Source organism: Manis javanica, chromosome 6, assembly GCF_040802235.1.
Source record: "Manis javanica isolate MJ-LG chromosome 6, MJ_LKY, whole genome shotgun sequence".
In the NCBI taxonomy this organism is placed as follows: domain Eukaryota; kingdom Metazoa; phylum Chordata; class Mammalia; order Pholidota; family Manidae; genus Manis; species Manis javanica.
The window spans coordinates 135285999-135504532 of NC_133161.1; the positions used below are offsets into that span (position 1 = coordinate 135285999).

Below are 218534 nucleotides of genomic sequence, written 5' to 3' on the forward strand. Positions count from 1 at the left end.
CGTTTGGGTTAGGAGTTGGGAAGGAAAACCCACCACTAACACCTCTCTCCCAGGCCGGTGTCATCCCCCCCGCCCCTACATCCCTGATGTTTCTTCATCACTGTGTCTCCTAAAAGACACTGCATCAAAATTTGCCCCTGTAAACGCCCTATTGCCAGAAGAGCACATTCTTAGGAACATGGAGAACCCTTCTGGGACCCACTGACCCATCCTGGCCCATAGTCTCCCCTGGGGCAGTGGTGTGCTGGATGATCTGGTGTAAGTTGTTACATTTCAGGAACTTTGCCAGAAGCTGTTAAACACAGCCATTACTAAAAATGAAATTGTCTTAATGTATAAGTTATGTTTAGTAAGAAAACCCACCACTTCCTAATTTTTTCACTCTTATCTTTGCTATTGAGCCTCTGGAACAGAACCATTAATGCTCTAGGACAGCCCACAGCTCCCAGAGAAGAGAGCAGAGAGATGGAGGGATGACAGACATACTAAATGACATGCTACCCTGCCTCTCCCCATTCAGGGACATCACAGTAGGAGCTTGAAACAGGTCCTGGTGGCAATATTTGCACCACCCCAATAGGGAAATGCTACTGTTGCTGGGCTGCAGCATCCTGGGAGGTCTCTCCCTGCCCACTAGGTGAAACCTCAGCCTGGAAGAGAGAACATTCTTGACTCTGACTGAGAAAAAATTCATGAACAGGTCCCAGGAGTATAGGTAAGGAAGGAATTAATTAAAGCCAGAGTGGTACCAAACGACAGCAGCCATGCAGGCAGCAGAGAACACAGAAGAACAGAGGGAGAAAAGGAAAGTTCATTGAACTCCTCCTCAGCATAGGGCAGATCCCTTGCCAACTCCTGAAGCCAGGACCACCTGGCATCCAATGTCCACTTGAATCTGCACCACGTGGGAACTAAGCTCCTACCACCCCAAGATTTGGAGGAAATTGCTGAGCACTGTATGCAGTGATATGTTCTGAGAACTTCCCAAAGGCAAAGAAGGGAGATTTGGGTGCAGGCTACTAAGGAGCATCATCGTACAGCTACAGTCCCTTCTGGGCCACCCAGGCAATGGGAAATTGCAAGCCCAAATCAGAGATCTCAGTAGCCCTTCCCTACTGGTTTGAAGTAGTACAGAGAGTGAAAACTTGTGCTTAGGTCTAGAAAATTCAATAAAATAGCAAAATAACAAAGACCCTTACCACTGGGAAAAGGGGTCTCTTATTTGCCAAGAGGTTTGGAAGACCACAGAGACAAAACACAGTAAGTTGAGCAGTGAGAAGGCTTTATTTAAGGCAAAGTACACACTCAAAGAAAGGGGAGTGTGGGCAGCCTCCGAGAGGAGGCAAGTTCAAAGGCTTAGGAATTGTGTCTTTTAAGGATTTCAAGAATTCAGTAAAAGACCAGGGGAACATAGGCTTAGCATGTGGTCTCATGATGTCTGTCTCCTGTGAGAGACATTACTCATCACCTATAGTCAGTCCCCTAGATATCCTGTAAGATAAACTTAACACAAGGAACTTATTGATTCTGTTCTTCTCCAAAAGAGTGGTTACCCTCAAACAGTGGAAACATATCATTTAGGACCGCTTGCCCTGCCTAAGATAGGAAAAGTTTCATGCTAATTGCCATAAAATATGTTAAGAATCTTACCTCCTAACTCCCTGGTTTTTAAAATGGAATATTAGCCTTAAGATGGAGTCCCTCCTGTTCTTACTATACTATTTACATCTTGGCTTTTTTTTAATCATAGGCAGGAAAAATTAATCATCATACTTGTTTCACGTCCCTGCTCTCCCTCACTACCACTCAGAGCTTGGGAAAAGGAGGGAAACCCTTGTTAAACATTGAACTGTACACCAATGCCTGGAGGGGTAATGGAGAAAGAGGTTGTCTTCCTGCCAGGTGGGGGCTGAGGGCCTGGTGGACGGTAGGAAAATTAGGTGGTACTTCCTCCATGAATTCTCTCATTTGATCTTTGACCAAGTATCTGCAGGGCACTGGAGTGGGATATTGAAAGTGCATCAGGGATGACACCATCAAGCCATGAGCACCCAACCAGTTTGGAGGGGAGTCTGAGGAGCTGGGTGTCAGGCACTGGTCCTCAAATGTTCCTTATCTCCTTAAAATCCACTTCTTTTTTTCTGGCAAGGAAGAAAGGCATGTGGAGGAAGGAAGGCTTTCCTAGTCCTTCCTGGTATCTAGAAAACCTTTCCAGAACCAAACAGCTCTGAGTGGAGTTTGCAAAAGGAGGGAACAGGAGAGAGAAATATGCAATGATCTGCAGCATGAAGATGGGCTGGTGTGGCATTTTCTTAGGGAAGTGGCTGCTCAAATAAACCAATCTATTGTTGAAGGAAAGAGAAGACCAGGACCAGTTCATCTGTGTAGAGCACTTTTTTCCCATTATCTCCCCGTCATAAAGAAGCCACTCTTCCAAGTGTCCCCCTGGGGCCTTGGAACAGGAAGGCTGCTCAGATGCCCACAGTTCTCCTGGGGCCCCCTTCACCTGAGATGCACAGGGCTGAGATTCATTATGTGAATGAGTATGAGGAGGGTGTTTATGCTCTGTAAGTGAAAGAGAGAGTGTGTACATGGGAGGATCGTGTGTAAGAGAGGACATTCAAGCTTACAAAGGCCTTGTGTGTTTGAGTGTTTAAAGAGGGCCTATGATCAAAGGGAAACCCAGACAACCAAGGGCCATCCTAAGTCATTTATTTAGGGCAAGCAATTGTCTTCCTACCCCCAACAGTTAAAAGGTTTCTAAAGACATTTTGCTTTCACTGTTACCAGTGGAGTTTGCTAAGGGCTGGGGCCTGTCAGTCAAGACAGCAGCTGGGGGAGAGGATGCCTGTCCCCAATCCCAGGCCAACTGTTCTCACCCCTGAGCACAGAAGCTGGCCCTGTGGACTTTCACAAAGGCACCAGTGTGCATTGAGCACTTACTCTGTGCTGAGCACTGCACCAAGACTTTAATGTGCGTTATCTTTTTTAATGCTTTTTTAATTCCCTCTTGGGAAGCTGCAGTTCTGGCAGATCACTTTTGTCTGTGCTTCCTACCCAGGAATCAAGGGCCTAGGAATATGCTGAAGTGGAATGCAAGAGCACTTGAGTGGAAACTAGGAGAACTCAGCATTAACACGCCATTCTATCACTGATCTAATTCTCTGACTCTTAATTTTCTAATCCATCAAAAAAAGAGGCATTATTCTAAAGCAGAGGTCTTTGCTTAAAGGACTGCATCAGAAATCTCTGGTCCAGAGCGTATCTAAGATCACTTCCACACCAAACATTACATGAGTGTTTGAAGTCTATGAAAGGCACATAGCATGATAATGAAGATATGAGGCTTGACTATGGAAAACAGAATAACGGTTTCTCAAAAACCTAAAAATAGAAATACTAATGGCCCACTAATCCCACTCTAGGAATTTACCCAAAGAAAACAAAATCACTAATTTAAAAAGATATTGTACCCCTACAGTTTATTGAAGCAATATTTACAATAGCCAAGATATGGAAGCAACCTATATCCATCAACAGATGAATGGATAAAGAAGATGTAGTACATACACATGATGGAATATTATTTAGCCATAAAAAAGAAATGTTGGCATTTGCAATAACATGGGTGGACCTAAAGAGTACTATGCTAAGTGAAATAAGTCAGACACAGACAAATACCACATGATTTCACTTATATGTGGAATCTAAAATACAAAACAAACAAAGCATAAATAGACTCATACACCCAGAAAAAAAGATTGGTGGTTGCCATAGGATAGAGGAGTGGGGAGATGTGTGAAATAGGTCAAGGGGATAAGGTGATACAAGTTTTTATTTTAAACTAGTCACAGGGAATATAGTCAACAATATTGTAACATCTTTGTATGTTGACAGATGGTAACTACATTTACTATGGTGAACATTTTGTAATGTGCATAATTGTGAAATCACTATACTGTACACCTGAAACCAATATAATACTGTATTTAAAAAATTTAAAAAGATCCTGGACCTGGAAGACCCAGATGTGCATCCTTACTCCACCCAATCTTAGTTGTGCAATCATGGCTAAGTTACCATACCTCCTTAAGCCTCAGTGTCTTCATTATTAAAGTTAGGATAATAAAACTACCTATCTCCTATAGTTCCTATGGAAATTCAACAAATTAATGCTTAAAAAAGTGCTCAGAAGTCCTTGCTACATAAAAAATGTTTCTCAAATGTTATCTAATAGTATTATTAATATTCTTATTAGCTATCATTATTATTATTATTATTATTATTATTATTGCTACCAAGCCTTACTTGGCCTTCCAAATGACCGCCATCATCACCTTCTGAAGGTTTCTGGTATTCCTAACAGAAGAAAGGAATTAGGAAGAAAAGAGGGTGGAAGAAGAAATAACAAATAAACTCTATGGCCCAGGAAAGACTTTAATGGGGAAGTAAGAGACTGAGAGAAGTCTCCCTAGTTCTCAGATTAGATATTATTAAATCATTCATTTACCATGTTAGGGTTTACATTAGGTTTCCCCAGAAAGTAGATTTTTAAGAGCTTACCAATTTTTTGTGCATTACGTCTCTAGCATTCTTTGTCAAAGTTCCCTAAAATTCTCAGATGTGTTTAATCTGCTCTTCATGGAAATTGTACCATGGAGATGGGCAAAGCAGACATCTAGAAAGGGATGGGCTTTGAGAAGCTTTTTGTGAAGGCTCAGGGAGTGTTAAACTACTGAGCTTTGGCTTCCCCAAATGCTGGAGCCCTTGGCCAATCTTCTCCCAGATGTGGAGACAGCTGAAGCAGCTGGAGATTCATCTAAGGCCCCATGAATTATAGCTCTGGGCCTGGGTCCATTCTTCTTTGCTCAGAGGAACTATTTAACTCTACTTTTTCCCTCTCAGCCACCCACTCTGTTTTTTTCTCTGGGGCTAAGTATTTAATAGAAGTGTCTCTTGTAGTTAAGCCCTGTATTGTTCTCTTGGACACTAAGAGTTTGGAACAAAGGGTTTTGACTTGCCTAGGGGCAACTCTCCAAATAATATTTCCAGGCTGCCTCCTGGTACCCCAAAACCCCCCATACAGTCTTAAATAACAGCCACCACCCTTGTATCTCAGGCTCCCAATCTAGTAATGTATTTTATAGATTCACACACACAGCAATGTAAATTACTTTGGAGCTCCTGTTTTCAGGACATAGCTGGGCTTCAGTCTCGGGGAGGAGGAATGTCTACAATGGAAATGAAATGAATACCAAATCTTTGACTCCTGTTTGGGGATTTAGAAAGCAGTTGGTTTGTTCTGGCATGCAAATATCTATCCCCTCTGCTCCTCCCAAGATACCCTTTCCCCCTCCCCACCAGCATTCAGAATAGTAGTTTCCTAGATGGAGCTTGACCTTGAGCCTCAGGCCCTCCACCACTCAGTAGAGCACTACCTCTAGACTTCAGAATGCTATGTGAGCCTCCAAAATAATCTCATCGTTCCTCCCAAGCTCCATGTTTTTCTCCATCAGCCCATTCCCCTTCAGGAAAATACCTGACATATACAAAATAGCCTATGATTTGTCAATGAGTTCATGTATATTATGGCTTTATCCTCACCAAATCCCTCGGGGAAGGGACATGATGGGACAGGAATTATTACCGTCTCCACCATGGGTAAGCAAAACTAAGACTTCATGGGTAAATGACTTGACAAAGATCATCTGGTGAGTGAATAGCAAAAGGAAGACTGGAACGCCCCTCTGGTGTTACACCCCAGCCTCAGCTGTGTCCCCTGTTCCTCACTCAGCTGCCTTTTCGGCAGGACCACGCCATTTCCATGAGTGCACACGGTCCTCACACTGTGGAACACCCTCTTCCCATATTATCATATACACCCACCCACCATGGTTCTTTCCACACACCCCTCTTGCTCCTTGAACTCACACTCACAGGAGCTGGTTTAAGTAGAATTTAAATGAATACAATGAGTTGCTGGTAAGCTGAGCCTATACTGTGTCAACAATTAACTTGGCCATCAAGTGACAAATCTACTATCTTTGGAGATTTTACAAGAAGTCAACAGAGAACACCCATCACAGAGTATTATTTAATTTGTATTAAAAGAGCATTTTTTCCTACTGCATTTGTTTTCACTTCCTTCCCTCCACACTATGGCACTAAGGGGGCTCTACTCAGTGGAACTCTGCACAAATCACAGTTGGCTCCAATGTACTGATTCTTCACCAGTTGGGGGCCTAGGAGAATGTCATAAACACTCTGAAACCTCATCCCTGAAAAACATCAGGAAACTTGGGGAGAAGTGTATACTCTCAGAAGCTCTAGAGGTTCAGCAAGTCCTGCTCACCTAAATGGGGACATCTCCATTCATGCAGGTTGTGAAAATGCTTGAAAATCAGGTAGGGCTGCACCAGGACCTGAGTCTAAAACACCAGCCCTTGTGTGACTGAGCCATCGGGAGCAGGGACCAGTCTAGCTGATGGCCCCAGTTGCAGCTCTTCAAACCAGGGCCCAAACCCAGCTCTGCTTGATGTGGGGTTATTCAGGGATGCTAGTAAAATGACCCAGTCTCCTGGAGCTTTGAATTCCTTATTTGTGAAAGACGAAGGATATTTCTATGGTCATTAACAAGGAACACACTGAGCCCACAGAGAGAATAGCATTATTAGGGACTGTCACAATTAAAAAGTATGATAGCATTCTCTCACTTTGGGGTTTCCAATTTATTTGTTTCCTTCTGCCAAGAAAAACTGATGTGAGCTGCAGGCTCTTGCTCTTTCTATGTAGGTAAAATTAGAGGGTAGGCTTGCAGCCTGTGAGAACCCAGGGTAGCCCACCCCTCCTGTCTGCCCCCTGTCCACCATTCTTGTCTCCTCCCACCCTGTCAGTCACACCTTCCCCTGCCATATTCCCTATCTTGCCCCTGCACCACCATGCTTTCTGCAGCTCTCCCTAATTGTCCTCATGCATCTCCACTCTCCTTCCCCAAAAGCTGCCACTGCCAGCATCTTCATTTACTAAGGTGAAAATAACTGATAATAGCTTTAAAATAGTTCCCATTGATGCATATTTATGCTTTAAAAGGATCAGAGCCTTTTCCAAAACAAACTTTGAGGAGCAGAGAGAGAAAGGAGGCACCCAAAGCCCCTCCACGCAGGGTCCGCATTAGGGCTGTGCAGTCTGTGCAGGCTTCAGCACAAGGGGGCATGGTTCTCATACACAAGACACAAGTCACCTGTGCTGCAAAGGATTCTAAATACCCACCCGCTCTCGTCCATCTCGCTTCTCACTGACCCTTCTGGGATGGGAGGGTCACCATTTAGTAGGCTACTCTCCCCAATTTTTTCTCTGGCTTCTCACTGAGAAATGCCTACCTTAGCTGTCCCTATCTCTTAGTAACCTTGTCAGCATGCACTGCCTCACTCCAGCCTTCATGCTTTTTCACAGAGGTGCAGCGGTGAGTGAGCGATGGGACTGAGCATTGGAGATAGCCGCAGGGGACACAGTGAGCTCAGAGGGGTCAAGAAAACTTCCAGCGGAGCACCCACAGGCCCAATGTGTATGAAGCTATAAGCATGAGTTTTCTCTGATCCTCAAGAACATCAGAAATAAGAGGGCAGGAAACTCTGGTATTCAATTAGAGAAGAGCATAAAACTAGCCCTTGACCCAGGCCAGTGGTAGAAGAAAGCTGCCTCCGGCTCTCCCGACACAGGCCCACCTCCCACCTGAATGGGGGTCCCAGAGCAGAGCCAAGGCACCAGTAGACCGCCTCTTCTCCCACTGTGGGTCCCGAAGCTCTGCTGAGAAGCCAGGTGCCGTCTCCTCCATGACAGCTTCCCATCCGTGCCTGCCCTTGCTTCCTGCCCCTGCACCTCTGTGCAGTCTCCCTTGTCACCACTGAGAGCCAAGAGGTGATGGGATCCAGTAACGTCACCTCTTAGTCAGCCTGGCAGGAGCAGCCCAACCACCTGTCCAGTCTGTTCAAGCTGTGGCTGGTGAGACTCCAAGTCACGCCAAGCACAGAGTTCTCCCTTCCTCCATTATCTCCCAGGCTAGCCAGGAATATCCTCCTTCACATCTGTATCCCACCCTGATGCTTTGCATCAGCTAACAGACCAACTGGAAGACACCTGTAGACCACAGAGCCAGTGGGTGAAAATTGGGATGGGTGAAAAGTCCCTGCATCTCTTAGAGGAAAACCAAGGCTGTGTACTACTTCTGGGAAGGGCCCGCATGTGGAGGAGAGGAGACAGCCAGAGTGGAGATTTCACCAGTGCTCATGAAAACCTGAAGAGAGAAAAGTGGAGGAATCAGGAGAGCTGAAAAGATGAGTGAATTTAGAAGGAAACAAAGGGAATCCCTATTTCATATATATTCATAGAGCAGAACAATTCAAAACTTTGCCCGTCCCCTATCAGCATTTGACTCCCAAATCCACATTCCAAGCCCCACCACTGTCTGAGATTCTTTAACAGGTATCTGTCTCAAGTATACCTGCTTCCTCCCATCTTCCTCTACTAGGCCAATGGCATCTCTGCTGACCTCATCCCTCAGCTAGTCAGCCTCATCTCTCCCTGCCCGGAGGCCCCAACACCCACCACCAGGTCCCCAAGCTCACTCACATGCTCCTGTGTATTCTTCTCCATCACCACTGCCACTTGGTCAGACCCGCACCATCCCTTGAAGCTGTCCAAGCAGGTCTCCATTGCTCCAGTCTCCCAGGGGGATGCAATCTTTATTCTACATAATTGCTCAAGGACAAGACTTCGTTTATCTCTCTACAGGACAAATGGGGTCATGTCACTTCCTCGCTGAACAGTCTTTAATGAGTCTCCATTCCCCTCTGGAGGAAAGCTCCCAGGACCCAGGGTCACAGGACCCCGTCACCCCGCTGTCTGTGCTGGCCTCATTGCCTGCCACTCCGTGGATGTACCTCACACTGCAGGAGTGCAAGGCTCACTAACTCCCTTCCCCAACTGCAAAGATCTGAGTGGAGAGGAGCCTGCTTCTGAAATGGTGTTTCCCCCTCCAGTGTCTGGTGAACTTTCTATTCATTCATTAAAGTCCAATAAAAGTGTCACTCAAATGGAATCTTTCCCATCCTGATCTTTGCCCATCTAAACACAACTCTCGCCACCTCCTCTGAGTGCTCCTAATTTATTCATTAATGCACTCAACAGACGTTACCTGAACTCCTACTCTGAGTGCCAGGCTTTGCAGTATAGCTTTATTATCCTCCTCAGCAACATTATATTATAATTATTTGCCTATTCAACTTTCTTTCACCAGACTAGGAACTGTCTTGATGAAGCTGATGATCAGAACACAGAAACTTTTCTTTGCCTGTGTTGCCAAGACCTCATCTGACACATCGTAGGTTCATGGAACTACTTACTCAAAGTGAAAAGAGGGTAAGAAGAAAATTCAGAAAGAGTAAAAAACTGAGTAAAAGCCAAGGAGAAGAGAGAAGACTGGGTCAGAAGGTGCAGAGATGGGAGCATGAGAAAAGTAAGAAAGAGGAGAAATAGAGATGTGTACCACCTCCCCCCTCACCAGCGCCTATATACTTATGTGTGCGAGCATGTGAGAGATTACGGGTGTGAGTGGGTGTGTGCACTCATGCATGCCCCCCCACACACACACACAGAGCAAAATATGAAAAAAGCCTGCAACATTCAAGCTCAGTATTAATTTAAATGTTTCTCCATGCAAATGCACAAGGCCACCTCCATCTCTGTCCCCTTTGCCTTCTCCCCTGCCCCTTGGCTGCTCTAAATCCACTCTCTTCCTAAGTCCTCAGGCTGTCCTGTTTCTCTATCTTCCTTGCAGGCATTTGGATGATATCTCCACATTCTTAGATAGTTTCACTTGAGGTGAAACAGTGCTCTGTAAGCCACTAAATGTGGCTAAATTCTAAATACTTTGAATTCCTCCATAATGGGAGGTTCTTTTACTGCAGAAAAAGCATACACACAAAAGAAAGGGTTCTGAATGAAGATAACATGGTCAGCTGGGTTACAGAGGATGCAGAAATATAATAGCACGTCTCACTCTGTGGACACAGATTCTACTGCCAGCCCCACCTCCAGGCAGCTCCGTGACTTGGGTCATGTCACACAAGCCCTGTGCACTCAGCTTCTGCTCTGCAGGAGACAGGAATCAGATGCTACATCGGAGGCTGCGCTGAAAACCCACGTTCCAGCCCTGAATCTCCTGTCAACCAGCTGTGAGACTCTGGGAGAGTGACATCCTTGTAGGTCTCTGTTTCCCCATCTGTAAAGTGAAAAGCTAGAGAAAGGATTCCCCACCCTCTGCCTCTAATGTCCATGTCCCTCTTTCAAATTCTCTGATGCCAACAGGCTTGTTGAGACCCCAGACAGAGCAGACTGCAAGGAAGAATGAGAGAGAGAGAAAGAAAGGGGGAAGGGGAAGAAAGAAAGAAAAGAAAGGGAAGGAAGGAAGAGAGAAAGGAAGGAAGGAGGGAAGGAAGGGGAAGGGAAGGGAAGGGAAGAAGAGAGTGAAAGAACTCCTGTAGTCTCAGAAAGTGAAATCAGTGGACAGCTGCACAATTTTCACCGAGCCTCTATATCTAAAAGAAAAAAAACTGGATTTTTTATCCAAATCAAAATAATATTCATTTCCTCCACTACTCAAGAACCCTTGGAAAATAGAAAGGATGGGGTCCTAAAGGTCTCAGACTATCATCTCCCACCCAACTCAAGATTTCTTTCTTACCACCCCTGCAGGTGCCCCCCTGTTGTTGCTTGAACACCTCCAGTGATGGGAAAGCTCTACTTCTGCAAAGTCCTGCAGAGATGGGAGCAGAAGAGGTAACCCATGCTTAGGAGTCTTGGCATGCATCCCTAAACCCCAGGATTTCTCCTCATGCCAGAACCACAGTGTCTGAAATTCTACCGTTAGTTGTTTATTTCTTTTGGCTGCCCTTCATCAGGTCTCTTACAATTAAAATGCTCCTGGTAGTACTTGCTATCAAAACCAAAGTATTCATGACTTAAGAGATGCCCTTGCATCCATGAGAGCAGAGGGTCAGGTGAGCACCCTGGGCAACTCTAAAGGGAGACCCTGAGGACAAGATGAACTCTGGATACTTTACAGCTATTCTGCCAGGTCAGGTGGGAGCGCACCACGGTGATGACAGGGACAGTGATGACAGAAAACAATGAACGTTTCCAGTGCTTCTTCATGCCACTCCTCAGCACTTCACGTTCTAACTCACTGTGAACACATTCATCAAAAGTGGATAGTTTTATATCAAGTCCTTTGATGACCTTGAATAAGCACCTCTTCTGCTCTAAGAAGCTACCCTCCATCCTCAAGAGCCTGGCTCCTTTCCTTAATCCCTCAAAAACAGGGAGAAATGGATGCAGCATTGCAAGTTAATACAATAAATGTGTGTGTGTGTGTGTGTGTGTGTGTGTGTGTGTGTGTGTGATCAGAAGTGATTAATTAGACCCATTGTTTACAGAGATTTCAGACCTCTTGGATCAGCCAGAAAAGGTAAATGTGACGAGACTCCCATCTGGTGGTTAGAATATAACAAAGACTGGGAGAAATGTATTGCTTGCCCTAATCATTAATTTGGTGTACAGAAACCATCTTCACCATGAAAGTGGTCACAGGCCTGAAGACATCTCAACTTGCCCAGCTCTCCAAGTCTGCCTGGTCATTTGAGTTCCGAGACACTGGTCTGATGAAGACCAGAAATCAAGGTGACGAAAGGATGGTCGAAGAGAGTAGTACAAGTCAGGTTAAACCACCCAACACCTTCACCTGACTGGTTATAAGAAATACAATGAACCATTTTTTTAATTGTACAATTTTGTACAAATTTTGTGCAATTTTGAAGGACTGCTACTTCAGATTTGCATGACATGACAGAGATTCCTAGCTTTTGAAAAAGTTGCCCTGGTGATTGGAAAAGAGGAAAAATAACAAGTTCCAATATTGCCACCTTCTGGCCATACTGTGGTAACGCAATCATGACCTAAGCCTCTGTTAGCGTCATTCCCGCCATTGTTATTAATTGCATGTAAGACTTAAAATGTGCAAGTAACCCTTACCCCCAGTTACGTAATCACAGATTACATTCACAGATGCATTTCACATGGGATCTTGGGCAACCTTATGTTTTGGGTGCCCAACACTGAGCCTAATACTTGGCACTTAGCACTAAAAATACAAATGGCGGGAATAAAAAGGTTTATTTGTTTGCTTCTCAAGTGTATTCACATCAACTAAAATCTGGTCAATGTCAATATTGTCCTAAAGTTCATGCTAGATCTGGTTCTCAATGATCGCGGTAACAGGATTTGAAGCATGTCTGTTGGGACGATTTGTAAACACCAGAAAGGCCAGATGAAAATGGAAAAAAACATCAGAGTAGCTGGCACTTTACAGGAGTTGGGACATTTGACTTAAGTGGCCTCAGGAATATATAATTAATGGTTTTCCAAATACCGGGTGAAATTCCAAATTTTCCTAAAGAATACTTAGAACTGAGAAAAAATTAGAAAAAATACGTAAGAATGTTTGCATACATACAGGTGACACAAAAACTTTGATACGAAAGGGAATACAAGGTGAATGTCAGCACAACAGTGATGTCAAAGATCAAATGTAGTCTGCCTGACATATGTGTTCAAGTGTGATAGGTAAGAACCAAGAACTTCTCTCTGTTATAGGCAATGCCAGGCCATGGAAACTACACAACAGCCAAGTTATAGAAAATGAACATGAATTGTGGCAAAAAGGGCATTATCTTGTCTAGGAAGAAAGAACTCTGTTTATATTTAAGGGCTGTAATAGGCTTTTGAGAAAGCTCTTTATTCCCTTCTTTGACATCTTTAAAGCTGAATACCAGAATCAGTTCCAGCTCTATAATACCATGATTTAATCCTTGGTTCTAAACAAAGGAACATTATTTGAGTGTAGGAAATTATCACCAGAAAAGTATTATGTTTGTGAACACAATCTTGGTTAAGAGCATCGTTACCAGCCCTTATTAACTGAATGACCCCGCGCAAGTCACCTCACTTCTCTAAACCTACTTCTTTATCTGTAGGGTGTCTTTTCCAGAAAGCTATCATGGTGACAAAGCAGAATAATGTTTGGGAGCTGTTCAGCACAGTGCCTGGCCCACAGCAAAAGATGGAAGCTATTATTACTGAGGATTAAATGAAAATGAAAATTAAATCAAATTAAAGCAAGTCTTTAGAACAATGCCTGGCCCAAAGTAAGCTCTTCATTTTAATGAAAAGATTATGAATTGCAAATAAAATTTTAAAGCAGTGAAGTTTTTTTTTAACTTCATGCAGGGAATACTACACAGTATTTTAGGGGAAATGTCACCACTCATATGGGTTTTGGGGCACATCACTAAAACCTCTGCATTTCAATTTCTTCTCTGCAAAATGGGCGTGGACGTGAATAAGAGGACCACTAGCATGTCTGCCAATCTGAAGGAGATTCTAAAGAATGTCAGAGCTCTGCAGACACTATAACTTGCTAATATACATTCTGTAAGACTCTAGTTATGAACTAAGAAATAAGCAGTTACTAATAGTATAAGTTAATTAAAAACTTACAGTCCTTCAATTATTTAAGGACTAATTCAATAATAAATAATTAAAGACAAGCATAGATATTTAGGTTTTAATTTATATATAATTCCCTCCTCATAGCCAGAATAAGAAATTATTTTGAGCTTCTTATTCCATAAAAATCACATATACTGAATCTAAATAATCCAATATTCCAAAATTGAGGAGTCCTAATTAATATTGCTTTACTGTAATTCAGGAGTCAGCTAATGCTTTCTGCAAAGGACCAGATAAATTATATATTAAGTTCACTCAACCCTGCCCCAATAAAGCCCCAAAACAGCCAACATATAAATGAATAGCTCTGGCTACATTTCAATAAAGCAGGATTTATGGACACTGAAATTTGAACTTCATACTGTTTTCAAGCATCGTGAAACTTTATTATTCTCTTTCATTTATTTCAACTATTCAGAAAATATAAAAACCGTGCTGAGCTTTTGGACCATACAAAAACAGGCAGTGTGCAGGATTTAGCCAGCAGGCCATAGTTTGCCATCCCCTGCTGTAATAACATGCATGGGGAAAGAACATGGTGATACAGGCAATCCAGGATTGGCAGAACACCCCTCTGGGATTTTCATTGGTTGGTTGGTGTTCATTTTGGGGGGTTGTTTTCATCTGCCATTCTCCTAAGGGCTTTCACTGCAAACCAGGGATCTTGTCTCCATCCCAGGCATCGGGCCACTAGGTTTAAGCATAGCTAAGGCAAGCCTGACACCTTGAGGTCGTGCTGCAAGTGGCAGGTTGCCACCCTGGAAGTACTGGCAAGCCCATCTCCTGGGAAGAACGAATCCAGGAGGGGGCAGCCATGCAGGCTGCACCCCACAGCGAGCCAGTCCACAGTTGTTTATTCTTGTTTTCAGAATGGGGCAGGATGAAGTCCAGAGACCACTAACCTGACTTTGCTCTTAAAAGGAACTTCCAAAGGGCTGTCTTTGGGGGCATTTCATCCTATTTAAAAAAAACAAGCAACAAACAAAACACAACTTCCAGAGCTTTCCCAGCTGAATCCAGAGGGCTCCAAAGACATTCAAGACTTCCCTGGTCGGGTTAAGTCTGCCACTTGCAGCCATTAATACACATCTAAGAGGAGAGGTGGGGGACCTGGACACAATCTCTCCACCCACTCCTCTCAGATGCTTATGAGAAAGGAAAGAAAACCTACAAGATCCAACTGCAACTCACAATCAGATGTTCTACTCTGGGTGCCTAAATAGTGCCTAAAGAGCTAAAGAAGTGAAAACCAATAATCAAAATGTTACAACAGTCCTGAAGCAAAAGAGGATTACTCACTGCCTGCCCAGGTCAGACGCTCCCGGGGCTATTACACGGCTGTGCTGGGATGCAATGTTTTGTTCATTTTGGGAAAAGGATTACAGGGGCCATTCTTTCCATTTCCGTGCCTCAGAAGTGTTTTCCTGAAACACCTGAGACTCAAGTTATTCCTATTTTGTAACTTATCCACGGAAGATGATCGCAGCATGCTGGGTTGAGAAGTTCATCCTCTCCCTGGTCCGATTCAAAGCCATCCTTTCGTGTTTCTGAGAAAGCAGACAGATAGATGGGACACTGACTGGGAGGGAATTTGGCAGGGCTTCCCCCAGGTTCTGTGGTCACAAAAGGACTTTTGTGCCTGTGAGAGCCTCCTGTTTGGGGGTAACACACCCTGAAAGACTTGAGCGCATGCTGAACCTCCGCTGGTGAAAGGCTTTCCATGGGCTCAGAAGAAGCAGGGATGACCTTAAGGGTCAGTACCCCCAACGCAGGCAGAGAGCTGGGTGGCTGCAAGTAAGCCAGCCAGTCAAAGACTTAAAGATCCTGATTGCAGTGAATCTCCCACACTGACAACTCAGAGTACTGGCAGAGAGGGGGGCAATGCTAGAACCTGTTCTTACACTACAGGGCCCTGAATGTAGTCCAGACCTGCTCGGCTGAGACCAGGGTGCCATTAAGTGTTGCATTTTGTGGTCTTGAGAGAGCACTGTAGACTGAGCCATTCCTCTCTCTTTTGGTTCAGTTCCCTCTCATCCCAACGGATGTGGCAGTGTGGGACGTCCAGTCTGGTATAGGCAGTGGGCCTTGCAGTGAAGGGGGCTTGCCACCTATCATGAAGTCCCTTAGGCAGCTGAGCAGTACTCAGGTGGTTTTCAAGGCCAAACATGCAGTTCCTAGAGATCTGCTGCCCTCCCAGGGAGGCGCTTAACTCTCAGCTGGGGGGATTCCACTTTGCTGCCAACCTCCCCTCCACAATTTACCACTGTGCTGGGCTCTGTCCCCAAGTCTCTGGACCAGGCAGGTTGAGTCCTGGTCCGGAGAGTACTTAGTTGAATGAACCAGGTAGTATTTTTTCCCCCATCCCTAGGGTGGGATGAAACTGTGGCTTTTAATAGAGAGCACGATTTTAGTAGGACCTTTCCCACCCATTTCCTTTGCGTTGCAAAGAAAAGCTCCGGAACCTTCTCCAAGGACCTCTATTCTACACAGAAGTATCCCCGAGTGACTCTGCAGGGATCCGAACACTGTCGCTGGGCCAGTGCAGGAGCCTCTTCGGAGGATGTGCCCTGGGACTTGAACTGAGAGGTGAGCGAGACCCGGGAGTCCTGAGGACTCCCCCCCAAGGGCCCGCCCGGCATTGCAGGAGTTAATGCGGGACAGCGCGGAAAGGGAAGGGGAAAGAAGTCGGAGTTGACACTTAAGGGGGGGCCGGGGGGGGGCGAGTCTCACTGACTCCTGATTGGTTTTACATTTCATCCAAAAAATTTTTTTCTCTCCTCTCCTGCTCCCTCTTTGCAGTTTCTGCCTCTGATCCCAGGGGAGGGGAAACGGGAATAGTGAGAGATCAAAAATAAACCTCTTATGTCAAAGCCGGGAAGGAAGTATAAATACGGAGGGCCCGGCAGCCCACTCGCTGCTTCCCGGGCTGGGGAGGAGGCTGCAGGCGGCTGCGCGGGGCCGGCGCGCGGGGCAGGGGCACCAGCTGCTCGCGCTCGGCCAGCCGCCCGGCGACCTCGCGGACGTCCCCTCCCGCGGAGAGAGCGGCCGGCCGCGCGCGCCGCCAGCACCTGCCCCGGGCCCCTCGCCGCCGCCGGAGCCCCCATGCCCCGCGCCGCCCCCCGGTGGCCGCCGCTGCTGTTCCTGCTCCTGCTGCGGCCGCTCGCGCTCGGCGCCCCGGCCGCGCCCGGCGCCCGGCGGCGGGCCTCGGAGCCGGTGGGGGGACCCACGCGGTTGCCGGGCAGCGCGGGCGAGCTCGCGCTCCACCTGTCCGCCTTCGGCCGGGGCTTCGTGCTGCGCCTGGCGCCCGACGCCAGCTTCCTGGCGCCCGAGTTCAAGATCGAGCGCCTCGGGGGCTCGGGCCGAGCGGCCGGGGGCGAGCGGGCGCTGCGCGACTGCTTCTTCTCGGGCACGGTGAATGGGGAGCCCGAGTCGCTGGCGGCCGTCAGCCTGTGCCGCGGGCTGAGCGGCTCCTTCCTGCTGGACGGCGAGGGCTTCACCATCCGGCCGCAGGGCGCGGGGCGCTCCCTGCGCCAGCCGCACCGCCTGCAGCGCTGGGGGCCCGGGGCCCGCCGCGGGACCCCTGGGCTCGCCGCCGCCTCCGAGGCCCGCCCCCTACCTCGAGGACCCGAGTGGGAGGTGGAGATGGGAGCGGGTCCGAGGCAGGAGAGAGGAGACGAGGGGCAGGAGGAGGAGGAGGAGGAGGAGGCGGGCAAGAAAGAGGAGGCAGAAAGCGCCAGCGAGCTGCCCCCGCCCTTGGGGGCCACGAGTAGGACCAAGCGGTTTGTGTCTGAGGCTCGCTTCGTGGAAACGCTGCTGGTGGCCGATGCGTCGATGGCTGCCTTCTATGGAGACGACCTGCAGGTAGGACTTTTTGCCTGGAGGCCCCCCGTCACCTCCCAGGGTGTCCACTCCCTCTGAGAAAACCCTTCACGCTCTTCATCCTGCCAAGACCCGTCCCAAACGAGGTCCGTTCCTTCCTTCCTGAGAAAGCTCAGTGATTCTTCTTAACCTCAGATGCCCGGGCTGCCTATGGCCCCTCCCTCACGCCCCTTTCAGTCTAGGTTGGGGATCCTGGCCTTCCTCCTCCCTGCTGCTTGCCCCCATCCCTGCATCCTGAATCTCCTGCAGCACTTGGCAAACTGAACTGACAGTGGGTTTTAAAGGCCCCCTCCCGCCCCCAAGCACCTGCCTCACCCAGTAGAGATCAAAATTGGACATGTTGGAAGAGCATCCACCCCAGCCCCCATTTCTCAGTCCCCTGCTGTTACCAGACGTGAGAGGCTCTCAAGGAAAGGCAGCTGGAATTGAAAGACGTGGCCATCTCATTCCCTTTGGGTACTGAACTGAGGTTGCCATAAGTGAAAGACATTGCTTGGAGGGAGTTGAACCTAGAAAGGGGCTGCCCAACTTCTGTGTGCCCAGCTGGTTCTGATCATGGGCTACCTTGCCAACCTGGCACTGTGCCCTGGTGGAACTTGGCAGTGCCAGCATCAGCACAAGAAGGGAGGGGAACAGAATTTCTGCCTAGGGGCTCAGTCAGGGAAACTGGAGCTTCAGTGGAAAAGGGAGGGGAAATGGGAGTGAAGATGTGAGCCTTCAGCTAATGTTCCTGGTGGGGCCAGAACCCTACTTGGTCCAGCCCAGCTGCCCTCAGCCCAGACAGCGATCTGGTGAGCTGGGACAGGAAAATTGAGTCCCGGGGACAGCTCCTATCTCCAGACTATTTCTAACTAGATTCAAAGATGGTGCAGGCTCAGGAGGAATATCTCCTGTCACCTGATGCCCCAACACCTCCTGCAAAGACCAGGTGACATGTAAGGGTTCCGGCAGCAGACTGCATCTTCTCTTCCCCTGGACAGACAGCCCAGACCAGAGATGGGCCAGGTAGAGAACAGACCTGCCCAGAGGTCACAGTGCCCTGAAAAAGGGATCTTGGCCACTGCGTCAACTCAGTTAACACTTTTATTTTTGTGAGGACAATCTTGGCCAGGGATCCTATTCTAGGTTCAGCCTGTGCCCCACTGTTTGGGTCACCCAATGCTTCCACATCACCTGTGCAGAATAGTCTAGATGAGGCACAGTCAGCCCTTTTGTTTCTCACCCCATCATTCTCATGCTACAATCACTGGGAAATGCATTCTAGATGGGGTGAGGGGTCCGTGTGACTGCTCCTCGGGCTACTGCAGGGCCCCTGCACAGTGTTGGAGATGTGCTTCTCCCACAGCATAGGAAGGCAGCTTTGAGCCATCAGTGCAGTCTTCCCAACAGCTTTAGGTCTCTGCTGATTTAATAACTGTTTTCCTGCTTCCCTAAGAGCAAGGGGAGTCACCAGCTGCCTTCTCTGACTCCGTTCCCCAAGCAAGTCCTCAAAAGGGTGGCAGGTAGAGCTTCTCCCATCTCAGGTTAAGACCATCACACTTGGCTACTAGGGGGCTCCACCAGAAAGAGAATGGAATACATTCATTGCAAACCCAGAGCTGAGATGCTGAGCCCCTCCCCATGGATGGACCAGTTTCCAACATCTGCCTGAGAACCAAAAGATAGGAAAGCCAACAAGAACATGGAGCAGAAACAGTAATTGCTTTTCAGTCTTCAGAACCATAATGTCCCCCTAATGCCTTCCTACCATCTCACTCTCTCAGCTCATCACCTAGACACTTAAGATACCGAGTATTGCCTCAAGGACACATGTGGCATCTCCAGACATCAGAGCTATCTAGAGCAACATGCTTTGGTTCTAGACTCGAGGATTCCCAGGCTGATAAAGCAGGAGGCCAGGCTGGGTTTTGCCCCAGGTTTGCAGCACCAGACAAGTTGGCTTTTCTTCACAGAAGCCACTCAGAAGCATTTCTAGTCTTGCGTGACTCCTGGCTGATGACCTAGTGCATGCTAGTCCCATTCCCTCCTGCTGCACGTGCACAGGTTTCTGAACCTTTCATAGACACACACCTCCACACCCAGCTAGCCCACATGGTTCCAGAGCACACATCAGACTAGGCATTAGGGACCTGCAAAGGCTGAGTTTCTCTCCCTGCTTTAGGTCTTACACCTGAAACAAAAGTCCTCTCTCGGCTGGACCAACCCTGTTACCTCTCCCTTGGTCTCATTATGGCACAGCCCACCTGTACTCCTGCTGTCACTATGCAGGAATGGAGTGGGGGCTGAGGCACAGCTGTTTCTATGACAACCCACCAGCCCCTCTTCCCTGGATGTTCCCCAGCTGTGGAGATGCCACAGGATAGACTTGACCTTCTCAGTTCAGTCCCCTGGGCTTCCTAAACAGTCTGGGAGCTCAGCCAAAACAAGAGTGAATATCAAGTTCTGGTTCCCCAAGACTTTGCCTGCCCAGACCCATCTCCCCAAAATAGAATCCAATTCCTTATAACTAACTCCCCAAGGAGTCTTGTGCAGACTGCATTCACACAGACAGAAGGCACTTTGGGGTGTCCTAGCAACCTGGGGTGTGATGAGGAAGAAGAGACTTTACCCCCTCAAGGGCTTGAATTTCCTCATCTGTGAAGTGAGACACCTGGACTAGTCTAAGCATCGTGAGGCTGCTTCATGATGAGTCTTCTGGAAAATTCAGCACTATGTGGGGAAGCCACTCCCTGAGTGCATTTGATTTGGAAGCGGTTTACACCCATCACCTCAGTGGAAATACCTGTGAGGGAGGCAGAGGAGGAAGGTGCGGCTCACAGAGGAAATATGACTTTCTCAAGGTCACACAGCTAGTAAGCCAGCAGGGCTGGGTCTGCAACCCACGTCCCCTGAACCTGAGTCAGTGATCTTTTTTACTGTGCCGTGCTGCTGCTGTAGCATGAGGAGGGTCTGTGACTGGCTCCGCCTACACCTCGACACCAGTCTATGTTGTGAGAATGGGTCATTAAATACAGCAGTCCAAAGATGCCCAGCCAAAGCGGGAGGCCTGAGAAGAAACCACCTTCAAGGCCAAGAGATTTATCCATGCCTGAGGCTGGTCTCACTGCTAAGTGACAATGAAGTTTTCCAGAACTCTGTGCACTTGGGTTCACTTAATCCTGTGACAGAAGGGGCCTCTGCCTGCCACCTTCTTATCTGGTTTCAGAGTTAAGGAGCACGGACAAAGGGGGTTTTCTGAAAGGAGGGACCACCTCAGAAGAGACCATTAACTCTGTCTGTCTCTGGCCACTGGTGATTGTGCCCTGGATGAAACTGGAACAGGAAGGCAGTGAGCAGCAGCTGAGCATTGCCCCACTCTCCATCAAGGAAATCTATCTTGCTGGTGCATCAGTTGCGGGTGAGCTTCTGATTCTCTGCTTAGCAGAGACAGCCCTAGGAATGGCACCCATCTTCTGCACAGAAGACCAGAAGATACCCAAGATGTCAGGCTGCTAGCAAGTGATTTCAAGGAAGAGTTAAGCCACAGCCAGTTCATCTCACCCTGACAGTTCATCTCTGGGAAAGATGCTTTCCACAAGCCCTAATACGCAAGTGACTGTATTTCCCAGTTTGCCCGGCACAGTCCTGGTTTAGGCCTATTCTGGCATAATTAATAATAGCATCACTTTTCACTCTCAAAAGCATCCTGGTTTGGATAACAACAGACACAGATCTGTGCCCCACTCGCTCTGGAGCTACCCAAGTCTTCATGTGAATCATATGTACTCTCTGTCAAAAGAATGAGTCTTTTCCATCTCTTTGGTCTGCTGCACTCAGAATGATCAACAACATGAAGTATTTCTCAAAGAAAATGTCTTAATATTCAAAATCTTTGCTTCACCACCTCTGCCTCCCATGGTGGGAGGGAGGGGAACATAGACAAGGTCAGGGGCAAGCTTTCTTGCATGCTTTGGGTCTGGTTAGGGTATGCTGTAGTTCTCCTTGCAGCAGCAAAGATGGGGGCAGTCAGTGCAATGATTTGGAGCACAGAGTTTGATGAGTAACAGAAATAATGGAATAACAGAAATAATAATGGAGTCTTGGGGAGCAAGTTACCAATTTATCTGCACACCAATTTCTTAGGCAAAACAGAAACAGTTATGCCAATGCCTTACCATTGTCTTGAAGATACAATAAAATATGGAAAGCAACTGACCTGGTGCCTGACACCTAGTAGGTGCCCCACAAAGGGTAGCTAATACTACAGCTGCCTTCGGAAATGGCTTCTGTCAGAATAGGAGGGCATTGTGGTGACACGCCATCACAGCCAGCCACGGCTTCAGCTCTGTTGTCTCACATGGCTGAGAAGCCTTCGTTTTCAGCTTGCTTGGCTCAGTGTATTCAAGCTCAACTCCTTGTGGCTCCAGCAAGTGTGTGCTTTGGAGAGACGGCATCACTCTGTACTGTTTTGTGAATGGGGCAAGATGAAAGACATCCGTACAGGCCCCTGCCTTTTCTCCTGTAACTTCTTCCTTCCTCCTTTGTTTCTCCCCTCCTCCTCAGCACGCAGCCCCAGAGGGATGCCCAGGAGGAAAAGGAACAGCATGGGTTGCTGAGGCAGAGGGTTTCCATGTTACCACTCTCCGTCTTGCCTCTCCCAGGTGCTCTGCAAGAAGTGGTAGGACCACAGCATGAAGAGCCAATGAGCAGAGTGTAATGATGATGTTCTGAGCAGACAAAGCTGCTGGAAGTGTATCTGGCCCAGACCCAGCTTTTCCCTAGCCTCCCACCATAGTTGACCTTGGCTGACACAGGAGCTCTGTGGGAGGAATCTCCTTGTTTGTATCTCAAAGAATCAAAGAAGGCTCTGTCCCAGCCCAGCTGGCTGGGGTGTTGTTCTCTTTTCCAGGTCCTGGGGGCAGCAGTGGAGAAGGAGGCTCCCTGAGAAATGTCCCACCTCTTCCTAATGAGAATTAAGGGTAGAAGACCCACACACACAAAGTCATTGATTCAAGATCAGGGTTGTTTGCCCACCCCTGGGGACCAGTCCTGGGCTCCCACCTACCTGTTGTGGGTGTCAAAAGTTGTCTGCTGCGCTGGGGCCCCCACTCCACCAGGCACGGTCTTATTCACATTCTTCAGAAAGCAGCCTGCACTTGTATGGTGCAGGGAGGTATAAATAGACACCAGGTGGTGGAGCAAGTTATCTGACCTTCTCTTCGACTGGCCCCCGAGCCCGCTGTCTGTGGGGCTGTAAGTCAGACCTGTCCCTTTGGCCAAGAATCAGAAGCTCACAGACTCATGGCCACCCGACTCCCAGATCCAGTGGTCTGTCCCCCTAGGGCACTATAGGGTGCACTACAAATGTCAGGCCCTACTGCCACCATTTCTCAGGGGAGCTCACAGTGGGGATGGCAGCCCTTCCATCTACAAAAGCTCAATGAGATAAGAGATAGGGAGGTAAGTGGGACCAGGACTTAAAATTTTAACAGAAGCCCTGGCCCACATAGTCCTTGCAGCCCTTTTGCAATGGCAACTATCCTCTGAGACGGCAGCTGGATGGATATCAAATACCCTCAAATCTAACCCACCACCTTGAAGGAAAGTAGTTTGATCCAACTCAGCCTGACAGTTACTTGGTGTCTGTAGAAGATGCTTTGCACACCCTGAACTGCAAAGGAGACTCCCAGAAAACCTCAGTGCTGGGAAGTCCCCCATGCCTCACTTCATCCTTTGTGCAGCAGCTGATATCCATGTGTCTCTGGTTTCCCCTGGGAATGTGGCCATTGCATGGTCTCTGCTCAGCTGTGTTGCCTGAGAGCCTAGTCTGATTGGTCAGCCTGGGAACAGAGGCCCTACCTAAACCTCCAATCTTCTGTTCCTCATGACCGGCCTTCTGAGACCATGCTGAGCAGTGGGCATTTCTTATCTTGACACCTTCTTTGTAAGATGTCATCACCCTGATTTTGTGGTTATGAAGCTGGGGCTTGAAAGGAAGAAATCTTGTGAGAGGAGCTGCAGATAGCCTCAGAAGAAATTCCAGGAATTGGTCCCTGGCCCATTGATCTCTGGCCCTTCCTGGGGCAAGAGAGCAGGACACTATGCCCCTGGCAGCAGAGGGGACCTGGCAGGAAGTAGCCTCTGCAAGCTACCATTCCTCAGCCCTCACCCCCCATTGCATAATGATATGATTGCTTTTTTCCCTTAGGAATCCAAGTCCAGGAGCAAGTGCCAAGTTTCAGCTTTGCTGATAAGATGTTTACATCAGCCTAAGCATAGCTGGAGTGCTTGACACACTAAGTAACCTACGAGCCCGTTTGTAGGGCTTACAAATACCTGGCTTACTGCCAGAGAGGTGAACAGACAGATCCCATTCACAAATAATGGGATACGTCTGCAACTCCCACACATGGCCTCCACCGATGGAATGTTCCTTTCTGGCCTTTCACCCTCCTTTCCCCCACTTCTCCTCCCACCTTCCAGAGCACAGGAAAGGAGGAAGAGGGGTTCATGGGTGATGGCATCCCAGGGAACAGGTAGTAGGGCAGGTGAGTGGCAGTTCAGCCAGTCACACTCTTGACCCTTTTGTCTCTTCTGCAAAATAGTCCAAGAGGACTGGGCTTCTGGAGGTCTCTGAGGCTGGAGAGTAAACCCCAATCTGGCCTCCTCCACAGTTAAACAAGCAGTTAGCAGCCCAGGGATAGGACAGAGGCCAACCTTCAGCTGGGCTGGGTGAAACTGAAAGCAGGTGTGCTCCTAAATGTCCGGGTCTCACTGGACTCACTGGGTTCTCTCAGGTCCCAGGCAAAAGGGAATATACCCTTCAGGGCTGTCCAGGCAGGAATCAGGAGGCTATTCACTGGGAAACTTAATGAGAAAACTGTAGGCTTCAGAGAGACATGCCTGGGCTGGCATCCTGGCTTTAAGAGCTGTGTGGCCTTAGACAATTATTTGACTTATGTGAACCTCCACTTCCTCATTCATAAGACGGGGTTACAATACCTACTTCACAGTTGTTGTGAGCAGTTAATGCAGTGATGTACATAGTGTGGGCCCTGTGACCGCTGCAGAGAAGCTATTGTTAGAAGTGATTATTAGAGCAGTTTTCAGGGTGTACAGTTCCCACCCTGAAGAGGAGAGGTTACCCCAACAGACATCAGGAAAATGCCCCCCAGGATGCCAAGAAGGAAATTCCACCAAACTTGAGTACTCAGGTAATCGCTCTGGGCTGAAAACCAAGAGGAGATGCAGGTGGCTGACAGGGAGATGGTTGGTGTCTTCGTTAATGCAGAATAACCAGCACAGTCCTGTAGAACTTTCTGTGACCATGGAAATGTTCTGTCTGCTCCATCCAGTCCTGTCACCCACTTGAAATGTGGCCAGCATGACAGAGGAACTTTGTTTTTAATTTCTTGAATTTTAACTAATTTACATTTACATAGCCACATGTGGTAGGCCAAGATGTTAAATGCACGTGGTTTAGAGCCAGGCCATCCAGGTTCAAATGCTGCCTCTGTATTCATTATCTCCGTGCTCCTGGGCCAGTTTCTGAGCCTCAATTTTCTCATATGTAAAATGAAGCAAAATAATGCCAGAGCCTCTGGGGTTTTGTGAGCCTCCAGCAGGCTGCTGTCTATCAAATGCTCGGCACGGAGCCTGGCATGTGGGGCATAACAAGGGCAGGTGGCAGCAGCTGGCAGCGGCCTGGGGGCTTTACTCTTCACTCTTCTCTGCAGAACCACATCCTGACGCTGATGTCCGTGGCAGCCAGCATCTACAAACATCCCAGCATTGGCAACGCCATCAACCTGATGGTGGTCAAAGTGCTGATAGTGGAGGATGAGAAACAGGGCCCGGAAGTGTCCGACAATGGCGGGCTCACGCTTCGCAACTTCTGCAGCTGGCAACGGCATTTCAACCAGCCCAGTGACCGGCATCCTGAGCACTTCGACACTGCCATTCTGCTCACCAGACAGGTCTGTGGGCCAGCTCCCAAAGCCGGGGAGGCAGGGAGGCGGGCTGGCAGATCAGAGGGCCATGAAGCTTGCCAAACTTGGGAGACATCTCCCTGCTGGCCCCAGTGAGACACCATGGAGCCGCGTGTGTGCAGTGAGGAGGAGGAGGTCAGGAGCCCAAGTGTGAGGCGTTTACAAGGGAAGGAGAAGAATCTCATGAGGGCTCTTGTCCAACCGTTTGTGACCAGCTGTTTGTTGAGGTCATAACAAGAGGAAACAGGCTCAGACTGCCTGGTGAGAGGTCTGGAGTTGGACTGAGAGGCAATCCAGCTGCAGTTGTTAAACATAGGGGCAGGTAGCCAGGGGGTTATACTCAAGATCACCCCCAAATAAGAAGGCCTGTCCACCTGTCTGGTGCAATTTAAGCACATATCTTCCTGTGGACTGGGCAGGGTAATAGCATGTGCCAGGCCCTTGTCACTTTGTCAGACCTACCACACCCCCAGGGGGCAGGGACTGTTCTTAGGCCCATTTTACAGCTGAGGAAACTGAAGCGCAGAGCAGCCACACAGCAGGGTCAGCAGTCCTAACCGCGATGCCCTCCTGCCTCCCAGAACAGGCTTTCGAAGGCCCAGCACACCCTGGGGCATGCCAGCACAGGAAAGAAATGCGCTTCCTCACTCAAGTGGCCTTTGTGAGGAAGTGGGGCTTTGGGCTTAAAGTCTCTCCTTCAACTCAGGAAGAGCGGGGACAGGAAGATCTCCTGTCCCAGGCCCTCACACTTTGCTCTCTCCACCAAGCAGAACTTCTGTGGGAAGGAAGGGCTCTGTGACACCCTGGGTGTGGCGGACATTGGCACCATCTGCGACCCCAACAAGAGCTGCTCCGTGATCGAGGATGAGGGGCTCCAGGCAGCCTACACTCTGGCCCACGAGCTGGGTAAGACACGCCACACCAAGGCCTGCTTTACTATGCCAGAGGGAACTGCCTCTCCCAAGTCAAGGCTGGCCCACGTTCTGAGGAATATGACCAGTTTCCCCTCACAATTCAGACAGCATGCTGATACACAGTTAGATACTGTGCTTACTCCATTCCCACCCTGAGAGTCAGGCCAAAATATTAAAATAACATCCCAAACCATCATCAGAGGTTGCCGGCAAGATGCCAAAACATGCAACAAATGCTCGGGGAAGGTTGTGATGCTGTGTCCGAGCTGAGCTGTAGGAATTCTAGGAAGATGGGTTGTAAGTGAGCAAATAATGGAGGTGCATATGAATTTAGGACAGGCTGAGGCAGAATGTGAGGAGCACCACTGCTCCTTAGTCCTCTGAGAAAGTTTCTGGGAAGAGAAAAGCCCAGAGTGAAGCCTGAACCAGAAATCTTTAGGGAATAAGGGATGGCAGATCCCATGAGAAGCTGGTGACTGGTCAGCCCTTCAGCCCCTTCTCCTGCCAGTGGAGGGGGATGGGGTGCTGGGCCCTGTGGGAGCCCTCGGGGCAGGGCGGGTGCCGGAGAGCAGGGAGGCCCTATAGGGTGAACTGAAGTCTCTGTCCCTCTCCAGGGCACGTGCTCAGCATGCCCCATGATGACTCCAAGCCCTGTACCAGGCTCTTCGGGCCCATGGGCAAGCACCACATGATGGCGCCCCTCTTCGTCCACCTAAACAAGACGCTGCCCTGGTCTCCCTGCAGTGCCATGTACCTCACGGAGCTCCTGGACGGTGGGCACGGTAGGCGTCCCTCAGGCTGAGCTCTGCCAGGCCGGCCCGCTTGCACTGCTGTTGGCACCTGCACTGTTTCAGCTGAGCTCCATCGCAAAGCGCTGGGGACATTTTGGGTCAGAAGAGCCTTCTTCGGCGATGTGTCCCTCCCCCAAGCCCCGTGCTGTGGTGGGCTAACCAGCCCCAAATCTTGCTCTCCTTGCCTCCTCTTCCCGCAGCCAGAGTTCTGGGCTAATTTAGATGATTAGTCACCAAGTGAGTAGAATGGGACCTAGAAGATTTTCTGGACGAGGTGGGTTTAAACAGAGCTTGAAGGAATGACGGAGGAATGTTTGTAATACAGCAGAGAGAAGAGAGCATTCCAGGCTGGAGGGACAGATCATAGTGTAGCCTAGGGAGAGCAAGGAGGCGGGGAATAAGTCACGTGAGAGTGACGAGTAAGGGTGAGGCGGGTGGGGGTGGGGCGCCAGGTTATAGGAGTTTGACTTGTGTAAAGCAGTGAAAACAGTTTATTCTTAATTTTTCTCATTAAAAGGCAGGGGCACATATGAAATAAAAAATAACAGATTATCCAAAACGTCAGTCCTTTGGCTGTATTTTGTATGCCATGGCCTTTGCGAGCCCATTTCTATCCCGTTAATAGTGACAGGGATTAGTATTACAATTAAGTGGTATTCCCTAGGTAAAACCTGAATGCGTATAAGGTGTTCTAAGGAAATTCAGTCCTAAAAAAATTTTGCTGCTGATAGTGAAAAACTGGACCAGCTCCATATAGATGACTGTTGAGAGTTTTTATTTATTTTTTTATTATGGTACCTTAATTGATATACAATCTTATGAAGGTTTCACATGAACAACATTGTGGTTACTATATTCACCCATATTATCAAGTCCCCCCACACACCCCTTTGCAGTCACTGTCCATCACTATAGTAGTAAGATGCTATATAGAGTCACCACTTGTCTTCTCTGGGCTTTTCTGCCTTCCCTGTGAAGATTGAGGTCAAGGAAACCGTGATGTCTAGCCCTTAAGTCCATCGGTAGGAATGGAACTGTAGCGTGGGTGGATGTGGAGAGCTGAGAGATGGAAACGCCTGTCCTTATTCTTGTTCCTCTGCTTTCTCCAACTCTCAGGAGACTGTCTCCTAGATGCCCCCACCTCGGCCCTGCCCCTCCCGACAGACCTCCCAGGCCGTAGGGCCCTCTACGAGCTGGACCGACAGTGCAAGCAGATCTTTGGGCTGGGTTTCCGCCACTGCCCCAACACTTCTGTGCAGGACATCTGTGCCCAACTCTGGTGCCACATGGATGGCGCCGAGCCCCTTTGCCACACAAAGAATGGCAGCCTGCCCTGGGCTGATGGGACGCCCTGTGGGCCTGGGCACCTCTGCTGGGAAGGCAGCTGTCTGCCTGAGGAGGACGTGGAGAGACCAAAGGTGAGGGTCGGCCACGTGGGGCTGGGGAGAGGGCTGGGGGAGGGCTGTTTTCAAGGAGGAACCCCACTTGAGGGACATGAAGAGACTCTGGGCCAGGCTGCAACTATGACTTCCCATCTTTTAACAAACAAAGCAAAGCATATTTATCCACATGCGGGAGGAGCCCTCGGAGGCTGTCCTCATAGCGGACAGATGACGCTACCAGTGTTCCGGGCACCTTGGGAACGCCCCCTTTGGACGTGCTTTGGAGCTGACTTGAAGGCTTGTGAGGCTTTGCGAGAGGTGTGAGACACTCCAGCACAAAGACAGAAGGCGGCCACCCAACAAACGGAAGTCGTTATGAATTCTACTGTAAACACATGGAGTGGCAGCAGAGGGGGAACATTCCGTCAAGAACCGGGGGCAGAGCACTCAGGTCCTACCGGTGTCTGAGCTGAGCTCCCACTGAGAGGTCCAGAGAATGAGGGTAGTTGGGGAATTCCACACTTAAAGGGGAGGAGGGGGGAAAATCAAAACTGCCTCCAACCAGGCAGAGAGAACTTGGCCCAGGATGGAGTAAACGTACAAGAAAAACCGAAGCAATGCCAGTGAGCGTTTTTAAACAATTTGCTTCTTTGCCCTGCCCTTAATGCTTCCAAACCAAGAGGCCGATCACGTTTCTTTTCCTGCAAGTCACTGAGCCTTCTTTATGAAACAGCGGCCGCCGAGTTTTGCAGCCTGGTCAGGGCCTAGCACTGAACCACCGGGGTGGCCTGAGCACCCGTTCTCCAGAGGGCTGTCCTCACAGGCATGTCCTTTGCCCTGAGCCTCAGGCGCCAGCTTGGCCAGGCAAGCCACACTCTCTTTCCAAGCCTGAGCTGGAGCAGGTTTCACAGATTCCTCCTTAGCCACCCCCACCCTCCCTATTCAGACATGAGCTTCTCTTCTAGAAAACCACCCTCGCCTATACTGATTGCTTCACAGAGTACTGGGGGCAGGGGACTGTCCAGTGTCCCCCAGCACCAGGGCCAAACTCAAGGCAGGGAGGGTTAACATGGAATGATCATGGAATGATGTTCATCATCTATTTTTAAGGGGAAAAGACAGATTACAAAATACTATGTATATATATATGACAGAATCATATCTGTGTCAAATAAAAACATATTTATGATCATATAGTCAGAGGAAAAGAAAGGATATTGATGAAAACCACATCAATGGTTTTACCTGGGTAGTTGGCATGTTTTTTAAGGTGTTACTTTCTATTTTACACTTGTCTATATTTTTCATTTTTTGTGTAAGCATGTATTTTGTAATTATTCAAAAATTATTTCCACTTTGAAAACTCTGAATCCATCAAGGACAAAGCTTTGTTCTCACAGGCCTATTGTAAAGTTGGAAGCAATTCTTGGCTTCCCAGGCATTCTCTTGCCACCCTGGAACTGGTAACTGGCAGACCAGTGACAACACCTCCCAGCGATTGTTCCTTTAGACCAGACTTCCCAACCTCAGCACCAGTGCCACGCGGGCTGCGTAAGTCTTGGCTGTGGGACTGTTTAGCAGCACCTCTGTTCTAGAGGCCAGAACAGAACATATGCCCTCCCCTGTTGTGACAACCAGGATGTCTCCAAACATTGCCAGATGTCCCCAGAGGATGAGATTGGCCCCAGTGGAAAACCACAGCATTAGATCCAACCTTATTCCCATCAAAGAGTTTCATTCAACAACAAATATTGAACACCTTACTAAGGCTGGGCCCTGTTTAGACACTGCAGAGTCAGCTGTGAGCATGCCCAGCACAGTCATTATACAAATAAAAAGGGCGATTTGCCAAACTCCATGCACCAGGCTGAGCATAAAGAGAGGAGTCAGGGCCGGGATGCCCTGCCCTACCCAGGGCCCCTGGCATACCAGGAACTGAGACCTCCCCATCTATGCTCCTGACTTGTGTGTTTCAGGCTATGGTGGATGGAGGCTGGGCCCCATGGGGACCCTGGGGAGAATGTTCTCGGACCTGCGGAGGAGGAGTGCAGTTTTCACACCGAGAGTGCAAGGATCCTGAGCCTCAGAATGGAGGAAGGTACTGCCTGGGTCGGAGAGCAAAGTACCAGTCGTGCCACACGGAGGAATGTCCCCCCGACGGTGAGTGCCACTTAAGGCCCTGCCTGCAAGAGCAGCTGATCCCCAGGGGTGGGGGGGCAGGGGGAGGTCTCCCATAATGCCGAGCTTTCCTGTGACCCAGACAAAAATGGGCTCTGCAAGGCACCAAGTTTCAGAGCAGCCCTTGGCAACCCAGGACAGCTCTTGTTGTGCTGGGAGAGGGTCCTGAAGTCAGAGACAGAAAATGCTCGGGTCTTCCAAGCTACAGAGATAGAGGACGTCACTCCCAACCACACTTAGGGTACACAGGGGGCCTCTGCAGGGGGCTAGTGTCTAGGATTATAATCCTCCTGGATGCATCTGAACCCTCGTCTGTGTGCAGAATAGAAGTGTTTTCCAAAGCAAGTGTCAGAGCCAAACCTCCAATGTCTTTCCAGCCAACATTCAGCCCAGGGCAGGGGGGGATTTCTGAATGTGATTCTGGTGCACATTCCTCTGGAGAAGAGTTGTCCGTTTTCCCTTGGGGCTGTGGCAACTGCCTGATGGAACCGTCCCAGGAAGCAACACCACCTCTACCTCCCCTGACACATTCCTACTCCAGTATGGGCTAGAAAGCACACGCATTAACTCAGAGGCACTTGGGGGCATCTCACAACTAGTGAAGGGGGAGTTTTTTCCCACCATTCCATGCAACTCCCTTTAGTGCCTCCCCTTTGTGCAGCTCTAGGAAGTACTGGCAGACAGCAGAGTTTAAGAGAGATTCACCCAAGTGCAAAGATGCACTAGCACTGGGGTAGTGGCTAATGGGGGAAACTGTAGGCTTTGCAGTTTTGCAAGACAGGAAGGATCCACAATGGTGTGGGGCTCTAGAGACTTTGCCCTGGAATTGTGAGAGTTTGCCTAGCATACAGGGTGAAGGGTTCCTGAGGGAGCAAAAGGTGACAGGGATGAATAAAAGGTACAAGGTAGGCATGGACAATAGGTGATGTCATGATCTCAGATGCACCAGGATCAGCCCTCTTAATCAACAAGTGTTTTTTAGTGCCTCTATGTGGCTAAAACTGTGATGGATGTTATAAATGACGTAAAAGATGCACAAAGCATGGTCTCCATCCTCAAGGAACTTGAAGTCTAGTTAGAGATCCAACTAAACCTTTTACAACTAAAATTTAATTTATGAGGCCTGGGCCCCAGACTTATGAGAAATTCAGACCAGGGAAAAGCCTGGGCTAGTCAGCAGCTTCATGGGAGTTAGGCTGAGCGGGGCCTGGAGGACTGAGATGGTAAGGAGGTGTGGGGGGATGCCCAGGAAAAGGGCTCTGAGAGGGGCTGGGATTCACTCGGGCGGAGTCAAGGAACTAGCGTTTTAAGGCCAGACTACAAAGGTCCATGGGAGCTAAAACGGCACCTGGAGGTCATCTGTGTCAGCTGGCCTGTCAGGTCACCTGGAAAGCTTTGTCAAGCACAGAGACCCAGACCCCCCAGATGTTCTGAATCAGAATCTCAGGAGTAGGGCCTGACCATCTGTTTTGAAAAGTCTCCAAAGGCCATGCAGATGTACAGCTAGGGTGGAGAGTCTCAGTGGGAAGAGCAGGTTTAATTTCAGGATCGTGATGGGGGGAAACCCTATGTCTTACTTCAGATGGATTGTTCTAGAAGCAGCATGCAGCAGGAGGAGAGGGGAGGCAGACTGTGTGTAGGAGGCTGGGCAGCAGGTCTCCCATGAAACCACAAGCCGGGCTTGTGGGAGGATGACGGAGACTGTGGGTGTGTAATGAAGACATTTGGAGTCACAGATTGTCCTGAGAAGAGGGTAGGACGAATAACAGATTAGAAATAGTGGATACAGATGCTCAGATGCTCAGAAGATAGCAGATTCCACTCTCAGGCTGGAATATGACGGTGTCACCAAATGAAAATCAAACCAGCTCATGGAGGAACCACATGGAACTGGGCCTTGCAGAGCTGGAGTGCTGGAGGTCACTGCAGTACCACAGATGGAGTCCCCCACCCACCAGACACCTAGAATTACAGCAAGTTGGAGGCACAGGCAAGCTCAGAAGTAGAGATGTAGCCCTGGGAGTCTTTGGCCACGCGTTCAGCATCACCATGGAAGTGAAGATAGAGCACAATTAGCAGAGGCCCAAAAATATAACTCCATGTGTGATCCTATGCCCTCCAAGCTTACCGAAGTGTCCTGTGTTCCTAAGTTTATTCATCTTTAAAAGAGAAGCAATAGGGGAAAGATATTTAACCCAGGAAGCCCAGCTGAGGCTGGATGTTCCTTTCCTTGCTGCTATGAGCAAGGGTCATGCGTGAATCTCTGTTGGACGTGGCTAGGAGCATTGGGCTCAGATGGCACTGAATCTGTGTTCTGAGGTTGGGTCAGAACCAGGAGGAAGAAAGGTGCCCTGAGTCAAGCATTTCTCCAGCTGAGTCCTCCCCGCTTTAGCCCAGCATGTTAGCTCCATGCTGTTTCTTCCTCTTTTCAGGGAAGAGCTTCAGGGAGCAGCAGTGTGAGAAATATAATGCCTACAATTACACTGACATGGATGGGAACCTCCTGCAGTGGGTCCCCAAGTACACGGGAGTGTCCCCCCGGGACCGCTGCAAGTTGTTCTGCCGAGCCCGGGGGAGGAGTGAGTTCAAAGTGTTCGAGGCCAAGGTGAGAATCCTTCTGCAGCTCAGATCCACAGATGGGGAGGAAGGCCACCTGCCCCCCCACCGCCTGCGAGCTGCCTCTCTGACCTCTCCTTTACCTGCTGCAGGTGATCGATGGCACCCTGTGTGGGCCGGAGACTCTGGCCATCTGTGTCCGAGGCCAGTGTGTCAAGGCTGGCTGTGACCACGTGGTGGACTCGCCTAGGAGGCTAGACAAATGTGGGGTGTGTGGGGGCAAAGGCAACTCATGCAGGAAGGTGTCCGGTTCTCTCAGCCCCTCCAGGTGAGCTTTCCCGGTAGTTCTGTACCAGGTAAAAGAGCAGAACAGGCTTTGGAATCACATCTGCCTATGTTTAATTGTGGCTGCTACTTAATACCCACGAAGTACTGAGCTTCCATTCCTTTACAAAATATCTGCCCTCTCCATCTCAGAGTCATCGTAAGGAGTGCTGAGGTGGGCAGAGCACTGGACACAGGGTCTGGCCCATAAAAAGGGCAGTAGAGGCCACATGGACAGGGATGTGTCATCTCTGATTCAGCAGAGCTGCACTGAGTAACCAGGACCTTTGCCAGAAAGCAGTCCTTCCAGGCCTGTTTTGGGAAAGACATCTCCCCTGACACCTGGCAAGTGCCATCCTTTCTGCAGGTGGCTTTTCACAGAGGGGGACCTTGGCAGCCTCAGTGCTTTCATGAATGTAAGAATTCCAGATGCTTTTTCTCATCATAAAGCCACACATTCATAAAGCTCCTAGTGTTTGTCTAAGTGCTTTCACTTCTGTGGCCTCATCTGATTCCTAAAATAAGTCTATCACATAGGCAAGGCCACTGCAATTACAGATGAAGAAATTAAGGCACAGAAAGATTACCTGACTCTTCTATGGTCACCTTGGTAGCTAATGACAGCCAGGAAGAGAGCCCAGGTTTCTTCATTCCTGGGCTGTCATTCTCCCGCCATCACATGCATTGCTAGAGAGGAGGGGAAGCATATATGCTGTATGGCCACACTGTGCCCCGCTCTGTCTCTCTGTCTCTCTGTCTCTCTGTCTCTCTGTCTCTCTGTCTCTCTCTCTCTCTCTCTCTCTCTCTCTCTCTCTCTCTCTCATCTCATCAGGCTCAGAGAAAAGAATCAGTCCACCACAGATAACTTGGGAGCCTTTTCAAACTTTAAGAATATAGAAACAAGAAGCGCTGGACGTGGGATATTCAGATACAGGGTCCCTCAGCCAGCTTCCTCCTAGGCATTGGGCATATGGGCCTGCAGACACTGTGACAGCTGCCTTACACTAGGCAGCCAGCCTCCCCTGGGTGTAAGGCAAGAATGGCAAAAAACCCACTGACTGTCCTCAATCCTCCTCACCTTCCTCCTGGCCTAGCTAACCCGAACATTAATCCCCGAAGAGAAGAATAAGAACTAAAGTTTCTCCATCTCACATAAAGCCCGGATCTACAGTAGAGTTGGGACATTTTCCCCAACAGCATGCTGTGCCCCGAACAGCACACAGCCCATGGTGCCTGGGCATGCCCAGAAGAGGGCTCCTCAGAGCCCTCAGAAGCAGCTTTACCACCCTGCTTCCTGCCCAAGAGCCATAGCAACCAAATACGGGGACCTGATTGACTTTAAGAGGGGGAGTGAGATGTCTGTCCTGGTCGGGGGCCGCAATAAGTGTGTGGAATAGATTTTTCCACGTGGGTTTGAGCTCTGTGTGTGAAAGTGGCCAAGTGGAGTTTCATGCCAGGGCAAGGCGCTAAATGTGTTTGGGATCTTGCTGGAGCCACACGCCGCCAGCTTTGGCAGCACCAGTGTGGTTCTTCAGACCCCTCTGGGCTGCCTTCCTCTCTGTGCTATTGTCAAGACCCACAAGTCTAAACTCCAAACATTTAAAATAGAGTTGCCAGGCAGAGCAAAAACCCTTGACAATCCCAATGTACGAAGCATTCCTGTTGGCCTCGGCAGCTAATTTATTTGGAACTTCAGGGCGACTAGTTTATTACTTGCTGGTGGTTTTGTCTGCCCACCACAGTCCAGCACGCTAACCTCCTGAGGCACCAGTCTGGGTAGCCACTGGTCCTAAGGGTGTTTTTCTGTTCCTATCATAGTTATGGCTACAACGACATCGTCACCATCCCAGCTGGCGCCACTAACATTGATGTGAAACAACGGAGCCACCCAGGGGTCCAGAATGATGGCAACTACCTGGCATTGAAGACGGCTGATGGGCAGTACCTGCTCAATGGCAACCTCGCCATTTCTGCCATAGAACAGGACATCTTGGTGAAGGGGACCATCCTTAAGTACAGTGGTTCCATTGCCACCCTGGAGCGGCTACAGAGCTTCCGGCCTCTGCCCGAGCCTCTGACTGTGCAGCTCCTGACAGTCCCTGGTGAAGTCTTTCCCCCCAAAGTCAAATATACCTTCTTTGTTCCAAACGACATGAACTTCAGCATACAGAACAGCAAAGAGAGAGCAACCACCAATGTCATCCAGCCCCTGCTCAATGCGCAGTGGGTCCTGGGAGACTGGTCTGAGTGCTCGAGCAGCTGCGGAGCCGGCTGGCAGCGGCGGACTGTGGAGTGCCGGGATGCCAGCAGCCAGGCCTCTGCTGCCTGCAGCAAAGCTTTGAAACCTGAGGATGCCAAGCCCTGCGGAAGCCAGCCATGCTCCCCATGATCCTGTCCTGTGCTCATAGACTCGGGGTGCTGGGGTGAAGACTAGGGTCCCCATAGTGGGACCTAGGGAGATGGTATGGCCTACCCAGGCCTCCCATTGCCACAGCCCCTCCAATTTGGCATGCACTCATAGCAGGGAGGAAAAGAGAGGATACGGATGACAGATCCCAAAGTCAACTACCTAGTGGACTGGACCTTGCTTGAGTTAAAGGGTAGAAACTGCACTTATTGACCCAAACAGGAGACTCAGTCAGCCCATCTGCAAAAAGGACTGGCAGTATTAAATGAAAAATAATTTTCTATTTGGTTTCTACCTCAAAGGGGACAAAATTAGGAAAAGAGTAGCATGGTGTGGGGGGTGGATGATGAAAGTCAAAGCAAGATCCATAACTGCATCCCAAGCTCTCTTGAGAATGGATTGTGCCTGTCATCAGTATCCAAGTCCATCGCCCAAGGGGCTGTGGAGCTCCAGGATCACGGAAAGCCACGTGCCCTCGTGCTTCCACCAGCAAGGTGGATCCATTTCAAGTATTTATGCAAATGTGTCTCTGAACTAAAGTGTGATCTTGTGCCAATGCAGTGGTCTGATCTAGTTCAGTATTTCTTTGGAAAGGGCAGTGGACCGAGGGCCCCAGAACAGCGGCTAACACTAGGTCACCTTACCTCAGGGTAATACACATGGGGAAGCTGGCACCTTGCCTGAAGCTTCCGTGGGCCTGCTGACTGCAGCTTATTCAGGCAACTCTGCATTTGCATAATCTAGACCAGTGGTTCTCAAGCTATCGTGGGCATCATGATCATCTAGAGGCCTTCTTACAAGTTCCCAGGTGATGTGAAGGCTGTTGGTTTGGGAGCCACACTTTGAGAACCACTGCTCTGGTGGAAACTTCCAGCTTGGAGGTTACAGTGGTTGTGTGATGCCTCTGAACTTGTTATTCCTGAGAAAGACTATTCCATTACACTCCACATACCTCCCCACCCTCACTTTTACATACTGACCAGCTGGAGATCCAAGGCTCCCTGAGGTCCCAAGGCATGCTGAACCCATATCTAAGCAATGCCATCCCAGTGACCTCAGATCCTCTCTCCACACCAAACTTCATCCCCCAGTTGTCGCCATCAGCCCCATACCCAGAATGGCATTCCGCTCAGCCACCTGCAACCCACCTGAGAGCCCCCAAGATCCCCTTCTGCTCCATGACTCCCTACCCCTTCCTGGCCCAGAGGAAGTCTCTGGCTCAGTCTTACATGTGGCCTGGTGTAGAGGGACCTTAGTCCTTGGTCATAAGTGGATGAGATGAAACAAGTGACATCAGGAAATGACATTCCAGTGAAAAGAAGGAATATATCTCAATTTGCATCTTCTCTTTTTTCATCACCTTTGAACCCTTTGTTCTTCCCTTTCTCTTTCCTCTCAAGACCCCTTCAAATAAATGCTGACAAGGGCAGAGAGGATGCTCTCTGGAACCCTTGTATGAATGAGGTACAGATGCCCTCTGGAATGACTCAGGCCCTTGGGGCACCAGTCAAGGCAAATGTGGTTTCAGCCCCTGCCCTGTCCTCAGCCTGTCACCTGTGTGTGCTGCACAGCTCTGCATGGTGGCCATCGACAGAGTTGACAACTCTTTCCTGTCTGCTGGCACTTCAGCAAGTGGGAGGTCAGGCTTACCTAAACCTAAACAGGACACACAAAGGCATGTTGATGACGACAAGTAAAACCAGACTTTTCTTGCTGCGCACCAGTTTTGTTGAGGCTGATGTATGTTTCTACAACTCTTCATCTCTTTCCCCTTCTCACTCTCCCCAGAATAATCAAGGCCAAGTGTGTGCCCCATTAACTGTCCATGCCAGTCCAGCTGTCTCATGCCTGCTGCCTGCATTGTTAGCAGGCACAGTGTTCGCCCTGGAGTTCAGCTGGCAGCTGAGCTGCTGATGCACAAAGCAGAATGGAATCCAGCTTGGCTCAACCTTGCTGTGTGGGCTCAGCGAGGCTCACAGAATACATACTTGTTTGTGTCTGGAAATTCAGCAGCTGCAGCTCAGGGACTCAGAAAACAGATCTGCAGAGATAGACCACATCATTATTTCCCCCAGCCAACCACGACCACCCGTTTAGCCCAAGGAAGGGAAGACTGCATTTCCTCTGTCAAGACTTTGCATTTTCTAGCTCATGTTAATGGAAACTGGCCCTGGTACCTCCATGGAATCCCCTAAGGCCCTGACTCAGCAGGTGACTTGGTCATTCACTTGGATCCTCCAAGCATCTGCCAGAACAATTTCAAAGGGGGCACTTTAGCATCAGAGTTCATTTCCAACTTTTCATTCTTAAGATAAGTGAGTCCTTGTCTGGAGTTTATTCTTTGCCCTTTATTCCCTTATAGCTGACCAGAGGGTTTTATGAATTCATTTAAAAAAAATGCAACATCACTGTTCCCTGACCCACATTAGCAAACCACCCTTTCTCCCAGGAATATTTTCCAGGAGTGATGAGACCGTCTTCACACTAGTTCCACATCTTGCTCTCTGGTGATGTCCACTGGGTTCTGAGTCCGTTGTGTTTTGGCTTTTTAACCATATGGTCTGTCTTCATGAGGATTATTCCTCCTTCCAGGCCTCCAAACATGTAGTTCTTCTTGCTTTCCCCTGGAGCCTTCTTCATTTTTTCCATGCCTCCCCCCACAATCAAAATAAATGACAAGAACAATAGGAAAGTTATTACGAGTATGCTGGCTTTTGCTTTGTCTTGATATTTTCTACTTGTGGTCCAGGGCAAGTAAAGAGAATGGCTTTGCCACCACTGCATTCTTGAAAAGCGGTGAGGCAGCACTGCCACATGCCAGCCTTCCACATAAGCCCAGACCCAGGGCCTGACCACGCCTGATCGTTGGAAGGGCAGCATGTGAGCCCACAGCGATCTCTGCCCCAATGCTCCGCCCCAGATCACCGAGCTTCCCGGGAGCAACACCAGCCCCTCTGCTGTTTGGAAATTAGGAGTGGTTGGTCTATAAGAGTAAACAGAAATGTTCAATTTACCAAAGAGAATCGGAGGTAATATTAGCCATGGATTTCCAGCTCTCGGCTGCCACAGCCTTATCACTTCCATTCGCCTCTATGGTGAGTTGAGGTGTGATTACTGAATATGTAGCCAAAAACAAAAACACAAACAAAACCATGAGGCGCAGTAAACACGAGGAAGACAGAGAAGGTAGAACTGCAGGTACGGTTAAGTTCCTGGGCCTGACCCCTGACCTCCTTCACCCCAGCTCTGCTCTTCAGAGAGTGAGAGGGGATTCCCTGAGTGGAGGGAAGATCATCCCTGCAGCATTCCCCACCCCTAATCCCACCGCCCGCGAGACAGTCAGCCACCCCGCCCCCAGCCAGCACTGCCATGAGTGATGGGAGGCCGAGAAAGAAAGCTGCACATTGGCACCCCTGCGCTTGAGAGACATAAACAGGAGTGTGCTGGTGTCCCCTGGCTGAAGCTCAGTGTGTCTGGATGAGCAAGTGGCCTTGGCTGAAGGACAGCGTCTGGCCCTGCATGCTTCCCTGGGCTGCTCTGCCTGAGCTTGCGGCTTCAAGAAAGCTGCAGGCGGAATGGGAGAGAGAAGTCTGCCATGTAAGCAAACCGTTTTTGCTGGTTCAGTCTAGATAATCACTCAAGTGACATATTGTGGTCATATCAAGCTTACGTGTGAACAAATTCTAAACAATACAAAATAACACACTACAGGGGAACTGAAAGTTGGGGCACTGATGGAGCAAGCAGAGAGGCCGGCTGTGACCCCCGTGCTCTCCCTGCCTTGCCAGCACCATGTCAGCCCCTCCCAGGCACCTGTCTGCTTTCCCAGTTAACACTTCCCAGCAACTGGGCCAGCCTTATCAGAATGGTGTTCACTTGGTTCATTCTTCTGCAGGTGGAGGGTTTCTCTGATATTCCACTTAATAGGTTGTGGGCCTTCCTTGCTTCAAACGGGTGCCAGCTAGCCCACACCTCCCAAGAACTGACAAAGGGGTTCCTCACAGACATGGCTCAAGAGCTTGGAAGAGAAAGATGAGACCCAGCATCCAAGAATACTCTGAACTGTGGCGCTAGTGCAGGGAGAGAGAGAGGAGCCTTCAGGCCACCTGGCTCTTCTAGGACATGCTTTCCCTCAGGCCCTGGGCTCAGCAGTGAGAGACAGGAAAGTTCTGGCTAGTCTTCCACGCCATGGGCTGCCCAGCCAGTCCCTGGCAGATGTGCATCCACCCCAGGGAAGGAGAGAGTAAAGAAGCCGTCCCCAGTCCTCACTGCTCCTCATTCCTAACATCTTGTAAGCCCCAGGGGCACTGGAAGAGTCTGTCCTCAGCCAAAGACAACTTCCTGTTTCTAAGAAAGGGAAGAAGAAAAATTGTTGAAAGGGTTTCTGGACACTGGAGATTTTGAGTTTCTGTAAATGCAAATGAATCAGACACATGTGGAATAAGTTTTTCCGGAAGTAAGAAAAGATGCTGTGCATTCCTCTTGCTGGACCAGAAAGTGGGAAAAGGGTAGCTGAGATGGGAAGTCCATTAGACACTGAAAGGAGAGAGAAAGCCAGTGAACATTGGATCAAAGAGAAGGTCCTGGTGACAAGGGTTATTCTGACTCTCCCAAGGCCACATCCTGAACTTGGTTATCACTCAGAAGTTCACCTCTGAAGTCATATATTTAAATACTCTACTCCAGCCACACCTTCTCAACCTTCCTGATCTCTTGCTAGCTCCCACTAAAGGTATTCTAGGGATCCCCAGATCCTTGATCACCCACTATAAAAACATTCCTCTGTCTTCATTCTCCCATCACACTTCATCTTTGTGCTGCTTAGATTCCATGTTCCACCTCACCTTCCTTGTCAACATCCCCAATTCTCCTACCCATTGATTCACCTTCTATGGTCTCAATAAGCAGAGCCCACTCCAGATCCACTCAACTCTCTGCCTCATGCTTGTTACCATTATGCTGACACCAGGCTCCTCACCACTGAGGGCAGTCATGCCACTGAGCATATGGGTGCCACTGTAAAGCATGGCCTTCAGTGGAAACTCTGACCAGCAGCCCAAGCAGGCTTCCCAGTCAGCTCTGCTGCTACTTCTCTCTAAATTACGCTATACTTTCTCCAGTGTCAAGCTGATGAGCCTGCCACATTTCCCCTTACCATGAGTAGATGGCCATACCTCCTACTACTAAGTCATACCCAGCCCTGCATCTCCCAGAATAGGAGGGAGAGAGAGGACAGTCTCCCTGCTTAACAGGTCAAGGTACCAACATGAATGTAGAGGAACATTATGATTCTACCTTATTGTGGATTCAGAGATATATCCCACTTTCTAACAAGTCTATAGGAGGGTAAAGATACAGGAGATAATTTCTCTGCCTTCTTAAATAAATCTCTCAGCTCCTCTGTAGGGCACATTGCATCTAGACATCCAGGACTCACGTGGCTCAGCTTCCCCACCCACCATCCTTATTGACCCCTCTGTCCTCTAACCACCTCACCAGGGTAATGCCCTTCCTTGAGCTTGGCCCCTGCTAGGATTTGTCAGTCATTCAGTTCTGTCTGTTTCATTGCTAGACAGAGCCAGGTCTTTGGATCTCAAGGGTGGAAGAAGGGAAGAGGATAAAACCCTGACTTCACAGGGACAAGACGAGGAACAACATATCTTAAGACAATAGATTTTCCACTATGCTAACTGGCTAGCTGCTGCCCTATCCCTGGTGTTTTGTGATGCTAAAACAATGTCCCTCCCTTCTCCATTTTGGCTTGTATTACCAAAGACCCCACCTGTTTCCCTAGCCTCCAAATGAGCTCCATCTCAGAAAGTGAGATAGGGTGAAAAAAAAACACCTGCCCTATAAGAAAATAAAAGTCATCCTACAAGAATGCTCAATTTCTCACCACCAGTCCTAAGGTCTTATGTGTAGCTACATCTATCCTTTTAATATCAGTCTCCTTTCCCTGTTTCTGTTACATGATACGTATTTTCCTGCCATTAGAACTAATCCCTTCTAGATACCACAGCCTTCCACCTCTCAAGCCCATGGACAAGCCCTTCCAGTCCTGCACATTTAGCTTCTCCTTCCCTGCCGGCTCCTTCCCATCAGCATCTAAAGCATCAGCTGCATTATCTTGCTGCTGCCATTTTGCAGCTAAATCTCACTTCCCTCACTTGCTCACTTAGCTTCTGCTGCTTCTCCAAAATATGCACCCTTTTCCCCTCCAGACAGCCAGGTATTTTCTCCCCTCTTTCTAAAATGTCCTTTTCCCCTTTCCTTCTCCCAGTGAAGTTCTCCCATTTCAACAAGCTCCTACTTAACCGTCAAGTCCTAGATTCAAGGTCATGTCCTCAAACAAGCCCTTGGGTTAGGTTAAACACCCCCTGGTGCTGTGCACATCACTTTAGAAACGGCAGCACACTGCTAGTCCTTCCTGTCCTCACGGTGGACCACGCACTCCATGAGACCTGAATCACATCCTACGCCTCTTGAATCATTCATGTCTAGGCTAGAGTCTGTCATACAGCAGGCACTTCATAAATGAGAAAACAAATGATCAAGTGTTTTTCCACCTTAAAAATAATATGTTCCCATTTCCCCACGTTGCTCTCTGCTCCTTCCACAGTCACACTTGAGAGAATTGCTCCCTCCTTGCCCCCTAACAGGCCAGCTCTCTCCACATCACCCACAGGGATGGTCTTGCAAGGTCATCAGTGACCTTATGCTAAATCAGGCAGACATTCTTCTCTCCTACTGCCTGAGTTCTGGCTCTCCTTTGCAGTTTCTGCCCTCCCTATCACCCCTAAGTCACTCCCAAATGCTGAGGCTATGTCAGGGGTCCCCAAGACCACCCCATCATTCAGATTCACTAGAAGAACTCACAGGACTGGACTCAGCATGTAGCTGTACTCACAGCAGATATCTATCACAGACATTTAGTAAGGATACACAGCCAAAGACGCAGGTGGAGTCGGGAGGAACCCACAGGAGGCTCCCTGGTGCTCTCCCTCCCATGAGGGGCCACATAGAGATCACTCTATCCTCAGGGACATGTGTGTGATGGTTCTGCCCAGGGAAGCACATTTGAGACTCAGTGCTCACGGTTTTAACTGGAGGCTGATCATGGAAGCAACCTCTGCCTAGCACGTAACAAAATTCCAGGCTCCCAGAAGGAAAGTAGGTGTTCAGCATAAATCATATTGTCTGCACAAACAGTCTAGCCACAGGGAAATAGCCTTGTCAGTTAACTGTTGACTGAGATCACTCTGAGAGCCAAGTTCCCAGACAACAGCCAAGGGCCAGCTGTGCAGTCAGGTCCTAAGGACAGCAGTGGCTGGCCTGCTGTGTGCACTCCTTTCTGCACAGGCTGCATCTGTCTGCCTGAACCACAGGCCCCTATGTCCCCAACCTTCCCCTAGACTCAGTGTCCTCAAGTCACCCTCTTCTTCCCACTGTGTGCCTATGCCCTACCTTCCGTGGCCCCTTCACCCCAACCATCCTACCTACTGGCCCTCAAAGGCAACCTCTTCTCTCTTTCCCCCACTCCTCAGAGTCGCCTCACCCCATAGTGACTACACAGCCCTCAGAACAGCCACCCCGTTCTGCTGACATCCCTCCAATCCGTCCTCCCGTTACTCAGAGGTATCTTTAACATGAAAATCAGATCATTTCACTTCTCCACTTAAATCTTTCAGTGGCTCCCCAGTACACTAAGAATATAAATGAATTAAACCTCTTAACAAAACCTACAAGTTCCTAAGTGAACGGTCCCCTGACACCTCCCATTCTTATTTTTTTGCCATTCTCCCCCTCTGGGGACATTTGGGTCACTTCCTCACCAAGCCCCTATGAGAAAGGGTTTCCCACGTGCCCTCCCCAAGCCCAGGGCTCTCTCTGCCTTGCCCACCTGGCTCCCCTCCACTCATCTTTGAGGTCCCAGGATGAAGCTCCTGCCCTCAGGAGGCCTCCCCTGCCCCGTCTTCCCCAGTCTAGAGGAAGCCCTGTTACTCTCTTTCACATTGGTAACAATATATCTCCTGGGTGGACAGCGCGTTTCACCCCCCCCCCTCCACCCCACTGGACTGCAGCCTCCACAAGGGCAAGGACTCTGCTCACTGCTAGTGCCGGCCACAGGGCTGTGATTCCTCTGGTGGCTCCAGTGCCACAACAAAGCACCATGGACTGGATGGTCTAGACAACCGAAATTCGTCTCTCACAGCTCTGGAGATGAGAAGTCTGAGACCAGGGTGCCAGCATGGTCGATTCCGAGTGAGAACCCACTTCTTGGCTTGCCGATGGCCGCCTTTCTTTGACACATGCTCGTGGGGGCAGGGGGGTAGGTGGGAAAGCACAGGCCCTCTGGAGTCCCTTCTTACATGGATACCAATCTCATCTTGAGGGCCCCACCCTCATGATGTCAGCTAAACCTGCTTCCTCCTAAAGGCCCCTCCCCAAATACCATCACGCTACAGGGTAGGGCTTCAACATTAGGACTTGGCAGGGGTGGGGAGCGGGAGTGGGGCACAAACATTCGATCCATGCATATGCTCTCAGTGCTCAGGAACAAAGTAGTGAACTTGTCACAGGGTAGCATTTCCCAAATGCATATCTAAACTTGTGACTCCTTTCTGCCAAGTCTGTCCATAACCCCCCTGCCTGTTAGGTAACTCCTGAGATCCTCAGCACAGCATCTGAGCCCATGGGAACCCTGCCCCACCTCCCTGTCCAGTGTCTCTCCGCAGTGTCCCCTGGAGAGCTTCCCTTTGTCCTCCCAGACTACATTCAGGTCTCCTGGCTCCTTTGGTATCCTGGCCCCCTAGGGTTGCTCTCCTCTCTGGGGTGACCTCCAACCTTGCTCACAGATCCCTGATGGCACAGATGGTGGCAGCGGAGCCGTACATCTGAGGTTGCCTAGTGAACAGATGCAGTAAGACTGCCAGTAACCCGTGCTCCTAGCAGTGAGGAGCTGCCCGGGAGAAAACACCTCTGAGGGAAAAACAAGCCGCGCACACGAGCTTGACCCGAGTCCCTCCTTCCTGGAGGGAAAAGGGTGAGACAAGCACTGTGTCTGTCACCAGTTACACAGCCCCTTCCCCCCTGGGAACTCCCTATACCTGCTGGGCAGAGCCGACGTAGTCCCACCATGCACACCAGCACCCCCACCAGCATCACATCCTGACTAACACCAAGCACAGCCTGCCATATCCACACATACTGTCCCCCTGCGTTCTGTGAGTGACTGATGGGTGAGCACACCACCCAGAGGTCTCTCCCTATGTGTGCGTTCTTTTCCTCTCTTCCTAGTCCCCACATTGCAAGCCTGTCCCCTGACTTCCACATTAGACATGTGCTTCGAGGTCAAAGCCTTCCAGCCCTAGCACATCTCGCGCCTACTTTCTTCTGCCCCCTGGACAACTGGCATTGCTTCATCATGTTATGAACGATACCAGTAGATCATGTGGATAAATTGGTTCATAATCCCTTTTTTATGAATACCCTCAATCTATTGATGGAAATGAGGTTTGGGGAAGAATTTGCTAGAACTTCGGCCTCCCACCATATTCCAAACTAAAATATGACTCTAACACATAAATGGCAGAAGGGTTAGCATGTATTTTAGAGAAACAGGGGACTGATTGATAGTCAGATGATCAGGCTTCAAGTTTTGTCTTTATCATTTATCAATCAGGTGACCTTAAAGCAAGAACACATAGTCCCTCTGCGCCTCAGTTTCTTCATGTAGAAAAATATCCTGCCAACCACAGAAACTTTGTGTAAGAAGCAAATGAAAGAATGTTCTGGGAAGGTGCTTTGCCAATTGTAACATGCTACAGATATGCAGGGAATCCAGCACTGTGAGTCTTAGGGGACTGGAGGCATCACTTGTTAGAAAAGTATTTTGGTTACAACCACATCCCTGGGTTTGAGGAGGATGTTGGCAGAAGAGGAGAAATAAAAGGTAATTTTGTATTACCTATTTTAGTAAACACTGGAATTCATAGCATAAATTCTTTGCATGATGGCAAGTTAAGGAGAATTAGTGGGAACAAAAGAGCCAACCTGGATGTGGTTGACTCAGTGGGCTGCGACTTAACATCTAGTGCTGGGCTGGGCAGATACATGGAGTGTGGCCCACACTCCTCGCCTCTCTGAGTTCCGAGCCCTTGGGAAATAAACACAGGATTTGAGGACCAAAATAACAACCTGGTTTTTTTTATAGGAGCAAAAGGTTGGAAACTACCAAATGCCCATCCACATGGAACTAAATTCAATTAATTAAGGAAATTCATTCGAAGAAATACTACACAGCCATTTTAAAAAGTGAAAAAAACAAGGTATTGAACAAAATCTATAGTATGCTACCAATTGTGGGAAAATGTATGTGCATATGTGTTCATTTATTTGCTAATGTATGTATAGGACACATGCAGAGGGATATGTGAGACACTGTAAACTCTGCAAGGGGGGGCTAAGAAGATGGGGGACAGGAATGTGGGAAGACTTTCTCTATATGCCCCTTTGTGACTTCACAATTTGGAACTGTGTGGCCATGAAACCACAATGTGTGCACACATGTATGTATGAGTCTGTGTGTGTGTGTGTATGTGTGTGCATGCACATGCATGTGTGTACATCAGCTCTAGTGGAACAGATAAATGTCTTGGATCAGAAGTCAGTGAGCTCTCCACTCCCTAACATTTAGGTCTCCACCCTAAGTTCAGACTCCATGACCCACACATGAGGAAATCAATTCCAGACAGCAACGTGAGGGACAAGAGCGCCAGAACACAGGCCATCAGTCCCCGGGAAAGGCAGCCAAGGACTGTGGACAGCAGCAGGAAGACAGGGCTTCAAAACTCCTCTGACTGGATGTCCCCTCCCTGAGGTGGCAAATAAGGGAGGAAGGAGAAGCATTCTCCCTGCCGGGACAAGGAAAGCCAGCATCAAGCAGAGGAGTAAAAGACGGGTCCCATGTGCGAGACGGTGGGGCCGGGAGGTGACTGCCAAGAAGAAGCTGATAAGAGGCTGTGAGGCTCAGCTGAAGGATTATGAGAAAAAACAAGCAGTGTCGGGGCGTCATGGGTCACAGACTTTCACGAGAGCCAGAAAATGAGAGGATGGTCCCAGGCGGAGCCCAAACATTTCATGTTGCACCCATTAGGGACTGAAGAGAGAAGGGGATGCAACCTTTGATCTGGGAAGATGGGACAATGACAAACACTTACCAGAGCATGACTCAATCTGAGTTTGAGGAGCCCCCACCCCGGCTTTCCTGATACCTCACTGTTCTCCACTGCATTCCCGCCCCCCACACTCAGAAACATCTCTTCGTTCTGTGTTCCAATGATCTGTTTTACATTTGGTTTTGCTCAGCAGCAGCGTCTGCTTAGCCAATTTCTGCTTAGGGGCCCACGTGCCAAGAAACTACACAAGAGCAGGGCCTGGGCAGGATCAGAAAATGCCAGAGATTTTGCCACCAAGCCTCATCCACCAAGACTGCCAGAAGAGCTTTGCAAATGGAATCAATCTGAATGTGGTTGATGAGAAACATCTGAATGAAAGAAGCCAGTACAAACAGAAACCGTTGAGCTTCCCACCGCAGTAGCCTGGCTTCCCCAAAGTTTCTTCTCATATACATTAGCTTTTCTATCACAAAGAAGACACATGCTTCTTTTTAGAAGCTTCTCCAGAGCATGCTGGTTAACTCTGAACTCACAAACCCCAGTCCACTCCACACCCCGTGCTATAATTTGCCCAGTGGCTATTTGTTCTTGTCGCTATGTTTGATACGTTTTTATAGGAGACAGGTGGAAGGTTGATTTTCTTCATAATATGGTGCAATCTCTTCCCTGGAATTTAAGGTCGGAAAACCTCACACACTAACCAGGTATGTCCCCATCACCCCCAAATAAAAGGACCAAGACACCTGTAGTTTCCTCAGAGAAACATACCTGATGTCAGACAAGCAGTGGCATCATTCACTGTAACTCATCTCAGACAAGGTTAAGATAAAGGAACATGATTATTTCCTAGAGCTGAGGAAAAAGAGTTAGTAAAACCTGGACAGAGGTTGTCAGGCAAACTCCATGAAAGACAGCACCCCGATTCTCTTACTCCTGTTGGATCCTAGACTGCTGTGTCTTTACAGTGGGAAAGCAGAACACTCCCGAGACAGTAACTTCAGATAGATGTTGTTCTGGCAGTGTGCACACTCCTTTTCTTGGATATATTTTCACCATGCAGTCGTCTCAATTTTCAGGGAGAGCAGTTGGCCAGTCCCAACCACCCTGCCAAATAGCGGCCATTAGGTACCTTGACATTGTGCTTTATCAGTCCAGCACTCTGTTTAGCTGGCATGAACTGGGCAAATGCCACATAGGGACTTGGCATCTTCACAGCTCTGTTCCAGCCCTGGGACCAATGGTGAGGATGGTGCTGTGATGCAATATTTAAGAACCTTAGAGCCACTATTTCAGAAACAATTAAACCATTGGTCAGGGAGTTGGTCTGCTTCTTAGGTTCTCTGAAGGATAAGTTAGCTATGTGTTACTCTGGGCATAAACATTATGCTGACCTTGATCCAGGAATTTAAACAGTGTCTTTTAATGTAAACGCTAGCAAATACCTTCTTGCTGAAGTGGTCTATTTTCAGGATTGTCAGGGTTCCTTCTCTTCATGAGCACATTGGGGCACTGGATTTTTAACTCGGTCACATCTTCATTTCTTCTCTCATTTACCTTGCTTGGCCTTACGAGCATCACCACCAGCTTCTAAGGCTGAGAGAGCCCTCTGCTGATGGCTTGGGTGTAATTCCACAGCAAGGAGCAAGGAACCCTGCGCAAAGTCGGAACAGCTCCCAGGTCTGAGACCCCTAACCTGCCCTAGAGCCGGAGCAGACTTGCTGTAAAGAGCCAAGATTTAAAGGAGTCCTTAATTTCCTCAAACTATCCACATTGTTTCAGGTGTTATTGTTTCAGGAAATTGAAGAAAAAAGGTCTGGAAGGGGGTTCTCACCCTTTGCATTGAGTATTTACACACACACACACACACACACACACACTGTCTGCAGTGTGGTGCCATGATCCACTACTGGAAGGTTCTGCTGTGTGTGTGTGTGCCTGGAGTGAAAGGAGAGCAAGGTGCCCAAGTATATATAGAATCCCAGCATCATGGGCCTGGATTTAGGAACATTTACCCTTTGTGGCATGTCCAGATGAAGAACTCTGATGAGGCCACAGCTTGAACAAGGAATTCTTCCCAGCAGCTGTGGCCTTGATGCTAGAGGTTAACAGCTTAACACCAGGGTGTGGTGCCCAATTCCAAACTCTGACAATTAATGGTGATAAGGGTGGGCTGCCTGCCAAAGCCTGCGGTATGAATCCCAAGAGAAGCACTTTCTATTTTCAGACCTCTCTCAATCCATGATGTGCTGTCCTGTGCTTTGAAGCAGGACCTACTTCTTTGTCAGTCTATATACTGCATTCTTCAACTGTTTAATTGTAAATTTCTTGAGCTTTCAACCCATGGATAGTGATGACAAGTTACTCCCTGTACCCATCTAATTCACCAAAAAGAATAGTCATGAATCAAATGCCTGATCCAGGTGTCAACAGGAAGAACCAATGGTCTAACTCTTCCCTTGCTAAAAACATCAAAGGAAAGAGTAGGGAAATGACAAATAGAAACTCAAACTAAACCTGGACAGTGGCACAAAACCACAGTAAGGTCCTTTTCCTTGAGAGGGCTCTTCTGAAAAAGGAAAATAAAAGTACAATTTCATGCCACATAATATGCCCGATAACTGTACATGCAAAAGGAAAATCAAAAGCTCAAAGGATGCTACTCCCCTGCTCAAAGATCTTCAGTGACTACCCATTGCCCATATAAAGTCTTAACTCTTTAAAAGGATATTCAAGTCTCTTTACCTCTCCTGCCCCAATCCTTACCTCCACTCCTTCCTACCCTAGCACATGTACAAATGCCCCACTCTCACCTTAGCTGTTAAACCACCTTCATCTCCTGTATTTCCTGCTATTGTTCCTTCCTTCTCCATTTGTCATGGGCCTGCTCATCCTTCAAGAGTGAGCTCAAATATGATGTCCTCCATGAAGGGGTCTCCAGCTTTCCCAAGCAGAATAAACATCCCCACCCCTATGGTCCCAAAGCACTGGAAAATTGGGAACCTTCACCATCATCATACTTGTGCCTAGACCTCGTAGCTCAGTCTTCTTATAGTTTATAAATTGAGATCAAGGCCACATACTCATTTTTGCATCCTCCCTCAAATCCCCCCTCCACCATGGCACTCCATACCTGCCCCATTCCCAATCCTCATCCCTTCCACCAAAGGCATATCATAACACCTTCCACCTGAGACATTCTCAATATATTGTCTGTCCCATTAAATTAAATTAATAACTAAGAAATTAAAACAGAATACAGTTCACTCCAAAGACAGAAGAAAGGCAATACCGTGATAACAGGCAAGTGAGATATCACTTTGGATCCTAACTAATAAGAACTCTCATTTGGGCCATCTTCTAGAAACTTGTCATAAAAACTGTCCAAATATGCTGAGACCAGGGAGTGAGTACCATTCCCTGGAGCTATGCAGTGAACAGTGCATAAAGTGGCCTAAACCATACCAAGCTGAACAATTCCATTCAGCTTTTGTCCTTCAATGTACTGCCGTTGGGGTGCATGCACTGTGGCGTCTGACAAATCTGAGTTCAAACCTGGGTTAACTATGCTAACCTTTAGTCTCCATACCTCCAAAATGGAACTATAATAAAATCCTTCTTCACTAGGTTGCTTTTAGGATTAAATGAGATTTTGAATATCAAGTACTTAATGACTCAGAACAAATGCTCAGTAAGTAGAAGTTATTGTTATAACAGTAATGCTACAATTTAATACATTTCTGAAAGTTCTCTTTTGGAATTGCCTTCATAGCTCTTTTATAAGCCACATGCAAAAATCATGGAGTTTTATTTACATCCCTTATTTTGTGTTAACATATTACCCTATTTGAGTCTATGTTTTATTAACCAAAAGTCAAATCCACTTTTCAAAGTAGTTTTGCAACCACTGACTATATGTTTCAGGTACTTATGGAATTCCAAAGGCATCTTTCAAAACCTAAATTTGTTATAAAAAGCATTTACATGATACAAACATCTCAGACATTCTCCATAAAATCTAGTAACTGTTCCTTGCTTAATTCAAATTATCAAGTACTTATTGAATATGAATATGCAGACAGTTGTAAAAATCAGGTCTTCTGAGTTCATAGCACAGAATCCCAAGAAACCTAAAACTCCAACCTAGACTCTGAGTCAAGCTGACATCCTACGTGGCTGCAGGGAACTTCAGTGGAGTGATCTTCTCTGAGCTTCCTTCTGAACCCGAGAATAATTTTAATTATTACCTCATATTCCAATTTTCTACTGCTTAGCCAGAGAATGTCCTTGAAAGGTCACTGGATTCAGTAATAAATACTGCCAAAGCCCTGTTTTCTGAGAGTGGGGTTATTATTCATTGGCTCAGTAAGCACTTCCTGGCTCCTCTTATGAAGAGAACATAATATTTAACACTATAGGAGACACAAAGAAAATTGGGCATGACCCCTGACCTCGTGGGGTTTCTGTTCTAGGGGAGACTAGAATTTCAATCTAAAACCTGTCAATTCTAATCAGTATATAAGATTATAAAGAATATATCATAAGTAATACTCATCAAGCAAATAGTAGAAACAATGCATGCTATGGACAGAAAGCTACCTGAAGATAGTAGTGGTCGTGGAGGTCCTGGAATTAAATACAACGTTAATGGATAGGAAGGCTTTCAACTGTCAGAGAGAAAGGGAAATACATCAGGGAAGGAAACCACTACAATAATAGCATGGTGGTGTAAGTGGCCTCAGAAAACAGAAAGCAGACCAATCCTCTCAAATAGAAGCTAAAGTAAGGATGCAGTGGTTATAATATGGGAAAGGTAATTTGGGGCCGCAGTAAAGCAGCTGACTGGCAGGAATTCATACCTCATCCTATACAGATTAGGAAATGATGCTCTCCTGTGGCACGTAGGATGTTCGGCAGGAGATATAGAAACGGTGGAACTTGCAATGGGCCTTTCTCACATTAGCTCTATAGTCAAAGGGATTCACACGCAAGTGAGTCTAAATCTTCTGCCTCACAAAAATAAAAGAGAGAGATTTGGGGATTAGCTGTACATTTCACGATCCTGTGTTTACCCTGGATTCTCTGACCAAGGATCATTAGCAGTGGGCAGCTGAAGCAGGAAAAGCTGAAGAAACTCAAAGCTGCTGGTTCCTGGCAGTGAAAGCTGCCCCACCTATGCCTGGGAGAAAGCAGTGGGATTGGGTGCTTTGCTGGGCCCCATGGCATGGTCTGTGGTGCTGTCAGCAGCCTTCCATCAAAACAGGATGGTGTAACACACAGCAGTGGCTGGTTTATGTTCTGGATATTAAATGCAGGTTTGCGTGTCCCTCTATTTATACATGCACCCGGGCCTGCTGGATGACTGCCATTCCATTCAAGTGAGATAAAATAAGACCCTCCCATGTAGCACAGTGAGACACATACCACACATTCCTGGAAGCAGCAGGCAAGACAGGGTTTGACCTCCAACCACAAAACGGAATCCAGTAGGAGAAACCACACAGTGGCCTAACAGACCACAAAGAGAAATCCATCCTTGGAGTGTGAAAAGCTGGTCTGGGGATTTTGAATAAACCACACCAATGCTGAAAGATGGGAAGGCAAGATGAAGGGCACTGCCCGCTCCACCAGGTCACATCTGCTTCCTTGTCAGACTCCAGTCTTGTTAAAATCCTGCCCTGGGAGACCACATAGAGTCCACTACCTTCACTACCCAGTTCAGCAGGCACATCGCACAGCAGCCCTTCCCCAGACACTAAGGCAGTTTCAACCCCAAGGAAAACAGACTGCAGAAGCCGGGTGGTTGGTTGTATGGGAACCAGCTAAATGGAGTTTGAAGACCACTAGAGATATAACTGGTAAGCGGCTTACCGAGTTCACTGCCCCGGTCAGTTCCCAAGCATCAGCCTCTCATTCCTCCCTGACTCCCCATCCTTGACAATCTATAACAAGACTCATATTTTACTTTACTGGCCACCTCCTTCCTAATGCTTTCCCAGATAACTGGACCTGAATGCTTCCTCAACTGAATGCGTTCTAATCTCACTTTTCACATACCTCATTTTATATAATTATTTACATACACAGCTTTCCACCCCTACCACTGGTTTATAAACTCCTGTGGGCAAAATATAATTTCCTTACTCCACCCCTCCACATTACCTTAAACATCAGAGATATTCAATAAACTCTTACTGGAAATGTATACAAATTGTAAAACCTCAGTGGGTTTTGAATAAATAGCGCTGACTTGTTTTTTGACTGTTAGAGCAAAATGACATAGTTAAGACCAACACAAATATTGCCCCAAATGAAGGTATCACAGGGAAAATAGTATGGCTGTTTGGCCAGACTGACTCTCTCTGAACAGAAGATTGGGAGCTGTTCAAATGAAGAAGTGGAGGGGCAGTCAGGCTTTGGGCACGTGACCACCAACCCCAAGGAAAAGTAGCAAATGTGAGGGTGCTGACCGCTGGCTTCCCTCAGAGATCCCTTCCTCTCTGTTGCAGCAGCCACATGGATGGCCAGTCCTCACCTCTCCTCTCCCCCACCCCATTCTCACTAATGGTCCTTTGAACTGTGGCAATAGTCTCCTAATGGGTCTTGCACTCAAGTAGTTCCAACAGTTTCCAATTGTTTTGTATATGATTTATGGTTTCCCCTAATTCCCACCCCCAGGTCTCTTCATTGTGCCTACAAAATATTTTCCCCCACATCTACCTGTCCACATTTTATTTCCTCTCCAAAACTACTTCCCTCATTGAAGCTTTGCCTGAAATTCCCTCCTGGAAGCAATTTCTCTTTTTCTGAGCTCTTATAGCACTGAACACCTCCCCTGCAGTATTTAGCACATTCTATATAACAGCTTTGCATACATATCTTCCCTCTCCAATTAAAATGGGAAGTCCTGGAGGCAGAAACTTTTATCTTGTCTCCCACAGTATCACACATTATTAATTTCAGGTACTATGTCCTCAATGAATATTTGTTGAGCGAAGGGAAGTATGAGTGAATGAGGACAGAAAACAGTACTAAATAATAGAACGGCTGGGATGGGTTGTCAGTATTTCCCACATATAAGGAAAAGTAAAGTCGCACCATGTATTCATCAGGTTGAATCACTTGCATTTACTTAGGTTGGTTATTATCAGCCTCATGTTGCAGACGAGGAGACTGAGGCCAACATAGACAGAGTGCCTTGTAAAGGTCACATTGCTCAGTGTAGAGCTCTTAATACCATGTTCTGTTGGTTCAATACCTGGCACATATTATCACGGGATTATCTTCATGGAGACCAGAGAAGATGCCCCGTTCTTTCCAATGCTCTTCCCATTGACCCCTGAGTCCCATGCCTTCACAGGGTGTACAGACCAACACTTACTTATCATAGGATGATGTCCGACTCACTATAAACAAGTCACACCAGGTCTAAATAAGTTCAAAAGGCAAAAGTCTTTCAAGATCAAAAGTAATTTTCAGATTAGAATCTACAGACACAGCAAGGAAGGAACTGTTATCAAAACAAACAGTGTTATCAAAACAAATATGAGAAATCAGTCAATCACAGGTACCTCCTCCTGCCAGCAGGCAGGGTCAGGAAAGTGACCATCTACAAGGGTTCCTCTCTCCCCGTGCCATACCACCACCAGGACCTCCTTGGTGGACGGCTCCCCGGACTGGTTCAGAGCCTACAAATGGAGCTTCTCAGGGCAAACTTAGTCTTCTTGCTGCTGGCAAACTGCCACAGAAACATTCCAGACCCCTAGCTCCACTGGAGAAGCAGGCATCAAATCAAAAGAGTAGAGAATCAGCTTTTAGGGATAGAATGGACCCAGCTTGGTAATGGCTCCAAACACCAAGTGTGAAAACCACTGGAAAGGCTAATTCTGATAGAGTGGAAAGAGTTAAGCCTGCTCCTAGGAAATCTCTGGCAAATGTTCTCACAGTTTGATTTGTGAGAACAGCTGTTCCTGATAAAAGCTCCAGAGAAGATAGTTGCTATTAACACCCTTGGGCTGAGGCCTGCACCTCTTTTGTCAGCCTTTCTGCACGGTAGACAAAGGTGCACAGATTTACAGGCAGGTGGTGGATTCCAGACGCAGCCTGGATTCAAGAGGTGGATTCTTGCCCAGCCTTTTTAAGAGACACAGAGCTAAATGGCTTTGCCCCTCTATTTCCCTCAGTGTAAAATGGGTTTGCTCCTGGGTTAGGACAGCTATGCTGGTGTGTAAAATACCGAATTTGTGCTCTATGTGTGTGGGCCTCATGTCCTCCAGCCACCTCCGCCTGGGTGGGGCTCTGCCCGGTCACTCAAGGAGGCTGAGTCCTCCCACCCCACATTTAATCTGGGAGCCGCTGGATGGCCAAGGAGGGCTCTAGAAGCTTTGCTCCCTCCTGGCAGCCCCTAGGTCTTACCCAATGCCAAGAAAGAATGAAATTAAAACAAAAGAAGCAAAATCCACTATACACAAAATTAGTCAAGGGATACACCAAAAGTGCAGATTATGACATCTAATAGGAAAAATGTGGAGGAAGGGGGGGAAAAAGTCCCTTTAGATTGTGTTTGAAATAGAATAATGAGCAATTTAAGATAGACTATTATATAGTAAAGAAGCTATCCTTGAACCTTCAGCAATGACAAAACTAAAGCCTACAATAAATACACACAAAAATAAATAAATAAATTTTTAAAAGAGAGAGAAATCCAATTACAACACTAAGGAAAACTATCAATAACAAGAGAAGAATATAAGAGAGAAAGAAAGGAACAGAGAGGAGATATTTTTAAAAAGCCAAAAACAATTAATAAAATGGCAGTAAATACTTATCTATCAATAATTACTTTAAATGTAAATGGGCTGAATGCACCAATCAAAAGACATAGAGTGGCAAAATGGATAAGGAAACAAGACCCATCTATATATTGCCTACAAGAGACTCATTTCAGACTCAAAGACATACACAGACTAAAACTGAAGGGATGGAAAAAGATTACATGCAAATAAAAGGGAGAAAATGGAATCTGGGTTCTTGACCACTTGCTATTCCATAGAATCTCTAGAGCTTGAAGAACAGTATCTAACATCTAAGAAATCTAAAAGATGAAAGACTGGCTTCTGCTCTTATAGCAAAGGGAAGTATTAGGGAAAACCCACATTTCCAGAATTTATCCATATAAAATGTGGAGATATTTCCCATGGGCCAATTGTGGGCCATAAGAGAGTATTTGCCTTTATGAGATCATCTTAGATCCATTTAAGAGGGCCAGCTTCTATAAAAACTCAGTTGCTGTGGGAGAAAGCTAAATAACCAGGTAGAAAAGATACATTCTTCTACTTGAATGAAATTGCAGGTAACAGATTCCCAGAATAGGAAGTCTCAAAAAAAAAAAGCCTACCAAACTCGATGATAGGAAAATTCAACCTAAAATTTGCACCCAGTCCAGGGTGTTCTGATACCAACTAATAGCAATGCTGACAAGCTGGACCTTCTTGCCCCTCTCCCATGCCCTGCTTTAACCCCAGAGGAGTCAGAGACCACCCAATGATTCAATGGGAGGAGGAAAATATCTAGGGAAATAGATGAGACACATACCAGGCTGTCTATTCCCCTTGCAAGCTTTCTACCTGCTGCAGGCTCAGACTGGAATGAGATAAGCTTTAAGTTAATGATATTGGAAGTGTTGATTATTACCTGAAACTATACATCTTAATTCATAAGCTGAGACATTTTTTCATGATCAAGACTTTTTACTTGAAGTGGCCAGAAAAGTCAATGACTTTTCATTTATTCAGAGCAAGAAAGAACTAGACCCCCAGCTCAGTTTAGAAGGACAATAGCAGAAGGAAAATAATAACACTATCTGACTGTGGCCCATGGAACCTATTTATTTGAAATATCAGACACCTATTATAACACAGCTCATTTAAATCTGCTAATATTACAGTTAGAAATCTTACATCTACATTCTTAAGTGTGAATAATAGGTAATTTCCTTTTCTTGCCCTTATCAGCTTTGGTATCAAAGTTATACTAACTTCATAAAAAGATATGGATAGATTTTCCCCCTTTTCTATCATCTGAAATAGGTATAATGTGATATATTGTATGCTGATGATTTTGTAAAGCTTATCTCTAAAAACATGTGAGCCTGGCAACTATGGAGGATAGGAGACTAATAATATAATATGTAATTCCACTTTAATACAGATAAGGTCGCAATTGCCTGGAAGCTAGCAAAAGATGATGGTGCCATTATTCCTCTGCACTGTGGGACACTCACTGTCCTCTCAAGTACCACCAATGACCCAGAGTTCGTAGCTGAGAGTCAATTTGGATGCCAGTGTCAATTTGGATATCAACTTTTAGTAAAGCTGAATTTCTTTTTTTTTTCATTTTTAGATAAAAATTCAAGAAAACTGGAAGAGAAAGGAAAAAGCCCATACACCAGTGGAACTTCTTGTGCACCAATCTTTGGAGACCTTTGCACCAGAGAGTGGACTGAGCCTAATAGCTAAAGAAATTCCCTCAGATGCTCTATGGGGTATGGAGAGGACAGGAAGAGGAACTAGTATTGGACAGTGATGATTGGCAGGTTTTTTTAACCTGTGGAAGGCAGCATGATATTGTGCATTTTCAAACTAGTTTGGTCATAATAATCACTGAGCACACTTGTTTACAAAAGAGATTCCCAGACTTTAACCCAGACTTATTGAATCAGAATCTCTAGGGGACTAGGGGAAGTGTACCTGAGAACCTGTATTTTTAATAAACACTCCAGGAAGTCTTATAAATGTGCAAGATTAGGAAACACACAAAAGGAGAATAAGCATGGGCTTTGGACTTAGGCCAAGGTTGAATAATGACTCACTCTTTAATAGCTGTGGGGCTTAGAGCATGTCATTTAATCTCCTACGACTCCTTCCCTTATTTAGAAAAGGGACTTAATCACACCTCCCTGGTAGGGTAGTCAGTAAATATTAAATGAAAAGATATATGCAAAATATTCCACACACTGTCCAGCACTTGGTTAAGTGGTCATCTTCATTATAGACAGGATTCTGGGAGAAGACATGAGGCTTAAATTACCAACCTACAAAGACATTCATTCCTGAATGTCTGAACAAAATGTGGAGATACTTTGCTCCTGAAGTTGAAATGAAGTTCTTCTTTGCTCAGCATCCAGTTCCATTTTCCTGGTAACAGTGCCCGTTTTTTCTTGGAGAATCATCACCACCTTCTGTTACTGTTTCAGGTGGTTCAGGTTGATGGATTTGACCCCTGCCTTTCACCTCCAGGGGTGGGCGCGATAAAGGCCTGGCCAATCAGCATACTCCATTACCCCTGGCCATCACGATTGGCTCAGAATAGAGCTGTGAACCTGGAGCTGGGCCACCATCTTGCTGGGGAAGGGTATGGCCACCAGAGAACAGAGGAATAGAGAAAGAAGAGCTTAGATATGGAGAGCATGGGACCAAATCTTGAAGATAATTTGAGCCCTGGAATCTAGACATGCTAAAGCAGTTCCATCCCGGGACTTTTCAGTTATGTGAGCCAATAAAAATTTTTACTTAAGACAATTTTAGATTTTCTGTTACTAGCATTCAAAGGGTCCTGACAATGATTTTTAGGGCATTTCTTCTGTTTTAGTTTCCAGATTACTGTGTAATCATGCAACCCCTTTTCTTGTCTGGTACATTTCCTAACTTTATTAGTAAGAAGCAAGTCCATGGCCTTAGCATTTAGACTTGATGGATAATGGAAATTGCTAAAGCATGATCACTCTCTGGGGATTAGAAAACTCAAATCTTTCCATCTAAATGGATTCTTTTCTCTCAGGGTGAGAAGGAGTTGATATTTAGGTAGGTCTCTATTTTTGTTCTCCAAACTCTGAGAAAGGTTGCCATTAAAGGGCAACACAACAATTAAAAGCTGTTGGATATGAGAATGACAAGCTTGGCTGGTATGCAATACTGTGCAGCTGAGATGATTATTCTCAATAATGAGGAAACATTACACAATTGTCTCTTTCAAGTCCAGAGTGCTAATATATAATACACAATCAGAGGGCATTGTACATTGGAATATAACTCCTTAGCCAGTGCCAATTATTTACCCCCTAGAAATAAAATAGTCCGTTGTCTATGAAAGTTACAATTTTGAGTCTTTTAAATTTGCAGCCAAAGACCAGGTGAGGGATTTCCATTTCAGAAGAATTGTGAATAGAAATTCCAATTGTAATTCATTATTAAGGCAAAACCAGTGGCCAGTAGAATGGTTTGGAGGAGACAGTGGAAGTGGACTTTCACCTCCCACAGCTCCCACCAGAAACTCAATTCAAAGACCTTTAGCAAATCTGGCTGAAGCAGCATCTGCCCTGCTAAGGAACATCCCATAATGGACATGTCCCTGTGTGACTGCCCAGTGAATACCAAATAGATTGGGTCATTTTATTCAAACCTGGAGGACTTGGCTGCCTGGGCACATGCTCTGTGGATGAACTCACTTTTGCTTTAGTCCCATCAGGCTGATGAGGTCTGAACAGCTCAGACAGCAAGGGAGAGAGGTGAGGAAATCACAGGGCAGGCGATCAGAGAAACCTAAGAAAGGGGATTGGATTACTGTCAGATCTCAGGGTGTGGGAAACTCTGGGACAGATTGATGAGAGAGCCTAACTGGCTGTCTGGGAGCTGACAATTGTCACAGTCGGTGTACAGAGTCGGTTGCCGTGCATGTGCATGCAGCGCGCAGGATAGCTGGGAGGAGGAAATCTTAGCAGTTACCAAAAACACTGGGCAGTCCATTGGCCCACCCAACTGGAAAACAAAGCATTCCTTTCAGATTCCAAATCCCCCAAACCAAAGAGGTATCTACAGTGTTATCCAGTTTCTTGCTTCATAGGGCATGTCTCTACCAGTCTTTCAACAAACACTTATTAAGAGACCTCTAAATGTCACGGCTGTGCTAGGTGGTGGGGATATGCAGAAAATACATACAGTACTTCCCTCTACAGAGTTCACCATCTAGTAAACAATGACAAACCAGGAAAAAATGCAGTAGGAGCTGGGCCAAAAGAGAACAGGTACTGCAGAAGCCCAGGAATCAGGCACCATGCAAGTTAAGATCTAAAGCTAAAGAATTTGTGAATATCTTCAAATGCACATAAACTACTCTTCAAATGCCAGTCAACATTATGCCCACCAATGGTTTTCTCTTATCCAATCCAGTCTCATATCCATGACTTCAACATGGTAAAAATACTCTCCGTGGCCATTAGGTCTAGTAATAATGGTTTGTTCTTCTCTGTGTATATTCTCTGTATGTTTTCACATCTTGGTCATCTTTATTTTTGAGTGTGTTGTTTACTCTGGTTGACAGAATATTATATTAAAAGATCAGGGCTTTAGTTTTGTGAACCATTTAGCTTCATGTGGAATGAGAATAAAGCTCCCATGGACAGAGGTTTACCCATGAATCTGAGCCAGAGGTCTAGCAAATGTCTATCGTGTCCTTGGTTACTGAGCGCCAGAGCAAGAGACCATAGATAGCTTGGTCCATTCTTATCATTATCAGATATTCGGTCAGGAGGGCACAGCCTCTGGCAGGAGTGTTATATTCACAAATCAGGGTAAATATAGGGGAGGGAGGCACATGTGTAGTATTTTGCAATCTTGAGGGCAGCGTAAATAATCGTTACTACCAATCTGTGAGCATAATCCCAGTTACTGACGAGGCACACTCCCTCACATCATTTCATATCTCTGCTCAGTATCACCTCCTTGGAGAGCCTTTTCCTGACCACTACTGGGTCTTTTGTCATTCTGCTCAACATTCACAAAAGTAAAGCCTTGAACTTTTTAAAGATCACATTCTACAACTGTATTAAGCAACACCCTCAGAAAGAAAGATGAAAAAGATATGAAAACATTTACAGGGAACATACACAGATAGGAAAAACAAAAAAATGAAACTGTTACTAGACTTGAATGGCCTGGTTAACCATGTAGAGATCATAAATATGAGACCAGATGGAACAAGAGAAATTGCTGGATGGTCCTAATGGAAGATGTGGCATGTGAAGACATCACAGGCACCTTAACTTTAGATCACAGCTTACATGCTCTGGTGTTATTTTCTGGGTAGAATTCCTAGAACAGTGCCTGCCACATGGAAATGCTCAATAACTATTTATTGAATATCTAGGGAATTAAAGTTTCCAGTGATCTTTAATGAAGCTTTTGTTTATTTCTTCTCATTTAATTTCATAAAAAGGTAGTATGTTGACATAGTTCAATATTTTAGTGTAAAAAGATGATGCAAAGTCTTATTCTCACTCCATTCCCTACCTATCCAGTTCCCACATCCTGCATAGCAACCTCCCCACATTACCATTTTTATTCACTTATTTATCCTTTCAGACTTTGTTTATACAAATCAAATGCAACTATATTTTTATTTTGTCATGCAAAATATAATATATAATATACACTCTGATATTAACCTTTTTTCACAAAAGCAACTTGGATAAAGAAAATGTGATGCACGCACACACACACACACACAGAATGGAATATTATTCAGCCATGAAAATGAGGAAATCCTACCACTTGCAACAATTTGAATGGACCTTGAAGCATTACATTAAGTGAAATAAGTCGGAGAAAGACAGACACTGCATGATCTCACTTATACGAGGAATCTAAAAAAAAACAAAATCATAGAAGGATAGAACAGATTGATGTTTGTCAGAGGCTGGGGGTGATAGAAGTGGAATAAATGGATAAGGTGGTCAAAAGGTACAAACTTCTAGTTACAAGATAAATTCTGGAGATACAGTGCACAGCATGGTGACTATAGTTAACAACACTGTATTGCACATTTCAAAGTTGCTGAAAGTAAATCTTAAAAGTTCCCATCTCAAGAAAAAAACTATATGAGGTGATAAATACTAAATAAACCTATTATGGTGACCATTTTGTAATATATACATTTTTCAAGTCATTATGTTGTACATCTTAATACAATATTACATGTTAATTGTATCTCAGTAAAAATGAGGGGGAAATATACCTTGCAGATTCTTTCATATTCAACTTGGAGAGTGTCCTCATTGTTTTTATAATTCTAGCCAATTCTATTGTATGAATATTCCATCATTTATTAAACTACCCATGTGGTTAGACATTTGTGTTTCTAATCATTTGCCATTAAAAAACAGAATCACTCTATACTATATAAGATAAATTCCCTGAGGCAGGATTGCTAGGTCAATGTATTACTGGTAATTTTATATATATTGCCAAATTGCCTTCCAAAGGAATTCTACAAATTTATATCCTCACCATTAATATAAAAGAATGTCTCTTTCCTCACAGCCTTCCCCACTGAGTTTTATCAAACTTGGATTTAATAGGTTAGGAACAACTGTTTTGATTTGCATTTCTCTTGCTGTGACACAGAGCACCTCTTTATTTCTATGAATGAACACTTCAAAGTTACATTTCTTATGTTTCCATTACTTGGCTGATAGGATATTTGCACATTTTATATAAGGAGATTAGCCCTTTCTCTGCAACGTGAGTTGCAAAAACTTTTTTCCAGTAGTATGTTGGTTAACAACGGTTTCTGGAGGAAAAAAAAAAACCCTGGTTTGTATCATTTGCCAATTTCTGTGATGTAAAAAATGTCCCCACCACAGTCAATTTCAAGTTACCACCATGACATCTCTAAGTGTGGATCTGGGAAGAAATGTACAGCACCAGACCATTTTACATTATCTCCATGACATACAGAAAGACATGTAAATTATCTCAAGAGTATAGATGATAGTAAAATGTAGTTAAACAATTAGAAAGTGATGAATTTGCAGTATGTATTACCTTTGTAACATTATTTATTTAATTATAAATGCATATGACTTAATTTTAATAATGGCTATGTTTGACAACCAGTTTTCAAAATCCTGAAATTTTAATAATCAACTCCTGTGAGTCAGTGCAGCCCATCTCAACACATCACTGCCTTTCATTATATTAGTTCTTTGCCTTTTAACGTTTTTCATATGACATTTTTCATCATACAAATGTTTGATTTTGATGTCATTTTATTAGTCATACTCTTAGGAGTTAAGAATTTTGAATCATGATTAGGAAGACCTTCCCCATTCCAAGTTTATAAAATAGTTTTCCTATGTTTCCTTCTAATATTATCAGGATTTATGTTTTACATTTAAACCTTTAATCCATTTGGAGTATCCTAGTGTATGGTGAGAGGCAGGGTTCCTACTTTTCTTTAAATTTTAGTTGATATACAACCTTATATTGGTTTCAAGTATAAAACACAGTGGCTCAACAGTTACCCATATTATTAAATCCTCACCCCAACTAGTGCAGTTACTATCAGTCAACACAGGAAGATGTTACAGAATCATTGGCTATATTCTCCATGCTGTACTGCCATCCCCACGACCAATTTATATTATGATTGAGAATTTTTCTGCCCCTTTATCCCCCTCAACCTCCCTACTCACCCACCCAACCCCTCCGCCATGGTAACTACCAGTCACATCATTTTTTTTTCCATGTGAAAATTTTTTTTTGTATCATTAATCTACAATTACATGAAGAACATTATGATGACTAGGCTCCCCACTTCACCAAGTCCCCCCTACATACCCTTTCACAGTCACTGTCCATCAGCGTAGTAAGATGCTGTAAAATCACTACTTGTCTTCTCTGTGTTGCACAGCCCTCCCCATGCCCCCTGAACACTATACATGCTAATCGTAATGCCCCCTTTCTTTTTCCCCACCCTTGTCCCTCCCTTCCCACCCATCCTCCCCAGTCCCTTTCACTTTGGTACCTATTAGTCCATTCTTGGGTTCTGTGATTCTGTTGCTGTTTTGTTCCTAAGTTTTCCTTTGTTCTTTTACTCCACATATGAGTGAAATCATTTGGTACTTGTCTTTCTCCGCCTGGCTTATTTCACTGAGCATAATACCCTCTAGCTCCATCCATGTTGTTGCAAATGGTAGGATCTGTTATTTTCTTATGGCTGAGTAATATTCCATTGTGTATATGTACCACATCTTCTTTATCCATTCATCTACTGATGGACATTTAGGTTGCTTCCATATCTTGGCTATTGTAAATAGTGCAGCGATAAACATAGGGGTGCATCTGTCTTTTTCAAACTGGAGTGCTGCATTCTTAGGGTAAATTCCTAGAAGTGGAATTCCTGGGTCAAATGGTATTTCGATTTTGAGCATTTTGAGGAACCTCCATACTGCTTTCCACAATGGTTGAACTAATTTACATTCCCACCAGCAGTGTAGGAGGGTTCCCCTTTCTCCACAACCTAGCCAACATTTGTTGTTCTTTGTCTTTTCGATGATGGCGATCCTTACTGGTGTGAGGTGATATCTCATTGTGGTTTTAATTTACATTTCTCTGATGACAAGCAATGTGGAGCATCTCTTCATGTGTCTGTTGGCCGTCTGAATTTCTTCTTTGGAGAACTGTCTGTTCAGCTCCTCTACCCATTTTTTAATTGGATTATTTGCTTTTTGTTTGTTGAGGTGTATGAGCTCTTTATATATTTTGGATGTCAACCCTTTATCGGATCTGTCATTTATGAATATATTCTCCATTACTGTAGGATACCTTTTTGTTCTATTGATGGTGTCCTTTGCTGTACAGAAGCTTTTCAGCTTGATATAGTCCCACTTGTTCATTTTTGCTTTTGTTTCCCTTGCCTGGGGAGATACGTTCAGGAAGAAGTCACTCATGTTTATGTCTATGAGATTTTGGCCTATGATTTTTTCTAAGAGTTTTATGGTTTCATGACTTACATTCAGGTCTTTGATCCATTTCAAATTTACTTTTGTGTATGGGGTAAGACAGTGATCCAGTTTCATTCTCTTACATGTAGCTGTCCAGTTTTGCCAGCACCATCTGTTGAAGAGACTGTCATTTCCCCATTGTATGTCCATGGCTCCTTTATCATATATTAATTGGCCATATATGTTTGGGTTAATGTTTGGAGTCTCTATTCTGTCCCACTGGTCTGTGGCTCTGTTCTTGTGCCAGTACCAAATTGTCTTGATTACTGTGGCTTTGTAGTAGAGCTTGAAGTTGGGGAACAAGATCCCCCCAACTTTATTCTTCCTTCTCAGGATTGCTTTGGCTATTTGGGTTCTTTGGTGTTTCCATATGAATTTTTGAACTATTTGTTCCAGTTCATTGAAGAATGCTGTTGGTAATTTGATAGGGATTGCATCGAATCTGTATATTGCTTTGGGCAGGATGGCCATTTTGACGATATTAATTCTTCCTAGCCAGGAGCATGGGATGAGTTTTCATTTGTTAGTGTCCTCTTTATTTCTCTTAAGAGTGTCTTGTAGTTTTCAGGGTATAGGTCTTTCACTTCCTTGGTTAGGTTTATTCCTAGGTATTTTATTCATTTTGATGCTATTGTGAATGGAATGGTTTTCCTGATTTCTCTTTCTATTAGTTCATTGTTAGTGTATAGGAAAGCCACAGATTTCTGTGTGTTAATTTTGTATCCTGCAACTTTGCTGAATTCCGATATTAGTTCTAGTAGTTTCGGAGTGGAGTCTTTAGGGTTTTTTTATGTACAATATCATGTCATCCACAAATAGTGACAGTTTGACTTCTTCTTTACCAATCTGAATTCCTTGTATTTCTTTGTTTTGTCTAATTGCTGTGGCTAGGATCTCCAGTACTATGTTGAATAACAGTGGGGAGAGTGGGCATTCCTGTCTTGTTCCTGATCTCAGAGGAAAAGCTTTCAGCCTCTCGCTGTTCAGTATGATGTTAGCTGTGGGTTTATCATATATGGCCTTTATTATGTTGAGGTACTTGCCCTCTATGCCCATTTTGTTGAGAGTTTTTATCATGAATGGATGTTGAATTTTGTCGAATGCTTTTTCAGCATCTATGGAGATGATCATGTGGTTTTTGTCCATCTTTTTGTTGATGTGGTGGATGATGTTGATGGATTTTTTAATGTTGTACCATCCTTGCATCCCTGGGATGAATCCCACTTGGTCTTGGTGTATGATCCTTTTGATGTATTTTTGAATTCGGTTTGCTAATATTTTGTTGAGTATTTTTGCATCTATGTTCATCAGGGATATTGGTCTGTAGTTTTCTTTTTTGGTGGGGTCTTTGCTTGGTTTTGGCATTGGGGTGATGTTGGCTTCGTAGAATGAGTGGGAGTATTCCCTCCTCTTCTACTTTTGGGGAAAGTTTAAGGAGAATGGGTATTATGTCTTCTCTGTCTTATAAAATTGAGTGGTAAATCCATCTGGACCGGGGGTTTTGTTCTTGGGTAGTTTTTTTATTACCGCTTCAATTTCGTTGCTGGTAATTGGCCTGTTTAGATTTTCTGTTTCTTTCTGGGTCAGTCTTGGAAGGTTGTATTTTTCTAGGAAGTTGTCCATTTCTCCTAGGTTTTCCAGCTTGTTAGCATATAGGTTTTCAAAGTATTCTCTAATAATTCTTTGTATTTCTATGGGGTCCATTGTGATTTTTCTGTCCTCATTTCTGATTCTGTTAATGTGTGTTGACTCTCTTTTTCTCATAATAAGTCTGGCTAGAGGCTTATCTATTTTGTTTATTTTCTTGAAGAACCAGCTCTTGGGTACATTGATTTTTTTCTATTGTTTTATTCTTCTCAATTTTATTTATTTCTTCTCTGATCTTTATTATGTCCCTCCATCTGCTGACCTTAGGCCTCATTTGTTCTTCTTTTTCCAATTTCAATAATTGTGACATTAGACTATTCATTTGGGATTGTTTTTCCTTCTTTAAATATGCTTGGATTGCTATATACTTTCCTCTTAAGACTGCTTTTGCTGCGTCCCACAGAAGTTGGGACTTTGTGTTGTTGTTGTCATTTGTTTCCATATATTGCTTGATCTCCATTTTAATTTGGTCATCGATCCACTGATTATTTAGGAGCATGTTGTTAAGCCTCCATGTATTTATGAGCCTTTTTGATTTCTTTGTACAATTTATTTCTAGTTTTATACCTTTGTGGTCTGAAAAGTTGGTTGGTAGGATTTCAATCTTTTGGAATTTACTGAGGCTCTTTTTGTGGCCTAGTATGTGGTCTATTCTGGAGAATCTTCCATGTGGACTTGAGAAGAATGTGTATCTTGTTGCTTTTGGATGTAGAGTTCTACAGATGTCTATTAGGTCCATCTTTTCTAGTGTGTTGTTCAGTGCCTCTGTGTCCTTACTTATTTTCGGTCTGGTGGATCTGTCCTTTGGAGTGAGTGTTGTGTTAAAGTCTCCCATAATGAATGCATTGCATTCTATTTCCTCCTTTAATTCTGTTAGTATTTCTTTCACATATATTGGTGCTCCTGTATGGGTGCATATACGTTTTTAATGGTTATATCCTCTTGTTGGACTGAGCCCTTTATCATTATGTAATGTCCTTCTTTATCTCTTGTTACTTTCTTTGTTTTGAAGTCTATTTTGTCTGATACTAGTATTGCAACACCTGCTTTTTTCTCCCTGTTGTTTGCATGAAATATCTTTTTCCATCCCTTGACTTTTAACCTTTGCATGTCTTTGGGTTTGAGGTGAATCTCTTGTAAGCAGCATATAGATGGGTCTTGCTTTTTTATCCATTCTATTAATCTGTGTCTTTTGATTGGTGCATTCAGTCCATTTACATTTAGGGTGATTATTGAAAGATATGTACTTATTGCCATTGCAGGCTTTAGATTTGTGGTCACCAAAGGTTCAAGGTTAGCTTGTTTACTACCTTACTGTCTAACTTAACTCGCTTATTGAGCTATTATAAACACAGTCTGATGATTGTTTCTCTCCCTTCTTATTCCTCCTCCTCCATTCTTCATATGTTGGGCATTTCATTCTGTGCTCTTTTTAGGAGTGCTCCCATCTAGAACAGTCCCTCCAAAATACCCTGTAGAGGTGGTTTGTGGGAGGCAAATTCCCTCAACTTTTGCTTTTCTGGGAATTGTTTAATCCCTCCTTCATATTTAAATGATAATTGTGCAGGATACAGTATCCTTGGTTCAAGGCCCTTCTGTTTCATTGCATTAAATATATCATGCCATTCTCTTCTGGCCTGTAAGGTTTCTGTTGAGAAGTCTGATGATAGCCTGATGGGTTTTCCTTTGTAAGTGATCTTTTTTCTCTCTCTCGCTGCCTTTAATACTCTGTCTTGTCCTTGTTCTTTGCCATCTTAATTATTATATGTCTTGGTGTTGTCCTCTTTGGGTCCCTTCTGTTGGGATTTCTGTGTACTTCCGTAGTCTGAGCAATTATTTCCTCCCCTAATTTGGGAAAATTCTCAGCAATTATTTCTTCAAAGACACTTTGTATCCCTTTTTCCTCTCTGTTCTTCTTCTGGTACCCCTATAATGTGGATATTATTCCTTTTGGATTGGTCACACAGTTCTCTTAATATTGTTTCATTCCTGAAGATCCTTTTATCTCTCTCTGCGTCAGCTTCTATGTGTTCCTATTCTCTGGTTTCTATTCCATCTATGGCCTCTTGCATCTTATCCATTCTGCTTATAAATTCTTCCAGAGATTGTTTCACTTCTGTAATCTCCCTCCAGACGTCATCCCTTAGCTCTTGTATATTTCTCTGCAGCTCCATCAGCATGTTTATGATTTTTATTTTGAATTCTTTTTCAGGAAGACTGGTTAGGTCTATCTCCTTCTCAGGGGTTGTGATTTTGCTCTGTATCAAATTTTTCTGCCTTTTTATGGTGATAGAGATAGTTTGCAGAGCTGGCATAAGTGATGGCTGGGAGAACATCCCTTCTTGTTGGTTTGTGGCCTTCCTCTCCTTGGAAAACAGCGACCTCTAACAGCTTGTGCTGGGCAGCTGCGCGCAGATGGGGCTTCTGATTCTTGTCCAGTTGCTATGGAATTTAGCTCCATGTTTGCTGTGGGCGTGGCCTGCCTCTGGCTGCTGCTCCGATATGGCAGAGCTGCATTGGAGGGGCAATGGCCGGGAGGCTGTTTATCTCTGTGAGGGGCCTCCAAGCTGCCCTACTGCCCAGGGGGTTAGAGTGCCCAGAGTTCCCCGGGATTCCCAGCTGCTGGGCTAAATGTCCTGGCACGCTTCCATCCAGCTGTGGGGTCCCTGTCCCTTTAAGACTTTCAAAAAGCACTCACTTTTCTTTGTCCTGGGGGCACCAGCTTCGGGGACTCGCTCACAGGTCTTACTGTCCTGTTACTCTAGTTTCCAGCACCCCACACATGCCCTGTGTCTGCGCTCTGGTGCAGATGGCTAGAGCTGGGTGTTCAGCAGTCCTGGGCTCCCTCTCCCTCCCCACTCTGACTCCTCTCCTCCCACCAGGAGCTGGGGTGAGGGGCACTCGGGTCCCGCTGTGTTGTGGCTTGTATCTTACCCCCTTCGTGAGGTGCTGGGTTCTTGCAGGTGTGGATGTAGTCTGGCTGTTGTCCTGTGTCTTCTGGTCTCTCTTTTAGGAAGAGTTGTATTTGTTGTATTTTCAAAAATATATGTGGTTTTGGGAGGAGATTTCCACTGCTCTACTCACGCCGCCATCTTGGCTCCTCCTCCCCAAGTCACTTCTTAGCTCCTATGAGTCTACTGCTATTTTGTTCACTTTGTTTTGTTTTGTTTTGTTTTGTTTTTAGATTCCACATATAAGTGAAATCATATGGTATTTATCTTTTTCCACCTGGCTTATCTCATTAGCATAATAAGCTCTAGGTCCATCCATGTTGTCACAAATGGCAGGCTTTCTTTCTTTCTTAAGGCTGAATAATATTCCATTGTGTATATATACCACCTCTTCTTTATCCATTCACCTATTGATGGACATTGATTGTTTCCACATCTTGGCTATTGTAAATAATGTGACAATAAACATAGGGGTGCATATATCTTTACAAGAATCAGAAATTTTGTTTTCTTCAGGTAAATTCCTAGAAATGAAATTACTGAGTCTAATGGTATTCCTATTTTTAGCTTTTTGAGGAACCTCCATACTGCTTTCCACAATGGCTATACCAAGTTATATCCCCACCAGCAGTGAAGGAGGATTCTCCACATCTTTTCTCCACATCATCACCACATTTGTTTCTTGTCTTTTGGATAGTAGCCTTTGTAACTGGTGTGTGGTGGTAGCTCACTGAGGTTTTGATTTGCATTTCTCTGATGATTAGCGATGTGGAGCATCATTTCATGTGCTAGTTGGCTAATCTGTATTTCTTCTTTGGAAAAATGTCTGTTCAGGTCCTCAGACCATTTTTTAATCAGGTCATTTGGTTTTTGTTTTGTTTTTGTTGTTGAGGCATATGAGTTCTTTATGTATTTTGGATGTTAACTCTTTATGGTTTCCTTTGCTGTATAGAAGCTTTTTATTTTGATGTAGTCATTTTTTATTTTGTTTCCCTTTCCCAAGGAGATGTGTCCCCCCAGGAAAAAATTGTTCATGCTTACCTTCAAGATATTTTTGCCTATGCTTTCTTAGAAGAGTTTTATGGTTTCATGTCTTACATTTAGGTCTTTAATCCATTTCAAGTTTACTTTTGTGTATGGAATTAGATAGTAATCTGATTTCATTCTCTTGCATGCAGCTATCCAGGTTTTCCAACACAGGTATTGAAGAGGCTGTCTTTTCCACATTATATATTTATGGCTCCTTTTGTCTTTATTAATTGACCATATATGCATGGGTTTATATCTGGGCTCTCTATTCTGTTTCATTGATCTATGGATCTGTTCTTTTGCTAGTACCATACTGTTTTGATTATTGTGGCTTTGTAGTATAGCTTAACATTGGGGAGCATAATACCCCCAGCTTTATTCTTCTTTTCTCAGGATTGCTTTGGCTATTCATGGTCTTTTGTGATTTCCATATGAATTTTAGGATTATTTGCTCTAGAAAAATGGCAGGGCTCCTACTTTCATTTTTTTTCTAGAGGCCTATCCAGTTATCCCAGACCAATTGCCGAATAGCCCATCATTTCCTACTGATTTTTAAAGCTGTCTTTATATAATGCAACTTTACTGATTTTAACAATCATGGTACTATCATTTTTGAATGATGTTTTAATTATGATTGTAGTTTCTAAACAACTTCCACATGACTGTTCATTTGATTCTTTAGCCTGTAGAGGTAGGTTTATTAGATGATAATAACTATAATATTTTCCTGCCCAACATACTTTCCCATTCTCCCTCTATGCAATGTGATCCTAGACAGGTAGTCAATTATGGTAAACTAATCAAATCACTGGGTTATACCTATGACCTAGGCAGGCCAATCAAGAAAAAAAGACCCACCATAAAATGTTGGCTTGGGTCTGACATTTGACCTGAGCAAGGCAGTATAATCTTCCCTGGGAGTGATATTTGAATGAGATTTTCTTTTGGAATTGTTAGATTTGGAGGTAAGTGTTACAGATATTCCTAATTGACACATAAATTAAAATTGTCTCAGGATGATGCCAAATAAAAACAAGCAGAGCTAAGAAATGGAGAGCCAGAAAGTTCTGAAGGCATCCTTTGGGTCTCTGGATCCAGCTTTAGCCAAAAACCAATGCCCCTTGGACATCAGGAATGAGAGTCTATAAATTCTTTTTTTTTTCACTTAACTTATTTCAATATGGCTTCCTATAATTTGCAATCAAAGGTGCTCTCACTCTCTTCAGTAGATATTATTATTCCCACATTACTGAAGTAGAAACAAATACTAGAAGAGGTTAAATTCAGTCACAGTGGTAATATGCTTCCCACTTTTTTGCTCTTGCTTCCTAATACCCACCCTTCTAGCACTGGCACCTCCCCACTTTGTGTACTGTATCCCACAGAAGATTCTCTAATGATGACTAGGAAGTAAGGCCATATAAAGGTATGGAGGCTGCTCTAAAATTGTCAAGATCTAAAATTAGATCTGTTCTATTCCTGCTCATCAGCCTTTCTTTTCCTGTAGCAAGGTGAAAATCTCCCTGACCTGACTTCTCAATACAATCAAGGTGGTCTTGGCTTTATCCCTGGTGTCTCTGGCTATAAAGGTGTAAAAGTTATTTATCCAATGATGTCACACTCAAATTGGCCCCAGAGGCTCTCTTCATATTGGGAGGAGAAATTTGGTTTTCTAAAGCCCTCTGTAGTTTGAAATTTCTTCATGCTATATGGAGTAGAGTGTACTTGAAAAAGAAAAACATTCTGTGTTGGAAACATATCCTCTAAAAATTCTCTTTTCAATAGAATAGCTAATACTTAGAGCTTCACAATTAGAAGTTTTTTCTTTGAGCTTGAAATATAGACTCCTGTGAAAGTGCAAATAGTCCCCAGGAGGGTCTACACTCAAGTCTTACTGGCCATATGCACCTTTATGTGAATACACTTACCAGATTATTTTTTCTTGGAGCTTATTGCCACTGAGGGAGTAGGAGGAAAGGCAGATAAGCAGTCAGAGAAGAAAACTGATAGGAGAGGAAGGGGGTACTACTGATGTTGGAAAGAGTACAGAAATGGACAAAAGAAGATAGTCACTAAAGGTTTACCTCCCCAGGTCATTTCTGAAACACAGCTGTGAACCATTGTTAGGGTTGGGACAAGCTGATATGACAGCTACTATTAGGAATGAAATGAATTAGACAGATCTTCTAAGCCCTGAGCGAAACTGTAATTTAGCACCAGAAACAGCCATTGCATTATTTTCACATATTCTTCTACTTGGTCATTTTGGCATTGCTCAGGATTTTTCACGAGCTGGCATTGATTTGCATCCAGAAACAGATACAACCATTTGTAGCATGTAACTGCAGCTGTCCCCTACTGTCAGCAAGCACAAGCTCCCTGGGCAATTTATTACCTGGATAGAAGACTTCATAAGCTTATCTGTTCTCAACTGTCATCCAATATCCTAGTGGATTCCTCATCTATAAAATTTTAACTTCCCAAAAAAGCTCCTATTCCTAGCTTCTTTACAGTGGCTAAGGGTGTCTGCCCACACTCTTAAATGACTAGACACACCTTCATTTAAGTTATATGCCAAGTCTTCAGATGCCATTTGGGGAAAGTCCAAGTGAAGGCAAAACTATGTTATAAAAGAAGATATCAGCAAAATGGCAGACTAGAGGGCTTTAAGCTTTCATTCATCCACAGAAACACTTTTTTAAAAGCAGAAACTGTATGAGCCAAACTTACTGGAGCTCTGGAAACACTCAAATGTCTATAGCCACCTAGTGAACATTCAATCAAGAAAAAGCCACCTTCAAGTGTAGGAAAGTTCTGTGGCATTTTATTCATTCTTACTTTAGACCCCTCCCTAGCATGGCAGTGATGGCAGCCTGGTTCCCAGTATCATTTCTCAAAGTAGAAGTAGCAGAGAAGACCTTACTTGCTAATTATTGTGTATATCTATTCTAAACTCTCTGGTGGATACCTGAAGGACTGATGCAAGAAGCTTCTCTCTGTTATGTCTAACTTATAAATCAGGTCGGAAAAGTGGTGGACACTACTCATAAAACTTGCAAAATGACTACAAACCCACAAATTCTTGTGGGGGGTAAGAAATTACAGGTGGAAACATACAATAATCCTGCTAAAAAAGGCCCAGAGGAAAATCTAGGGTGTGACTTGAAAACTGGAACATGCTGTAGAAGTCAAATATATGAGGAACTTAGGAATCCACATGCACACCCAGGCAAGATGCATGCTCAGTAAAGATCTAAGATCTTAAGCTTTTACCTTGGACTGGTTGTTAGCCTCAGAACAAGCCTAGCTAAGTGTAGAAGGAATACCACAGCAAAGAGCCAGTCAACAAACACTAGAAGAGTTCCTGACACTCAAAAAAAAAATCTCTTATCAAAACATCAGCTGACATAAAATAAACAAACAGCAGTGATCACACATAACAAGGAATAACCTCTGCAAAAATAGGAAAAAACCTCAAAAAAAAGGCTTCTATAGCTTTCAATAACAACAACAAAAAAAACCCAGCAAATTCTGGAAGAGGGGGAGAATGTGATTTCCAGAGTTACCTTATTATAATAATTAAATGTCCAATTTGTATCAAAAAGAAATTCACAAGGCATAGATAACAAAAAAACCATGGCTTATTCAAAGGAACAAAATAAATTCACAGAAACCATTCCTGAGACCTAGACATCAGACTTATTAGACAAAACTTAAATATGCTCAAAGACCTAAAGGAAAACATGGATAAAGAATTAAAGGAAACCAAGAAATAATACATGAACAAAATGAGAATATCAGCAGAGACAAAAATTATGAAAAATAGCCAGACAGAAATAATGGAGCTGAAAACTACAATTGAAATGAAAAATTCACTAGAGAGACCCAACAGCAGATGTGAGCAAACAGAAGGAGGAATCAGAAAACTTGACAATAAAACAATTGAAATTATGGAATCTGAGGAGCAGAAACAAAAACAATGAAGAAAAGTGAACAGAGCCTAAGGACTCTGGCACTCAAAAAAAAATCTCTTATCAAACATCAGCTGACATAAACTAAAGGAACAGAGACTTCAGTGATCACACATAACAAAGAATAACCTCTGCGAAAATAGGAAAAAACCTCAAAAAAAAGGCTTCTATAGCTTTCAATAACAACAACAAAAAATAGAATATCTCATGAGAAATCAACTTCTCACAAGAAACTTTGGAGGCCAGAAGGACATGGGATGAAATAATTCAAGTGCTGAAGATAAAAACTGTCAACCAAAAATTCTATATCCAACAAAATGGTCCTTCAAAAATGAAGCAGAAAGTAAGGCACGATGAAAAATGCCAACATATACATTATGGGGGCCCCAGAAGAGGAGATAGAAAGAGTGGGTGGGGAGAAGATTATTGAAAGAAACAATGGCAAAACATCCCAAATTTGATGAAATACTTAAAACTACAATTCTAAGAAATATATTACTATAACTCCAAGAAGCCAAATGGACTAGGATAAACTCAAAAAGACGCATCCAAGACACATAAGCAAGCTGTCCAAAGAAAAAAAGAACCTTGAAAGCAACAAGAAAAAAGTGAATCATCATCAGGTAGCCTCAATTGGAATATCTCATGAGAAATCAACTTCTCACAAGAGACTTTGGAGGCCAGAAGGACATGAGATGAAATAATTAAAGTGCTGAAGATAAAAACTGTCAACCAAAAATTCTATATCCAACAAAATGGTCCTTCAAAAATGAAGCAGAAAGTAAGACATTCCCAGGAAAACAAAAGCTGAGGGAATTCTTTACCACTAGAATTACCCTACAGGAAATACTAAAGGGAGTATTTCACGTTACAATTCTAGACAGTAACTTGAAGCTGTATGAAGAAATATAAAAATCTCTGATAAAGAATTTAAGAGAAAAATGCATAAGCATTAGTTATAAAGCTATGATATAGGGTACTATTTTAGGTTAAGTTATTCTCTCCCATTAATATGCTGAAATCCCAAACCTCAGCAACTCAAAATATAACCTTGCTTTGATATATGTCATTGCAGATATAATTAGTTAAGTTACAATGAGGTCACATTTGAGTAGAGTAGGCCCCTAATCTAATGTGGCTGCTGTCTTTATAAAAAGAGGAAATTTGGAGACAAGTAGTGATTCTATAGTATCTTACTATGCTGATGGACAGTGACTGTAATGGGGTACATGGTGGGGACTTGATAATGGGGGGGAATCTAGTAACCACAATGTTGCTCATGTAATTGTATATTTATGACAGAAAAAAACCCAAGAGTATAAGGGATGAAGGTGAAGATATTGAAAGGGCCCAGATTGTGTAGTGCACTGAAAGCCATACTAAAGATTTGGGACTTTAACCTAAGAACAATAGGAAGCCACTGGTAGGTGATGTGATTGCTATGCATTATAACTCTGGCTACCATGCAGAAAATGAAGAGAAGGGAGAGTGTATTTGGGAAACCAAATAAGTGATATTATAATTCTCCAGGTGCAAGCTACTGATGTCTTACATTAGGATGGTGGCAATAGGAATGCACAGATTCAGCAGGATTTGTTGATGGATTGGAATTGAGATGCAGTAGAGTCAAGTAGTGAAGCTGACTTGTTCAAATGAGTGAAACAGGAATACTAGAAGAAGTAGAAGTTCAGGGTGAGGGAGAAAGATTAACTTTTTTAATATAGTTGGGATGATCAAATGAGGGAGCCAAGATGATTTGTGCAGTAATGAGCTCTCCTGCACTGGAATTATTCAAGTCAGACTAGAGAGCTTTTGAATAGAAAACATTCATGCCTTAATATAAATTGTGGACAAAATAAGCTCCCATTCAGCTTTAATGGTCTATTAACAGAAAATACTATTTTTGCCAGAATTTAGCCCCCCAAGAAACTCATGGCTGAAATAAAACCCTGTTTCCCTGAAATTTGAATGCCTCAGAGTCATCTACATGGGGTTATTAATTCAAGGTTCTTCACACTGCCTACATTGGTTGTTCCACCTGCGTGCAAGATACTGGTTTCACAGCATCCTGCCAGCAGTATTATTTAACCTGGTGTCAAAGAAAGGGTTGTGTATTCCACCAACCCAAAGGTGAGACTCTCCAGGCTCAGGAAGAAAAAGGTGGGAGGCTGCAGTAAACACAGAAACTGACCCTGCCCAAAGCCAAAACACAAAAGAAGACTCTGCTACAGAGTTCCTCTTTGTGCTTTTTTCTCACACCCTTTCCAAGTACCTAGCACTGTGCCTTTAGGGCCCAGGAGTCATTGAGTGGTTAATTAATACTCCAGACCTGCCATAGGAGTGGGGTAAGAAGATAACAATTTTTTAATGAAAAATAGAAAAGTTCAAAAGACAAGAGAATAATCCAAGGAAAGCTTTTTTGTTTTTTGGTCAGGGCTGCTAATTTTGCCTTGAAAGGAGCTGCCTGCCACCTCAGTCCCTTGAGAAACAGTAAAGACTTGTCTAATGGCCTTTCATGAGTAGGGCTGTCCCGTTACGTGCCCTAGGACTGGTAGGTGGGATTTGGTTGGCTAGTTTATTCCCACCCTGATTCTTCTACAGTTTTCACCTTGTGAAACTCCCCCCACACCCCACCAGGTCTTTGAGCTCCTGAGCCTTGTTCTGACCTGCCATTTCTCTCCTAGGGTAAACATTCTGCCTTGTTTTCCTTCCCTTTCTTCAAATCTCAGCACAAAACTTTCTGGGCCTTATTTACCTCTTTCTGATCATCCTCATCTCTGACATGGGAATAGTAAAAATGATGGTGGGAATAATACAATAGTAAGTAAAATAGTAAATGATCATGGGAACTATATAAAATAGTAAAACTATGTATTACAGTTGCTGTGAGGATTAACATGAAACATGAAAATTTGTTGGTAAGTACAAAGGACTATAAAACTAGACGCTGCTTTCATTGCCTTTATTTCTAAAGTAGATTTGACTTGTTAGAATTAGGGTCCGTGGCTGTTTGTGTCTTAGGGAGAGCATTAAATATAAGATGTTCCCCAGTGTTCCAAAAGAAAAATGTGCTGTACTTTAAGCGGGACGTCAACTCACCTGGCACAGGGCCTTTTGGAGACAGATTTCGGCTTAAAACCAGGAAGCCTGGGAAAACAAAGTATGCAAGTGCAGAGGGCCCAAGGCGCTCTGATCGTGCAGGCCCGCATCCACTCCACCTGCTCATAATGGGCTGCGGGCTTCTCCTGGGGCGGCCTCCACCTGCCTGCCGAGAGGGCCCCTTCTAACCGCCCTCAGGGCCATGCGCAGGCCCGCCAGGCCTGAGTAAGTGAGACGGGTCCAAGGAGTGAAAACTTTACACGATTCTGCCGTTGACCGAAAACTCTATAAACCACGGGTCAGTACCGGTCACTTCGGGGCGCCGCGCACACTCCCTCCGCGGGATGGCCCAGGGACGTGATAGTGTAGTAAAATGACGTTCAAGGTTGTGGAAGGAATGGGTGTATTTTGAGGGGTAGCTCTAGGTTCCCCCGTGTTGGGGGAACGAGCCGTATTAGGATGTCCATTTCTCCAGTCATTTCAGAACCTCACACTCCGCCCGGTCGCCCAAGGAAATGCCGGTCGACCTTAGTACGCAGGGAGGGTTCCCTGCTCGCGGGTGCAAGGCGGCACAGAATCCGGATGCTCAGGCAGAGTCAGCTGTATACACTGCACAGGACGCGGTCGCGGGGCTCGCCTGTCCCTCCCGCCCTCCACCTGTCAGGCGCCACTCTTCGCCGGCCTCAGTTACCCAGTGTAAAAAATGGGCGGACTACCGGCTAACCTCCCTCACCTAAAGGAGCTAGCTTGTTCCGGTATCAGCCCGGCTACAGAAACCACTCGAGAAAACAGGACTTTCGTTTTTAGTTCAAAGGAGGGAAAAAAAGGGTGAACCATGCCCAGAAATGCTTGTCACCCGCGTGTAAGCGGGAGGACGGCTCGCGGAAGGACAAACTGGGCAGTACTTGTGCCGCCTAAGAATGTAAACTGCACGTGTGCACATACGCAAAGATGCACAGACGGTGTGCAAAGGCACCTGCGTGCTAGGAGACTGGGTCCCACCGCTCCAGCCCAGGCGACCGGTAGCGGTCTCTTCTACGCTTGCGCAATAACCGCGCCCCGCCCCACTCTCGCGTCCTGCCCCCGAGCCCGCTCCGCTCCGCCCACTTCCCTCCCCTTCCCCAGCCCGGCCGCCCGCGCAGAGCATTGTGGGACACAAACAAAGTGCCCCCAAACAGGCTGGAGTGAGTCGAGCGGCAACGGCCGCGGCGCCGGCCCGCACGCGCGCGGCGGCGGCTCCCTCCCAACCTCCCCTCCCCTCCCCTCACTCCCCTTCCCCTTCCCCACCCCGCCCCGCGGAGAAAACGCGAGCCGTCGCCGCGCTCCCCAAACCGCCGCCTGCCCTCGGCCAACCGCCCCCAACGGCCGCCCGCGCGCGGCTCCCCGGGCCCCCTCGCTCCTCCCCTCAGGCCCCCGCGAGCGCCGCGGGTGCTCCCCTCCCGCCGCTTCGCTCGCTCCCCTCGCAGGCAAGCTGCTGGCTGTTCCGCCATGCCCCAGCCACAGGCTGTCCACGGGCCTAGGCGCGGCGGCCCGAGATAGGGTCCCGTCGGCCTCCCGGGGGAGGAGAGAGGCAGCGAGCCGCGCGCTCCGCCCCCTCCCCCCGGGCTGTCGCCGCCGCCGCCGCCGCCGCCGCCGCCACCTCGCCGCCTCAGCCCGGCGGGGGGAGGAGGAGGAGCACCAGGACTCCGGGCCCCGGCACCGCCGCCCGCAGGTAATGGGGAGGGAGGGCGAGCCGGCCGCCCGGCCTGAGCGGGGGCTTGGCCAGCCGCTCCTCGCCGCCCGCGACGGGCTGCGCCCGCGGAGGGGCTGACACCACGCGTCCCCCATCTGGGCGCTGGACGGAAAGGAAAGCCAGGTCTTGTCACCCCCATCCGCTCCTGGGGACACTCCAGAGTGTCCCCTCAATGGCATTTAATCTTCCAGGGAGGAGATTGGTCTTGGGCCCTGCGGTTCTGGAGAAATTACCTCTGTCTTACAGGGTGCACCCCGTCTTTTGCACGCCCATTTGCCCAGCACCCTAACCCAGAGAAGGAAGGCAGAGGTGTTACCTCCCCTCACCTGGCTGAGCCTCGGAGCCTGAGACCTGACTCTTCCCCCTCCTCTACCTTGCTGCTGTTTTCTTTGGTACTGGAAAGAGAAGGATGGTACTTATTTTTAAAAAAACAAGAAACACAAACACCTCTTTTTCTTTGCTACCTGATGATCACTGTATATAGTCATTTTCTGATGGCCTAACTAGAAAAAGGGGTTGTGAGTGAAAAAGGACAAGTACGTTGTAACTGAGGAAAGCAAATTGCATCCTTTCGAGTTCTATGAATCTTAACCAGTATTTAGAATAAAGCCCAATAATTGTGTATTTTATTGGACTTACCTATAGAAATGAAGATAAACCTTAAATTTTTTTAAACGTAAAGCAGATTATCTGTTGAGAAGAAAAAAACATCTAACTTCCACTGTTCTTACTGTTTTATTCAGGTATAGACTAAAACCAAAAACAAAGTAAACAGTTTGATAGATGGCAAATCGTTTGCATAGGTAAGGATTTTTGTGATTTCCTTTTGCCTCGGGTTTCAGTTGGAATTTGGATTTTAAAAATATTATATAAATCCTCATTTCCCTCATTACTTCACGTTGACTTCCGATGGATTAGTAATATTTAATTTAACCTAATGTAGTTTCCTTATCCTGGAATGTGAAAATAATGAAAGGAATGTTTTTTCCTACAGTGTTGTATTTAAGGGTAATATTTAATTATAAAGACCAAATTTACTTATTTTGTGCAACACTGCTAGGAATTTTACATATGTGATCTTAACTCAGAACACCTAATGACTAAATATTATTACTTGAATTTTATAGATGAAACAGAAACTCAGTAATACTAAGTAACTTGCCTTAAGCCACACCACTTGCAATAGAGGTGAGATTTGTACCCAGGAGTATCAAGTTCAGCCTAGGTGTATTTTCTGTTGTACCTCTGAGTACGGGTGCACTTTTTTAAAAACTTTATTCTGAATTTTTCACTCTTAATGTAAGTTGAGAAAAAAACCAATTTAAATAATACTCAGCCACCCCAATTCAGTGCAGCATTTATTGTTACCCCCCACTCTTCTCCCTGTCTGTATAACCAACCACTTGAAACTAAGTTGCAAATACGGTGACACTTAAATGTTTCAGAGTGCATTTCCTTAAAAAAAAAAAAAATTTCTCCAGCTCACCCCAGTACCAACGCCCAAGTTAAGGATTAATATGCAAATTTGCTTCCTATTCCAAAGTGGGAAATTCCCACCCTTCCCCAGCTGTATTCTACCAGGATTCATGTACTGCATTTGGTGATTATAGCTTAGTCCCTTTTAAAAGAAGAATAAGACCCATCTCTTTTTCTGACACCTAACTGTCCAAACCAGTGGTCTTATAAAATGCTTCCACATTTTGGACTTGTCTGTTTTCTCGTAGTGTCATCTGAATTTCCTGTTAGTAGAAGTTAGGTCTAAAGAAAAGTTTGATTAGCTTACAGTAAAACTTTCTTAGGTAAGACTATTTAAGAGTTGATGCTCTGTACTTCATATTGCATCCTATAGAAGATACATAATGTCAGATTGTCACACTATTAACGATGCTAAATGTGACTGCTTGAAGTGGTGCCTATCAAATTTATTATAAAGGTGTGGTTTGCCTCTTTATGATACGTATGTAATCTTGGGGTAATACTTTGACACCAAGCAATATCCCGTTTTTGACTACCTTAACTGATTTTAGGACCCATTGATAATTCTTGCTGAAAGCAGTTATTTTATTGGAGATTTTCTGTGAGGAAGACTCTTAACTAGGGATGAGCTAAAAGTTCCTCAGAGTAATGTATGAGTAAATGCATAATTTCTTCCCTTTATCAATATCCAGAGTAAAGAGCTGGGGAAATAGTCACCCAATAGTGGCAAATGAGATATTTTCTGTGGGGAAGCTACTATGGGCTTATGGGTCTTAATTTATTCACTTTTTTAATAACCATTACAGTTTTTATTTTTGATTGTCAAAGTGTCCCAAATTTAGACAGTAGGAACCCTTTTGAGCTGGCTCCTGTATCTTTTTTAACATTTCTGCTCACCATTAGACTTGGAGGGCTTTCTGGCACTGGGTAGTCCTGGCTTGCCTTCTTAACTTTCTTTGCTCCACATGTTGAATGGTCTATTTATCTAAGGAATCTTGTTTCTTTTTGGTGAGAAATGGTAATATAGAAACCAAGATCAGGATGTCTAACATATTCATTGCTGCTGGAGTGTCGTTGCTTCTAGGCCCTTTCAGAGGAGAAAGCTAAAAAAATGTGTTCTAGCTTATTTGTTTAATCATAAGTCAGAGTGATATATCCAATGCAAATTTAACATCAAAGGCTTTTCCTTAACTTCATTGATAATGTATTTGACTGTTTTGTCTTAAATGAAAATCTTGGTGCCTTATAACATACGTGCTTTATCCTACTATGTACAGAGAAAATGCCTTCAACATAACCAAACCAGTATTATTACTATTGTCAGTAAGCTTCTGAGTAAAGTTTGAGATTTCTCTGCATGTATTTTTGTCCTTAGAGTATATTATGTGAAGGATATATACTGTGTTCAGAAGTCACTGGAAATACTTCTTTCTGTTGAGTTATACTACCAAGTTGTATGATTCATTGGTTTCATTTTTTATTTTAGGGTTTTTAAATTTTTATTTTTGAATATGCAAAACATATACATGGTACAAAAGTCAATAATATTTTGAAAGTATGCTTAAAAAAGCTTCACCCAGATTAGTTTTTAAGATGAGATATTATTAACTTTTGCCATACCTTTTAATATCTAATATATTCTCATATATCCTAACTGCAGAAATATAAGCAGTGGACAAAGTATGTTATTTGAAGTGATGTAGGAGTAATTTTAATTTTTGCAATTAGATTCTGATTCCTCTGGCAAAAAGAAGATGCTAAAACTAATCTTGAAAGGTAAGCAAAGAAGTACTGTTGATCCTTGAACAACACAGATTTGAACTGTGCACATCCACTTATACATGGGTTTTTTCTTTCAAAGAAAATTCTCTGGAGATTTGTAAAAATTTGTAAATAAAATTTGTAAAAACCTTTTCTATTTTCTTTATTGTAAGAATATAGTATATAATATATAGAACATGCAAAATATATGTTCATTTACTGTTTTTGTTATTGGCCAGGCTTCCAGTCAACATTATACTATCAGTAGTTAAGCTTTTGGGGAGTCAAAAGTTATATGTAGATTTTTGACTTGGGGGGAGTTGGCATCCCTAAACTCTGCATTCAGGTGTCAACTGTGGATGTCAAGCTTGCTTTTGCAAGCTTTACTTGCAAATCATGTCTTTAAAGAGGCATGTGACTGGTAGAGGATTTAGGAATCCATCTATTTTTGTGCCATATAACAAAACTGACATATATGCTATCTACAGATATAAAGGCATTGGGACATGTCGGTGAAGACAGCACATTCTGTTTGGACTGAACAAAATTTAATAGAATTATGAGTTCATATGAGGGTTGAAAGGGAGCAATGACTGTACAAAGTAGGAAGAGCACAATTAGACAGCCTTTCAACTGCCTGTCACTCAGGTGCTGAAAAGCAAAATATGTGTCAAGAGTGTTTTCCTCTGTGTGCACCACCACTGCTTTTTGTAACAGCAAGTATCTATTTCCACTGGAGAATGGACTGGGAAAATGGAGGATGCATGTGCTTTGGCCCTCAGTCTGTGTTTAGTCTTAGTAAAATAGACATCCTAAGATTATAGAAGATGTAAAGTGATGAAAAATGCCACAAACAGTAACGTAGGTATGTATAAGGACATAGTGGCCAAAGCCTATTGTGGTAGACTGGACTAATACGATAATGATGATGATGAAATTGCTAATATTTGTTGAGCCCTATAAAGAAGCCAGCACTGTGCTGAACAGTTTACACATCATCTCTTTAAAATTTTACATTAACACTTTGATATTGCTACTAGTATCTTATTTTGCAAGTAAGGAAGCTAGTATCCAGGCTTCAAACTTCAGTCTGTCTTCAGGGTTAGCACTTAACTACTTTGTTACACCTCACAACTAAATATGAAACGTACTTTCACTCACCATGAATTAAAGAAATTACATGAATGATATTTATCCTATAGCAACACTGAAGATTGTATGCCAAGAGCTCCATGTGCTTATCATGTCTGTTACATACATCCTTAGTATACCAAACCTTGCTTCAGAAACTACGTTTAGATACCATTTTAATAGGCTTGTAAATAGTAGAGCAACACAAATGAAGATGGATTGATGGATAGATAAATGATAAAACAAGTGTCGTAGAATATTAATGGTAGAATCTAGGTATGGCTGTTCAGGCATGTACCTGTAATAATTCTTTAAATTTTGATGTATCTGAAAATTTTCAAATAGAATGTTGGAGGGAGTGATAAAAAGTGTGTTTTTATTATAAACATAATTGACTATAAAAACCAATAACATGCTATATTCTCTGTGTCTACAGTGGTCTTCTTAAACTTGTAGTAAGTCTTCCTAGCCTTGTAAAAGATAAAACACGCTTGTCACTTATTAATGGTTAAGCATCAAAGACTTGTAAAGGGGTTCTTCATTAGGGGGCTCCTCATTTATTAGGCTCCTTCCAACTATACTTTTTTAATATCTTTATAAATATTACATATGTCATATGTACATAAATATTTTCCCCCCTGTGGTTTCTTGATATTTGTAGACTACTGTTTCATTCACAACTGAAACAGTTCTCCACATACTTCAGAATGATAGCTTGAAATTCATTTTCTTTTAGCTAAAAGCCACATTAGTTTTCTTTGTTCTTTAAATTAGAAATTCTTCACCCCATTTTAGGCAATGAGCTGGGAAAAGATATATTGGATTTATATGACACTCTTCCTGGAGGGCACACTGAGTATTACATTAATTTCTTCACCAACATTATTATTATTGCCAAAGATGACCTTACCCCGTACTTTTTTTACATAACTGATCCTGGAGCAAATCACTGATTTGTATCATCATTGATAGATAACTCTCTTTTAAGAGTGAAAATTGGTGATGAGCTGTCTTCTTGGTAAGCAACATCTTCCTTGTTTCCACATTGAATGTTCTGTTTTTCTAATTTTCTTGTATAGCTTTAAAAAAGTTTAAAAGTAACGAATGCTTGATACTCAATCAATTTTCAGTTTTAGTATTCTATATTGCTATTCTTCTAAGGTATTAAGTGGTACATAATTCTTTATGTTGATGTAATTTGATACTCATTTGGTTTAGATAGTTTTTGATGCATATCAGCATAACAACAAACATCTTGGGGTAGCATATAACCAAGACTGCATCGCTGTACAGAATCAAGCTTTGTGGAAATTAACTACCCTCTGGCTTCTGAAACAACTTCAAATACCCTCTTAATTCAGATCTTACCTGCTATGTATATGATCCTTGCCACTATTATTAAGCAAGCATATTCAGTATTACCCTCTATAACTTTATTTGTGCTCTTTAATAAAATTGCAAAATCATTTTATCCAAAGAAGGAAAATAAGAGTTTTCAGGGATTCAGATATAGTTGCTTTGTTTCCATTTCACTTACTTCTTTTACTGGGGTGGGGGGGGGGGGGCGGGTGTTCGTTCCACTTTCACTTTTTACATTTTTGACTACCTGGGTTTTACTCTTCTTCCTTTCTGCTTTGGATCTTCCACACTGCTCATTTAGATTTGATGGCTTTCCATTCCTGTATGAACACAATTTCTTTTATCTTTGCTGACTTTTACCACATAAACCATATAAACTGTACAGATCATACTTCTATGAGAATTATTTGTATTTACAGAAATCACTGCTTTTCTGTGTTTTTTGGCCCTTCCGGTATTGTTTCTTCCTCATTTCTACTTCCTTCAACTAGGTTTACTTAGCTTTACTTTGAGAGGCAGTACGCTAAAGTGTTGAGAGCACAAACTGAGCATATCACCTTTGTTCAAACCTTAACTAATGCTTACTAGTGCTGTAGCCTTGGGCTAGTTCCTTAACTTCTCTAGTTCTTTACTTACTGGTAAAATGAAAATACCAAGGAATTCCTCTCTCAAAAGGTTATATGAAAATTAAAGTGTTTAATATGTAAAAAATACTTAAAGCAATGCCTTGCATATATTAAGTACTATTAACTAGTGATTATTGTTATTTTTTTTTTTTTTTTTTTTTTTTTTGAGAGGGCATCTCTCATATTTATTGATCAAATGGTTGTTAACAACAATAAAATTCAGTATAGGGGGGTCAATGCTCAATGTACAATCATTAATCCATCTCAAGCCTAATTCTCGTCAGTCTCCAATCTTCTGAAGCATAACGAACAAGTTCTTACATGGTGAACGAATTCTTACAGAGTGAATAAATTCTTACATGGTGAACAGTACAAGGGCAGTCATCACAGAAACTTTCGGTTTTGATCATGCAATATGACCTATAAACCATCAGGTCAAATATGAATATTCATTTGATTTTTGTACTTGATTTATATGTTGATCCCACATTTCTCCTATTATTATTATTATTTTTATTTTTAATAAAATGCTGAAGTGGTAGGTAGATGCAAGATAAAGGTAGAAAACATAGTTTAGTGCTGTAAGAAGGCAAATGTAGATGATCAGATGATCAGGTGTGTGCCTATGGACTAAGTATTAATCCAGGCTAGACAAGGGCAGCAAGACATCCACGGATGCAGAAGATTTCTCTCAAAGCAGGGGGGGTGAGGTTCTGAGCCTCACCTCTGTTGATCCCCAAATTCTCACCTGATGGCCCCCCTGCGACTGTGCCTGTCTTAGGTTGTTCCTCCCTTGAGGAATCTTACCCGTCTCTGGCTAACCAGTCATCTTCCGGGGCCATACAGGGAAATGTAAAGTTGGTAAGTGAGAGAGAAGCCATATTGTTTGCAAAGGTTAGCTTTTTACTTCTTTGCAGATTTATGCCCTGTGGCTTCTATGCCCAGCACTTGTCTCGAGGTATCTTTACCACCTGGAGGAATTATGATACTCGGTAAATTCGATATGAGGCACGAATTCTATTTAAAGTTTGTAATTAGGAAGGAAGAAGAAAAGCTATAGATGTAGCATATGAAGGAAACTTGGGAGGATTGATTATTTCTTTGACATATCTTCTTGTATAGTACCTTAAGTATGTATAGGTTTTAAACTACTAACTAATTTGCACACACATATTGACATAATAGGAATACGGTGACATAAACAAAGCAAATCTATAATTACCAGCCATCTCCAGTGAAGCCAAGAAAACCATTTAGGCACCCTAGGCATTTGTGAAAATTTATCTATGATATGATGGATATTTTCCAACTGTACTTGAACCATCAGACAAATTAAAGCAGCCCATTTCTGGGATCTGTTCACATCCCATATGTTCTTTTAACCATAGATAGTCTATAGTCATGAGATTTTGGGGTGCTACAACTTGCACCCCTCCCAACTCCTGGTTGAGTTCCAACAGTACAGATACAGTCAAATTCGTTGTCTCACTGTATGCACATGCCAGCCTAGACATCTCCCTCCTCCTTCTTATGGCAAGTCCAGGAGATGGTGGGCTGGATGCAGCCACAACCGCAGCATCGTCCGGATCCCTGTGGAGGCTTTTTGATGATCATCCCCCGGCACGAGTCCTCCAGAGAGTGCTGATGCCGGAAGCTCCTCCTCATATCGTATCTTAGTTCATTTTCTGGGTATCCAAGCTAGGCCTTGATCTTCTGCGTAGAAACAAACAGACCCTTTGCCCACACTTTGACATGCCCTCTATACCACTGTGCAGAACTCATTGGAGGTCAGCACACAGTAACTGCTTTTTTTTTTTTTTTTTAATTAAGAGAAAGGAATATTATCAGAAAAGAGTACCTCCATAGCTGATCATCTGACACCCTTTAAGTGATCAACATTAAGGATATTTAAAGCATGCGTTGATCTTTGATTTACCAATAGTTTTATCCTGTTAAGGAGTAATCCCCCTTTTCTTTCTTTCTTTCTTTTTTTTTTTTTTAATTTTTAATCTACACTTACCTGAAGAATACTATGTTTACTATGCTCTCCCCTATATCAGGTCCCCCCTAACAACCACATTACGGTTACTGTCCATCAGCTTAGCAAAATGTTGTAGAGTCACTACTTGTCCTCTCTGTGTTGTGCAGCCCACCCTCCCCTTTCTCCCTCCCCCCCATGCATGCTAATCTTAATACCCCCCTTCTTCTTCCCCCCCCTTATCCCTCCCTGCCCACCCATCCTCCCCAGTTCCTTTCCCTTCGGTACCTGTTAGTCCATTTTTGGGTTCTGTAATTCTGCTGCTGTTTTGTTCCTTCAGTTTTTCCTTTGTTCCTATACTCCTCAGATGAGTGAAATCATTTGGTATTTCTCTTTCTCCGCTTGGCTTATTTCACTGAGCATAATACTCTCCAGCTCCATCCATGTTGCTGCAAATGGTTGGATTTTTCCACTTCTTATGGCTGAGTAGTATTCCATTGTGTATATGTACCACATCTTCTTTATCCATTCATCTACAGATGGACATTTAGGTTGCTTCCAATTCTTGGCTATTGTAAATAGTGCTGCGATAAACATAGGAGTGCATCTGTCTTTCTCAAACTTGATTGCTGCGTTCTTAGGGTAAATTCCTAGGAGTGGAATTCCTGGGTCAAATGGTAGGTCTGTTTTGAGCATTTTGATGCACCTCCATACTGCTTTCCACAATGGTTGAACTAATTTACATTCCCACCAGCAGTGTAGGAGGGTTCCCCTTTCTCCACAGCCTCGCCAACATTTGTTGTTGTTTGTCTTTTGGATGGCAGCTATCCTTACTGGTGTGAGGTGATACCTCATTGTAGTTTTAATTTGCATTTCTCTGATAATTAGCGATGTGGAGCATCTTTTCATGTGTCTCTTGGCCATCTGTATTTCTTTTTTGGAGAACTGTCTGTTCAGTTCCTCTGCCCATTTTTTAATTGGGTTATTTGTTTTTTGTTTGTTGAGGCGTGTGAGCTCTTTATATATTCTGGACATCAAGCCTTTATCAGATCTGTCATTTTCAAATATATTCTCCCATACTGTAGGGTTCCTTTTTGTTCTATTGATGGTGTCTTTCGCTGTACAGAAGCTTTTCAGCTTAATGTAGTCCCACTTGCTCATTTTTGCTGTTGTTTTCCTTGCCCGGGGAGATATGTTCAAGAAGAGATCACTCATGTTTATGTCTAAGAGGTTTTTGCCTATGTTTTTTTCCAAGAGTTTAATGGTTTCGTGACTTACATTCAGGTCTTTGATCCATTTTGAGTTTACCTTTGTATATGGGGTTAGACAATGGTCCAGTTTCATTCTCCTACATGTAGCTGTCCAGTTTTGCCAGCACCATCTGTTGAAGAGACTGTCATTTTGCCATTGTATGTCCACGGCTCCTTTATCAAATATTAATTGACCATATATGTTTGGGTTAATTTCTGGGGTCTCTAATCTGTTCCACTGGTCTGTGGCTCTGTTCTTGTGCCAGTACCAAATTGTCTTGATTACTATGGCTTTGTAGTAGAGCTTGAAGTTGGGGAGTGAGATCCCCCCTACTTTATTCTTCTTTTTCAGGATTGCTTTGGCTATTCGGGGTCTTTGGTGTTTCCATATGAATTTTTGAATTATTTGTTCCAATTCATTGAAGAATGTTGCTGGTAATTTGAGAGGGATTGCATCAAATTTGTATATTGCTTTCGGCAGGATGGCCATTTTGACGATATTAATTCTTCCTAGCCATGAGCATGGGATGAGTTTCCATTTATTAGTGTCCCCTTTAATTTCTCTTAAGAGTGACTTGTAGTTTTCAGAGTATAAGTCTTTCACTTCCTTGGTTAGGTTTATTCCTAGGTATTTTATTCTTTTTGATGCAATGGTGAATGGAATTGTTTTCCTGATTTCTCTTTCTATTGATTCGTTGTTAGTGTATAGGAAAGCTACAGATTTCTGTGTGTTGATTTTGTATCCTGCAACTTTGCTGTATTCCGATATCAGTTCTAGTAGTTTTGGAGTGGAGTCTTTAGGGTTTTTTATGTACAGTATCATATCATCTGCAAATAGTGACAGTTTAACTTCTTCTTTACCAATCTGGATTCCTTGTATTTCTTTGTTTTGTCTGATTGCCGTGGCTAGGACCTCCAGTACTATGTTAAATAACAGTGGGGAGAGTGGGCATCCCTGTCTGGTTCCCGATCTCAGTGGAAATGCTTTCAGCTTCTCGCTGTTCAGTATAATGCTGGCTGTGGGTTTATCATATATGGCCTTTATTATGTTGAGGTACTTGCCCTCTATTCCCATTTTGCTGAGAGTTTTTATCATGAATGGATGTTGAATTTTGTCAAATGCTTTTTCAGCATCTATGGAGATGATCATGTGGTTTTTGTCTTTCTTTTTGTTGATGTGGTGGATGATGTTGATGGATTTTCGAATGTTGTACCATCCTTGCATCCCTGGGATGAACCCCACTTGGTCATGGTGTATGATCCTTTTGATATACTGTTGAATTCTGTTTGCTAATATTTTATTGAGTATTTTTGCATCTACGTTCATCAGGGATATTGGTCTGTAATTTTCTTTTTTGGTGGGGTCTTTGCCTGGTTTTGGTATTAGGGTGATGTTGGCTTCATAGAATGAGTTTGGGAGTATTCCCTCTTCTTCTATTTTGTGGAACACTTTAAGGAGAATGGGTATTATGTCTTCTCTGTGTGTCTGATAAAATTCCGAGGTAAATCCGTCCGGCCCCGGGGTTTTGTTCTTGGGTAGTTTTTTGATTACTGTTTCAATTTCTTTGCTTGTAATTGGTTTGTTTAACTTTTGTGTTTCTTCCTTGGTCAGTCTTGGGAGGTTGTATTTTTCTAGGAAGTTGTCCATTTCTTCTAGGTTTTCCAGCTTGTTGGCATATAGGTTTTCATAGTAGTCTTTAATAATTCTTTGTATTTCTGTGGAGTCTGTCGTGATTTTTCCATTCTCATTTCTGATTATGTTGATTTGTGTTGACTCTCTTTTTCTCTTAATAAGTTGAACTAGAGGCTTATCTATTTTGTTTATTTTCTCAAAGAACCAGCTCTTGGTTTCGTTGATTTTTGCTATTGTTTTATTCTTCTCAATTTTGTTTATTTCTTCTCTGATCTTTATTATGTCCCTCCTTCTGCTGACTTTAGGCCTCATTTGTTCTTCTTTTTCCAGTTTTAATAATTGTGATGTTAGACTATTCATTTGGGATTGTTCTTCCTTCTTCAAGTGTGCCTGGATTGCTATATACTTTCCTCTTAAGACTGCTTTCGCTGCATCCCACAGAAGTTGGGGCTTAGTGTTGTTGTTGTCATTTGTTTCTATATATTCCTTGATCTCTATTTTGATTTGTTCATTGATCCATTGATTATTTAGTAGCATGTTGTTAAGCCTCCATGTGTTTGTGAGCCTTTTTGTTTTCTTTGTAGAATTTATTTCTACTTTCATACCTTTGTGGTCTGAAAAATTGGTTGGTAGAATTTCAATATTGTGGAATTTACTGAGGCTCTTTTTGTGAGCTAGTATGTGGTCTATTCTGGAGAATGTTCCATGTGCACTTGAGAAGAATGTATATCCTGTTGCTTTTGGATGTAAAGTTCTATAGATGTCTATTAGGTCCATCTGTTCTAGTGTGTTGTTCAGTGCCTGTGTGTCTTTACTTATTTTCTGCCCGGTGGATCTATCCTTTGGGGTGAGTGGTGTGTTGAAGTCTCCTACAATGAATGCATTGCAGTCTATTTCCCTCTTTAGTTCTGTTAGTATTTGCTTCACATATGCTGGTGCTCCTGTATTGGGTGCATATATATTTAGAATGGTTATATCCTCTTGTTGGACTAAGCCCTTTATCATTATGTAGTGGCCTTCTTTATCTCTTGTTACTTTCTTTGTTTTGAAGTCTATTTTGTCTGATATTAGTACTGCAACCCCTGCTTTCTTCTCACTGTTGTTTGCCTGAAATATGTTTTTCCATCCCTTGACTTTTAGTCTATGCTTATCTTTGGGTTTAAGGTGAGTTTCTTGTAAGCAGCATATAGATGGGTCTTGCTTTTTTATCCATTCTATTACTCTATGTCTTTTGATTGGTGCATTAAGTCCATTTACATTTAGGGTGACTATTGAAAGATATGTACTTATTGCCATTGCAGGCTTTAGATTCGTGGTTACCAAAGGTTCAAGGTTAGCTTCTTTAGTATCTTACTGCCTAACTTAGCTCGCTTATTGAGCTGTTATATACACTGTCTGGAGAGTCTTTTCTTCTCTCCCTTCTTATTCCTCCTCCTCCCTTCTTCATATGTTGTGTGTTTTGTTCTGTGCTCTTTTTAGGGGTGCTCCCATCTAGAGCAGTCCCTGTAGGATGCCCTGTAGAGGTGGTTTGTGGGAAGCAAATTCCCTCAGCTTTTGCTTGTCTGGGAATTGTTTGATCCCACCATCATATTTAAATGATAGTCGTGCTGGATACAGTATCCTTGGTTCAAGGCCCTTCTGTTTCATTGCATTAAGTATATCATGCCATTCTCTTCTGGCCTGTAGGGTTTCTGTTGAGAAGTCTGATGTTAGCCTGATTGGTTTTCCTTTATAGGTGACCTTTTTCTCTCTAGCTGCCTTTAAAACTCTTTCCTTGTCCTTGATCCTTGCCATTTTAATTATTATGTGTCTTGGTGTTGTCCTCCTTGGATCCTTTCTGTTGGGGGTTCTGTATAATTCCATGGTCTGTTCGATTATTTCCTCCCCCAGTTTGGGGAAGTTTTCAGCAATTATTTCTTCAAAGACACTTTCTATCCCTTTTCCTCTTTCTTCCTCTTCTGGTATCCCTATAATACGAATGTTTTTCCTTTTGTATTGGTCACATATTTCTCTTAGTGTTGTTTCATTCCTGGAGATCCTTTTATCTCTCTCTATGTCAGCTTCTATACGTTCCTGTTCTCTGGCTTCTATTCCTTCAATGGCCTCTTGCATCTTATCCATTCTGCTTATAAATCCTTCCAGGGATTGTTTCACTTCTGTGATCTCTTTCCTGACATCTGTGATCTCCTTCCGGACTTCATCCCACTGCTCTTGCATTTTTCTCTGCATCTCATCCCACTGCTCTTGCATTTTTCTCTGCATCTCATCCCATTGCTCTTGCATTTTTTTCTGCATCTCTGTCAGCATGTTCATGATTTTTATTTTGAATTCTTTTTCAGGAGGACTAGTTAGGTCTGTCTCCTTCTCAGGTGTTGTCTCTGTGATCTTTGTCTGCCTGTAGTTTTGCCTTTTCATGGTGATAGAGATAGTCTGCAGAGCTGGTACAAGTGACCGCTGGAAGAGCTTCCCTTCTTGTTGGTTTGTAGCCTTTTCCTGGGAGAATAGCGACCTCTAGTGGCTTGTGCTGGGCAGCTGTGCGCAGACAGGGCTTCTGCTTCCTGCCCAGTTGCTTTGGGGTTTATCTCCACTGTTGCTGTGGGCTTGGCCTGGCTGGGGCTGTTCCTCCAAAATGGTGGAGCCCCGTTAGAGGGGGAGCAGCCAGGAGACTATTTATCTCCGTAAGGGGCCTCTGTGCTCCCTGCTGCCCAGGGGGTTAGAGTGCCCAGAGATCCCCAGATTCCCTGCTTCTGGTCTAAGTGACCTGTCCTGCCCCTTTAAGATTTCCAAAAAGCACTCTCCAAACCAAAACAACAACAGCAACAATGAGAGAGGGAACAGAAAGGAAAAAGAAAAGAAAAAACACACGATTTTTTTTTTTTTCCTCAGGTGCCGGTCCCAGGCACCCGCGCACTGGTCCTGCTGCCCTGTCTCCCTAGCACCAGGGTCCCTGTCCTTTCAAGGCTTCCAAAAAGCACCCACCCACCGGTCCCGCAGGGAAGGAACGCTCAATATTCTTGGTCCTCAGGCACTGGTCCCACGCACCCGCTCACCAGTCCCGCCGCCCTGCCTCCCTAGCACCGGGGTCCCTGTCCCTTCAAGGCTTCCAAAAAGCACTTGGCAAAAAGAGAGAAAAAAAAGGGGAAAAACGTGCGATTTCTTCTGTCCTCAGGTGCTGGTCTCAGGCACCCACCCACCGGTCCCACAGGGAAAAATGCGGGATATTCTTTGTCCTCAGGTGCCGGTCCCAGGCACCCGCTCACCAGTCCCGCCGCCCTGCCTCCCTAGCACCGGGGTCCCTGTCCCTTTTAGGCTTCCAAAAAGCACTCGCAGAAAAGAGAAAAAAAAAAGGGGAAAAACGCGCGATTTCCTCTGTCCTCAAGTGCCGGTCTCAGGCACCCGCCCACCGGTCCCGCAGGGAAAAACGGGGGATATTCTTTGTCCTCAGGCGCCGGTCCCAGCCACCCGCTCACCAGTCCCGCCACCGTGCCTCCCTAGCACTGGGGTCCCCGTCCCTTCAAGGCTTCCAAAAAGCGCTTGCCAAAAAGAGAAAAAAAAAAAAGGGGGAAAAACGCGCGACCTCCTCCGTCCTCAGGCACTGGTCTCAGGCACCCGCCCCCAGGTCTCGCAGGGAGAAACGCGGGATATTCTTTGTCCTCCGGCGCCGTTCCCAGGCACCTCCTCACCGGTCCCGCCACCCTGCCTCCCCAGCAACGGGGGCCCGTCCCTCTAAGGCTTCCAAAAAGCGCTCGCCAAAAAAAAAAACTGCTCCGGTTTCTCTCCACCCGCCGGGAGCCGGGGGGAGGGGCGCTCGGGTCCCGCCGGGCTGGGGCTTGTATCTTACCCCCTTCACAAGGCGCTGGGTTCTTGCAGGTGTGGATGTGGTCTGGATGTTGTCCTGTGTCCTGTGGTCTCTATTTTAGGAAGATTTTTCTTTGTTATATTTTCATAGCTCTATGTGTTTTTGGGAGGAGATTTCCACTGCTCTACTCACGCCGCCATCTTGGCTCCCCCCTCCTGATTATTGTTATTTTTTAAAGAACTGATTCAAAGCCATTGATTTTTTTTTTGCATTTATTGAGATCTACTTCAGAAGCCATAGATTATTTTTTGCGTTTATTGAGGTATACTTCAAAAGCCATAGATGATTGACACTACAAATTTGTGGTCTCCAATTTCAATTGGGTCTTCAGTGCCTTATAGGTATCCTTCTGTTTTTTTCCTCCACACACATTTCTCATTTTCCTCAAATTTTAGGTTTGTTTTTTCTTTATCTCCTCTATTCAGTCTACCTCTACCTATAACTTCAGAGAAATAAAAGCCTAAACTATCAGGCAAGAACTCCCACTACCTCTCAGTACCCACCTACATACTTAACTGTAACCGTACCCTTCTTTTCCTCTTTTTCCTAGCACTGGGTCTCCTGTTTAAGGCTAATTCTTTTACTCATCCACTGACTCCACTTTCTTCTACCTGTCCAGGGACCTTATGCTACCTGTTATCACTGTTCCCTGTATCTTTAACATTTTTTCTTCTCTGAGTCTTTTCCAACAATCAAAACATTCTCTGGGTATTTTACCAAAATAAAAACAATTTATCTAGGAGTAAAACACATTCTCTAGTTTCTTCCATTCTATAAAAGTATCCTCCCTTGAGCCCTTATTACCCTTTGGCTAACCCCACTGCTCTATCTTTAGAACCAAACTTCTTCACATTGGACTGTCTATACTCAAAGTTTTTACTTCCTCATTTCTATATATTCTTTATCTTTGCCAATTGCAGTCTAGCATCTGACTCTACTACCTCTCTCCCTTAGGTGCTTTTCTAAAGTCATCAGTGACTCCTTGTGACTAAATTAAATGGACTTTGGTCTGTGTCTTATTTGACCTAACAGCAGCATTTGACACTGTCAACCACTCCTTACAACACTCTACACACTGAGCTTCTGGATCTTTCTACCATCTTCATCATTCTGTATATATCCTTCCCAGGTTTTCTTTCTGCTGCCCACTGCCCCCTGCCTTGCTTTCCATCCTGCTTTTTACTGGATCACTGTAGCCAAAGGTTTATCAATTTTACACATCTCTTCAGAGAACCAGGTTTTGGCTTAAATTTTTTTCTGTAGTTTGTCTGGTTCCTATTTCATTTATGTCTGGACTTTATTTCCTTCTATTTCTTTTGGGTTTGTCTTGCTGTCTTTCTACCTTCTTAAGCTACAAGCCTTAGGCCATTGATTTTTGTTTTCATTGTAGTAAAATACACATAAAAAATTTACTACCCTAACCATTCTTTTTTTTTATATTGTTCCTGTGCTTTATTTTTTATTTTTTTGGTCATCATTAATCTACAATTATATGAAGAACATTATGTTTACTAGGGCCTAACCATTTTTAAGTGTATAGTTCAGTGGCATGAAGTGGTTCACGTTTTTATGCAACTATCCATCTCCAGAATTTTCTATTTTGCAAACTGCAACTCTGTATCCTTTAAACAATAACTTCCTATTTCTCATGTGCAGGCACACACACACACACACACAGACGCACGCATACACACAGCCATTGGCAACCACCCTTCTACTTTCTGTTTCTATGAATTTGACCATTCTAGGGACTTCATATAATTGGAATCAGACAATGGCTTATTTCATGTAAGATAATGTCCTCAAGATTCATCCATATTGTATCATGTGTCAGAATTTCCTTCCTTTTTAAGGCTAAATAATATCCTTGTATGTATACACCACATTTTGTTTATCCATTTATCTGTCAGTGGACATTTGGCTATTATGAATGATGTTCCTATGAACATTTATATACAAATACATGTTCATGTACCTGATTTCACTTCTTTTTGGGTATATATTTGAATTGTTGGATCATATGGTAATTCTATGAAGTTTTTTAGGAACCCACATACTGTAGTCCACAATGGCTACACTTATATTCCCACCAACAGTGTGCAAGGGTTCCATTTCTCCACATCTTTACTAACACTTGTCTGTCTTCAGGGTTTTGGGGGGTTCTGTTTTTTGTGTTTATAGTATCCTTTGCAAAAGGTGTGAGATGATAGGATGTGTGGTGATAAATCACTGATATTTTGGCTTTTGTTTGTAACATATATATATAGCTATAAATTTTACTGTAAGCATTGCTTTAGCTACATCCCTCAAATGTTAATGTTTTTTCAGTATTAGTTAAAAATATTTTTCGACTTCCCTTGTTGATTCCTTTGTCAACCTATGGAATAAAAAGTGTTTTTACTTCCAAATATCTGGGTTTTTCTTGATAACTCATTGACTTGTAATTTTTTTTTAGTTGTGGTAAGAGAACAAACATACTCTGTGTATATTCATTCCTTTAAAATTTATTAAGATTTGTATTATGGCCCAGCTTATGGTCTAACTTGGTGAACATACTATCTTGCACTGGGGAAAGAGTGTATATTCTGCACTAAAAATATCAATTAGGTCAAGATGGTTGGTGGTATTGTTAAGATTTTTTATGTCTTCATTGAGTTTTTTTGTTGTTTTGGTCCAGTCTGTGAACTGAGAGGAATATTAAAATTTCCAAATATTACTGTCATTATCTTTCTCCTTAATTCTGTCAATGATTGCTTCATGTATTTTGAAACATCGTTACTAGGTACCTACACACTTTGTTGTTAATACACCTCTGTATCTCTGGTAATATTTTTTGTCTTGATGCCTACTCTACTTACTGTTCTTGTGGAATATCTTCTAACATATCTGTTTGTGTCTTTATTTGAAGTATGTTTCTTATAAAGAGCATATAGTTGGGCTTTTTAATCACAACCTCTGCCTTTTAGTTGAAACGTCAGTCCATTAAAATTTAATGTAGTTAAATTTTAGATTATTTTGAAAGGCAAACATGTATTAGTTTGCTAGGGCTGCTGTAACAAAGTACTACAAACTGATGACTTAAAGAGAAGCATTTTGTCTCAGTTCTGGAGGTCAGGTTGGTGGCAGGGTTGGTTCCTTCTGAGGGAAGAAACCTGTGAGAAAAGGATCTATTCTGGGCCTCTGCTTCGGGTAGCACCTTGGCGTATGGCAGCAGAGCTCCAGTCTTCACATGGAGTTCTCCCTGTGAACATGTCTGTTTAGATTTCCGCTTTATGTAAGGACATTCTAATCACTTCATTTTAACTTGATTAAAGAGCCTCTTTACAAATAAGGTAGCATTCTCAGGTACTGGAAGTTAGGACCTCAACATATTTTTGGTGGGGGGTACAGTTCAATCCATAAAAAGACATTTAAAGTTGGCAACAGTGCAAAGGCATGTTGGGTAAAGCCACCGTATTTGTCTACGTATTTTAAAACATGGAGTGAAACTCCTGAGTACTTGGTGTGAATAATTAAAAACTCTTTAGGGTAAAAAAAAAAAGCTCTAAATGCTAATTGACTAATACTGATTCGAATTAGACTTGCTCATGTGAGGATCCAAAAGAGTGAAAAGGATATGCCCTTTTCTCAAGCTTTTTTTACAGTAATAACTATTAGATGTTAATAGCTGGAACCTTTTGAGTGTTGTGACTAACTTCTTGTAAATGGCAGCAACGATAGGGTAGGGAGAAGGAACTGGAAGTTTGAATTTTTGAGGCAGACAGACCTCTGTCAGATACTGGTTTTATTATTTATAGGACTGTGGGCAAGTTAATTTTACCTGCCTTTTCCTCATTTTTAACTGGATTTTAAAAATCTTTTTCCCAGAGTAAGATAAAGACACTTGGTAAGTTACTCAGTATATTTTAAGTTGTCTTTCCCTGATATAGAAATTAGGAATCTGCATGGCTACCAGTAATGAGAGGAAATTCTAATAGTTTAATGTTACTGGTTTAATTAATTTATTGTTTAAATCCAGGTAAATCTCAGCCTCTTGTCTCAAAGCTCTAACTAGAAAGGACTTATTATACAGTGAGATTATTGAAATCTTTATTTGATTAAAAAATGGTCAGTTATAAAATTTAAGTGATTTTTAAAAATAACTCAGATAAGCAGTTTATTTGTAATTCTTCCTGAAAACTTAACAGTTAAAGAAGACCCTTGGGAAATAAACCATTGTCAAAAAAGATCACATACACTCTTACTAGTGTTCAGAGAAAGTAAAATCATGTTCTCAAATATGAGTACTTATGTGAATCTGTTTTTAAAAGTATGGTTCCTCTTATGGAAAATTATAGATATTTGTTTTTGCTTAGATTGATAACATAATGATGTTTTCTTAAAATTTAAAGTATGAGGTACTATAATATTGGGAAAGAAAAAAATTTGATTCTAAAAAAAGTAGTGAAAAACATTTTAACTTTCTGGAGAAGAAACTAATTGACTTGTAATTTTTACTAGTTTCAGGCATAAATTTTAGCATTAATTATTTTAGTATAAATTCAGGCATAATTTTAGCATGAAATTTTTGAGTTATGGGTCTTGCATTGCTAAATTAGCTGTATTATTAGGTTACAGGTTTTCTGTAAAATGTTTGCATGTTGTATATGTTAAACTTTAAAATATTTTGTATATTGTTCATCATTTGCAATTGTACTTTTATTAATAAGGCGATTCAACATAAAAAAACATGCTCATTTCAAATGTAAACACCATAAACCACAAACATTTATTCATCATTTTTTAAATGCACTTTCTGTGTTTCATGGTTATAGAATACACACAGACTTAACCTCTTCCCTCAACTAGCATGTGTATCTATAGGAGAGCAAGAGGTGTAAACAGCTAATTGATCACATACTGTACATAAACGACTCTACTGAGTAATGGAGCAGTGATCCTTTTGTGGCCATAAAGGGATACTCAGCTGAGAATCACTCTACTGTAATAAGCAATGTTATTGATAAGAAAGTATAACTCATGTAAATGGTATAGAAATAGAAATGATTAAGAACCTCTGCTGATGTATCCACATGAAGACTTGTACACAAATTTTCATAGCAGCTTTATTTATAATAGCTGCCAATTGGAAACAACTCAGACATTCCAGCAATTAAATGATAAACTGATTCTGGTATATCCATACAATGCAAAAGTACTCAGCAACAATAAGGAACAAAAAAAGTCTTGAGTGCAGCAATAGTATGGATGGAATCTCACTTATATCCAGTGAGAGAAGCCAGATAGGTAAGAAAGTATATACTGTATACCACTTAACAAAATTCTAGAAAATATAGCTAATCTGAAATCAAATCAGTGGTTCCTGGAGAGAGTTAGGAGGGGGAGATTATGAAGAGACAAAGAAACTTAATAGGGGACATGGAAATGCTATGGTGATGATACGTATGTCAAAACATAAAGTTGTACACTTTACCTATGTGTGGCTTATTGTACATCAACTATATTCTCAAGCACTTACAAAATTATTTTTAAAGAACACAGATACAGTTGAGTCCATAGGTATATTGGAATTATCCCTGAAGAGACAGGACATACACCTTGGTAAACTGAAATTGTTTTCATAACAAATGCCAGATCAATGGTCCAGACATGTATGTCTTGTATGACAGTCCCTCAGAGCTGAGGGCAGTATTTTGTTAGAATTAGAGTTCCTAAGTTTGAGCCTGTTGGGCCACTTTTTTATATGATCTTTATTTTCCTTGACCTTTAAAGAATTTTCTTATCTACTTCATAAGGTTTTTAAGATCCAAAGAAAATATATTTGAAAACACATTGTAATCTGAAACATGACATACAAGTGGAAGGTATTGCTGACATCTAGGGTGGAAGAAAGAACAAAATCAGTAGTATTTGACCTGCTGAGAGCAACGAGGGAATGCCAAAGTGGGACCAGAGGTAGGAAAGTATGTTCAGAGAATATAAAAATCAGTTTGGAGCAAAAAGTTCACATCAGAGATTGGAGAAGGAAAGACAGCAGCCTAAGCATCTGAAAACATACAGCGGAGAGAACGTGAGATACATAATGATAATAAAGCTTAGCATCAGGATATAAATTGCTGTTTATTAGTCCTATGACTTTGGGTAAGTCATTCTCTTAGCTTCAGTTTCCTCATCAATATAATGGGAGGATAATAGTCTGCCTTATCTCAGTAATTTTTATATATTGAAATCAGTCAATATCAAATGTATATAACATGCTGAAAATAAAAAGTACTGTTAAAGAGTTGTTCATTGTGATAACTAAGGCATGAGGTAGTAAGTTCTGAACTCAGATTGTCTTTTAGAGAAAATTTGAATAATGGTGGAGGATTAATTCAAGGTTGGTGAGACTAAAGGCAAGGAAACCAGTCAGGATGCTGTTTAAATAGTCCACTGTGGTAGCTAATGAAAAAAGGAAAGGGTGGATTTGAAATATATCTTAGTGATCATGTCTGTTTTGGGAGGAAAAGAGAAAGACAGAAGTTGTATTAGTTTCCTGTGGTGGCTGTAATAAAATATCACAAACTGGATGGCTTAGACAACAAATCTATTCACTCACAGTTCTGAAGGCCAAGTCGGCCTCATTGGGTTGAAAGGTGTGTTGACAGGCACCCACTCCTTCCAAAAGACTCTAGAAAAGAATCCATTCTTGTCTCTTCCAGCATCTGGTGGCTCCAATTTCTGCCCTTGTCTTCACATCACCTTCTCTGATAACATGGGTCAAATCTCCTTATACCTCTCTTTTATAAGAATACTAATAATTGTATTTAGGGCTCACCTCTATAATCCAGAGTAATCTCCCTATCTCAGGATACTTAATCACACCTGCAAAGTCTTTGCCATAAAAGTATCATTGGCAAATTCCAAGGATTATTTAGCCGACCATAGAAGTCAAAGATGACTCCCTGGTTTCTGCTTTTGGGATTGGTGGTATTATGGGCTGGAGAATTTCAAGAGGAAGAGTACGTTTGTGAGAAGTGATGAATTTGGTTGGACCTGTTGAAGTACCTATGGGACATCTGGATGTGGATACTCATTTTTTGTACCTTGAGTCAAGTGGGTTAAGTAAACACTGAGAATATTTATTATTTCAAACAAAAATAAAACAAGAAATCCTTAAGTGAGCCAGCTTCAGAGTTGGATATTCAGCAAGTCAAAGACATCATCAAGGACTTAACTTTGCAAATTTTTTGTTTGCTTTCCTTAGGCTGTCTCTCCTTATGGTTCCAAGATGACCTCCACAATTCTAAGGCCTTAAATCCAGGGATGAAAACACTAACCTGGGTTGTTTTGTGTGCCTTTTTTTAATCAGCAAGGAGACCTAACCCTAACCTCAAGCTTCTTAGCATGCTCCATTTCTCTTGGCCAGATAAACATTTTTCTTGACTATCTTCTACCTAAATAGACCTATTATATCCATGTTGCAAATTTCTTGAAGGTGCTTCCTTAACTCACTCCCAACACACAGGGCACATGACATTCCTTAATGATAATCTTAAATGACAGGCAGACTTTACTACTCTTTAAGATGGAATTGTGTAGCACTCTTAACTGGTCCTAAGAGGCCCAGAATTGAAGTTCAGGAAGGATGATAGGGTTAGAGATTTGAGATTAATTCAGCCAGAAGTGCATCAGAGATCTATCAATAAGAATAGTTCATCTGTTAGTGCTGTACCATATTCTTGTATATATACTATGAAAAAGCTATAGTTCTTTTAATTCAGAGTGCCTTTAGCAGCTCTCTTGCTGTTAAGAAGTCTCTCAGACTGCCCGCCTTTTTTTTGTCCCAGAGCATCCGGATATGGATCCCTGTTTTCTACAAACAGCTGTAATCTCAGTCTCCAAGTATTTTGCCTGTTTTAGCTTTCCAACCCCATAATCTCCAGAGTACCAGGTAGTGTAGGTTCATGCTCCCAGAGCGAATCTCCAGGGCTGGGATTAATGAATCACTAAAGTCAACTAGAGGGTCTAGGGACTTTCACCGAAAAGGACAGGTAGACAAAATCGTCCAGGCAAACTCTTCTCGGTTCAGCAGTCCTAGGTCTCCACCCCTCCCCAGTCCATTTCTCTTCCTCCCGTTAGTGAGCTGGGGGTGGGGGAAGGGCTTGGGTCTTGCTAAATCACAGCTTTGGTACATTACCCTGGTCTGTGAGGTCTGTTCTTTTCTGCTGGTGTGTGCAGTCTGGCCCAGCCTTCTTTCTGGTTACTCTTTTAGGATTAGTTGTATTAACTATATTTTCATACTATATGTGGTTTTGGGAGGAGGTTTCAGTCTTACCTCTCACACCGCCCTCTTTAATGGCTTTGGAGCCAGGCTAGGTAACTTGTAGACAAGCACTGATAGGTTGACCCAGGCCTTTTTTTCTGGGAAGTCAAGCATAGAAATAGTTAATTTTTGGTTTGTTGGCATAGGGTTTAGCATAAGCAACTCCATCTTGCGACTAGTCTGTTACAATTGGTAATCCCTTTATTCCTGACATGGGTCGCTTGTTTTTCTTCAATTTCTCTTTGCCAGTCTTACTGAAGGTCTATCAATTTTATTGATTTTTTTAAAATAAGCATTTGGTTTTATTGATTTTCTAAAAATTATTTTCAATATTAATGATTTCTACTCTTTGTTAATTCCTTCTACTTTAGTTTTATTTAGCTTGTAGGATAGAAGCTCCAGATTACTGATTTGAGATCTTACTCCTTTTCTGATATTACAAGCTTCGAATGGTATAAATTTCTCTCTAAGGTTCTGCACCCATTTCTGTGGTGGTGGGGTCAGGGAGGGAAGATGTTCTTGACACCAACAAGTAATTCTGTCACAACAGCTGGGTGCCCTCCAATTTAACTCAATCCTGGCAGTATCCACCCAGAGATAGTATCAGATATCACTGGTGAAGGAGTCAGTCCTATAAGACTGTTGCCCACCCCTACCCCAACATTTGTGCTTCTGGCCAACTGGCTGTAGTTTGAAGGTTCGAACAGCTGCCTCCTTTGGCTTGATTAATTTGCTAGAGCAGCTCATAGAACATGGACCAATTTTTTATAAGATATAACTCGGACAGCCAGATGGAAGAGGTGAATAGGCAAGATATGGGGAAAGGACATGGAACTTCCATGCCCTCTCTGAGCTCACCAGTCTCCCTAAATCTCCACGTGTTCAACAACCCATGAGCCCCCAAACCCCATACTTTTGGGTTTTATGGAGGCTTGATTACATAGGCATGATTGATTCAACCTCCATCCCCTCTCCCCTCCCGAGAGGTTAAGGAGGTGGAACTGAATGTTCCAGCCCTCTAAGCACATGGTTGGTTCTCCTAACAACCAGTCCCATCCTTAGGTGTATTCTAAAAGTCAGCTCTTTAGCATAATAAGCAACACCTCTGTCACTCATCACTTTTAGAAATTCCAAGGGTTTTAGGAGCTCTGCCAGAAATAGGGATGAAAACCAAAGCTAAATATATATTTCTTATCATAAATCATAGTGCCACATCCTCTAAACACTATTTTAACTACGTACCATAAGTTTAGATATGTTCAGTTTTTGTTCAGTTCAGCATATCATCTAACTTCTCTTGAGTCTTGCTCTTTGATCCATGGATTATTTAGAAGTTAAATGTTTGGGTATCTTTTTTTGTTCTTTTTGTTATTGATTCTTTTTGTTGCTGCTGATAGTGGTGGTGGTTAATTCCATTAGGATCAGAGAAGATACTTTAGAAATAATGTATACTCTGTTGTAATTGAGTAGATTGTTCAATAACTGTAATTTTATCTAGTTTTTTTATATTGTTCAATTCCACATCTTTGCTAATTGTATACTAGTCTCATTAATGGAGGGACAAGAATATTGAAGTCTCCAAATAAAACTGAGGACTTGTCTGTTTCTCCTTTCATTTCTGTCAGTTTTTGCTTTGTGTATTTTGAAGCTCTTTTTTAAAGGATATGCACATTTAGAATTGTTTTACTAATGAATAAGTTGCCAGACTCTAGCTTTCTTCTATTTAGTATATGTTTGATTGGTGTGTGTTTTTTCCAGCCTATTCCTTTTAACCCATTAAAAAATATTTGAAAGGAGTTTCTTGTAGACATAATATATTTGGATCATGGAGTTTTTTCTTCTTATTTACTCTGACAGTTCCTGTCCTTTAATTGGTGTGTTTAGGCCATTTACATGTGTAACTCCAGGGAGAGGAAATCCCAGGGTAAAATACCTCTAAGAGCCTAAATCAGTCAAAGGGAGAAATAAAGTTTTAAACCTGTTGATTGCTTACAAACTGCGTTCTAGTGCTGTCTCTCTTTCCTGCTCTGGCAGAAATAAACCAATACTCTCCCTCACCTCTCAGGTTCCGAAAAGCCCTCAGTTGCCCAGGTGATTATTCATTGATATGGAGATGAACCTTTCTCCACCCCTAAGGAATACCTATCAATATGCAGATGCACTAAAGCCATAATTCTCTCCACCCCTGAAGATGCAGATGCACTAAGGCCAGGCGAGATATTCTGAAAATATTACAATTTTACCCACAACATGGAATGTAACAGTGAGTGTGGTTGAGAGGTTGGACCTCTCTTCTTTTATCCATCTCCCACTTAAGGAACCTTGAGTACAACATACTAAGAATACTGGCACCTCAATCATCATTGCCTGGCTTATGAAGTGGTGGTTCCATGACAGCTGAGTCAAGCCTAGAGGACCTCTGGCTTCTGTTCCCTCCCCAAAGCACTCAACTCCTAGAGCAGGGATGTCACTGAGAGAGAAGCCTGCCATTATGTATAACCCCACTCCCCAACTCTGTCTCTGAGATTTTGCCTACAAGGAGAAGTAGACCGTAAAACAAGATAGGTCCTAATCTCTTCCCAAAACAACTGACTTTGTTTGCATATAGTGTATAGAATTGTCTGTTGCTTTCAGGAACAGTGGTAATTGTGTTGAAAGGCAACTGGGAGAAGATTGTCAGTTTAATGAATATACAGCCTAGGCTACAGGAGAAAAGCAGAGAAACAAGCTAGTCTGCAGGAGAGAACCAAAGAATAACTCAGCTGGGAAGAGACCTCCTGTGGTCAGAACAAATATCAGGCAGCTATCTCAGAAACTTCCTTCAGAGGAGCCACAAATTGATTGGATTAATTTGTTGAGCAATTCATGCCCTGGGACACTGTTGAAAAACATTAGAGCAATTAGTGGAATTTAGTATCTGGATGTGGTAAGAGAAAGAACCTTACTGATATCACTGGAAATCCAGGGAAACTATGGACATACCCAAAAGTACACCTCCCTGAGGAGTTACATGAGAGGCTTAACATTGTGGGGATTGAAGTTGCAGAATAGAGTTCACTTAAAACAGTCCAGCTAGTTGCTGAAAAATAAATAAGCAAATGTCAATAACAAATACTGGGATTAAGCCAAATAACAGAAAAACGGATAAAGAAAAATGAAGAGTCCCAGAAAAGTAGAACACCATCCAGCATACCAACATATGTGTAGTAGCAGAGAGGAGATAAGAGATAGGAGTAGAAAAAATATTCTAAAAAATAATGGCAGAAAACTTCCCAAATTTTTAAGGAACAATAAGCTTAAATAGGTGCTCTATAAATTCTCAATAAAGAAAAATGCAGCGATCTACAGGCACAGCATAGTAAAGATGCTGGATGTCAAAGACAAGGAGAAATCTTGAAAGCAAGAGAAAAGCGACTTGTCACAGTGGGAAACCCCCTCCTCCCAATAATATTAACACCTGACTTCCTTCCAGAAACAGTGAAGACCAGGAAGCAGTGGTATAATATTTTCAAAATGCTCAAAAAAACTGTCACCAAGAGTCCTACACACTCTTTCTAAAAGAAAATAAAAGCAAAATACTTTCCCAGATAAACAAAAACTGAATTTCTTGCTGGCAGGCCAACCTTACAGGAAATACTAAATGAAGTTATTAAGACTGAAAGCAAATGACCCCAGATGGTAACTCAAATGAACACAGAAAAAATAAAGAGCACTGATACAAATACGTAATTACAAAAAAAAAAAAAAGTAGTAGAAATGAATATTTTTTTCTTATTACTGATTTTTTTAAAGCAAGTTATAAAATATTCGTATAATGTTGGGTCTGTAATTCATTAAATGTAGTAATGAATATGTAAAATACTTGCCAATAACAGAACAGAAACACTAGGTGGAAGTAAAGCTATAGTGGGATACACAAATCACTACAGATGGTTAAGTAATTAAAGCAATTTCCATAGATACTATATGAGAATAATATTATAAAGTGGAGGAAGAGCTAGAGCTATTAGAAATGTTTTTTATATCAGTAGTAATAACCTGGTAAAAATGTGATACTGGTAAGATTTATATGGCATAAACCAGGCAACCACTGAAAATATAACAAAAGACAGTGGAAAAGTCATTAATTTAAAATGTGTTAAGAAAATATTCACTTATTGCAGAGGAAGGCACTGTAGGAATAATAAAGGAACAAAAAAGAAACAAAGTAGAATGACATGCATAAATTCAACTATATCAGTAGTAACATTAAATGTGAATGAATTAAAAGGCAGGGATTGTCAGGCTGAGCTAAAAAACAAAAACATGATCTAGCTGTGTGCTGTCCACAAGAGAGACACTTCAGATTCAAAGATAGGTGTAGATTGAATGTAAAAGGATAGAGAAAATAAATCATGCAAACAGCAACTACAAGAAAACTGGAATGGTTGTACCAGTAGCAGACAAAATAGACTTTAGTAAAAACTGTTACTAGAGATATTTTATAATGATGATAGGACCATTTCTTCCAGAAAGTATAACAATGATAAACATTTATGCACTTAATTATAGTACCGAAATACATAAAAATATAAATGTACAGAAATGAAAAAACAAACAATTCAGCCTTGATAGTTGGAGACTTCAATATATCACTTTTAGTAATGCATAGAATCGTCAGGAGATCAACAGGAAATAGATACTATAAACCAACTAGATAATAGCAGACATCTATAAAACACTATAGAACAGCTTTAGGAGACCCCACTCAACAAGAGAATATACATTTTCAAGTGCACATGAAACATTCTCCAGTGTAGGCCATATGCTAGGTCATAAACCTGAGTAAACTTTAAAAGGTTTAAATAATGAAAAGTATGTTTTGAGACCACAATGGAATGAAATTAGGAATCAGTAATTTTAGGACACAGTTTGGAAAACTCACAGATAATGTGAAAATAAAACAACACACTCCTAAATAACCAATGGGTCAAAGAAGAAATCAAACAAGAAATCAGAAAACATTCCGAGGTGAACATAAATGAATATATAACAACAAAACTTAGGCATCTACAGCAGTGCTTAGATGGAAATTTATAGGTATAAATACTTATATTAAGAAAAAAAGAGCTCTAGTTAGTAACTACCTTCTACCTGAACACTGGAAAAAGAAGAGCAAACAAATGTAAAGCAAGCAAAAGAAGGAAATAATGAAGATTATGTAAAGGAATGCTATGTACATAGAAAAGGTCCACCAAAAATGAAAGTAAGAATACAGTTTCTTTCACAGTAGCATTAAAAAGAATAAATACTTAGGAATAAATTTAACAAAGTAAGTGCAGAACTAACACTCAGCACTATCAAACATTTTTGAAAGACTTTAAAGATTCTCTAAATAAATGTATAAACACCCAATGTTCATGGATTGTAAGACCCAATGTTGTAAAGATAGGAGTACTTGCCAAACTAATCTACAGCTTGAGCACATTTGCTATCAAAATCCCTGCTGATGTTCTGTAAAGATTACCAACCTGGTTTTAAAATTCATGTATTAGAGTTGCACAAACGTAGAGTAAGGTGAAACAATACTGGAAAAGGTCAAATTTGAGACTTAGACACTGAGAAGTGACTGGTGGTGGTTACCATAGGAGAGGGGTTGGGGTGGGTGGGGTGAGGAGGGTGAAGAGGATGTAGGGGCAGAAAATTTCTCAATCATAATATAAGTTAGTCACAGGTGTAGTAGTACAGCCTGGAGAATATTGTCAGTGATTCTCTAACATCTTCCTATGTTGACAGATAGTAACTGCACTAGTGGGGGTGTGGATTTTAATATTAATACAGGTAGCTGAACCACTATATTGTATACTTGTGTTGTAGTCTACTATATTGAACCACTGATAGAAGATTGTGTATTAATGATACTACAATGAAAAAAAGGACAAATTCAAAGGACTCACACTTCTGATTTCAAACTTAATACAAAGCAGCAGTAATCAGGGCATTGCTAGTACTGGCATATGGACAGATATATAGAACAATGGAATAGAATTGAGAGTCTAGATATAAACCTGTACCCCTGTACCCCTGTCCTTAACTAATTTTCAACAAGGGTGCCAGAACTATTCAATGGGGAAGAATAGTCTTTTTAACAAACAGTATTGGAACAACTGGATAGCCACAAGCAAAAGAATGAGGTTGGGCCTTTACCTCACACCACATATGAAAAATAACTCAAAATTAACTAAAGATATGGATGTAAGAGCTAAACCTCTAAAACCCCTAAAGAAAACATAGGAGTAAAAGCTTATGACATAGAAGGTGACAAAGGATTGTTAGATATGGAACCAAAAATACACAAACAAAAGAAAAATTAGTGAAGTTTGACTCCACTATAATGAAAAACTTGTTCCTCAAAGGACACCATCAAGGAAGTGAAATAACAGTCCACAGAATGAGGGAAAATGTAAACCATATAAGCAACTTGTATCTAGAATATATAAAGAGTTTTATAATTCAATAATAAAAAATTGGCTAATCTGCTTTAAAAATGGCCAAAGTTTCTAAATAGATATTTCTATTCAAGGATGATATACACATAATCAATAAGCACATGACAATATGCCCAACACTATTATCAGGGAAATGCAAATCAAAACCGCATTGAGATACCACTTCACATCCACTAGGACAGCTAGAATGAAAAAATCAGATTAGAAGTGTTGGTTAGGATGTGGAGAATCAGACCCTCATATACTGTTGTAGGGAATGTAAATGTGTGGCCACTTTGGAAAACAGTCTGGTAGTTTCTCATACAATTTTTAAAGAGTTACCATAGGATTCAGTTCCATTTCTAGATATACTTAAGAAAACTGAAAACATATGTCCACACAAAAACGTGCATATCAATGCTTTTAGCAGCATTATTTGTCATAGCCAAAATGTGGAAACAACCCAAATGTCCAGCAACTGATGAATGGATAAACAAAATGTCCTATATCATACAATGAAATATTATTTAGTCATAAATATCGGTGAAGCACTGCTACATGCTACAACTTGGATGAACCTTGAAAACATTATGCTAAGTAAATGAAGCCAACCACAGAAGATCATAGAGACAAAGTAGATTAGTGGTTGGTTAGGGCTGGCAGAGGGGGTGGGGAGGTGCTAGCTAACCCACACAGGGTTTTTTTTGACATGATGAAATGTCCTACAATTGACTAGTGATTGTTAAACATGTCTGTAAGTATACAGTAAAAGCTTTGAACACTTCTAAGTGGTGAGTTATATCTAAGTGGTGAATGAGATGTGAATTATATCTCAAAGCTGCTTTATAAAATAGTCATCACATTAAAATTACTAGTTTCTTGATATGAAATGGCCAATAGAAACAAATTTCCAATTATCTCATCGTTTTTATATGTTAATTTGTTTCAAATAAGATACGCCTCTGCATGGTATGATTGATTCATAAAATCTTTTAAGTCTCTATAAATTCCCCATTTTAGTTCCCCCTTTATCTCTTTTTTTTCCCCTTTTTGTTTTAAAGTCTTTTGTCCAATAGTTTCTTGCAGCTTAGATTTTGCTATTTGCATTGCAGTGGTATAGCTTAACATATTCCTGTCACCTTTGTATTTCCTGTGAATTGGTGGTTGAATCTAGAAATCTGATCAGATTTGGTTCAGCCTTTTTTGCAGTGTCTTATTGCTCTTCTTTTGTCAAGTTACAAAGCATTGATAATCAGTGCCTCTTCATGGTTGTGGGCTGCGGGTTGGCAGAGATGCAAAATGGTAATCTTCTAATTCCAATATTTTTTATTATTTTTATTAGATGGAATCGTTCTATAAAGAGACCACCTTTGTATTCTATTTGATTACCCAAAAATACTATTTGTATTGGAAAGCCAGGATAAATTATGTATAATTATAAATATATATATATTATATTTAATACATATAATTATATATTATAATCACATTATATATTATATATTATTATATATTATATATTATATTATAAATATATATCATTATAAATATATATGTATAATAATCATACATGTATGATGTTTTCACATAATGCATTCTCATCCTGTGTTTCACCACAATATATGATATTACAGTATCTCCTAAAATATATTTGACCATATAAATTTTCTATTATAGAGCATATCACGAGGCTATTAAATTTTAAAACCTTTTTAAAACCAGTTTTGAAAATAATAATTTGGTTCAATGGCATCTTAAAGGTGACAAATCAGCTTTGGTTTTGTTTCTAGTATCATAAGAACTCATGAATTCATACATTTTATTCCATTTTTTAAATTTATTCCATTTTTGGTCATTAGGAACCTCCTCAAATTGATCTGAGTTTTGACACACCCCTAATAATATTGGATAGCTTCCTTGCTATCTGATGAGGTGTTCCAGATGAACATTTACGACTCCCTAAGCGCAGTCAGCCATTTCTCTTAAGGAGCCATGATTTCTTTTAGTGAGAAATGTGATTTGGAAGCCAGTCTTGGTGCTAGGGATATTCAGTGCTGAAGATTAACTACATTGAGTTCATGCTGAGTTTTAATTCAAATTCAAATTGCAACATTTTCTTCACCTTTTAACCACTAATAATGAATCAATATTAGCACTTTATAATAGCTAAAGCAGATAAAAATTGCTGACATAGATTTATCCATTTACATATTTCACTGTCTTTTTTTTTGCATGTATTATGCTAAATACTGGACAAGATCAAAAGATAAATTAGACACCACAAAATATTTTCACTGAGTCCTGCTCTACCTGCTCCGAGCTTCTCGCAACTTTCTGCACGTTCTTTAGATGTCTTCAGCTCTGACAAATTCAGTAGAATGAAATTTATCAGTGGCTTACATAAAATCCAGTTCAGGTCCATCTCTAACCTCTTCCCTGAACTCCAGACTAGAATAGGCAACTTTTTATGTGAATATACACTCAAATATTCCTCTCATATTTCAAATTTAGTATGCATAAAACTAAGATATTTTCTTTCTGTTCATCATTAACCCCCTACCGAAACCATTTTTCCTCTTTCATTCTCTACTTTGGTGGTTTGTTGAAAACACCATCCACTCAGTCATCCAAGTCAGAGATCTGGGGACAGATTCGTCTCTCCTGGGTATTCCCCACACTATCCTCATTACAAAATCATGACCAGGTGGTTTGTACCTCTGAAATATGTCTCAGGTGTATTTTCTCTGTCTACTTAATTCAGTTTGATTTTATCATATCATTTTATCATATGCTTGTTGTAATAGCCACCCTCAAATCTACCCTCTATATTGCCACCAGGATAATGTTTTTAAAATGTAGATTTGACTGCTAGTCCCCAAAGGCTACCCACACCTATTAAATAATATCCTAGGTCTTTAGCATGGCAAAAACATAAGTGAACTCAAACAAAGCAATATTCTGAATCTCAATTTCCTCTGTAAAATCAGGATATTTTCATCTTAACCTCATGTGAAATAACAGATAGAAAGCAGCTCCTAGTGTTACTTCTGTGCTACATAGTAGTCAACTAGTACAGACAACTACATATATTAATTACTACCTGAATAGTCCCAGTCCCCTTAGAGGCATCTTAAATTAAGCATGTCCCTCTTAACATTTTTTCTGTCCTTGATTGGTTTTAGTTAGAATATAGGGAATGAAATTATTTCAGTTCAGTTTTAGCATAATTAAAACCTTGTAAATATCATTTGGACAGTTAGTATCCAATTTTCAGATGTGGCTAGGTATTTAAACATACAGAGTCTTAATAAACACCAAGTTTTCCCATCCTCCCAAATTACTTTCAAGATTAGCGGTCTCTCCTTATTTTCTTTTTAGTCATTTTAGGCAGCCACCTCACTTTATATGCTGAGTGACTCTATTTTAATCTCTAATCCTATGGTGATTATCTGCTAATCTTTATATGAAAATAAACATTTTCAAGATACGCTGTGTGTCAGAAAAACACAGTAGACATTTTGAAAATGGATCTTCATTTCATTATTATTCATACTTTTTCTAGGGTAGTAATAGTAGCTAACAATTATTGAATGCTTAATTTATGCCTGGAATTGTTCTGACTTAATCCTCTTGACTATCTTGGAAGTGTAATCTCCATTATTCCTGTTTTACCTGAAGCATAGAAAGGTAAGGAACCTGACTTAAGATTTGTCTAATTTAAACTATTCTATTTTAACAACTATGCTATAGACCTTTGGCTAAAATTTTTCAACCTGCCTGTAAAACAAAATCATAGGATTTTTTTTTCCTTAAAGTATATATTGTTTAGCAACTACTGCTTTTGATAAGCATGTATACTATTTCATCAATAATTTGGAATAAAAGGGGTGGAAAGGAAATTTTCTGAATTACTGCCTTAAATTACAAACTATTACACAAATACATTTTTATTACTTTCGAATGCTGCATAAATTTTACATCAGTAATTGGAATTAAGTAATATTTATCTTTACTCAAGATTTTTAAATGAGCTCTAAATTAAATATATAACTACCCATGTGCATATTCATCCACACATATGTGGAGATAAATGAGATGTTCCTTTCACAGAATTACCAAATTTATAAAAATTTCAGATTATACTTCCTGGTTCTGAACTGTCCATATTAGGTATGATGTTTTCAAATAATGCATTCTCATCCTGTGTTTCACCACAATATATTATATTGCAGTATCTCCTAAAATATATTTGTCCATATAAATCTTCTGTTATAGAGCATATCATGAGACATGTGTTGGGAAGTGCATACAATAAATCCATGGCATCCAAGACATTCCCCAGTCTGATCTTCATCTTCCTGTCATCCCATAACCTCCAGCTATATCAGACTTTGTACCATGTATGTGTAACCATTACATTGAACAAGCATGGCTTGTGGAATATAACTCAAAATTCATTTTATTTTTGTCTTCCACGATCCATTTAAATTTATTCTGCTGGGTTAGTTCTCCCTCCAGCTCCTTGTAGGGCAAGTCTTAATAACTTTCCTGGTCACTTTCAGGTAAGAAAAACATTATTTTCAAGAATTGATAAACTTAACTCAGAGTTAAAGTTTTCTTCCTTTGCCACGTCAGGCCTGCTATAGGCCCACAGCTTTGGCTTCCTTTTCTTTCTGTTTTTCCCTGCTTGTCTTTTTTACTCCTCTTCATTTGCTATGGTTTCTGGCCCCTCCAGTATTGGGAAAGGCAAGGATTGAAGTAGAAAAAAAGGTCTTTACTAGTAGTGTATGTAACATTTATTTGGTACTAGGTACTGTTTTAAGCACTTCATAGGTATTAGGCCAGTTAATCCTCAAAGCTCTCTGATAGAGGATCCATTATCCCAATTAATACTGCTGAAAAATTTAAGGTACAGTTTAGGACATGCGCAAGGTTACGCAGCTATGAATGGCAGACCAGGATGCAGACCCAGCAGTGTGGCTCCAGGGCTCCCTCTCAATCTTACCACTATATTGCCTTTGATTGTACTATTGGGAGATGGTAAGCATACTTACTAGTCTTGGCCAAAGGTTAAGTCAGACTCATACCCTTTATATTTTTTCAGGTGTGACACACATTTTCTGTAGGCCTGAGACAAATGACAAACATGTCTCAACCCCTTTCCCTTGCACAGGAATAGGAGAGAGTGGGGTAGGGTTTGGAGCTGAAAACACACTGATCTCTGTCCATAAAAATTCTTTTGTAATGTTTAACTCTTTGAATGTGGATGTGACTCAAGGTTGAAAATAGTTTCCACTACCTCCTTGCATAGCTGGCCTTGCACTTCATTTTGGAATGTAGTGTCTGTTTTTGGAGGGCTGGGGGAGGGGGTGTCTACATCTGACCAAGATAGAAGTGACTTCATTTTAACACCCTGTTGCACTTGTTCTCCAAATATGCTATTTAATTTCTTGCCTTCACACCTTTGTTCATGCATATGGTCCCTGGATTAAGACTGTCACTTGCTCTGAAGGCTTGTTTTCCTCCCTGAACCATATGATGCCCATCAAACTAATCAATCTTGATGGCCAGGCTTTTAAAGACTTAGCCAGGTTACTGGGGTACAGCAAATGGACAAAAAACTTTAATACACCCTCCCATTTTCTTCCTCTTCATCTCATTCCTCTGACAGTTATCAGCAAATATGTTAAATGGTAGTTTTCTTAGACCAGTCCTAGCTGCCTAGTATCTCATGATTACTTGTCCTTGGAAAGAGTACAAGGAGTGGGTTTATATTTGAACTGTTATCTCTGATGATGATCAAGAAAATTATCTCAGGGGCTTTACCTAGCTGTCTTGGCACAGAGCTTTATGCCTTTTATCCTATCTATTGTGTTTATCAGGAAAGAGTCCAGATAGATCATTTTGTCTTCACATATTAGAATATTAAGTGATTTTTTTATATTTATTCAGCTACAGATCCTTAGGTTTTCTTCCTTTTTTTTTTTACCCCTTCACATATGCATGTTCCTGCATAGAACATTCAGAGGGATGTTTACGTAATGGATTGTTTAATGTTTGAACTGGCCTTGTCCTCATGCTCACATTTAGAATTTCTTACACTGCCCAGTAACAAGAACTTGCCAGTACAGGACACACATTGTACAGGGAGGCACGTCAGAATGGTGGTACTCCCTGAGATTGTGTATAATCCCATGATAGCCCAGAACTCCCTTCTGCTTTATCACCTGGCAAAATTCTACTTCTATTAGACCTATCCTCTGGATGCCTCTTCCACCCTGCACATTAAGAAACAAGTATTCCATCCTTTGCTCTCAAATAGCACTGCGGCACACCTCTTGTCATTTAGGCACATAATGTCTTTATAAGGACTCTAAGCTTATTGGGGTCAAGGATAATGTTTTATTTGTAATTGTGTTCCTCCCTTCACACTAAAGTACCTCACATCTAGTAAGTCAGTTATTGAATTGTTTTCAATAACATAAAATCAGTCAGTGGTCTAATTTGACTCAGAATACCTGATTCAGTCCTACTAATATTTGTGCCCAGAACAAGGGAAATAAATGTAGCTATGCTCAGTTATAATCCTGCCATCCTATCATATTGTGTGCAATTCTGGGAACCAATCTTAAAGGAACATTGAGAAGTGGAGATTGTTCAGAATAGAACAGTCTGAATAACAAGGATGTTAATCAGATTTTAAGGAGCCTTTAAAGGGATTAGGGATGTTTAAAGAAGAAAAACCTTGGGAAAGGATGGAATGTGATGACCGTCTTCAGTTTTTGAAAGCTTTTTCAAGGGGGAAGAAAAAATAGGCCTACTCTTTTTGACCTCAGAGTTCTGAAATCCCAGGGGTTCGTAGTGGTATGCTGGGGTATATTTTTTTTAAAGAAAAAAAAATGTTTAATGTACAAAAGGAAGAGAATAAACACCCATACTCCTAACCAGCAGTTCCCTTGAATATGATGAAAGCTATTAAATATACATGCAGTCATTATTCTGTGTACAGTTTCAAAAGGATCATGGCTCCCTTAGGAATCTATGAATCTCTGGTTAAGACCTCTGGGTTCTGTTGCTTTGTGATAAATAAGTATTTCACAAAGATGGGATCATAGTCTCTGTACTATTTTATCATATTGTTCACTAAATACATAGTAATGTAGTAACTACCACTATTGAGTGTTCACCACATGTCAGTAATTGTGCATTCATTTAACACTCAGAACCAAACATTTTTCCAGGTCCATTAAATCACTCATCTTTAACATCACTGTAAATCAATGGCACATTTTTGAAGGTTTTGAAATCTTATTATCTAGAGCTAATTTATAAAAGTATCTCCCCAGATTTGCTTTGTTTTGCATTTATTTCACTACTATTTAAAGAAAGTTATTTACCTTAGATGAAATAATTGATGCACATAGTTGTATTTTTTGCATTGGAAAAGTACTGTGATCTAAGAGTCAGAAGACCCAGATCCTAGATTTGGTTGTCATTTATTAATTTATTTCTCTGAGCATTAGTTTTACCTTTATCAAGGGGCTAGCATAAGCATCCCTGACTTCATATAGAGGGTGTAAAAAGAGGTTGGGAAGAAAGTACTGTAAAAACTGAAGTACTTTTAGGTTTGCTAAATTAAAAGTATAGAGAGTGTAGATTTTTTTTATATTTCAGTAAATGTGAAATCTGTTAAAGGCAAAACAACTTTTTTTTTTCTTTTTTTGAGAGGACATCTCTCATATTTATTGATCAAATGGTTGTTAACAGTTAACAACAATAAAATTCTGTACAGGGGACTCAATGCACAATCATTAATCCACCACAAGCCTAATTCTCAACAGTCTCCAATCTTCTGAAACACAACGAACGAGTTTTTACATGGTGAACAAGTTCTTACATAGTGAATAAGTTCTTACATGGTGAACAGTACAAGGGGCAGTCATCACAGAAACTTTCGGTTTTGATCACGCATTATGAACTATAAACAATCAGGTCAAATATGAATATTCGTTTGATTTTTATACTTGATTTATATGTGAATCCCACATTTCTCCCTTATTATTATTATTATTTTTTTAATGCTGAAGTGGTAGGTAGATGCAAAATAAAGGTAGAAAACATAGTTTAGTGCTGTAAGAAAGCAAATGTAGATGATCAGGTGTGTGCCTGTATACTAAGTATTAATCCAAGCTAGACAAGGGCAACAAAACATCCACGGATGCAGAAGATTTCTCTCAAAACAGGGGGGGTGAGGTTCTAAGCCTCACCTCTGTTGATCCCCAATTTCTCACCTGATGGCCCCCCTGTGGCTGTGCCTGTCTTAGGTTGTTCCTCCCTTGAGAAATCTTACCCGTCTTTGGCTAACCAGTCATCTTCCAGGGCCATACAGGGAAATGTAAAGTTGGTAAGTGAGAGAGAAGCAATATTGTTTGAAAAGATTAGCTTTTTACTTCTTTGCAGATTTATGCTCTGTGGGCAAAACAACTTTTTTTAAGGGAAAATCCAAATGATTGATTACTGAACATTTTTAAAATAAATTTACTTCCAGAAAGGTTGTTTTATTGCAGAAGTAATATGAACAATAGTAATACCTGCTTTCATTTGTTGAGCACTACAAAGTGTCAGGTGCTGTTCTAAGCATTTACTGCATGTGTTGTTTCACATAGTCCTCATAACAACCCTGGAGGAATTGTTGAGTAAAGAATCCAGGCCTATCACATTTCAAAACTTGGACTCTGAACCATCTATATTTACTCACTTTATATACTAAAAGAGGCAGAATATGGCATTTGAGGTTAAGAGTACCAGCTCTGGAATCAGTCTGCTTGAATTTGAATCCTTAGTCTGCTACTTAATAACTTTTTGACTTTAGCAAGGTAGTTGACCCTTTTCTGTTAAATGGGAGAAATAATGTGCCAGTTGACATGACACACATGACAATAACATGAATTATCAAATGTGAAGCACTTAGAACAGTGGCATATAGAAAGCAGCCTGTAATTGTCTTATTTACAAACTTATTTAAAACTGTGCAGCTCCTTAAAACATTAGCTCTAGCTCACAGAGTCCACTGATTGGACAGTTTGGGGAGCAGGTAGGGGGAATAATGTATTTTAATATATTCCCTACCTTGAACTTTCTCACTCTGCCATCTTTCAGCTTTTTTACTAGCACAGTGGCCACATGAAAATAATCTAAATTACCTTCTATTTCAGCTACTGAATCATCAATTAATGCTTATTTTATGTATTTTTTAGGACATTTCTGATTCATTTGCATCCTTGAAGAGCATCTGTAGAAGAGGAAAGAAAAGATGGGTGTGAAAACATTTACTCATAGCTCCTCTTCCCACAGCCAGGAAATGCTTGGAAAGCTAAATATGCTGCGAAATGATGGACATTTTTGTGATATCACTATTCGTGTTCAGGACAAAATCTTCCGGGCACATAAAGTGGTACTAGCAGCTTGCAGTGATTTCTTTCGCACCAAACTTGTAGGCCGAGCAGAGGATGAGAACAAGAATGTGTTGGATTTACATCATGTTACAGTGACTGGCTTTATACCCCTTTTAGAATATGCTTACACAGCCACTCTGTCAATTAACACAGAAAATATCATTGATGTTCTAGCTGCAGCCAGCTATATGCAAATGTTTAGTGTTGCTAGCACCTGCTCAGAGTTCATGAAATCAAGCATTTTATGGAATACACCCAACAGCCAACCAGAAAAGGGTCTAGATGCTGGACAAGAAAATAACTCTAACTGCAACTTTACTTCTCGAGATGGAAGCATTTCTCCAGTGTCTTCAGAGTGCAGTGTGGTAGAAAGAACCATTCCTGTCTGCCGAGAATCCAGGAGGAAGCGCAAAAGCTACATTGTTATGTCTCCTGAAAGTCCTGTGAAGAGTAGCACACAAACAAGTTCTCCCCAGGTATTGAATTCTTCAGCTTCCTACACAGAAAATAGAAGTCAACCAGTTGACTCTTCTTTAGCTTTTCCCTGGACTTTTCCTTTTGGGATAGATCGACGAATACAGCCTGATAAAGTAAAGCAGGCAGAAAATACTAGGACTTTGGAATTACCTGGTCCATCTGAGACAGGTAGAAGAATGGCTGATTATGTGACTTGTGAGAGCACAAAAACTGCTTTGCCTCTGGGTACCGAAGAAGATGTCCGAGTCAAAGTAGAAAGGTTAAGTGATGAGGAGGTCCACGAGGAAGTGTCCCAGCCTGTCAGTGCATCTCAGAGTTCACTGAGTGATCAGCAGACAGTGCCAGGAAGTGAGCAAGTCCAAGAGGACCTTCTGATTAGTCCACAGTCTTCCTCTATAGGTATAAGGTCTTTTGTGTTTTTCATGATGCTGTAAAGTTAATTCAAGCATTTTAAGTGCCTATTAGGTAGGGATTATTTAGAAGAATAAAACATGATAACTGGATTTTTTTTAGATGTTATTGGTTTTCCAATTTTTTTTGCAAGTTATAAATTGGGGAAGAAAAGTTTAGTTGCATGATTTCTGATGGGACAAAGGCAGGTTATATTATATACAAATAGTGTATTACTTTCAATGCAAAAATAATGCCAGTTTCAAAAAATCCAGTTACTCTTTTATTCATTAAAATATTTATTGAAAACTTACCATGTGCCAAACACAGGGTATATGATGGAAAAGATATAGTCTGTGCATCTGAGGAATTAATAGTCTAATTGAGGAAGCAGATGTATAAATCAGGCTAGGGATGATCAAAGTGTTATCAGTTCACAGAGGAAAGAGAAAGTTAACACTTTCTTGTATATTTGAACTGGATTTTACTTAGGAGTTTGCCCAGGAAGGAAATGACATTTCTTTGAAAACCTATAAAATCACAGGGGTATGGAGCAGCATTACATGTTTAGTGACACGTGGATTCAATGCAAAATGATGTTAAAGCATGGATAACTGCAAGTATGGGAAATAATAGGAAGTGAGAAAAAAAATGAGCAGTTGAGAGTGTGTTGTAAAGAGCCTTGAATACTAGTTCAATTAGGATTGCTTTCAACTCCATATAACAGATTCTCTTCCAAATGACTTAGGCCAGGATTTTATTTTATTGCATAAAATGTTCAAATATAGGAAGTCCAGAATTGCCTCTACAGTATAACCAGTGGCCTAAGCTTCTTGTATATTGATGATCCACCATCCTTAGTATGTCAGTTTCATCCTTGTGCTTATTGCTTCATGGTTACAAGATGCTTCATCATTAGCCTCATATATTGTAAGGGACAGCAGTATAGCAAGAAAGCACAAATGTTCCCAGAAACCCCTAAAAACCTTCTGCCAGATTGTCATTTGGCCTTTCCTAGCTGCAAGGGAATATGGGAAGGCGTCTATATTAGTTGGGTATATAACTGCCTCAAACAAAACTGGAGAATGGAAATTATATGCCACAGTGCCTGCAACAGCTAGGCCATGTAAGCTCAGGTTTTATCCTAGTAGTAATAAAGAGTCTACCTTAAAGGGAACAAAAAAAACATTACAGATATTTTAGGAAAGTTAATTTGGTATTGGTGTGCAGAGGGTTTGACTACACAGAGACAGCCTCAGAAACCAGTTATAGTGTGATTTTCTTTGTATGAATGATGATGCTTAGAGTAAAACTATAAAGAAAATGGCTATTAAGAGACTTGTTAAGGAAGAATCATTACTATCTGATGATGTTGAATATATAGAATGAGGAAATCAGAGGAGTTAGAGAATTCTGAATGACTAGAAAAATAGAACATTTTATTATATTCATTGATTCTAAGTCACAGTTTTTCACTTTATTGTTTCTATATCCAGATATCTCTTACAATTAATAATCTTGTACAGTTACTGTTTCTTAATCATACAGAAACTAATGGTAATCATATAATGGCTAGGAGTCTATTAAATGCAGTAACTATAATATAAAAATCAGTGAAGAAGGTAGGAACCCAGTTTTAAGAGTAAGTCAACAAGGTCATTTCTCTGTGAATTATGCTTGGGTGATGACCAAGAAATATAATGCTACAAAGCAGTTGAAATGATAGGATTGGTGAAGCCAAGACTGAAGGTTACCAGTTTGGGGCTTTTCTTTCAGCAGTGACAGATAGAATCTCAACAGGAAAACATACACATAAGAGCCAAACCATAGGACCGATCCTTGAGGAATATCTGTATTCAGTGAGGGGAAAAAAGCCAACAAAGAATAATAAATAAAAAAGGATATCTCCAAAAGATCAGAGAACCAGGAAAGATATATTAACTTTATTAATTCTTGAATTTTGACATACTATATGTGTTTTCCAGTGCTGCCACACCAAAGTACCACCACTAGGCGATTTAAAGCAACAGAAATTTATTCTTCCGCAGTTCAAAAGATCAAAGTCTGAAATCAAGGGATGTCACAGCAAGGCTGTGATCCCATGGAATGCTGTAGGGAAGGATTCTCCCTTGCCTCTTCTAGCATCTGGTAGTTCCTAGTACCTCTTGATGTTCCTTAAGTTTTAGCCACATCCCTCCAATTTCTACCTCCTTCTTTGTGTGGCCTTCCCTGGGTCTCTGACTTCAAATCTCCCTCTCCTTATAAGGACACTAGTCATTGGATTATGGCCCACCCTACTCCAGTATGACCTCATCTAACTTGATTATATCTGCAAAAACCCTGTTTCCAAATGAGGTCACATTCATAGGTTTGGGGTAGGGGATTAATTTGTCATTTGGGGGACACAGTTCTACCTACAACACCTCAATCTGGGTCAAGATACTTTTGAATTCAAGTGACCCCCAAATTCAGTAAGGTATTTGATGGCAGGCAAGCATAACTATTTGTTGATATGACCAAGTTTATGTTAAATTATTTAGAGTGTTTAATCTGAAAATATCTTGGTACCTCCCAAATAATGAACTGTTTAAAAATAATTACTATTTTAATCATTTATCTGAGAACTTAGAAACTGAATATTAATCTGAATATCTTGTTAACAAGACATGTCAGTCTTATTTTAGCATTCTCAAGTATATCTAATCAGTACAGATTTTGCCTTTACTATATTACTAACATGACTAAATTCTAGAGAAGTTAGGAACATTAGAATAAACTTTTCAATTATGTAACCTATTTACAATATATGCTATCATAAATGTGAATGCTATTATAAAATAGACTTGTTAATAACTCTAATCAGAATATCATGTAATCAAATAATCCAAATGAGTTTTTTCTTGCCTTCATAACAGTTGTACTTAATCACTCTGAGTTAACTACAAATCTATATACTAAAACAAAGCCTCACAGGAAGAAAAAAGTTTAATTTGTAGTAGACTTGTTAATAACTCTAATCAGAATATCATGTAATCAAATAATCCAAATGAGTTTTTTTTCTTGCCTTCCTAACAGTTGTACTTAATCACTCTCAGTTAACTACAAATGTATACACTAAAACAAAGCCTTACAGGAAGAAAAAAGTTTAATTCCTTGAACATTATAAGGCAGTTAAAAAAGGTAGAAGGGAAGATGTGTACAGTGCTTTTTTTCCATGTTCCATAAGAATACTTAATTTTACTTAACTAATTTATTAAGGAAGATATCTATGAGGTAGTTTGTCATTTTAGGGACAGAGAATAAAACATTTAATACACTCATTATTATGAAATTCCAAAATAATAATTTGATTATCCATGAAATTAATTCAAATAGGATTTTACCTGTTTTGTAAGTTCCCTTTATTGCTAGTTGCCTAGCAAAAGGTTGTAAAATCTGCCATCCCAATTTAGGGCAAATAGAAGTAATAAATACAGGAAATTTAAAACAGAAAAAAACCCTGCTACATTTAGGTTGGGTCATGTTACTCAAAAAGATGACCATCAGTATTTTAAACAAAAATTTTATAAATGAGAAGGACTTCGTGATATGGCTTCATTATTTATCTTGAAGTATTTAATTATATATATGCCCCAAAGGCAAATATAAGTAATTCTAGATTATCCACAGTTTACTAGGTTAACAAAGGAATTCAGTTTTTTTCTAGGCACTAAAATATGCCTCTACAAAGTGATTGTTATGGGGATAAGTTAAACTATTAAGAAATAATTTGACAGTTTTCTCAGAAGCAGTAAATGAATAAATAAACCTATTGAGGTGGGCAGCTAGAATAATAGTGGAATTGCAATATTGATTATTTAGAAAAGCAATATAGCATAATAAAAGTTCAGGATTTGGTGAAAGATCTAGATTCTGCTGCTGATTTCTGCAATTGAATAGATGTGGACATCCTATTTTCTAGTCATACGCCTGAGTGACTATAAGTTTCCATAACCATAAAGTAAGGATAGTAAAGTAAGTATGTCAGTGTCCTCCAGCCAAAGACTGGAGGTCTTTGTGTCATTGACCACCAGCAGCACACCTGTAGTTGAACAATTTGAGGTGGTAGTTTTAATATCTGAAAATCCCTAATTACCCCAAATATATGGTATAAGTTATTATGCAGCAGGCAAGCATAAACTGTATGTCCACATAAGAAATAGTATCCTAGTAGTGGGAGTATAGGGAATATAAGTATCACTCATTATAATAGGAGTAAGTCAGTTTTGGGTCCCATAAAATAGATTTCTTGAGGAGGGTTAAACAGTTCCTACAAACCATGCTGAAGTGTCTGAGAAAAAAGAAACAATCATAATCAGGATAGCCCCAGTATTAGTGTCTTTCTGATTGAATGGGCCTTGATAGGATCATAATAACTACCAGAAGCATTTTGATGATGTGAGGTCAAGGTCCATTTTTCACAAGACTGAAAGCTGTAATATGATTATGAGAGGACTATAAACTGGAATCTACTTTCTGAAGTGTTTAAAGGAACAGTATTTAAATTTTTATCAGCCAAGTTGGGTAGAAGACAATAGATTCAGCACTCTGAGAATAGTGCCTGTGGTCTAGAAAAAACATACAAGAGTTTCATTTTTCCTTAAGTGGCAGAAGGAGATTTTAGGGGGTCAAAGCAGTAAGATGAAGATAAGAGATCATATTAGATATAACAGTCAAAATTAGTAGCGATTTGTAAAGGGATAGAAAAGACTACTAAAGAATCAGAAAATTGATATAGTCATCTTGGATAGTAATGTCCACTTCTGAAGTCAGTATCTTCTGGAGAATCCATGAGAAGGAATGTATATACAGTAGTGAACGATGTAACGTATGTCTTTTAAGTTGGAAAATGTGAATCCAGTGAACACCCCTTAGGTTTTACTGCTGAGTCAGTTGTTAACAATATCTAATTCATTCCTTCCATTGATGTTCAATGGCAAGTTTTCTCTGGTGACATCTTTTACAGAAGACCAAAACTCCAGATTTTAAATTGTTCAGAAGCTTCAGTGAATGTTTTGAAAGTGCAGCTCATACTTTGTGATAAAGCTAGAGGAATTATTCAAATCTCTTGTAGTATTCAATCATGTCAGCTGGTAATAGGGTAAAATCGGAGATTTAAACTAAAATTCTCTTGTAAAAGGACCTATTATTATATAACTCATAAGGAGTAACTTGTAGGTCCTAGAGAGAATTTATCTTACTGCCATCAAGGCTCTTGAGACTGTGGAAATTTGAGGGTTTTTAAGTGCTTTGATGATTATAGTTTTAGAATTTTATTTGTTTTTTTTAATACAAGAAAATCATAGTAAATGTATTTTTTTTAACATTCCTTTTTTTTTCTTTTTTGTCTCAACATTTCTTTTAGTAAAGACAAGAGGTGTTTTATTATTTTTTTTAATTCCAATATAATCAATATTCACCATTATATTAGTTTCAGGTGTACAACATTATTCAATACTTGTATATTGTGAAATGAATGCCATAACAAGTCTAGTTAACATCTGTCACCACACATAATTATTTTTTTTCTTGTGATGAGAACTTTTAAGATCTCTTAGCAACTTTCAAATATGCAGTACAGTATTATTGTCTATACTTGTCATGCTGTATATTACACCCCATGACTTACTTTTAACTGGAAGTTTGTGTCTTTTGACTCCTTCACCCATTTCGCCACTGGCAACCACCAGTCTGTTCTTTTGTTCTCTGTATCTGTGAGCATGTTTTTTTTAGATTACATATGTGAATGAGATCATATGGTATTTGTCTTTCTCTTTTGAACTTAATTTCACCTAGCATGAGACCCTCCAGGTATATCTTTGGTGTCACAAATGGCAAGATTTCATTCTTTTTATGGCTGCATGAAGTCATTCTCTTTATTTTTCTTGAAGTTTGTGGATGATAAGGACAGCGTAGAGTCTGAATAAAAGATAAAGCTTATGGAGTTCTTTAATAACAATATCAACCTAGTGTGTGTGGTCCCGTTAGTGGAAAAATAAGTTGGAAATATCCTAATCAGGAATACAAAATCTCATAATTTTTTTTTCTATCATTACAGCATAGCTCTTTAACATGAGAAAGCCTCAATCCAACCTAAAAGTAAACAATAACTAGAACAAACTCATAGCTCATTTGAAGGTGTTTAAAGGATATATTTCAGTGGAAACGTCCACAGCAGTACCTCTTAAAACCCCCAATCCAGTGTTGGTACAATGGTGATGCGTCTCAGATGAACAATCTTGTTCATGTCAGAAGCTCTCCCCAAAATGACCACTTGCAGTTCCAAATTGTCATTGATAAAATTGAGTCAGTTGAGAGATAAGCGTATAAGTTAACATTACAATGAAAAAACATGACAGAAACAGATGTTTGACCTGGAAAATCTACAGTTTTAGATTGAGACAAACCATAAGTACTCCAACAGTCCATAAGAATAATGCTTGTATCACTTTTTATTTATAGGGGTTGGCTGAAGGACAGTTGACATTGAATAGGGACCAAATTAAACCTGCTTCTGGGCATACAAAACTAAGCAAAGCAATTCTCAAGGACACAGAAAATTAAATCCTTATAAGGTTTTCTTTTTTTAATATCTTCATTGAAATACAACTTACATGTCATAAAATTTACCCATTTAAATTACATACTTCAGTGGTTTTTAGTATATTCAGAGAGTTGTGCAACCATCCTACAAACTATATAATGTTTTCATTACCCCAAAAAGAAACGCTGTACCCATTAGGAATGACTCCCTCCTAGACCCACCCCCAGCCTTAGGTAACCACTAACACTCTATATATTTGCTTACTCTGGGTATTTCATACAAATGGGACCATGCAATCTGTGGTCTTTTCTGGCTGGCTTCTGTCACTTTCCATATTTTCAAGAATTGCCTGTGTCATACCTGGTGAAATTTTGAAATGTTTTTGCCAGTCAGAGATTTGAACCCAACCTCCAGGGCCAGTTCAGATGGACTAATTGAGTCCATCCTCTCATAGTCCATTTCTCTTGGAGACTAGAGTCAACACACTAGATAGATCATAGAAGCAGGTGCAAACTAAAGTGAACCTAAGGCAGGAATGACTTATATTAGCTACAGAGGGGATGTTTGGTTTTTGTAAGTGTACAGTGACCTTGTTTTTGTCTGTGCTTAAACAGAATTACATGTTTTCTCTCAGATCACTGTGACTTGGTCTGATGTTGGTGTCCAGTGAGATTGTTTGCCTACCGTGAAAACACCAGGGCTTAACTATGAATACCAGGCCCACTCCTAAGTGTCAGTGTCAGGCCAGTTCCTGAATATTAAGGGCAACTTGTCTCTTTCTCAAATATTAAATGAGATACCATATTTAAAATACTTAGAACAGTGATTGGCACGTGGTAAATGCTCAGTGTGGATAGCCACTGTAATTATTTTCCACCACTAGAAGGATTTTTATTAAGTGTCTTGGGTACTTAAATAAAGGTTAACAGCAGAAAAGAGGAGTCAGTTTCATGCAACAGAAGCTATCATGCATTTAGCCATGAGCAAAAGATGCCCACTATCCATCAAATTAGTGATCTGGAGGCTGAGGATTAGATGATACTTTAGAATGTGAAAGTGGATTTGTTTTAAGAGGGACTATCTGCTAGATGTATCTTGTACTCCATTTTAGTTCATTTTGACCAGCTTTTTAAGCAAACTCTTGACAGTACTAGAATCAACCCAAATTACCTCACCAAGTTTCCACCCCCTTCATAGAATTAGTATTGCCTGATGATATGGTGAGGAGCAAATGTCATTTAGATCAGTCTTGCTTGCCTGCTTATAATCACACCTCCAGGCCTTTTTTGCAAGTATTTGCCTATAAGTTTTAATACCGCCTACATTCTGAGTTAACTGCAGAATATTTCTATAAAGGAGATTTTTTGTGTGTCTGTGGTAACCAAGTCCAAATACTGGGATTTTCCATTTCTGCTCCAGGACAGATTGAAATGTTAGTATCTAGTTCCCTTTTCTTTAAGGAAAAAAGTAAGAATGGGAAGATATTGGCAAGTGAAAAATTCTTTCTTAAACAAAATTCAGCATTATCTGGTCCCCCAGCCCACAAATCAGAAGGATCAGGAATTAAGCTGAATAACTAGGCATAGGGGAAAAGCATAAATATGTCTTTTGATAGTAAGGAAAAGAGAAAAAGAAAAGAAGTACATGGAAATGCCACACACCAGTGAAGGTAATGTGGGGGAAGGAAGAATGGGAGTGCAGTTGGGGAATGCATGTAAATGCACATAGTCCTGTCTTTCAACACTCTGTATTTGTGTATTAGCACATAGTATAGTAGTTGGAGTTCTTGATGATTTCTGTGAGTCATCAAAAACAAAAAAATTTATGTTTAGTGTTTGTTTAAGAGGTGAAGGAAGATGTAACTCTGCCTTAAAAGAGATTAGGATAGTTTTTTGGAAAATTTCACTTATGTGGAAAGTATGGCCATTTCCTAATAATATAAGCTAATTCAAACATTCCAGAGGAGAAAACTGAAGTATTGGATTCTAAATTTCATCAGAGGAAATTTCATAGTATGTATCTATTAACAGATATTTATTAAATTCTCATACATATAATTGTACAAACTGTTAATTCATTTTAGCTCTCATTAAAATGCTGCCACCAAAAGCTTTCTTGTTAATGGACTACACACAACTTCAGCAATTCACATTTGTTCATTTGGTGCAGGACAGCTTATTTTGCATAGGGTAAAGACATCAGTCAACTTCAGTACCTGTTGAGGACAGGCTACATTGCTTATATCTACCTCTCACTAAAAACAGCAATACGATTTTTTTTTTCAAGTCACCTTTAAAGTATTTGAAGAGATGAACAGGGAACTGCCAGGTTAAACTTAGGAGGAAAGCCTAACACAGAGAGGTAAATAGTAGAGCACTAAAACAAGTTTTTCCCTTGCCAAAACACAAATGGGCTTTGGTTTATCAACTTAGAGTGAGGCAAACAGAAGTCAAGGCCCAGAGCATGTGAAAGTTGTGAAGTTTTAAAGAAGTTGCTCCACACATTAAGTATAACCAAGCCTGCTCCCCTTCCTCCAGACTCCAGTGGGACTATAGAAACAGCTGCCTTAGCAGTGGGCAGGCTAGAAGATCGAAAATAAAGGGAAAAAACACATCCCTAAGAAGTTGTGGCCATCAACCAGTCCTGTGTAGATAGGCCAAGGAATCCCCCAACAGTGAATCTGGTTTAGGTAGTGCCCTCCAGAAAACTAACAGAGGCAAACATAGAGCTTCTCTGGAAGACAGCATATTCATCCTAACCTGAGCAGATCCCCTACAAACAATTTTGAAGGGCAGTAACCACGGTCAAAAACAATCAGGGCACACAGAGAAACAGGACAGGCAGCACCAACAGGAAAACAAAACAGGCCACAGAAATAAATGGTCATAGCCAGTTAGCATAGTTCTCATACACAAATATAAAAACAAATTTGCTTACTCTGTTTAATGAAACAAATATTGAATAATTGCAGAGAAGAGTGAACTGTAAAAGTGATGTAGCAGATTTGAGAAAAAAACAAATAGGACCTATAGAAAAGAAAAAAACAACCAAAATAAAACTCAGTCAACATTTTGACAGCAGATTGGATTTCATAGAAGAGAGAATTGGTGAATCAGAAAATAAAAGGAAATCATCTAAGTGCTGCACAGAGAAAGACTGTTTTAGGCCCACAGAAACAATCAAAAAAATATACATACATACATAGAACAAGATTTTTTAGGAAGGATTCACTCATGATTATAAGGATGAGAAGTCCCACAGTCTACCATCTACCAGCTGGAGGAGGCCCAGGAAAGCCAGTGGTGTCATTCCAGTCCAAGTCTAAAGGCCTGAGAACTAGGGAGCTGATGGGATAAGTACCAGTCCAAGTCCAAAGGCCCGAGAACCAGAAGCACTGAGTCCAAGAGCAGAAGATGGATATTCTAGCTCAAGCAGAGAAAGCCGGTTTGCTCTTACACCTTTTTGTTCTATTCAGGCCCTCAACAGATTGGATGATACCCACCTGCATTGGTGAAGATAATCTTCTTTTCTCAGTCTGCCAATGCAAATGCTAACCTCTCCTGGAAACACCCTTGCAGACATGCCAACAAATAATATTTTACCAGGTACCCAGGCATACCCTAGCCCAGTCAAGTTGACACATAAAATTAACAACAGAGCCAATGGTAGAAACAGTGGAAAAGAGAATAAGGATTATGGACAATTTAAGTGTAGGTTTGATGACAGTCCTAAAAGGAGAGAATAGTTCCAGAATTGATGAAGACACCAGTCCATAAATTAGAGGCTAGCAAATCCCAAATAAGAATAACAAAGAAACACAAACCTAGACACACTGTAGACAAAATTCGTAAAATAAAAACAGTACATAACTTGGAAGATGACTTTTTAATATCAGAAACCAGCGGAGTGGTATCCTCAGTGTGTTGAGAGAAAATAGCTGCTGATCTACTGGTATTTTAAGAATGATGATAAAATAGACATTTTCAAAGAAAACATGTTAACAAATCACTAAAAATTCTTAAGGATGGACTGCAAGCAGAGAAAGTAAGCAAAGATGGAAGGTCTGATGCACAAGAAGGAATGGAAAGCAAGGGAAGGTGTAAATATGTGAACGAACATAAACATTGCATAGAATTATGTGGCACTTCATCAAAACAGACATAAAATTACCAGATAATTTGTAAGCTGCAGAATGGGAGAGTGTGGGAAGTGTTGGAATGGAGTTAAGGTGCTCTAAGATACTTATATTATCCAGGAGGAAGTAACAGTTTTAACTTTAGACCTTGCTAAGTATGTCTAATTTCTTAAAAATAATAGGAAAAGATTGTATAAGAAAGAGGGTAAGTGGACTGACTATATCACAACAAGCTGATTCTAAATGTATTAAGAAATGCATGGTGCCAAGAATAGCTAAGATGTTCAGGAAGCAAAAGAACAAGGTAAGAGGACTTTGTTCTACCTGTTATCAAGACTTACTATAAAGATGTGGTAACTAAAGATTGGCATTCATGCAAGTATATGGACAAGCAGATGGAACGAGTAGAGAACCTGGAAACTGACCCACATATTTAGTGCACTGCAGAGAAGAGATGAAAAGACAGCCTTCAATAAATGTGTTCAGTCACAAAATAAATTCTTAAGTGGATTGAAGAGAAGAACTAAAAGTCAAAGGCAAAACATAAATCTTCCATAAAATAATTTGAGATAGGGAAGGATTTTTTTAAACAGCCAAAAAGCTGCAATCATGCAGAAATTAATAAAGTCAACTAAATTAAAATTTAAAACTTTGGGTTGCCAAAAGAAATCATAAAGAGTAAAAAGACAAGCCATGGAAGAGAGAAAAATATTTGTAACATGTATCACTGACAGAGGGCTTGTGTCCAAAATATAAAAATAAAAAGAAGCAGACAATAACAGGACTTGAACAGGCATTTCACAAAAGGGGGTTTCAATAAATATATGAAAAGGTGTTCAACTTCATTAGTAATTAGGGAAATAAAACAAACCACAGTGGAATATTGCTATACATCCACTAAATTGGCAAAATTTTTTTATCTAACAATACCAAGTGTTGGTGAGGATGTGGAGCAACATAACTCTCATACACTGTGGATAGTAAGGATAGTAATGTAAATGTAGTACCATCACTTCGGAAAAGGGTTTAGCATTCTCTAAAAGTCAACAATAAACATCTTATGAGCTAGTGATTCCGTTCCTCAGTATAGATACCATTTAAAGCATACATATATGTATTGAGTTAACTTGTGTAAGAATAGTCACAGCAGCACTGTTCATAATTTGAAACTGTCCATCGAGTGAAATGGATAGATTATGAATATTATACAACAATGTTTAAACTTAGGTGTAACAACATGGATGAGTCCATAATATTGAAGGAAAGAAGACAAAAGAACACTACCAGACAACATTAACCTGTACTGTTTATGGTGAGGAGAGCCTACTTTCACTTAAAGGGCACAAGTAAATATTTTTGTTGCCTCCTGTTCTCCATCACAACCATGCTACTATGCTCTGCCACAGTAGTGTGAAAGCAGCCCTAAGTGGTCCATGTGGTGGTTGTCTTCTAGCCAAGACCTAACCCTTAGTGTACGGGTGCATGTATTTGAGGTAAAATCAGTTTTTTAAAAGGAAGGGAACAACAGCAAAAAAATCATTACCATAAAAGATTGGATAATGATTACTTCTCGGAAGGAGGGGTTTGTGATCAGGGAAGGGTAACTTGGAACTTTAGTATGCTGGCAACGTTTTAGTGGGTCTTGTATGGAGGTTGCACTAATGTTTATAGTTTATAACTTTCTACATAAAAGTTTTCTGTACAGTAAATAAGACATGTCACAGTAAAATTAGTTTCAAAACATAAAAATGGTCAGTGCTTCCATAATTGGTTGCTTTAAAAATATCATGTGAATGTTTGTTTACATTTGAATTGCCTTGCTTATTTCTGAAATCTATATAAAAGAAATACTCTGATAAAAGCAAAGTAAAACAGAAGGAATAAAAAAAGCAGTAGATTGATAGCCACTGAGAAGGGATTGGTGGTTACCAAAGGGGGAGGGTTTGGGGAATGTCAGTGGGGAGAGAGAAGGGAGTTAAGGGGCACTGTAATTCGCATTCACAACATAGCTAGGTCACTGTCATGGCAGTACAGCACGGGGAATACAGTTAATGACTCTATAGCATCTTACTGTGTTGATAATGACTAGTGGAGGGGGTGATGTCTTGATAATATAAGTGTAAAATAGAACACAACTACTTTGAATTAATAACTCCAGATATATGCATTAGATAATCTGTGTTTAGGGGCTTGGAAATGCAGCTTGCAATTAAAATCGTGGCTTATTTACACCAAAGTACTGACAGCTGTCCTCAACTTTTATTCACAGGTTCAGTAGATGAAGGCGTCACTGAAGGGTTACCTACACTTCAGAGCACTTCTAGCACTAATGCTCATGCAGATGATGACGATCGGTTAGTACTAACATACTATGAACTTTTTTTGTAAGCATTGTACTTAAACTGTAAATTGAAGCATTTTAGCTGGGAATTGTGTAAAGAAGTTTATTGGAGCCTCACTTTAGCATATTTTTCAGAGTAATGAGGTTACATCACACCATAAATTAGATCACCTATATGAAGTATTTTATTTGGCATTTTCAAAATTGCCCAGCCCCATCACTTTAAATAGTATCTGTGTCAGGGGCTGGGGAACTGTGAACCACAGGCCACTTCTAATCCACCACCTTTATTTGTAAATCACATGTTACCAGAACAAAGCCACCCTCGTGTTTACATGCTGTCCATAGATGGCAGAGTTGAGTGGTTAGAACAGGGGTCATGTGTGCAAAGCCAAAAATATTTACTGTCTAGACCTTCATTTCACTGTCTTTCTCACGGAAGCTTTTCCTGACCACCAGTCTAAAATAAAACACCAATTGGATCACCTTATTTTTAATTCTCTGTCCTGATCGTTTTCTCAAATACTTGACCTCTGACCGCTGATTACAGACTCCACTGAATGAACTCCTCCTCAGACAGAGGCTAAAATGGGCTGATAAACTGTATTTGTTGAAAACATGAAGGACTCAAAGAACTCAAATAAGGTTTATTGTTCTTTAGTAGCTAAGCCTGGTAGAGCAGGTTATGAACCAGTTATTTGACTAAATTAATGAAGGCATAAACAGACAAATGTGCCTAGATTTCTTAACTTCAAACCTTAATGAGGTTGTCTGGTCTATACTAGATAATGTGCTAAGTTATGGGGATATAGTGATGTGTAGCCTTTGCCTTTAAAGGGATGAAACTGATTTGGGGGAGAGGGAGGAGGTTAAGGATAGACAAGTAAACAGATAACCTATAGTGATCTGCAGAGGCTTCTATTGTTCTGCATAGGAGTATGCCTACCTAAGTCACTGGTAAATCAAAGTAGGTTTCTAGGAGGAAGAGGTGACTTCTTAGCTACATTTTATAAAATGAGTAGGCATTACATAGGTAAAGAAGGTAGGCAAGTAGGAGAAGTTAAATGTACAGGAGCACAGAACTAAGGGTAGAAGAACTGCTTGGTGTAGGGTATGTTAGGGGAGTTTGACAAAAAATGAGACTAGAAAAGTACACATAACCCAGGTTACTAGGAATCTTATATGCCTTGCCAAGGGGTTTAGACTTTATTCTGAATATAACAGTGAATCATTGCAGGGTTTTAAACGGGACTGATTTAATCAGAAAGATCACTGTGAAAATGAGAAGGATAGGTTGGAGGGAGTTATTAGTTCAGGCTTGTATTGAAGAGGGCCCAAATTAAAAGCAGTAATAGGAAGGAAAGAATTAGAGATATTAAGGATTTTATAAGGTAAATATAATATTAATCTATATGTTCTGTGGTCATACATCCTTGTTTAACTTAAGATGGGGGACATTCTTGACAATAACTTTATTTTTCATATTGCTATAAGTGAAACAATCTTTCTACTGATTCAGAAAGTCTTTAAGTGTTTTTTTCTTTCATTGATTTAAAGATGTACAGAAATATTTATTCAGCTTAAAAATCAGAACCTGGTTGCCTTCTTTGGTCTGTTTTTTAGATTGGAAAATGTTCAGTATCCCTACCAACTCTACATTGCTCCTTCTACCAGCAGTACAGAGCGACCAAGTCCAAATGGTCCAGACAGACCTTTTCAGTGTCCAACTTGTGGGGTACGATTCACCCGTATTCAGAACCTAAAACAGCACATGCTCATCCACTCAGGTACTGGCATCTCCCCTATTGTTGTATTAAAGGAGTGTTCAGAAACATTTTATTTTGGAACCTCAGTTAAAAATAGAAAACAGGTGTTTTTGAGTTAAAAAAATGTATCTCTGGAAAATTAATGAGAACAGAATCTCATTGCTGAAGTCTATTGCTGAAATGGTACAGTGACAAAGCTGTTTGCTTATTAATAGACTTGCTAAAGGCATAAGTATTCTGATGAAAACCTAGAGGGATTTGTGTATATAAAATGTAAATTAAAAAGGTATTCAATGTGTATAGTGTGCACATATGCATTAGGTAGAAAAACATGAATATAGATAGTAAGGTAAATGAAGTTAAAAAGGTACATATATATATTGTAACTTCTCTGTTAAGTTTGAAATTATTTCCAAATAAGAAGTGTTTTTAAAAATAATAATTTGGAGGAGCCAAGATGGCAGCATGAGTAGGGCAGCAGAAATCTCCTCCCAAAACCATATATATTTTTTAAAATACAACAAATACAACTACGCCTAACACAGAGAGACCAGAAGATATAGCACAACAGCCAGGCTACATCTACATCTGCAAGAACTCAGCATCTCATGAAGGGGGTAAGATACAAAGCCATGACCCGGTGGGACGCGAGCACTCCCCCCACCCCAGCTCACTGGCAGGAAGAAAGGAGTCAGCATGGGGAGGGAGTGGAAGCACAGGACTGCTAAGTAACCAGCCCTAGTAATCTGCACCAGGAGCACAGAAACACACGCATTGCATGGTGTACTGGATATTAGAAAAACAGAAAAGTAAAATCTGAAAGTGGGTCCCCACAGCCAGCTCCCCTGGGGCAAAATAAAAGCAAGTGCTTTTTGGAAGTCTTAAAGGGACAGGGGCTTAACAGCTGGATGGAATCATCCCGGCACACTCAGCCCAGCAGGCTGGGAATCCTGAGGAACTTCAGGTGCCCTAACCCCCTGGTGGCAACGCAGCTTTGAAGCCCCTCAGGGCAATAAGCAGCCTGCCGTTCGTTCCCCCTGGCTGGCATTGTCCCCGCATCAACAGCAGAGCAGCCAGAGAGCAGCCGCACTCACAGCAACCGCCCAGAGGCTGCTGCCAGCGCACAGCCTCCCAGCGCAGAGGAAGCTGGGGTAAGGCACAATGGGGTGCTATTCTCACAGGAGAGCACACTCGGTGCACCTGCCACTCCCCACAGGGCTCTGGGCTACCCCGAGGGCTGCCCCGCCAACTGCAGCTCAGGAGATTAACCTGGAGGCTGCTCCCGGTGTGCAAGTAACTGACACAGGCAGCAGAGAAGGGCAAGGTGACCAGCAAGCAGGAAAGGACTTTGTTCTCCCAGCTGACACATGTGCCACCTGCCTACGACTACCTCTATCACCATGAAAAGGCAGAAGAATTTGGTCCAGTCAAGAATCACCCAGACAACCCCTGAGAGAGGGCTTGGGGAGATAGATATAACCAATCTTCCTGAAAAATAATTCAAAAGAAAAGTCATAACCATGCTGATGGACCGGCAGAGAAATATGCAAGAGCTAAGGGAAGAAGTCAAGAGGGAGATTACAGAACTGAGACAATTTCTGGAAGGACTTAAGAGCAGACTGGATGAGGTGCAAGAGACTATTAATGGAATCAAAATCAGAGAGCAGGAATACAGAGAAGCTGAGGCAGAGAGAAATAAAAGGATCTCCAGGAATGAAAGAATATTAAGAGAACTGTGTGACCAATCCAAATGGAACAATATTTGCATTATAGGTACCAGATGAAGAAGAGAGAGAAAAAGGGATAGAAAGTGTCTTTGAAGAAATAATTGCTGAAAACTTCCCCAAACTGGGGGAAGAAATAGTCTCTCAGACCATGGAAACCCACAGATCTCCCAACACAAAGAACCCAAGGAAGACAACACCAAGACATATAATAATTAAAATGGCAAAGATCAAAGACAAGGACAGAGTATTAAAGGCAGCCAGAGGGAGAAAGAAGATCACCTACAAAGGAAAACCCATCAGCCTATCATCAGACTTCTCAACAGAAACCTGACAGGCCAGAAGAGAATGGCATGATATATTTAATGCAATGAAACAGAAGGGCCTTGAACCAAGAATACTGTATCCAACACGATTATCATTTAAATTTGAAGGAGGGATTAAACAATTCCCAGACAAGCAAAAGTTGAGGGAATTTGCCTCCCACAAACCACCTCTACAGGGTATTTTAAAGGGACTGCTCTAGATGGAAGCACTCCTAAGGCTAAATAGATGTCACCAGAGAAAATAAAATCACACCAAAGAAAGCAGACCAACCAAATACTAACTAAAGGCAAAAAATAAAACCAACTATTCACCAAAGCAGTCAAATGAAACACAAAACAGTACAGAATAAAACACCTAACATATAAAGAATGGAGGAGGAGGAATAAGAAGGGAGAGAAATAAAGAATCATCACACTGTGTTTATAATAGCTTAATAAGCGAGTTAAGTTAGATGGTTAGACAGTAAAGAAGCTACCCTTGAACCTTTGGTAACCACAAATCTAAAGCCTGCAATGGCAATAAGTACATATCTTTCAATAATCACCCTAAATGTAAATGGACTGAATGCACCAATCAAGAGACACAGAGTAATAGAATGGATAAAAAAGCAAGACCCATCTATATGCTGCTTACAAGAGACTCACCTCAAACCCAAAGACATACAGAGACTGAAAGTCAAGGGATGGAAAAAGATATTTCATGCAAACAATAGGGAGAAAAAAGCAGGTGTTGCAGTACTTGTATCAGACAAAATAGACTTCAAAACAAAGAAAGTAACAAGAGGTAAAGAAGGACATTACATAATGATAAAGGGGTCAGTCCAACAAGTGGATAAAACTGTTATAAATATATATGCACCCAATACAGGAACACCGACCATATGTGAAACAAATACTAACAGAATTAAAGGAGGAGATAGAATGCAATGCATTCGTTCTAGGAGACTTCAACACACCACTCACTCCAAAGGACAGATCCACCAAATAGAAAATAATTAAGGTCACAGAGGCACTAAACAGCACACTAGAACAGATGGACCTAAGAGACATCTACAGAACTGTACACCCAAAAGCAGCAGGATACACATTCCTCTCAAGTGCACATGGAACATTTTCCAGAATAGACCACATACTAGGCCACAGAAATAGCCTCAGTAAATTCAAAAAGATTGAAATTCTACCAACAAACTTCTCAGACCACAAAGGTATAAAACTTGAAATAAATTGTACCAAGAAAACAAAAAGGCTCACAAACACATGGAGGCTTAACAACATGCTCCTAAATAATCAGTGAATCAATGACCAAATTAAAATAGAGATCAAGCAATACATGAAGACAAATGACAACAACAGCACAAAGTCCCAACTTCTGTGGGATGCAGCAAAGGCAGTTCTAAGAGGAAAGTATATAGCAATCCAGGCCTATTGAAAGAAGGAAGAACAATCCCAAATGAATAGTCTAATGTCACAATTATCAAAATTGGAAAAAGAAGAACAAATGAGGCCTGAGGTCAGCTGACGGAAGGACATAATAAAGATCAGAGAAGAAATAAATAAAATTGAGAAGAATAAAACAATAGAAAAAAATCAGTGAAACCAAGAGCTGGTTCTGTGAGAAAATAAACAAAATAGATAGACCCCTAGCTAGACTTATTAGAAGATCAACAGAATCAGAAATGAGAAAGGAAAAATCATGATGGACCCCACAGAAATACAAAGAATTATTAGAGAATACTATGAAAATCTATATGCTAAGAAGCTGGATAGAAGAAATGGACGACTTCCTATAAAAATACAACCTTTCAAGACTGACCAAGGAAGGAACAGAAAATCTAAACAGACCAATTACCAGCAACGAAATTGAATTGGTAATCAAAAACTACCCAAGAACAAAACCCCCAGGCCAGATGGAGTCACTGCTGAATTTTATCCGACATATAGAGAAGACATAATACCCATTCTCCTTAAAGTTTTCCAAAAAATAGAAGAGGAGAGAATACCTCCAAACTCATTCTATGAAGCCAGCATTACTCTTAATACCAAAAACAGGCAAAGACCCCACCAAAAAAGAAAATTACATACCAATATCCCTAATAAACATAGATGCAAAAATACTCAACAAAATATTGGCAGACCAAATTCAAAAATACATCAAGAGGATCATACACCATGATCAAGTGGGATTCATCTCAGGGACGCAAGGATGGTACAACATTCAAAAATCCATCAACATCATCCACCACATCAACGAAAAGGACAAAAACCACATAATCATCTCCATAGACGCCAAAAAAGCATTCAACAAAATTCAACATCCATACATGATAAAAACTCTAAACAAAATGGGTATAGAGGGCAAGTACCTCAGCATAATAAAGGCCATATATAACAAACCTACAGCCAACATCATACTTAACAGCAAGAAGTAAAAGCTTTTACTCTAAGATCGGGAACAAGACAGGGATGCCCACTCTCCCCACTGTTATTCAACATAGTACTGAAGGTCCTAGCCACAGCAATCAGACAAAACAAAGAAATACAAGGCATCCAGATTGGTAAAGAAGTCAAACTGTCACTATTTGCAGATGACATGATATTATACATAAAAAACCCTCAAGACTCCACTCCAAAAGTACTAGAACTAATATCTGAATTCCACAAAGTTGCAGGATATAGAATTAATACACAGAATTCTGTTGCTTTCCTATACACTAACAATGAACTAGCAGAAAGAAATCAGGAAAACAGTTCCATTCACAACTGCATCAAAAAGAATAAAATACCTAGGAATAAACCTAACCAAGGAAGTGAAAGACCTATGCTCTGAAAACAAGAAGACGCTCATGAGAGAAATTAAAGAAGATATCAATAAATGGAAACACATCCCATGCTCACAGATAGGAAGAATTAATATTGTCAAAATGGCCATCCTGCCTAAAGCAATCTACAGATTCAATGCACTCCCTGTCAAAATACCAACGGCATTCTTCAATGAACTGAAGTTCTAAATTCGTATGGAACAAAAGACCCCAAATAGCCAAAGGAATCCTGAGAAGGAAGAATAAAGCTGGGGGAATTATCCTCCCCGATTTCAAGCTCTACTACAAAGCCACAGTAATCAAGACAATTTGGTACTGGCACAGGAACAGATCCACAGATCAGTGAAACAGAATAGAGAGCCCAGATATAAACCCAAGCACATATGGTCAGTTAATATGTGATAAAGGAGCCATGGATATACAATGGGGAAATGACAGCCTCTTCAACAGCTGGTGTTGGCAAAACTGGACAGCTACATGTAAGAGAATGAAACTGGATTATTGTCTAACCCCATACACAAAAGTGAACTTGAAAAGGATCAAAGACCTGAATGTAAGGCATGAAACCATAAAACCCTTAGAAAAAACAGAGGCAAAAATCTCTTGGACATAAACATGAGCAACTTCTTCATGAACATATCTCCCTGGGCAAGGGAAACAAAAGCAAAAATGAACAAGTGGGACTATATCAAGCTGAAAACTTTCTGTACAGCAAAGGACACCACCAATAGAACAAAAAGGCATCCTACAGTATGGGAGAATATATTCATAAATGACAGATCTGATGAAGAGTTGACATCCAAAATATATAAAGAGCTCCCCCACCTCAACAACAAAAAACAAATAATCCAGTTAAGAAATGGGCACAGGATCTGAACAGTTTTCCAAAGAAGAAATTCAGATGGCCAACAGACACATGAAAAGATGCTCCACATCGCTAATCATCAGAAAAATGCAAATTAAAACCACAATGAGATATCACCTCACACCAGTAAGGATTGCCATTATCCAAAAGACAAACAACAACAAATGTTGGTGAGGTTGTGGACAAAGGGGATCCCTCCTACACTGCTGGTGGGAATGTGAATTAGTTCAACCAATGTGAAAAGCAGTATGGAGGTTCCTCAAAAAACTCAAAATAGAGATACCATTTGACCTAGGAATTCCACTCCTAGGAATTTACCCTAAGAATGCAGCAGCCCAGTTTGAAAAAGACAGATGCACCCCTATGTTTATGGCAGCACTGTTTACAATAGCCAAGAAATGGAGCAACCTAAGTATCCATCAGAAGATGAATGGATAAAGAAGATGTGGTACATATACACAATGGAATATTATTCAGCCATAAGAAGAAAACAAATCCTACCATTTGCAACAACATGGATGGAGCTAGAGGGTATTATGCTCAGTGAAATAAGCCAAGCGGAGAAAGACAAGTACCAAATGATTTCACTCATGTGGAGTATAAGAACAAAGAAAAAACTGAAGGAACAAAACAACAGCAGAATCACAGAACCCAAGAATGGACTAACAGTTACCAAAGGGAAAGGGACTGGGGAGGATCAGTGGGAAGGGAGGGATAAGGGGGATGGGGAGAAAGGGGACATTATGATTAGCATGTATAATATGGTGGGGGGGGCCAGGGACGGCTATACAACACAGAGAAGACAAGTAGTGATTCTATAGCATCTTACTACGCCGATGGACAGTGACAGTAATGGGGTATGTGGGGGGGACTTGGTGATGGGGGGAGTCTAGTAACCATAATGTTCCTCGTGTAATTGTAGGTTAATGATACCAAAAATAAAGAAAAAGAAGAATTTAATTCTGCAATCCTAAATTTCTCTGTGCCCTGATTAGTCAGCTTTATAATATTATTTTTAGTGTAAAAGATTTTGGATAAGTCATGTGTGAAACAGATTTGAAACTTAAATTCAGTGATCACATAAAGGCAACAAAATTCTTGTGGTTAAAACTAACCTCTGATGAGTAAGTAATCTCCGCTGCTGTTTTCAACTGTGTGTTTATCTCACTTTTCCTATTCTGTGGATAGATCTAATAGTCCCTGTGCTAAAACCAATTCCCTAAGATTTTGTTAAATCAACAGATTGTGTGTGAAGGTTTTTATTCATTTTTTGCCAACTGTGATAATGAATTGAAGGAGACCATTAGTATACTTTATAGTTCACATTTTAATTTCTACATATCTTTCTATCACTATTATATTAGCTACCCAAAAATACAATTCATCAAATGGTAGTTCTATCATGATCATAAATTTTGTTCAGAGATAGTAGAATTTTCCTTTTTTCTTCACATTTCTGAAATAGGGAATAAAGAATAGGTACATTTTCACATCTTTTCAATATAAGCCTTACTACCTTAATGAAATGAAATAATAAACTATCTGGAGATTTGAGTTCTGCCTAAATAAATACGGTGGTTAAAGTATGTTTTAAAGTCTGTAAGGTAGATGATCTAGAAGAATATTCAGAATCAACTTGAGTATATATTACTTAGTTTATCTCTTCCCCTTGTACCCTTGTGTGTGTATTCTTTTAGACACTAGAGACTTTTCAAATGTTCTGTACATTTTCTGAGCTATGTTCTATTAGAAATCATTTTTGCTGGGGATTTTTGCCTTTTTTAAAACTATCTATTGCAGAATTATAATTCAGAAATTTGTGAGGTTTAGTGACGTTTCAGTTTATTGTTTTTAGATAATACTTTGATTTGCTTTATTTTTATAGGAATTAAACCATTTCAGTGTGACCGCTGTGGGAAAAAGTTCACCAGGGCTTACTCGCTAAAGATGCATCGCCTAAAGCATGAAGGTAAACGCTGTTTCCGGTGCCAGATTTGTAGTGCCACTTTCACTTCCTTCGGGGAATATAAACACCACATGAGGGTTTCCCGGCACATTATCCGCAAGCCTCGGATTTACGAGTGCAAAACATGTGGCGCCATGTTCACCAACTCTGGAAATTTAATCGTGCACCTGAGGAGTCTGAACCATGAAGCGTCAGAGCTAGCAAACTACTTCCAGAGCAGGTGAGGCGCACAACGAGAACTGGACCAGGAAAACTGCTTTCTAAATAAACTCTTTTCCTGCTTTTAGGGCAGCCTGCTGTGTTTTTTATCAGGTTGCCAGCTAATCAGTCACACTCCTTTTAAATTCCCACTATCCATATTCTGACCTCCTGATCTATTTTGCTTAATGTGATATAAGTACATACAATCATAAATATTTTTATAGTTGGTACTAGAAATCTTTTCTACAGAAGTAGACTACTTATCCTTTTGTTTGGGTTTTCACTAATATGAGTTAAAGTAACTTAAACAGACATTACTGAAAACTTTACCATGTCAGTGAAATATAGTTATATTGAATCACTGAAGTCAGACTCTCTGCATATTAATAAAATTCTTGACTACTACTCTTTTTATTTTATTTCTATATAAAGGAATATACATTTATTTACCAGTAAGAGAAATCAACAGCAACTATAATGGATATGATTATTTAGATCAAATGGAGTTTTCCTTTTTTCTTTCAGTTTAGAGCTCCATACTTTAATATTAATAATTTATATTGAATTACCTTTCTGATTGAAAGGGTATCCAAGGAAATCAGTTCTAATTCATAACACTAACTGCTGTTATGACCAAACATGTCACTTTACACATGAAGCTTAAAACTTAAGAGAAAAATAAAATGTAACCTTTAAAGATGATTTCTCAGGTCTCCAGGTCTCCTCTAGATATAAAATTCTGTTGTCTTTTGAAAATACTTTATCAGACTTGTATATCTGTAGGCATCCTTAGTTTCTTATAAAATGAAATATCTCTGAACTTTTAAATTTTAAACCACCTTTATTTTTAAAATATTGTTTGTCAGTAAATTCCAAATTACTCCTGCATAGATTTTTTCCTTTTGACCCAGTCATTCATTTTGTTTAATCTAATTAATCATTTCTAACTCTGAGCATCTCAGTATCCTATCACTAAGCCTACATTATACATATCAAACATTGTTTGCTCAGGACTCAAATAGTGTCTCAGTTAACCACTCCTGCTGTCTGTATCTTCCCTGTACGGAGCCCTCTGTCCTCCACTCCTCTTGTCTAACAAGTGAAAACTTTTAACATAGGACATTTTAAATTGCTTTGAAGATGATCAGATTTTAATTTTTTTATTAATAATGGACAAATTATTAAATAGCCCTTTTAAGTGTATTAGTTATTGGCATTCCTAGTATAATTAACTTTTTAAAGCTCATCAGTAAAGATTTAAAGCATCTAAGAGTTATTTCATAATGTTTATTGTTTTAACTATAAAGAATGCCTACAGTAGATAATTTAATAAATACAGAAAAGTATAAAATATAATAAAATTAAAAATCTTTTCTGATCCCATCACTCAGGGATGCTACCCACTGCAGTTAAAATTTTGTTATATTTTATTGTCCACATTCAGTAATTAAATACTTATTTAATTACTATATCAATAGAAATAGTATTTTCAATATCAATAAATTACTTTCTGAGGACTAACATGTAGCTAATCTCATGGCATTCATTTCCAAATCCCAATTCAAAGATAATTTATTACTGTTTTCATATACCAAATCTCATAGTGGAATACACATAAATTTGTTTCTTTTTACATTTCTCTGTATAGTAGATTACATATAAGGTCATTTATGAATAAGGATTAATTTCCTAACTAACATAACCAGGAAATAGTAGTAAAAGCTAGGTTTATACATATCTTAATTCATGTATAATCCAAGAAAGGTTAAATATAAATTATCCAAATAATCTTTGCCTAAGTGAGTTTGCTAATTGCATTTGTTCTGTATACAGAAACTCTTCTACATAGAACAAGAAGGGCTGCTTAGGTATCCAGAGTAATACTGAAGGAGATAATCTTATCTACTGGTGATATGGAAAGTTGATATACTTTGGTTCTTATGGATGGCTTTGGTTCATGTTTAGGAAAGTTTAGAAGTTGAAAATCCTGAGTTACAATCTTCATTCAAGAACTAGAGAAATGAAAAATCCCAATCTTGTTTTACAAGTCAGATCTTTTTATTGTGTCTTATTTATTACTGGTTTGAAAATTAACTCCCTATTTCATTATTTGCCTCTTATCTAGTGATTTCCTAGTACCGGACTACTTAAACCAGGAGCAAGAAGAGACCCTTGTTCAGTATGATCTTGGAGAACACAGTTTTGAAAGCAACTCCTCTGTTCAAATGCCTGTAATTTCACAGGTCTCCTCGACCCAGAATTGTGAAAGCACTTTTCCCTTGGGGTCTCTTGGTGGGCTGGCAGAAAAAGAGGAAGAAGTGCCAGAGCAGCCAAAGACCAGTGCTTGTTCTGAGGCAACCAGGGATGACCCCCCAAAGCCAGAGTTGTCTTCTATAACCATTGAGTGATTTCATTGTTTGGCTTCATTTTTGGTTTTTGGAAAGTGCCTGTGCTTGGTCTTGTACATTTAAATTTAATTTAATTTTTTAAAGAAAAAGGGTTTGGGAGAGAATTTCTCTTTTTACTTTGTAAGCTCTGCAACTGATGATTTATTTTTCGTGACTGAGAGATTGCATTTGTAAGTGCATAGTAACATGATTTTAAAACATAATAGGAACTGTGAGACTCAAAGAGAACCATTTGACTTAAAACATGTATCAGTTTATTCCTCCATTGTTAGAAGTAGGCTAACAACAGATCATTAGGTAAAGAAGAATTCATATGATTATTAAAAAAGGTACACCAGAAACAAGTCACTAAACAGAATTTGACAGATGGCCTGAGTGGATGTTTACTCCTATACACAGGACATTATACAGTATTTTGTATAAAGCCTGTTGTTTTTGGAAGTATTTATGGTAAGCTTTCTTAAAAACTATTAGGGTAAATACTTCTGAAATCCAACATGCTTTTTTTTAAGCTTTGTCACTTCTGTTACGATTTTTCATGGTGAAAATTTGGAATTGTGGTAGGCATTCCCAATACCTTTGTAGTATCACTCCTCCAAATAAACTTTCTCTATTCTGTGAAAGAAGGCAAAGACCCAGATTGAGAATAGTCAAGCTGTGCATGAAATGACAGGAATGAAGAATGAAATATGTAAATCCCTGCTTCCTGGGAACTTCTAATTCTGGTTTTCTCACTAAAATTGTTGTTTACCTAGTCTTTGAAAATTAATTCCAAGTTAATTAGGTCATTGCCTAAATCAGTTTTCCTCTTGCTCCATCAACAGTACTTTCCCTTGCACATATTGGCATGATACCATATAAAGGAAAAATATTGGAATATTCTATGTTTTATATATAGGTTTATGTATTGTTGAGGATGTTTTTTATTGTGCTGTTTTGGACAAAGTAAATTATCTGGTAAGGCTACATTCTTAACTAAGGTTGTTTACAAAATCTCATATGAGAGTGATACACTGTTTTTGTTCCAAAATGTTTTTAGATATTGGTAAGTTTATTAAAAGCAGTTAGTACAGTTTTTACACAATGTAAAAGATAAGGAAAGGCTATAAAATGATCTATGTGATCTATGTTTCATAAATGGGAAAAAAAGAATTGTCAAGACTAAAGAAAAACTAAAAACTTTAATATCACCTCTTTTGCTGCTAAAAAAGAAGAAAACTTCCTGGTTTATAGTAAAAATTTATGTAATCCTCTACACATTAGTGTAATTTTCATTTAGTGCCATTAATGCATCACTGATGATCCTAAATATTCATGAGTCCATAACAGTGAACTTTTGAGTAACTTTATATATACATGTATATATACACAAACATACTCAAAAAGTCTTAAAAAATTATGAAATCACCTGATTAGATTAGAAAAAATAAATGAAATTTAATTTCTAATTCAAAACATATGAATTTGGGGTGCTAGGTCTTAATAATAAAATATATTTTTAAGTTATGTGATTTGTTTCTTTTTTTTTTTTAAGTGGGCTAATTTAGTAATTGATTCCCTCTCACCTCCCCACCCAAACATAAAAGAAGAGAAAGTAATCTCACTGAAGATTTTTTTAAGCTAAGGTTCTTTCTCTTCCCAAATTCTGCTGTCTTTGTTTCCAGCTCCTTATCTCACTCCAGAACTTGCTTTTCCTCACTGCTCCCAAACATAGGTGTGTTACATTCAGGAAAGTCAGCATATACAGGCTGTATGATGGGTTTCCACCATTTATACTTCTTTATTAACAGGGTTGAGTTACTTTCTGCAACAGACTGTAATGCTGATTAGTAACAGTATGAGTGTCCACCTGGAAAGGTCAGGAATTTTTACTTTTAATGTTGTAGATATATTCTCTGAAAACTATTATGCCTACTAATAGATAAATCTCAAAGTTAATTTAAAATTTTATATGGGCAACACAAAGAATTTGCAAAATTATGATTATGATCAGGAATCATTGTTGCCCTCAGTTTTAAGAGTTGCATTTTTTTAAGTAAATAAGGGGGGAGGGGAGGAAGAAAAGAAGAAATATGGTTAAAGAAGTGTAAAAGAATTGTTTGGGATTTTATTGGTTGAAAGTGTTTTAACACATCCCCTTTCCTGAGAACTCTACATTAAGGGAGCCCTACACAGTGTTGGCAGCTCCAAGGTATTCTGTGTACTCAGAAGGTAGGATTACTACCACTGGCTACTCTTTTCCAAGTGGAAACTTTATTTTCATTTGTTATTACAAAGTGCATAGATTTGCAAGTTTTATGAAAAATTTGAATGTACTGTGAAAATGCATTCTTGGTTGTTAGTTGTCTCTATTCCCCAAGTCTTACTAGTACAGACAACTAGTATATGACATAAACGCTGCCTTTTTTCTCTTCCATTGAGGCTCTTGATGCACAATTTAAAGATATTTAGTATATGGATCTGTTTTAGGAAACTAAGCTGCAAGGGATAATTATATGTAGTGTTATTAGGTTTATCAAAAATTTACTTGAGAGGGATGCCTGAATGTGTAATTTTCATCAGAATATATGGAAAACACTGCAAAGAAATAAAAGCCAGTTACATTATCCCATCCATTAGAAATTACCAATATAACTAAATATAAAAAAGTTCCCATTTAAAATAATTAAGCATAGCTGTCTTTCTTAATACCCAAGAAGGTAACTTTGTGATATTTAAAGGGCTTAAATTTTAGGATGCAGCATAAATCGAGTGTTTTATATAATAAAGTATTTATTTTCAGTTGTCTAGCTACCAAATGGGTGTGATGTAGTTTGGAAATGAGCAGAGATGTTCTCCTGAAACTGGGGTCACAGCTCCTGCAGTCATGCCTTCTGCTCTAAGGCTGTGAGAGCATTGAGTGTGTCCACGGCTGTTCTAATTCAACAGCAAAGGGATACGGTTGGGTTTTACTTTTTTTACCTTTAAGTTTTCTGTAAACAGATGCATGTGGAGGTTATCACCTACAAATATATTTAAATAGATTTTTCTTAATTTGAATTTCAAGTAATCTAAATTTTTATTTCACTTTGTTAAACGGGTTTACAGTGCCAGTTTTTAAAGTTTCAATTTCATTAAGGTAAAGTATATTAAAATGTGAGCAACTTCATCAGTATTACATTTTAACATTTCAGTAACCATTCTGGCTTACAGTAATTTGCTTTCATGTTACAACACATGCCCTTAAGTTTTAAAGAACAAATTAAAAACTTCCATTTTGTTAAAATATTTTACCAAATTATAAGGGACTAGTCAGCACATCTAATTAATGTACTTCCTTCTGGTAACTCTGTTACCGTCTAACTACTGAACCAGATTCTCCCAGTGTATAAATGGTACCCTGGGAGACTTTGGAAGCTGTGTTGAACTGTTTCAGTCATTTATCTCATTATTTTATTCTCTTGCCTTAATCAAAAGTAGAGAGATTATCTAGGTTAGTAGCTTTTTATTTTGAAGAGTCACAGATCATGTTTTAGTCTCCGTTAGCTTTGTAGTCCCTGAAAAATGCATTATTGTATAATGTAATGACAGTTATGTATGAGTATACCACTTAGAATTCTTATTGCTCGATGAATAACAGTCCTAAAATTGTGATATTTTAACTGAGAGAAGTTTGAGATTTGAGGAATTGGCAATGAAGAGAATTAAAAACTTTAATGTGGCACTTGCCCTGTTTTCACTCATTTACGAATTGTGAAATTGTAAGTCTAAAGTGTATATCCAAGTGAGGGAAAATAGTTTTCTAGATACTAATATTAATTGAGGGGGAAAAAACTAGTAAAATCTGCATTTAGAAGTTGCTCAAAAGTAATGTGGTTTTCACCATAAGTTATTGACGTAAGATGCTTTATTTATAATATATTTAGATTTTTAAAGTAACTGAGAGAAGAATGTATAGAAACTAGATTTTCTTTTCTGAAATTAACAAAATTGCAGGGGAGGCTATAATGGTAAACATGTCTATGAGGAATAGTTGTAGCTAAGCATACTTCTACAGGCTTTTAGCTAAAATGTTCAAAATTTAAATTTATTCCTTATTTTGTTTATCCCTATTTTTATCTTTGTTTCATTTTTTTCTTGATAGAATATGGTGACATAGGGTATTATTTTTATTTGGGAAGTCCTCAGCAAGACAACTAAGGAACAGACACTCTGTGGATATACCATTTTTAGATTATGAATATGTTGAGATTTATTAATGGGGAGTTCAGCCAATGTCAAATTATAGGATGAAGATTCTTAGTGTGACATCATAATTATACATTTTTTCCCATAATACTAAACTAATACAGTTAGATATTTCCACTACATTGTAGTGATTATATTTTTATGATAGAAGAAAATAGTTGCTTGTCTTTACAAGTAGTCTCTGTAGAGACGTCAGGTGATGCTATTGGAATCTCAGTTGTGCAGTGTCTGAACAGTGAGACTGCCTTAAAGCGTGTGTTAAGTGAGCTCCCTCTGTATCAGACCCAGGCCAGTTCCAACTGATACCAAGGTTCTTGTGTACATAATAGTTCACAAAGATTTTAAGAATTCAGACCATTGATCGAAAAAAACTTTTTTTTTTACAATTTTTTATTAAGGTATTATTATACGCTCTTACGAAGGTTTCACATGAAAAACAATGTGGCCACCACATTCACCCATATTATCAAGCCCTCCGCATACCCCGTTGCAGTCACATCAGTGTAGTTAAGATGGCACAGAGACACTTCTTGTCTTCTTTGTGCTACATTTTGCCTTCCCCGTGATCCCCCACACCATGTGTACATTATAATAATAATACCCCTCAATCCCCTTCTCCCTCCCTCCCCACCTGCCCTCCCACACCCCTCCACTTTGGTAACTGCTAGTCCCTCTTGGAATCTGTGAGTCTGCTGCTGTTTTGTTCCTTGAGTTTTACTTCCTTGTTATACTCCACAAATGAGGAAAATCATTTGATACTTGTCTTTCTTTGCCTGGTGTATGAAAAAACCTTAGGTTTTTATAAACACTTAAAAATTTTTCAGTTTGAATGCCTGGTTTATAAAAATTATTACCTTTCTCTTTCAAATTAACTAATTTTGCAGATTAAACTTAAAGCCCTGGGCTAAATTGTGATAATTTATTGTTAAAATTGCTACTTGATGGTTTGAGGGGCTAGTGTCATGATTTTTATTAAACTGCCCTTGATTTCCTAAATGCTAGTCTAATCACATACAGATTTCACTATTCAATTAACCAAGTTAAAAAATCATCCTGTAAATGAAATCTTCCCTGCATTAAAAGTAGCCAGTCACCTCTTCCTAACACACATTGTTTTCCTTGGTGTCAGTGGGAGCTGCGTTCATCTAAAGATGGGAAGCCTTTCGAGCAGTTCCCAGAAACACCTGTTTTCTAAAGAGAACCTTTTCTGTGATTAGGTTATTAAGTGTGTTTTCTCTAAGAGCTTTCTTTTATTTCAGTTTTCTATTTAATTTTAAGTTGACAGATGCTATGTAAGTCTCTCATACTGAGAGTAGTCCATTAAATTATTGGAAGTTGCACTGCTTTTTATGCTTCAGGTGCCTGAAATGAATGCTGTCAGGTATTTGGAAGGAGTAAGATCATAGGCTTTGTACATTTTCTTCCTTATACAAAGTGATGGCTTCTAATGCTTTTATTTTCAAGGTGTTTTTGAAGAAAGAACAGTCCACAGCAGAGTAAAATTTGGTATTGATCCAAGACCCAGTAATATATTTGATTTTTCTGTTGTTACTGGTGCCTCCAGTTGCATCAGATAAATTGCCTGCCTCTTTGTAGGGCACCCTTGTGGCACCTTATGTCCAACTGGAAGATAGTACATGGCTTCTTTGTGCCACTACTATCTTTTCAAAAGCCATTTTATAAAAATCGTAGGTAGCCTATTTTCATATTTAGATATATATATGTATTTGTGAAATACTTTTAGAACAGACTTTTTTTTTTTACTTTAGAATTCCTGTATTCCCATTTATAAAAGTAAATTTAAATTTTCCAGGATTAGGACTTGATTTTTCCACAGCAGCATAATGAGAAAGTCAGATTGAGATAATAGACTGTACTTCAGTGATAGAAAATTGATGTCTGGTTAAAGGAGACAGATGTGAAGGGAAAAAAATGTTTTGATGTAACAAATGCATTTTTAAATGAAATTGTTTATGTTTGTGTAATTTCATATTTGCTGCTATAGTAGCTCAGTCTTTTCCAGAGCTAACATATAAATTTGGCTCCATTTAAAAACTGGAGTACTTTTTAGCACAACCAGCCTAGGAGGAAACTGTACCACAGTCTTCCGGATGGGTGACTGTTTTGTTTGGCTGACGCATGCTTTAATACTTGCCTATAATCCAGCATCAAGGAAGTTTGGGGGGAACTTTTTTACCTTGCTAGTTACAGCATTATGATTCTTTTGGGCTCTGGTATTTTGTGAAACTCTTGGAGGAGGGTAGTGCTGGGGAAGAAATGTGAATTAAATTATGTAGGTGGGTGTTTTTATATCTTTTCCCCTCTCCTAGAACCAGTACAACTCTCTGAACTGTGCCAGTCCCCAGTTCACCAGCTTTGTATCCAGTTGTCATCTCATTCGAGTAAGGCTTTACTTGGTGACAGTGGCCATAGCTAAGTTACTTGGCATGTTTGACTTTCAACAATAACAAAAATGGTTTTGGATTTTATTTTATTTCCTAAAAATGTATATGTCAGAACTTCACATTTTATATACTAGTATCTGGCTATTAGTATTTTACAGGAACCATAGTTCTTGGTGAATACATATATGTGTATATATATATATTTTTGTGACTTTTTTGTAAACTAAGTGCCGTTTCGATGTTACAATCATTTTTAGAGTTACTGTAATCAATGTGAATATAATGTTTTTCAGATCTGTTCTGAGCCTATAGTATTTGCTTTGTGAACATATGTGCATTGTATATATTCTGTATAGTTATATTGTACTGAAATATTAGCTTGTTTGATATAAGGAAAGTATGTATTGAGTACCTTTTTGCTAGCCTGGTTGTTTTAATCTTTTTAAAAAAGATTTAAACTTAAAAATATATATATTTAAACTGGCCTTTATTACAGGGGTCACAAAGTTTCAGTTAGAAGGGCTGGGCAGGGAAAAAAACTAGTTTTGAGTGTCTTTGAATAGAAACATAAGACTGAGGTTTGCTTTTCTTCATTAAAATATCTTATTAATGCTTTAAGGAGTAAAACTTCCTGCTGTTTTTTATTTTTGGCTGGAAGGAAGAATTGGTGGTGTGGGCCGAAGACAGGTGGATAAGAAAAGTCATCAGAATAATGCACTACCTTAGTAAACATACGCTGAGTGTGTACAGACTGGAATGTTACTTCAGACAGCACACGTCAGCTTCCTGGGGAAGTGAGAAAAGAGCTGAAGTCCTGAGTCTCCACAAACACCATCCCTGCGGTGGGCAGGGACGCAAAGGAGGCTAGTTAAAGTCATCAAACCCTAGAGCTGTGGAGCCAGGTGTGGAATCATGTGCGAAGCCATGTCCTGAGTGGTGGGTCACATCTTTACAAGTTGCTCTGAATCTTTCTGAAGTTATATTTTACTGATTAGAGACCTGTTGGTGACATTTCCATAATATCTTAAAACCAGAGAGTAGAAACCAGTGAAACACAGCACATTGGGCAGGTAATGAGCCTAGCAGAGCTTAAAGGAAGGAAGGGCTTCTTAATTTTAGCTTCATCTTGATTTGGATTTTAATAATAACTGTTCTACAAAATAAGAGTAACAGGCAAACATAATTATTTCATTGACCCAAAGCTACCAAGATCACTTTAGAACTAAGTTCAGAGAGGAAGAAGGGTAAATTTTAAGAAGCATTCTCTTTCTTTCAGTGATTTTTAACAGTGGCTCACCAAACCACTCAAGGTCAGCAATCTCTGTTGGGTCCTTGGTAGCCTCAGCCACAGATGATATATATAACTGCAGAATGTAAAATTTAAAATAATTATGTCCTACAGTTTTATTTACATGGGAGTTACATACCAGGAAAAAGTTAATTCTTCCAGGATGATACTAAAGGTAATAAAGATGTGTATGTCCTCAACTCATAGAGTTGAAATCAGTAGTTTGGGCATTCTCTTTCGACAGGAATGTTTGTTCCAAGTGCTGAAGTGAGGAAGTTGACAAAAATCTAGAAACATGTCAAGCATTTTAAGTGGGGGAACCTTGCTCATAAACATCAAGTCCCAAATTTTAATTCATATTTATATGAGTGAACTATTATACAGATGGATAAACTAAGATAGAGCATATTCAGTCCAAAAGAAATTACTCATCAACCGGCTGGCTTAGAGCTAGGGTTTGAATAGCCTCTAGGACAAAGGGAAAGCTGTTCTGTTGTTATTTTCTTGAACTCTGATTGGTTTACTTGACTTTTCCTACCAAAAAATATTTGAAATTTCTGTACCTATCCATTTCATAGATAAGCAAACAAGGCATTGCAGAGGCTATGGACTGAGTTGGTGTTAGAACCAGAACTGTTGTGTATTTTCATTCTGTCACTAATGATTTGGCTCAAATCTCACTAGTAAATCCACACCCTTCATTCTATCCCTGCCTAATTTTTCCACAGCTAATATTTCTGCTGCCTTTGGCTGGAGGTCATTTAGGGAATGAGTGAGTCTCATTGACCAGGGATCCTGAAGAGTTGGGCTTAACACACACAGACCCAAACACAGAGTAAAGGCCAGCCTCAAATGAGTTACTTCTGATGATTCTTGCCAGAAACCGTCTGTTGGGAAGGTTGCTTTAGAACATGAGAAAAGATCACAACCAAGTAAAATTACCACAGTCCATTTTAAATTAGGGGCTGCGCAGATTTGCCCTCTTTGGCAGTCCAGTCACCAACAAGACGTGGTGGGACCTGTGGACCAGAATTCTTGAGTGGATGCAAATGAGTCCACCTACGAAATTAGTAAAACTTCCTTTTCAGTATGTTCTACAGTTCACAAAATGCTAGCACTTTTAGTGATTTGGTCTTCAAAAACCCAGTGAAATAAGCAGAGAAAATAATAACCAATCTGTTTTCCACATAGTTAGTGCCCTTCCTGCACATCACAGAATGGCTTCCGAAATGAGGCCACCAACAGGGCTGGGACCTGAGTGGCCTTGAGCTGCTAGAGACTGTCAGGGTTGTGCCTCCTCTCCCAGACGCAGTGATTGGAAGATAAGCCAGGAGCTTTTGTCCTGCCAGTACTAGCATTATGGTTCTTTCTGGGTACTAGCATTTTGGGAGACCCTTTAAGGAGGATAATGCTGATGGGAAATGTGAATTAAGTTATGCAGGTGGGCATATTTTATGCCAGGACCTAGTTCTTTCAAAGAAAGCCAGAGGTAAACCTTTTCTTACAGTGTGAAAAGAATTGCATATGACCTTGTTCTAAAGGTGTGCACTTGATGTGCTCTTACCTAGTTGATACTAGTTACTTTTCCCATCTCTGTTGATAACATTTTCTGTCATTTTCTCCATCCCTCCTGCTCTTTGGTTAATTCAGGCCTTTGTTGTTTCTAGCCTATAACATAAACGGGCTCCTGACTGCCCTTTGCTCTCTCAGTGGGGCCCCTGCAATCCCTCCCTCATGTTGCTGTTAGAGTCAGCTTTCTAAATCAGGCCACTGCCCTATATAAAATCCACCTCCCTCTCAGATTAGCTCTTTCTGGCTGATTACTGGTGGACTTCCCAGACAGAGCAAGCGCCACCTGCCCTCAGACCCCAGCCCCCACTTCCACCTCCAGCAGCTCCAGCTGGGTTAAGGGTCCCTCCTGTTCCCACAGCAGATTTTGTTTAGCTCCACCGAACTACTACTGAATCACACTGTTCTGTAAATCTACCTATAGCTTACTTGTGAGAAATGAGTTATATGGTAAGTGCTTGGAACCATGCCTAGAGTATAGTAACAACTTTAAAAGTCTCGTTTGTCATTACTGGCGTGTGTCCCCTATAGTACCTGACAGCATAGTACAGAACAACAGAAGTCTCACCCTTAGGTAGTTAATGCTGTCTGCGGGAACAGTTGGGGAAGTGGGTATGACCAACAATAATATGAATAAATGGTCATAAACCCAATTTATCAGACTGCTCAATAAACTGGAGAGTCTCTAACCTTAGGAGCCTATAATTTCTGAAGTAAAGGAGAATTACAGAAATAAAACTAATACAGAAGTAACTGTTTGCCATCATAGAAACGCCCAAAGTGTGCTTTGGAAATTTGAAGGTGGAAGAGACCTGGCTGGAGGGATCCGGGAAGACAATGTGGAGAACACATTTGAGCTGGAAGTTCCTTGAGAAGTACAGGATTTGTACTGGCCGGAATGAGAGAGGGAAGCCGCTCCAGGATACGGCATTGAGCCTAAGAGGTAGGGTGCCCTGGGAATGAGAGCATTTTAGTTTGCAGAGCACTACAGGATCATTGAAAGGGGAGAGTGGAAGAAAATGTTATAAAATAGAATGGAACCAGATCAGCGAACGCTTTAAGAAGATAAACTGAATTTGGTAGGAAATCAAGAACCATTGCATGTTTTCAGGTGGAAGAACAACTCTAGGAAGATTTACTGCAAGCATAAAGCAGATTAGAGAAAAAGAATACAGACTCAACTTTGAGATTGCTTAGAAATTAGTAGTTCATGCAAGAGCCCAGAAGGTGGTAACAGAGTGGGGCTGGTAGAAGAGGATGTGTGGAGATGGGCGCAGGGTTTGATTAGAGGTGGACCTGTGAGCTTAAGGCTCAGTCTCATCTCTGAACAGTGGACAATGTCTGCTCTATTCCAAGGCCTGTCACTTCTACTTATTTGACCTCATGAAATTCTTAGGCAACCTCCCTTAGTTTTTGAGGGGAACTCTGTGTCCTAAAAGAAATAGAGTAAAAATTAGGCAAAGTTCTGAGCCAGGTTCCAGAGGGGAGCACAGATTTAGATTGGGGAGGCTGTTTTCTCTAGGAATAGTCATGCAGTTATTTAGCTGGGCAGACCTTTCTGGCAGAACTCAGCTCCCACTAAAGCAGGTTGGTGGGGTTGAAAAGATCCAAAGACATTTCTTAATGCTTATGTCACTGCTTCTCACAATTCGCCCTCCCCCATGCTTCAGTAAACACTGAGTGTCTGCTACACCAGACACTGTCCTTGGCACTGCAAACACAGCATCGGACAGAACAACAGAAGTCGCACCCTCGTGGAGTTGATGCCCTCGGCGGTACAGTTCAGGAAAGGGGTGTGACCAACAGTAAACCCAATAAATACAGTGTGTTAGTGGGCAGGTGAGCGACTGCAGGATGGGGAGAGAGAGAACGACATAAGTAAAGGCCCCAGGGAGGTAAGGCAAGAATGCTGCAGGCAGGCTCTGCAAGGACAGGATCTTGGCTTGTTCAGCCAGGGAGATTAAAAAGTGAACCAGATAGCATGAAGGAGGTTTGTTTCCAGGCATAATATATGTCTTTTCCTGCCCAAACAGAGGAAGCCTATTTCCCCCAACATAAGCCCAGGAGCAGGTTGCTCTGAGTTAGAAGCTGAGCTTAAAGGCCAGGCACTGGCAGTAGTTGAATGTCTTCATTATTTTGTGTAGCTGAGTTCATCCAAATCTTTGGCTTCTATATGAACCTGAGATGCCATTTAAAAGACCTCTGCTAGTGTCAAATATCTGGACACATCCTGTCTTGCAGGGGACTGACTAGAGGTGTACTGCATATGCAGGACACTCCATCGCAGGTGAGCTACATCCATCCAGTAAGTAAACATGGAGTGGCTTTGGTAGGACAGTTTCTCTTCCCCGAGAACCTCCTGACCAGGGAGGAGATAGGCATAACTGCCCTGGAACATGTTATTAAATGGCTTTTCAATAGATGCAGCAAGGAAGTCTATGAAAAGGATAGATTTTAACAGGGAAACATGCATATGTATGAAACTGCACTGATTCATCCAGTGTCCCCCTTATGTGTGGGTACACTTGTGGAGTTCCTATCCAGAACTGGGGTTCCACAGCATCCCAGGCCCCCCACATGCAAATGTGTGACAGCTATGAGAATTCAAGTCTGCCATCAGACATGGCAGGTGGTTCCATGTGGTCCCAGATGTGCGTGTGTGTGTATATAACTTCTCTCCATAAAAACTGGAGAAAGCAGGTCTTCTATTTCAGTTGGAGGGTACACCTGTAGCTTCAATCCTCCCCATGCATTGGAGTGCCGCCCTAGCACCCATTCCCTGGACTGCTACTAGACCACCTTGTGAGGCTGAGGCCCTGAGCCTCCAACCCTGAAGCTCATGGGCCCAAAAGGCCTTTCATGGTCAGTGAAAATGAGTGTGCTGTCAGCGACCACCACCACTCCAGAGCCAAACAAACCCTGTCCCTCAATTGCCTCTGTGTTTATACACACCAGGTGCAGGAGGATTTCCACAGTTTGCTGATTACCTTCCCACTGCACCTTCCCTCCCCAGCCTTGGTCTACCCCAGCATCTGCACTTGTCAGTGGGTTTTCCAGCTCTGCCACCATAAAGGACAGGCTGGGAGTAGGGTGGAGGGGATGGGCAGAGCCCAGAACAAAGGAAAACTGGAGTATCAGCTTTGCCCAGCAACTCCCAATTTCCAGTGGGGACCAGATGCCTCATCCAGGCCCAGACAGCCAACTCTGCACCTGGTCCCAAACTTTGGAGTGGGGCCTCCCCATAGTTCTCCCCATGTGTCACTCCAAGAGGCCACCTTTTTTTTTTTTTGAAAGGGCATCTCTCATATTTATTGATCAAATTGTTGTTAACAACAATAAAATTCTGTATAGGGGACTCAATGCACAATCATTAATCCACCCCAAGCCTAATTCTCATCAGTCTCCAATCTTCTGAAGCATAACGAACAAGTTCTTACATGGTGAACAAATTCTTACATAGTGAATAAGTTCTTACATGGTGAACAGTACAAGGGCAGTCATCACAGAAACTTTCAGTTTTGATCACGCATTATGAACTATAAACAATTAGGTCAAATATGAATATTCGTTTGATTTTTATACTTGATTTATATGTGAATCCCACATTTCTCCCTTATTATTATTATTATTTTTTTTAAATAAAATGCTGAAGTGATAGGTAGATGCAAGATAAAGGTAGAAAACATAGTTTAGTGCTATAAGAAAGCAAATGCAGATGATCAGGTGTGTGCCTGTAGACTAAGTATTAATCCAAGCTAGACAAGGGCAACAAAACATCCACGGATGCAGAAGATTTCTCTCAAAACGGGGGGTGAGGTTCTAAGCCTCACCTCTGTTGATCCCGTTTCTCACCTGATGGCCCCCCTGCGACTGTGCCTGTCTTAGATTGTTCCTCCCTTGAGGAATCTTACCCGTCTGGCTAACCAGTCATCTTCTGGCGCCATACAGGGAAATGTAAAGTTGGTAAGTGAGAGAGAGGCAATATTATTTGAAAAGGTTAGCTTTTTACTTCTTTGCAGATTTATGCCCTGTGGCTTCTATGCCCAGCATTTGTCTTGAGGCAAGAGGCCACCTTTAAGAATGTTAAATGAATTGTTTTTATTGTAGATTTGACAGTTTGGTCCTTGCTTTCCAAAAATTATCTACAATGCGGTCTCATGAATAGTCTTTAAAAAAATAGAAGAGGATCACTAATCCCAGAGAGAATAAACAGTATCTAGGGGGTCAGGCTGCATATAACACCCACCATGCCACATCCGCCCTAATCCAGGGTGGCAGAACCACGCGATAACAAACGTGCTTGCCTTTCCAGAGCCAAGAGCTGGCCTGGCAGTGGTTGGGCATTGATGCATGTTTATGAAGCAGCTCTGCTCCTGCCTCATTAAGGTCTTTCCTTCCCTCCGGTGACAGACGGCGCCATCTCAGAGCGCACTGTGCACAGTCAGGAACACTCAGTCTGGAGGGATGAGTCCTTTAATGCCCCTAAGCTTCACTCTCCTGAGTTATCTTGGGATCAACGCTGTACCCCAGGGCCTAGGGTAGGCCCGGCACACAGTAAGGACTCAGTGTATCCTTTGAATGAGTAACTGAGGAAGAATACTGGAAATGGGCCCCTAACAGTGGCAGTGTCAGGCTACAGAGAATTTGTTCCTTAAAAGTATAATATGAGCCTCAACATACTTCCTTAACCCTGTCATTTTCACTATCAATGGAGAAACAGCTAATTATCAGCTGTTCATGGCAAAACCAAGCTCATCAGCTTCCCTATTACTTGACGTGAACATGACCTAAAAGCAAGACAGTGACACCAGGGAAGAAAGCTTAAAGGGTATGATTTGACCTTGGAGAGGAACAGCTTCACACATGTGAGGTGTTTCCATTACATTAAATGGGAGGAAATCCAAACTGCAAAAGGCGACTGAGGAGCTTCTCCGGGCACCAAGGAGAACAGAGCACGCTGGGCACCCCCATAGCAGGGACCAGGACCCCAAAGTCCCCGGCCTCCCGCCCCTGCTCCAGCCTGGGACTCCGCCAAGGACTCCGGCGTGACTCCCCATCCCTGAGCACGCTCCGAAGTCACAAAATGCGGCCTGCTCCACGTACAGGGATGGGCCACCCGGTTCAGGAAATACTGGTGGGGCTTCCGGGGGCGCTCCCCCGGCAGTGCGGGGTCGGAAAGAGGACAGGGTGTCCAACCTGGTGTTTGACAAGTGGGAACCAGGGATGCGCTTGTGCTTCGCCCAGACTGGATGGGGGAGGGGTTGGGGAGCTGCCCCAAACGTGCTGCCGGCCCGCGGCTGCTTCCGCGACTGGTCCTACGAAATGTGGCGCGTGGTTGCCCCCTACTGCTCCGGCCGAGAAAGCCCCCAGCAAGGGACTCTTGTCTCTGCCCTTAACCCAAAACTTAAAAAAAAATTTTTTTTAACCAAATTAAAAAGTGTTGGTTTAAAATAAATACCCGGTGAAACAGTTCAAACTGTTACTCATTTATTTTTCAAAAACCTTTTGCTAGAACAAAATTGTATTTTCAGCTCTGGTTGCTACATTTCCCTTGGTCCTAGTGAAATCCTTGTCATTGGTGATCCAGAAACTTTTCTGTCCCCATTACACACACGCACACACACAAAGGCTCAATTTGTGGGTGTTCTTGGAGACTGGAAAAAAATATGCGCAAAGGGGATTTCCCGGGGCTTGGCAGAGCCAGGACACGCGCCATAGTGTCAGCAGAATTTCTGTCATTCTCTTTTCCGCTCACGACTCCAAGCCAAGGTACCCCCATCATTTTGGCTTCTGTTCCTTTTGCTTAAGCTTCTCCCAAGGCAAAGCCACATTTGGCAAAAATGAATGGTTCCAGGGAGGAAGATGAGGGATGTTTCTGAACCTCAGGGCAGAACATGTTGTTCTGTTGCCAATGGCCAAGACCTCAAGGAAACATTTTCTCCCTCCAGTCCACACTGGCCCCAGGCAGAGGAATAAGAGAAAGCAGATGGTTTGGCCTCTAAGAAAGGGAAATGCCCGGGAACTGCTGGGGATAGCCAAGAAAATGGGAATGGGAAAGATTTTGAAATGCTAAAGGATCCATTTCAGAGTCCAGCTCGTCAAAAGTTCACTCTGGCCTCTTCCGTATGTGCTAAGCCAGTGAGCTTATTACCTGTCAAGAGAGGTCCTGGATGCACCCTGTCAAGCTTCAGGTGGAGGGTGCTTGGTTTCAGAAGGCAGTGCAGATTTAACCGCACAGGCTCAGGGGTCAGCAACTGGGTTTGCTTCCTTCGTCTTCCCTTACTGAGAAAGCTTGAGCAGACAGTGCCCCCTCGGGGCCTCCGTCTCCTCTGGTGTAACCAGGAATGATAAATCTACCCCGTGGCCTGTGCTGAGGACGCAGGGGGCTGATGTACAGAAGGCCCTCGGTCCATGCTGCTGGCCAGGACCCACACTTCTACATTACTGGAGCAGATGACCTCGCAGATCCTGTGGGGAGAGACGGCCATCACAACTCCCAGACTACCTGCAGGGCAGGGGTATAGAGAGGGCTGGGGGGCCGTGAGCTCCCAGTCACCATGAGCCTGGTCTCACAACAAGCAGGAGGGGACCGAGATTCCTCGGCTGCAAGTTGGCCTATGCGACCTTTGAAGTTCTTCCCAACAGTGAGGGTGAGTAGTGGTCTTCTTCCAGTTCTGAAGGGTGCCCCTCAGGCAGCTGTTACCCCAGGACATGATTCTCAGTGAGCAACTGGAGCCTGGCGGAACAGCCGTGGCGGAGGCCCGTTCCCCTGTACCCGGCCTGGGCGGTGCTTGGACCACACATCCACCGGACGTGAACTCCTAGGCCCTCTCTGGGCCCTCAGGCCTTCGGAGCATGGAGCAGCCCCACGTCCCACATCAGCTGCCCTCCCCAGGCACGAAGGGCACAGGGCGGCCCTCGGCAGAAGCTTGTTGAATTACTGAATGCCGTCTTTCCTCATCTTCTCCTCTGGCCCATATAAAGAAGCTTGTTACCTTTTTTGCCACAGTCGCATGTCTCAAACATAGATTTCAATTTTTTTCTAAACTATTTCTACAAATTTTTCCTGTCCTATTTGATACTTCCCAGCACTTAGACTGAAATTCAAAGACATATCCGATGCCTTGTTTTGGGGAACTGTTCTCTGAACACTTCTGGGTGGAGAGCGGGAGAGGGAGAGGGAATGAGTTTCTTGGTCGTTCCTGCCGGACCTGGACTTACCACCACACACACGCCAGTGTCCTTGTAGCTCTTTGGAAAAAGAGCACAGGCTAAGGATGGTCAAATTTCCTTCCTGAGTTAAACAAATCCACATGAAGTTCCAGCAGAGGGGCCTGGCATTGAGACTGAGTTATTCTTGATCACAGGGGTGTGGGCAGGGAAAATAATGATAACTAACTCCAAGGTGAAGTGGGCGTGTGGTGGAGAGAAATCACGGAAAGCCAAGGGGAAGGGAAAGTCAGGCTGACATCCCAGGAAAATACACATCCGTCCCACTGGAAGATCTGGAGACAATGGAACAGAATTCATTCCACCTGAGCCTGCAAACAACTCTAAACAGTGGCCTTTTAGGAAACGATTGGAGGTGAGGGGAAAGGATAGAGTAAATGTCCAGTCCCCACGCTGCAGACACAGGAAGACAGAGCTTGGGAGGATACACCCTTGTTGAGAAGAAACAGGAAACGAAGAATGAAAGATTTGTTCATCCAAGTGCGGTGCCGTTACTGCCGGCACAGACCATCCAGCAGTTCGCGCGCACAAGCGCCAATCTGCCACTCAAAGCCACGCGCCCTCAGCGATGCTGGACGGAGGCAGGAAAAGCCTGTGTGTTCAGCCGGCGCCTGCTGCTCCTGCCCTTCCCTGCAAGTAGGCACAGCAGCTCCCTCTTCTCTCCTGTCTCTGCGTGCACTCAGGAGGGCCCATCCCAGAGGAGGGCTGGGCCAGGTGCACAGGAATGGCCACTTGCTCAAACTCTGACATCTTTCCTCCCTGTTGCCAGCGCCAGTGTTTGCCATCTCGGGGAAGAACAGTTTGAACCATTTTCTAGGTAATCCCAAGATGTGAAGCAGGTGGGAAATATTCAAATGCCTGCTCTGGGGTTTGGTCTCATCATCCTCAGTGGAGTTGGGTGGATTTCCAAGCTCTCTGACTGTCACCCTGCCAGCCCAGTGACCAGGGACCTGGAATAACAGTTATCTCCCCACCTTCTTCCAAAAAACACTCCTCCCTTCCTGGTCTCATCCAACTGCCCTTACTGGCCAAATGGAGCTGGTATGATGGCAAACGGAAGTCACCCGCCTGCAAGGTGGACCCCAGGGACCCGGGAAGCAGCGGCACTCCACCCAGGCTGGCAGAGTGCGTCGGAATGGAAGACAAGGTCATTACCAGCCTCGCGCAAACCCCAGCCTAAAAACAGGCCTTATGGCAGGAAGGTCACGAGACTAGGTTTGTCAGGATTCCCTAAATAAATGGGGAAGCATGTTTAGAGGAGTGGCTCCCAAATGCCGGTCCACCAGATTCCTGAGAGTGCAGTCTATCTTCATTCAATGTGTGAAAATCACCTTTCTTTATGAAATGATGGTGTAGGAATAAAAATAGATTACGGTGGCATAGTACCTAAGAGTACTGGCTCCAGAACCAGATTACGAGCCCTCAACCCTACGTCTAGTCTTTCCTGAACGTGGGGCCTTAGGCAGCTATTTAAATTTCTGATTCCTCAATTTTCTGTCTGTAAAATGGGAATGGCCACAGGGCTGTTGTGAGGCTCAAATTAAATACGACAAGTGAAGCATGCAGAATTCTTAGAGGCGTTCTTCCGTCAATGCGTATGTTGGATCTGCATCCTCTTGCGATTTAATGGAGCCGAGAAACTCAAACATCTGAGGACCACTGGCTTAAAGATCCAATTTCCCTTACATGTGGTAGCAAGCATGCAACACGCACACACACACATACACACACCCATGATTCCATGCCTGGGAAAGTGACAAGCATCATTTCATCACATCCAACAAGAAGTGGTAAGGCCCCCTGAATTAGTCTGTAGGCAGCTGGGGTCTCCTGGGGAGGGAGAGGGAGTCCTGGTGTGACAGCAGGGTCACATACCTGTGGCACATTCTAATCAGTTTATCCCCAGGACCAGGAGCCTAATCCCTAAAACATGCACCCGGCTCTTCCCTGGAAATGCCTGTATGTGGCAGCTGTCTGCTAAATGCAAGTGTTCAGTGGGGCAACACTCTGAGATGTCACCCCCGTCCTGGCCACAGGTCACCTCTGTTCTCAACTTCAAAAGCTGTCTCTGACTCTGCCCAGGGGACATATGTCCTCCAGTCCCTGTGAGGGCCAGCAGGTCCTGACTGCACTGGGGCAGGGGACTACGGGGGAAAAGGACTGAACAGGAAAGGCTTCGCGCTGGGGCCTCTTACATTTCCACCCCGAGATGGGCACCGCTCTACTGCATGCAGCTCAAGATGGCCCCAAGAACGGTTGGACCTGGGGTCTGCCCCCACACCACCTCACCATCCTCCCACAGCCCCTGAGGCAGTGAGCAGTGCCCCCGCCCCACCCCCCACCGTGAGTGCGAGCTCATGCCCACGCCCCACCCGCCCGGAGCGAGGTCCTGTAATGCCCCCTGGAGGCAGGACAGCGTCCACCCAGCCTCCCCATTCTGGGGCTTGTGGGTCTCTGGAGTCGAAACCAGACCTTTACCTTATTTACAAAGCCTGTCCTGACTAATCCAAATCTCACTGTTCCTGCAGAATCTAGGTCTGGGTCAGACTTCCTATCCATGCAATGGGATTAAACATTCACTAAAGTAATTTAAATGTTTTTGATTGGTGGCTAAGGCAACTGAGATACAAGGTAGTTTGAAGGGACCAGAAATGGATCGTTTCGAGATCCTAGCAACTGAGAAGGGCTAGTCAGTCAGGAAAAGCCCCTGCAGTGGTTCCCTGAGCTTGCGGGGGACCCAGCCCACAGCACTGGGCCCTTGCGCTGGGAAGCCTGGGTTTCTGCCAGGGAATTCAGCTCCTGGGACTGGGAATCCCACGGAGCCCTCACACTGGCCCCGCCCCCTCCTCCTCCCACTTTGCAGCCCTCAGCTACACCGGAGTCTGTGGGTGCCACACGCACAGAAGCTGCCAGGGTCCCCTTCACCGGCTTTGCTAAAGGGGCCTGAGTTCCCCCTGGAGCCCACACAGCAGGGCAGCAGCTAGGGGGCTGGGAGGAGTCCCGTGCAGCTGGGATTTCCAGCCTTGCTCCACCCACCTCGGGCCTGCTCTGACCTGCTCTCACCCAGTTCACACCTGTAAACCTTAGGATGCCAGAGAATGGCCCTGAGCATAAGGCTACAGGACCAGCTACCTGATTTGTGGGGCCCAGTACAAAACAGAATGTGGGGTCCCTTGTTCAAAAATTACAAATTTAAAAAAGGTAACAGAGCATTAAACACGTGCCGGGCCCTTCAGGGCAGAGGTCTCGTGACTGCCCAGGTGACAGCCTTGCTGAGGGTGCGACGAGGTCCACCATGCTGTCCCCACCTCCTTTACTCCAGGGTGTGACTGCAGGAGTACGCCCCGGGGTGCACGTTCATCCTGTGCTGTGGACCTGGCTTCAACCACAGCAGACTGCATTAAGTTCAATTTCCCATCATACACTTGGACAGGTTGTAGAGTTCTTGGGCAGAAAACGCAAATGTGTGCCAAACAGTTTTGGTCATTGGTTTCTCCACAGTCCTTCCCTGGAGTGAAGGAAAGGTCGGCCAGCAGTTGCCCCACACAGGCCTCTCGCCCCACTGCATGCATCCCAGTCGATGCAGGGGCCCCCGCTATATGTCCTCAGCAGGGAGGGATGAACGCGGCCGGTTGTCACTCCCTTTGTCAGCTCAGCAGCATCTGAGTACCAGTGACTGCTCTTCATTGGAGACATCAGTGACGAGCCTCAGAGAGAAGAGTTTGATTTCCAGCTAGTTAAGGACTCAGACCATTCTTCTTCCCTCCCAGCAGAAGTAACACTGGACTTAGCTCCAGTCTTTTGAAAGGCATTGAAACTTTGTTGAGTTTCCAGGCACCAAGTCTGAGGCTTGCAGGACATGCCTGCAGACCGGAGCCCTGGGTGTGTGGCCTGGGCCCTGCCGGCAAGGCTGGTGCTGTCAGCCTGCAGAGACACTGCTGAACCTGAGTCTCTCAGAGTTTAGGTGCAGCAGAAGCCCCTGGAAGACTGGTGAAAGCAGAGTGCTGGGCCCCGCCGGAGCTCTGATGCAGGACGTCTGGGCGGAGCACGAGGATCTGTGCCGGGGACTTCCCAGGGGTGCCAATGCTCCGGACCCAGGCACCATGCTGCAGGAACATGCGTGGATGATATGCCTGCCTTGTCCCCCGACAGACATGCCACTGACACTCCTGGAGAGGGAGGGGCGACCCTGAAGGGCGACCCACCGCCTCTTCATCCCGCTCCCCAGGTGGAAGACAGGGAGCCTGAGAAACCACAGTAAACTGGAACAGGGGGTCACAGAGAGACCCTGGGCCATGTGGAGACAAAGGCGTTTGACAGTGAAGTCTTCTGATGACCTGCCTGTGTTTCTGACCCGGGAAGGGCATTTTCAACACAATGTCAGACCCTGGTGGGAGAATGAGGGTTCTGGGGCGGGCACAGGCCAGGCAGGCCTCCCCGAACCACACCGTGTGGGCAACCAGTCCCACACCTGGGCCAGGGCCCAGCTGCCTGAGGGGCACGAGTACTGAGGAAGCAGACAACAGGTAAAGCCTCTTTCTACACATCAGCTCCTCACAGCATGGCGCCATCTGAACAGGGGTCTTCCTGTAGCATTTTCATTCCTATACTTTACACACCTTGGTGAGAATAGATGCACTTTCCCTTCCCTGGAAGGAAAACCCAACATGGATGCTTGCACAGGTGTCAAAACTTCTTCCCTCCAGCAGGGAAAAGACTCAGGCTAAAATGAAAGCAGCAGCTCACCTCCTCCAAGAAGTCTGTCCAGATTGCTCTAATCAGACTGCATCTTTCCTCCCTTTGGTTTCCAAAATTCCCGAAAGGTAAAGACCATTCATTCAATAAATGATGTATTAGCATCTTCTAGAAACCAGGCCTGAGCTTCCCTCATGACACTGGCCACTGAATTTCTCTTCCTAGGTCTGCTCCTCACCCCTTGTCCCAGCTCATATAGTGCCTTGGCATATATACAATATATAGTGCCCTCAAACGTCCCCCCGAGAACTCCCTAAGCCCTCCCCAGATCCCTGACACTGTCCCTCTGGGTCACTCCCAGCAAGGGGACTGAGAATATTCTTAATTAGTAAATAAAAACCAAAGGAGGATGGCTCTAGAGATATGGGAACCCTTATGCAAGGCAGCATCAGTCCTGCAAGGCCCCAGACACACCCACTGAGCCCACACTGGACAGCCAGGAGTTCACACACACCCTCACGTCTGTGTGTGCTAGCACACACACACACACACAGCGCTCACAGGACCTCCTCCCACCTAGCGGAATGGCCCACTTCCTCCTTTCTTCCTGGGACAAAGCTCCACCCACTTGGGTGCATGGGCTGAACAGCCACCACCCACCCTCCCCACCCATGCCTTTATCCCAGACCCCTGTCTCCCCTCTGCACCCTCCTATAGGGGTACCAGCAGAACCAGCCCCCTGCTGGCCTGGAGAAGGTCCCAGGGCACTTCATCTAACACCACAGTCTGTGCTGAGGGAAGTTTAAACCAATTCTTGCAACTGGGGTTAGGAAGAAGGAGGGAAGCCCACTGACTCAAGAATAAACATTTACCTAAAAAGAAATAAAATGTTTTACTCACACACACAAATGCACACATTGAACCCATTCCGCAACTGGTAAAGCAATTCAAATCTTAGACCTGACTGTCTTCCTGGGTGCTCCGGCCTGGGCTTCCTGCAGAGTGGGACCTGGGGCCCCTGGGCCCTGACTAGCCCCACCCCAGGGGGCCCAGAGACAACGTGAGGGCTGCTCCCGTGTGGGAGGGGCAGAGGAAGTCCAACTTCAGGAAAGGGCCTCGGCCCAGCTGGGGCTAGGAGGAGAGGCTGTATCCTCAAACACCGCCCCCGTCAGCGTCCTTGCTCCGCACCCCCTGACCCACTGTGGGGGCTACGGGGGCCCATCTGCCGTCTCCAGAGTCCTGGGGATTCAGGTCACAGTCTGGGGGCTGGGGGGCCCCAAGGCAGGGTGTGGTTAGTGATCCTGCCCTCAGCCTGCAGGTGTGCACGCTGAGGCGGCCGGTGACAGCCCCACATCTACACGCCAGTCTGCTCCTTTATCCAGTCCCGAAATACAGGGAGCCTCGTGTACACGCCAGGCTTGTTCCTCTGAGCGCAGCCGTCACCCCAGCTCACCACACCAGCCTGGAAGATGCGCCCATCGGCCTCCACACTGGACAGGGGTCCCCCGGAATCACCCTGAGGGAGACAGGCCCTTCTGCGTGAGTGCCTCTGCCTGCCCCCAGCGCCCCGCCGCCCTGCCGCGCCGGCCCACCTGGCAGGCGTCCACGCCGCCGCTGAGGTAGCCCACGCACATCATGTTCTCGGTGACCTGCTGCGGCAGCAGGCTCTCGCAGGTGGTCTGGTTGATGATGCGGATCTCTCCCTTCTGCAGGATCAGCGCTCCTGAGCCTGGGGACGAGGCGGGGCAGGCTGAGCCGGCGGCCGCGCTCCAACAGCAGCGATGCCACGTGGGGAGGCACCATCCCGGTGTCCCCAGGGAGTAGCCTCACAGCAAAACCCAAACGCCTGACAGACGGCTAAAAAGCTCACGACACACTAGCAGGATGGGATATTGTGCAGCCATATGAGTAATCAGGCGGCATGCTGAAAACCCACCAGGTGGTAGAAGATGGGGTAGGAGATGGAATGGAGACCACGGGAGGGCCGTATAAGAACAGGACCAGGAGATGGGAAGAAAGCACCGCATGCCCACAGCGGTCGGTAAGGCAGCGGGACCCTAAGTCAGGTTTGCTTTCTCCCCTCTATATTCTATAGGTTGTCAGCAGCGTATTTGTATTATAACTGGTTTTTTCAATATAACATTAACAGCTAACGGCCTTCAGATGAAGGCAGGACAGAGGCCAGTCCCTGAAGGATCCTGACACAGGCCTCTCTAAATCACAGTGTTTCCACAAGTGTTTCTGCATTCACCAGGCACCATTTGGGAAGGTACTTTTATCTTCATTTCAGAGGAAAATGAAGAAGCTGGCTCAGAGAAGAGACAACTCACGCAGATCCCCCACACACTGAGGGCCACAGCCGGGCCCACCCGGCCCAGCCTGCCCTCCTGCTATCCCGCTGGGCAGCCCATCCTCCCTCCCAGCCAGGCCCCAGCTCACCTCCCTCCTGGGTGTGGCCCCAGCCTGTGACCCAGATGGCCTTGCCGGCCGGGAAGACATACAAAGCATCAGGCAGGCAGATGGGCCGCACGGTGCTGCTGTACGCGGCCGGCTGCTGCAGCTCCAGCAGAGCGATGTCATAATCGAAGGTGAAGTCATTGAAGGACGGGTGGACGATGATGCGCTTGAGCTGGTGCTCCTGCACCCCACGGGCGCTGCGCTTGCTCTGGTCGTGCAGGCCCAGGAAGGCGGTCCACACGGCGGGGTCCGAGTACCTGGGCAAGGAGGCGCGGGGGCCGCCTGGATGAGCGCCCACCCCCAGGAGCCATGGGACGCCCGCCCAATACCACTCAGCCCCCTTTACCTCTTGGTTTTCCTCTTTCAGCATATTTTAATCTGATTACCAAAAAATACATATCCTATTAATCTGGCCTTTCACAGAAGGAATAACACAGAACTCGGTCCACTTTTTTCACACAGTGGTGTGTATTCTAAGAACAAAATGAACTGAAAAGTAGTTCATCTCCTGGAATTGTGGTTGGTGACAGGGTAAATGTAGCAGCTCTGGAAGTGTCATGTCTACAGGAGGACTGAGCAAACGAGGACGAGACACTGATGCTGCCAGCAGCCGGTGCTGGTGCTCGGAGTAGGAGAGAGAGATACAGACGAGGGGAGGGAGAAGCGGAGGGGGCCGGGGGCTGGAGCAATCAGAGGCGGCACGGGAAGCTCAAGGCTTTTCAGAGAAAAAGCCCCAAAGCAAGGACAGGCCCCAGAGCACCCAGAACTCAGTTCGTAAATACCCTTCTCCATAAAAGGAACCCAGGCTCCTTGGAGAAAGGTTGATTCCGGGTCTGCGACAAGTAATGCATAAAGCAAACCTGGAATATTTCATTTCAAACCAGAGGTAAGCAAGTACTCCATCCATGCTGGAGCCAATATGATACGGCGTTTTTACCGGCCAAGAGCAAGACCATGCAAACATTAAAATAAACAGGATTAAATTACTATATGAGCTGAAAAAGGGAGAGAGAAACCCATGAGCCCTCTCTGAACCTAAAAAATAATTCAAAACAATGTAGAAAGAGAGAAGGAAAACGATCCCCTACAGAGAAACACCAGCTAATAAATACAGAGGAAACAATACCTTATCGTACCAAGCTGGGCACCTACCACAGCAATAACCAGCACACACAAGCAGCACCGACACGGGCTAAAACCGCTGGGAGGAAGGTCGCTGGGAACGTATTCACACTGATTCAAAGCATCGCCCAAGGTTACTAACTCACAACCAAGGGGGGAAAGTGCCTTTATCATACAGAAACCCGTGGATGCCCCTTATTCAAGCAGCCAGGTCTCGCATTCATCCCCACAAATGGGATATCATGCGCTTCCTGAGGACACAACACCCGTGCAGTGTTTCCTAACAAAAAAAATGTGCAACTTAACTCTAATCATGAAAAAACAATCAAAACACACACACTGGGAGATGTTCTACAAAGTACGTGGCCCAGACTTTTCAGAAATGGAATGCCACACAAGAACAAAATTAAGAGGCTGCAGAAACTGTTTGAGTTTTATGAGACCAGAGAGAACTAATGCCTAATACAAGCTGACCCCTGGCTGGATCCTAGACTGAAAAAAAAGAGCCTTAAGCCTTGGGGGGAATCTGAGACAGGACAGTGCAGGCTGACCATGCCCCGTCAACAGTGGGATGTGATAACCACACAGAGGGATGCAGGGGGACCCCCTTGTTCCTGGGAGGCGTAGGCTGAAGGGCTTAGTGCAGGAATGTTGTGACAGCTGCAGCTCACTCAGAAACGGTTCCGAAAAATACACACGCATGTGTGAAAAGGGAGAAAGAAGACAAATGTGGTAAAATTCAACAGTGAATGTAGATAAAGAGTATGAGGGTGCTCGCTGTAATTTTTTTCATTGTATCTGTAACTTCTCTGTAGCTTTGAAGTTTTTCAAACTAGAAAATTGGGAGAATGTGTCTTTAAAATAGAAAATATGTGAAGACAGAGAAAAGCATAAAAACCTGCTTCATACTCCAACCTCTCAGGAAACTCAAGAAGGCTACTGAAGTGGCCAGGCACAAAATGTCCCTCCAGACGCTCTCCCTTACCCCCTGCACTGACCCCCAACCTCCCTGAAGCCTGATCCTCACCCCTGCTGGCTCCCTGCCCTCTGCTGACCCCCAGCCATCCCCTCCTCCTCCCCACGGAATCCACACCCGGACCGCAACACCAAATTGGCCTTTTGCCTCAAGTCTGTCTTCAGTCTTCTGTTGTTGCCAGATAATAACTTCCTAAAAAGCACTTTTGTGAGACCCCTTTTGTCTTATTCAACAGCCTAAGATGATTCCCAAGACCTACCAGATTGGGCCTCCCCTCCCAGGCCAGGCATTCTGCACCAGCCATTAATTCCTCCTTACCCCTGAACCTCTCCTCCCCCTCATCCTCATATCCGACTGTGATTCGTCCATCCAGCTCCTCGTTTACTCAGTAATTACTGGGCATCTAGGAATTGCAGAGACCCAGTATTCAAGTTCATGGTGCACTTGGGGTCCAAGCGTGAAATATGCCCTCACCCCCCTTAGAGAGCCTGTTCAGCCTGCAGCTACAGCTCAGCCCCTCTCGTGAAGCCTTCTCTCTGAAGCATCACACAACTGAGAATAGTCTTCAATTCTGTGAGCAGACTTAGTCACCAGTTTTTTAAGGGACACCCAGCAGCTGCCACGGTGTTGCAGAAGACAATGTAGTGCACAACAGAGCAGACAGCACAGCAAGCGCTCTTCTGTGCTGACACGTGAAGTCATTTTGTGCCCCAAACAGCCTCTCAAGGTAGGGCTGCCCACTTTAAGATGAGGACTTGGGCACAAGGGGTTAAACAACTTGCCCAATATCACACAGTGAAGAAGTGGTGGACCACGACATGACCCAGGCAGCCTGTGTCCTTAACCACTTCACACCACATCTCGGTGACACCCTGTGAGCACCTGCTGATACAGAAACTCGTCCGGAGGAACTGCCCTCTGGGTCCTTGCACACTTCGCACCCACCTGCCTCTCAGCTCACAACTCTCCCTTTGTCTGGAAGGCCTGAGCCACCTTGCCCAGCGATAAACACCCTCATGTTTCAACACTCAGATCAGACAGCCCGGCTCATAAAGGCATTCCTAAGTCACCCACCCCAACCCTGCGGAAGAATCTAAAGAGGCACACTGGGCCCCAGCACCCAGCACACCGTTCTGGCACAGCTCTTACTGCATGCATGTGTGCCCACGTGTGCACATGTGCATTTGCATGTGTGTGTGTGTGGCCTGTCCAGCCCCCGGCCCAGAGAAGTCTCTGAAGCACAGGGACAAAATCTCCCTTATCTTTGTCTCCCAGGGCTAATACTAACAATGGGTGCTGAATTCACTACTAATGGGCAGAAGTTAAGATTGATGATCAAGAGAAGATGAAGGAAAACGAAACGAGAAATAAAATGATGGAGGAGGGGAAGCAGTGAAGGAAGGCACAGGGCAAAGGCGTCACTAAGTAAACACACACACACACACACACACACACACACACACACACTCCACGGACGTGCCCCTCATCTGAGAGGATCTAGAAACAGTGGGACTGCAGTAATGATGAGGCCCCTGAATGCCCAGATCTTGACTTCTAAACACCATCCCCATGAGAGGGCTCCTTTGGGAGATGGTGGGTTGTAGGGTGCACCAGGGGAAATACAAGGCAAGCCTAGAGCCCCTGGTACAGCTAGAAAGCAAGGAAGTAGCTCAAAAAAAAAAGGAATGGGGATATGTCAATGGACACAGAGGCCACCCTCAGAGAGATCCCAAAGGTCAAGTCTGGAACAATCTGAGCCACAAAATAAATAACTTGGAATTGAATGAAAACCCAAAAGAAAAATACACGCGTCTATACAAATATAAACAGACAATTAAATAAATGGGAGAAAAGGGACAAATCCTTAGAGAATTCCAAAATTGACTCCCTTCCAAAGAACAGAGGATAGAAGGAGGAAATCCTTCACGGTGGAGGAGGCTGGCACACACTGTCTGAACCAAAAGATGATCAGAATCAGCAGTGAGAGGGCACGTTGCTATTTACCTGCTGATGGGTTGTGACATTCTTTGCTGACACTCATAATGCAGTGTAAGCATGAGAACACCAGACAGACACAGATGGGGGGCGTTCCACAGGATGCCCAGCCCCCGACTGTCAAAGTCAAGACGAACAAAGAGCTAGAAACCATCACAGGCCAGAGCAGGTCAGAATGCAAAGTGCTGACCCGGACTGGCCCCAGCAGTGGGAAGGACAGGAGGGTAAGAACGCGCTATGCTAGGGAAATGTGGAGCTGGGTCACCAGGGAGGGACCAGGGTAGGTTCCTGCTGTTGACAAATGTACCACATTAACATCAAGAGAAACTCAAGAGGGGATGAAGGAATTCCATGCTGTCTCTGCCATGGGTCTGTATTCCAAAATAGTTTACTGTACAAAATTCTTAAGAAAGCTCTTATAACTCCAAAAAAGAACGAAAATCATTTCTCACACAGGGTGGAGTAAAGTATGACAAAATGGGAAGTGAAAGGTCAGTCAGGTGGGATGAGGCTGCACTCCAGCAGCCTAGCCAGGCCCCGGGACAATGACGCTGACCCCGTCCCTCGAGGCCTTCACTGCCACCTCCACTACCCATGCCGTGGTGCACCTGCCTGCCCAACGCCCCGCCTCATGCAGCTGCCTGGGGCAGGAGGACATGCCCCCAGCAGGAAGCCCCCTTGCCGGTACCCACTTTTCCAGGAGCAGGCTGTCCTACAGGCTGCTCCCAAAGTCAGCAACCAGAGGGCTTGGTAGCTGGAGCTAAAACACGGAGATCCCAGTGCCACTCGTTCCTGCTGGTCCTCCAGCCTCCAGACTCCCTGCTCATCCCGTCCTGAGATGCCCGCACAACTCTCCCTTCATGACCTTCCCTGCTCCAGGCCGGTGTCTGTGGGCCTCTGGGCCAGGCACAAGGCTCTGAATTTCAGGCACGTTATTGTGTTTATTTCTCAGAACTCTACGGAAAAGACTCAAGGTGTCACCATTACCACTAGAGAACCCAAGGCCTGGGAACCATGAAAAACTTGCCCCAGGTCATCCACCCAGCCAGAGCTGGAATGTGAATGTGAGGCTCATCCTAACTGACCCAAGTGCCCTTGGTGCAGACTAACCCCTAAGGTCATGGAATCCACACATCGGGTTCAAGCCTGGCTCTGCCACTAGGTAGCCATGCAACCTCATGCAAATGTCAAAGCAAATGCCTGGACCTGCTGAATTGGGTTGTTAGGAGAGGCACCTAGATACTGCCTGGCAGGCGTTTGTAGTTATTATCCCTGTATTTAAGCCCCATCCTGAGGTGTCTGCCACCCATGCAGCCCTGGCCCTGGCCCCAGCGCCATCCCATCTTGCCATGAGAGACATGGGCTCTGCAACCCAGAAGACACAAAGGAGGGCCCTAGTCCAGAGGGCCTCTCTGCCTCCCACCCAGCGCCCACCTGATTCCGCTCTGAGGGATGAAGCAGTGAGCTGCGGACACCATCCAGTTGGGAGAGATGAGCGAAGCCCCGCACACGTGGCCCTGGCCCAGGACATGGAGGCTCACCTGCCAGGGCCACTCGCCTTCTTCTGCGTTCTTGCCCCCGACGACCCGAGACTGCCTGGTGAATGACCGCAGCCCACAGTCTGCGAGGGGCACAGAACCGGAAGGACGGTGTTTCAAGGTGGGGTGCCACCCCCTGGCCCCATGACAGCCCCTGTGGGGCAGTCACCTTTTGGGGGGCACCAATGTGCTGCTGGGGCAGTTGTGGCATAAGGGACCCCCTACAAAGTACCTTCAGGCCCCAGAGACCCACAGAGGCTTCCACCCTGCCCCTCTCCTCTGCTCCCAAATGCAAAACCCTCACACTCCCTCCCTCCCACTCCTACGCAAATGCATTTAGGGGTCTCGAGACATCTGCTGGTTTGCTTAGATTTAATTTGGGTGTCATTTGCCTAGATGTCCTTGTTGAATGTTGAAGGACACAGCTCTCAGAAGGCAGAGCGGATGGGTGACCTGAAGTCACAGAACAGCTGCAGCTATGCTCAAATTTAACCTACAGCTGGTGCTTCTGAAAGACAGAGGCCACAAATGAAAGTCCAGGCAGGGTGGGGCCAAACGCCTGCTGAGAGCTCCAGTAAGCTGCACCTCTCCTCCAGGAGGGGACTTGCCACTCCCCTATGGCCAGGTCTACAGAACAGGGGCCAGCCTAGGATACAGCCAGGGCACCCTGCCAGGAGGCACCAATGTGCTGGCTGCTCTGAGCCTTGCCTCCAAGATCAGAGCTGGCCCACGGACAGGGCCTTGGTGCCAGTCAGCAAAGTCATCCTTTCTTCTAGGCAGACACACCCTCTCACCAGGACAGAGTCAGGGAGTGAGGCGCTAACATGCTTTCTGCCTGTTTGCCCCTTGCACTGTGAACAACCTGCACAACTGAATTCAGCAGCCCTACTCACCACAATCCTTCTCATCCGAGCCATCGATACAGTCCTTCTTCCCATCACACTTAGGGTCCTTCTTGTTCACACATAGTCCATTGTGGCAGCGATACGTGTGTTTGGTACAGGTGACGATGCTCACTGCTCCAGGAGGGGCACGGGGGAGGGAATCAATTCCTTCATGGCTCCCAACCAGAAGCCTGATGATCCCCCCTACCTTATGCCCCTCACTCAGGCCCACCCCACCCATCCACACCCATGTCAGTCCTTCCAGCCTTCCTACCAAAGGCTCTTGACCTTCCAGAAGATTCTCCACCAACTGACACCCTGTCTCATCTTACTTGACATGCAGGTGGTTTATTAAAGTCTGGGCAGGCTCCCTGTGAGTGTGCTCATGGCTGCCTCCTCGGGGTGCAGTACCCACTCACAGAAAAGCCCCCAGGGAAAGGTGGTCTGGGCCAGGCCTCACCGTTATTGCACGTGGCCTCATCAGACGCGTCCCCACAGTTGTCCTCCCCATCACACTGCTGGCTCTGCGGGATGCACTTCCCATTGCCACACCTGAAGGTCTGAGCTGGACAGCCTGCAGAGACACAAAGCACCCAGCAGTGACCGGACCCGCAGCGGACAGTCAGAAGCAAGGAAGGCCAGATGCCCGCGCTACAAGCACTCACGGCACTCCAGCTCATCACTGTTGTCCCCACAGTCATTCACGGTGTCACAGACCCAGAAGAGAGGCTTGCAGAACTTGTTCTTGCATGTGAACTGGTAGGTGGCATTGCAGTCTGAAAGGGGTGAGTGATAGCTCAGCTGGGATCTGAGCCTGCCCTCAGCCATCACCGGTCTCTCCCTGCTTCCCGGGAAAGCACGGCTGCCTGGGGATCCCTCCCCCGTCTGGAGAGAGGCCTGCTGCGCCCCTGCCTTACAGGCTATGGACACCAACCTCAGTGCTACAGAAACACTACCACCTGCCCCAACAGAAGGCAAGGCTTCCGTACAGCACAGGGAGGATAGGGGCTTGATGTCCGCACAGAGGCAACCTCCCCACCGCCCTGGGGGGCAGCTGGCAGGACCCGGCACAGCAGGAGCAGAGGGCCTGGTCCGCAGCCCTGACTCACTGCAGTTGAGCTCATCGCTGTAGTCGGCGCAGTCGGCCCAGCCATCGCAGCGCAGCTTGCTCCCGATACACCGCCCTGTGTTACACGTGAACTTCCCGGGGCACGCTGCAGGGGATGCAGCAGGCCTGAGGCCCCAGCGACCACACCTGCCTCCCACAGAAGCCCCCGCCTCGCCTCACCTCCCCTCCCTCAGAGCCAGCCTCACAGCCACACTGACCAGAGAGAAAACTCTGGCCCACCCAGCCCCAGAGGAGAAGGGCTGCAGTGGCGACCCAGGGTGGGGCTCTCCCAGGCCCACTAAACTGTGGCAAAGGAGGGCTCCCCCAGCTGGCAGGGGAGGGCTGGCCCCAGACATGCAGCTGGGGTCCCTCCTGACTGCTGCCCACCAGCCCCCAGGAAGTGCCAAGTACAGAGAGGCTGGCCAGGTGACTCAGTTCCTTGACCAGCCACACCCGCCGGGTGCCAGGCCCCACTGGCAGCACCGAGCAAGAACAGCTCCGCAGACCGATGATGCACACTTGCTATCCAAGCATCAAATGGCATCACCGGATTTCCTTAATGCTAATACATTTTCCACATTTCAGTGTTTCTGAAATTGGAATATGTCTGACAACTGGTGTCATCAGGCAGATGACAAAGTTGAAAGGAGGCCATTGTCACTTTCTCTACACAGGTAGCTTAGTCACATATCCAATGTTCACCTAGTGACATTTTTGGTGGTGAGCCATGCCACTGAATTTTAACCTAAATTCCGATTTCTGCATACAGTGAAAATGTCTGCCAAAAGGTTATTCCACGGTGCAGGGTTGAAACAAGAAATCACCGTGTATGTGGAACTGCCACTCCCACAGCAGACAGTGAGACAGAAGGCAACAGAAATTGCCAGATCTCTTAGGTACAGATGGTAGAATTTCCAAAGCTTAGAGTGTTAGTGTACTGATTCATGCCTCTGTATTTTCTAATACCTCAAAATTATGCTATTAATCTTGCAGGTGTTAAAAGGCCACAAAGAACAAACAGATTCTCAAAGTCACAGGGATGCTGAACCAAAGGGACAAGTGACCCAAGGGAGCTCAGGGGTCCTCCAGTTCAAGGTGATCCTGAGGGACTGAGTGGCTCAGTTCTCCCAGTGTTCCGTGTCAGTCTTTTAAAATGCATGAAAGGCAGCCTAAATCCCCTGAAAAAGCTATGCATTGGTGACATGCACCTTAGCATCGGGAGAGCACGATGCTCGTGAGGCCCAGAATAGAGAGCACCCCGGGTCAATCCCTCTAGCAAGGCTCCCCTCCTAAAGATGTTTACTCACGGTCACCGGAATCATAGGAGAGGTACTCAGCCAAGAACCCCGTGTCGGTATAGGACTGATCCGAATGGAAGCGGACGGTGATCTTGCTGGTATTGCTGGTAACGACAAACTGGGGCCTCTCTCCACAGTACCTGGAGAAGGCGGAGGACAGCAGGATGAGGACCACACGCCAGGGCTCAGGCCCGCACGGGCACTGGGCCCCTTCCCGGGTGCTCACTTCTCCCCGTTGACCTCCACGTAGTCCTTGGGGCAGCTGCCCAGGGGCACACTGGGCTCCAACAAGTAGAAGAGTTTGAAGATGACTTTCACATTTTTGTTGTTGGGCACCTATGGACAGAGATGCAGCTGGTCTCAGCTCCTTCTTTCCCTCCTTCCCAAACCCAAGGACACCACATGGTGGCGCAGGGGCTGGTGGGGGTGCTGCTGCAGTTCCTCCTCTCCGACCGTGTGGTGACACGGGACACAGCCTGAGTAATTCAGCTTGGATGTTTGGAAGAACTTCTAGCCTCAGAGGTGACACTATTATATTAAACTCTATTATACTAAAGAAGGCTGGAAAGTTCTCCTGACATTAGGAAGGACATTAGTGGCTGACATTAGGAAGAAGGAAAAGGGTCTCTGACCAGGATGTGGGGGGCAGACCCTTATCTGGCTGCCACCCAAAAAGTGCATTCTTCACAAGTGCATTCTCTGTGCTCCACACACAGTTCCTACCTCAATGTCCCATGTGCAGTTGATGTTGGGTGGGTAGTGGCCCGGATAATAGGGGCTGCTAAATGTCCCCTGGGCGTCACGTAAGGAGCCTCCACAGCCTGAGAGGAAAGGCAGGAGAAAGAGCGTGAGGGCCAAAGACCTCTGGGCCGGGCTAGCAGCCCAAGGGGACCCGAGGAAGCCAGCCAAGCTAGTTGCTGGGAGGCTGGCTGCTTCAGGGAGGGCTCCTGACCCAGGGGAGGGGTTAAAGGCCTATGGCTTATGCTTCAAATCTCTGCCGCTAACCTGGGCCAGCTCACCTGGCACAGGCACCGGCTCTCCGGAGCTCAGGCCAGCCCCTTAGCCTGTCCCCTCTCCTCGTGCCCCCTGCCCTTCCTTACTGCTCATCTTTGGCAGCTGGAAGAACACGGCCTCAAAGCCAGGATGTCGCCGCTCAGTGTTGGTTATCAGCGTGACGAGCAGGACGTTCTGGGAGGAGAGGAAGGTCAGGTTGTAGGAGGGCGGGTAGGTGCCGCACAGCCTGTGGGGGCAGAAGGGGCAGGCACTGAGCAGACAGGACCCACGCAGAAGGGCCCAAGGACCCCACCCCAGCCAGGGGCCTGTCCGCAAAAGGCGCAGGCTGGGGTCAAAAAGCCCCTCCCCATACAAACCATCAGAGACCTGAGTAAGGATTTAATTGTAAGATTGTCTTTGAAACAGCAAAAACTCCAAAACTGGGAGCCGAGCAGTAGAGGATTCATTAAATAAACTATGGGCTGAAAATAACAGTACAGTAGCAGTAAGAGCACCACCAACGAACACTTACTGAACATGTCAGGCACTATCCTCATGCTTCTATGTCTGTCGACTCAGGAATTCTTCAGAACTCCAAGAGGTAAATACTATTAACCCCACTTCACAGAAAAGGAAACCGAGGCATAGAGAGGTGACATACTTTGCCCGAGATGCCACAGTTCCAAGGGGCAGGGCTGAAATTCAAATTCAGCATTCAGCCTCCAGAGCCCATGTCAGGCTGCCTCAAAACAACACCACGTTACGCAACCATTAAAATGACAGGGGCGGGTTTACTGATTCTGGAAGAGCATCGTAACTACTCCATTTTTTAAAAGGAGGCATAAAACCAAATGTGCCATATAAGCTCATTTCTAAATATACACAAAAACGTACACATACACAGAAAAAATCGGGACGAATATATATCACAAATTCAAGTGATTATCTCCACATAGAAAGATTATGAATGATGTTTGCCCCTGTTGTGTGCATCTGTCTCCACGTTTTCCTTTCAGGACCATGTATTTGTTTGTTGTACAAATAATAAATTAGAGCAAAGGAAAGAAATTGCACAGAAGGGTGTTTAGACAGAAGTCCTGGCTGCTAAGCTGTGGCAGCAGATGGTTCTGTCTTGTTCGGTGCCCGAATGTTAGCCAATTATTAATCATGAGCCATCTGCCCAGCTCATTTCCGCAGACGGCACTAGAAGGCGCTGGCCCACTAAGTCAAGGAGAGCTGGGCAGGGGCAGTTCACCCCGACCCAAAGCCCCTCTGGGGCCTGCCCCATCCTGGTATGCAGCTGCCTGGGGCGGGCATTCACCTTGGCACTGCCCTTTCTCAGAGGTGTTAACATACCCCTTTATTCCCTATAATACTGAAGCTTTGGTATCTGCAGACTTGCTGATCCTGCAGAGACTAGTCCTCCCAGGGCGACCCAATTCCTAGAGATACAGAATCAGCCTTTCATATGCAAACTAACCGATCCAGAGCCTACCCCTCAACCACCTACACTCAGGCCACCCTCACCTGTCCTAGTCACAGGTACTAAAGATAGCCCCCAAGCCCCAGAGTCCACTAGAATTATTCAAACCAGCCAATCCTAAACTTACATGTCCTGCCTTGCGTCGTCTCGCCTTTCCTGGGAACCACAGGAAAGGCTCCTGCCCACGTTTCCCTGCAGCCCTCTCTGCCTCCTGACTGACCCTGGTGCTTCCCGCATGGCCCCTCCTCCTGGGAACTGTGAGTGACACTCTACTTTCCCAATAGTGGCCGACTCCTGATCAGTTGGCCTCACACCTGAGTAATAATAAAAGCTCCATCTTACAAAGCAGGCCACACCTTCTCTCTGGCAAGTAAAGGAAGTGCCCCCTGCCCATTGGCATCTAGGGGCCAGCAAGCCTTCCACACCTTGCCAAGGCTGATGAGATCCCCTCTGAGATGCTCTCTGGAGCTCATGCTGTAGGCCACCCCACACCTGCTTTCTGCTGCCTGCAAGTCTACTGTGCTCTGTGGACAAGACTCACACACTCTATCTCCAGTCTACACTACAGTTCACTCCAGAAGCCTGACCCACCAAGGGTAGCTGCCAAGTTCCCGCAGCCCACTTCTACTGCCCCAGACACTCACTGCACCAGGGCACGGGGCTCCACAGGGCTCAGGGAGTCATACACCATGACCAGGTCACTGGCACTGTCGTCGCAGGAGGCAACATCAAAGCTGCGGAAGGTAAGGCTCAGCACAGAGTCAGCATCCCCCCGCAGGGTCCACTGGCAGCGGGCACCAGCTGGGTAGGGGCTGTCAGGGAAGCCAGGCGTGGTGAAGCGAGTCAGCTCCCCACCATGGGCATGCAGGGCAAAGCTGCAGCTGTCTGTGTGGGAGACAAAGAGGACGTCGGGGCAGAACTGGGCAGAGGCAGCAGGGTGAGCAACCCAGAGCCCCACTGGGGGTGCACCCAGGCTTGGCCCCTCTGACAGGCCAGGCTGCCCCAGACGTTGGAGAGGCTGTGAAGGGGATTTCTCATGGCCTCAGAGAGGTGGAGGGGTATGCGTGGCCTTTGGGGACCACCTAGACTAAAGGGGCATCTGGCCACATCCCTCCTCTTCTCTGGAGGAGGGCATCATACTCACTGTCCTGGGTGGTCTGTACTGTTCGGGGGTCAGTGGCTGAAGAACAAGAGGGAGAATAAAGTATTTACTGATACGGTCTATTTCCTCGTCACCCTCAAGGGAGGGGCCCAGCCAGCAAGCAGAGTCTTCTCTCCGTGCCCTGGTATGTTGGTTCCTGCTCCACCAAAGGCTGGCCGGAGATGTGCCCACCCCCGGGGCCCCTGCACTCACGGAAGGCCACCACCGAGGTGAGCTCAAAGGAGGTCAGGGAGCGGGCCCGGGGCGGCAGAGTGACCTTCTGCTCCTGTGCCAAGGCACGTTTGGCCTCCTCCACCAGGTACTGGGGGATGCTGAACTTCGACCAGTAGTAGGCGATGACACTGCCCTCGCTGGAGAGACAGGTGCCAGCATGAGGCTGGGTGGGCTCCAGGCACCCCACCTGTCCCCATGCTTTCCCAGATGCCAAGTGCAGCTCAGGCCCCAACGGGGTTCACCAAGATACCTTCCCCAGGCAGGGCTGCCCGTGACTCTCTTCCACACTCACCCATTCCTGATGCCCTAAGCGAGAGGTCTTGCTCCCTACCTGCGGCTCTCACAGTCTCATGCACAACCGCGTGTGTCCCGAGACCAGCTCAGGTTCAGGGGTGAGGAAAAAGCCAGGACTGGAGTCATGGCTCTACCACTGGCTCAGGCACCCCAGGTAATGACTTCCTAAGTCTGTTAACCAACCTCTGAAAGGGGCTGAGAAGCCACCTGCTACACAGCGTTTGTAAAGACTAAATTAAACCAGCAAATCAAAAGTACTTTTAAGATAAGTCTATCTAAAGAAAAAAAAAAAGGTTTTTGGGTATCTTGAAGGCTGCCCAAGCAAGGAAAATGTATGTGCAGATGCATTGCAGGCTTCCTCACACCTCAACCCTCCCAGACCTGAAGGTGGGAAATAACAGGCAATCACCACGGTTCCTGAATGGCTTGCAGGGAAGGAACCGTGCTAAGCACCCTACCTGCACCCACACACTTCATCCCAGCGCCAACTCTACAGGTACTGCTACCGAGACAGAAGAGGTGCTAAATAGAGCAAGGCTTGGCGCCGGGCTCTCCCAGCCAGGGCCGCACAGCTCCGGCAGCCCACAGGCTGTGGCACTAAGCCCCACACACAACACCACAGTGATCCCACTCCCAGCCCTCTGCCCACCCAGCCATCTCCCCAACACGCACCTGAAGGCAGTCACAGCAGACTCCGTGTGGTAGGGGCCCAGGGCTGGGACCCTACTGTATAACACCTTCAGCTGAGGGAGGAGAGGAGGCTCACAATAGGCCAGAGAGAGGCAGCAGCCCTGGCCCCAAGCGAGGGCCCACCCCGCCCTCCCGGGACCCCTTCCCAGGGACCTCCTAGAAGCCCACGTCACACGCCAGCCCAGGGATCTGGGAGCAGAGAGAGGTGTGTCCCGTCTGCCCCAGCGAGGTTGGTGCTGCCCGGGCAGATGGGACAGGGTTCCCCGCCCAGGAACGGGACTCACCGCCTCCTTCACTTTGTTGGCCAGGTTTGCAAACTCAGTGGAGTTCGGGTTCTCATAAGCATCCAGGAAGTTCTCATTTGTGATCCTCAGGTAGCCATTGAAGACCTTCTGGACCCGCATGTTCTGGTCTATGAGAGACAAGGGGAGGAGAGTGGTCAGAGCAAGTGACACCGCCCCCACGTGTCCCCCCACTGTCCACCAGCCGTCCTCAGCCACCCTGGGGGAGTGAGGCCAGGAGGGCTGCGTGGATAGGTGAGGCTGAGGCCGGCTTGGGCCATCCCAGGCAACTGCCACCACTCCCCACTCAGAGCAGGGAGGGGTGGGGACCGTGCCGAGGCCACGCCCTCTGCACCCGGCATTCTCGCCCTCTCGTCCACCACGGGGGCCCCTGCGCCTGTCCACGGAGAGAGGAGGCCCGGCCGCCCCCGCCCACTCACACTGTAGGTGCCACACCAGGAGGCCGGCCGCGAGAGAGAGCGCGCAGACCCCGGCGAGCGCTGTCAGCAGCACCACCCAGCGCTTCGGGCCCCGCTTCTCCACCTTCCTGGCATTGTTGGCGGGCAGGAACTCCACACCTTCCTCGCAGCCATTCATGCTCTGGACAGAGAAATAAAAGCACGCCGCTCAGAAACTCTCCCAAGAGCCTCCCCGGGCCCGGGAGGAACACACACGTCCTAAGGTCCCACTTGGAGAAAGAAGCCAGGAGTGAGGAGAGCCGTGCGCACCCATGCACCCCAGCGTCTGCACAGCACCGGGCATGTATTGCCTGAGAGTTGTTAGTTTAAATAAAAATGAAACCAACAGCCTGTCTGAACCGGGTCACCAAGGCTCTCCCTGGAATGAATCATCTTTGACGCAGACAGATGCCCGCCCGGCGCAGGGACAGCTCCTCTCAGGCAGCGGGCAGGGTGCAGGGAGTCCCACAGGGTTCCGCCCACCAGTCACCTGGGCGGGGAGCCTGCGGGCAGCTGGGAAACAGGACCCCCAAGCCAGGGGCCTTGCCCTGGCGATGTTTAACCAGCCGAAAGCAGAAAGGCAGTAAACCTGGGCAGCTGTGGGACCAGCCGCTATGCTTCCAGTCCCGAGTGTCCCAGCGCAGGGTCTCAAGGCGAAATGAGAAAACTGGGTCCCCACTTGTAATCCACATCTGTGCTCAGACCCAGAGCATGAAAAACAAACACAATTTCCAACAAGCAGGTTGGCAGTTTCCCAGGCTTTGTCCACTGGGGATACCCAGGAGGAGGGGGCATGAATACACACGCGGGCAGGATGTCTACAATGCTCAGCGACAGGCAGGCGAACCTTCCTGCTCAGCAGCGCACTAGATGGGCCTGCCCTGAATCCTGGGGAGGAGCTGCGCCCCTCCAGGCTTAATGGCCTCCAAAGGGTTTGTGACAAAAGCAATGCCCCCACTCCAAATTCCACAGGTGTGGCCATTTCTAACAGTTTGCAGATGTGGCTCTTCTGATGTTTACCTCACCAGAGGTAACCTCTGTAAGTGATGTGCTTGGACTGATATTTCCTGATTTGTCACATTTAAGCTTTATCCATAACTCAACCTAGGAAAGATTCTCCCCAATTTCTAATTTTAGTTTCCGAATTTGTCATATTCTGACTTCATCCAATATCCACACAGAAACACACCCTAAACACACCACGGTAATCATAATGCAATACATGAATGTATCAAATCAACACATTGCACACCTTAATCTTATACAATATTAAATGTTAATTATATCTCAACGAAAAAAATTTTTTTAAAGGAAACACACCCCAGAAGTGACCGCTTAAAATGCTTCAAGCTGCTTGTTCTGAAATATGTCACCATTATTTCTAAATAATATGTAAGTACCACTATCTCTTAATTCATCTATTTAAAATACAATCAACTGACTTCCTATTATGATAATGTGGATTTTAATGTCCCTCCTCCTCTCTCTCTTGCTCATTCTCCCAGTAGTTATAGGGCTAAAGTTTTAAGAAATTACATCCATGCTCTGTTTTCATTACCAGTCTTTGAAAATATTGTTCACTATTGTTTCCTTCCCAGTACAATTTATTTCTCCTGCTACAAATATTCATTTATTTGGGTTTCTTTTTAACATATACTCAAGGCTTTCCATACAATTAAAAGCTCTGTAATATTCTTCTTTACCTTCTACATTCACTGTTACATAACCTCTCATTTCACTTTCTCCCTGGGGGCCTCCCTCCTAGAGCCTCTGTCCTTTCCTGTAACAGGTGAGTGGAGCTACCTTCACCATCACCCTGGGAATTTCCTTTATCTCCCCCTTGTGTTAAAACCCCTGTTTCCTGGATTCTGTGTCTTCACCTCTCCTGGCTTACTTATGGTAATTAACTAAGTAAGTATATACTGAACATATACTTCAGTAGCTTCCTAAGAGGGAATTTTCTGAAACTGCATGTTTCTGAAAGTATCTTAATTCCTCACTCACATTATTTATAGTTTGGGTGGGTATAGGACTATAGGTTTCAAATAATTTTCACTTAGAATTTCAAAGGCTCCATTGCTTTTTAGCTTCTAATTTTGCATTTGAGAAAGATGCTAATAATATGAATACATTATTTTTTATTTATGATTTGTTCTCTTTCTCTGAAAGTCTTGAGGATGTGCTTTGAATTGGGTCTTTAAATTTTATCATGCTGAGCTCTCTGCCTACCCTCTGAATTCGGAAACTCGTATCTTTTAGTCTGGGTAACTTCCTTATATTATTTCTTAGATTATATCCTCCCCTTCATTTTCTCTGATGTACTGGAAGTTCTATAGTTCCTATCGTATGGATGCTCTACTTTACTCATCCTTTTTCTGCTACAATCCATTTCATTGTTTTTTTATGTTTGAGTTTTCATTTCTATTATGTTTTTCATTTCTGCTATCAACAATTTTAATTTCAAGAATTCTTTCTTATTCTCTGCATTTTTCTCTTTCTTGTTCTCTGAATTTTGGAAGCAAAATCTTCTCTTCTTTATATTTCCACTGGGTACCTTTTCTCTGTTTTTGACTCTTTCATGTTGAAGTCTTTCCTGACGATGCTTGCTTGTTCAATAGTATATAGGAATGAGCTCCTAAAGGCTGTTTGGAAGCCCTGTGTGCATGGCTTGCCACAGGTGGCTTCACTGTAGGCCACAACTAAATGGCTAGCCAGATTTTTTTTACTGGGCACTTTCAGCTGTTAGGCTATGCAGATCTTTTCTATGGGATGGCTTAGTTGCTCCAGAGAGTAATTTTCTAATCTCCTGAATGGAGTGATTTAAACCCAGCCATATGCATTCAGAACATGTGAGAAAATATAACTTGGACTCTTTTCACCACTTACTATAGTCTCACTCTTCACCTGGTGTCCTCAAGTCTGGAGAAATCCATTTCCCATCTTTTATGGGGGACTGATGGGGTAGGAGTATTTCTGTTGGGGACAGACAATTCTCCCACTCACACAGACAGGGGGGGATCTGGGGATTTCCAACCATGCCCTTCCCTCTCACAGCTCTATCTTCTGTAACACCTGAACCCAATTCCTGATCGTGGTAGAGGAGGTTATCCAAGAGATACTGGAAGAATATTTCCAAAAGGCAAAGAGAGAGAAATTCAAAGGGGTCACTGAATGGTGAGAAGATAAGTGAAAAGGCACATTTAATTAAATATATAACTAATATATAACTAACAACATTCATGATAAAATTTCAGAACACCAAGGATAAGGAGTAGACCCTCTTCTCCTCAATGTGGCTTTATTTTTCCTCTCTCATATTTTACATTTCTTTGTCGTTTGGTTCTATCTGGGATTGTTTTGCTTTAACTCACTCTTATAACCCTTTATCAATATTTTAAATAGCTTTACCGAGGCATAATTGACCTAAAGTGAACATATTTAAAGTGTACAGCTTGGGACATATATAAACACCGAGGAAACCATCTCCCATTCCTCCCCGATTCCCTCTCCTGTCCCCAAGCACCCACTTCTCTGCTGCCTATCAGTAAAGATTGGTTTGCTCTTTCTAGAACTTGTATGAATGGAATTATACAGTATGTACTCTTCATTGCCTGGCTTCTTTTAGCGAGCACAATATTGGACAGTCAGCCTTTTTAATTGCAGCCATTCTAAGAGGAAGTATAGTGCTATCTCATTGTAGTTAAGTTGCTTTCTCCCAGTGACTAATGATGTTGAACATCTTTTCATGTGCTGAAATGCCATCTGTTCAACTTCTTTGGTGAAGTGTTTTTTCAAAAATTTTCCCTAATTTTTTAAACTGATTTGCTTATTTATTTTCCTATTATTGAGTTTTGAGAGTTTATATATATCCTGGATACAGATACATACTTTGCAAAGATTGTTCTCCTCGTCTGTGGCTTGTATTTTCAATCTCTTGACAGTGTCTTTTGAAGAACAGAAGCTTTCATTTGGTGAAGTCAAATATGTCAAGCTTTTCTTTTATGAATTGTGCCTTTGGTGTTGTATCTAATCTCTGCTACAAGCAACAAGGACTTCCTCCTGTTTTAATTTTTTCCAGTAGTTTTATAGTTTGAGGCTTTACATTTGGGTATATGATTTATTTTGAATTAACTTTGTTATATGGTACAAGTATGGGTCAAAGTTCTTTCCTCCTTTCTTTCTTTCTTTTTGCAGATGGATACCCAACTGTTCCACTACCATTTATTGCACAGACAATTCTTTTTCTAACGAATTGCTTTGCACCTTGTCAAAACCAGTTGTCCATATATTTGTGGGCCTACTTCTAGGCTCTATTCTGTTCCATTGATCTCTTTGTCTATCCTTATGCTAATAACATACCGTCTTCATCATTATAGCTTTGTTAAGTCAAAAAAGTTATTGAAATAGGTTACTAAGGCTGCAGGATACAAGATCAATATACAAACATAAATTTTATTTCTATATACTAACAATGACCAGTTGGAAACTGAAACTAAAAAATTACCATTTACAATAGCATCAACAACATGAAATACTTAGGATAAAAGATACACAAGACCTGTACACTGAAGAATAAAAAAGCATTGCTGAGAAAAATTTTAAAAGACCTAGGTAAATCAAGCATTATCCCATGCTCAGGGATTGGAAGACTCAATATAGTTAAGACATCTATTCTCCTCAAAATTTATCTATAGATTCAATAGTCTTGATCAAAATCTCAGTAGATTTTCTAGAAAGTGATGAGCTGCTTCTGAAATTTGCATGGAAATGCAAAAGACTCTGAAAAAGGGGAACAAAACTGCAGAACCAATATCACCTGATCTCAGGACTTATTATAAAGGCAACGGATGTTTGCTTTTATTTTGAAAATCATATATTTCATTTCCAAGAGTGACGTTTTATTCTTGGATGGTTCCTTTTTTGAGCGGCCTTTCTTACTTAATGAACGCCCTACTTTGCTGCTCTTTCATAAGATACTAACTAGATTTTTTGTATTATCTTCAGAACTTTGCCTTTTTCTTTCAGGTTGTAGGTTTTTAAAAAATGTCCAATGGTCCTTGGTTGTCTCATCATATTTAAAAATGAAAAACTAGTAAGGCTTTATAGCTAGGCCCTCTGAAAAGCCTGTGTGTGTTTATATGTGCCAGAGGAAATAAAACAATGACAGTTTATCATGTTTATTTTCAATTCACAGAGTAATTTCACAACTATTTTCTTATCTGATCCTTATAGCAATCCTGGAATCATTCATGACTGGTGCCATCACCCCCATTCTATAGATTGGCAGGGAGAAAGGATGACTTTGCAAGATCACACAGCCACTCAGTGACAGATGCAGATTTGATCCGGCTTTCTGCTTCCCAGTGTGATCAGTTTCCAGAACTCACAGAGCAGGTAGTCAGGGAAATGAGAAAGCAAGCTCCTTGGGAAAAGGAAAAGGAAGGTGGCTGACAGCAGGGACAGTGAACCCCAGAGGTCACCCCCAGCCTTGCCATGGAGCAAGGCTGTCAGCAGGGGGATGGGCTCAATGACAGGGCCCTGGTCATCCCTGCAGTGTGAATTCTGGGGCTCCACTCAGCCCAGAACTGCTGTTTAATCAGTAACTACTCTGCTGTCTTTTATAACCGTACTCTCGGCTCCATTTTCAGGCATATTAGAGATCATCTTGCCTAACACAGTCACTCTATTGATAAGGAAACTGAGGCTGAGAGAGAGGGAGTGACCTGTCCAAAGTCACAAAGGTAGTAAAGTGAGTAAAGCAGCACAGCTGGGACAGGAGCCACACCCTTCCAAACCCAGACGGGCTTTCAGGCATGCTCACGGTCCACCAGCCTCCAGAGGAAGAGGTGGCAGGGCAGGAGCTCCCATCCCTCGGGCTTAACTGTGTATATAACCATCTCGCTACACGTAACAAACTCTCTGCAGGGCCACATAGCTGATGGAAGGGAATGTATGCCAGTGCCGGCTTTTGCCTCTCCTTTCTCTTTCATAAAAGCAAACACATTTGCAGGTGCACCTACACAACCCAGGGCTGTGAAGCCAGGTGCTTTCTTACCACAGAGACAAGAGCCATAGAACTCTCTGATTCCCACCTGCTGCTCGAGTTGGATCCGGGTCAGAGGCCCCAGAAACACAGGATGGGTCAAGGCTGGCTCAGAAAGGGAGTGAGGGAAGACTTCCCGGAGGACAGATGGGCGTGGAGGGCTTGGGGTACACACAGAGTGAAGACCAGGGCAGGATGAAGCAGGAGAGCCCAGGAGCCGCTGCGGGGACATCAGATTATTGCCATTCCCACCCAACTGCCTGGAGGGACAGAAGAGGCAGTGCTGAAATCCAGGAGGAGAGATGTACGCCCTCTGGAGAGCACCACATCTCCTGTTGTTTCGACACTAGAGCAAGTGATGCATAGTCTCTCCAAGGCCAGTGGTCATCCAAAATACTGATTTATACAAGGCATTTGATGATACAGGAAAGAACCGTGCAGTCACCTGATTCCCACTAAAAAACTCACCACCGCTGAAAGCTAACTGCTTGGTGCCCCAGTCAACCAAAGGATCCTACTTGAGAGGAACCTTCTCCTGGTTCCCCAAACAGACATACTTCCAGACGGACTCCAAATTCTCAGGCCCATTCTCCCCCTGGACCAGCAAATCCATAGCCAGAAAGAAGCCACTGGTAGCTCAGAGTGTGATCTTCACTAGAGAAAAGCAACTGGTAAGTGTTTATGTTTAGAAACACAAAAATATCCAAATATCTACACAAGGTTCCAATCACAGCAGAGTCGGGGGGGATAAATCTTCATGCCAGACTCTTTCTTTTTTAAAATACTGCTCCTCATTTGGCTATGGTTTGGTGTGATCTACTGGGAAGGCAGAGAATGAACCTGAGAACTGAAGAGGTCATATAGAGTCCTGGAGAGGCCATGATAGGACATCACATGACAACTGGCGATCTGCTTCTGCTGCTGAAGAGCAAGATGAAGGGGCAGAGGTGAGGACACTGGCTGGAGACACAGGTGTGTTGCTCAGACCTCGATCTAGGACAAGGGTGGCTACCTTCATATGCCACTGCCACCTCTGCCACTGATTTGGTTCAGTGACTCAGTGTCCCACCAACAGATGGGATGGATTGCAGTTTCATGATGTCATTGTGGCCACCAAGGTCATGAGTACCATGAAACATCCCTGCGATTTTGTTCAAGCAAGAAAGGACAGTGTGAGCCTCTCCAACGGCTTTCCAAGGTGAGGAGACACTGTGCAGCAGACACACTCACAGATGCCTTCCTTTGCAAGGAGAGAGACTCAGACAGCAGGGTCACTTCCCGATGCCACTTCTGGCCAAAGTCCCCAGAAACACAGCATGGCTCGAGGCCACCTCCTGAGATGACAGAACAAGGAATGACTTCCAAACACAAGGGCTGTATTTGTCATCCTGGGCAATGTTGAGCTCGGCAGAAGCACATAGCCTGCAGATGCCACAGGTGAAACTGCAGAAATGCCTCTCTTTCAAGCTGCTGCTGATGAAGGAACCCTGTCCACGCAGAAGGGGCCTGTTTAGAGGGGCTCTCTCCAAACTCAGGCAGCTGTGGACAGAGAGCAGCCAGCCCATGCACAGGCTCCCAAGGGCAGGGACTGTACCCACCCTGCTGCCCACTGAAGTCTGGGCCCAGCATGGTGACCAACATAAAAGAGACATGTGATTTGTTCATCGCAAGATGACTGAAGGGACAAATGAGAAGGGAAAAGAAACCCACATGGGAATCCTGCGCCCACTCACCAACCTGGGGCAACTGATCCCACCAGAAGCCAGATTCTCAAAAAGCCATGGATCCCGTTGATCAAATCACCCTAGCATTTCCCAGATTTGTCAGGTCATAAAGAATAACAGTAACAGGTGAGGCTAGTGGCCCGGCTCACCCATTTCCCAGCACAGTGAGAGTAACCAGCCGGGTCAAGTTGGAGTTTCAGTCAGCCTATTTGAAGTAACCACCCAGGACACGAGGTACCTGCTGTACAGGGCTGGACTTCACTTCTGCACCTTGTAACCCTCCCACAATAGGTTATAAACACCACCCCAGAGTCCCTGAGACTGCCACAAGACTTCCTCAGAGGCAAATACTCCCAGACAAGGCCTGGTCAGCTGGTGGTGGCCTCCCCAAACCCTCCTGCCTGTCTGCTGCCCAACCCTTTCACGCTTGCCTTTGACCTGTCACTGTCTACAGCTGCTCCACCAGAAGAGGTAGATGCTGGGAAGTGGGTGAGGCTGCAGGGCCCCAAGGAGGGTCCAGCATCACCTGTGGATTTGTGACCCCATGCCCTCTAGGAAGACAGAAGCTGACCCACGGCCAAGAGTTTCTGCTGGAGGAAATAAAAACTCTGCACACCTGGTCAGAGCAGGAAGAAAAAAGGCTGCAGGGGCCTGACTCAGTCAACCGTGGGCACTCTGTCAGCACAGAAACCTGGCAGTTCTCAGCAGGCAGTACCTGAGTCCGCAGGTCTCAGGCCGTGTTCCCCCTCCCAGCCCCTCCAGCAACCTGCACAGCCCAGACCCTGCCCCACACAGCTGTGGGACAGGGACTGCACACACCTGCACCGAGACCCTATAAGGGTACAAAGAACTGGGGTCTGGGGAGCAGCCACATACCCATCTCTTCTTGACCTTCGGAGGGGCTGGGGTGCATGTGGCCAAGGTGAGGGGCAGGCCTAAGAACCCTGAGCTACTGGGGCAAATAGTTCTCTGTGCCTCAGCTTTCCCCTCTAAATAGTGAGTTAATAACCCCTTGCAGCCTTCTAAGCAGAGGTGTTGTGAAACATAATTAGCTGATCCTGCTAATGACAGGGACCAACCTACTGTCTCCCTTCAATTTAGATTCCTCCACCCATCCATCTGCCCAAGCCAGGCCAGGCCCATTCCTCCCACCAGTCTGGTGGAGCAGCTGGAATTCAAGTTCAAACACTAAAATGAAAAAAAATAAAAATAAGCAGCCCAAGTCTACCATGCAGACCTCAAAGGGCCAGGCAGGAGCAGACCTGTGGTCTAACCCAAGGGGGCCACAAACCAAGGCCAGCCTGGGTCCTGCGGAAAGCGGCAGGAAGGGCTCGGCTCCTGGCCCCCTGGTTCCTGTCCCCCTTCCCGTCCATCCCCCCATCCCCGCCCCCACCCCCAGGAAGGCAGGGATAGCCTGGCGGGGCCTCTCCACCCACTCACAGCACAGAGGCAACTGAGCCAGCAAAGCCATGAGTGTGCCTGGCCACATCTATTCTCTGCACCTCCATTTACATATCACTTCTGAAACATTTCTTGGAACAATTTTTTGCAGAACCTCAAAACAGTAAAACAATAAACAGACTGACTCAAGTAGCAGCAGGACCCAGAGCGCCTCCAGACTACTCCTCGAGACACTGTCCCAAAAAGACTGTGACAGGTTTCAAAACCACCGAGTCAGATGATGCCTGATGCACAGGTGCCCTGGAAGCTGCCACGAAAGGGGGATGCGCCTGGACCAGGGCCTGGAGGCTCTTGGGACACCCAGGCTCCTGGGGGCCACCCATCATCCCTGTGCCTCCCAGCTTGGTGAGGGGGTAAAGGCCACACAAACAGAAGCAGCATTTTTGTGCGTCTGTGTGCCAGCATTAGGCACATTTAATATATGTTATCTCTAATTCTCACAAGTAGCTTTCATTTTCAGATATGGAAATGGGTTAAAGGAGGGTAACTTAACAGAAAGCTAAAAAGTAGCAGGGCTGAATCTCAGACCCAAATCCGACTCCAGAGCCAGTGTCCCTCTCAGGTGACAGCCATCGCTGCCCCTTCCTCCCAGGGTTACAGACAAGCACCCTGCAGCTCGGGGATGAACTGCTGTCCGGAGCACTCTGCAAACTCCACCTGCGAGAAAACCTACTTCTTGGGCCAAAGATATGGACTTCCACCCACTCCACACTGGTCTAGGGTATTAACACCCCCACCTCTGGCCTTGTGCCAGCCAGGAGGCCCCGGAACCTGGAGAGAAGCAGGAAGCTGGTCCCATCCTGACCACTGAGAAGGTCTCAGCCCCCGTGACCACCGACCAAACCTGCCTGCCCTTGGGGACACAGACCAGGGCCAGGACCCTCCTCCGACCGTCAACCCACAGTACTACCTCCTGGGACCTCACCTCTCTCACGACCTGCACCCCTGCTTGGCATCAGCGATACCCGCTGCCATGCTTGTGCAGACCAGGCAGTCCTGGGAGGTCAGGGACCCTCCCTTCTTCTTTGTACCGCTCCACCCCAGCCCCCTGTACCCTTGACTTTGCCCACTAGATTGCTGATTAATTGATTAAGAGACTTCTCTCTCCATAGCCAGACTTAAGTAGCCACACAGGGCAAGTTGGGATGTGGGCAAGCCACACATCCAGGCCGGTGGCCTCAGAAACTAAATGAGAGAAGTGAGAGGTGAAGGTGGCACCAGGTAACTGCTTTTTGTTCTTTTCTCGGCTTTGCAGTGACCCACATTCTGATTTCACTGCCTAGTGCTCCTTTTAATTACTGAAATTTTTAATTAAGATCACTGCACATACACGTGAAGTTGTAAGAAATAATACCAAGAGAGCCCATATACACTTTGCAGTTTCCTGCAATGGTACATCTTGAACAACTGCATTTCAATACTTCAATATTTATATAACCCACTAATCTAGGTTTCCCATTTTACTTATACTCACTCCTGTGTGCGAGTATTAAGTTCCACACAATTGTATCACTGGTGTAGTTTCCTGTATCCACCTGCACAGTCAAAAATCTCAGAGTTCCAACACGATGATTCCTCCTGCCGCCTGCCTGTAGCCATGCCCACCTGCCTCTGCCCCCTCCACTGACCTCTCCGCCAGTTCTAGAGTTCTCATTTCAAAAATGTTATATAAATGCATCACCAGTATGTAATCTTTGGGGTTTGCTGGCTTTTTCCCCTCCCCAAAATTCCCTGGAGAATCTTTTGACTTATCACATGCACCAACAGTTTGTTCCTTTTCATGCTAAGCAGTATTCCACAGCACCCCCGGTCCACAGTCTGCTTAACTGGTTTTAACAGCTGCCTTGGCGGAGCCAGGGATCTGCTGAAGTTGTGGAAAAACCCCAAGCCCACTCGCCTCCTGGAATTGCTAGATTCTCAAAACACCTCCTCCTCCCTGCTAGGCATGTTAATGGCTTGGGTGAAAGGACTGAATTTGCAAACAGGAAAGCACCGGCACCCAGAGGCCAGGAGGCCACACTTACAAATCAGAATCTCTGTGGTGAAAGTAAAAGGATAGAAGAAAGAAGGGGAACACAGAACCGTGTCCTTGGAATTGGAATCTTAGAGCTGAGACAGAATTTAGAGGACACCCAGCGCCCATCCTCCCAGATATCCTCTCTGAGGGAAGTGCCGATAGGAGGATGCTCTTTGCTCCCAAATCCAATCAGCATCACAATAAACCCTGCCCATTAGCACTGCAATAGAGGCAGCCCAATCTCTCCAGCTCGGGGCGGCCCCAGAAATGCTCCAGACAGCAATCAAGCTGAGCTGGCTCTTTCTCTGGCTACACATGCCCAACTCAGTCATTCAAAGTATTTGCGAAAACTCTGGCCATCTCATTCAACATCACAGTACGCAATATGCCCGTTAAAATACAGTACCCAGAATTCATGAGTAAAACCTAATATGGCCCAATGAGCATAGTCTCCCTGGAAGCTGTTGGTCAGTTACCTCCCTCATCCTGATGGCCCTATTAACTGTCCAATAGTACATTCAATTAGCATACAAAAATAATAAAAATAAAGAATAAAAATAAGCAGTGATAGATCCACTTGATGAAACCTATGCAGCAATCAAAAATGGTTTTGCAAAACGTAGGAATAACATAGAGAAACTCAGATACAATGTTAAATGAAAAAAGCAAGTCAGAAAGCACATGAGCACCTCCCACCCTCCCCAGCTCAGCTCAGGTGTCTCCTCTGAGAAGTTCCCAAGAAAGGTCCCTCTCGGTCACAGGGGACATGGAAGGGGACACAGAGAGGGGAGGGGCTGCATCTTGCTCCACGCGGCTAGCCGGGGTTAAGAAATTTAACAAATTTCTAATGAATTAATTAATTACAACCATGTCTTCAGCTGCAGAATTGGAATTACATTATGATTCCATTTTGAGGAGAATACATGTCACATATATATTACTATCCACATAAGTATCCATCTATGTGTTGAAGGCTTATGGCAGAATAAAAAAAAAAGCATTTATAAGCCTTATAAAATCTGGGGAGAGAATTTCAGAGGAGTTTTACTTTCCCCTTTGTATATTTCTGTATTGCTTGACTTAAAAAAAAAATCTCCCTAACTTTTGTGCTCAGAAAAAAAAAAGAGCAACTTTTTATTACAAAACAGGTACAGGCAATACCAAATTATTCAAATACCTCTCTCATAAAATATAAAAATACTTTCCCCCATTTTTTAATTCTATTTATCTGAGTTATCCAAATGTTCTCTAAATATGTACATATTAGCCTTTTAGATAATAATTTTAAAAGTCATAACCAAATAGAAATACAGAGAAGGTGGGACTTTACATTTTAGGGAGCCATACAACATACCTGGCTTTTACTGAGCTTGCTGTTGACCCAAAATCCTGCAACTATTGTGGTGCCCCGCCTGCTCCTCATCTCCGGGGGATCCTCACTTCCCAAGAGGGGGAGGGAGGTGGGATTTCGTTTCCATTGTTGCGAAGTGCGGTAAGCAGAGCTGGTTCTCCAAACACAGATGGACACCATTCTGCTCTTGGCAGCCCATCATGCAGGCTGTCCAGGGCCTTCTGACTCATAATTAAATCATCCAAGTTATGGGCCTTTCCCAACCGGTTGGGTGTCACCTACAAACCTGATAAGCAAATGCTCCAAGACCTCCTCTGACTTGCTAGTAAATAAGAAATGGCACAGAACTCAAGCAGGAGCCTAGAGCAGCCCAAGGCCACACTGCCCAGAGTGACTCGGATCCATGAACGGACCCTCTTAGGCACAGCTGTTCAGTCTGACACAAACCTGCCAAACCTTCCTGTTCTCTGGCCCCCAGGCCTCCATCATGCCCAGCAGACAGGATAGACAGTGATAGCATGCAAGACTGTACATGCACAACAAACCAGATAAAAACATGCATGTGATAAAGAGAGCAAAGGAGGATGAAGTGTAAACAACCTGATTCATTGACTTGGATAGGTGAGTTTTTTTGCATTTTAAAATTTCAATTATTATTTTTAATCATATGTACAATAAATAAAGACACATTTTGTTCACAGCCTTGTTGAAATCAATCTCCAGCTGGTCTCCTGGTCCACCAGAAGTAACATCAAAAGGGGAAGCCAGATGAGTGTGGTATGAGAAGTTTCTAGTGGACTTGTGTTGGTGCGTGGTGCCCACCATACTCAGTTCAGTGGTGTGTTCTAGGGCTTTGCTGGGAATATGCATCAATCCCTATTGTCTCGGGCATGCAACTGTATTTGCATTTTGCAGCTCAGATCTCAAGCTCTGAAGTTGTACTGATGTAAATTTGAACCCTTGTTCTATCTCTACCTGCCTTTGGGCCATTATGCAAACCTTTTGGGCCTCAGTATTCTCATCTGTAAACTAGGCGGTTTTTTTCATATAGTTGCTGTGAGGATAATAGTAATAATAATAACATGAAGAGGTGTAATCCATGGTATATGCTTAATAAATGCTAGCAAGGACTATTCATACTCTAAACACTCCAGTAGCAAGTGTACAAGGTCAGAAGCAACACCTTTGGGCCCTGGGCTCCCAGGGGGCTCGGTCACACTATCACTCTTTTTCCAAGAACAGACTCTCTCTTAAGAGGGACATGAGCCCTGGGAAGAACGACAGACCAGAGAAGGAACTCACACCAGAGAGACTCCAGGACCACAGGGCCACCAGCCACAGCACAGGCCGGCCCCAGGGGGATCTGAGAGGCTAGGAGGCAGCAGCTATAATGACAGGGCCAAGTGGCTCTGGGCAGATTCCCTTCGGGCGGGTCCCACAGGTAGTGGATGGCTTGGGCTTCTCACTCGGGCAGCTATCAAGCAAGGGCTGTCTTCTCTCAAGCCTCATTTTCCCCATATCTTACAGGGGAGCCATGAACTACCAGGTCTTCCCAGGATCAGGGAGAAGGGAAAGCCCCAGAGACGGCAGGCTCCCTGTATATTTGCTGCACCTGTGAGTCTCCACCAAGATAACAATCTTAGTTTCCCATGCTTATCACCTTCCCTGCTCTCTCCTCAGCCCTGCACACACCTGCCCAGCACATGCTCAAGAAAACCAGGAAACAAGGAAGTTTGTTTAAAGTTTGGTTTTGTAGAGTGGGGGAAGGGGGAAGATGGGAGGGAGGAAGCAATGAGTAGCCTGTGGCCACACATGTTTCCTTTTCATGGAAGGGCCTTTCTCACAGAAGCTGTGAGGTCAACGCCCACGGACAACCTGGGTTCTCTGCCTCCTCTCCTGCACCCTATTACCACTGCATTATCTTACTGTTTGTCTCAAGCCTCTTCCAGCTCAGAAACTGAAAACTGTGATTTGTACACCACACTGCAGCTTACAGAGGGCTCTCACGTAAAACATCCCTTTAAATCCTTGCAGGAAACCTGCAACACATGTCATCCCCATTTTATAGCCACAGAAACTGAGGCTTGAGAGATGAGGCAACACGTCTGAGATCACCTGGCAGGAAATCAGCAGCACCAGGTTGCAGCTCCATGCTGGGCACTCCTGCCACCACATCACAGACGGCCACTCACCCACCTCCCCTTCCCAGGCTCTTCAAGTCCGAGAGAGATGCCCCGCCTAAGTGCCCACCTGGACTTCTCCAGAACCTAGCCCTTTTATACAAACAGAATATAATTCCCTGTATCCCACACTACAGGTGGTGGTCCCTGAAGGCAAAGACTGGGTGTCTGGGGTCTTTCACAGTGTTACTCCCCAGCTCCGGCACATAGTCCCTCACCCAACTATCTGTTAGGGTGCCTAACAGATATTGCTACGTGGATGAGTGGATGCTCAGCCAATTAACAAGGAGACAACTCTGGATAGCCACAGCTGTACAACCTAGTTCCCACAACCTCTGATTCCCAGTCTTGGTCTCCATATGCCCCTGGATACTGAGTCTTACCTGGGGCACTCTTGACCTGAGAAGGAACCAGTGGGTGTCAAAACAGCCTCACAGCCACCATCAAATATTCAACAGCAGTCAAGACACTCAGGCAGGCTTATCAGTCCTTGTTAGTGACCTGGATAACCAGCATCTGTACACCTGCTCTCATGCAGGGAGGCACACAGGATCCCCAGACACGATGTGTGCATCAGAGCCCCAGAGATGGTGGGGAACACAGAACGGCCACTTCCTGCTTGATGGAAACAGGTGGGGTTGGGCCAGAGTCATCAGCTTTGGGAAAGGATGAAACCGTATACAAGCATCACAGACAGAACCTTCCTCTGTCCGTGCAGGGAGGGAAGTAACCAGGAACAAGGAACTCAAAAGCACAGTGCCCTGTGGGGCCTGGTGGGGCCAGGCCAGGCTCTGCTGAGCAAACATGGGGCAGCAGCTGCACCTCCTGGTCAGGGAACAAGTCAAGGCAGAAGCTGTGGACCCTGACTGCAAACACCACAAGGTAAGCCAGGGAGTGAGATCTCTGGTAAGGCATGGAGTGGGGAGGGATATCTGAAGACTTCTTACAGCAGCAGAAATGAGCCCTAGGCATGGCAAGTTACTTCCTTCAGGACACTGCGTCACTTCTAATTTTTGAACATCTCCTAGCATCGCTCTCAAGACTGTATATTTCTTACAGGAAACAACCATATCTTATTTGTCTTTGAGAGCCTCCTCTCCGACAGCACCAGGCCTCGGACTAGGTACAAAGCTGGTTCCAAGGAGCCCAGCAGGAGGAAAGACAAAGAGTGATCCACTGGCAGGGCAGATCGCAGAAGGAGAAGGGGAAGGCAGAGCTGGGTGGCGTGGAGAATGTATGAGCCTCCAGAAGATGAGAAAATGAGCAGGGACCCAGTGGGGAAAAAGCAAGGCTTGCAGGTGACAAGCGACATCAGTTAGCTGAAGGAGCTCAGAGAAGAGCGTGGTGGACCTCAGGCTGGAACCCAACAGGGCAGTGAGCTGACTCAGGGGAAGCCCCAGCTCTCAAACACGAGCAGCAGAGAGTCCCAGAAAGGGAAGTCGGGAAGATGCGCAGTCCAGAAATAACAAATAACAAACAGCAGGCACCTCTCCTCTGCTTAGGAGGCAGGAGTCTAGAGCCCCAGCAGGCAGTTATCAAGGACTCGTAAACACGGCAATTACAGCAAGGGAAACAGAAGGTGTCCATCCTCTTGAAGGTGAACCTGCCTCAAGCAGGGCCCAGGCCCAGCGGGAACACAGCCCAACCCTCCAGGCTGCTGCTCAGTCCCCACTTCCTCCTCACAAGAAGTGAAAAAGTGGAGAAAACAAGAGGGCCCAGCCTCAGTTGCTCTTTGTGGATTGGCTGACCACTGCGGCCCTAGAGCCTGGTCTCTGCAAGTTTCCTAAGTCAAGAAACTGCTTAGAGATAAGGAATCAGTTTCAGAGCTCCCCAGTCTGGCCTGACAGGGGAGCCACAGCCCCAGTGTGGGACAGCAGAGGAGGTTATGGGATCCAGGACCTGGGGGAATGTGAGCGCCAGCAGAGCAAGATAGCCCATCACCTGCCCAGTGGCCAAGCCACTCCCGAATCAGCCCCTGCCTCTCAGCACCCACTTGTGCCAGCTGTGACCTGCTGGGTGCTGGCTTTCCATGAATTCTGGGGTCCCCTTGGGGCAGAGGGGTGGAAACTGGCTGCTAGTCCTGCTGGGGCACTGCCACCCAGGTGTGTCCTTCAATAAGGTAACTAAGAACCATTCCCAATGCTACACTGAGATTTACTGTCTTAGATCTTTCAAGGGATCTCATTGTTATTTCCACCAAACAAGTATCTTCCAGAGGCTCCAGTCAGACGTTCCCACATCCTTTCCTGCACAGTCACCTTCCCAAAGAGCTCCATCTCCTCTTAGAGAAGCCCAGACAAACTCACCCCTGGAGTTCCTAGCCCCAGGCTCTCTGGCAACCAAAGCTCTGGTCTCCAGTTGCCCTCTGCAAAGGTCCCAAAGTGCCTCTGGCCAGGAAGAAGAAAAATTCCCACAGCGGCCAAAGAGGGCCCCTGGAAACCTCCATTCCCCAACCCAAATCACCCCACCCCACGACTCCACCCCTGGTTCCTGCCAGATGTGCGCTACTGATGAGGAGTTAATGGAGAGACCTGAGAGAGCCCTTTATCCAAGTGAGGCTAAGGACTGAGGGGCAGGAAGGCCAGAGGCGAGATGCAGCGTCTCCAAGGACCTGAGGGTTCCCCCCTTCATCGTGGCCGGCGCGCTGCGGGGCTGGTACCAAAGGTCTGGCCAGGCACCTGCCGAACAGGAAATTCCACCTGCCAGGCCAGCGCCAGGGCCACGAACGGGCAATGGAGCGATTCCATTTGCCAAAACAAAGCGCAGCGCTGCAGGGGCCGGGGGACCTCGGCGCCCTCTCGGAGTGGGCGGCTCTGGGCCACCCCGGGTGTCCTTCCCGACCGTGACGACGCCCGCGCCCTGGCCGCCAGTCTGGCGGCCCCACGCCTCACCCACCTCGGGCCGCGCGCTGTACTTGAGTCCCGTGCCGAAGTCCTTGGAGCCCCCTCCGCCCTTGCGGGCCTGGCTGCTCTTCATGGTTTCGGTGGCCGGCCGTCGGTTTCAGAGGCGTCGTCCAAACGGGCGGCTGGTTCCCATCGCCCTCGGGACGCAGGGGGCGCGGGGGCGACACCGGGAACACGGGGGACACTGGGGACGCGGAGGGCGCGGGGGCGACACCGGGGACGCCGGGGCTCGGGGTCGTCCGCGGTGGGAGGAGGGCGCGGGGCGCGCCCGGGACTCTGGGGTCGCGGGGCTCGCCGGGGACCCTGGGGCGGCGGGGTCCGCCGGGGACGCGGGGCGGGCCGAGCTCCGGCGCAGGTCCACCAGCTGCGGTCGCGCTGCCGCCCGGCCTTCCTGCCCCGAGCAGGTAGTTTCAGGGTGTGGCCTCCGCGGGCCCGCCCCGCCGCCCGGCGCCTCTCCCGGCCCGCCGCCCCTTTGCCGCGCCCGCCTTCCGGGAGCTCCCAGGAGCCTCCCCCAGGCCAAGGAGAACAGGAGGCCCCGCGCCGGAGGGTGACGGAGCAGTAGGAGTCGGCGACCTGCCTGTGGTGGCCGTTAGCACCACCCCGGCCCGCACACGACAGGCCCTCGGTAAGCGCCTGACAACAGTCAACCAACCTGCGCTCTTCCTCCCCAAAAAAGTGGCCGTTTCGGCTGGAAGACAACCATTCCGACCTGCTACACTGCTAGGTCTCAATTACAACCCCTCCACGCCCGAACGCCAGAACCGCCCTTGACCCCGCCTCCCTCTCCGGCCCCTGCCCCCCTCCGCCGCCGCAGGGCCCGCAGCTGCCCCTTTGCCATTGGTGGCCCGTGCTGGGTGGCCTGCGCCCAGCTCTCCCGGGGAGGTCGCCGGAGACCTGAGTTGTTCAACCAGATAACCGCCTATCTGTTCCCAGTATCCTTCACCCTCTTGCAGCTTCTGATACCACTTGATCCCGTCCTCAAATGCCACCTTCCCTGGATTCTGATCCTATTTTCTAGCCCTTAAATGTTCTCTCTTCAGCTTCCTTCCTTTTTTCTCTACCCTTTCCTGGCCACTCTTCTCATCTGGTGCCTTCAAATAGTCCAATCTCTGCCTTCCTAGCATTGACATCACGAAGGAGTGCCAATTTTGCACTAACAGTTGCTTGGGAACCTCCCCACTTTTGTGTTCTGGTATTGCATAGTCAACAAATATTACTGGGCCCAGGTTATATGCTAGGCACTGTTCCAGGTCTGGGAAATGAGTACACAAAATAAAGACCCCTGCTTTGCAATCAACAAGCCTCAAACTTCCTTCCCAGACTTGTCCATCTTCCGTTGTTCTCTGATTATAATAGCCGCATTCTCCTAGGCCCAAATCTTGGAATCATCTTTGACTCTCCACCTCCTTTACATTTCATATCTAATTAGTTCCAAACCTGGTCAAGTCTTTCTCTCGAGTAGCAGAAATGTGTAGCCTTTTCTTTCCTCCCCATTTAGAAGACCCCTATTCCAGCCCTCATCACCCTTTGTCTGGATTTGTGTAAGAAGCAAATAGATCTCCTGTCTCTGCCGCCCTTTGGTCTCTACTGCAGACAGCAGTCAGGTTACACTTCCTAAACCACCACTTCTTTAAAATCCTAAGTGTCTCCTGGATCAAATCCAACTTCTTTAGCATGCTTTCACAATGTGACCTCTCAGCCTTTGCAAATTTGCCTCCCAGCTTTCCTGTTCAGACCCCTTCTCTGCATCCTTATTTTTCCAACATTTGCACCTTGCCTAATGCTTATCATCCACTGAAAAGCCCTTCTCCTTCACACTCATCTCTGCATATTGGGAGAAAGTCACTCAGTCATTCACTGAGTGTTGTTCTCCGTGTGTTTCTAACTCCCTGCCTTCTGGGTAGAGGCTAGGATTGCACTGCCTCCCCTTTGAAGTCAGTGTGGCTATATGGCTAGTTATGGACCAGGAAATGCCCATGAGGAGATACACATCACATCCATGTAGGAGCATAAGGAGGCAGTGCCCAATTCCCACATTCCATGACCCTAAGTGGCTGCAATGAGCAGAGACTCCTGCTGACAAGCATTGAATATGTAGCATGAATGGAAGTCAGCTGTGGGGATGGTAAACCACTGAGAGTTGAGGGGTGTTCATTATCACAGCAAACCTAGGCCATCCTGACTGATTTGCTACCTCCTCCATGAGATCTTCCTTCCCTCTAAACCAGAACTAGGTCTGTTGTGGGTTGTGGAATTTATCACCTATTCTTTGCATTTCTGTTAGTGTTTTACTCACCTTTCAGTCTTCAGATCCTAGTACACTGACTAGCATAATAAGTCATGTCAATTTAATAAACAGAAAATAAATCTGCCACCTTCCATCATCTAAAGCCTTCCAAAGCTAAATCGAAGATACCAAAAAATAATTTTCTGTATACTGGGACAAAGCTACCTAGTACTATATCGGTACTACTGTTACCAATAACAATTGGTAAGCTTTCAATTAGTGTGAATGATTAAAAGTAAGCGAGATCTGAGGTGACATAAATGAGATTCACTCATGGCACTAAAACCTGCCTCTTTGCTGCAAAAGCAATGTCACACAGTCTCCTGGATTCCTGGAGCATCGTCTTTTATCACATGGAGCTAACAAATGCCTTGCACACAGAAGGCTGTCAGCGCAATCATGTGAAAGCAATACTCATGCTGTGAGTTTACTGTGGACTCTAGATTAAGAGGAAGCCATGCAGGCTCAGACCCTTCCCCCGTGATCATTGTGTCATGTCAGCTCATCGAGAGCATGCTATGTGTGTGATGCAGGAGGAAGTGTAACCATATGTCATTACATTAAACCCATTTGGTTTAATCCTCATAAAATTATGATGTGTGAGGTAAATGCTTTTATTCCTAAATTATAAGTGAAGAAACTCCAGAGCAGAGGCCTCAAGGATACAGCCAGGTTCTCACACTCCTAAGGGATAAATCCAGACTCAAACCCAGGTCATCCTGGAGCCCAAGCCATTTGTCTACTGCAGTGACCCACACACACAATCTCCAAGGTCATCCCTCCTTGTCCCCAAACACTCCCTCTCCAAAGCTGTCATCTCTTAAGTCCTCCTCCTTCTGACCCCAGGATTCTGTCTACAGGCGGAAGGCAGGTTTCTGTCCCAGACTTTTTTAGAAGGCCTCTCCAACCAGCTCCAGTGGCCTTGGGACAGAACCACTTAGCAGGTACACAAGTATGGACCTGACCACAAGCTACAAGACACTGGCTTCCTGGCACTAACTGGGAGAGAGTAGGGCCGCATCAGGGAGACCAGCTCCAGTTTAAAATCACAGAGCTCTTTCTGCCCAGATGGTGAGAACAGGGCCAACCCAGCTGAAGCCAACTGTCCAGGCCTGCAGGCAGTCCTAGTTCTGCCAGGAGATATCTGCAAACAAGAGGTGTCAAGAGCCTTAGAACGAACCTGCTATGGTGCTGTCACCATGAATGTGTCTAAATCTTCTGGAGGAACAGTGTTTGGATGTGTGGCAGCTGGTGGCACTTGTGTGTTGTGCTGCTGTAGCTCCAGCACTTCCTGGGACAGGGAAAATGCACCTTTGCAATACAGGTTGTTTGGCAGCCTCGCAGTGGCTCTGCCTGTCCCCACATGCCCTGCCAGCCTCTGGCCTTGCAGCACTTGCCGTGGCCTGGAATCCCCACCCACTGTTCCTCCGTCTCCCAGGGAATCAAATCCAGCTAAAACGTCCCTGTTGTGGAACTGTCTCCAGGCATAATTTACTCTTCTTCCTCTGTTCCCCCGAAATTGGTACCTCCCTCAATTAGAGGATTGACGTTCTTGGTCCACATAAGCACTCTCTAAATGGAGTTGCAAGAAAGGATGAGTGACGACAGTGTACACAGCTGATGAGCATGTCAGGACACTAAGCTATTGTGCAAGCTTCTGCTCCAGGGTTTCTTCGCTTATAATTTAGGAATAAAAGCACTCACCTCACACATCATAACTTTATGAGGATTAAAACAAATGGATTTAATGTAATGACATATTGTTACACATCCTCCTACCTCACACACATAGCATGCCCTCAGTGAGCTGACATTGCACAATGATCACAGGGGACGGGTCAGACCCTGCATGGCTTCCTCTTAATCTGTGGCACAGTAAATTCACAGCCTGTGTATTGCACTCACATGATTGCACTGACAGCCTTCTGAATGCAAGGCATTTGTTACCTCCATGCAATAAAAGACAATGCTCCAGGATAGGGATTAAAGATGGTGGATTAGGAAGGCAAGAGAGAAACCTCCTCCCAAAAACACATGAAAGAGAAAAGTACAGCAAATGCAACTAGTCCTGAACATGACCTAAATACTGCAGAACAGACCTCCTGCACCTGAGGAAGAAGAGAAGACCACACAGAAAAGGGTGAAGCAGCAAAGCTGAGATTGAGTGAGAGCCAAGCCCTTCCTGTATCCCAGCCTAAAGGCAGGAGAAAGCAGAACAGAGGGGGGATGAGCCCAGGAGTGCTGTGCACCTGGCCCTGGAGATCTGCTCTGGGAGCAACAAGCCCATGTTACACTGGGTTCTGGTGATTATAGGGGCTGGACACCAGGGGCAAGCAGAACACTTTGGGAGGCTGAGACCCCAACCAGCGTGGAGGGCAGGCATGCTCTGGCAGTCCTGAGACCCACAGCAGTGGCGGCAGTTTGAAACACTTGCCAGCAGTGGGAGGGACACCAGAGGGATGAGGGTTGGACGGAACTCTCTCCTCAGGAGAAAGGGCAGGTAGAGGATACCTCCCCTGCCCTTACTCGTCCCAACAAATCAGAAACTCTTGGGAGCCCCAGATGCTCCATCCCCCTTGCTGGCAACACATCTCTGCATGTGCTGCTGACAGACAACCCATTTGGCCCAGCAGCAGCATCAGATTATGCTGCCTGGCAGGCAGAGGGAGACTCTCCCAGCTTGATTGGTTCCATTTCAGCCCAACCGGAGAGGTGCCTGGAGGAGCCAGCCCTAAGAGCTCCTTCCTCCCTGCAGATCAAAACCTGGTGCTATGTGTCTGACCAGGGAACACTGGTCCACCTACCCCATTAACCCTGCAGCCCCACCACGCTGCAGGCCAGGCAGAGGGCAGCCCCACCCACAGTGAGCTCAAGAGAGATTCCAGAGCTGATCACAAAGGCAGCAGCTCAAGGTCACAGCACACCAACAGCTGGCATCCCCACAAAACAGAACCAGGCACTAAAGAGTAAGGAATCTTGAGCTTTTGTGCACCATAGCAAGCCTTCTTTATAAAGCTATTACTCTTCAGAACCAGAAAGCATAGCAGAGACATCTAATACACAGGAAGAAACTCAGAATCCCTGACAAATGAACAGAGGAATTTGATACAAACAAAACTACAACACAGAATGCCAGAAAGAGGGCTAAATGAAACAGAGATCACAAATATTCTTGATAAAGATTTCAAAATAAAACTCATAAACATGCTCACAGATTTACAGAAAAGTATTCAAGATCTCTGAGAGGACTTCAACAAAAAGATAGAAATCCTGAAAAAGAGCCACTTAAAGCTGAAGAATACAGTATCTGAAGTGAAACACAATAGAGGAATTTTAAAGTAGATTAGATCATGTAAAGGAGATGGTAGATGAAATAGAAGTAGAGAAGAGGAAAACAGAAGCTGAGAAACAGAGAAAAAAAAAGCATCTCTAGGAATGAATGATAAGAGAGCTATGTGACCAATCCAAATGAAACAATATTTGCATAATAGGGGTACCAGAAAGAGAAAGACAAAGGGCTGGAAGGTCTCTTTACGGAAATAATTATTGAAAACTTCCCCAATCTGGGGAAGGAAATAGACACACAGGTCACGGAAGCACAGGGATCCCTGAACAAAAGGAACTGTGCAGGAAGACAACACCAAGACATATAACAATTAAAATGGCAGAGATCAAGGATAAGGAGAGAGTGTTGAAAGCAGACAGAGAAAAAAGATTACTTATAAAGGAAACCCCATCAGGCTATCAGCAGACTTCTCAACAGAAATTCTACAGGCCAGAAGGTAGTGTCATGATATATTTAATGTCCTATAACAGAAGCACCTCTACCCAAGAATCCTCTTCTGAGGCATTATACCATTTAAATTTGAAGCAGGTATTAAACAATTTCCAGATAAAAGTTGGAAGAAATTTGCCACCACTAAGCCAGTCTTACAGAATAGGTTTAAGAGATTGCTGTAGATGGAACTGACCCTAAGGCTAAATAGCTTTCACCAGGTGAAAATAAACCCACAGTAAAGGTAGTAGACCCACTAATTACCAAGCAAGTGCAAAATTTTTTAAAAAAAGAAGCAAAATCAACTATACACTAAATCAGTCAAGGGATGCACGAAAGTGCAGATTATGACAGATAATATGAAAAATGTGGAGGAGGAAGTAGAAGAAGAAAAAAGTACCTTTAGGTTGTGTTTGAAATAGAGTAATGAACAATTTAAGATAGACTATTATATAGTAAAGAAGCTATCCTTGAACCTTTGGTAACCACAAAACTAAAGCCTACAATAAATAAACATACACAAAAATAAATAACTTTTAAACAGAGAGAGAAATCCAATTACAACACTAAAGAATACCATCAATAACAAGAGAAGAGTATAAGAGATGAAGAAAAGAACAGAGAGAAGATATAAAAAACAACCAGAAAACAATTAATAAAATGGCAATAAGTGCATATCTATCAATAATCACCTTAGATGTAAATGGACTGAATGCACCAATCAAAAGACGTATAGTGGCACAATGGATAAGAAAACAAGACTCATCTTATATAGTCTTATATATAAGACTATATATATACAGTCTTATATAATTATATATAATATATAATTATATATAATTATATAATATATCATCTTATATAATGCCTACAAGAGACTCATTTCAGATCCAAACACATACACAGACTGAAAGTGGAGGGATGGAATAAGATGTTACATGCAAATAATAGGGAGAAAAAAGCAGAAGTACTTAAATCAGACAAAATTGATTTCAAAACAAAGAAAGTAACAAGAGACAAAGACATTACATAATGATAAAGGCGTCAGTCCAACAAGAGGATATAACCATTATAAATATCTATGCACTCAACATAGGAGCAACTAAATATGTGGAACAAACACTAACAGAATTAAAGGGGAAAATAAATTGCAACACATTCATTTTATGAGACTTTAACACACCACTCACATCAATAGATCAACCAGAAGAAAATAAAGAACTAGAGGTACTGAACAACACATTAGACCAGAAGGACTTAACGATATACATAGAACCTTCCACCCAAAAACAAAAGGATACACATTTTTCTCAAGTGTATATGAAATATTCTTCAGAATAGATCACATACTAGGCCACAAGAATAGCCTCAATAAATTCAAAAAGATTGAAATTTTATCAAGCAGCTTCTCAGCCACAATGGTATGAAACTAGAAATAAATTACACAAAGAAAACAAAAGAGCCCACAAACACAAGGAGGCTAAACAACATGCTTCTAAATAAACAATGGATCAATGTTCAAATTAAAACAGAAATCAAGCAATAGATGGAGACAAATGAAAACAAAAGCACAACAGCCCAAAATCTGTGGAATGCAGCAAAGACAGTTCTAAAAGGAAAATACATATCAACACAGGCTTTCCTCAAGAAACAAGAATCCCAAATAAACAATCTAAAATCATAATGAAAGAAACTAGAAAAAGAAGAAAAAATGAAATCCAAAGTCAATAGAAAGAGGGACATAATAAAGATCAGAGCAGAAATAAATAAGAGAAGACCAAAACAATAGAAAAAATCAATGAAACCAGGAGCTGGTTCTTTGAGAAAATAAGCAAAATAGATAAACCCCTAGCCAGCCTTATCAAGAAAAAAAGAGAGTGTACACACATAAACAGAATCAGAAGTGAAGAAGGAATAATCACAACAGATACTGCAGAAATACAAAGAATTATTAGAGAATGCTGTGAAAAACTATATGCCAATAAATTGGACAACTTAGAAGAAATGGACAACCTTCCAAGACTGACCCAGGAAGAAACAGAAAATCTGAACAGACCACTTACCAGCAATGAAATCAAATTGGTAATTTAAAAACTCCTCAAAAACAAAATTCCAGGTCCACACAACTTCACAGCCAAATTCTACCAAACATTTAAAGAAGAGCTAATACCCTTACTTATTACAGCATTCCAAAGAGTATAAGAGGAAGGAATACTTCCAAACTCATTCTATGAGGCCACCATCATTCTAAAACCAAAACCAGACAATAACACCACCAAAAAATAAAATTACAAAAAAAAAGACTGATATCCCTGAGGAACATAAATGCAAAAATCCTCAACAAAATCCAAAATATATCAAAAAGATCATCTATCATGACCAAGTGGGATTTATTTCAGGGATGCAAGGATGGTATAATATTCGTAAATCAATCAATATCATGCACCACATGAACAAAAAAGGACAAAAACCATATGATCATTTCAATAGATGCTGAAAAAGCATTTGAAAAAACTCAACATCCATTCATGATAAAAACTCTCAACAAAATGGGCACAGAGAGTACATACCTCAACATAAATAAAGGCCATATACAACAAACCCACAGCCAACATCATACTTAAGAGTGAAAAGCTGAAAGCTTTTCCTCTAAGATCAGGAACAAGACAAGGATGCCCACTTTCTCCACTTTTATTCGACACAGTACTGGAGGTCCTATTCACAGCAATCAGACAATAGAGAGAAAAGGCATCCAAACTGGTAAGGAAGAAGTTAAACTCTCACTATTTGCAATTGGCATGCTATTATACAAAGAAAACTCTAAAGAATCCATGAAAAAAACTAGAACTAGTAACTGGATTTAGCAAAGTTACAGGATACAAAACTAATACACAGAAATCTGATGCTTTCCTATATACTAACAACAAACTAGCAGAAAGAGAACAGGAAAACAACTCCATTCACAATTGCATCAAAAAGAATCAAATGCCTAGGAATAAACCTAACCAAGGAAGTGAAAGACCTATAGTCTGAAAACCACAAGACACTCATGAGAGAAATTAAAGAAGACACCAATAAATGGAAATCTATCCCATGCTCATGGATAGGAAGAATTAATATTATCAAAACGACCATCATGACCAAAGCAATTTACAGAGTCAATGCAATCCCTATCAAAATACCAATAGCATTCCTCAATGAACTAGAACAAATAGTTCTAGAATTCATATGGAACCACAAAAGACCCCAAATAGCCAAACCAATCCTGAGAAAGAAGAACAAAACTGGGGGGATTAAGGGATTATACTCCCTGACTTCAAGCTCTACTACAAAGCTACAGCAATCAAAACAATGAAACAGAATATAGATCCCAGATATAAACCCAAGCACATATGGTCAATTAATATAAAGGAGCCATGAATATACAATAGGGAAAAGATGGCCTCTTCAACAACTGGTGTTGGCAAAACTGGACAGCTACATGTAAGAGAATGAAACTGGATTATTGTCTAACTCTATACACAAAAGTAAACTTGAAATGAATCAAAGACCTGAATATAAGTCATGAAACCATAAAAGCTTTAGAGTAAAATATAGGCAAAAATATCTTGAATTATTATTATAATTATCCTTATTGCATGAGCAATTTTTCCTGGACATATCTCCTCAGGCAAGGAAAACAAAATAAAAAATGAACAAGTGGGGCTACATCAAACTAAAAAGCTTCTGTACAGCAAAGGACACCATCAGCAGAACAAAAAGGCATCCTACAGTATGGGAGAATATATTTGTAAACAGCTTCTCTGATAAGGTGTTCACATCCAAAATATATATAGAACTCATACACCTCAACACCCAAAAAACGAATAACCCAATCGAAAAATGGGCGGAGGACCTGAACAGACACTTCTCCAAAGAAGAAATACAAATGGCCAACAAGCACATGAAAAGATGCTCCACATCACTAATCATCAGGGAAATACAAATTAAAACCACAGTGAGATATCACACTAGTTAGAATGGCCACTATGTAAAAGACAAATAAATTCTGGTGAGCATGCAGAGAAACAGGAACCCTCCTACACTGTTGGTGGAACTGCAAATTGGTGCAACTGCTGTAGAAACCAGTACGGAGTTTCCACATAAAACTAAAAATAGAAATACCATTTCACCCAGTAATTCCACTCCTAGGAATTTATATGAAGAATACAAAATCCCCTATCCATGCACCCCTATGTTTATCACTGCACTACTTGCAGTAGCCAAGAAATGGAAGCAACCTAAGTGTCCATCAACAGAAGAATGGATAAAGAAGGTGTGCTACATATACCATGGACTAAAGAAAACAAATCCTACCATTTGCAAGAATATGGATGGATCTAGAGGGCATTATGTTCAGTGAAATAAGCCAGGCAGAGAAAGACAAATACCATACAATTTCCCTTATTTGTGGAATATAAAAACAAAGCAAAACAGAAGGAACAAAACAGCATAGACTCATAGACACTGAGAGGTGACTAGTGGTTACCAAGGGGGAGGGGAGTGGATGGGGGTGGGGAGAGAGGACTGTTGAACCACTGTGATGTACATTTGATAATAAAAAGAAATTTAAAAAAAAAAGATGAAGCTCCAGGAACTGGGAGACTGTGTGACACTGCTTTTGCAGCAGAGCAGTGGGGTTCAGGGCCATGAGTACATCTCATTTACGTCACCTCAGCTCCAGCCATCTCAGTAAAGGCTTCATCATCCATTTAGTCAAGCAGCTCTAAAGACATCACTGACTTCTTTTTCGTATCCCACCCACAAATTAACACCATTGAGCAAACAGATCGCTACACCTGTCGGTTCTCCTCCAAAACTTATTTGGAATCCGCCCGCTGCTCCCTTGCTCTCCTGCGGCTCCCCATTCCAAGCCACTGTCACCTCCTCCCGGGGCTGCACATGGCCTCCGAAGCTCTGCCTGCTCAGTCGGCCCCCCTCCAGGCCACTGCAATTACCCTGTCACACCCACAGAACCTCCTCACTCCCATCTCCAAACAGAAAGCTCCTGGTGGCAGGGACCAGCATCTGTTAGTTTCCCCAGCTCACACTCAAGAAGGGTCTGCAAAATAATTTAAAAACTAAATGAAGTGTGAAAATGTAAGGAAATATTTTCTGATTTTCTGTTACTGCTTAAAACTTTTTATTGTCAAATACAACACAAACACAGAAAATGGCATAAAACAAATACACAGCTTACTGGATTATTCTAAGGCAACACCTCTGTCTCACCACCCATGAGAGCCAACAGAACCTTGCCAACGCCAGCCCACCCTGAGCCTTCCCTCCCCGTGCATGTCCTCAAAACAGCCTCCGTTGAGAAGTGAAGGGACTCTGCTGACTTCTATGGTGAGTATCTTCTCATTTTTCTTTATATGGTTTTATCATTCAGGCTCCAATGTCTATACACTGGAGTTGAGCTTTGGCCTGCCCGAATTGCTAAAGATGTCTTTTAGGCCTTTTTACATCTAGAGGTTCTCACTTCATCTGTTTTTCTCCATTTACAATGTTATTTGCTGAAGAAATCAGTCCATTTGTTCTGCAGACTTTAGTCAGTTTTGCTTGATCGTATTCTCAAAGTGTCGTCTATTTAGCGAGTTCTCTGCCCTTCATATTTCCTGCCGATTGCAGTGGCTGGAGGCTTAATCGGATAAAGGTTTGTTTTTTTTTTGGAGGGAAAAACATCATAGGTGGTGGTGCACTTTTCAACAGGAGGCACATGTCTGGCTTTCTCTGGTTCTGTATCCCTAGCCTCATGCTTAGATTCTAAATTCAGGAAACGCGAATGGTCACATTTTGACTGATCATTACTGTTTACTTACTTGCTGGGACACTTTTACAAAGAGAAATTCCTCATCCGTGGGGTCACCCACCTCATTTGTATAGGAAAGGAAGGACAAGCAGAAGCCTTAGTATTTATTTTCAACAGCTTTCAACATGTTTACCCCCTAACATCTTCCAAAGGGAACAACTGGTGTTTGCTTGTTTTCGTGTTATTATGAGTCTTGGATTTAAACATATTTGATGTTTTGGTTGGTTCCCATTTGTATGCTTGTTCAAACTGCGGCCTCCTTGACCAGTGTGGGCCAGAGCCTCTGTGGGTTGGCTCTCATCCCGACCGAATCCCGTGCATCTTTGGCTGTTTATTTGCTTTCTGATATGAACTACAGGTTCACCTTGTACATCCCCTGCCCAAGCATGCAATCAGCCATTTCTTCAAGACACCTCTGGCTTTTAGTGAAAAATGGTGTTTTAAGACAATCATCTGGGCACAGGGGTGTCTCTTAATACTGAATTGGTCCTTGCTTCTGAGGCTTTTGGTGGACAAAGCTAGGAGTTTTTAAGATAAAATACCCAACACATTCATATTGATATTTCCAGTTCAAACTCAGGACCACAGGCTACTGACTGAACTTACTTTATTTTGTATTGTATTTTCTTTCTCCCATACTGAGAGTCCTTATTTTTGGCTAGTTTTTTCTTTTTAACCCTATCTTCTTTATTAAATGAAGATGGCAGGTACAATTTTCTCATTAGAGTTCAGCAAATTTGCCCCTGATCGAGTTTTTGTCAACGTGCCAGCTCACAAACAACAGAACACTCTAGCTAATTTGAGAAAAAAAAAAAGAAAAAGGAAATTATTAAAAGAGTCTTAGGAAGTTCATGAATCTCTGGGAGGGCCAGAGAGGCAAGAGGGGAGGAGACACGGCCGGGAACAAGGCCAGCCACGCCACAAGGCTGCCCAGGAAGCCCCCGCTGCTCCTGCCCCGGGAGACACCACAGCTCATCCCACAGAGACTGGCCCTGGATGCCAGTAACACTACCACGGCTGCCCGAAAGCTGTGGGCCTCTTGTCAACTCTGGCCAGAGTGGCCTGCGCCCTTTCTTTGTTCCCTCTTGAATAAGTCTCCTGTGACTGCGTCTCACTGGCTATCCTAGGTTGCAACTGCCCTACCTACGCGCCAGCTGAGACGTCGAGCTCTGCTTCCTGCCTTGGGTAGGTAGAACTCATAATAGGGAAACCCTCCAAATACAGGAGGCTGCTCCAAAGATACCCGGGTGTTCATAAACTGGACAAACACAGATGCTCTGGGCTGGTAGTCTGGAGGTATGTCCTGAGAGCCTTTCTGGAAATGCATTTTGTTTACCCTGCGCTTGTTACCTTACCCAAGTTGATGCTCTGTCTCAAGCACATCACTGGAAAGTTCCCTTCGTCCAGCCGGTTTGGGTCGTTACGGCCCAGACTACTCCCTGACCCATGGCGCTGCATGGGGCCCATGTGGGCTTTTTTAAACTTCCAAGTACCCTGACTCATTTGCTTACATTCTGAACTCAAGCCTCATGTGCCCAGTTTAAAGGAACTTAAGTTTTAATCTAAGGTGTAAATATATATGTGTGTGGCTTTAAAAGATTCTTGCAAAGTATTAGATTCAATTAGATAAATTGTTCAAGAGCAGAACAAGAAAATGGCAAGAGGGACATTTTCTACTCCCAGTACAAACTCTTCAGTGACCAAGTTATCAGGTTAAAACAGTCATCATCTGACAAGAAGGTGGTAATTAAAGTTTTAAATTATCCAGGCCACGGATTTACATCTACTATTAATAACGATGCGCCTCACGCTAAGAGTATGTCGGGTCTTGAGATAGTAACGAATATCCTCAGGCCAACGTGATTAACGAGACCTGAAAGTTAAATGCCTGTTACATGCAGACAGGCCACTACAGTTTTTTTTCAGTGCTTAAAGTCATGCAAGACTCAATTTAGTAATTTATAAAAGTTCATTAAAGAATGAGAAATATACAGCTTCAGGTTCTTACTTAAAAGCCAAAGACACAAATCACTATGTTGTATACTTAATGTTTTAAGTATATCAACTATACTTAAAAAAAAAAAGCCAAAGACAAAAAGCCATAAACCATTGTAGAATCATTTCCTATCACAGTAAAAATGGCTGAAATAAACCCCAGAAAACAACTTGGCACCACCACAATCCAGTCTTCTGGCAGTAAATGCTGTTGGGTGAGGCAGAAATTTGAAGAAAAGCTAAAAAAAAAAAAAATGGTGGGAGTATGGAAGTCCTGGATGAAAGTATAAATGCTTCTATTATAGCCCAGTTTATGGTGTAACATTTGTCAATTGTTTTAATTGTGAAATACACAAATAAGTGCACAATGTTACAAAATGTCTTCAACATTGTTACTTTCATAAGAACCAAGAATTAATTTTAAAAAGAATCAAGAACATTTAAAATATGGTAGAATCTTTGCTATAGTTTTGAAAACATTGGAAGTGACCAATAAAACATTTTGTCCCACAGAGATTCATCTTGTGACAAAACATTTAAAGAGTTGTTGAACTTAAAGATACCAGTTTTTTGTTCTTAAGCTAAAAACACCTTGTCCAATTTGCTTTTTCTAAAGAAACTTACGCTATGGAGAAACTTGAAAACAAATGTCTGGAAAGGTCTCCATTACTAGGTAATTTTGCTCTCAAAAGTGTTAAATCACCTAAAAGACTTATCTGTGTACTTAAACTAGGAAATATAATTGGCAGACAGGATCAGACAATTAGTAATTCGCTGTAATGGGCACAGCCAAGGATGCACTTCATTCTAGCCTGTTTTTACAAAGTGTCTCGTTCAGCTTCTTTAAAAAACTACTACATATGTGTAATTGACATACAGTAAACTGCACATATTAAAAGTGTACAGTTCAGCCAAACTTGCACACCCATGAAACCATCACTACAACCAAGAGCTCTTGCAGCTTGATGACCATTATATAGAATAATGAAAACAGTCCTTAGAAACAGACTTTCTGATGGTTCTATTTTAGAGTGTTAAAACACACTTTAAAAAATAATAGTGTGGGGGAGCGTAACTCTCCATTCTTTTAATGTGGGCAGCACATGGTGACATCCTCCAAAGAAGGAAGCAAGAAGGAACTTCGGACTGGAGAAGCTGAAAACGCCCCCTCAGCCAGCGGAGCAAGGCCGACGTCAGCAGTGGTCAGGCCCCGCGACCGAGTGTTCCCTCGAGGTGGTGCGGTGAGCATGGCGCTTCGCTGTGGTCTTCCTCCCCAGTAACACAGGGCCCTAGGGGCCTATCAGGAGACAAACATCAGATAAATACCAATAGAGGGGCATCCTATGAAATAGCAGTACTCCTCAAAACTGCCAAAATCATCAAAAGCAGGAAAGTCTGAGAAACTGCCAGTCAGAGGAGGTTAATGACACAACTAAATATAATGTGGTATCCTGGAATACCAAAAGGACATCGGGTGAAAACGGAGGAAATCTGAATAAACTGTGGCCTTTGGTTAAGGGAGGGAGGGAATGAAAACCATCACTTTACTCTAAAACTATTACCCTTATTAACTAAAACTTGGAAAACTATTTCATCGTTTTTATGCTTTCCAAGTTTCTATTTGATAGCGTGTATTTATACCTTTAGAATAACTGTACACAGGGCACATAATTTAAATGTCTTATTGATGGAGGCTCCTGACTTAATCAGAAAGAGCCACTGGCTTCATTATTTTAAGTTCAATCAGACCTGGGTTAACTTGGCCAGAGAACTAAAAGAATCCTCACATCACGCCCTGTCCAGTTCAAAGATTCTAGAAAAGTATTTTAATTGATTATGCCTCTTACCCATCCTCTGGACACCTGGGCTACTAACAGTCTGTGGGGGTTAAGGCCTGCTGGACCCAAGCACCCACAGTGGACAGAACAGACCCAATTTCCCCCCTCACAAGCGGTTAAAAAGGCAAGATACTGGTTCTCCTTGTTTTACCCCAGAAAGTGTTGCACACAGGTGACTTGGGCTCTGCACTGAACACATGTGAACTTGGGGCCATGTTTCAACTGTGAAATGAGAGAGGAAGCCCTTCTAGGTCCTTCTATTTTTTCCGTATCTATCACCTTTAAAAACTAACGTTAAGACAGTATGTTCCTTTAGAATGGGCCCCTGGGCCTTCCCCAAATCTTAGGGACTCATGATATTCCAATCTGTGTCTCCAAGAATGTGAGTATCAGTGTCACAACAACTGAAACTAGGATTGGTACCAGCACACCTGGGCTGGCGCAGACCTCAGCCCCTGGGTTCTGATTTGTAACAGAGCAGACAGGCAGGTAGGAGGACCTCACACCAGTCAGCTGGGAGCTGCCGGCACCTGAGGCCCACAGCGACAGTAGGCACCGCCACATTCCTCAGACGGAGCTGAGTCACCAAGGCAGAAACTAGATGAGTAAGTTTCTCTCGGTACCGATGAGACGACAGGCCACCAGGGAGCAGGGTGGAGCCTCGCTAGGGTGAGGCCTGCTGGGCAGTTCCTGCCTAATACACGTCCATGGGTGTGTCCCTTCAAAATGAAAGTCTTGATCTCTACGTAGCTACCTTGTCTGTATTTAAGTATCAACATGGGGTGAGAGAGGCATGCGGGTCCAGATGCCAGGCCACTGGAATCTTACCCTAGGCTGCCTGTGTAAATGGAAACCACTGCAATTCCACCAGCCCCAGACTTCTCCGAGGTCCATCATCAACCAGTGTTGCTAATGGATAAATGTCCCCTACTTGTTGACCTGCTGGATGGGTCCTAGTTGACAGGCACTAGCCTGTGGGGTGACCCCAGGGCCCACTGTTTTCCAGGATGTGCACTGTGACAGAGCTGAGTTTCAGTCTCTGCTCCATCCCCTACCAGCTGAAGAACACAGCTCTCTTCAGAGGACCCCAGCTACAACGGTCAAGACAACTGAATGAGCTGCAGCATGTAAAGCAGCCAGCAGATGGCAGAACTACCATGAATGAAGCTGGTCTCAGATTTGCAATCAGATAGGGAATGCTAGACATACACTTTCCAGCTGATGTTGCACGTCAAGGGACGACATTCTCCTGAGGACTGGCAGAAACTGGAATAAAAAAAATTTTTTTTGAATTTCTTTTTATGACCTTCCTAGCAGTAATTTGAGTGGCCAGTGCAGGAGGGAGAGGCAGATGGGGGAAGTGCTGACCATCACAAAGAACCAGCTGGATCAACTGGTTTGTTCCAAGGTGCTTCCTGCCACAGGCTCGTAAAGTGCACACTCCCTATGCTAGTCCCCTAGGGAAGGAACATACATCATGTATGTATACACAAGCACTTTGACTCATGTATATGCATGTTTAGGCGTTACCTTAACTGCACCATGTATGAAAACTGGCATTACATTGACCTAGAGGTTGGACTCTGAGATTAACCCCAGACATTAAGACTTAGATCACTAGTGGAAATCACCCCCAGGCACAAAGTGCTGTGAGCAGAGGGCAGGTAAACCTCCGTCAATGAGAAAACAGCGTCTCCTAGTGGCAGATTATTCAAGAAACTCAGAAATGGAGGCCACAAACATTTCTCTGAAAATACAGCCACAGAATCACTTGTTTCAGTATCAAGAAAAAATTCTTATACGAATAAGTATCAGTAGCCTAAATTCAATGTTGCTGGACAAAACTTGCCTTTCCCTTATTTCATTTTTATTAACCTTGTATTTATTCTTAAATTCAATCAAATTATCACTACACATTTCTGGGCAATCAGTAGCTCAAAAGGAAACAGGTAATCTAGAGAAGGAAAGAGAACTTTAAA

At 43.6% G+C, this 218534-nt stretch overlaps 3 protein-coding genes and 1 long non-coding RNA gene across 12 annotated transcripts; 2 read left to right on the forward strand and 2 right to left on the reverse strand.

Moving 5' to 3' along the window:
- The first annotated feature begins 16435 nt into the window (after window positions 1-16435).
- ADAMTS8 (ADAM metallopeptidase with thrombospondin type 1 motif 8) lies at window positions 16436-36581 on the forward strand. The gene is made up of 9 exons (XM_017653305.3): window positions 16436-17484; window positions 25218-25457; window positions 26240-26375; window positions 26998-27165; window positions 28291-28592; window positions 30533-30716; window positions 33167-33339; window positions 33443-33618; window positions 35433-36581. Exons 1-9 carry the CDS (start codon window positions 16486-16488, stop codon window positions 36001-36003), a joined length of 2949 nt encoding a protein of 982 aa, XP_017508794.3. The 5' UTR covers window positions 16436-16485; the 3' UTR covers window positions 36004-36581.
- Window positions 36582-58094: 21513 nt separating this feature from the next.
- Window positions 58095-77995, reverse strand: LOC140850220 (uncharacterized). The gene is made up of 3 exons (XR_012132911.1): window positions 77732-77995; window positions 59701-59794; window positions 58095-58597 (listed from the first exon to the last, which is right to left on the reverse strand). It is a non-coding gene; the product is annotated as an uncharacterized lncRNA (long non-coding RNA).
- A 944-nt stretch (window positions 77996-78939) lies between these two features.
- Window positions 78940-146270, forward strand: ZBTB44 (zinc finger and BTB domain containing 44). Of its 8 annotated transcripts, XM_037000820.2 has the most exons (9): window positions 78943-79442; window positions 79710-79875; window positions 80207-80266; window positions 82668-82715; window positions 118566-119639; window positions 132618-132702; window positions 134313-134476; window positions 142075-142375; window positions 144482-146270. In XM_037000820.2, exons 5-9 carry the CDS (start codon window positions 118622-118624, stop codon window positions 144762-144764), a joined length of 1851 nt encoding a protein of 616 aa, XP_036856715.2. In that variant the 5' UTR covers window positions 78943-79442; window positions 79710-79875; window positions 80207-80266; window positions 82668-82715; window positions 118566-118621; the 3' UTR covers window positions 144765-146270. The 8 variants fall into 8 exon arrangements, with proteins under 8 accessions (XP_036856721.2, XP_036856715.2, XP_036856714.2 ...); XM_037000819.2 differs by lacking the exon at window positions 82668-82715; XM_037000821.2 differs by lacking the exon at window positions 82668-82715 and having other exon boundaries at window positions 79710-79855.
- A 20781-nt stretch (window positions 146271-167051) lies between these two features.
- On the reverse strand, window positions 167052-201178 carry ST14 (ST14 transmembrane serine protease matriptase). 2 transcript variants are annotated; one of them, XM_017650807.3, is made up of 19 exons: window positions 200802-201178; window positions 183113-183272; window positions 182676-182803; window positions 182374-182444; window positions 181387-181544; window positions 181177-181212; window positions 180677-180917; window positions 178657-178796; window positions 178280-178377; window positions 177783-177892; window positions 177566-177696; window positions 176260-176364; window positions 175816-175926; window positions 175611-175724; window positions 175160-175282; window positions 174163-174349; window positions 168618-168892; window positions 167771-167907; window positions 167052-167694 (listed from the first exon to the last, which is right to left on the reverse strand). In XM_017650807.3, the coding sequence occupies exons 1-19, from the start codon at window positions 200880-200882 to the stop codon at window positions 167533-167535; spliced, it is 2568 nt and encodes an 855-aa protein (XP_017506296.3). In that variant the 5' UTR covers window positions 200883-201178; the 3' UTR covers window positions 167052-167532. The 2 variants fall into 2 exon arrangements, with proteins under 2 accessions (XP_017506296.3, XP_073095579.1); XM_073239478.1 differs by lacking the exon at window positions 200802-201178 and adding an exon at window positions 183720-184127.
- Window positions 201179-218534: the final 17356 nt, after the last annotated feature.

Coding starts and splice junctions, on each gene's coding strand:
- ZBTB44 (XM_037000820.2), top strand. CDS start 118,622: ATGGGTGTGAAAACATTTACTCATAGCTCCTCTTCCCACAGCCAGGAA. Junction 119,640..132,617: donor TCCACAGTCTTCCTCTATAG/GTATAAGGTCTT, acceptor TTTTATTCACAG/GTTCAGTAGATGAAGGCGTC. Junction 132,703..134,312: donor CATGCAGATGATGACGATCG/GTTAGTACTAAC, acceptor TCTGTTTTTTAG/ATTGGAAAATGTTCAGTATC.
- ST14 (XM_073239478.1), bottom strand. CDS start 184,112: ATGGCCACACCTGTGGAATTTGGAGTGGGGGCATTGCTTTTGTCACAA. Junction 180,918..181,176: donor AGTACAGACCACCCAGGACA/GTGAGTATGATG, acceptor TCTCCCACACAG/ACAGCTGCAGCTTTGCCCTG. Junction 167,908..168,617: donor GGGCCACACCCAGGAGGGAG/GTGAGCTGGGGC, acceptor CCTCGTCCCCAG/GCTCAGGAGCGCTGATCCTG.
- ADAMTS8 (XM_017653305.3), top strand. CDS start 16,486: ATGTCAAAGCCGGGAAGGAAGTATAAATACGGAGGGCCCGGCAGCCCA. Junction 27,166..28,290: donor GCTCCTGGACGGTGGGCACG/GTAGGCGTCCCT, acceptor TCCAACTCTCAG/GAGACTGTCTCCTAGATGCC. Junction 30,717..33,166: donor GGAGGAATGTCCCCCCGACG/GTGAGTGCCACT, acceptor TCCTCTTTTCAG/GGAAGAGCTTCAGGGAGCAG.